This window comes from Misgurnus anguillicaudatus, chromosome 19, assembly GCF_027580225.2.
Source record: "Misgurnus anguillicaudatus chromosome 19, ASM2758022v2, whole genome shotgun sequence".
Taxonomy (NCBI): Eukaryota; Metazoa; Chordata; class Actinopteri; order Cypriniformes; family Cobitidae; genus Misgurnus; species Misgurnus anguillicaudatus.
Window position 1 is genome coordinate 35,002,567 of NC_073355.2, and position 277,540 is coordinate 35,280,106.

Genomic DNA, 277,540 nt, shown 5'->3' on the forward strand with positions numbered 1-277,540 from the left:
TTTAAATGTTAAGTCAATGTAAAGACGCATTGACGTGCATCTGGAGATCTCGCTGTAGACGCGATTCCGCCTCATTCGCACGAATGCCGTGAATGGAGCATTGCCAATTTTCAATTTTGGCAGAAAAACGTGCCACATTAACCAATCAAGAGCTTGCTCTAGTAGTGATGTGATTATAGGAAGCGAGCGGAGTCGCAGAAGCGAATTTCTGCGTGAATGTCGAGTAGATTAAATACAAAGTCAATGCAAAGACGCGATCAGACGCATCCTCGTGTGGGGTGATGCGAATGTCGCGATATGGGGGGGCGCGTTTGCCGCGAAAACACATGCTATATGCCTCAAAAGCGTTTTTGCCCAAGTTGAAAATATTCAACTCGAGCGAAAAATTTGCATGACATGAAGTTTAATACCGCGAGTAATCTAGAGCGAGTAACGCGATGCCCCACGTCTGGTGTGAACCCACAATAAAATTTCACGTGCGGCTTTCACGCGCGAATGAAGCAAGTAAACTCAAAATGTTCAAGTGACAAACTAGACGCATTAGACGTGCGGCTGGAGGTCTCGCTGTAGACGCGATTCTGCCTCATTCGCGCGTCTACTTCGCACAAATGCCGTGAATGGAGCGTTGCCGTGGCAAACGCGCAAGTTGAACATTTTAAATTTTGGCAGAAAAACGTGCCACTATAAAATTTCACATGCGGCTTTCACACGCGAATGAAGAAAGTAAACTCAAAATGTTTAAGTGACAAACTAGACGCATTAGACGTGCGTCTGGAGGTCTCGCTGTAGACGCGATTCCACTTCATTCGCGCGTCTACTTTGCACAAATGCAGTGAATGGAGCGTTGCCGCGGCAAACACGCGACTTGAAAATTTTTACTTTTGGCAGAAAAACGTGCCACGTTAACCAATCAGGAGCTTGCTCTAGTAGTTATGTGATTGTAGGAAGCGAGCGAAGTCACAGAAGCGAATTTCCGCGTGAATGTCGAGTAGATTAAATACAAAGTCAATGCAAAGACGCAATCAGACGCATCCTTGTGTGGGGCGATGCGAATGACGCGATATGGGGGGTGCGTTTGCCACGAAAACACATGCTATTCGCCTCAAACGCGTCTTCGCCCAAGTTGAAAATATTCAACTCGGGCAAAAAATTCGCATGACACGAAGTTTAATAGCTAGAGCTAGAGCTAGTAATGCGTCTGGTGTGAACCCACAGTAAAATTTCACGTGCGGCTTTCACGTGCGAATGAAGCGAGTAAACTCAAAATGTTCAAGCGACAGATGAGATGCGAATTTGACGCCTCGAATGCAGCTGGTGTGAACCCACGATCAGAGAATGTTCGCCACAAGAGGCAGAAATTACGTTTTCAGATTTTGGTTGAAATTTATGAGGGCACGTGAATTAAAAAAGTGACTTATACGGATACATTTTTTATAATAAACGCTGCAATATTACATAAAAATAAGAATTGTAAGTTTTAATTTCATTATAACTTTAAGGCCAGCTAGTCCTTTAAATATCCTTCTTGCTAGAGTCCCACAATGCAATTTATTTATCTGTGAACCAATGTTTCTTCTTTTAATAACAGGACACATAAAGAGATCACCATGTTCTCCAGGAATTCTGGTTTTCTTCCACAATCCAAAGACATGCAGGTTAGGTGAACTGAAGATGCCAAATGCACTGCAAAAAAATGCAGCATTTTTGTCATATCAACATATATTTTTATGTTACTTTAACTTATAAAAACAATTTGAAATTGTTTAACTTATTTTTTTAAGTGACGTCAACTTATCTTAGGTAAAAACTTAAAATAGTAGGTTGAATTGACTTGCAAAACCAAGTTGCTGCATTTTTGGAATGTTGTCAAGAAATGAACAAACAAACAATTTGACATTTCATTCTTGGTCTAATGTGTCTGGTTTATATTTCTGAAGTACAGCATTTGCTCCGTTTAATTCATGTTCATTGAAGCTGCAGATTAGATGGTACAGACATGATTATGAATTCATAACTTTCCTCAGACAAGATCAGAGTAAGAGCACGTATCCTGTCCACTAATAGCTTATTCAAATCCTGTCAATTATTTCAATGTAAATCATAAAGCAAGTCATAATGAAGACCCAGCACTCAAACTCCTACAGTATCACCCACAATTCATTGCAAGAGGAAGGATTTTAGTGATCCATCATTGAAATTATTAACTATATACAATGATCATCTCCATTTATAGTCCTTTACTATATGCAGTAAATTGTATATACTTAACAAAAATAGTATACATGCATTTAAGTACTGTGTAGGCATGTTCCACACCCTCCATCATCTTGTCCCATGTGTTTCCTCTTCTTGGCTGAATGTTTTGTTGTCCATTCATCACGTCCTTTAATCAATTTGCAAAGATGCAGAAATCTATCAGCTGTAATGGACTGCTGACCCAAACCCGTTTCCCAGACAGCCCCTCTCTTAACCGCCGAATGAATTCATTAACTGTGTGTGCACGTAGACAGGCTTGTGCACAATTGTATTTCTCTATTGATGGGAGAACATCATGTGAAATTCATTCAAAGCAATAAAATGATTTAGCTGAGCGGGTCAAAATTTAATTGATGGAAGAACCTGAGGGGTCATTCTTTTCCTCATTATCAGTACATGTTTCTTATCATCAATTAGAGACAGATAATTTTTGTTAATTCTTTTGTTTAACGAAATACGATTTTGCAATATTGGGAGGCAGCTTAGCTTTTGTAACAGCCTTCACATCAGGAGCCCACAATTGAGGATGAATTAAATTCTGCCTGTAGTGTTGTTGCATTTGTAGATTTTGGAGCAGGGCCAGTCTATACGGCAAAAAATATTTTTTTTGCCAAAAATATGTTTTAAATACATTTTCTAGAAAATAAAGCTTAATTCAATATATTTTTGAATTTAGAAATAAATTTAGTTTTAAACTGTATTAACATATCTTTTTTAAATGTATTTCAGGAGCAAAAAGTAAATTTCTAATTTTACAGCCCATATGAAAATAAATTCTGGCCAAAATATAAAAGTTTGTATAAAATATGCAATTATAAGTATATTTTAGCAGTTGAAAATGCATTTAATTTTAATCTTTTTAAACCTGTCATGTTTACGGGTGTGAAACATACAAAGTTTTTCTTCCAATGCAATATAAATGCTTTAAAATATATTTAAAAAATGGCCAAATATTGGTGAAAATACATTATTGTAAACATATTTTAAAATATATTTCAGAACATATGTTTCGGCCATTTTTGTATATTTTGAAATATATTTAAAATTAAATTTGAAAATACATTTCTACCATATGGGAGTGAATGTACTGTGTAGTGGGATGTATAAAAGTCAATGGGTCTCATTCACATATACGCACAAATTTGTTAATGAAATGTGCGTTTGGACATTTTAACTAACAAATCATGATTCAACAAAAATGTTCATACTAAAATGTATTTTACAAAACGTAAAAACAACTTCGACCACACGTACGCAATAATCATGAACAAGAAAAAAATATATAAAATATATAACACATAGTGGTTGCAATCAATTTATTTAAGCTACATTTGAACAAAAAAATAGTTAAATAAAATAAAAAAATTTTGTTTAAATATAGCGTAAATAAATTAATTGCAACCACTTACCTTAAAAATATTGAGTAAATTGAATGAATAATTTGTTTCAGTGTTCTTTTCCTTGTTCATGATTGTTGTGTGTGTGTGGTCTGAGTTGTTCTTGCATTTTTTGAAACATTTAGAAAAAATTGTAAAAAAATTTTTGTTAGTGTTTTGTTGATTTGTTATTTGTTAGTTTAAACGTCCAAACGCACATTTCACAAACAAATTTGTGCGTACACATGCTTAGTAACAATGAGTCTTATTTACTATGTATGTGTGCTAATAAATGTGTAAATGATCCATGTTTTCTCTCTTACAAATTACTTCTAATGCTTTTGTTTTGCTTGTGTTGTATTTATGCAAGTATTACGTTTACTCTGAACTTGCATGCAGGTGGAGAAACGAAGAGACGAATGTTTGGAAGCAACACAACATCAACCAGACGGCACTAAAAGTCCTTTGGGATTTGCAGGTAGAACTCAGTGAGTAGAGACTCTGGTTAGATTACACAGAGGTTTGATGTCCTAATGTGCTGATGGCAGTGTAAATTCATTAACGATTGGTTAAATCATTCAGACTGCTGATCCTAGTGATTCCTCATGTCTGCACATGTGTAATGGGGTCCCACTGGTGCCGTTAACCTTTAGCATTGACAAATCTGAAAACGCTGAGCGCCATTGATCCGTTCGATTTGGCCAAGATATAATTGTAGGGAATATGTTTCAGTGAGGTTATACTTCAGCCATCTAAAACATTACCATACTCAAGATTTTTTTCTCTGTGTGTTGTAGGGTCCTGTGACGTCATACGGTAATTGCATAGCTCATGAATATTAATGGGGGCAAGTTGACATTGTCAGGTAACCTTCCTAGAATGTCCAATCACATTAATATTTATGAAACAAGTAGCCTAGAAATGAGGGAACCTTTTGTTCCTTTTTCTATTTGTTCCTTTTTCTGTGTTTCCATTTACATACTGCTGATAGACGATGTTGGAGTTTCGTCTTTTCAAAGAGTTAATTTCACAAGCTACTAAACATTCAGATCGACCTGACCATCTTATCACTGTGCATTGCATCACGTAAATAACAAAAGGTTGTTTCTATCACCTGGCTTTACTCAGTATCTAAGGTGCAGACAAATGTTAGTGAAAGGGACACTCCATTTAAAAAAATGCTTATTTTCCAGCTCCCTTGGAGTTAAACATTTGATTTTTACCATTTTGGTATCCATTCAGCTGATCTCCGGGTCTGGTGGTACCACTATTAGCATGGCTTAGCATAATTCATTGAATCTGAATAGACCATTAGCATCGCGCCAAAAAAAATTACCAAAGAGTTTCGATACTTTTCCGATTTAAAACTTGTCTCTTGTGTAGTTACATCGTGTACTAAGATTAAAATTTAGATTTTCTAGGTCGATATGGCTAGGAACGCTACGTAATATCATTGCGCCTGCTGCAGCCATGTTACAGCAACAAAGTCCTTGATTATTACACCAGAATGAGAGTATAGTTCCTAGCCAAATCGCAACTTTTAATTTTCCGTCTGTCTTAGTACACTACAGAAGTCAAATTTTAAATAGGAAAAATATCAAAACTCTTTGGTTATTTTTTTGCACGATGCTAATGGTCTAATCAGATTCAATGGATTATGCTAAGCTATGCTAAAAGTGGTAGCGCCAGACCAGGGGCCTCATTTATAAAGCGTGCATACGCACAGATTTGATCGTAAAGTTTGCGTAAGCAAAAATCCACGGTAAAGTCCATATTTATAAAAACTGTCTTTGACGTGGAAAAGTGCTTAGCACCACGTCAGGGTCTGAGCAGACGTACGCACATTTGCTTGTCCGATCGCTGTTTTTGGAATATAAGCCATTCTTGCTGTTTGAAATTGGGTTTAAACATTGACAAGTGCTCTTTTATATGTCTGAGATTAATTACGCATCGAAAAGATCTGAAACTGCTCGACTGCGCGCACAAGTTCAAGTTTATTTGCAATTTATAGATTTGAAAGTGGTACGCGCGTTTTTCTGTGAGTACGTTCGGTTTATAAATCACACGTACGCATTTTTGTTAAATGATCTTAAGATCAAATGTAGGATGGTTTTTACGCAGCATTTTATAAATGAGTCCCAAGGAGATCAGCTGAATAGATTCCAAAACGGTAAAAATCAAATGTTTAACTCTATGGAAGCTGGAAAATAAGTTTATTTTCAAAAAAGTGGAGTGTGCCTTTAACAAGGTGACTCCTACTCTTAGCACTTAAAAAAAATGTTAGTTAATCAAAAAAATGCAAAATAGACTAGACGGAAGTTACGTGTGAAGCCTGTATAAACAGTTTACTATACACTCCCCAAATAGCAGACTACTCCGGGCCGGATCCGCTGACTTTGGCGCAGATCCGGTTCAGAGTCATCTGCTGACTGGGTCTCTATTAAGCTCTGTGAATAAGACGAATGTTTGTAATGAACAGATATCAGACTCAATAATATGTGACCCAGTCTGTGAAAGTCCAACTAAAGTAGTTTTTTATGATTTACTGTTAAATAAAATCTTCCTACATAATGTAAAGATCATTCTGTGATATATAACCTTAATACTGACTGAATAAAGTCATTTAAAAGATTAAAATGAAGTGAAATCATTATTTGATGCTCTTAATCTCACCATTAGATTTTGAGACTTCAATCTGGATTTCACAGACAGGATACATTTATGTTTTTTTCTCAGTGTTAATAATCAGAATCAGTTCAGAGAAGTTTCAGTCTGGTCTTTATTTTTTTAAACAAGTTTGTACAAAGAACACTTAACAATGTTTCTGTTAGAAAGAGATGCTAAAAAGACATCGAATCCTTTTGACCATGTATATATGTTAACGTACATAAACTGCGATTAGTGTGCTACTGTAGAAATGATTGACATTTTCTTTGCTGTTGTGTTATCAGCATCACTGTCATATTGTCATCCCTAACATCAAAATTCACTGTACCATTTGTTAAGTAACAACATTGCTTCTAAAGTTTGTACTATATTACTTGCTATTTACTCAGGATTGCTTTCATGCCAACCTACACATAAACAAAACTTTATAGGACTCTATCTCACAATTAGAAAATGTTTTCTTTAAATCAGTTTGTGGCTTTTACCATAGATTTGAAAGATTTAAAGGTGGGGTGCATGATTCTTGCAAAACTTTGAAAAAGGGAGTCGGACATCGTTACCTGGGTTGCGCATGTTTGGGGCTTGTCTATCAAAAGAAGGTCCAGAGTCTATTGGGGCAGGGGCGTGCCCGTTTTAGGTGATTTCAAATGTCAACATTGGCTTTCAGAAATCATGCACCCCGCCTTTAAGCAAGTTTCGAAAGAAATGGTTTACCTAAAAAAATGACAATTCTGTCACCATTTACTCTTGTGTCGTCGCAAATCCACATTACTTTCTTTCTCCAAAAAACAGAAAAATTAAGTATGTCACTGGTTTTGATGCATCATAAGAAAATATTTGAGATGAGACTTCCCAGACGACTCCAAGTTGCATTCACTCAGGATCCGGGTTTCCAAGAGAAAGTACCGGTACATGTTTGGAACGACATGAGTATAAGTAAATAGCAGAATTTTCACTATAGTCTAAACGGTTAAATCCAAACACACAACCATTTTAACAGTCGACTAGTCTTCTGTAAATCTTCATACATTTGTGGTTTTCCCAAACAGGTGCACTTCAATCAAAAAGGGTTTCCGGCTTTAAATCTCTTGAAACTCTTTCATGCGCATTCTGTTGCATGCGTGGCTCTCTTTCACCGTGTTAATCTGATTTCTCTGAATAATTCAATGTCTCCCCAAAGTGCAGCCAGACCTGAGGAGTAAGTGTGCGGCAGAATTTTAAAATTGAGCAAGAGTCTGGGAACATCAAGATTAGAGGAGAGTTTGACAGATTTCTGCTTTCTGCTTCCTCCACCCAGAGTTCTTCATCATCATACAGTATACCAGATTATTTTCTCTCTCTCTCTCTTTCTGTCTGCATCCTCAGGAGACCCATATTAACTTAGATATCACTGACGGCTATGACTTGCACCTCCTGGCGTCCTGGCAGAGACGGAGTTGATAAAGTAAAGGAAGAACCAACAAAGACGGCACCCCAACACATCGTCTACACTTCCAGTAAGAATTGCACAGTAACTAGACACCTCCCATTATAAACAGTGAATCAACTGTTTCTGCAACTGCTCCTAGAGGGCCTGTGTACACCTTTGTATATGTTTGATGAACAATTGAGAGCGAAATGTGAGCCGTAAGCTCTAGAAAAGCAGAATTAGATTTAAAAGAGAAAGCAGCTGTTTTCCAAAAACATAGTTAGCTACCTCAGGCTGTCTGTTTCTTACGTAGGCACCACACTACCTGTAATGGAGCCTTATAAGCATATTAGTTATCAAATACCATTGTTATCAGTTCATGCACCGTCTATATATCGTAGGCATTTTTCTTACAATGCTGCATACTGAGGTAGCTTACTATTTTTCAGTGGCGGCCAGTGACTTCTTTTTTTCGAGGGCGCTCGATGCGAAGTTCGTCACAACATGTATGTAGCCCGTCATGTGTGTGGTTCCTTTTTTAAAATATGTGTTCTGCGCGTCAAGTGATCCTTTGTGCATCACATATCTTGTCAAAATAAGTGCCTGCTGCAGATGCATCTAAAGGGTTTATGATAAAAGAGACGCTCACGTTTGCCAGATACTCGCATAATGTCACACATAATCAGAGTCTACTGTTAAAGGTGCAGTGTGTAGTTTTTAGAAAGATCTTTTGACAGAAATGCAAAATAATATACAAAACTATATTATCAGGGGTGTATAAAGATTTTCATAATGAACCGTTAAGGGCTCGTTATAGTCGTGCGTAGGTCCTACGGCGTAGGTTCCGCGTCGGTTTTCATTTATACTTTTGCGTCGACGTGCAAACACACGCGCAAACCGCTATCCACGCGTGCAACCACAGTAGCAGCGCAACCCTCAGAGAAGAAGAAGCTTAGCAAGTTAACTCACAAACAAAGAAGAAACAACAACTTGTTGTGTATGATTTGAGAAGACCAGCAATGATGGAAATAAATAAACAGCGACTTTCGTTGCAGTTTGAGTTAAATCACTCCTCAACTTGGTTCATCTTTGTTTTCACCATCGCAAACGGAAATACATATGACGCAGTTTTTTTACCTGACGGGAGGGGTTCTGGTGGACCAATCATAGCACTTGTGGTCCGCGTAGAATTGACGCGCTGTTAAAATTTTTGCGAGGTGCACGTCAGGCTACGCAGAGCTACGCACAGGCTACGGATAGCCACTTACGCACGACTATAAATCACCCTTTATGTGTTTATTACTTTAGAATGAGACGTTTTTATCTACATACACGAGAGTCCCCTTACATGGAAGTCGCCATTTTGTGCCGCCATGTTTCTACAGAAGCCCAAACTTTTTTACTAAGTTGTCTCGCACGTGACATGTTTGTCCGGTGACAGCTACCGTAGCTTCTCTGTGTTTTAAAAGCGAGGGGTGAGCAGAGGACTGAGCCATTGGTTGCAATGCGCAAAATGACCACTAGTTGCCGCAAAAATTTACACATTGCACGTTTAAGGGAGTGTCTTGCGTATATTTTGTGAACGTGGGCGTCTCTTTTATCATAAACAGGTTTTGACGCGTGTGCAGCATGACCCAACAAACACATATTTTGAAAACGCAAGCAACACAGATGACACTCCGAACACTTATTTTGAATTAGCACCCCGCAGATGAGCAGTCAGTAGCCGCCACTGCAATTTTTTGGAACAAAGCTGGTGAATGTTTAGGACATGAAAGGAAGAAAACATTTTAGAACTGAGAAGTGCGTTTGTGCCCGCATATTAAATTGAACATGAGATCAATCACTTCTCTGATGTCACCTCATTGAAAATATAAGATGTTGGCCACTTCGTTACTTCAGATGCATACGCAGACCGCAGACGACTTTGTGCCGGATCCACGTTGAAGTCGGCAGATCTGGCCCGGAGTCATCTGCTGTCTGCGTAGAAAAGCCTTAAACACTAAAACACCGGCAAATCCTCGGCTTTAGTGTATGTTTGTGTGTTGTGGGAGGTTGTGTACTAGTGCTGTTTTATATTCACATCATATACATACACGTTTATACAATATTTATATTTAGTCAACTTTTTGCTTCTGTTAACCCTGATACATGAACAAACAGGAGTATATAGTGTGAGTAAACATGTAAATGCAACAGAACCTGGGACAGATGGCATTTGCTCAGTGCCAACTTACTGTAGTAGTAAAACTGGCCCCGTTTCATTTACAAGCAAGTCCAGTTAGACCTTCGGACTATCTTATTTCCTTCATTTTATTAAGGATTAACCTGTAGTTGTGTATCTGGCTTTAAAGGCGGAGTGCACAATGTCTGAAAGCCAATGTTGACACCTGAAACCACCCAAACAAACACGCCCCCACCCCAACAGAATCCGGACCTTCTTTTAAAAGACCGGCCCCACACATACGCAACCCGGCAAGGATGTCGGTTAGTAGACACGCTCCTTACTGCTGATTGGCTACAAGTGTGTTTTGGTAGTCGGCCCGTCTCCTTTTCCAAAGCGTTTTTCAAACATTGTGCACTCCGCCTCCAAATGGCATGCTGATAAATGTTAATCGACATCATATATTTTGCATATATTTTCCATGTTTTTTTCCTAGACTGAACAGGTTGTTTACTTTCTCAAACCCCTACGCTGCTACATTTACATTTAGGATCTTGTTTATCAGATCGGGATGTGTTTTGACGTTGGAACCAGATTAGTACTTAATGGACAACTCCTGTTAAGAGCACAAACCACTTTTAAAAGCCCTTAGTACCAACCCAGACAGCAGACGACTCTGGGCCGGATCTGCGCCGAAGTAGCTCCATCAGGTGCGGAACCGGCCCTGAATCGTCCGCCGTCTGAGAAATCATACATAGACAAAATGGTAACACTTTACGATGAAGTTGCATTAGAAGATGTATTCGCTAACATAAACTAGCAATGAATAATGTAGCTAATTAGCATTTATTAATGTTAATTTTAGTTAATGCCAATATTCTTTATGCATTAAAGGGCACCTATGGTCCGATTCATGATTTTACATGTCCTTTGGTGTGTAAGTGTGTTTTAGTACATGTTAACGATATGCAAAAGGTAAACGATGATGCGAGTTATCGTCTCCAACATAAATCTTTTTTCTTGGACTACAACAAACACACAGATTGTAGGCAACAGTTTACTTCCTGGGATTGGTGATGTAGACAAGACCGACATTATGCACGCTTTGGACTCACTGCCTGTACGTTCAATATTTTACTATGTTTTTACCTCAACTTAGATGAATAATACATACCTCTCTTTTTTCAATGTGTGCACTTTTAATCTTTGTACAGCGTTTCTTGAATGTGTTAGCTTTTAGCCTAGCCCCATTCATTCCTATGGCTCCAAACAAAAGTTTTATTTTGTGCCACCATACTTACTCGTGTAACTACTCGTGTAACAGTCTAAATAAGGAAAACATGGAAGTGTTTGGTGGCTTCTAAATTCATCCCTGTTTGGAGCCATAGGAATGAATGGGGCTAGGCTAAATGTTAACACATTCACAAAGCACTGTACAAAGATTAAAAGTGCACGCATTGAACAAAGATAGGGATGTATTAATTCATCTAAGTTGAGGTAAGAACATAGTAAAATATTGAACAACGGTGGTGTTTTCCTTTAACCCCTGTTAGCATTGCATTGTGAGCGAATCTTTCAAACATGGTAAGGAGCGTCACATTTCCGGCTGACATCAGAGGTATTCAGGTCAATTACAACGTACAGATTAGTTGGCCAATCAGGGACACAGCGCTGTTCAAATCGATAAGTTTTGTACAAAATCTGTGTGTTTCAGGAACACATTGTATTATAGCAAATACACAAAATAATGTTTTTAGGAATAAAATAGGTGCTCTTTAACAATTACAACTTCTGATTTTATAAATGTATTAGTAAAGGCTAAAATTATTAACATGAAGTAAGATTCATAAATGCTGTAGACGTATTGCTCATTGCAAGTTCATGTTAGCTAATGCATTACAGACAAAATGTACAGTGCATATGAAGTCAAATGAACAAATGTGATTTCTCACTATTACAATATTACATGTCTCACGACAGGTAACTAGCATGGCATTCAAGCATTGGTTACAATTAGGGCTGTCAATAGATTAAAATATTTAATCGCAGTTAATCGCATGATTTCATGAGTTAACTCGCGATTAATCGCAAATTAATCGCACATTTTGATCTGTTCTAAATTTACCTAAATGTAACACTTTTTAGGATTTTAATGCTCTAATCAGCATGGATTTGGATAATATATATGCTATATGCAAATGTATGTCTACAACAGCCTGTTTACATTTTCAACAGAACCATCAGCCATAGTTTTATAAATGTTTTTGCCTTTATAGTAGGGTAGGAAGGTGGGGTTCACCTGCACCCGAAAGGTATATTTTTTTAACCTAGTTTTTTGTAATCCTTAAGGTGTCTAGAAAAGGAATTTTGATGTTCCCCATGCAAATTATTGTCCCATGTGTGATTTTTTGTATCATCTTTTGTGTCCGTGCTCGACCTTCGGCCGTGAAAAAGGAAAACCCCAAATCAACATAGAATCTGCACAACACATTCCACAGACACAATCCACCCCACTTCCTCTTCGTCTTTGCATGAGGAATTGATAGATATGAGGATTGTCATGATTAGATGATGTATAATGCATAAAAACTCAAATAAACACAAAAAAATTTAAATAAAATTGTGACATTGGATCACTGGAACTCCTCCCCTATGGACCCTATTGATATATGTCTTCTAACTTTTGTATTTTGACAGTCTGTAAGATGTCTAATAAACAAACGTTGATGATCCACACCTGACATATTGTCACGTGTATGTCTTTTCTGGCTATATTGGTTGCCTCCCTGGATTTCCAAAAAAAAGCAAAAAAGAACATTTACATAACGTCTTTTTCAAACTGGTATATATTTGTAATGCTTCAGGTGTCTGATAAACATATTCCACATTAAAATATTGTGCCAAGTTTTTTATTAAGATTGGAATCAATTTGAAACTTAGAGCAATAAGTGTGGTCGAAAGCTAATAACTCTGAAGGCCTTCGGAAAGTCCAGACTTAGCAAGCCCAAAATACAAAAAAAGCTGTTTGGAGTAATCCAGTGCCACACTGTATCAGTGCCGGCCCATCTTCCCAGCTTCTCTTTTTTTGCAATTGATGCATGCTAATCATCCTCAAAAAAGAGAAGAGTGATATTTGATGGAGAGTCTGAAAAATATACTCCTCTTCCAAGTTTGAAGCTGCCTTGAAGACATTAAGGAAAAATAAAGTCAACACTGTTATACTATAATAGCTAATTGGCTAGTTGGTGATCATTGCTAATCATGCCCAAGTCAAAGAAACACAAGGAAGAAAATGATAGTGAGTTTGAAGAGTTTAATCCTGCTACAAAGAAATCCAAGAGAGATGATGGTGTCAAATCATCATAATAATAATAATTTGTTACATTTATTTAGCGCTTTCTGGCAGCACTCAAAGCGATTTACATATGAAAGGGGGATTCTCCTCAACCACCACCAATGTGCAGCATCCACCTGGATGATGCGATGGCAGCCATATTGCGCCAGAACACCCATCACACACCAGCTTATTATTGGAGAGGAGACAGAGTGTGATAGCCAATTAGTATGGGGGGATGATTAGTAGGCCAAGGGGCAAGTTTGGCCAGGATGCCGGGGCACACCCCTACTCTTCTTCAAAAGACATCCTGGGATTTTTAACAACCACAGAGAGTCAGGACCTTGGTTTAAAGTCCCATCCGAAGGACCACACTGATGGCCATGTGAGAAGGACTATGTGAGATACCTCAGTTGGATTCAACCCAGGAAGAGACTGACAACCGGGTTGTTCTGTACTTGCTGTATGCCGCTCAACTGGGACACAAGGTGGCTGTGGTGAGGACTGCAGACACAGACATTTTCTTCATCCTCCTACACCACGCCCAATCCGTCCCGCTGACCATCTACATCGACATTGGGATCGGAAAGCACAGGCAGATCCTAAATGTCAGCGAGCTGGCAGAATGTAAGTGGGCAGACTACTGCACAATACTCGGCCTCTACATCTTCACAGAGAAAGCTTTACAAGTACCTTTAGAGGCAAAGGGAAGGTTGGGTCTCTGAAAAAGCTGCAGAGTAATCCAAGTACCATGCAGCCTTCAAGTGAGTTTTTTCAAGGCAGATATTCTGTAGCATGTAATGGCAATTACAGTTTTTTACAGATGCTAGGACACATTTCTCAATACATAGGTCACTTTTGCAAAACTCTTCACACAGTTCTCCTAACCAACTTTCAGCTTGGCAAACCAAGGTGGATCTGTCCGGGCTCCCGCCCTGCAGAGACAACCTGGTCCCACACATCAACTGTGTCAACCACCGTCTGGCTATCTGCAAGAGAGCAGCCACACCGATATTCTGGTGTCCCAAGCCCATGATCCTGGCCAAGGCTGGGAAAAGACTGAAGGGGGTACACTGGAACCAGTGTGGTCTTGTGGACCTATCCTCCCCACTTCACTCACTGGCTTGCTGGAGGAAACAGTCGAGGAGATGGATGGAGATGGTGAAGACGACGAGGAGCAAGAGATCGATTATGAAGACCTGGGCTGTTTCTCAATGCCAAGAACGCAAAGAACGGACTTGCGTCCTTGTGGAGATTGAACTTGCCAGGCGACCTCGGAAGAACGAACTCAGAAGGTCGCTAGAACACAGAATGCACTTATGAGAATTGAGATGTGTGCGATCTTCCTGTTGGTCACCTGACCTCCGCCATTGTTTTGCCTCAATGACTTCTGGGGCGTAAAGCGATTTCAGCGCGCAAGTCTGCACTCGATGCATCCTCGATATCATGAACACATCCGGGTATTTTCATGCGTCCTCTGTACTTGCGTTCTTGAGAATTGGAATGAACTTCGACTGTTAATGATGACGTAGAGCGAGGACACGAGAACGCAAGATCGCTGAAGATCGCATATTGAGAAACAGCCCTGCTGTATGATGAATAGACTTCATTGCCCTTGACCTTTGATTAGAATCACTTTTTTCTATTTCAGTTTATTCTAAGGGGGATTTGTTATACCCTATATATACACATATTTGACTATATGAGTGGTTTTCTCTTTTGTTTCTATAAATATAATACCATAATAACGGTTTGAATAGTAACTCCTTATTATGGAAGATGTTCAGTTGGACCAACATGTGACAATATTTTAAGTAGGGATCATCAACATTTGCTTCTTAGACATCCTAAAGACTGTAAAAATACAAAAGTTAGAAAACATATATCAATAGGGTCCATAGGGGAGAAGTTCCACTGATCCAAGGTCACAGATTTTTTTTAATTATTTGTGTTTATTTAAGTTTTGATGCACCATACATCATCTAATCATGACAATCCTCATATCTATCAATTCCTTATGCAAAGATTAGGAGAAAATGGGGTGGATTGTGTCTGTAGGATGTATTGTTCAGATTCTATGTAGATTTAAAATTTACATTTTTCACAGCCGAATATCAAGCACGGTCACAAAAGATGGTACAAAAAATCACATATGGGACAATAATTTGCATGGGGAACATCAAAATTCCTTTACTAGACACCTTAAGGATTACAAAAAACTAGGTTAAAAAAATATACCTTTCGGGTGCAGGTGAACCCCCCCTTCCTACCAGACTATTAGAAGACCTTGTTCTTTCTCCATTTCTGTTTGCTGCTGCATCATTTGTGACCTGTGCTGGCAAATTGAGTTGGGATGAGCAAATTTTCAAAAATGTGTCATTTATATTTTAACATTCTCTATTAAAACACTTCAAAACAATTGGACCAATTGTTGGAATCTGACAAAGCATGACAGAACTATACCTGTTAATGCAGAGCAAAAACAATATCAATATACATACATGTTTTTCTTTTCTTGTTTAATTTTGACATTGAGACAGACCACTTTGAGGCTGTTTACACTTGGCATTAACATGTGTTTTCGTCGATCGGATCACAAGTGGACGACGTTAATGCCAGGTGTAAACGGTGTTCAAAACGTTTTGAGCTCGTCCACTTTCGACCACTTTCAACCACATCCAGAGGTGGTCGAAACCACTTTCGATCAGATCGCTTTGGAGCTGCGGAACGCACATGTGGTTGAATGCGTTCGAACAGCCATACGCGACCGCCTTCTCTCCGCCCATTTATCTAATCTGAGGTATTAAACACAAGTTTTACGTCTTTTTTTACTTCTGGCGTGAACATTCGGTGAACAGCGCTATTTTTAGCCTTTCATTGATAAAACTAAGCGGCTGATCTTTGTAGTTTCGTTTTGAAAGCGTGTGAAAGTTGCGCGATCCTATTTCATCAATTGCGCTGAAAATTCAAAGAAAGCTCTTACATACTCCAAGCCCGTAGGCAGGGGGGGTTCGGGTGGTTCGAACGAACCCCCCCTCACTGCCAAAAGGTCCAGAATTTAAGTTGTTTTTCGCGTGATTATTGTCATCATTGTTTTAATCAATGCTTGTGACAAATATTCTGGGTTCCTGTTTAAAATTAATATAATACATTATTTAAGCTGGATGCATGACCGTACCCACCATTGAGGTCCACGAGGTCCGGATTTCGGTCATTTTCTGATGCTCGTTTTATTTGACTCAACGCTCAGCGCTTGTTTGACTTCTGGCTGCGCTACGCAGACCGATCGGCATGTGACGTCTTAGCAGCGCGAGACCGATTCAATAGTAAATGACTCAGTATGCTTTTAAATAGATCTCGCGGTAGTGTGGTGTCACAGGCCAACAGGTCTGCGCTGCACCCCATTAAGTAAGACAAAGTCAAAATTATTTCGAGATGACCAATTAAATCAAACCAGGCAGACAGAGGTGCAACACAGTGGTCAGATGCGCAGTTAGTGGAAGTGCAAGAAAGATGTAAGTAATGTAAGTAATCAAACGCTGACTATTATACAGCCGTTTAATGACGAGAAATATGAAACGCAGTGATTGTCAAGGTTACGAGACAAGAAACATTACTGCAGGTGAGCACATATGGGTGTCCAAATTTAATGCACTGCTTTCACTCCCTCCAGTAATTCACTTCCCGTTATTCAGTGTGTTTATTAACAAAATCGCCACCCTTTAATTCTTTAAGATATCTTTTTACTGTATGATTAAATTCACTGTTGCACTGAACTGCTGCGGAGCTTGAAAACTTGAAAGCGCGACGCATGACGTGCGCGGTACAACGCTTCATTCACCGGTAATGCGCGTGCACGGAGTTTAAATGAGCCCATATTCATCTTTTGGCTTAAACATTTTATTGCATTCGGTCTTAAAGCCCAATAAACAATACCTGTTGAATTCATTAAAGTTTATTAAATAACAAAAGAAGAGAAAGTCACTTACTGGTCCTGACTGTAACCTTGAGCTCTGCTATTAAAAGTAAGTTCGTGGAGTTTTGTTTTTCTGAACAACTTTTACTAAAGTTACTGCAGTTAACACGAAACCTTTTGCTTCATTAACAGACAGTAAATCAGATTGGAGAAGTTTAAAATTAAGGCTTGCATTATGTTTACATCTTACACAGTTAGTATAATGCAGTAATGCATGCAGGGCAAGAAGAATATCTATCTAATATGGGGTAATTATGTGACGTAATCGTAGATTCATTTATGCTTTTTTAATAATTACAGTTTTCTTTCATGGGATATGGACCCCCTAAAGTAGCCTCTGCCAACCCATTTATAAAATTCTAGTTCCCTGCATTACTGATGTTGTATTTAAGCATATTAAGTGTCTATTAAGTGTGTGCATATTTTGAATTAATTTAATAAACTAATTATTGATAGCCTTTAGTTAATTGACTAAAATGATCCTATATTCAGTAAGCCTATGTTTACTTTACTGACATAGCCCATTGTGCCCAGGATGGTAAAATAATTATTACAATGCATTTCTATACTGCCCTACAAAGGCAAAAGACCTTAACTCACTAGAGTGTGAAACTGAGAAAAATGACTTTAAAGTTTAGACTTTTTAGTGAGTTTCAGTTGTCAGTTAATTTATTCTTTATTTTTATTTTCTTGAAAAAAAACATTAAAATTGACTCAAGATACTTATGCAAATAATAAAGGAGGTCTTGAATGTCATAAAAATATCAATAAGTAATTTTGACCAAAAACGAAGGGGCAGTACTGACATGGTTTGAAATCTATAGTTATTTGATTCTTTGGTTTTCTGATGTTTTTTGAAATTCATATATGTAGAGCAGACAAATATTTTTTTCCTGGGGTGCATGCCCTAGAAAAATACGGACCTCGGTATTTATACAATCCTGCGTATGGCCCTGCTCATAATTAAATACAAAAGGAGGAGAAAAACTGCAAAAAAAGGTCCACTTTTTGAAAAAAAGAACCCCCCCTTTCAATAGGCTGGCTACGGACCTGTACTCATGTACAAAACACTGTGCAGCATGTTTACTTGCTAAACAAGCAGTGGACTCCGACATTATATTAGTTTGCGTCCATTTAAACTCATAATTACTCCCGCTCGGGTTTGAATGACAGCAGAGAGACTCGCACACCGTCTCACAGACCACCCCCTCATAGTATTCAGCACAGAAGCGGTCGAAAGTGGACAAAAGAGACGGATTTAAATACCAGGTGTAAACGTAATGTGTCTCTCTCGTTCACTTGTGATCCGATCGATGAAAACACATCTTAATACCAAGTGTAAACAGCCCCTTTAAGACTGTAGGCTAATGCAAGGGTTTAATATAAATGACACAACATATACTTTTCCTTAACAGTTAACCAAACATTTACTTCAGATATAAGAGATTATAGGTCATACCTGCGTGAATACTTGTCAAAACAGATATTTTTAAACCTGTAATTTTGTGTTAGATGTCTATATATATCGAGCACAGTCTCCTGAAGATGCGTATAAATAGCACGAAGTGTCACATAAACACTCGCGCGTTTGTGTGCATGCGCTTCAGACGTCTGTGTCAGACATCGCTTTTGAGCCTTGTCACTCTTAATAACTCTTTTAACATCAATCAGATCCCGAACTTTATCTCTCTTAATAATTATTTTAACATCAAGAAAGTCCTGCGGTCTATTTTCTATAATTTCTGAATGCTTTTTAAAACGAAAGTAAAAAGTGAAAGAAGACGCATCTTTGCTTTATATGGATTTGGGACGGTACACCTCACAGAAAACGTGCAGATAAAGAAAACTGCACGTGCAGAAAACGTGCATTTTAGATGTTTAATTACCATTTAGAGCATTGGATTCGCTAGACGAGAGCTTAATGTTCTTATTTTTATGAAAAGCTCCGACTCATCTAGACAGCGCCAGTCACTTGCTGCGTCTCAATTCATCCAGCTGTGGGTCAAACAGAAATTGCGTGTTGCGTTAATCGCGCGTTAATAAAATTAGTGCCGTTAAAATGAATTTGCGTTAACGCGTTATTAACGCGTTTATTTTGACAGCCCTAGTTACAATACATCTTTTAGAAAATGACTAAAGAAAGCGTATGCTCTTTACATATAGCGTAAGCTTCAAATATGGCAAGACATCTTTTAAGTTAACAAGGAAAGTTTGAGAACGGTGTTAAAATTCGGAAGCACTTCATCTCTATCAAATAGTTGTCGACTGCAGCAGGCTTTATGTTCCAGTAACGCTTACGGTACAAAAATACAACATTGCCAAACTGTACATAAACAGTAAAAAGTAATAACGTATTGCTAAAGATAAAATGCTACCCAGTGGCATTCATAACGCAGGTAGAACACTTTCATTTGAAAAAGAAATTGGAAACAGTCATTCAGCTTATTTGTGTGGTTTTATATAACCGCTCGAGTTATTCACGCCCGTCTGATGCCGGAGGAAAGCGCATGGCTGATATTTACACCTTGTGTTTCTTTAAAATGACAAATGTGTGCCTACTTCACCTCGTTTGGCCTTTTCAAAGTTGTTTGTACCAGATAATATTTCTAATTCGTAGACATGCCCGAAGCATGGATTTGTTCAAAGGAAAATCTGCTCCGGTTTTCCAAGCGTTCCTTAAAGACAGTCTCTGTGACCTTACAAACAGTTCAGTGGACTGTGTTTAGTTAGCTCACCTTGGTATCATTTAGCATCTCTGTGCCCGGTAAGGTGGCAGTTGTGTGTCTCCAAGTGGCCCTTGAAACTACTGTCACAGAGACAAAACTGTCATTGTTGTAGCTTAGGATAGTTTGTCTGAAACTTGGCCTATTAGAACGTGTTGGTACAACCTCACACCAATGAAATGGTTGAAAATAGCCACCTGGGAACATGCTGTAACCGTATTTGTTGTCATAGCATATTTTTGGAGCATCTCCCCTGGAGCTTATCCAGAAGTTAAAATTATCCCCAAAATGAGTAGGAGACGGTTCATAGTCCATTACTGGTCTATTTGCTGTACAGTGTACGGCAATGACTGTAATGCAATCTACTGTTCAGACAAGGCGCCTTTGTACCGTTCGTAGTGTATTGCTTTATTTTTCTGGGTTTCGATAATCCTCCTCTTTCTCTCTTAATCGCGACACTGTGGTTGTATTTGGCAGCAGCCCTAAGCAGCGCTTCTGTTAAACTTTATCCTTGAACATTTCACACTCTTTAATAGTCCCTCGGAGGCTCACGCATTAGATGTCATCGACCGTAAAATCTCTTGCGCTGCTTACTGGGGCTGTTCAAACACGGAGCACTTGCTACTGTTTGGGTGCAGCTGTTTGCAAATGCAAGAGTATCATTTAAAGGACAAAGAGTTGGCATTTAACTCTAGTAAATGATAACTGGTGTCACCTCTAGGATTTATATGTCTATGTCTTTCAAAAATACCAACGCGTGAGCATTGCTGATTGAAGTCGGAAGGATGGACAAGCAAAATTGGAGCACATATTTTTGGATCTGTGTGGTAGAGATGGCCCATCATCTATTACAGCGCCCCCTGCTGTTTTGTGGCAGTGTGACGGCCAGACGCTGACTGGGAACAGCTTGGAGCAGCGTAAAGCGAGTGAGTTGGCAGCTGCGTCTATCAGTCAATCAGCCCCAGGCAAGAGAGGACAGACACCGGGGTATTATTGCTACCATGACGTACCGCTTTTCCAGTCCCTAGAGCAATCCCCAGATACCTAAAACTAATCACCAGTATTTGGATTATAATGCAAGAGAGGATGTAGGTATGCAGATGCATGCTTGACTCGCCCATACCAGCATTGAAAACCAAACCTGGCTTTTACCAAAAGGTTAACTATTTACATTCATAGAAATTCAACGGGATTGAGTAGTTTCACAGATATTGCAGGGGATACACGTAGGACAAATGAACGAAGTTGTTTTGGCAGTGGTACCTTAACATTCCCACAGAATTGCTCCCTTTCTTTCGTCTCCCACGTCACCTTTATTGCTCCACAAAGCTTTCTCCCTGTTCTTTGTCCTCTGTGGTCTGGAATTGCCAGAAAAATATCTTGCCGTGTGACAGGTGCTGACTGATCCAAGCTGACAGCCTTGTAGGGTGCGGAAGCTCCAGACATCTGAAGGCCAGTCAAAAAACAATAGGCCCGGAGTTTTGGGATAGTGGGTTCAAGAATCAGGACCATGCAACATGTCCCTCCATTGATCTATGGTGATTATATATGTAGTACAAAACAAATAGGAGGATATATAATATAAATATAACTGAAGCACACATTTGGAAGCTTTAACATCCAATGTCTAATCATGCTCTCTTCCATTTGCATCTTTTGTCAAGCTTCCGCCTCACACCGTGACTTCAGTTTTGCTGTTTGTGGGTAGTCCCTTGTGTTTAGGGTGGGGATGTGGAGATACCCTGGGCGTGTGTCCGTACCCCAGAGGCTGGTTGAACAATTCTGGGAGAGTCTCGATGCTGAACTGACGCTTGGTGGAGAAGGCCTGGCGCCGACTGTTAGGTTGGGACAGCGGAGGTTGCGGCTGAGCCATGAGAGGAACCTGGTGTTGGACGTGGCTCTTGTTGGGATCCCAGACTTTGAAGGCCGAGCTGGAGGTGAGCGGGTGAGTGTTGGTCTTGGAGATCTTGTGCTTGGGGACTTGAGCAGATGTGATTGTGATGGCCAGAGGTGTATGGATGTCTGGAGGAGGGAGGAAGGGCTTGTCTTTGGGGTGGAAGGCGATGGGTTGGAAGGTCGCGGGCGAAGACTGGCGATGGGTGTAGTCCATCATGGCGTAGCTCTTGGGGTAGTAATCCCTTACTGTCGTTTCTGAATAAGACACAAGAACATGTTAGCCACATGGAGTCTAAATGCAGCATACCTGTTAAAAATATGTTTTTTTTCTTTACTGTCATGCCATAGAAGTTTGATTTTTACCTTTATAATAATAGTCTGTACTCTATTTAAAAATGTTTTGGTTCTGTCGGTGTTAAAGGTTCTTTGTCTGGTTGTGTGATTATACAAAGTCATTATTTTTAAGAGAGTAGAAATTTACCAGAGCTCAGGATGAAAGTACCACAAAATGACAAAAATGCCCTAGAGTAAACATCTCTTATTGATCTGTCACATGGTATTTTTCATTATTATTTCATAATTATATTGTTATCTAATGAGAATTTGGGGTTAATTTAATTGAACACAAGTACATCATCGTGCGTGTTTTTAATTAATTTAATTATGTAGTGCGCAAACCTGTGAATTTGTTACCCACTTACATTTGATATCCTTTATGTATAGTGCAAATCTAAAAAATTGTTACCTACTTACATTTATATCCACTGATATCATGATATCCCCTATGTAGGGTGCAAACGTGTGAATTTACCCACTTACATTGATATCCTCTACTGTATGTAGTGTGCAATCATGTGAATTTGTTAGCCACTTACATTGATACCCCCTATGTGGGGCGCAAGCCTGTGAATTTGTCACCCACTTATGCTGCGTTCACACCAGCCGCGGTAGAGGCGTCTAGCGCGAGTGATTTCAATGTTAAAGTGAATGTAAGTAGGATTGGAAGTGTTTTATTAATCAAAATCAATGTCTTTATTCATGAATATGTTGGTGTCAAATGAACCCTTCCAGTGATCTGACTTTTCTTTGTAAGCTTAGAATTTCTCCTCTTTACTCACATCGAACGGGTAAGTCCAAGGAGGCATCCATATCGTTCCGCCGTATTGATAAACTATAATAGCAGAGAGGGAGAAAAAGCACTAGCCTACCAACGCGTTTCCACAACGCGTTTTCATTCAGAACACATGAACCAGCTGCAGATCAGTGATTACATAACGGCTACCGTAGTTGCAACACGCATTTGGAAAGGTGACGCACTAGAGAGCACTGTTTGTTTGAATGCAAAATACAGTTTCACCACTAGATGGGGGTAAATCCTACTTATTGCCCTTTAAGTCAATGTAAAGAAGCGATGACGCGCATCTGGAGGTCTCACGGCACAAATAAGGTGTTTAGCCCGGCGCGATATACGCCATTCCGCCTCATTCACCCATCTAGTTCATGAATGGAGCGTTGCCATGGGAAACGCGTGACTTGAATAATTTGAAACGCACCAGGTTAACCAATCAGGAACTTGCTCTAGTAATGATGTGATTACAGGAAGCGAGCAGAGTCGCAGTAGCACCTCCCATGACACAAATTTCTGCGTGACTGTCTCAATGACTAAAATTTCACGCACGGCTTTCACGCAAGAATGAAGCAAGTACACTCAAAATGATCAAGCGTCCAACTACGTGCGGTAGACGCGAATTTGACGCCTCTAATGTGAACCCAACATTACATTGATACCCCCTATGTAGTGTGCAAACCTGTGAATTTGTTACCCACTTACATTGATACCCCCTATTTAATGTGTAAGCCTATACATTTGTTACCAATTTACATTGATTTCCACAGTATGTAGTGCACAAACCTATGAATATGTAACCAACTTACACGGATATTCCCTATGTCAGGGCCCTGCACAGAGGGGAGGCTCGGTGGCCAGCCATTGATACCCACATGCACTGATATCCCCTATGCAGTTTACAATGCTATGAATTTGTTACCCACTTAAACTACATTGATTTCCCCTACCTGTATGTAGTGCACAAACCTATTAATTTGTTACCTACCTGCACTGATATCCCCTAGTGCAAAATGCTATGAATTTGTTACCCACTTACACTAATATCCCCTACTTAGTGCACAAACCTATTAATTTGTTACCCACACTGATATCCCAGTGTACAATAGTGTGCAAAACTAATACGTCTGTGACTATGGATGCTATATTTAGTATAAGATCTAATGAGTAAATCACCTGGAGCAGCAGGTCATCAAGTGTGGCATGAACATGCTCACAGCCCTCTTACATCACACGCACATTCACTTGAGGCGGCTCTTGTCACAGTTGTCACAGTCGTAATGAAATAAATATGATTTGTATGTATCCCGCGGCCAGACTGTGTTTGAATGAGTCAATGCAAAAATAGGCTAGATGCGTTCAGTAGATAGCAACACGGCAAACTGTACAACAGTGAATCAGTAGGGTCGATGGCATCAGATGCATAAAATGGCGGCATCACTGAATTGAAAATGAGTTTGTTTTTCTTTACCTGTTGGCAAGCAGTTCTCTGGTCTTTTTTTAGCCTAAAACCTCACGAAACTTCTCTCAAAACATGACCATGCCATTTTGCTTCTAGAGTAATGGTTGGAAAAGGAAGCTTTGTTAGTAGTAGGCCTATTTATTCGATTAGGTTGAATATTTTATTCCGTTTCAGGATGAAGTAGGTTAGCGTGTTAGCAACAGTTGACAGATGTGAGTTAGCCTTTTAGCCTGTCTTTTTAAATCAGGCCATTTCCACTGAGTAGTGCTGACTGAAGACAGGCCGCTTGCTTCACTGCTCTCAGACATAAACAACCTTGCTGTTTTGTCATTTTTATCTCTATATCCCATTCAATCCTCGCATTCTATAGCATTCATTCTCACTATCAACTTCAATTCTCAGTCAGTCCAATGTCTTGTACCGTGGTAAAAATTGTGTTATTAGTGATGAATTGTATGATTGTGTCTGGCTACATCAGTATAGACAAAGTCGTTGTTTTTAGTTGTGCATGAACATGTAGCAGTCAGTTTAGGTCAAAATGGCTGTTTGGGTCATTACAATATTCTAGGGGCAAAAAAACACGCACCAGTTTGCTAAAATGTGTTGTGAGACGAAACATAATCTGTGTTTATAGAAGTGAACAAATTTACCCAAATAAAGATGCTAATTCGTTCCCGTGTATAGTAAATTAAGCTGTCATTTCCTCATACTGCAAGTCATGCAAATTAGCTCATATTTATAGCTCATACTGTAGCTTTGGTTAAGTTTAAAGTGAGCAATTTAATTAGTAATAGCCAGTTTTTCTTTTTAGTGTCTGGTTTGAATCTGAAAGAGAAAAGATAAGCTAAAAGAGAGCTTAAGAATCAAAAATGAAGACGAGTCAAATGAAGAAGCATTGTAGGGAGCGTCTGTCAAGCAGCCATTAATTATGTAGGGAGCGTGTTAAAAAAGAAGAATGCTAAGAGCTTATTACACTGATAATGAGAGAGAAAAAACAGATTTATTTAACACAAACAGATTCTCTCACAGCCTGACAAAACTGTGCTGTACAGCTGCAAACACATTCATATTCGGTAAAACAGAGACAGCAACGGTGCTTTGTGTACACGTTTGACTACAGTTTGAAGGACAATGTAAAATTTCCAACATATGTTACCATTTGATGCATTATACCAGTTAGCGAGTTACGAGTTATACGAGTTATACGAGTTAGCCATCTGCAGTCTGTATACTTGGAACGACCAACATTTTTTAAACGTTACATTAAAACTAAAATATTGGGACATTTTAGGTGAGCAAGTAGGTTTATTTATGCATTGTCTGGGAAAAAAACATATTCCCAAAAGTTTTTTTGATGGAATAGTGAAGATAAATGAAAATTATTTTATTATTTCACCCGTATGCATCCCAGAGGTTTATAACTTGCTTTCTTGAGTTAAACCCAAATGAATAATTGTATATTAAAGTGCAGTTGAATCTCATTGGTTCTCACGTCACATTTTCATATGGGCAATTCCATGCAAATGTCAACATTATCAAGAAAAGTAAAGTTTTTATCCAAAGTTTTGAACCATACTGGGGTGTGTTTCCCAAAAGCATCGTTAGTCAACTACTGTCATAAGTTTCGTCGTTACTGACAAAGTTCAACGATTTGGTGTTTCCCGAAACCATAGTTCAAAGAACATACGCAAGCTGCATCGCAAACTTGTGTGGTTTGAACGACAGCTCTTCACTTGTGGTTTGAAGCGTAGTTCCTTGTTATAATAATATGTAGACTTACGTTGATCATGCTTTTGAATAAAATAAGCAAAAAAAAAAAAAAAACATGTAGTCCATTCTATATCCATTATTCTAAGGATATAAAACATGTATTTTACGTCTTTAAGTTTGTAAACAGAATTAAAGTGCTGTATTTAAAAACTGCGCATATGCGTAGATCTACGAGCTCTAAAGGACAAGTTCGGTATTTTACACTTAAAGCCCTGCTTTCAGATTGTTTATGATGAAATACAACGGTTTTGACTGAAATTTGGACATATGATGCTGGCCCGAGAATTTTCGGGGTTTTTTTGTATCAGCCCCCACCCTCACAATGGCTGTATAGGTGCACTGGAACAATCCTTCCTAAAATGCATTAAACTTTCCTTTACAAAGACGTGAAACTCACCCGAGTGGTCAGGGGTGTTTACTGATATGCTCACACAAAAATCGCTGCAAAAGATGCTTTCCAACAGTTGTAAACTTGTGGACCTATTTTTCCAAACGCCTCACACCCGTACATTCTTCCGCTGAGAGCTTGAATAATAAACACTCCAGCCCTGCTGGTGGCGATAAACCACCTTTGCCAATTGCATGAATACAAACAACGTTCCCGGCGCGGAGTAATACCGTACCTCACAGCACATCAAATACAAGTCAATGGAGTTGGACAAAAACTACAATAAAACCTGTTGGAAAGCATCTTTTGCAGCGATTTTTGTGTGAGCATATCAGTACACACCTGACCACTCGGTGAGTTTTACGTCTTTGTGGACGAAGGTTTGATGCGTTTTGGGAGGGATTGTTCCAGTGCACCTATAGACCCATTGTGGAGGTGGGAGGTGAAACACAAACACCCGAAAATTCTCAGGCCAGCATCATATGTCAAAATTTCAGTCAAAATCGTTCTATTTCATCATAAACAATCTGAAAACAGGGCTTTAAGTGTAAAATACTAAACTTGTCCTTTAAGACCCTGTGGTATCCTCGGGAGAAGTGGCGTAATAGGGAAATTGCGCATGAATATCTTGAAATAAAACAACAAAAAAGTAAATCACGGTAATAAAATTAGTTTTTCAATGCAGTGTAGCAATAATCTGACATTACACAGACCTGTGCGTGTGTGCATGCGCATGTGTTTGTTTGCTCAGGGAGAATCAGGCAGCTTCAACAGAAGAGACTGTGACATTACAGGGTTGATGATGTCACACACAGGAAGTGCTCAGAGAGTGAACATATGTATCAAACTAATGAACAGACGGCAAACAGTCCAACAAGCCCTCAGTCCATTTATACTCTATTTTTCTAGCCTTTCCACATTGTACTACCTCTCTTTTTCTGTTACCTAACATTTCAAGTAATTATATGCTATACTACTATACATTGGCCTACTGCACATTTGTCAAAAGTGCTGGGTCATCCAGACATACTATTTACAATGTAGGCTACATATATAATGCAAATATTAGAAGTGTAGTTTAAAAGAATGCCTAGAGATTATCTTTCTTTCTTCTGATAGTTCCTGGTTTGTTAATGGTTCTGGTATGTAATCTTAAGCACCTGCCACAAATTGGCTCTGAACTTGTTCATTACACCTCCTTATGCACGTAATTTCCTCTGTTCCTCCACTCGTCCTTTTTTTTATTTCTCTGCACTAATCCTCTATCCATCGTGAGCTTTTCAAAGTCAGCACTGCATGCATACCAGAAATATGTACTGTAAATCCTTGTCAGTATTCCTGCATTATATACCATCTTTCTTTTTGTTCCTTAAAGGGATAGTTCACCCAAAAATGTAAATTCTGTCATCATTTACTCACCCTCATGTTGTTACAAACCTGAATACATTTCTTTGTTCTACTAAGCAAAAAGGAAGGTTTTTGTAATGAAGCAGGAAACAGAAGCACCATTGACCTCCATAGTAGGAAAAAATACTACTACAGAAGTAAATTGTGCTCAAAAACGGTTACAAGCATTGCTCAAAATATCTTCATTTGTGTTAAACTATTAGTCACTTTGGATAATCAAATGATGATCAAAATGCTTAAGGGTGAACTGTCCCTTTAAGAGCCCTCATATAGCTTTACACCTCCAGTCTAAGTCAACTACTGATGACACATTAATAAATAATGTTGGAGCACAAAACCAGCAATATTTTGAAAGGTGTGTGTGTGCGTGTGTGTGTAGTATGAACGTTGCTTGCCATTGCTGGCTCGTGTGTGCCAGCTTACTCTGCCAAGCAACGAGCATTCTGACGCAAACACAACCACACTGACTTGTGGAGCTTGTGTGTATACGGTGGGTCTCTTGTGTGGTCTAAATCGCATTGAATTGTAAATGTGTCCCTATCAACACAATACTAGCAGCAGGAACTTTAAGAACCCGCTCTCAACGTGCACTGTCAATTATTAACAGTAATACTGAATACATTTCTATTCTCTAATGTCATCACCATTATTTGCCATGAGCTTTAAAGGCCACAACTTGTCACTGGATTGTCTGAGAACTCACAGAAGGTCATTTGTAGGAATTTAGTATATTTATGCGAAGGACAAACTGAATGATGCATATTTTTAAATAGAGATAAACGTCAAAGTGCTGAATGAGCTCTTCTTGTATCTTGAGCAGATTACTGCTATCAAATGAAACTTGATGTGAAGTATAATGTAATTAGAAAGGATGGTTGTGTTGACCCTTATAAGGCATAGGGATCCCCTAAAAGAAGTTAAAAACTTCAATACAGCTTATCAAAAATATATTATTAAGAATATAAAGTATCCACTTCATAAATTATCAATTAGGGTGTTTGTTTTTTTTGTTTTAATAGTTATGCCATACACACTTTAAAATTATATAAATTATAAAATCATATCAACATCAATTTTTATGTTACTTTAACAACCGTACATAAATGAAGTTAAAGGTGCAGTGTGTAGTTATTAGAAGGATCGTTGACAGAAATTCAAAATAATATACAAAACTATATTATCAGGGGTGTATAAAGACCTTACATAATGAACCATTATGTGTTTATTAACTTAGAACGAGACCTTTTTATCTACATACACCGAGGGTCCCCATACATGGAAGTCATCATTTTGTGCCGCCATTTTTCTACAGAAGCCCTTAACGGACAATTTTTTGTCTCCGACGATGACATGTTTGTCTGGTGGTGGCTACCGTAGCCTTTCTATGTGTTTCAAAAGAGAGGGGTGAGCAGTGGACTAAGCCGTTGGTTGCAATTCGCAACCTCACCACTAGATGCCGCAAAAATTTACAAACTGCGCCTTTAAACAATTCCAGCATGTTAAGTCAAAACTTTAAAAGGTAGGTTGAATTAACTTTGTTTAGACTTGCATGTTGCATTTTTTACAGTGTAGTAACCAGTGTTGGCAAGTTACGTGCTTAATATTACTTTCCTGAAGTAACAAGTAAAGTAACATTACAATTACAAAATTTCTGAATATGGAACTTCTCAGTCATAAAAACACCTGCAAAGTAAAAAAAGTAATGCAAAAGTAACTTAAAAGGAAAGTAAGTATTACTTTCCATAAAAAGTAACTAAGTAACACAATTAGTTACTTTTTGGGTGAGTAACTTAATATTGTAATGCATTACTTTTAAAAGTAACTTTCCCCAACACTGGTAGTAATTACTTTTTGCTAGTAGTATAGCAGTTACACTGCCAAAAATGACTTTCTTACTTAGTATTTTTGTCTTGTTTTCAGTACAAATATCTAAAAACTCTTAAATCAAGTTGATGAGCAGAATGACCTAAGAAAATAAGTCTAGTTTTTAGACAAAAAAAATATACAATTTAAGTGAATTTGGGCTTAAAACAAGCAAAAATATCCTCCAATGGGGTGAGAATTTTTTTTCTTGAATTAAGCTTTTAAGAAAAGCGTAAACTTATTTTTAGATTTTTTTTCTCACCCCATTGGCGGATTTTTTTGCTTTGCAGTGTAACTTGTTTTTTGTTTGTTAACAGTTTTAAGCAGTTCAAAGTATTCCTTCTTCGGACTGAGGAAAGCTTGTGTATGTGTGTGTATATATGTTGTGTATTTGTGTTCAATTTGCTACCCAGTGTTATGATATTATAAAAAAATCCATTGAAAGTGTTGCTTTCAGCCTCATGTAGTACGTGTCATGTTTTCCTTCACTACATAACTTCCCATCAGCTCCTATTCCTCAGTGAGTGTATACATTTATATATGTTCCTTGTATTTTATAAGTCATACTGTGATTGATGAGGTTGTGCTGCTCATAATGCGTGTTTGTGTTGGTGTCCATTGGTGCATTTGTGCGTGTACGTGCTCTTGAGATCTCTCAACTGACAGTAATTGTAATTTTAATAACATGTCAGTGTTGTTTTCCTCTTGATGTGAGAGGTAATATGTGTATATGCGATTATCCTCCTTCCCGGCATGCTTGGAGTCAGTGACACCGGCGATCATTTGCAATGTTAATCAGTGGTTGTGGGTAAAGTGACCTTGATGAACATGTAGGATGTTTAAAATGACAAGATGTGACAGCTGTGCACGTGGATGTTGCGCGTGTGTCTTACCCATTGACTTCATAGAGGAATATTTGTTGAAGCCCAGGTTGTTGTGGGGCTGGGAAAGGGCCATTGCGGGACCCAAATGAGGATACGCAGAATTATTCAGATGATTGTGCTCTGAAGGGGAAAGAAAGCAGAAAGGAGAGCAGAAAAGGACAGGAGGGAATGAGTGAGCAGAGGAGAGAGGGAAACACAAGGAGGAGGGGTACATTAGTTAATGGAAAGTCAGCACATTAGAGACTGATTAGTGTATATGATTATATGGCGGAGGAGAAACACAGCCATTCATTTAAGTAAGAAAAGGGTAATGGATGCATGCTTGCTCAGGAAAAAAAACATTTTATTTGCTTGTTTAGTTATTTCTTTTAAATAAAAACTTTTCTTTTCGTAAAAACAGAACTATACTTCTAGCTTAAGGTTTAATATATATAAAAAATAAGTTTATTCACTTTTTACAGTGTACAGGCAGTAGTACACTAAATATATTGGGGTGTTTAAAAATTTGGGTTGGGTAAAAATATAGACAGAACCAACCAAACAACCAACCAACCAAAAATTGTTACAAATTAAATTATTTTTTGTGTAACAGTGATGATTGCGTATACAAATGCCATTATTGTTTCCTACGGATATGTATGTGCATGTGTACAATTCATACAGTAGATTCGAGCTTGACTGTAGGCAACATGTTAAATGTCAGCTGTCTATATGTTGTGCAGAGGTCACTAAAGGTCATAGTATTTAGGACACACATCTCAGTTCCTCCCCTATGGGCTGGGGTGTGTGGTCATTCTGTGACCTCATTCTGTCAGATCGCTATGTGCTCGTGTGTGTTTATGTGCACTTAACGTACATATGTTGGTGTACGTTCATATATGTACAGTTAAGGGATGAACATTAACCGTTAACTGATATGGTTTATGGTCGGGGTTTAGGATAGAGGCGATCAGCAAAGGTCTGTCCGGACTGCGAGACGGCCTGCGTCACTTTGCGCACACATGCGCGTCTCCGTGAAGCTTTCAAACCATGCTCAACATATGCAAAACAAATTGTTTTTCATACAAATGGTTACTTTACCAGACCTTCAGGGCAGAAATAAATTGTGTCATTTACAGGCCATTCACAAATTAAGCATAGAAAAGTGGCAAACTGTCTGTAGGCACGTGTCGACACGCATCATCCATTACCATTAACGCATATTTTTTTCTTATAACTGCTAATATTAATCGATCATAAGTTCTTACCTTCAGTTAAGAGTTAACTGGTCAATATAAACATCTCTAGTACAGTTAAAGGAAGACCAGTCATAAAACAAAAATATGACGTTAACACTTTCCCCGCCATTGACAAGTTATCTCGTCAATCCGCAATACCGCTATTTTTCACCGCAACTTGTAAAACCCGGTTGTTTTCGCCCTAGTGCAAACAGCTGTATGTCCATCTAAGTTTTGAGGATCGCTCTGCATCTGATCTCTATCAAAAGTCATTTACACAAATGGAATCATCTCAGCTTTTTGGTCAAAATTTTGTGTTTTTTGAAGAAACCCACCCATATTTGATAAAAAGAGCACTAATGAGGGTAGGATGAAACACTTTTTTTCTTTAAAGCAGAGGGTCTGTACATTAATTTAATATATTGTATGTTTATATATATTTAAAGAATAGCATTTTCTGGGAGGCATTAAGCTTTTGTGAAAATCATTAAAAATGCTGGCGGGGAAAGAGTTAAACAAGATCAATCTTAGCAGATTGTTAGCTATAACTGAAAGCAATATTGCATCATGTTTTTTCAGACTGTGATAGAAACCTCACCCAGATAGTGTGCTTTTCTCTAGAGGTCTCTTCTACAATAAATGTGTCAGACTCCACATTAAAAAAAATGTGTCATTATAGCATTTTTCTTTCTTTCTTTTTTCACCTAATAATTTATTTTATTACCTTCTTTAGTCAAACGTCACATTTGTGGAAGCTGCACCATCAAATATGTTCCCATTGTATGTGATTCACGTCCAGCATTTTGTTTTTAAACTTGCCTGATTATAAGGGCATAGGGTTAAACAGATCACGCTCTGATCTAGAGTCAGTTTTACAACTATTTTACATTTTAGCAAATTGATGGCTAAACTTCGCAGGACTTTGTACAATCTCATTGGTAGGTTTTCGTATAGTCTGCTTTTTGACAGTTGTCATTAGGGGTGGGGTTAGGGGTAGACGTTCGTGCTTGCTTTTTTGAATAACTTTCTTTAAATTGTACATTTCTGCACAAAAGAGATCATACTGTACAACCTAAACATCTGGTGTTACATAATTGGACAAACTGCTAACTATAGCACCCTTTTCCCTTTCCCATAGGACAATGATATTTATGTTATAATTAGTAAATATTTTATGATCCTAACAGAACAGTCTGGTAACCTGGTAAGGGGCGGAGACTAATCCGACATGTAGGCACAGGAAAGCAGCTGCAGTGAATAGTAGATTATGCATTGTCAAACTTTTTTAGATAGTTGGGCTGGTTTCTGTTCCTTTGGTATTTTATCAATAAGATAATAATATTAAAGAGAAGAGAGAAGTCACTTGACCCTTACAATCTCTTAAAAAATACCATTAAAATATGTTAAGAGCTCCTTTATGAGTCTAAACCAAGTTTAAAGAGGGTAGTCACATAACAACGACAATCTTATTGAAGCAGTGGCGGCTCGTGACTGCTCATCCGAGGGGCGCAAATTCAAAATATCAGTGTCATGTGTGTTCCTTGTGTTTTTAAAATATGTGTTTGTTGCGTCATGTGAACCATCACGTGTTTTGTCAAAATAAGTGCCTGCTGCACACGCGTCAAAACCGTTTATGATAAAAGAGACGCTCACGTTCACAAAATACACGCAAGACACTCCCTTAACACTAAACTCTAATTATGCATGAGATTATGCGAGTATCTGGCAAACGCAATTGTCTCTTTTATCATAAACCCCTTAGACGCGTCTGCAGCAGGCACTTATTTTGACAAGACACGTGATGCACACAGGTCACTCGACGCGCAGAACACATATTTTGAAATTACAAACAACGCACATGACGGGCTACATGTTGTGACGAACTTTGCGCCGAGCGCCCTCGAAGACAGAAGTCACCGGCCGCCACTGTATTAAAGTGAATAATATATTTGGCATTACAGACCAAAATATTGTTATTTACATTTGAAAAAAATCTCTGCAAAGATCTTCAACGTTATAATGCCTTTTAACCACCAACAGGAGTCGTGACTTGCCTTTTTGACACAGGACTTCACTTAACGTTTTTGTAAAAGAGATTTATAATCAAAGAACAATGTGTGCTGTGGAAAAGTTCTTTGATATTCATCTGAGATTTAGTTTCTCTGAGGGTACGCGGTCCCTCCGGGTTTAATTCAAACAAACACATACAGAAAACGCAGTGCATCTGATTAATAATGCATCAGCCTGCTCAGGAAGAAAGAGCAATCAGCATCCATATTCATTTAGCTTTTTAAATATTACTGCCCGGCCCTTTAAGGCTTCGATGTGCATTTTACAACAAGGCTGAGCAAATAGGAGAGGGAAAAGAAGTAGAGGACAAAATAATGTAATTTGCAAAAGAAATATGGTCTGCCACAACGAAAAGGGTAGAAATAGTCAAATTTAGTTAAGTGAGTTTGTCAGCTCTTTTGTAATGCCACACAGTAACAATTGACTTGAATTAAATATTGGATGAATAAATGCAATAAAGTGATGGGTACTGTAATACTTTAGCAGGCGCTAAATTCAGGTAATACTTTAAAACCCCAGATGACCAATAACTTTGTGTCGTATTGTAAAAACAGTTAAGATCAATGACTGTCCAGCTTAACATTTTCAATTTTTACCTATTTAACAGATATTTTCTTTTAACATAAATGAAAGATGAAAACATTGTGTAATAAAATACTGCTAAAAGCTGTACCAAACATCAGCACACTGTAAACAGACCAACATCGAAGCTTAATGAGTCACACAGTACACTTTTTGCTTTATTGACTTGACTGGAAACACAAGCTTGTGTGAAGATATTTCGCATTTCGCAAAATTTAAATCTAATAAATTCTGACCTGTGAATTTGTATCACATGTGCCCAGTAGAAACGGGTACATCACAGCGTGACCTTTCTCTCAACTGAAAAGCAAAGATGGAGGCAGCGCTCACCGGCCATATTCACAGCAACATCCGAAAAATGTGCATATGCTTAACAGGACATTCGACTTTTTAAAAAAATGTGCTCATTTTCCAGCTCCCTTAGAGTTAAACATTTGATTTTTACCGTTATGGAATCCATTCGGCTGATCTCCGGGTCTGTCGCTAGAGCTTTTGGCATGGCTTGGCACGATCCGTTGAATCTGATTAGACCATTAGCAACGCGCAAAAGAATGGCCAAAGAGTTTCAATATTTTTCAGATTTAAAACTTTACTCTTCTGTAGTAACATCGTGTACTAAGACAGACGAAAAATGTAAAGTTGCGATTTTCAAGGCAGGTATGGCTAGGACTACATTCTCATTTTGGCGTAATAATCAAGGACTTTGCAGCTGTAACATGGCTGCAGCTGGCGTAATAATATCACGCAGCAGCCGAAAATAGTCCCCTTAGTCATTTTAAATGCAGGGGACCATTTTCGGGCAGTGCGCAATATCATTACGCCTCCTGCAGCCATGTTACATCAGCAAAGTCACTGATTATTACGCCAGAATGAGACTATAGTCCTAGCCATATCTGCCTAGAAAATCACAACTTTTAATTTTCCGTCAGTATGTGTACACAATGTAACTACGGAAGAGTCAAGTTTTAAATAGGAAAAATATCGAAACACTTTGGTTACTTTTGAGCGTGAAGCTAATGGTCTAATCAGATTTAATGGATTATGCTAAGCTATGCTAAAAGTGGTAGCACCAGACCCGGAGATCAGCTGAATGGATTCCAAAAAAGTAAAAATCAAATGTTTAACTCTAAAGTGGAGTGTCCCTTTAAAGTCGACTCTAGTGTGACCGGCCCATTAGAGAGAGAGAAAGACAGCGTGTAAGCAAAAGATAACATTGCACAAATACTTCAATGGTAGTATCCCAATGTATTATAATTAATTTATGACGTCTTTAAGATGTATCACATCAAGTAATGAAGTAGAACGTGTCCTTCATTTGTTTCATTAGTAAAGCTGGCATATAGCTTGCGCATAGGGTTGAGAGATTAAAGAGTAACTAAACCCTAAACCAACTTTTTTAAGTTAATGATCTGTAAAAATGATGCTTTATTAGTGCTGTTCATTGATTTTAGTAAGTTTTTTGACATTTGGATATAAAGTGTTTCAATACTGCAATATATGGTCTAAAAACGTCTGAGTGCTGCCCTCTTCAGGTTGAACGGTGGCTACTGCAGTTGAATTTTCCTATTGGATGTTGGGTCCAAAAAATGACTCGTGACGTAAGCAGGTTCAAGCTCACCACGCCCTTGTTAACGATCTCACCACACACTTGGTACGAGTTAGTTCGTCCCCTCTATCTCCGTTGGGATCTGCCCACTTTTCTTGCATTTTTCAAATATTGCCAGTGGGTGGAGTCAGGCTCTGACCGGGGGTTTAGTTACGCTTTAAAACACACCACTAACCTCCACTTAACTTGTATCATTTGTTCTTCAATATAGACAATTTATAGTTTAAGGCTATTCTTATGTAAGTGATCGGATGGGTTAAAAACCCCTTTAGAATAAGGGATTTGATCGAGATTTGGGTCATTAAGTTACAGACTGTAATTGTGTGCAAAATGTAGCTAAATTTAAATGTTTTTCATAAAAGAATAAAAATGTATGTTTTGAGCAGATTGAAGATAAAGGCTCTTATTTAACCATGAACAACAGGTGCTTAAGCTAAATGGAGCAGAAATGTGTAGTAGGACCGATCAATACTGTACAGTGTCAAAAAAAGGTACAAAAGTTGTCACTGGGATCTGTTACCTTTCAAAAAGGTCCTAATCTGTACCATTTAGGAGAACAGTATGTACGTCTAAGTTACCTTTTGAGATACCAATATGCACCTTTTAGGTACAAAAGTGTACGTTTGTGAAAAAGTACCTCCCCAGTGACAACTTTTGTACCGTCTTGTACCTTTTTACTGAGAGTGTATTACACAGACGTTTGAATTCATTTGAATATTTCTGTCTGCTGATTATCATATTCATGAATATTTAGGACGCAGTGAGATGCATGCACTGCAGTAAAGAATTATTGAGGTAAAAATACATGGACGGTTTATTGATCCCCATTAGATTGTCAAGCACATGCACACACACACAAATACTGTACGTGTGTTGCATGAGTGCCTTTATTTTTCCCTTTCTCAATGGACTGGAATTAATTTAATGACACATTCGACTACTGTGGATTCACACTAACCTGCATACACACACACTGATGCGTAATGAAACCTCATTAACCACACTGGAAATGTGTGCGAGTCTCTCATGGTTTCATGTGTGTGTGTCCTCCGATCCAAACATACGAGATCGAGCAATCAGCGTTAAGTACTACCCAGCTATTTATAATGCTGATGGACCAACATTAGAGGAGTTCATATGCTGTGTGTGTGAGAGATGATACAACAGTGTGCATGTCGTACAGCACAGCCTGACTCAATCTCTACAAAGTGCTTGCGAAGCAATTGCATGTGTGTGTGTGTGTGTGTGTGTGTGTGTGTGTGTGTGTGTGTGTGTGTGTGTGTGTGTAAAGTCACTCTGTTAAAGCTGATTGATGCTCCTACACATACAAGCTATCTGACCTTCAAACCACCTTCAGTCTACATCACCCTCCCTCCCTGTACTTCAGATGGTATGACCCAATCTCAATCTGAGTGGGTCAGTACATCTAAAGAAGCGGGGGGTGCATTAATCCATGCAGCTCTTTAACTGGACCATCTAACACGAGATCGGTTTCGATCTGTCTTATAAAACCAGAAAGTGCGAGAAAAAAGGGGAATAAAAGCAGAAGGTAAAAAAAGATTTTTGTCTTCCAGAAGCAAACTTAAGTTATGGATAAAAAAGGGCAATAAATGAAATATAATGCGGGTATGAAAAGAGAGATTTTAAATGACAGAGGGAGAGATGAAGGAACGTACTATGTGAGACCAGCTGCTCTACTGTCACAGTAAATAACCCTCACTCTTTTCCTCTCTTTCCGTATGCCTCCCATCCTCTCTCTTTCTCTCTCGCTGATAGTGTCACTGTGACAGCATATTGTACATGGACTCTGCATGTATGTCATAAGGTTGTACATATAAATGTGTTTCGTAGTAAAACATAGATCATGGAAAGATTTTTGGGTGAACTTTTCACCGAGTAGCAGGAAACAGCTGTTTTTTTAGGGACATCTCCAAACATCTGTCACAGCAGTGGATTTAAACTGCGAAGGTCAAACAAGCTGATTCTCAAACATTGCCCACAGCCTGTCTACCTCAGCCAAATACACTGAAATACACATCCTTGTACTGTACACACACACACACACACGCACAGTTAAAGTATTACTCTGAATTCTACAGAAAACAGTTATGGGACTTAGTGACAACAATATTTTTATATAAAGAAATACAAACTAAATGTTAGGTAATTAGTTTACATGATACAAAAGATAAAAGTTCACTTTTAAATTCAAAGTTCAATTAAAATTCTATCATCATATTTACTCTGATGTTATTCATTATAATGAATATATAATTATTACACGGCTCGTTTGAATGCTTGATTCTTATTGGCCAGTCGGGTGATTCTCACGAAATCCAGATTTAGAAGGTGTCCAGCATCAGAAATTTTTAAAAGCCTTTGAAGCCAATTTTTTTGCACATATAAGATAAAGGTCTGAACTTAATCATTATTTTTAGAGGATTTAAAAATATTTCCTATAGAATTATTTACATTTTTTAGATTTCATTATCAAAAATTATCATTACCGCAACATGATATTACATTAAATATATGCATATACAAACTCATGTTTCGGTAATGAGAACTAAAGTGTTGTCTAGGTACTATGACAAACAAAATTTTAACTTTTATCTGGAGAGATAAATAAGAACTGCTTACCTGGTAGCCATCTTGAGTGTCACAGTCAATTATGTCCCTTCCAACTATTTTTTTTTTTTTTTTGAAAATGTTAGTTCTTTGAGGGCTTAAACAATGATTAAAAATTGTTGCGGAGGATGAGAAATTTTTCTTGGACACATTTATATTTCTTATTATTTTCTCTACATTTACCAATGTTTTAACAAATACCACGTTTCTTTACTGTAAATGTTTATAGTATAACATGCACTGAAACTTTTTTTTTTTTAGATTTTTTAATTATAAATATTTCATGTCAAAGAACCCAAATCCAGTCATGGACACATTGCGGTAATGAAAATGTTCCTCTTAAATGTGGAAAAAACAACAAAATTGGTTTGTACTGTATGATGTCATTTGAAATCATGTGCAAAATAGTACATGAAGAGATGTTGGTAACTGTATGCTTCTTATTTTGATAGCATTTACTTTTTTATCAAAATGTTTCATGACATCTCATAAGTCTAATTTCACGAGAATCACCCAGTTGCGACATTTGCAGGTTTGTTATTCCCAGATAACAACCACTGAAAACTAATATCACTGTAACCCGGATGCTGCAAATCATTTTCACAGGTACAGTTTAATATTACACAAAAATATTATATAATAGCATATACAGTATGATAATATAAATGTTTAAACCAAATAGCATGCATAATTGCATGTTATCTTAAAGGGAACTTATCATAAAAATCGGACTTTTTCCATGTTTAAGTGCTATAGTTGCGTCCCCGGTGCTTCTATCAACCTAGAAAATGTGAAAAAGATCAACCCAGTAACTTAGTTTTGGTAAACCATTCTCTGCAAGCACCTGAAAAATTGGGTTTTTGAAATTTGGCTCCCCTTATGATGTCATAAGGGGATCTTATTATAATAATACCGCCCCAACATTCGCGTTGTGCACGTCCGCATACATGCTTAAATGCAACTTAAATGAGGCTCAGGGCAGAGCGTCGACTGACGCCACGGGTGTTTATACAGAAACTGTCATGTGAGACAGAGGTAGTGATAAACGCAATGTACAAACATCTATTTGTGGTGGTCAATTTAATTTTTGTGAAATCAATGAATGTATGGGAATGTATAGCATTCCAACGACGCTCTCACTTGTATGATGTCACAGCAGTAGGCAGCGCAAATATAATGACACGCCTATAATCCCTCCCACTCTGAAGTGATACTAAACTCGATGGAAAAGCTAACCAAGCCAAAGTGAGGTGAGCTGACCCAACCTAAACCGTGGGGTATAATGCATTGGAAAAGCGCCATTACCACAGCACACCTTCAGAGGTGTAATGGAGTACATGGCTCGACAGGTCAGGGCTGTTTTGGTAGCAAAAGGGGACCTACACAATATTAGGCAGGTGGTCATAATGTTATGGCTGATCGGTGTATGTTATAGGGTTAAAGTCGTGTATGAGCAGAAACGCGCACACATAACGTCATCTTGCTATGCTTGACATTTCGGTGTCTCTGCTCAGACCACATGTACTATATGCCTTGTGACATTTAAACCTCTTTCAGATGGAATGAGAGAGGTTGAAAGGCCAATTTTTTCCAGTGTTCTGAGATTTTCTGGCTTTCCACTCCATTTCCTAAAAAGCATCTCTTTACCCCGCCCCCCTCTCTCTCTCAGCCTGCATGTAACCGTTTTAAACCACTATACCTTTCTCTTTTGCCTTTAATCATTTGCTTTTCACCAAGACATCAATGTGCACTTGATTGACGTATTCAACTCTAGCTTTATGATTGATGCATGTGCAGGAATGAAGCTTCCTGTTGCTAAATTGCCATGCCGACTTTGATCCCCTCAAAGTGCTGTGAAATAACTTTAACAAAATGGCAGCGGTGCCCGGTCATGGGTCCGACCAAAGTAGACTATCACGATTCTTGGGGACATGCCGCCTGGGGACATGACTGAAACTTCAGTGTTTGAAGTTGACCCAAAATGAATTCTTTCCAGACTGCCAATGGCAACTGAAAGAATATGCTGGTCAAAGATCATAAGACATTTTTGCTCATTTCTGAGCCTTGGTGGATGTTTAGTTTGGTCTCTGCGTGTACAGTATAGTTTCTATCAAAAGAAAGTGAACATTGTTGACTAACCCTGATTATATTTTGTGTTCAGTGGCCTTTACGATGAGTGTTGATTATAAATAATGTACTCTTAAAACAAATAGTAGAGTCACACTAGAGTCGACTTTAAAGGGACACTCCACTTTTTTTGAAAATATGCTCATTTTCCAGATCCCCTAGAGTTAAACACTTGATTTTTACTGTTTTTTAATCCATTCAGCTGATCTCTGGTTCTGGCGGTACCACTTTTAGCATAGCTTAGCATAATTCATTGAATCTGATTAGACCATTAGCATCATGTTAAAAAATAACCAAAGAGTTTCGATATTTTTCCTCTTTAAAACTGGACTCTTCTGTAGTTACATTGTGTACTAAGACCGTCAGAAAATTAAAAGTTGCGATTTTCTAGGCAGATATGGCTAGGAACTACACTCACCTTAAAGATTATTAGGAACACCATACTAATACTGTGTTTGACCTCCTTTCACCTTCAGAACTGCCTTAATTCTATGTGGCATTGATTCAACAAGGTGCTGAAAGCATTCTTTAGAAATGTTGGCCCATATTGATAGGATAGCATCTTGCAGTTAATGGAGATTTGTTGGATGCACATCCAGGGCACGAAGCTCCCATTCCACCACATCCCAAAGATGCTCTATTGGGTTGAGATCTGGTGACTGTGGGGGCCATTTTAGTACAGTGAACTTGTCATGTTCAAGAAACCAATTTGAAATGATTCGAGCTTTGGGACATGGTGCATTATCCTGCTGGAAGTAGACATCAGAGGATGGGTACATGGTGGTCATAAAGAGATGAACATGGTCAGAAACAATGCTCAGGTAGGCTTGGCATTTAAATGATGCTCAATTAGCACTAAGGGGCCAAAAGTGTGCCAAGAAAACATCCCCCACACCATTACACCACCACCACCAGCCTGCACAGTGGTAACAAGGCATGATAGATCCATGTTCTCATTCTGTTTACGCCAAATTCTGACTCTACCATCTGAAGGTCTCAACAGAAATCGAGACTCATCAGACCAGGGAACATTTTTCCAGTCTTCAACGGTCCAATTTTGGTGAGCTTGTGCAAATTGTAGCCTCTTTTTCCTATTTGTAGTGGAGATGAGTGGTACCCGGTGGGGTCTTCTTTTGTTGTAGCCAATCCGCCTCAAGGATGTGCGTGTTGTGCCTTCACAAATGCTTTGCTGCATACCTCGGTTGTAACGAGTGGTTATTTCAGTCAAAGTTGATCTTCTATCAGCTTGAATCGGTCGGCCCATTCGCCTCTGACCTCTAGCATCAACAAGGCATTTTCGCCCACAGGACTGCCGCATACTGGATGTTTTTCCCTTTTCACATCATTCTTTGTAAACCCTAGAAATGGTTCTGCGTGAAAATCCCAGTAACTGAGCAGATTTTGAAACACTAAGACCGGCCCGTCTGGCACCAACAACCATGCCACGCTCAAAATTGCTTAAATCACCCTTTCTTTCCCATTCTGACATTCAGTTTGGAGTTCAGGAGATTGTCTTGACCAGGACAACACCTCTAAATGCATTGAAGCAAATGCCATGTGATTGGTTGATTAGATAATTGCATTAATGAGAAATTAAACAGGTGTTCCTAATAATCCTTTAGGTGAATGTATTCTCTCATTCTGGACTTTGCTGCTGCAACATGGCTGCAGAAGGTGCAATGATATTATGCACTGCCCGAAAATAGTCCACTTAGTAACTTTCTTTTTTTTTATATTCTTTTTATTAAGCATTTTACTTATTTCAAACAAAACATATAAAACAAAACATATTTAAAAATAAAAAAAAACTTAGTAACTTTCAACAGCAGGGGACTACTTTTGCGTAAGGTGAATTGAAGATACCAAATTGTCCTTCCCCCAACTTGTTTATGGATAAACCAGTTTTCATGAATATAGCCATATATGCTGGAATGGTGTGAAGAATAAAAAGAAATCAAACTTTATGCTCCTAATTTTACATATTCATACTACTAGTGATGAAAACGCATTATATCTCGTACAGACACACACTAACAACACTGACGAAAATAGATTTCAGACATATGGATACACACATGCCACAATTAACACGCACACACACACACACTTTCACACTGTGATGGACGAGTCTCACGGGTGGTCTATCATACACCTCCCTTCCTGACAGCACACACACGCATAATACACACATGCTGCCAAGTACATGATTGGCACATATGGCACGTAATCTTTTAGTCTTACACACATACACAACATAATATTTCATCATCAACATGCAAATAGTGTGACAACACATGCTGTCGCTCTCATTAGCTGCGCATATGAGACATTTTGCACCCAGCCAGACCTCTAACAATTGCTTATTTAAAAATGCAGTTAAAACATGCTTACATCAGCAGTTAGATATCTATCTCTCCAGAGCAGGTGAAAAAAACTTCAAAGTGTTTCTGCGTACGGGCTGTTCCAGAGGGTTTGCCTGCCCGACCAGACGGCAAAGACGAAAACATACATCAGCAGTTTCTTATCTGTGCTACAGTATATGATAAACATGCACGTCTTTCCACCTGTCAATCATCCAAGCTTATTTTCGAAGCATGTCGTCAAAACCAAAGTCACTTTGCTATGGCAGTTTGTATTTGTCTCTATGGCTGACAAGATGAAAAATGAGAAAACGAAACATTTTGTGGCATTATATAATTTAAAAAAAGGCTTAAAATGAAAACTTGGGATCATGCCCCAAACCCTTTACACAGATACATAATGACGAAAGATTCACAAAGAACTTTTATTATTTGAGTTTTTTGCCGTCTATTTTAAAGACGCCTATAAAACGCTCATTGCTACGTTGCCGAGGGGTTGAGGATGATTGCCAGGGTATTGCTTTGCAGTTAAAATGATTTTTTGATGGTTGCTAGGGTGTTGCTAGGTCATTTCAAGGGTGCTCTGGGAGGTTGCTGAGCCCATGAGTCTCTATGTTGTATATGTTTTACTCTTTGACTATTTAACCGCAATACCACCGTAGTACTTTTTAGTAAGGTCATTTATTTATTTATCAGCCACAGTATTCCTCACCCACATTCTTTAAAATTTCCAATGCTTTATTCCTCCCTCAAGGTCTCACTCTTCCATCTTCTGGCTTATTTATTCATTCATCTGCGTCTCATTTCCATTTTATTTCTCTTCACCGATCACTTTTCCTGATTCCTCCGATCTGTCTTTCAGTTCACTTCGCCCTCATCATTCCACCTCCCGCTTAAATCCATCCGTTCCAATCCATCCGACCACCTGCTTCTGGGAGGTTTTACCTGTCACGACTCTTCTGCTACCTGTGTGTGACTTTTTTAGACTTTGGTGGTCCATTAAGCGTTCCAGCTGGCGTGGCGAACACATGGTTAAATACACGTTGAACAGAAAGGAGGCTGACTTAGACAAAAACAAGATTATATGTAATAAAGACTATAAAGGTACCGTAGAAATATTCACACTCACAAAGGCAAACTCACACCGTGTGCGTACACGTGTGCATGTGCATGTGAATTGGAAAGCACAAGAGAGATAAATGGTTCCCAAAATCTCAGACAGAAGGACAGTGTGTTCTTGATCAGCAGGTCTTGGCTGACGTTTCTTAATTATGTCTTAATTAGCACAGTTGCTTGGTTAAGCCTCCTCATCTAGGCAGCGGTAGGATTTCTCATATCCGCAAATTTAATTACTCCCTCTTTACGGTTCATTACACTTGCTGGGTCAAAAGGTGACGGGCCGGAGAGCCCAAGTGCGTCTGTTTTGGCTTTATCTGTAATACTGTTGGACAATGACTTGGGCAGTCATTTTCAAGCTACGGTAGAGAAAGTGACCTAAAAGTTGCTGCCACAGTGTGAGGATGTTGTGGGCGGTTGCTGATGCCTTGCTTGCAGGTTCTAAGGTGAGGTCTGTGTGAGTCCACGTCAAAAGAGACTCCCCTAATTTATCTGGTATATTCTCAGAAATAAAGTACAAAAGTTGTCACTGGGACAGTACCCTTCCAAAAAGTGTACCCAAAGAGTGCATAGTACTTCAAAAGGTACATATTGGTAGTTCAAAGATACACATTTGTACCTATATGTACCTATTGGTACATATTAGGACCTTTTATAAAAGGGTACTGCACCAGTGACAGCTTTTTTTACCTTTATTTTTGACAGTGTATATTCTGCACCCTTCACTCTGAAAAAAATGTGTTAAATTAACTCAGATGCTGGGTTAAAATTAACCAAGAAATGGTTTATATTTGACCCAACAAACAGCATTTTGGGTTAAAAGGACCCAGCATAGCTTAAATTAAAACCTAGCAGGTTGGGTTCATCTCTTTTTGACCCAACGCTGGGTTAATAAAATATTCTTGCATAGCCAGACCATTATACTGAAGGTCTGGGAACAATGGCCGCTTTAAAGGGATAGTTCGGCCAAAAATGATATTAAACCCATGATTTACTCACCCCGAAGCCGTCGGAGATGCATATATACATAATTTTTCAGGCAAACACATTTACAATTATTTTAGAAAATGGCTGTTTCTCAATATGCGTTCTTCAGCGATCTTGCTTTCTCGTGTCCTTGCTCTACGTCATCATTAACAGTCGAAGTTCATTCCAATTCTCAAGAACGCAAGTACAGAGGACGCATGAAAATACCCGGATGTGTTCTTGATATCGAGGAGGCATCGAGTGCAGACTTGCGCGCTGAAATCGCTTCACGGCCCATAAGTCATTGCGGCAAAAGAATGGCGGAGGTCAGGTGACCAACAGGAAGATCGCACACATCTCAATTCTCATAAGTGCGTTCTGTGTTCTCGCGACCTTCTGAGTTCGTTCTTCCGAGGTCGTCTGGCAAGTTCGATCTCCACGAGGACGCAAGTCCGTTCTTGGAATTGAGAAACAGCCAATGTCTTATATCTTCCAGCTGCTAAACAGTAAAGTTACGGGGTCCAGCTCCTTCAAGTCCAAAAAATGTACATCCATCCCTCCCCAAAGAAATCCAAACGGCTCCAGGATGACGAACAAAGGTCCTCTAAAGGATAACCCGCGCGGTGTTGCAGAAATATCCATATTCAAAAGTGTACAAACGAAAACAACTAGCTACCGGTAGTGCCGCCATCTTAGAGTCCTCTGTATTCAGGAGAGAGTATCAGCGTAGTGTACGCACTTTTCTTAGTGACGTATGACAAATGCGGAGGGTGGGGGCACAGAGTAGCAGCAGAGTAACCTCCGTAAACTGCATACGCTCTCATCTTGAATGCGGATGCGACTAAGATGGCGGCGTTATCGGAAGCTAGACATTTTTGTTTATAAAGTTTTAAATTTGGATATTTCTACAACAAAACGATGTGGATTACCCTCAGAAGACCTTTGATTATCATGCTGGAGCTGTTTGGATTTATTTTGTGACTTTTTTTGGACTTGAAGGACGTGGACACCGTAACTTTATATTTGATTAACTGAAAGATCTAAAAAAAATAAAAATTCTAAAATAACTGAAAATCTGTTTGTCTGAAAAATGATGGACATATGCATCTCGGACGGCTTCGAGGTGAGTAAATCATGGGTTTAATATCATTTTTGGCCGAACTATCCCTTTAAATGGCCAAGGACCGCCCAAGATGCCACATGACACTTAAAGCAACCAATCACGTTTTGTGCCACGTCATGTTTAGGGGTGAGGAAATGTCTCCACGATAACAGACAGTGTAAATAATTCATTTACGAAAATCTCTAAGGTTAATAACAACAATGGCAAACACTTTCAAATATCCCATATTTGCTGCACTTTTGTTTCTATTGTGTCAAGCAAAACTCTTGCACGTCTTTTAAATCCTTTATGCCATGAAACCTTGCATACTTATCGGCTTTGTTGTTTCCATTTAAATCATTAAAGAGGACATTTCATAATAATCTGACTTTTTCCATGTTTAAGTGCTATAATTGGGTGTTCGGTGCTTCTATCAACCTAGAAAATGTGAAAAGATCAACCCACTATCTTAGTTTTGGTAAACCATTGTGATAAAATAAGTAATTGAAATTTGGCTCCTCTTGTGATGTCAGAAGGGGATAATACAGCTCCTTAATCTGGATTATCCAACCACAGCACTGCCATTTATTGCAGAGATTAGCTCATTTGCATTTTGAAGGACACACCCAAAAACGGCAGATTTTTGCTTACACTTACAAAGTGGCAATTTTAACATGCTATAATAAATGATATATATGGTATTTTGAGCTAAAATGTCAAATACGCACTCTGGGGACACCAAAGATTTATTTGACATCTTAAAAAAGTCTTGAGAAATGTCCCTTTTAAAGAACATGATACACATGTCTCCCACAAATCCTGTATAATTTAATCAAAGAACAACTTTCGAAGTGTTTCCAGAAAACTGTGCCATATGCATCAGGCGTTCAGCCATCGGTCCGTGGGCGTGACGTCTGAGACTGGGTTAAAAATAACCCAGCAGTTTTTAAAGTGTAGATATGGAGGTTAGAAGGGTAACAAGAAGTTTGACTTAAAACTGACACAAATCAGCAAGGCTCATCTCTTTAGCCAAACTGTAGGAAATAAAGTTAACTGATCTGCCAAGATTTTTCGCCCCAGTGCTATTATATTTAATTTGACGCTCTGTATATCTGTGAATCCCCTGAGAACCAACACAGCAGATTCTACAAAAGTAACTGCGTATCTTTGACTCACCGTTATTGCTGTGCATCGATCTGCCAGAGATGCCGTTGGATCCGATTGGGTGGTGGCCTCCTCTGTCCACGCCCCCTGCCTCGCCTGGCTGTTTCAACAGTTCTGTTAGGGCCCTAAAAAGAGAAGGATTTGTACACCATCAGTCTCTCCACAGGACACTTGGCACGTAGGGGCGTGCAACACAAACCAGACAATTCTAGTTCCAAGCAATATTTTGCAGTCATTCCAAGTCACGTCTCACTTGTCTTGTTTAGAAAAAACATTTGCATTTAAAAACTGACATTAGGCTCTATCATACACCCGGCGCAGTGCAGCGGAAAGCGCGACGCAAGTGTATTTTGCTAGTTTCGACCCGTCACAATTATAATTTTCACGTTTAGCGCCACGTTGTTTAAATAGCAAATGCATTTGCGCCCATGGGCGTTCTGATCTAAAAACGAGGTGTGTTCAAGCGCATTGTTGGCGCGTTGCTATTTTGAGGCAACTAAAATAGACTACGCCATTGACCAACAAAAACCTGGTCAATGGTGCAATATGTTTTTTGTTATTTAAAGAGCGCGTTAGAAATATGCGCTATATAAACGGGACACCAACGCAGGTTTGCTTATCACATATGAATGCTCAGCAGCACAAAAACGCTTTTCAAATATAAAAAGATTAAAGGATTGAAATGTAAAAGATTATTATTGAGTCTCTTGGACATAAATGAGGACCAATTATGAGACGTTAGAAGGCGCAAAGAGCTGCTTCACCTGTAGCCTGGTAAGTAAACAAATGCTTTCCTTTAAACAAATGCATCTATTTTTAAATGCTACCCCACAGATTTATTGTATATGATGACTCTGTACCTGTGGATATGGTGAGATGAGAACCTTTCTTAAAGGAATATTCTATTTTCTTAAAAGAAAAATCCAGATAATCACCACCATGTCATCCAAAATGTTGATGTCTTTCTTTGTTCAGTCCAGAAGAAATTATGTTTTTTGAGGAAAACATTGCAGGATTTTTCTCATTTTAATGGACTTTAATAGAGCCCAATATTTAATACTTAACTCAACTTAACAGTTTTTTTCAACGGAGTTTCAAAGGACAATAAACGATCCCAAACGAGGCATAAGGGTCTCATCTAGCGAACCGATTGTCATTTTTGACAAGAAAAATAAAAAATATCCACTTTTAAACCACAACTTCTCGTCTAGATCCGGTCATGACGCGCCAGCGCGACCCCACGCAATAGATCAACACGTCAAGAGGTCACAGAGGACGAACGCGAAACTACGCCCCAGTGTTTACAAGTGTGTTGAAAGAGGACCGTTCCTACGTTGTTGCATGTCAACTGATACTAATTAATGTCTTTGTGTCAGTTAATTGTTTACAATGGTCCGCAAATGTGCGTTTTATATATGTAACACGTGACCTCCCTACGTCACTACGCGTTTACGTTAGGTCGCGCTGGAACGGACCTAGACGAAAAGTTGTGGTTTAAAAGAGCATATTTTTTATTTTTCTTGTCAAAAATGCGCACAAACCATTTTTCCCGTCATTAAATTAGCAAAAGTGGATTCGGACACGCCCATTAAGACCGTGCGCCGTGCGCTTTAGGCAATGTGCTTAGATCGTTAAAATAGGGCCCTTAAACTGAAATTAGACAGAAATTAAGACAGAACCAGCTGCCTGATTGACCAGACTTGCATTTTAGGAGTAAGCTCTTCTGTTATGAAGTTGGCATTTAAATGGCATAACGTAATGATTCATATTTATTTAATTATCTCATTTTTTGTTCTGTAGAAGAAAGAAGGTCATGTGGGATTTGCATAATATGAGGATGAGTAAATGATAAGAGAATTTTCATTTCTGAGTGAAATAATCCTTTAAGTCCATATCTCTGATACAGAATATTTTAAGTGTTTACATTTTTTTAAGATGTCCTGCTAGGTTAAATCTAGAATAAAGGTTCAAGAAGAGCCATCTAGACAATAAACTGAATATCTGCTTTACCAGCCCGAATACATGGCAATACAACTACTGTAATAACTAATTGCTTTAACTAACCTAGTTGCATCAAATTCCCCTATTAAACAGTTATTCATTATTCACTTTTATTTATGAGTACATAATAATTATTAATGAATTAATTATTTTGTTATACTGCAGAAAGAACACAGTCTACAAGTGCACTATTGTCCCTTTATTTTGCCACTCATTTGTTCTGTGTCTATTATTCATTAATCTTTTTCTTTGTTCCTTCTGTTCATTAATGGTCTGTGGGCTGTGTGGTGTTCAGAGACCGGTTAAGGTCCAACTTGGGTCTCTCTCTCTCTCTCTCTCTCTCTCTCTCTCTCTCTCTTCTCTCTCTCTCTCTCTCTCTCTCTCTCTCTCTCTCTCTCTCTCTCTCTCTCTCTCTCTCTCTCTCTCAGTGTACTGGCTGTCCTTGGCTTTGTCCCTCTCCTTTGTTCACTAAATTCTGTTCACACCGCTAGAATCCAACTAAATCCCTCACTGGAAGCTTATTGACTCTAACCTTCACTGATCGCCAGGACTGAGCCATCTTTGAACTCCCATCACTGCTATTATATTTTAAACTTAAAGGAATAGTTCATCCCTTCATTTTTTATTATTTAATTGGTTCTTTACACAAAGCTGTTGAATGACTTAAAGGTGCAACGTGGGACTTTTAGGAGGATCTCTTGACTGAAATGCAATATAATATACATAACTATATTATCAGTGCTGTAAAAAGACCTTACATAATGAACTGTATTGTTTTATTAGAGACTGTCATCCAAAAATGACGACCTTTTTGGTCGTTTGTGCAAGCACCTTATTACGACGTAAAGTGACGTATTAAGGGATTAAGGAATTGTTATAGTCGTGCGTAGGTCCTACGGCGTAGCAGCGACGGCGTAGGTTATGCATCGGTTTTCATTTATACTTTTGCGTCTACGTGCAAACACACGCGCGACCGCTGGTGGGCAGTATCCACGCGTGTAGCAGCGCAACCGTCAGTGAAGAAGAAACTGGGCAAGTTAACAAAGAAGAAACAGCAACTTGTTGTGTATAATTTGAGAAGACCTGCAATGATGGAAGTAAATAAACAGCGACTTTTGTTGCAGTTTGAGTTAAATCACTCCTCAACTTGGCTCATCTTTGTTTTCACCGTCACAAACGGAAATAGCTATGACGCAGTTTTTTTTACCTGACGGGGGGGTTCTGGTGGACCAATCACAGCGCTTGTGGTCCGCGTAGAACTGACGCGCTGTTAAAAATTTTGCGAGGTGCGCGTCAGGCTACGTAGAGCTACGCACGATTATAAATCGCCCTTTAGTGTTCTCTAGCGGCAGTAGCTTATACAACCTGTTGTTACGTTTTAAGGTTTTTGCATTATACATCAGATTAAACACAATGTAGAAACGGTTTCATAAACATGTATGGTTTAAAAGATATTTTGGAGCATCTAACCACACCCTCACCCTTACCCAACCACTTCTCAACCATATAAAACACAACACGCAAGTAAAAGTAAAGTACAGTCACAGGTATTTAACGCATAAAACAGTATAAAATATTACAAACCATTTGTGTTTCAAACCTTGCGAACTGAAGCCGTACGATTACTTTATATGAAGATCTCTGTTATCAAAACGCACAGTCGGATCTCATTCAAACATAAACCAGCATGACGTAGTCGGTCAAGAGCCAATAGCGCTTTACATTCTTAGCTAACGTAATGATGCAATCGATCATGAGACACACGAGAGACAATAGCCGTTTCTCAATATGCGTTCTTGTCTGTACTTGCGTTCTTGTGGACTTGTGAAACGTTATCAGTCGCGGCCCAAGTACTGTTCCAATTCAAAGTTCGCATCAAGCCCAAGTTCACATAAAATCCCCGGATGTGTTCTTGATCCGCCCATTTTATCGAGGATGCATCGGAGGAGACTTGTGTGGACTTATGACAGCGAAGTTTCCCAGAATGCATTTCGCGTCAGAAGTTCGTTCTTCCGAGTCTGAACTTGCAAGTCCGAACTAGGAAGGACACAAGTCCGAACTTGGCGTACTTGGTATTGAAAAACGGCTAATGCCTTTTCACAATCATATATGACATATCATCGTTTTTGAATCAGTACACCGGATCTGATATTTACAGCGGATTGTCATTACTTTTGGATCTTTAAATAAATCGATCGTTTGACTTCAGTACACTTGGAATATTTTAAGTAAATTTTTAAAAAGTTGTGACTGTTTTGTATGCAGTGTTTATATCATATAATAAATAAATGGGTACGTTATTTGGCCTAAATGCCTGAATAGTGTAATGTGTAATAAAATATAATTAATCCTGGCGGTTTAAATTGAAAATCTTATCCCAGTACATATCATTTATCACCCCAAAATATAATTTTATACTCTAATATATTAAGGTTCACCTGCTGCCGGTAGAGGCGCTAATTTATTAAATGCATCTACAGTATTGGTCGTATTTGGTGAAATGGACAAACGACCAAAGTTTAAGAATAGGTTGTTTTATTACCGTAGAATGAGCTGTTTTTATCTACATATATTTTTATCTGGTCCGTGAAGCAGTTTATTAAATATCACTGCGTTTGGGTTAAGATTTTGGTCCAAATTGACTAATTTGATGTCCAAGATGCAAGATGTTGCAAGTCTGCAGTGCAGTTAAATTCATTGACTGCTGCTGCCCTGACATGGATGAGTGAAGAAAAGAAAACATGTCAGACACACTTAGAGGGTTTTGCATTTCAAATATTGACAAAATTTTAATACATTTTTGGCTGAATGGTTCCTTTAACCAACCTCCTCAGTTCCCCGTTCACTCACTGGCGATGTTTTAATCAATGGCTGTGTAAAGATTATATAGAAGCAGACGCTGCAAGTGATTTGAAAGGATGACCTGATTCCAGCGCCATTCAATATTCCAGTCGACCATACAGCCAGGTTTCATTTTTCCCTTGTGACATCATTGTCTCTCCATTCACTGTTCTTCAGGCTCATAAGTGGGACGGGATGGTACCTTGGGACATGCATCTAAAGCAACGGTTTGCCAGGAACGCCGGGCTGAAGAATCCAGAAGGGTCTGTCTCTTTCATGATAACAACCAGAAGAATGAAACTCTCAGCTCTGGCCAGATTTCTGCTATTCACCTTATTTTTCACGACAACAAGGGCGGCGCCATTTCGTTCATTTTGTCAACGTTCTTCCGGGCGCATACATGATGAGCAGCTGAGGCAGTGGCTGAAGGCGACGTGTTAAACTTAAAAAGCTCACTCAAGTGCCTTTATGTTTGTTTCTTACCAATTTTAACGAACGGGAAGCCGACTGAGGAACACCCTTATCCCAAGTAAAGGTTCGACTACGATGTTCCGGTAAATTTAAACCACGGCGGGTGTTGCAAAGGTGGCCAGTTTCAGGTAAGCTATCTTAGCTAACTATGTGCTCGTTCGCCTAAAGTTAGATTTGTGAACTCCGTTCAACAAATACACTTAAGATCAGTAACGTTAGTTTATCAAATGCAACTATTTTGAATGATTTTAATTGTCCACAAATATTTTTATATTTACGATAGTACAACGAGATATTATAGTACATACATTACATTATTACAGTAGCCCACGTGATTCCTACAAGTTACTGAGATTTCAGATGCTAGAATGTCAGTTCATTTCTCATTCAGATATTGATAATGACCTATTAAACAACGTATTATTTAACACTGAAGTTAAAGGTTGTGTGTATAATGTTACTGTCTCTTTTTAATGCATCTCTCTCTTACACACTGTTCTGTTTAAGTATGGGTGCCATTTATATATTAATTCTCATGATGCAACTTTATTTTAAATACTAACATAAAAAATGTTTATGGTTATATTATTTTCACAGATGCATTGATGTGTAGTGATGCAGTGGACAACTGTGAGGATGATACAATCAACATGTTCCTAAACTGTGATGCAGAAACACAGTCCATCCGTCTGTGACCACAACTACACTTTAAAATCACAACTCAACCTGAAGCAACCTACATCTGATATGGGAAAACAATGGTGCGGTTTCCCGGACAGGGCTTATTCTGGTACCAGGCTAAAATGCATATTTGAGCTACAATAATTTAAAAACACCTTGTACTCACATACCTCAACGAGTGCCATTGTTTTGTCACACGATGCGCACCAGTCTTGTTTTTTTGTAGGGTTTGTTTGTAAAAACTAAAATGTCCTAATATAATTAAATCCTAGTCCTGTAAACCCTGTCCGAGAAACTGCTCCAATGTGTTGAGCTGTCACAAATGTACAGAAACAACCATCCTTGTCAGCTTTACACAGGGTTGATATTGCATCCATTACACAGTCGCCAAGCACTTTACCAGTACATACACCAACAGCTTCCAGATATACACTTGGGATCAGCTCCTGATGACTCTGATAAAGCTGCATCTTAATTTATTGCAGGGTGGTCTTGCTGAAAAGTTAGCTGTTTCTTAGTCCATAGTTATTTTTATAAACCTTTACAATGTGACCTGATTTTACCTGTTGTAAAGTTACATTAAACCTTCATATGTGATCAGATGTCATGCAGTGATATTAAACATTTACAATGTGAGCTGTTGTGCATTTATATTAAACCTTTACAATGTGATCAGATGTTGTGCAATATTAAACCTTTACAATGTGATCAGATGTTGTGCATTTATATTAAACCTTCACAATGTGATCAGATGTTACCTGCCATGCAGTTATATTAAACCTTTACAATGTGATCAGATGTTGTGCAGTTATATTAAACCTTTAGCCTACAATGTGATCAGATATGATCTGTAAGGAATTTCTTAAACCATATGTGAGCTTTAGATTCCACTTAAAAGGATTTAAGTCTCCTGATTTGAAGGAATAAGTGTTGGCAAGTTTGCAAATGAATTCTATCATGGTACATTACCACATAAAAACGAAATAGTTATTGGACTGGCTAAGGTGCACATTTGCTTTAAAAAAGACGAAATCACTGTGTAAATATTGGTAGGCATAAGTACTTTAATAATTTTCAATGCTGCTCCATCAATTCCTGACAGGACGAGCTAATTTAATATGCCAGGTTACATGCCGCGGCCGCTTCATATCGTCTAACCACGAGACGATTGATGGGACAATATAACTCTATCCGAGTGTCGTATGAAGTTTTAACCGAGCTCCTAATTTAAAACATTTACAGCAGTAGCAATATTTGTCATTTCGCCTAAGTTATAGTGAACTACAAACAATCTTCTAACCACCAAACTAACTACCGAATGCACTGTGCCATATTAGCAGCGGAAGTCTGTTGACAAAATGTGGAAGAGCGAAGAATTAAAAAGGGGCGTGGCGGAATAAGGTGAATAAGCTTCACTGATATGCTTCTATAGGAATCATTTTGCTGTCAAGGCTGGTAGACCACACAAAGAAGGCTGTCCACAAACTTCAATGAACCTTACGCGTTATTTAACTGTATACTGTATGCCCAACCCTTCACTTGATCTAAGGGTTTAGTAAATTTTAGTAATGCTCCGATTGGCTGCAATTGGCTGCGGAGAGACAAATCGCTTGTTACTGGAATCTTGTCAGGATGCACCAGCTGGTTTGTACAAAGCGTTAACTATGATATTTTTAAACATCATTTGCTAACTTGAATGTAGAGACAGAGCCAGAAGGCAATAAACGTTTCACATTTAAAGTACCATAAAATACAAACGAAAAACATATTTTTTTAATAGAATGCTGTAGTGTTTTATTTATAAATTATTTATGTACTAAATTCGTTTTTTTAAATTCATGTGCCATCATAATCAAAAAAAAGTTAAGTCTGAAAATGAATTGGGGTTATGTAAGGGATAATGTATAGGCAGCTGGTTGTTATCACAGAAATAAGCCCCAACATTGTGATCGGGTGTGATCTGCTTCGTGTCGATCGGGTCTTTTATAACACTAAAGGGGCTTTTTCGCAATAACAACCTGCTGCCTGTACATTTTTCCGATTATTACATGACTATTGCTTACCTCATAAGTAAGGTAAGGAACATTAAATATTGATTTGAAATATTTTATAATCTAATTTTTAACGAATGCAGACCTTCCCTGAGGAAAACCATTAACTTTCGGTTTTTATCTCGTCAATTAAAAGAAAACATTTCCCAGCCAATGACGCTTTCCTGACGAGTTTTTATTGGTAATCTGTTATTCCACTATTATCTAGACACTATTACCCAATTTATAAAAAACTGAAGCAAAAACTCATTTAATTTTATTTTATTATTTATTATTTAATTTTAACTCCCTGTATGTTTTGATAATCTTAAATTTGACAAAATGCATTTATTTCCGCTTTTTGCTAAAAATTTTGTATTTTTGAAGAAACCTTCCATGAAGGGATGAAACGTTTTTCCCCTTTGTTTGTTTGTTTGAAAGTGTGTCTGTCCTTTCATTTGATTTATTTGTATGTTTATATATTTATAGAAGCAAATTTTCCTGGAAGACATTTTGTAAAACTTTTGTGAAAATCTCAAAAAAGTCTGGTGGGCAAACTTAAAAAAAAAAATGTCAAGAACACGATTAGGTTTAATCATTTGTAAATATAATGTCATATATGTTATTAAAAAACATATTATTTATTTTTGTATAATATTAAACTGTACCTGGCAAAATAATTTGCAGCATCCGGGTTACCGTGTGTTATTAGTTTTGATGGATTTTTATCTGGAAAAAACAAACCTGGAAATGTCGTGACTGGCCAATCAGATTTTAGCATTCCAAAAAGCCATGTAATAAAAAATGATTATGACAAAATTTTTAAAACCCTGTCCGTCAAAATGATGGACAATGAAAAAGTTTAGCGCATACTTTGATGTGAGTTTATGTGATTTGGGTTCTCAAATCAGTTCTCAAAAGACAAAATCAAGTCCCACCCTAAATTTTTTTTCTCATTCAAGAAGCCTTTTCACTTGATATACATCACGATACAGAAAGGAAGATAAACGCTACTTCCGTTTCATGGTGACAACATTGATACAGAAATATTGCATAACATAGTCTGTCAGTCAAAATTAAGAGTAAAGAATCGGCACTAAATTGGGATTAAAGGTGTATTGTGTAAAATTTTTTTTAGAAGGATCTCTTGATAGAAATGCAATATAATATACATAACTATGTTATCAGTGGTGTATGAAGACCTTACATAATGAACTGTATTGTTTTTATTAGAATGAACCGTTTTATCTACATACACTGTGGGTCCCCTTACATCAAAGTCCCCTTCATGTTTCTACAGTAGCCCTAAACAGACAGGTCGTCCCTACGTTGTCTCAGACGACCTGTTTGTCCTGTGGCGGCTACCATATGCGTTTTAAAATTGAGGGGTGAGCTGTTGGTTGCAATATTAGAGTCTCACCACTAGATGCCGCTAAAATTTACACACACACGCATCAGTCGCGTAGCTATGGGTGGGCCTGGGTGGGCCCACCCACCTGCCTATCCAGTAAAGCCTATTAGTTATCCTAATGTGTAAATTATGTTGCAATTATCACTATTGACCTATAAAATATATCTTTTTTTTAAACTCTTGTTTGCTATTATAATAAGGAATAAGTTAATTTTGTAAATAGTAGCAGGGCTTGACATTAACTTTTTGAGCAACTTGTCCCTCGGACAAGTAAATTTGTGTTTCACTTGTCCATGCACAAAAGTCACTTGTCCGGGTAAAGATTTATAATATAATGTATTTTTTGTGTTTTGCTAATCAGTGGCGGAGCAAAATAATAGAAGATTTTTCAATGATTGTCTGACATTAAAACACTGTACATTACCATGTTTTAAATAACTTATTAGAATAAATGTATATAGATTATCTGTTATATATATAAAATCAATCTTAAACCTAGCATTTACGCTGTAATGTTTGTGTGGGATTTTTAATGTACAGTGACGAACTCTGTCCGATTCAGATCAGCTGTCGCGCAGCGCACACACACATAGGCGCGCTGAAAGAGAGATTCTCGTTATAAAACAGATTCTTAAACAAGATTTTAAGCCCATTATGTGTTTTACCGAACGTTAGAAGAGAAAAAATACGGACTTAAATCAGATTTTTGGCCACACAGTGAAGTCATTTATATTCACGCTGGAGCCTGAAGAAACATCACTCTCCGTGACTCCCGCCCTTCGTGTTCGGCGATCAGGTTTAATGCGCGCACAGCTTGTTTAGTAACAATAACAGTACATGTGTGTGTCGGCGTGCTGCGCTCTCTGTTTAATATTCCGCTCTGTGTTTGCGCTGCGCGTTCTGCTCTGTCGTTAACGGCACATAACGTGAAGTAACATTGATTAAAATTTAACTTGTCCAGTCGGACAACTAATTTTCTCTTACACTTGTCCTACAAAAAATCCACTTGTCCCGGACAAGCGGACAAGCCTTAATGTCGAGCCTTTTAGTAGTGCAATAAATCAGGCCTTCTGGTCTGAAAACGAGGTGTGTTCAGGCGCATTGTTGGTGCGTTGCTATTTTGAGGCAAATAAAATAAACTACGCCATTGACCAACAAAAACCTGCCAATGGAGAAATATTGCTTTTGTTATTTAATGAGCGCATATGCGCCTATAAACGGCAACGCACATTTGCTTATCACATGGATGCGCAGCAGCACACAAACGTTTAAAATATGAAAAATCTAAGGATTACAATGTTAAAATGTTTTAAAAGATTATTATTGAGTGTCTTGGACATAAATGAGAACCGATTATGAGACGTTAGAAGGCGTAAAAAGCTACTTCACCTGTAGCCTGGTAAGTAATTAAATGTTTTGCTTTAAACAAATGCAAATATTGCATTTATTTAGAATTTTTTTAATGCTACCCCAAAGATTTATTATATATGATGACTTTGTACCTGTGGATATGATGAGATGAGAACCGTTTTCTTATGCTTCTGAAAAAAACTCTTCGTTTTGCAACGAAACTCTTCAAATACCAACAAATTAGGCTACTATTTAAAGTATTTTTAAAGTACAAAGCTTTTCTTGCATATTTGTAAAATATTCTTTGAGATAACACTGATCATCTGGGCTATCAATATATTTACAGCAACTGTAAATACTTCCATGAGTGAAAGAAAACGACTTTTAAAGGTTTTAATACCAAAAAATAACAATTTCATTACAAATAAAAACAACAAAATTTTTTAATATCAATCTTAAACTGGTGGTCTTCTTCCTCCGCTAAGTTTTTTAGTTGACAAATTCTGCCAAAATATGCAATCGGGATGGCGCCAGCGCAACTGGCTTGTAAAGGAGATGAGACTCTTATTGGTTTATTGCACATTGCGCTTAGATTGTTAAAATAGGGCCCATACAGGCTTTTGTTCTTATTAAGCTGGTGTAGTTGTGTGTTTGTATATTTTGATAACAGGTGCATTTTTGGTTAAGGCCCACCTGATTTTCTCTGGGCCCACCCACATTGTGAATCCTGGCTATGCTAGTGAGCATAGAGACAAAAATGTGCACATTCACAGTGACATACAGACACCTAAAGATTTTCAGCAACATGACCAACAGACCTTTGCGATATGACAAAGGTTGTGACATTTACGCATTTGGCAGAAGCATTAATCCAAAGCAATTTACAGGCCTGTTTCACAGACAATGCTTAGCTAAAGCCAGGACTAGGCCTTAGTTAAACTAAGATATTTAGGCATTTTTTGTAAACATGCCTAGGAGAAAGATGTTACTGGTGTGTATCTTGGGGCAAATCAATGACACAGGCATATTTAAAGATATTTTCATGCGTTTTAGTCTAGGACTAACCTTAAGCCTTTTCTGTGAAATCGGAGGATAGTGTATTACACAAAGTATATACTATATTTGATCAGTATGTGTGTTCCCTGGGATGAAAACTGAACTACAGTAACTCTTTACAGGAACAGTTCAGCTTTATGCAAATGTACAGTGATTCACAGCTGTGAAAACACCTGCAGCCTAAAGTTTTATCAGCCTCTTCTTTGCATCACCTCACCTCTCTGTCTAAATCAGTGCATTAATTCCCATTACCTTCATGAAATGAGAAACGTGTATTCAATCAAGAAACTATTGACAAAAACTGCCATGATAACCGAGTTAACCTGACCTGTCAGTTCTATTGATCTTAAATCCGCACCGTGTTGAACCCAAACAAAACAACCCGATTGATTTTGGGGGAATCAGAGATTGTAGAAATGTTGTCTGATGTGTAAATGCATCAGTGCATTCCAGCTTGTATCACTTTCACTTAATGCAGCGCTCCCGTGCATAACATGCAATCTGAAGAACAGCAACACACATGCTGAGACGCATCTGTTCCCGGCTGCGTTTAAATCAGGATGTCTTCGTTTATTTGCTTTTCCAGCAGTTAAATATTGAAACAGCTCAGTTTCACCTGTAACTAGTATGTTTACTCATAAGAGAGCCGTTTATTGATAGAAAACTAGTGCTTATCATGAAGGTCAACATTTTAATGTTCATGATGAATGAATTTCTGATTGAGAATGTACAGTACTGGAATGGCTTGCGCTGTATTTGTGTGTATTACTGGATCATCATCAGGGATTTCCAAACTTCCTGATTCGATCCCAGCATGTTCATTCTCATTGAAGAGCCATGTGGTCCTTAATTAAACAGCCACTTTCAGCAAAATCCTTATTAAGACTCTCTGTTGGCAATCAAAGGTGGGAAGACAAACTACTGGCATACCAAATCAGCAATAAGTGCACCCAACTGGGTCCTAAATTCAGTTTAGGACCCATTCAGAGACACAAGCACATGTAGACCAGAGGTGGTTTAGACTCTCGTAGCGACCAGCTGAAAGCAAGAAAACAGCTTAGACTCAGTTGGACCACCCTTAATCCTAAATGGTCTGGACTGGTTTTTATCACATTGCATCATGTGTCAGAGATGTCTTTTTTAACAACTATAATAAAATGTAATGATTTTGCTGAAAATTTGTAGTATTTGATCGCATACGTCACTGAAGATGTATAATTTCAATGACGTACAATATGCATCCGAGGATAGCCTTCAAAATAAGCTTAAATCCAGCTTTTGCATCTTTTCGTAAGTTAATTCAAAGTCATTTATTGGGTATTGAATGCTTCCTCACAGACTATAGGTGAAGCCATACAAAAGAAAGAATATAGAAATGTACACAAATTGTACAACAACAAAAAAAAGATGTAATAAGCTTAATTGCTACACTGCAAAAAATGATTTTCAAGAAAAAAAATCTTACTATTTTTGTCTTGTTTTCAGTAAAAATATCTAAAAATTCTTAAATAAAGATGCTTTTTCTTGATGAGTAAAACGACCCAAGAAAATATGTCTAGTTTTAAGACCAAAAATATCAAATTTAAGTGATTTTGTGCATAAAACAAGCAAAAAAATCTGCTAATGGAGTAAGCAAAAAAATCTTGAAAATTTTTCTTAAACACTAAATTCAAGGAAAAATCAAGAAAAATTAGCTTACCCCATTGGCAGATTTTTTTGCTTGTTTTATGCACAAAATCACTTAAATTTGAAATTTTTGGTCTAAAAACTATAAACTTATTTTCTTGAGTCGTTTTGCTCATCAAGAAAAAGCATCTTTATTTAAGAATTTTTAGATATTTTTAATGAAAAGACAAAAATACTAAAAAAAATTTTTTTCTTGAAATCATTTCTTGCAGTGTAGTCTAGTTTTTACACTCCAAAAATGTCTTTATAACTTAGTATTTTTGTCTTGTTTTCAGTAGAAATACACTGTAAAAAAATTCCGTAGAAATTGCAGCTGGGTTGCCGGTAACTTACCGTAGATTTAAATTTATGTTATTTACTGGCAACATTTTGTTCAAAGTTAAATGAACATTAAAAATGTACAAGTCTTTGGGCCTCATTTATAAAATGCTGCATAAAAACCATCCTACATTTGATCTTACGATCATTTAACAAAAATGCGTACGTGTGATCCACAAACCGAACACACGCGCAGAAAACGCGCGTACCCCTTTCAAATCTATAATTCGCAAATGAACTTGAACTTGTGCCTGCAGCCGAGCTGTTTCAGATCTCCGCCTTTAAACGATGCGTAATTAATGTCAGATAAAAGAGCGCTTGTCAATGTTTAAACCCAATTTCAAACAGAGAGAATGGCTTATATTTCCAAAAACCTGCAGCAATCAGACAAGCAAAGTTCGTACGTCTGTTCAGACCCTGACGTGACGCTCAGCACTTTTCCACGTCAAAGACAGTTTTTATAAATATGGACTTTGCCGTGGATTTTTGCCTACGCACACTTTACGATCAAATCTGTGCGCACGCTTTATAAATGAGGCCCTTTGTCTTTACAGAGTAAAACTAAAAAAACAGCATCAAGCAAAACATTCTGGGAAACAAAATCTGAAGCAAAAAACAGAAAAAGGTTGATGATGATTTCTGGTTCCCAGAATGCTTTGCATGAGGCTGTTATTGTATAGTTTTATTCTGTAAAGATAAAGACTTGTTAATATTTAAAATGTATGTAACTTTGAACAAATTCTTGCCAGTAAATAACATAAATTTAAATACGGTAAATTACCGGCAACCCAGCTGCAATAACATTATAATTTCTACTGAATTTTTTTACAGTAATAGCTAAAAATTCTTAAATCAAGATGCATTTTCTTAATGAGCAAAATGACATAAGAAAATAAGTCTAGTTTTTAGACAAAAAATATACAATTTAAGTGAATTTGTACTTGAAACGAGCAAAAATATCTGCCAATGAGGTGAGAAAATTTAGCTTGAATTAAGTGTTTAAGAAAAAATAAATCTTATTTTAAGTTTTTTTTCTCACCCCATTGCCAGATTTTTTTGTCTAAAAACTAGACTTATTTTCTTTGGTAATTTTGCTCATCAAGAAAAATCATCTTAATTTAGATAATTTAGATATTTTAGCTGAAAACAAGACAAAAATACTAAGTAAGAAAGTCCTTTTTTGCAGTGTAATAGCTAATTTGCATCCTTTGTCATTTTATGATGCAATAAGGGACCCCTGCATCCCTCTCGCACCTTGAATATGTTTGGGTGGAGAGTGATTTTATTGTAATGCATTAGAAATGAAGTAATTAGCTGTTAGCATGCGCCAGTTAGTTCAGTGTTTCAGCGGGTGAGGCAGATGGTTTGTAGTGGCCCTGTTAGCCGTAGGGCGAATGATGCTCCAGCGGGTGTGTATGTCTGTATGTGATTCTGCCAGTAGCGGTATATCACAGCAGGGAAAATATTTGGCCCTGATGTGCCTGCTACACTAGAAAGAGGCTCAGACATGTTTGGCTCAGTAATCTGCATAAAAGACGACTTCTGTGTGTGTGATTAAATGTTTACTCAAGGAACCATTCGGCCTTGATCTAGGAAAAAAATTTAAAGTTGTGCAGTGATAATATCATATCCTATACGGCAGGTCTATCAGAGCAGTAATCTGTTGGCGGAAAGGAAATATTTGCTGGATAGTGAAAAGGCAATAAAGTTTGACATGCTTTCCCTTCTGACTGGTTTTCTTTACAGACTCAATAAAGCCTGACAGCAGCAGTTCCCGTCTGCTGAGTCCTGGAGTTTACAGACCCTCTGTTTATTAACCAGACCTGAGAGCAAAGCATTTTGGGAAAACTTTGAAAAATGCCTAGCACTCGTAATTATATAAAACTGAATTGTATGCATTCAGAAAAAAATTATTAAGTGGTTCTTGCTCACAATGCACAGCACAATGTTCTGGTTCATTGGCTTGCAGTTGCTAAGGTGAACACAGGTGATGGTTTCCATAGGTTGCAAACACTCAAATTATAGGCACTATAATGCACTGAAGTACAAACGAAATTAAATTTGTGCTGACTGTGATTTTACTACATAAACCGAAAGGTTAAACATGGTTAATGTAATAAAACCGTAGTTACTTTTTACGCAAGACTACAATAAAAACAGGTCGCTCAGGCAAAACCTATAGAGGTCAATGTTTTAACAATTGCACACAAAAGACAATAAAGAGAAACACCTCAGGAAGCTTCGATTGCAACAATTTACTATAAAAGTAAGTTATAATGCCGTTCTGGTCTTTGATGCTGATTGGACAATGTTTTTTCGCGAAGCATAATTATTGTATAGCCACATTACAGAGCTATTATTAGTATCACGGCACATTACATCATTAAAGCCACATTATGCTACTATGTACAGTATAAGTCAGGTACTACAGTATATCTTTTGTGTTTAATTATTGTATATTTTTATTAAACATTTAGGGGTTTAAAGATAAACAGTAGAAGGGATTCAAGTCTCTCGTACTTTATTGCTTACACTGCAAAAAATGACTTTCTAAATTAGTATTTTTGTCTTCAGTAGAAATATCTAAAAATTCTTAAATCAAAAGCAAAAATATCTGCTTGAATGAAGTATCTCAAGATTTTTTTCTCATCCCATTGGCAGATATTTTTACTTGTTTTAAGCACAAATTTACTTGAATCGTATATTTTTGGTCTGAAAACTAGACTTATTTTCTTAGGTCATTTTGCTCATCAAGAAAAAGCATCTTAATTTAAGATTTTTTTAGACATTTCTACTGAAAACAAGACAAAAATACTCCATAAGAAAGTCATTTTTTGCAGTGTACACAAATGCTATGGTAATCCTGAAATAATCAGATCCTGGTTTTAACTTTTTGTTTATGTCTGCAGGAATGCCACAATCATAAACAGGACAGTTTTATGGAGAGACTGAAGAAACTCTTAAAATACCCGGAGGCCTGATGATTCCTGAGCACCCCAGGCTAATAAAACACATGCAGCTTTACCCCTGGGGAGGTGTGTATGGATATTTCGGTGGCAATTGAGAAACCCTCCTGCAGATGGTACAGCCAACCGAGCACCTCAGTAAGGGTTTGTTTACTATATTAGTAAGGACATCTCATAGATTTCTGTTTGTGTGTGGACCACATTATTTTTATTTATACCATAGTTAAAAATGTATCAATTTTTAAGCCAAAAATCTTTAGGATATTAAGTAAAGATCATGTTCCATGAAGATATTTTGTCAATTTTCCACCATGAATATATAAAAATGTCTTTAGCATTAGTAATCTGTGTTGCTATTTTGGACAACTTTAAAGGCAATTTTATTAATATTTAAATTTATTTGCATCATCAGATTCCAGATTTTCAAATAGTTGTATCTCGCCAGAATATTGTCCTGTCCTTACAAACCATACATAAATAGAAACCTTATTTATTTAGCTTTCAGTTGATGTATAAATCTAAATAAAAAAATGTATCCTTGTGACTGATCTGTTGTCTAGGGTCACATATAGAAGGGGAAAGGGGGGCACAACCTAATGCTTTTTGGCTTTGGCTCTATCTAACTAAAATATTAGTTAAATGAATAATTTTTTTTACACAATCAACACACACCTCTTTGATACAAATGAACACTTGAAGTTTGTTGGTGGGACCTACCGTTATCGTACAAATACACCAAAAGTGACAGGAGTTACAACTTACCCCATAGGTGGGATTAATTATAACAAACAGAGGGTTTGTTGTAACACCTGCTTGAAAATGAAGTTTAAACAAAATAATTTAATCAAATTCTGTCTATATACTAAAGGTGGATATTATTTATATATCAGCCCATAATAGATAGATATCCACACATTCATCCATCCATGATCCTTCATCTAACCAACCTTGTATTATACATCAATGCATATAAATAGATTTTTTTGAAAGGGCGTCACAATTTAGACAAAAAAAATCATAATTGTGAGTTATTTCCCCTGATTGTATTAAAGGAATATTCAATTTTCTTAAAAGAAAAATCCAGATAATTTACTCACCACCATGTCATCCAAAATGTTGATGTCTTTCTTTGTTCAGTCCAGAAGAAATTATGTTTTTTGAGGAAAACATTCCAGGATTTTTCTCATTTTAATTGACTTTAATGGACACCAACACTTAACACGTAACAGTTTTTTTCAACGGAGAATCAAAGGACTCTAAACGATCCCAAATGAGGCATAAGGGTCTTATCTAGCGAAACGATTGTCATTTTTGACAAGAAAAATAAAAAATATGCACTTTTAAACTACAAAGCGTTAGCGTGACCTCACGCAATACATAATGACGTCAAGAGGTCACAGGGGACAAACGTGAAACTCCGCCCCAGTGTTTACAAGTGTGTTGAAAGAGGACCGTTCTGACGTTGTTGTATGTGGAATGATACTAATTAATGTCTTTGTGTCAGTTTATTGTTTACAATGGTCCACAAATGTGCGTTTTATATATGTAACACGTGACCTCCCTACGTCACTACGCATTTACGTTAGGTCGCGCTGGACCGGACCTAGACGAAAAGTCGTGGTTTAAAAGTGCATATTTTTTATTTTTCTTGTCAAAAATGACAATCGTTTCGCTAGATAAGACCCTTATGCCTGGTTTGGGATCGTTTATAGTCCTTTGAGACTCCGTTGAAGGGGGCTGTTGCGTGTTGAGTTGGGTGTTGAGTGTTGGTGTCCATTGGGGTCCATTAAAATGAGAAAAATCCTGCAAAAAACATAATTTCTTCTCGACTGAACAAAGAAAGACATCAACATTTTGGATGACATGGTGGTGAGTGAATTGTCTGGATTTTTCTTTTAAGAAAATTGACTATTCCTTTAACAGTTATCATTTTGATGAACAGTATTTACATTGTTTTCATTATCATTGTATACTGGGCTTAATTGTGTGACAACTTACCCCACTGTGTAAAAAAGTTTTCAATCCCAGCTATAAGAGTTGCTGACATGTTCCAAAATGGTGTTATGTTTTAGGTAACAAGACAGTGATTAAAATAATATAAGGGTGGATTTAGTGACTTACACACCTGACCCAGAAACTGGAAAAAAACCATAAGATGAAGAAACATACTTACATGCCTTAAAAACACTGCTGCACTGTATAAATATGTAAAGTGTTACAATTAACCATGCGTTAGTGTGTGCCCAGCTTACGCCTATATATAAACTATATCAATTTTAGCTATATACACCATATAGATGATTATATAATCTATAACTACTCTCCACCCAATTTATACTAAATCTGACAACTTCCAAGAACAGTCCGTCTGGGTCTTTCATCTACAATACAATATTGATCTTATTTATCTGATATCAACCAATGTTATTCATATTTTTCTGTTTAAACTGAGATTTTAATTAGAATTGAACACTTGCAGCATTTAGTCAAATCAAAATATGTCTTTTTCAGAGTCTACTCTATAATCCAATTTGTTATTCAGTTGTTGTTTTTTTTGCATTCATCTAAATCAAATCTTCTTTCCACATAGAGGCATCCCTCATGTCGGATTTGTGTATTCTTCCTCTTCTTACTATAGTATCTCAAAATGAAAATATCACTGCAGGCTTCCCCCAGTCCTACACAATCACTCATGTAAATGTCACTAAAGGCCACTTCACACTGGTCAGACAGACTCCAACAGACGCGTCTGTTGGAGTCTGTCTGACCAGTGTGAAACCCCTGTTGGCAGTTGTTGGATCAAAGTCAATGAGACTTTAGAATGTGGTTGTCTGTTGGTGTCTGTTGGGTCTGTTGGTGTCTGTTGGAGTTGGTAGTTGTCTGACCAGTGTGAACTGGCCTTAAGACTGTACACACACACTCACAGCATTTTCAGAACAGATGAGACCCAGAGGTACTGCTAAATAACTGACGTCACTGGGATTCATCTAATGTGAATATAGGACACACATGTACACACACACACACACACACATTGTTTGTACAGCTATTCCTACGTAATTCCTACCCCTTAACCCTAACCCCAACCATTACAACTAAACCCAACCTAACCTAAACCGTAACCCTTAGACAGACCTTTAAAGGAGTGTCAGAGAGGTTTACTGAAATAGACTGTGAAATAGAAAGTGTAATATCAAAGACATCCAGAGCGCAGGGAACAGATCAAGTGTTTGTGTATGATACGCTTGAACAATGTTAGGGGTCAAGCACAAGTGGTCAGCGATGACATGCTTTCATTGAAATCTGGCAGATGTGTTGGACTATAAATAAATAAATAATAATATAATAACACATTTTTTACAAATGAATATTAAATGCCTTAAAAATATTTGCTTTTAATGTTTACTGAAGGTTTTGTCACTCGTGTGGCTCACGTGTTCATATCTATTTCCTTTATTGTGGCCACTTTGGTATGCACTACAGTATATAGTATGCACTATTATGCATTAATGTCTCTTAAATGTTTGCATGCTCTGTCAAAGAGAACATCCATAAGATTAGCACTGTGTGTGCATCGGTTTTTCTTTCTCCCTTCCATGTTATATGTGATACTTAGCTGCGGTTAGCTACACCTGTCAGCTCACATCAGCACTCAGAATATACAGAAATGACCTCCGCATCACACTTACTGATAAACATTCATAGACTGTATTTGAATGAGCGTACGCTTTCTATGACTGACACTTTTCCAAGGTCTCACTCTCTCTTACAAACACAAAGGCCAAAAACAAGCAATTCTGTGCAAGGATGCAAATGCATACGGCGATACATGCCCAGAATACTTAACGCATGATCTGATTGTGCATCTGTAAAGTTCATATGAAACACCTCGCAACTCATTCATGCATTTGTCTCTTTCTCTCTCTTTCTTGAGAACTACTGACATCTTTTATAAAACCGGGTTTTAAATTGAAGACAAATACTATAAGACATATTTTGGCTTTAGTTATTTGTTAAGGTCATGCTTCTTTGATCATAGACATTTCATTGAATGGTAGAATTGCTAGTTTCATCAAAGCAGCTGTTATACGATTATGTTCAATTAAGGTTGAGCGAATAAAAAGTAATAATACGCTTTGTTTTAAAACACGCTTTGAAGTCATTTACTTGTGATCTGTGTGGAAAAAATACATAAAAACAGAAAATAAAATTGTTCCTTTAAAGTCACAATTACATTGAAATGAAAAACTTTTTGGAATATTGTATTATTTCTTTACAAATTAATTTCATCATCTATTAACCTGATCAGGATCACTGTGCCGTACACGGCACACCCCACTCCCTCAAACGTGAGGCTGCATAAAAGTCATTGTAACTTTGAAGCATTAAATCTTCAAAATATACACCCATGTGGCACATCGTTTGAAAGCTTAGACTCTCAGGATTCCATTAAGCGCACACACAAAGCATAATATGATTTATAGCAGTCAAACAACTCTAATCTACTTATTAGTTACCTTAACCAGGGCGGCAGCAATTTAGGTTACCGCTATTTACTTAACTTCAAAATCTTCCCTTTATCCGCTTCGGTGAACTTGTCCAAAACAAATTGTTCATAAATCCCCAAAAGTCAAAGTAAATTGAATTTCCAAGCCTTTTAATCCAAAACGATTTGTTCGCCTCACAGTCTTGACGTTTCTAACCACATTACGATATAAATACTGTAAACAATAGTTCACTACCGGAAATTCGTTCGACTCTCACTTCTCATTCAAGACTTTTACAGGGCTTCATGTGGGTGTCGCGTTTATTTTGCAAAGTCTGAGGAACAAAACCGGACTCTTGTGGTATTTTGTGCCATTTCATAATCTCACAATCTTTTATCAAAACCGCTAATCTCCTCCTCTCCTCGAAACGATCTCTCTTCCGGTCAAGAGGAATGACTCAAGCACGGGGGGGGGGGATCGCAGCGATTAGCAGTTAGCAACATGACCCAACTTCCAACAATCCAATCCGTTTCACTTGGATATACTTCACAACGGGAAGAATAAGACAATTGCCACTTCAGTTTCATTGTGACTTTAAAGAGCACCTGTTGTCCAATTCACGTTTTTACATTTTCTTTGGTGTGTAAGGGTGTTTTCACATCAGTAGTTCGGTTCATTTGGTCCTGACCAAAAGCAAAAAATGATACATTGTAGCTTTTTAGCAGTTTTGGTTCCTTTTCACACCACACTAATTGCTCTGGTCCACACCAGTTGAAACAAACCAAAATTCTGTCATGTGATAAGATCCACATCATTCATTGGCCACATGTATTTGAACGTATTTCCTAAACTGCTTCTTGATTGGTCAGAATCAAAGTGCGCGAAATTCCAGCGGAACCCCGGAAGTAAACAAAAATGAGGAAAATACAGCAGACACCATGGACAGACGGCTGCACGCTGTAATTATCTACGTGGTTGTTATACATAGTTTGTATACAGTGGGTGCGGCTTGAAAACAACGTTTTAATGTACTACAAACCGCGAAAACACCAAATTTCTGAGGCTCAGCCCGCACCTCCTCGCAACTCCAGGTATGTCCGGGATCTGTCGTTGTGCTAATATTGGTAATAGAAACTGTCAACAAACACTTCCTCATCCGATAATGCACTGCGCAGCTAACTACGGCAGCTGGTTTAGTCCGAAATGCGCATTACTTTTGCAGTTAGGTCGGTTCGATCTCGGATCGTGTTCTCACCACAAACAAACCGCTCTAGAGTTTGTTTGAAAGCGTACCGCTCCGCTTCTTTGGTCCGCTTTTGGTGCGCAACTGCTGCATTCTCACCTGCCCAAACGAACCGCACCAAGTGAACAATCGAACTCTGGTACGATTCAACCGAACTAAACGAGGCAGTTGTGAATACACCCTAAGTGTGTGTTATATGCAAAAGGTACATACTCCAAAGTAAACAATGACACGAGTTATCACCTCCAACGTAAATCTCTTTTGTTGGACTACAACAAACACACGGATTGCAGGCATCAGTTTACTTCCTGGGATTGGTGATGTAGAGAGGACCGACATTAACTCTAGGAGTGTAAGTTAACTCCTATTAGCAAACGAATCTTTCAAACATGGTAAGGAGCGTCACATCTCCGGCTGACGTCAGAGGTATTCAGGCCAATCACAACGTACAGATTAGCTGGCCAATCAGGGACACGGCGCTTTTCAAATCAGTGCGTTTCAGGAAGAGAGGGAAATCTGGAGCTACAAAAAATGTACAATATGTGGAAAAAATTTGTTTTAACCATAAACCATGTGAACACATTGTATTATACCAAATACTTAAAATAACGTTGTGATTCACAATCCCTTATGTCAGAGGTTACATTGTGTCGTATTCTCATCAATTGATGGGAATTCTGAAAACAAGGGATTTTTTAATGCATCACATATTTAGATGTGTTTGTGTGTGTGTGTGTGTGTGTGTCACAGAAAGCCCTTAGGATAGGACAACACAAGAATCTACACTCTAAAGAGCTCTCTCTCTCTCTCTCTCTCTCTCTCGTTGCGTTCTGATCTTTCTCATATAGATGTTTGTGATCTTGTCCCTGGCGGCTCTCTGTCAGAGAACAAATTTTCTGCAGTCCAACTCGTTGTGTTTTATCATGACACATTTCATCATGTCCTTATCAAGACAGGACTACAGACTCACACACTGAAAGAGAGAGAAACGCTGGGTTAAAGCTCCTCACAGACCTGAAGAACAGATCTGTTTGCATTGATTGCCTGTTTTTAAACGGAGCCAAGGGGCATATTGGGTTTATATATGGCACTTGACTCAAGGGCACTCGCCCTCCCTCTCTCTTCCTCTCTCTATTTGTGTGTGTCCTTGTGTTGTTACGTCACGGCAATTCAGGTTTTATTGGTTGCATTGCTTTAGCCGTGAAAATACTTATTAACATCAACAAAGCTGACTTGGCTGAACAGTGAAGTGTATTACATGTCTCTGGATCTCTAACACACACACATACGTTCACACACTGAAACACACTCACACTTTCCAAAGAGATGTCGGAGAGAGGTGAGAAATAAAGCGCTGGATTTAGATAAAACCCTTGAGAGATTTGTGAGTATTTACCAGGGAGACTTCTTAGTGTTGAGTTTAAATGCGCAAGAGATCTCAGAAAGTGCGTGTACTAAAATTAAAGTGTCGGGTTAAGTGTAATTCTGGGTTATTTTTAAAGATAATGCAAAAATGAAAAAATGTGAGACTTCATAGGTGATAATCATATTCTGAGTTCAGTACAGTACAGAACGTACATACAGCAAGTTTTTTAAAAACAAGTAATATGGAGGATAGGTTGGTCCACCCTGAAAGAGAAATTCAGGTCTGTTTCTCACACACTATTAAAAATAAAGTTTAGAGTTACAAAAGGTGCCTTCCCAGACAGCAGACGACTCTAGGCCGGATGCGCACCAGATCCGCACCGGAGCTGCTGACATTGGTGCGGATGCTGCACGCAGTCGTCTGCTGTCTGAGTTAGAAGAACCATTTATTTATTTTTTTCCTTTTTATAGTCTAAAAAAAAGATGTTAAAGGAAAACACCACCGTTTTTAATATTTTACTATGTTCTTACCTCAACTTAGATTAATTAATACATACCTATCTTTTTTCAATGCGTACACTTAATCTTTGTACAGCGCCTCGTGAATGTATTAGCATTTAGCCTAGCCCCATTTATTCCTTAGGATCCAAACAGGGATGAATTTAGAAGACACCAAACACTTCCTTGTTTTCCCTATTTAAAGACTGTTACATGAGTAGTTACATGAGTAAGTATGGTGGCACAAAATAAAACTTTTGTTTGCAGCCATAGGAATGAATGGGGCTAGGCTAAATGCTAACACATTCCAGAAGCGCTGTACAAAGATTAAAAGTGCATGCATTGAAAAAAGATAAGTATGTATTAATTCATCTAAGTTGAGGTAAGAACATAGTAAAATATTGTGGTGTTTTCTTTTAAAGAAACCAAAAATACGCAAAATGATTCGTCTTTGGGATCGCGTTGGACCTTTTCTTTTAAGTGCACAAAGGTATTATACATCGTGAGAGAGTCAGAACATGGTGCACAAGCAATATATTCACAGACTATTCTTGTGGGGCTTTTATGGTATTTTGTGTCCCACTGTAAGCTTCTATCCTATGCCAAAAGTTATAAAAATATCTCCATTGGCAGTTGGGTTTGGAACAGCATGCAAGCGAGTAAACAGAATATTATTTTTTGGATGAACTAATCTTTATAATCCATCAAAAAAATAGGCACTTCCACTTTTCCAGTACTGCACCGAATAGCTTTGCATCGAGCCCTCATTCATACATTATCTCGCTGCGTACAGTTTGCTCACTATGTGGGCTATTCAGTCAGTGGCCAACGTAAATGAAATTTTCTGCAAGCAATTTCATCCTAAATCAAGTTAATCAGCTGTTCCAGCAAGCATAGTACGGCCGCACTGCGAATACCAAACGCATCCACAATAGACGTGTGGTTTGTGCCAAGCACTTCAATTTGGGTCAGTTGTTCTCGAGACTAATGTGCTTGTGGAAGAAACACAGGAGTTTTGCTGAGGGCACTTAGGGACCAGGTTAAGTAAACTGAGAGCCAGCCTGATGTGAGATCCATCCATCTACGCACAGGTGCACACACATTTATCAGCCCTTATGAGGATGAATGCTGCATGTTGGTATTTAATCCACATGAAAAAAATGCCTCACTGTTTTTCTGCCCAGATGGCTTAACGGGTACTGGAGTTGCAATTAAGGGAGGAAATGATGAACCAACAACACCTTTGTCAAGTGTAGGTTTAAAACAACATCAATCCTCCACCACTGCATCAACCGGCCCCCACAGAGATAAATTACCTGAACCTCCATTTGGACCTGCACATCCTTCTGTAAAGGTCCTGCATGCTTCAGTAGAGAAGATGAGATGTCTGTTGGATAAGGGTTTGCTGGAGTAGGGTAGGTCTTTGTTATGAAGCAGAATAGTGAAAATACCAACAAGGTCCTAATTGAATTTCTTTCGAAAACCACCTTTACTTTCTTCAGGAGAGAGATACAGGAAGAAAAGAGAAAAACGCTTTTCTTCCAGTCCTTCTTCCTTAACTGTATTGAGATTATTTCATTTGAAATGAAAAATATATCCACTACAGAATTTCTCTTTCACACTCTCTCTCTCATCAACTGTGATCCTCGCCACTGTGTATGGCTTGATTGACAGGTCAGAGATCAAGATAAATATCTCCACAGTCACTATACCCCACGCCCCCTGGTTTCAATCAGGTCGTCTCTTCTTGAGCTCGGCCTTGACAAACCGCCCCCACCCCGCCACCCTGTCATCCCTCTGGAGCAAGAGCGTTCAGGATGAGCGAGCGGCGCTGAGCTTCTGAAATGAGGGATGAGACATAGAGAGAAAGAAAACCACACTCGCTTCTCCCGCGGGGCTTCGGATCTGAGAGGCTCGTTGGAGATACTGATGTCTGCTCCTGTTTTCACTGCTTCGCTTTTTTTATGGTGGATTAACAGAATATAGGGGAACAATAATTCAGGATCAAGGTGAGAGAGGCGAGTGAGAGAGAGAGAGAGTGAGTGAGAGTGAGAGAGGCTAAAGTACTGACTCTGCTGTAACAAATTGTAAATGAGCCATTGATTTCCTATCAGTGTGATTAAGACACAGAGCACGTGCACAAACAAACATCTCACTGTGAAAGCCAACACACCTACTGTATGCCAACACTTTTGCAGCCTAGCACTCCGGAAATTAGCTCTGGCCGGGAGATGTAAAGATATATAGGGCAGGATTTTGGACAAATGAAATTTCATTGTGGATGGGCTACCCAACTATTTACCGACTCTGGGCAAGTGCTGCATCCAACCACAAATACAGCGGGGAAGATAAGTATTTGACACATCAGCATTTTTATCAGTAAGGGGATTTCTAAGTGGGCTATTGACACAAAATCCACCAGATGTAGCCATCAAGCCAAATATTGAATTTATACAAAGAAATCAGAACATTTAAGTATACAAGTTGAGTCATAATAAATAAAATGAAATGACACGAGAATAAGTATTGAACACATGAAGAGAACAAGGTGCAAAATGGCATAGAAAGCCTAAAAATCTGTCAGTATTGAGAGAGAAACCCTGCCCCCTATCAGTACTAATGGATATCAGCTGCTTTAGTCCTAATTGATTGCCTATTAAGGCTTCTCGTTACCCAGGAGGCACACAGGAAAGACTTCATGATGAGTAAAAGCAAAGAGCTCTCTCAAGATCTTTGTAATCTTATCGTTGAAAAGCATTTTGATGTGAATGGTTATGGCATTTCCAGAATGCTGAATGTTCCTGTGAGCACTGTGGGGGCCATTATCTGGAAATGGAAAGAGCATCACATCACCATAAACCGGCCACGATCAGGTGCTCCACGTAAAATCCCTGTCCGAGGAGTCCAAAGAATAATCAGGAGTTTTTCCACAGTGCGTAGAACTTCAGGAAGACCTTGCATGAGCAGGTATTGTTGTTTCAAAGAAAACTATAATCAATGCACTGAACTACCATGGCATCCATACACACTCACCACGCAAGACTCCATTGCTGAACAAAAAGCATGTTGAGGCTCGGTTAAAGTTTGCGAAAGAGCATTTGGAGAAGCCTGTGGATTATTGGGAGATTATAGTATGGTCAGATGAAAGCAAAATTGAACTTTTTGGCAGTCATTCTTCACACCATGTGTGGAGAAGAAATGGCACTGCCCACCACCCCAAGAACACCATACCAACAGTTAAGTTTGGGGGTGGAAGCATCATGGTTTGGGTCATTCCACTCTATTTATTATGACTCAACTTGTATACTTAAATGTTCTGATTTGTTTGTATGAATTCAGTATTTGGCTTGATGGCTACATCTGGTGAAAATTTTCTAAACATTTTGTGTCAATAGCCCAATTAGAAATCACCTTACTGATAATAACGCTGATGTGTCAAATACTTATTTTCCCCGCTGTATCAACTAAAGAAATACATGTTTAAGAATTTTAACATTCACAAAAACTTTCCATGAGAATTGTGAAATACACACTGTGAAAAAATGCCACCGTATTTTTTTTAATGCAAAGTAGTTTACATGTTTCCTGTATGTTTTACACAAGTTTTCTGGCAGTTTGTAACTGTAAAAACTATTTCTCTGCTTCACAAAAATCATTACGTTATCTCATACAAGCGAACCACTGCACTGTTTTTGATCTTTCTTTGTGCGTACGTTTGCTGTATGAAGTTCAAGGATGGCCTCGGGAAGCTGCTAACACCCGTGACCACCAAACATGAATATTTATGAGGTAATAAAACCCATACACAAATGAATAAATTCACTCAGCCAACACTTGCTCTAAATGTAATCACTCCTTTCCAAATGCTACTGATCTCCACTAGCCACATCTAAGACATCATATGTATTAGAAAGGTTGTTAAAAAGACCCTGGTTCATGACAACAAATTAGTAGGGCATCTTTGGCATCTACGGTTTGAAACAGATTGTAAATGAACTGTGTGTGTATGTGTGTGCCAGATTTGCTGTTCATTTGCTATTTTACAAGGGTGGGAAATGAGACGCATTTAAGTGATGTCACACGCTGTGCCTGGGGTGTATTCAATATCGCCCGTGTTACATAAGATTGCAGGATGGCTGTGTCTGTTTGACCATTACACAGTGGGAAACCACAAACATGCTGGCGTGTGGTGGAAGCCGAAATCAGAACATGCGTAAAATCACCACAGGTATTTTACGGCTTTCTAAACTAAAAAAGGGTGAATAAAAATGGAGGAATTTGATTTACAAACCAAACATGTGAAATGTGTCAGGGCTAAAAAACTGTAAAGTTCACTTTAAGGTTATCCAATGTGTAAAGTTTACAGTAAAGTCCATCCAAAAATGAAAAAATGGGAATTCCTTTTCATATAACGAAATTCATTATAAAATGTAAATTACAAATATTATTAAATCATCTGCATGGCAGTATGCCCAGTTGCCTTTTGACATCATTTCTATGCCATCATTTTTTTGCTATTAGCCTTTTGCACCTTGTGATATTTGAGTCAAAACGAAATCTCGGCAGAGCAGTATACCACGCTGAAAGGGAATAATTGCCGTCTAATCCCTCTGTAGCGTAGCATCCATCACTGACATTATTGCTCTTGAGCCGAGGGAGGAAGTGTCCTAGAGGAATTGTGACAATCATGGGTGCAGTGGTCCATTTAGTAGCTCTACAAGGCGGTCACCTTTAGAGTCGTCCGCGTGTAACGTGTGGTTAGGTTACCTCACAGAGGCATTGATAGACGGGTACATGCAACGAAACTGCTAATCTCTGATAGCTACGAGCCCCCGGGCTCCCAGCAGGCCCTCCGAAGCCTCTCAATTCTCAATGAAGCAGAACAAGACATAGAGGATAGATTGTGTGTGCGCTCACGTGTGTTAATGTTTCTCTGTATGATTTGTTATCAGATACCATAACATACATTTGTTAAGGTAAGGCACTTTCTTTATGTAATTTTACTATGATTTTGGCCATTTTTACATTTTACATTGTAAAGGAAAGACATGAATAAACATCAACAGTGAGACTGCCATTGTGTTGCTGTTGGATGATTTTCCCAAATTTCCCAATTTGCAAACCCAGGGATCACCCATACTGATAAAAAAGTCAACCTTACAATGCACTATTTGGATGAAAGCGTCTGCCAAAATGCCTAAATGTAAATAAACCCACTGCAGCCAGTCTATGTATGCACCATCTGAACCCAAGACTAAGAAAAAATGATGAAACAACAATTTTTGCCTAAACCTAACTCGATGTGATGCAAAATTGGCAACCTGCATAAGCATTAAATGAGTACATGAGGGTTTTAGTGTACAATATACAAAACTAAGTTGACATGAAACGATCACGAAAGGTTAAAGAGACATCACTCTCATATTAGCATATGCATGAATTGTTGTTGATGGAAAATTGCGAGCGGGCAAAGTAATTAGCTACAACTCCTCAGGAGCCAGAAACATGTTTTCGGCACAGAGATAAAAAGCAAAATAGAGCGCAGTCCTACTGCTTTCTAAACTTTATATTCAATCTGACAAATTTGCTATGCAGACCACAGCAATTTCTAACTACTACTCTCACCTAACATACCTTGTTGATACAGGACATTAAAAATCCGAACATTTTTGCAGGGTATAAACTGTCCTTGTGACATATGGCACATTTTGACTTCCATATTTTTCCCATCATCCGCACTTCAAGATTAATTTCCTCTTCGTTTCACTGCCAAGCCTGTCAAGAGTTATTCTACATCATTTCATCATATCATCATTTCGCATCTTTTTTTATTATTTCTGTCTAAAAAACAAAGATAAACACCCTGAAATCTTTCACTTGTGTTGAAAGCATCAGATTTCAGAGTATTCGTAAGGTTTGTATGGAAGGACCTGTGAGACTTCTACTGGTGGAGCTTTTCTTATAAATGGACTCTTAAAGGGGACATATCATGAAAATTTGACTTTTTCCATGTTTAAGTGCTATAATTGATTCCCCAGTTCTTGTATCAACCTAGACGTGAAAAAAAACAACCCAGTAACTTAGTGTTGGTAAACCATTCTCTGCAAGCATGTGAAAAAATAGGTCATTGAAATTTGGCTTCCCTTGTGATGTCAGAAGGGGATAAGACCACCCCTTAATCTGTACTATCCAACCACGGCACTGCCATCTAGTGCAGAGATCAGCTAATTTGCATTTTAAAGGACACACCCCAAAACAGCACATTTTTGCTCACACCTACAAATTGGCAATTTTAACATATTATAATAAATTATCTATATGGTATTTTGAGCTAGAACTTCACATACATACTCTAGCTCTAGAGACACCAAATATTTATTTTACATCTTAAAAAAATCTTGAAATGTCCCCTTTAATGGATTTTGTCAACAAACCGGTATTTTTTTAATCAACTGAGGCCAGTTAAGCTCATTATCTTTTTTTATGGAGGTGGCATTTAGCGGCTTTTGGATCTGAGCTCTTCAATTTGTCTCAATGATTCCATGGACAATCATCAGGGAATCATCGGTTTTCTGTAGGGGCATTGTATGACCCATGTCTTTTTGCCACAGGTAGAGCTATATATAGACCAGCAACCTTTGAAACTAGAGAAGATGTGTTGCAGGTTTTCACAGAAAAATAAACCACAATGCCCCTCAATGTTTCGACCCTGTTTGCCGAGATTCATCACCAAGACTATTCAATGTGACTCTGTCTGGAAAGCTGATATTTACCCATCTGCAGTACTGTACATCTCAAAAAACATTTCCTGTAGGATCTTGAAATGAGACTTGTAGGTGACAGTATATTGAGTTATGCAAATCTGATTCTTAAAGTAAACGGTATTTAAAACACAATAAGACGAGAATTAAATATTACAAAAGCCTCAACTAACCGACAAGTTAATATAGAACGTAAACTAACTCTTTCCCCGCCTTTGACGTGTTAAGTCGTCAATTAAGAGAAAATGCTTCCCTGCCAATGACGAGTTTTTCTGGCAATCCGTATTTCCGCTATTATCCACCAGGCGGCACTCTTATCCAACTTATAAACCTGGGAAATATTTTTCTCTTAAAGGGCCATTCCACTTTTTTTGAAAATATGTTCATTTTTCAGCTCCTCTAGAGTTAAACATTTGATTCTTACAGTTTTGAAATCCATTCAGCTGATCTCCGGGTCTGGTGCTAGCACTTTAAGCATAGCTTAGCATAATCCATTGAATCTGATTAGACCATTAGCATAGCGCTAAAAAAGAACAAAAAAGTTTCGATATTTTTCCTATTTGGGGCTTGACTCTTCTGTGGTTGCATCGTGTGCTAGGACCGACAGAGAATTAAGGACTGGGATTTTCTAGGCAGATGTGACTGGGAACTATACTCTCAAACTGGCGTAATAATCAGTGACTTTGCTGATGTAACATGGCTGCAGCAGGCGTAGTGATATTATGCACTGCTCGAAAATAGTCCCCTGCCATTGAAAGTTACCAAAGGGACTATTTTCGGGCAGTGCGTAATATCACTACGCCTGCCGTAGCCATGTTACATCATCAAAGTCCTTGATTATTACGCCAGACTGAGAGTATAGCTCCTAGCCATATTGCCTAGAAAATTGCAACTTTTAATTTTCCGTCGGTCTTAGTACACGATGCAACCACAGAAGAGTCAAGTTTTAAAAAGGAAACATTTCAAAACTCTTTGGATATTTTTAGCACGATGCTAATGGTCTAATCAGATTCAATGGATTATGCTAAGCTATGATAAAAGTGGTACCGCCAGACCCCGAGACCAGCTGAATGGATTCCAAAACGGTAAGAATCAAATTTAACTCTAGGGGAGCTGGAAAATGAGCATATTTAAAAAAAGAATTGGAATGTCCCTTTAAGGCAAACAGTTCAAACTCCGTGTATGTTTTGAGGATCGCTCTGAATTTGACCTCTATCAAAAGTCCTTAAGAAAAATGAAATTATCTCAGCTTTTTGCTCAAAATTTGGTATTCTTTAAGAAACCTACCCATATTTGAGAGGTGATAAAAGAGAAGGTGATAAAAGAAAACAAATACAGTTTCATTTGATATATTGTATGTTTATGTGTTTATTTTTTTATTTTCTGGAAAGCATTAAACTTTTGTGAAAATCATAAAAATGCTGGCTTTGGCAACTTTTTTAAATGCTAGCGGGGAAAGAATAAAATTTGAATTGATGTCCCTGTTAGGGCTGGGCGATAGTATCACAAAAAAACTCCCATATCGTCTGATATTGATAATTATCACAGTAAATAAAACATCTTTATTTCTTTCAAGTTTCCATGTCTAAAATGGACAAAAAAGTTATAAATTCCTAGTCGTCTTCTCAGCATCTCAATGTAAAGTTTTATTTGGATGTTTATGCAATTCAGACATTAAAGAAACATTAGGGAAGTGCTTCAATTATTGCTTTGAAGTTCGTGTAATACAGCAGCACTCAGACTCAACGTGCGGCATTACTCCATAACAACACAAAGACCCTCTCAAACTCCTTGTTTATTTTCTGTAGAGATACTTGGCACGTCCAATCGCGAGACTTGTCAAGAGCATAAAAGTAATGCAAGGAGAAAGCAGCGCGTGTCCACATTCGTACCATCGCTGAGCTTTTGGCCGAAAACAATCGGATGCGTCATTTCACACTGAATTGAATTGATTTCGCACACAAACCACAACCCCACTGTTCAGACAATTTCACATGGTTTTCACATACAGAGAAGGTTATTGCCAAAGGTCAAATTATGTTTACATTATTGAAGCAGGACACCTGAGCGACTTGCTGCCACGCTTGCTGCATTTGTGCGCCCAAACGAAAAGCGTCATTTCGGTTTTAGACATTTCACCAGTCATTAGTCACTGTTCTGACCTGGCTATTTTATAAGGTCATTGCCATAGGATGGCCTGTGTGTGCACACGCGCATTGGGTTCTGTATCGGCCCATGTTTGTGTCGGCTGAATCGGCCTCATTGAATTTCTCAGAGCTGGTCAATAGACTCTCTCGTCGCTGTGCCTCTTTATTTAGTCCCAACACATACTGGACATACAATAGATTTATCTTTGGTATCTCTCCGCACACACGCATGTATAATTCGGCACGTTTGGCACGCATTTCCCCGGCTTCATTAAACTTTCCTTTGATAAATCGTGCTGACTGGCTACACACTTCACCGACTTGCCCTTCCAGAATTGCCTATGTCATTGTGCGCTGACACGCACACACATACACATTCCCTTCGGGGCCATTAGAAACCCAAGTACGTCCTAAACCACAGAAACTTTCCTAAACATATTCATTAATACACCTATGTCGTGCAACTCATAGCCCTGCGTTTGTCTTTGTTTCAACCTAACCCTCATCGGCGCCCAAAATCATCAGACGGCAAATAATCTATCATCCCTTCAATCTCTCACACCCTATCTCGGCCATGGCACGCTTCCAGCCCTTATCAATAGCCCTCATTAAATCATGGTGCTGTGTGTCTGCCACGCCACATTAGGAACGAGAGAAAGAAACTCAAACTGATGTCTCCCTCTTCCCGCCCCGGAGGACGAAGCTGAGCTTCCCTGCCGCCGAGAGAGACCAAAGTGTCAACTTTATTTACATTATGATGGTGTTGAGCCTTTTGAAATAGTTGGTTGTTTTTACACAATGTCACATAGGCATAGTCACATATATAAGTACACACGAGTAAAAAAGTAAGATGCATTTAATTGTCGTTCTTTGTAAGCAACTACAGGTGGTAAAAGATTAAAAAGATTAAAATTAATTTTTAAAATTAAATCTTAAAAAACGGTTCTCCAAAGGAGAACAAAGAACCCCTTTCGTGTCAAAAACCATGTATAGGAGATAAAGTGTTTACATTTGGGCATTTAGCTGGATCAGATCTGGGGCACTATTCACTTCCATAGTATTAATCTTGAAAGTGCCCCAGATCTGCTTGGTTACAAACATTTTTCAAAATATTTTCCTTGTACTCAGCAGAACAAAGAATACAGACTTGAGCAGTGTTGGGGAAAGTTACTTTTAAAAGTAATGCATTACAATATTAAGTTACTCCCCAAAAAAGTAACAAATTGCGTAACTTAGTTACTTTTCATGGAAAGTAATGCTAATATTAATTTTAAGTTACTTTTGCGTTACCTTTTGCATTACGTTTGCGTTACGTTTGCGTTACGTTTGCGTTACGTTTGCGTTACTTTTGCGTTACTTTTGCGTTACTTTTTCTTACTTTGCAGGTGTTTTTATGACTGAGAAGTTCTGCATTCAGAAATTGCATTTTCCATCGCAAAAAATGTCAAGCTCTGGTCTGCCATCTCCATTTCTGACTGAAACTGTTCACGCATAGAGTGTGTAATTCTACTAATTTAATACGTTCAGTTTAATGCAGTACATTGTTTTTTATATCTAATTAAATAAAATGAAAAGTAACTTGCATTACTTTTCAAAAAAAGTAACTCCAATATTAATGTATTAATGTTACATTTATAAAGTAATGCGTTACTTTACTTGTTACTTCAGAAAAGTAAAATTGTTACATTATGCATGTTACTTGTAATGTGTTACCCCCAACACTGGACTTGAGGGTAATTTTCATTTTTCAGTGAACTATCCCTTTAAATAAATAAAAAGAGAACAAATGGGGACTTTTGCTTTAAGTGGACCGCTTAGAAACTTTAGTGATGTGTCTCCTCTTTCAGTTTAAGAAATCTTTGTTGAGATCTCAACAATGTCGCACGTTATTCCCAGACAGCAGTCGACTCTGGGCTGGTCCCAACCGGATCTGCGCCTAGTCGTCTGCTGTCTGGGTTGTTATCAAAATGAAGTCTGGATCAAATCCAATGTCTCAACAAATTTGCCCAAGACCAAATTGTATGATATCTGGTATATGGTATCCACATATCCTTCAACAAACGTCTTCCAATTGCATTTTTCTCTTAATCTCAGAAGAAACATTTTGGACAAACATATCTCAGTAAGTCTCTTGCTACGAAAGAGCAAGAGGCCAATAATCAGGGCAATAAAATATTCCTCACCTAGAGCTGGTCATGTCTGTTTGCCCTCCTTGACTTTTCTCCAGACCCAATTTGGTGAAGATCCCGACCAGAACCATGATGGCCACCACTCCACAGATGATATACACAATCATGTGAGTGCGATCTCGATCCGGTTCCTCCTGAACATCCGTAACCGGAGCTGCCGGCTTGCCCGTGTTGGCCCACACGGGTGTGTCGTAGTTCGAGCAGGATGTCTGGTCCAGACTGTGAACCTTAAACTGGCAGCAGAACCTATAGTAGCAGGAACCACAGCAGAACAGGTAGATTCCCGCGTTGCAGTTAAACGGGGGATCCCATTGACCCATCACATCGTAATAACCCCAACAACGGCTCCCGGAAGACGGCAATTGGTCATCTGCCTCTGACACGGGGGTTGCGAGCGTGACCTCCGGGGCGCCGGATGGAGCAACCGTCCGATTGGTCGATTGCGCGCCTGCGTTGGCGCCGTTGGATTTCTGGCTGTGAGAAACGCCGCTGAACAAGAGAAGAGCAGTCAAGAGATTTAAAACCAAGAGTGGAGTTGCCATTATCAGTTTTTGGTAATCCCACAATGTGTATCCCAGAATGCAACAGTGCAGTGAAGTTTAGTTCATATAACGAAAGCTTTTTTCCAAGTTTAACGCTGACCGGACGAGACCGAAAAGCTGATACAGGGAACGCAGTCTTCGCAAGGGAAACGAAACAAGGTTGAGAAAGCTTTCCACGCCAGTTCAGCGCACCGTACGCTCGCCGCTGTCATCACTATAGAGTGTCCCAGAACAAGATTCCTCCTCGTTGGACACTTTCCAAATTCAAGTGTGGCCCAAGAAATATCCAGCAAACAGACTCGGATGGTAAGAATCCAATTCAAAACCTAAACAAGTTAGAATAGAGCCGTATCCATGATCTCTGTCGGACCAAATGTTGCGTAATGCCGGTGAGGAAGAGATCCCTCACAATACAGTTCAGAGATATTCCACAAGTCATTCTCAGCGTCGGACACGCAGAAAAATATCAGTCCTACAGTTTTCGTTAAACCAATCAAGATGTCTTCCTTCAGCTCGTTTCTGTACCCTGCAACAAAACAAACATACGGTTTTATTCTTCATGCATTTTTGTTTTGTCTTTCTAAAATGAATAAAAATGGTCACACTTTATAATACAGTAGTCACATGTTTCCTCTTTTTTATATCTCCAACTATCAGGGTCAGATCGAACATCATGAACTCTACTCTAAACATTCGGCTGTATCTCTGTCTGGCACTTTTGATCATGTATTCTCTCTCATTCACAAGCTGCTTCTCTCGGTCCTTACAAGACGAAATCTCTGTACCATCTCATGTTTCTCCAGAAAACAGTGACGTTGAATGGAGACTTGTACTCTGATGTTTCTTCACATGAAGAGATTTCAACAATGTCACAAAATGTGTATCTGATTCCTTTAAACCAGCTGATCTGACCTATCAAATGATACCGAACATCTCACCAGTTTTTTTTAGAAACAAAGTTGATACTTAAATGAAACGAATACTCTAAATACGTTTCTTGCGCAACTCTTAAGTAATACAATTTTGCTCTGGGTCCATTTTGCTTGGGGCCTTTGTATTTTTTGTCATTTTGCTGCTGTTCCCACTCTTTCCCCTTTGTTGTCCTACCACACACACACCGAGTCTAAGCATTACTGCCCGTGTTTCTTTACTTTGAAACAAGGCACCATAAAAATCACTCGCACGCACTTTAAAAGGCACAACGCCACACCTAACCCAGCTCCCAAAAGCCTGCAAAGCACCTGATCTGATCTGTCTCTTTCTCTCTATCCCTCTCTTTCTCCATGTGGATACTGCAGAAGCAGCGTGCAGACATAGTGTACTGTACACACGTCTCCGTATGCAACAGATCAGCTTCCTAAAAGATGAAGTGTAGAATCTGAATCCATCAGCTTACCCATACGCTGTTTATGAAAACAGGCATACTGTATATTGATATATGTATAGGATTGTTATAGATATATCTCTATATGTATGTGTTTTCACTGGAGGCTCTGGAGAAGTTCTCCTCAAAAAAACAAAAAAAAGATAGGAACAAGTGATAGTGGATGAGTGAGGAAACCAACAGATGAAAGGTCATATTTATTCTCCGCTTTCATTCTCTGTTCCGAAGCATTGTCCGATTACCAGTCCGCCAAGATTCCGTGTTCCAGGGATGCTGCATTCCCGTGTGGAGTCAGGAAAGAATGATAGTGGCTCACACACACGCTCTCTCTCTCTCTCTCTCCCTCTCTCCCAGTCTCGTGAGCGAATGAGCGTATCTCGACTCCCCCCACCTCTTTTTTCTCTCTCTCTCCTGTCACTGACACCTTTTCCTCTTTTGTCCCATGTTTTTATTCAAAAATATTCCTCTTTTTATTCCTTTTTTATGTTCTCCTTCCTGTTCTAGTTTATTTTTATGCATCTCTCTTTTTTCCTGTTTCCCATCTGTTTCCTTTATTCCCTCTGTTTACCTGCTCTCACCGTCTCCACAACCTGTCATCCGTTTTCTGCCTCAATTATCCATTGCGTCTCTCTCTCTCTCTCTCTCTCTCTCTCTCTCTCTCTCTCTCTCTCTCTCTCTCTCTCTCTCATACTGAAAATAAAATCCTGTGGTTCAACAGATGACTGCAGTAGCGTTCACTGAGACAGCAGGACACAGATCTGTGTGTGTGGTTTGTGTACGGAGCTCTTTTAGGGGTTTGGCTGAGATGATGGGCAGAACGCAGCAGGGGATTAAAGGAACGAGGAATCGTGGAGAGATGCAAGAGTGAAAGAAAGAATATGAACTGAGGAAAGAGATCATTTTAGGGTTGAAGGATAAATGGGTCTTCTTTAGTCATAGCAAAACAAACCTGACTGTTGGTGTTGTTGTACTGAGTAAATGTCATATTTTATGTCAAAATCAAAAGAAAAAAAATGATTTCATGTTTAAGCAAGGTACATGGTTTATTAGCATGCGTGTTGTGTAGGATTTGAATCTATGACCTTGGTGTTGCTGCTAGTGTGTGACATTATGCATTGTGACAAAATCTCATTATTGTTTATGTAATTCAGTAAAAACATTTGTCAGGACACTTTCCACAAGCACTGCTGTCATGTATACACATAACTTTGACCCTGCGTGTGAAAAAACAGCTGAAGTCTTTTGTTTTGTGATTTGCTGTTTTATACATAAAATCATCCATAACATAATATAAAGAACATTCAGTAGGAAAAAATATTTTGGAAGTATTGTGATAAACGACTAAGAAAATATTTTGATAAATGATGGTAAGCACACAGTTGACGGTACCCATTAAAATCCATCATATTTTTTTATTCCTACTATGGAAGTCTATGGTCACTTACTGCTGTGTGTTTACCATCATTTCTCAAAATATCTTCTTTTGTGTTCATCAGAAAAAAGAAATTCATAAAGGTTTAGTACAACATAAGGATGAGGAAATGATGACAGAATTTTCATTTTAAAGTGAACTATCCCTTTAACTCTTTTTCTCCGCCAGCGTTTTTTTTAAAAAGTTACCAGCCAGCGGCAGCGTTTTTCATGATTTTCACAAAAGTTTAATGCCTTCCAGAAAATGTTCTTCTTCAAATATGTAAACATACAATATACCAAATGAAAGAACAGACTGCTTTCAAACAAAAAAAACTGTTTCATCCTACCTTCAGTAGTTCTTTTGTAATCAGCTTTTGAATATGGGTAGGTTTCTGCAAAAACACCACATTTTGCCACCTAGTGGATAATAGCGGTATTGCGGAAAGACGTAAATACTCGTCATTGGCGGGGAAGCGTTTTCTCTTGATTGACGAGATATCTCGAGATATCTCGTCAATGGTGGGGAAAGAGTTAATTTTCCATCATTCTAAGTACACGATGTAATTATATTTGTGATGGACGTGAACTCGACTGCTTTACTCTTATTCGTTGTCGCCCCCGAAAGTCGCTCGTCATTTGCATGAATTTGAACTGTTCATAACTTACGCCCCATTTAGACCGCCAGCGACTAGCGGTAGCAGAGAGATGCAATCTCATAACGTAATCTGACTCTCGTCAGTTACTTGAGTGGACGATACTCATTTGTTTATTACAACCAGATTTAGAAACGCCTTATTGAAATAGACGGGAGACACACAGCAAAAAAGTCGATTGTGGTCTGAACGAGGCTAGGGTGACTGTACGTGCCATTTTCCCTGGACGCGTCGGATGCGTCTTTTTTTCGAAAGTCATATTTGTCAATACATCATCGAGGTTTATGGCACGTATGGTCACCCTAAACAAGGCGTTAGTTGGGTAGCTGGAAACGGCAAAGGTCACTAGGGGTGTGCAAAAAAATCGATTCACATTTGAATCACGATTCAAGCTTTGCCGATTCAGAATCGATTCATAGAATTCCAAAATTCGATTCATAATTTTTTTTTGTAATGCCGTGTTACTATTGTCCTGAAATGAGTTTATCTCAGTATTCCCATAGATGGCGCTGCGTCGTATTCACACTGACGCCCGCACACACTTGTCACAGTCTTTCCCACACATTGCTGCTGCAGCGCTGCCCAGTTATATTAACAAGTGCCCAAGTATATCTGGCATCAAATTTTGTCTTTTTTGTTTTTCCGTGATGATGACACTCTTTAATAATGACATTTTGTGTGCGACATGATGAGTTCGGTATGCGTTCACGTGCTCTTTGTTTCTCAATGAATTGGGATGCGACGTGAACAAGCTCGTGTCACATTATATCCTTCATGTTTCTGAACTTGAGCGGAGTTTTAACATTAGAGAACTTGACGGAGCACCCGCGGCCCGTATGGTTCCGGGTTTGTATTTGAAATGGTCAGTCGGGTCCGGGTCAGTCATAGTTAAATTACTTCGGGTCCAAAGTCTGATTAATATTATGTATAAAACCTGAGTCAATCGGAGAATGACAGTGAGCGCTACCGCGCTAAAGCTCGCATGCAGTTTCAGCATGCCGACGGTTTCTATGGCGATAAAACTGGCTCTTTTCTATTATTATTAATAAACCATATCTTTTCCAAAATCTATTGCACTGAACGAGCAAAGCTCAAGCTGACTCAAGATTTACAAAAACGCAAAGCTGTAATGTAAAGTCCCCTGTCAGTGGGACAGCAAGTAGACTTTTGAATCTGAAATAATGAGTGGATTAAAGAGAGACACTTTTCCTGCTTCTGCTCTATCTAATAGAAATAATAACCATTATAACACCAGTCACATTTCTAATCTATAGACCTGCACTGTCTATCATTAATATACTATATTATTGTATTTAATAGAGTTTGATTAAAGGGGTCATCTAATTGCTTCATAACAGTTTTTATTTTTCCATAAAGACAAAGTAATATCAAACTACATTTAATTTGTTGTGTTTCTTTTTTTATTGTATATCTTCTACAATCAGTCACATAGGAAAAAGTTGACTACGTTTACATACTGTGAATCGTTTTTTTAAATCGAAAATCGTTTTTGAATCGAATCTTGAGCCAAAAAATCCGAATCGGAACGAATCGTGAAATTTTTTGAATCGTGCACCCCTAAAGGTCACTGTCGCACGTGTTGCCGAAAATCTCCAAGCATGATAATGAATGAGATTGCGTTGCTCCGCCGTCACTAGTCGCTAATATATGCATAATTACATGCAACTAAGCTTAAACCAAACCCCAATCCTAGGGATGGGCGATAATTTGCATGTGATTGTCATTGCGCATCTCGTCAGTGAAGCTGGTTCCTTGATTAGTAGTAAATCACCATCAGCTGCTATTCAGATGGAGCGGCATTTACTACACAAAGCCGTAGTTCCCTGACAATCGGGGCAATTTCGGATTAATTATCGCGGACGTATCGCCTGCGATATATGTATGCGATGTGGCCCGGCTTGTCGGTGAACTGCGGCTTTGTGTAGTGGGTGCCGCTCCATCTGAATAGCTGGTGATGGCGTACTATTCATTTAAACTTTTTACTTAACTTATTTTAATGAGTTTACGTAACGTAAATCATATGTTGTTTATAGTTTATAGTAATTACATGTATATAACTCTGTAATTGAATGTATATTCACACTGTAACAAAATAAGTGCAACCAAAAATCTTTTTAAATAGGTTTCATTTCCTGTGCACAATGTATCATTTATTTTCTTTTGGAGTGAAATGACCTAGTTCTTGGCAGTTTTCGTGAGATTCCTACATTAAGGGGGACCCAGTATAATACAGCAGAGAAAATAAAATAAATGAGGGCAAATAAAGAACAAGAGGAAGAGAGACAGCATCATTTGCATATATGATAATGTTCCTGTTGAGTGTTTTGGTTGTCTGCGCGTCTGCAAGCTCAAGAGTGCTGTTAAATATTTCTGACTTAATGAAATGGTCTGAGCTTACGTCACTCGTTTAAAAAAACAGGCCACAGCCACACGCAATCTTTGTTTCTGTATCTCCCTCCTATCTTACAGTATATACCAAAGCTTTTAGGTCTTTATTTGCAGGTTTGTGAATTATTGCTCCTGTGCGGCTCTCGGTACCACAGGAATGAAACGGATGATTCCCGAGGTCTCGTGGGAGAAATAGGGGGCAATGAGCGCTCATTCCGGAGGAAACTTGTCTTTAATCATTTCCTATTCGCTGTCTCTCTTTCTCGCCCTCTTTGACCTGATCGAGCCATTTCTCTTTTAGATGGGTGAAAGTGTCTTTGGTTAAATCCTGAGCTCAGTTGTGTCCATATGCTGTGTTATCCAAGACGTGCAGGTCTGTGATTTTGTAAGCAAGGAAAATGAAGGGATTTGCTAACTTCATGCCATGAGGATTACAGTGATTTAACATGTTGTTGTTTAATGTGGCCGCTGATTGGCTTATTGTTTTATGTACACTCAGGGTACCTCATGGAAAAAAAGGCACATGAAAGCAAGTGATTGATAAAAAAAAGTTCACTTTTTGGTTGAACTATGTCTAAAAGACAGAAACCAAGTGATGTGCGGTGCTCATATGAACTACTTTACATCAACCTATATTAACACATCTATTGAAAGTCTTGTTCTCACTATCTTGCCATGTTTTGTGCTTTTTATCTTTTCACTTCCAACATCTTTCTCTCTTTCTTTCTCTCTCTCCCTGTTTCTCCACCGGACCCATCAGTCAGTATAAATTACTTTTGACTCAAGGTCTATAGGGCATAAAAAGAGAGAGAGGGGGACACATAGTGCTTATTAAAATGATTAAAAAGAAAACTGTAGTAAATTGTAGTAGTATAGGCTACTGTGGTACTCTGTACAGTTGTATTTCTTACACGTTCTTATTGTTTTCTACAATAGTCTTAAATGAGGAGCTCAGATGCAAAAGCCACTAAAACCATCTCCACCAAAATGAGATTTAATGATATTAACTGAATGTTATCATTACATATTAAATATTAAGTAAATACTTTCGGTCAAAATCTGTTAAATCTCAGCCTCAGGTCATTCAGAAATACCTTAAGAGTCTGATTTAGAAGAAATACTCATTTACAAGACAACGCCAGATGCACTTAGAGAGTTTTACATCTGAGCCCTACAAATAATGAATTGCTAAACTTTAAAGAGCACCTATTGTCCGATTCACATTTTTACATTTCTTTTGGTGTGTAAGTGTGTTTTAGTACATGTTAACGATATGCAAAAGGTACAAACCCCAAAGTAAATGATGACACAAGTAATCGTCTCCAAAGTAAAAATCTTTTTATGGACTACAACAAACACACGGATTGTAGGCAATAGTTTACTTTCTGGAATTGTTGATGTAGACAAGACCGACATTATCATAATTCCTCCCGCGTTGTCTTACAGCCTGCAAGTTAACTCCTGTTAGCAACTGAATCTTTTAAACATGGTTAAGAGTTTCCAGCTGACGTCAGAGGTATTCAGGCCAATCACAACATACAGATTAGCCAACCGGGGACACAGAGCTTTTTAAATCCGTGCGTTTTAGGAAGAGAGTGAAATCTGGAGCTACAAAAATGTACGGTATGTGGAAAATAATGTGTTTTTTTAACCATAAACCACGTAAACACATTGTATTATACCAAATACACAAAATAACGTTGTTTTTTAGCAACGAAATAGGTGCTCTTTAATAAATACTAGGGCTGTGTATCGACAAGAATCTCACAATACGATATGCACCGCATTACACTGTTTGCAGCACATTGCAATATGTGACGCTGGGGCGGTATATTGGAATACTTCCTATTTTAGGAATATAATACACTGTCAGGAAAAAAAGGTACAAAGTTGTTCCTTTTTCTGTCGCTGGGGTGGTACCCTAAAAGGTACCTTTTCGCACCTTTATGGGTATACAACACATTAAAATGTTGTACCTTATGGGGTACAATATTATACCCTAAGGACCAATTGTGTACCTTAAGGAACAATTTTGTACCAGTTCAATTTTAGGGGTACAAAACAGTTAACTGTACCTTTGAAGGTACAGAATCGATCCTTAAGAAACAGAAATGTACCTCAAAAGGTCGAGAAAAGGGCTACTGTAGCTGTACACACGAAGACGCAAAGGTGTCTGTTTGGATGAAACAGCGATTCAATAAAAAGCTAAATGCATCTCCGTGTGGACAGGCTATAAGTACAGAGATAAGAAGAATGCTATCTAGTGGTCGGGACGTAAACTCCAAACAAAACAAAGGCCATGAATCTTGTATGATATTTATTTATTTTTAATATCGATATTGCTTCCTTTTTTTTGATACAGCAGAAATATCACGATACTCACATGTATCTGTATTTTCTTACACTCCTAATAAATACTGTATATTTTAACATTTACTTTGGTAAGGTTCATAAACACTATAGTATCTAGGGATTTTATTAATTTATAAATCTAAAGTATACTACTACAGTATGTTTTCTGTGTGAAGGAAAAAAAATGTAGTAAATAGTGCCAAAAGAGAAAAGCAGATCATGAATGAAACAGTCTCTACAGAGTCTATGTGCAGTCAGGTAATGTAAATAAAGGGATTTACATCCACTTTACATACAAAAACAATATAATTATTGTATTGGAGTAATCTGTGTTATTATTATGTTACCTTATCATCACACAAACATGTTTACTTATCTAAAAGGGGACACACACTACACTTTTATTGTTGTTATATAAATCTACACAATACACTGTAACCCTAAATGAAGCTATAGTGAGAACTTCTCCGTATCATAATTTAATAAATACTATACCCAATACCCCTCAACTTAAATCTTTACACAAATCTTTCTGATCTGTGGCTGATTTAATATACTTTTAAGTAACAGTCATGACATCAAACTCAACAAGTCGATTTATAACATTTATGATGAATATTTGTGAGTTATTGACCGGCAATATACAGTACAACCTATTGATTTCTTCCTCAGATTCGGATCTTGTTACCTTTTCATTTAAGTCTGAAAAAGGTGAGCTAGATAAAGTCTATAATTTTATGATGTATACATATATCTTGTTTTCTGTATGTTTGCAATAACAACACAATTTCACAGGAATTCATAACTATTTTTTGTAAGGTGGCTAATTTGTGAAGTTGTATGATTTGCTTTTGCCCCATTGATTTGGTTATACTGTAGGGGTGGTACTTGTTTTTTCGAATGATATTATATTTTCTATGATTCACGTTGTACAAATGTATAAAATATAGTTATGAATTCCTGTGGCATAATGCTGCCATTACCCATGTGGCAAAATGCTGATGTGTAATTGAGGTAAACTTATTTCCTATTCAATATCTTTTTTTCCTCTTTAATGTCACATTTACTTTTAAAACTTGTTGTCTTGAAAAATTGTAACTCTGTATAAGTGCCCATCCACACCATGCATCACATTCACTTTTCCATTTATTTCTCTCTATGCATTTTTTTCTGCATCTATTTCCTGTTTTCCTCCATCAGAAAGTCTTCACAGTTTGTTTATTTTGATTTGTGTGCCTGTGTTTCTATGACACATAATCCCTCTTGTTTGTTTTTTTCCCAAATACATCTGTACAGATCCCCTGGCAGAGAGTGAGTGCATAAGATGGATAGATGGGTGGAGAGAGAGAGAGAGAGAGAGAGAGAGAGAGAGAATTTGCCTTCACAATCAAACCCCTCCCTCTACTTCTCACCCTTGCCTTCAAAAAAGCTCATCTTTCTCTCCTGATCCCTCCATTTCCATCAACTCAAGTCCCCAATCACTTTATACCTCCATTCCTCATCATTCTTTCTGCAGTACTCTACCTATTTCTCTCTCTCTCTCTCTCTCTCTCTCTCTCTCTCTCTCTCTCTCTCTCTCTCTCTCTCGCCTGAAGACTCTCTTTGAGAGCACAGAGGACACTAAGAGACATTTGTGGGAACGTTCGTTTGCTCTCTTTGATCAGTCCAATAATTTATTAAGACCATTCAAATATTTATCTACAGACTAAGTCATTACCAAACTAGTAAATTCAGCTTTTTTAAGAATTGAGGCATCCAGCGGTGTGAATACTTATTCAATTAGACTCCTTGTTTTTAGTATTTATGTTTTAATTGGTGTTTAATTGGTTAATGCTGTTGGAAATATTGTGTTTCTGGTTAAAACAAAGAGTTTTCGTATCTGTGACATTTACATTTATGCATTTGTCAATGCTTTTATTCAAAGTGAATTGCAAGGTGTACATTTCTTAATCAGCATGTGTGTTCCCATGACCTTTTGTGCTTCTAATGCAATGCTCTACCACACGAGCAAGATTCATGTCTGTCACCCTGCAGGCGTCCCATTCCAGAATGTTTAAAATTCAAAAACATATTTCTCATTTGGTTTTTTTTAAGTAATTTTGCAAAAACAAAAGCATTTTTTGTTACTTTTTTGCACTCACATTACACATATTACGGCAAATTATTTAAATCATTCCCCGCCAGCCTTTTTTTTCACAAGTTGCCCGGCAGCATTTTTTTGTGATTGTCACAAAAGTTTCACAAAATGCCTTCCAGGAAAATGTTTTTCTAAAAATATATAAACATACAAATATATCAAATGAAAGAACAGACCCTCTGTTTTTAAACAAACAATCAAACAAAACAGAAAAAAACGTTTCATCCTATCTATATTTTTTCTCTGCTTATAAACTCTTAAATATGGGTATTTTTCTAATAATTAAAAAAAATGAGCAAAAAGCTGAATTAATTACATTTTTGTGAAGGAATTTTGTTAGAGATCACTTCAGAACGATTATCAAAACATACACAGAGTTTAAAAATAGTAATAATTTTTTTAAAAATTGGGTGTAAGTGCGCCATAATCGCGGTATTACAGATTAACATAAAAACTCATCAGGAACACGTTTTTGCATGCAAATGTTTTCTCTTAATTGACGAGATAATTCGTCAATGGCGGGGAAAGAGTTAAATAACTTTGATAGAACAAAAAGAACTTTGTTTTTTATGCCATTTCTGCATGCGATTAAAAACCGAGTGCGTTGTGTTAAGACGTCAACACTGCTGACAGCATTACATTCTACCTGTCCAATGCCTATATTGATGTGTATGCCATTCATTTTTGATGGTTTCCTCTTTAAAAAATACATTTCTTGTCCTCAAACTGACCTGACTGTGAGCCTTCTAGCTTGAATCCTGACTCTTTGAAGAAAGAGGAAATTTTGGAAATGTCACGGTTGTGTTTAAGGCATTTTACTCCTGAATGCTTCCAAAATTTTAGGCAATGTGAAATGGGGTTCGCTGGAAAATTGTCTTTAAAAACAAAAAAACATGAAATTATAACTGACTCTTTTTATTTATAATATAACATACTTCAATTACCGTTTTACACAGACGTTTTGAAATAAACAGCCTGTTTTACTTTTAAAGCAACACTATGTAGTTTCCATGTAAAAATGACTTACAGCTCCCCCATGTGGTTGAAAATCGCAACAGTGCCTGGTATCAGACACTCTTCTGCAGGCAGGGGGAGGGGCGGGGCGGGGCTGTGTTTCCTACCCTCCACCACCACTTTCAGAGTGTGCTTGTAGCAGCTAGGAGGCTGCTCAGGTTGCAGCAACAGTACAATTTGTCCAGTTAAAAGTTGTTCTATCACTGAAATCATTTTAGAGACATTATTTAAAGGTAAAAAAACTACATAGTGTTGCTTTAAGAGTCAGATAGACAGAGTGAAAAACACTCATGGTCACATTAAACCTTGACTAACATTATACGGGAATGATACAAAAAATAACACAAAGAGAAAGTATCACAGTTACCTCATTCTAAAAATTCACTCTCACACAGGACTAAAATTACACTTTTCAGACAGACATCACAAAGGTAGAGAAAGAGAGATAGATGGCATATGAGGAAAGAGAGAAAGAGAAGCAAAGAGAGAGGACAGGGAAAGAAAGAGGGTTTAACTCATGGTGAGAGAGATTATGTCAGCAGGAAATGTAAAATCCTAAATGATATTCCTGTATCCTTAAAGCTGGAATAGTGATATCCAAAGAGACAGTGACCTAGAAACATGAAGACCAGAAGAGATAACATTCAGTTGCAATAAAAGGCAATGGTCCTGATATAAATATAGAGATAGAAAGAGAAAAAAGATACAGATTCTACAACATTTACATAAAAAACACGAAACATCCTACATAGCGCAGTAATTTTTGTAAAAAAAAATTAAATATTTAAAGGTGCACTGTGTAAATTTTAGCGGCATCTAGTGGTGAGGTTGCGAACTGCAACCAATGGCTCAGTCCACTGCTCACCCCTCGCTTTTGAAACACATAAAGAAGCTATGGTACCCGCCACCAGACAAACATGTCATCGTCAGAGACAACTTAGTAAAAAAAGTTTGTCCGTTAAGTGCTTCTGTAGAAACATGGCGGCACAAAATGGCGACTTCCATGTAAGGGGACCCTCAGTGTAAAAAAAACCGTCTCATTCTAAGGTAAGAAACACAAAATGGTTCATTATGAAAGGTCTTTATACACCCCTGATAATATAGTTTTGTATATTACTTTGCATTTCTGTCAAGAGATCTTTTTAAAAAATTACACACTTCACCTTTAAAAAAGCTGGGTTGTTTAAAACCCATGCAGAGTAAATATTGAAAAGAACACACAGTGCTGCTTGGTTTAAAATTACCCAATGTTGTTGTTGACAGAATGATGACAGAATTTTCATTTTTCGGTAACTATCCCTTCAAGAATTTTTTTACTCATAGACAGAAGGTCTGAAATAATACATATTTTAGCCTTGGGAATGAATGTATTAAATGTTGTATAATGCTTTAGCATGGATAACTGTCATGCTGTCTGTCTGTCGAGCTCAGTGAGGGACCAATACCCCGTCAGTGGTTGCCAAAACAAGGTTTGCATCTTGCCGTGGCTGTCACTGGTTCACAGAGCGAGATACTCATTCCCATTTCATACAGCAGAGTAAATGGCAGTAAATGTCAGATTCAGCCCATTTACTTGCGAAGCAAAGCATCCCGGGATAGAAGCTGGAAATGGCTGTCAGACGCTGTTTGGGTTCGTCTTATTTTAAAATTATGAGGTCTATTTTAGCGCCTAGATTACCTGGGAGACAGCAGGAGATTGAGACGGAGAAGAAACGTCAGATGTTAGTGTCATTTAGTCATGTTCGCATGCTTTAAAAAAATGAATCAATTTGTAGCAGCGTCTTTCCGCCGTAATTTACGTCTGAGCAGCTGGCGCCCGCATCATGATAAACAGCTGTACAGAAGTGAATCCTTATGGAAATGAATGTTAAACAAATAAAATACATGTGTCTTTAAATGCTTGTAAAATTAAATCATGCCTATTATTTGCCAGGAAAATTTCAAGTGGTAGGCATAACTTTTCTCAGTCTTGACTCTATTAAGGTTATACAGAAAATTTTACCTTAAAGAAGATATAAAAATAACGAGCCCCTAAGCTGACATTGAAGTAAAAAATCGTAAGTTTAGTTTGAGGTGCTCACATGAAACCTTCATGTGCAGAATTTTTTTAAAAGTTTAGTTTCGCATGCGCACGCGAAAGTTTCACGTGCGCATGCGAAATTAAACTTTTTAAAAAATTTCGCTTTCACGTTTTAAAACTTAAATAAAGTTTAGTTTCGCGTGCGCACATCAAACTATTGTGTGCGCACGTGAAACTATCGCGTTTAGTTTCACGTGCGAACACAAAACTAAACGCGATAGTTTCATGTGCGCCGGCGATAGTTTCACATGCGCATGTGAAACTAAACTTTATTTAATTTTTTCTTCATGTCCCCTTAGGGGCTCCGTAAAAATAGTAGAAAACACTGCAAATATTTATATTCTCATAACTTTTTTTGGTCTTATTTTCCGGTATAACTACAGAAACATTTTTAAAACAAGATACATTCGGCTATCGGCTAATGCTCCGTATACACTAAATGCGAAGCATCGCTTTCCTTGCTCTATATTACTCACGAAATGTAACTTTGTGTAAAGCTAATTTTTCGTTTGAGTTGAATATTTTGATTCATTTATGCATTTATTCCCATGTTTACATTTACTTTTGTATGTAATTTACTTGCGCAAATCGTGAAATTCGCTCTTGGTGTGTACGCCCCAAAAAGCAGGGTTTCCCAAACTGGGGTCGTAATTTGTAAGTTGACAAAAAATATTTAATTAATTACTTACAATTAAATCATAATATGCAAATAAATGATTTTAAAATGCAAAAATCTAAATTAAACACTTGCTAAGAAAGTACATTTTTATTAACAAAATACTTATTTTATTTGTTTAATCTGATGTGACTATTACACAACACTACAAAAAATTATGTAATATAACAGTAACTTCGCAACATACTACTGATAAAAATGTTAAATGGATGAAAATAAATAAAAGTTAAATATGCAAATTTGCTATTAAATTATTTAAATAATTATCTTAAAATCTCAGGGCGTACTTCAAGTAAATAATTTGGGTACAGGAGGTCCAGTTGACAAAAAGTAAAAAAAAAACTGGGCTAAAGTATTAAAGCTTGCTTTCATTTCACTAAAAGTATTTTGAATATAATCACATTTTTACACCAACTTTAAGCATAAACAAGTAAAAAAAGGCCACAATACAAAATTCACTTAAATCCAATACACAAACAAGCATTAATATCTTACGCAGGGTATGCGTATATATTCATACAGAACAAAGAAACGCATAGAAAATTTGATTTTTTTTTAGCAGCAAGCAGAAAACAAAATACATATCATCAAATCTACTCCCAACGGCTGAACACTAACAGAAATTGAAAACAGACCCTGAATTGCAATAGCAATGTGTCTTTAAAATGAATTGGGAGGTTAACACAAGTTGACAAGTTGACATAACCGGAGTGCTATATGCGACGGGCCGGCATCACTTTACATTCACAAAGCCATTCAGACCCCATATCTAAACACTGTGTGAGAACTCAACAGCATTGAGCTCCTGTCTTTGCTCCAGTTCCCCATTAATCAAGTCAATCAATTCATCAATTAAGTACATCACCATAGTTACCAGCCGCCCCTGAGGGTCAGTACAACCTTGTGGTATATTCTGAATGATGGTAACAAAATGTCTATACAAAGTATAGATATCAATAAACCCACTTTCCGGCTAAATTGATCAGGAGGTCTTAAACATCTGTCACCGTGACATCATCAAGTGACAGATACATTGTCTTACTTTCTAGCACAGCACGCCATCTCTTTCAGTTTTTACTTTTAATATAACATAAGCATCTGTATTTAAACAATCTATTCTGTTTTGATCTGCTGACTGACCTTGCTGCACCCCCCATAAAAGTTTGGACTGACCCTGAGCTGAAAAAAAGTGTCGTATTTTGGGACAGACTAGAGCGTCATGCCGGAAATAGGAAGATAAGTTGCCCATCAGCGTAAACTCCTCCCATCCGTCATCTGATTGGTCTGACGCTCTTTCGCAGGGACTTCTGGGTTGGGAAAGTGCGTGAAGCCTGCAGCAGTGCGGCCTTCGCCGAAGACCGCATCAAGGGTGCAAATGGGACGCTGATGAGCACACTTCGGAGCGTAAAAATGACACGGACTCATAGATTAGGCGAGCACGCACAATTTAAGGGCACGAGACCGAAAGTCCACATGAAGTGCGCGCTAAGCAGAGGTGCGCACTCATAATAGTGTTCTGCGAACACGCAAGGATGCTTTTCCAAAAACCAGCCACTTTAAAAAATAATCTGCCTGCGGGCTAGATATTATTGCTGGCAGGACAGTTTTGCCCCGCAGGCCGCCTGTTGAGGACCACTGGCACAGTTCTTACTGCTGTGTTATTGACATTGAGAATCAGATATTCTGGTGTCGTGAACATGTCATGTACTCCATTCATAACTTGAAATATATTAATGCTCAGACACGCAGAGGCCTTAGTTAACATGCAAACAGGCATAATACCACCTGAGAGTATTAGTGAGAAACAGCGAAGCTACAGGCTTTGACGTCTGACCTGCTGACACCAAATCATCCACGAAGAAAGCAGAACGACAGAGACCAGAGGAGAAACGAAATGAGACAAGAGCGACAGAAACCCAAGGTGTCTGTTTTAATTTACTGAGCCAAATGAATTAGTAACCGAAGCTTGAATTAATTATAGTTGAAAAGTGACACTGACGGTCCCTAAAGACTCACTCTTTCTACTTTTGTTAATGTGCAATTAAATAGTCTCTCTCTTTCTCTCTCACACACACTTTTATTCATTATATTATAAATAACATTTCTCCCGAAATACAGCTTTATTTCCTTTTTAATGCTTGCATCTTGCTGCGTGTATTTTCTCCGAGTCGGTTCTTTTCTGTAATTTGCAGCCTTTTATTTGTTTTAGTGCCCGAGTTCTTGCTGTTATTTGTTTTAGTGTCAGTGTATTATTAGACATGTTCAGCTAACTTACTCCACTTTATTGACAGAGTATGTGTTTGGAACAAACGCACCCAGCATGCGTCGAAGAAAAACACATTTTTACATGCATTTACATTTGCCAGACACTTTTTCCAAAGCAACTTGCAACAGGGAGGGAAACAATAAAGCAGAGGCAAGAATATAAGAAGTGCAATACAAAGCTAAAAATGTTCAACAAACATTCGAGACAATATGCAACCACATACTGGCAGACACACTTTAAAACAATTCAAGGTTATTCTCAACCCACACTGTAAAAAAATGCAGCATATCAACATTTTTTATTTTCCTTCCAGAAAAATTCAGTTTTTTTGTGATTTTTGCAGGTAAAAATCATTGATCTTGCGACACGCTTTCTTAAAAAATGTGATGGAATATGCCCGATACTTGAAAAATTGCGAGAACTTGCTTGCACAATTTGCGCGAACTTACTTGCACAATTTGCGCGAACTTACTTGCACAATTTGCGCGAACTTACTTGCACAATTTGCGCGAACTTACTTGCACAATTTGCGCGAACTTACTTGCACAATTTGCGCGAACTTACTTGCACAATTTGCGCGAACTTACTTGCACAATTTGCGCGAACTTACTTGCACAATTTGCGCGAACTTACTTGCACAATTTGCGCGAACTTACTTGCACAATTTGCGCGAACTTACTTGCACAATTTGCGCGAACTTACTTGCACAATTTGCGCGAACTTACTTGCACAATTTGCGCGAACTTGCACAATTTGCGCGAACTTGCAAAAACTGCGCAAACTTACAAAAACTGCGCAAACTTGCAAAAACTGTGGTTGGATAAAAAAAGTGATTCACTAGGCTACTACCTTAATGTAAAGTGTTATTTCTTATTACTTTCTATAATAAGCAAACATACTACATCACAGAAAGTGCTGGGATTATTTAAGTTCTCATCTTGTTTTATGTCAGACCGTAATAAACATATGGCTCAAACTTATGAGTCAAAAAGTTATTTAGCTTTACAAAATGAATATGCTACAACTTCTGTAAAAATGAATAATGAGTAATTACGTTACTTCATAACGTTCCCATGGCAACAGGGGACATGACTGCGCTTGTGTGAAGTAAATTATGAAGTAAACATTTTTCAACTTTCTGCTAAGATGACTTTTTGCTACGAAATTGCGAGGATTATGAAATCATGCAAGCCCCGCATATTTTGCGTGTGGAAATCTGTAATTTATGCGGCGAAAATGTGGCGTATTTGACTTTGGCCGATTATGCATTGAATCATGCAATCACATTATCATGTATTTCTGGAGGGAGTGATAATTTATAGTTACCTTAACTTAAAGAATTAAAATGTATTTCTTTTTAAAGTTACTGTATGTTAGCTTATCACGGGTCAAAACTTAAAATAGTAGGTTGAATTGACTTAACCAAATTGTTGACATAACCAAAACATTTATTTTTTTTTGCAGTGCATCGTTGGGTTAAATTAACCAAGAAAATGCTTAGATTTGACCTGACAATGGGTTGAAACAACCCAGCATAGGTTATTCTATAACCCTATGGGTGGGGTTCGTCCCTTTTTGACCCAACGCTGAGTTGAAAATAACCCAGCATTTTACTCTACACCTAAATTCTGCGTCCCAAATGGTGCACTTTATGTGACTTGCGGTCTTGTGGACTCACAATGGCCACCGCATGCCGTGTCTGTTAATTCCACAAGACCGCATGGTGTCCCATTTGTCATTTTAGGTTAGAAAAGGGTGCTCATGGGCATGCCTTTCTGGTCGTTATGCACACTTTCCTGAGCCCACATCTTTGCAGCCTCTTTCTTTCCGACAGTCAAAGCGGCATTACGTCACGAAAGTGCAGACTTGTAGGACAGACCGGAAACTGGAGTCTTTAGGGTGCCCATTTGGGAAAGATGTGTATGTGAAGTACTGATGGGACAGAAGAGCCAGCATTAGTAGGGATGCGGTCCGGGATGTGCCATAGGACACGCGTCAGTGTTGTCATGCTCAAACCCTTGATGTTTGTAAATATGCTATTGCCTGCCAAAAGATTTTGGATGTGTTTCAAATGTACACTGTGGACTGCCACAATTTGTGTGAAATAGCTGTCTGGGTGCGAGGAGCCTGTGTCCTGCACAACAGTCGCACAAAAGATCTGTTATAAGATATTCAATTTAGCAAGGTTGAAAAAGTGGCCTTGGTGCCATAAATATTTATCACGGCTTGTGATAAATTGCCTTCTGATGTAAAAGTTGCTAGCTGATGCAAAAGTTTGATTTATGTAAATAGTTCACGTCACTTACATATGAAGGTCAGATTATCTTTCTTACAATTTTGCATAAACCATTTATCATTTTGCTGTTCCTAATAGCGTTACTGTCCACTCAGTTTTATTTAAATTGATTTTTATTTGTATTGATTTCGACGTTTTACGAATGCTCATCAGGATCATCTCAGCAAAACAACAGAGCCTGAAAAATGACAACAAGCTAATGAAAACATTTTATTGTTGCAATGAGATGTAACAGTTTTATCTTAAAATGAGGAATTGCGTTTTTTTTATATTGCAGATATAATAAAAAATTCAAACACTTAAATGCTTCACGCAGTTTTTACTTATTTAATTAACATCAAAAACAATTCCACACACCTGTGGCCAACTGCATTCCCAAAGCAGTTGTTTGCAGCAATTTTACGGCCAAATAATTTCTATTACACAGCATATCAAAAGCAATACTCAGTTCATTTTTTTTCTCCGCAGGCTCATATTGAGTTAACCAGTGTTAATATGCTCAGTGCTCACTTTCCTTAAAGCACAATTTTATGCGAATGCTTTCGGAAATACGTATGGTTAAACCTTAACAAAGGTCATGCACATTTCAGAACATGTTTTGGTTTCTATTGTCAGGTCTTTACTTCTGATTCTGCACAGTGAAATTGTTTTAAAAACCCACGGCACAAATGTAAATAAAACATAAAATATACTACGAAGAAATGTTTGATTTTCCACTTTGAGTCCATCTGAGTCTGGAACTGTCTGCAAAAGACATGCCAACAGCAAGCAGAGGAACCAACACATCACTTATAAGATTCGGTTTCCTCTTTATCACTTTAGCGTCCAATCAGAGCCCGTTATTTTCTTTTTTTAGCTTCCTGTATTCTGCCTACATAGACACAAATTCACACTTTGCTTTCTCTCTCTCACACACACATGCACACACTCACATACTCTCCTTTGGGCCTGCCAAATGTGGGCTTGAGATTAAATTTGACATTTGGAGACAGAAGCCGATGACATCATTTGGAGCCAGAGTCTGCCCAGTAGTGATCGTAAGGTAAGGCAGCAGTGTCAAGGTCCTGCCCATATTCTGGTTTGACCCAATCAGAGTCACACAAATCATGTCTCACACCCACTTTTAATAGCATCTTATAACTAACTAACTATAATCACTAACACTTAAAGGTGCCAAATAATGCACTGATGCAATATGTTAAATTATAAAAAAATCTGATATTTACATTGGTTTCGTGAGAATCACCCACCTTTGAAACACCACGGCACTAATGATTTTAGCTTTAAAATGTGTAATATAGTAACATTAAAAAGCATCGGAATTAACACAATACTGTGTTCTACCTTGCACAATGTGTGGAATTTGTAATTGTACATTTTATCTCATTTTCTGCGGAAATTCTCATTACCGCAATGTGTCCGGCTGTGTTTGAACATGCGTTATGTTGTAATTTAATCAAATTAACACAAAAATATTAAGAAAAAAAATAAATGGATGTTTTGCTAGACTACTTTAGATGATAGAAAAAATATTAACTGAATATTCATGTATAATAATAATGAAGAAAAATTAGGAAAATGATGTGTCCATGCCTGATGTTCTCATCCTCCGCAACACTTTTTGAGAACAGTTTAAGCACACATACAGAATTTTAATAAAGTTTTTGAGTGACCAAGCACATGGACCATGACAGTTTTACATGTCAATTTACAGATTTGTCAATAAAATGAAATGGTCTATTATTACCTTATTTGGAAGGGTCTTGAATATTAATATTGAGCTCTGCTCTGATTGGATGTTTCACAGTGAGGCTCATGTAAGAAGTTTACATTAAGTAAATAGACCTAATATATTTAAGCCTGTAATAGACAAAGATACAGATTTTATGGAACAACTAATTGTTTGGAGATTGTTAATGAACGTTGCTGAGTGGTAAGTTTGTGGGTTTTTTTAGTGCTGGGCAAAGATGAATCGTAATTAATCGCATACAAAATAAAAGTACATTTTTGCATAATATATGCGTGCTGTGTGTAATTATTATGTATATATAAATACACACACATTCATGTATGTATTTAAAGCTGCGGTCTGCAACTTATTTAATCATATTTTTTGATCATATTCACGGAATTTTTGATCAATTAGACTGTTTAAGAAAAAAACCCGCGCTTCTAGCTCCACCTGGAGCCTGTTATTTGTTTTGCAAAAATCCACCGCTCCCGGTTCATTTGGTCCAATCAGCGCAGGCTGGTTCATTTGGTCCAATCAGCGCAGGGCTGTGTAAAATCTGCCTGTCAATCACAGTACCTGCACGCGTCACAGATCTCCATCCCCCTCGCGCGCGTTACAATATCACGTGCATCCGCCTGAAGTTCACCGGTGTTTTGGTTTGAACAGCGTGATGGCGGAGAGAACTTTCAGTAACAAACTTCCGATTTCTCGGTTAACAACTAGAGCTAGGAAAACAACCAATGAAAAGAAGGAAACAAAGATAGAAAGCGACTGTGACAGTATTAAAACTAGGATCAATATCAGACCGGCATTTGAAAGGATTTCAAGCTGGATGCAGAGCTTGCCACATTTCTTCTCAACAGGTAATTCTGCTTTATCAACCATTGATTGTATTTCGGAGTGTTATGTAAGTAATCTAAGTATTCTTGCTAAGTATGCGTTCACAATAATACTTTTGCACACGCGCTGACGAGAACGAGCTCTGAGGGAGGTTGCTCGGAGGTAGTGAGGGAGGGACATGAAATTGTAAACATTTGGAAACTGCTCAATCCTCCAGAGTTGCCGACGACAGCTTTAAGTAACATTTACAGATGTATATATACAGTTTCACATTCTATGGCACCTTTAAACATACACGAGTAAGAAATCACTAAATAACAGAAACCATCTCTATGAAAAATGTATGTGAACTGTAATTTGATTTTTAGGTTTGCACAACAAAAATGAACAAAATGTTTTGGCCTTATTTTTAGGACACGTGTGGCACGGCTGAGTAAAACAATGATTAATTTCTATAATGGCCTCTAAGCCAGTTCTGTCTCTGCCCCAAACATCAGCACTAAACCTAACCCTAAAATCTGATTGGCTGTGAATAATGTTGCTCCAAGACCAACAAGGATGTTGACCCAGTAGCAAACAGAAAATATCAAAATAAGGTTCACCGACAGTCATCCACATGCCTTGGTGGAAAGTTTGGCACACTTAAGTGTTCCTCATTTTTCTTCGCATCTGTGTTATTCAATGCTTCTTTTAGTCATTAGCAGAAGTTGACAGATAAAACCCAGTTCCTCAGTTTCTACCCAACACACACAGACTGAACTAAACAGCAGTCAAACTCATTTTGTTTCTTTGTCTAAGGGTCAGTGTTTCCACCACCGGACTGACCCAGATAAATTTAGGCGAGCGTATTAGCCATTATTCGCCTCTCAGGCAGTTGTCACAAAAGAGCCCGTTTCCAAAACTACTGACCCATATTACGCTATAATCCAGTGTGCTGTAAGCAGTCGTAGTGTAGAGAAAGTTTTACTGCAGAGTTTTCCGATAATTCCCAAACTCAGACTCCAAAGAGACTTGGTCTCCCTCACTCCCAGACTGCGGCCTATTGTTTCCACACAATCTCATTTACATCATTTTCTATATACAGAATGCCACACGAGTCAACATGTTAGTTAATTTTAGAGCGCTTGTAAATAGCGAGCAGTGATTTTTCACCTTTTATACAAACTCACACAATCTTTGGCGAGACAAGCAGGTTTTCTTAACACTGACAAGTGCAGTTATTTTAAGCTCATTCAGTTCCTGACTGTCTGCTAACGCACAGACACAGACGCAGACACAGCCGAATCCTAAAAAGACTTTTTTGAGGACCGAAAAACTACCTTGTTGCACTTAAATATTTAAGTTGATTAAATAATCAATTTGAAATTACAATTCATTTCAACTTTCTTGACTAGCGAGGAGTAGCTATAAATGATTATAAAAAGTTGAAATAACTTAAGCTAATTAAACTTTTTTTTTTCATTTATAGCAACTCCTCACTAGTCAAGAAAGTTAAAATGTATTATAATAAATTAAATTTTAAAAATCATTATTTTTAAAAAACAATTTTACAAAGTAGGTAAAATTTAACGCAATTTCAGTGCAATTCGTACGTATTTTACGAGGTTGCTAATTCGTATTAATTTATACATTTTTGTACGCTTTGTGGCGCTGGGGTTAAAGGAATATTCCATTTTCTTAAAAGAAAAATCCAGATTATTTACTCACCACCATGTCATCCAAAATGTTGACGCCTTTCTTTGTTCAGTCAAGAAGAAATTATGTTTTTTGAGGAAAACATTGCAGGATTTTTCTCATTTTAATGGACTTTAATAGACACCAACATTTAATACTTAACTCAACACTTAACAATTTTTTTCAACGGAGTTTCAAAGGACTATAAACAATCCCAAACGAGACATAAGGGTCTTATCTAGCAAAACGATTGTCCTTTTTGACAATAAAAATAACAAATATCCACTTTTAAAGCACAACTTCTCATTTAGATCCGGTCGTCATGCGCAAGCGTGACCCCACGCAAAACGTCATCACGTCAAGAGGTCACAGAGGACGAACGCGAAACTCCGCCCCAGTGTTTACAAATGTAGGGAAAGAGGACCGTTCCTACGTTGTTGTATGTCAACTGATACTAATTAATGTCTTCGTGTCAGTTTATTGTTTACAATGGTCCGCAAATGTGCGTTTTATATATGTAACACGTGACCTCCATACGTCACTACGCATTTACGTTAGGTCGCGCTGGACCAGACCTAAACGAAAAGTTGTGCTTTAAAAGTGTACACAGCAAAATATCCAGTGTTGTTTGGAGTTGTTTTTCCGGTGTTAATTTACCAGAGTTAAAAAGTGTTGATTCTGGTGTTAATTTAAACGACTTAAACACTTGCAGTGTAAATCAATGGTCAGAGTTAGTGTAATTACCATGAGTTGACCTTAAACCACACTAGTAGAGAGTATATTCAATTTCCGGTGTTCGCACGTTACTTCCTTTCTGATTAATGGCGGACAAGCACATGGAGAAAGTGTTCTAACAGGTAATTATTTTATTCCATAAACTTTCTGATTTGTCCTAGTACATTTCTAATCATTTTTTAAATAATATTTATAAGCTTAAAGACATTTTAAGAGTACTAAAATAATTTTCTTTTAGGTAACACGTCAAATAACGACAGGAACCGAGGGAAGCTGTGTGTATGTTTGGATAGCTCTGGCAAATTAAGGTAAGGGTAACAAAATTGACTACTTTTAGTACAATCGTGTATTGCTTCCACCACCAAAAATATATGACTGTTTAAATTAGCGGCAACAGTTTAATTAAACGCCCAATTTTCCCGTTTTAAATGTATACTTTAACAGCGCGGGTCATTAACTATGGTCACGTGGAGCTGAAACATTTCGTGGTCACACTCATACTCAGTGCAGGGAAAATATCAGATAAAGCTGGCGACACACGATTATTTTTGGGTCGATTATTAATGTAATTTGGCTGTGGCCACTGATAAATACGTATTTGATATTTTGATTGGTGCCTACAATCCGATCCTCCGCTGCCATAGAAACAGCGTACAGACGAGACATAAACTGCGAGGTAAGATTGCTGGATTAAGTTAACTGTGTTACGTACAAAAGAAAACAACTGATAGTGTGTGCTATAACGTTACGCTATATATATATATGCTATATCTATATCAGTAATGTTAGTACATTATAAGGGGGTTCAGCCGAATGTAAAGTGTGTTTTTTAGTGGATTGACCTGTTCGTTATACTGCTCTCGACTAAAACCAACATACTTTAGGTATTCGTTAGGTTTGTCTTATTAAAGGTGGAGTCCACGATGTTTGAAAAACTCGTTGGAAAAGGAGACGGGACGACTACCAAAACACACTTATAGCCAATCAAATCAAATTAAATGCCGGGTTGCGTATGTTTGGGGCGGGTCTATCAACAGAAGGTCCAGATTCTATTGGGGTAGGGGCGTGTTTGTTTAGGTGATTTCAAATATCAACATTGGCTTTCAAACATCATGGACTCCGCCTTTAACCCAGCAAGAATCTGCTGTGAAAAGCGTTTTGTTTAACTTTATATATCCTGACTAGTTATGGTGCGCAGACCGTTCGGCGTATGACATCAAAGTGCCGCGAGAGGGATACACTCTCGCGGTACTGTGATATCATGCGCCGCACGGTCTGCACATCACTTCACATCACCTTTTACGTCCGCTCACATGGCGTCTGCCTCACGTGCACGTGGTAAGATCTGCAGGTTTGCACCGCATTAACATGAGATTAAGTTGCTTTAGATTTACTTAAATGTAATATTTGTAATTGCATTAACATTTACTAAGCTATTAGTCAAAGTTAATGACAATGACTGATATAATTGTAGCTGCTGCTTTCTGTAGATTTTAACAGCACGAGACTTTCTAATGTTACTTATTTTTTCCAACAGCTTTCGTCATGCTGGTTAAAGTTCAGTGTAAAGGTGTGAAGAAATGGGTAAAATTGCTTGACGATTTTACATTCCAGGATTTTCTTACTGAAGGTAGGTTTAGGTGTGCTTATTTAAATATATATATATATATAGCAGCTATTGAGGCATTTCAATGATTGATGATATCAGAAGTCTACAGGTCTTATCTTTAGGTTTCAAATGTGCTATTTGCCTTAAATGTTTGACTTAAATATGAAAATAAATTAAAATTATTGTTATTGTATTTTTCAGTTAAAAACAAATTTGGATTTACAAGAACTACATCTCTTCAAGTCTTTGACGACACTGACACCAATGTGGAGGAGGATGTCTTCCAAGAATTGATTCAAGCCAGTCCAGATATGTTTTACTGTAAGCTTTTACATTTTTGCTCTTGCATGGCGTACAGACAGTCATACAGAGAGTACCCAGGTGAAAAAGTAGTACATGTCATAATGCACTTGAAGTGCTCTATTTTCGCACATTAATTTTGTACATAATACACTAAAAATGATTTAGTACTTAAGATAGCATCTAAGTGTGCTATTTTGAGACACGATAAACATTAACTAAAATGTGATTTTAACAAGCAATCTCTGCATACAAAGATGGGTTTAAATTTACTACAAGTGGTACCTAAATATATGTAATACATTTTAGTTAATTTTAATGTCATCTCAAAATAGCACAGATAAGTACACTTAGATGTTCTTAAAATTATCCTAAGTACTAAAGAAGAATTTTGAGTGTTTTGGGTACGGGGTTGGTGTGTGAAGGTGGAGCAATTCAAGTAGATAGTGTAATTTTTTCACTTGGGTAATTAGCCTCATAATTACTGTCTCAAACAATATCAAACATCTTTTGGAAATTTTTCTTGGTTTTTATTTCATAGTCTATCAAAATTATCACATGCACACACAATCCATTTTGAGTCCTGCTTTTCTCATATTTGTCTTGAAATATGCTTCAATATTAGATAAATCAGGACTTTGCTCTTCTGTTCAATGCTGAAACATCCAACAAGTTGCTTGAGAGGTGGGAGACAGCATTCAAGCACAAGATCATCAATGAAGCCAGGTCTCTTACTTCGACAGCAGAAATTCAATGTCTTCTCAATGCAGCAGTGGGAGAAGGATCTGAAAATGGTTAGCATCATTTTGAGGATGTTATAGCTTCAGATTTGCCCTGATTTTTTGTGTTTTTGTGAGAACTAAACACATAATATCCACTTGTTTAGATTGGGACAGTGACATGTCATCCATCCTGCTACTATTGCATCTCTTGCCACCTTCTTCGGGAAGGAAGAAGACCAAGATCAGTGCAACAGAGGCTGTTGATAGACTTGTGCATTTCCACAAGGTAAAACTCATAATACTGTTGCAAATCTTTGTGAATGTGTTTGTTTCTAGTAGAACTATGGTTTTTCGATACCATAATTTGACACTGTCTAAATATGTTTTTGGGCATTGTATTGACTTGCAGAGCTGGGATTTCCTTGTTAAATTCATAATTTGTTCTGATAAAGAACGTAAGTCACTTATATTTTGGATGGCCTGAGGGTGTATCAGCACGTTTATTTGGGGGGGTGAAATATTTGGTGATTAACTGGTTTTATTCTGCACATATGTGACTCAGTCTGTAAAAACCCAGCTAAAGTCATTTGTTTGTGAGTTACTGTTGTCCAAATAAAATTATCTTACATATTGTATAGAACAGTTTGTGAAAATATAACATGTATCTTTTATATTGACTAGGATCATGTCAAAGATTAAAATCAATGAAAAATCAATGACTGAAATCAAATTTTAAAGCTCCTAATCTCATAATTAGATTGAGACTTTGGCCTGGATTTACATACAGGGTCACATTGAATTTGAGATATTAGTCATTTCTTATTTATGATTTGGTTCAGCACAAGGTTGCCTGGATTCATCATTACACACTGTAATGTGTTTTTTTTAGTTTGTTAAATCTGATTTTTATTGTTGGGGTTGCTTTTTCAGTCCTGCACCAGTATTGAAGACCATCACAGTGGCAGGCAGAGCCACCAGCCATACCTGCTTGGATTAGGAAGGATTAAGAGCAGAATCGACAACTTCTATGTGGTTGTGGACAAACATCTCATCCCCTGTGCTGGAACCAGCTCCTTGAGTGCTATAGATGAACTCTTCAAAGTCCACTACGTTTTCAAACTGTCATACGAGGAAGCCCTTGTCAACAGACTACAATCTACAACATCGATGTTGGACTTTCTAGTGAGTCTCCCCGAGAAAAGGAGTTACGTGCAAAGCTTTTAAACTAGGTTAAATGTTGAGGTGTTTTTGTGGTCAAAGTTTGCATTCAAGTAGCCACACTTTGATATCTCACTTGAGAGTCACGCACAGTTTTTATCCTTCTTTAAAGTTTAAGCTGTTATGTGCACAAGAAATGCTACAAAATCCTGCACAGTACGTCTTAAATTAGATGGGACAGAATATAGACAAGACCTGATTGTGTGTAATGAAATTGAGAATGAAATCCCCATTTTCAGTCAGATTCAGAGAATACTTTTAATCAATGACACTGTGTATTTTATTGTTAACAAACTTGTAACGGAGCATTTCTCGGAGCATCGCCATGCATTTAAAGTTCAGAGGTACTGTGGGTTGAATGAACTTGTCAAAGCCAGCAATTTGAAGTTCTTCAGGCCTTTTGATCTACAGAGTCCATATGGGTCAGATGGTGAATATGTTGTTCCCTCATGTATGTTAGTTTGAGATGTTAGTTTGAGCTAAAATATACATTTCAAACTGATACATTGTGTTGGCTGTTCTTTAATTTAATGTATTTAGTTGAACCAAGTGTAGATTGCATTTAAATACCTAAATATGGGGATGTATGAACACTACATTAGTTTTTTAAAAAAAATTTGTGTTATGAGAACACTATATTAGTAAATAAATAACTTGTTTGGTGTTATGTGAACACTATATTAGTTTTAAAAAACTCCCCTGGTGTTATGTGAACACTACATTAGTTTAAAAAAATAACGCTCTTACGTGAACACTAAATTAGTTTAAAAAAAACTCCCTTGGTGTTATGTGAACACTACATTAGTTTAAAAAATAACTCTCTTAGTGTTACGTGAACACTAAATTAGTTTAAAAAGAACTCCTGTAGTGTTAAACTTTTGACACAACTAGTGTGGTTGTAGCACTCACTTGGTGTAAATGAAACTCATCAATGGTGTTAACTGTGAACACTCATAGTGTTATTTTTAACATTTTGTGAGTGTAAAAAAATTAACACTTTTTAAAGTGTAAATTTAACTCGATTTAGTGTGGACTCATATAAACTCTGGAAAAGTGTTAATTTTCACACTCCCAGTGTGATTTTAACACTTTAAAATTTGCTGTGTATATTTGTTATTTTTATTGTCAAAAATGACAATCGTTTTGCTAGATAAGACCCTTATGCCTCGTTTGGGATTGTTTATAGTCATTTGAAACTCCGTTGAAAAAAACTGTTAAGTGTTGACTTAAGTGTTAAGTGTTGGTGTCTTTTAAAGTCCATTAAAATGAGAAAAATCCTGCAATGTTTTCCTCAAAAAACATAATTTCTTCTCGACTGAACAAAGAAAGACATCAACATTTTGGACGACATTGTGGTGAGTAAATTATCTGGATTTTTCTTTTAAGAAAATGACATTCCTTTAAGAGAGGGTTTAAGAGTTATTTTAATCATATATTTTGTACAATTCCCTTCATACACATCCAATTAGCCAACTCGTAAAATCACACTGTTAATTTGTAAGAAATAAAGTATTGAGAAAATAAATAAAACTTTAAGATGGTTGGTTACACTGAAAAAATTATAAGTTGTATTTACTTTAAAATATAGTGCATCATTTTTGCATCCATTTTTTAAGTAAATATTACATGGAATTTTAAGTCACATTTCATCACATTTCAAGTAAAACTTACTTAAAAAAGTGGATGCAAAAATGCTGCACTATATTTTTAAGTAAATCCAGCGTATTATTTTTTACAGTGTATGTCTTAATGGACAGACATGTAGTACCGCCCTAAATTCGCAACACTGTAGTGCATAACCAAAAGTTCATCCACTAAGAAAATTGCTCCCAATGGTAAAGAATTTTGACAGCTCTACAGCTGAAATTATATTTTTTATATAAATAATTCATGTGAGTGCTTTAACACAAAAACATTTCTGCTTTTAAACTCTCCAGAACGTCTTATCCAATCGACTCACTGTAAGTGCATTACAGTACACATGTTTATCCCCTGTTTTCACAAACTGAGAGTCGAGACAATTTTTGTATGCAAATGAACTGTGATAAAGCTCAACTCAAATTCAACCCAGTACATTATTTTAATGTAGCTTCTTATCCAGAACTAGAGTGAAATAATCTGAGCCCTACTTATGTTTGAGTTTGCACGCTGTGACGTCACCGCCGCATCTCACAAAGACTGAGCCGATAGCCGTCATGACAGACTGTTACATCAAAGAAATCACTGAAGCGATGAGGCAAAAGAGAAGCTTCTGCTGGATAAAGATACAGATGTATCAGACGTACAGAGATTGCATGTGCGTATCAGCAAAAAGGTGCCACAGTTTATCATGGATCCACATGAGGAAAACAGCCAGGGAGAAAATGATGTCGAGTAAAGATCATATTATTCAATGTATGCAAATGTAAAAATTCTTTCAGTTGTGAATTCACTTAAGACAGACTTGCACTACAGCGTAGGTCTTCAACAGGGGTCCCGGCCCCCCATGGGGTTTGTGGTGGTATTACAGGGGGTCCTTTAAATATTGTTTTAATTCTAAATACGAAAATTTTGATTAGGCATCAAGCAAAAAAATGCATTAATAGGATAGTAATATAAATTACAGCTTGAATAAAATAAGTCAAATTTAAATGTTATGCAATATGTTAAAGGAAAACAACACAGTTTTTTCAATATTTTACTATGTTCTTACCTCAACTTAGACAAATTAATACATACCTATCTTATTCAATGCGTGCACTCAATTTTTGTACAGCGCGTCATGAACGTGTTAGCATTTAGCCTAGCCCCATTCATTCCTTGGGATCCAAACAGGGATTCAATTTAGAAGATCCTAAGGAATAAATAGGGCTATGCTAAATGCTAACACATTCATGACGCGCTGTACAAACATTAAGTGCACGTATATGAAAAAAGATAGGGATGTATTAATTAATCTAAGTTAAGGTAAGAACATAGTAAAAAATTGAAAAACTGTGCCGTTTTCCTTTGATTTTGTAACGTAATCATAAAAAAAAAGTATGTAAATCCAGTTTTATAATACACATGTACTGGGGGTCCCTGCTTATTAAGGGGTCCTATTCCTGAAAAAGGTTAAAGACCTCTTAACTACAGAATTTTTGGCAACCCTGATTTTACACTCCCGAGAACCCAAGAGAATCCGGGACCAGGACCATGTTTGGTTTTGATGTTCGGCTCAAGAATTACATTATGTAATGTGTGACATTTACAGATCAGCATTGCCTTACACTGCAAGCAAATCAAGCTGCTGTAGGGGTCCGGTAGAAAAGGCTTGTGGAAGTGTGGTAACAACATGGCTGCCTGAATAACCCATCCTCAAAGTTACCTCAAAAACAAAAGTTGACAAGAAATCGTCTCAGTAATAAACACTCCAGGTGAGAGTAGAAAGCTGCTAGCGAACTAGCTAGCAAATGTAAATATTAAAAATAATAATAAATTTGTCACAATTTGTCACAAACGAGATGTGAAGCACTCCCTCTGAAACTATAATTTTAATATCTTGTAGTTGCAACCAGGCGACTTTCATGTAAGAAGCGGTGTATGTAGATAAAAACGGCTTATTTTAAGGTAATAAAAATAATACAGTTCATTATGTGAGGTCTTTATACACCACTGATAATATATTTATGTATATTATATTGCATTTCTGTCAAAAAAATCCTTCTTAAAGTTACACAATGCACCTTTAAAAGAAGCCAGTTAATCAAAGTCAGAGACCTACAGGCAAACGTGGTGTTAATGGTTTATAGAGAAATATTAATTAACTTTGAAATATGAATAGCTATTAATCATTCATTCTTTATTAGATATGACACTAAAGCTCTACACCCTTTTCATTTATAAACACAGTGAGAAGAAAGGAACACAGAAAGGGGAGGAAACTTATTTTTAGAGACAATAAAGCAGTCATTGATTAATGTGAAGGACAAAGCGTACCTGGAGAAAGCTGTATGTTTGATTTTCCTTTTATCTTAAGCTCATCTGGTTCAGGACGGTGTATGGGATCTCAGTTCTAGGTATGGAGGTTTTTGAGCCAATCATCTGAGTCATCTTGTGACGGATCACTCTGGAGACAGATCATTGAACATTATGACAGATATAAAAAAATATGATGTGCATTTTATGTCCCTCTAAAAAACAATGTACTCGAATGAGAATTGAATATAAAAGAAAATTAATGATATAAATAAACATTTACTTTTTTAATGTATCATCTATGACATCTACCAACCAAAACCAAACTTTAAAGGGATCATAGCATGTAAAGCATAGCATATCGTGAGCCTCAAACACTATCGTTTCCTCCTTCTTATACAAACCTCGTGCATGCAAAAGACAGCTGGAAAAAGGCCAATCTCAACATAACACCAACTGTGACGATACAGTCATGATGTACACCCCAACATTAAATTAATTACAATGTTGTCTGTAAGGTATATCAATATACACTCACCTAAAGGATTATTAGGAACACCATACTAATACTGTGTATGACCCCCTTTTGCCTTCAGAACTGGCTTAATTCTACGTGGCATTGATTCAACAAGGTGCTGAAAGCATATTTTAGAAATGTTGGCCCATATTGATAGGATAGCATCTTGCAGTTGATGGAAATTTGTGGGATGCACATCCAGGGCACAAAGCTCCCGTTCCACCACATCCCAAAGATGCTCTATTGGGTAGAGATCTGGTGACTGTGGGGGCCATTTTAGTACAGTGAACTCATTGTCATGTTCAAGAAACCAATTTGAAATGATTCGAGCTTTGTGACATGGTGCATTATCCTGCTGGAAGAAGCCATCAGAGGATGGGTACATGGTGGTCATAAAGAGATGGATATGGTCAGAAACAATGCTCAGGTAGGCTGTGACATTTAAACGATGCCCAATTGGCACTAAGGGGCCTAAAGTGTGCCAAGAAAACATCCCCCACACCATTAAACCACCATCAGCAGACCGCACAGTGGTAACAAGGCATGATGAATCCATGTTCTCATTCTGTTTACGACAAATTCTGACTCTACCATCTGAATGTCTCAACAGAAATCGAGACTCATCAGACCAGGCAACATTTTTTCAGTCTTCAACTGTCTAATTTTGGTTCACTCGTGCAAATTGTAGCCTCTTTTTCCTATTTGTAGTGGAGATGAGTGGTACCCGGTGCAGTCTTCTGCCGTTGTCGCCCATCTGCCTCAAGGTTGTGCGTGTTGTGGCTTCACAAATGCTTTGCTGCATACCTCAGTTGTAACAAGTTGTTATATCAGTCAAAGTTGCTCTTCTATCAGCTTGAATCAGTCGGCCCATTCTCCTCTGATTTCTAGCATCAAAAAGGCATTTTCGCCCACAGGACTACCGCATACTGGATGTTTTTCTCTTTTCACACCACTTTTTGGAATGGTTATACGTGAAAATCCCAGTGACTGAGCAGATTGTGAAATACTCAGACCGGCCTGTCTGGCACCAACAACCATGCCACTCTCAAAATTGCTTAAATCATCTTTCTTTGCCATTCTGACATTCAGTTTGCAGTTCAGGAGATCGTCTTGACCAGGACCACACCCCTAAATGCATTGAAGCAACTGCCATGTGATTGGTTGATTAGATAATTGCATTAATGAGAAATTGAACAGGTGTTCCTAATAATCCTTTAGGTGAGTGTGTAATTGTCAATATATTTAAATTGGTACAGGTAGGGGGTCCCTCACAAAACGTTCATCACATTTGGGGTTCTTTAGCTTTATAAAACCCTGCTTAAAGAGACCACACAGACTATACTGGATAAACTTATAAACGTACACCAGTCTTTGACTTCTCTGTCTGTGGTTTTAATTGGATTGTGTGATTTACAGATTTCTGTATTGTTTTTACATGCTGCATGCTAGTCAAATCTACAGCTGTTTCCCTCAATTTCCCAACCCAGTTACATCACAGACATCCATGTGTCGCACTAAGCAGCTGTCTGTCCCGCCCTCAGGCGAAAACTGCTTAAATGAGTCAATATTCACTGTCAATGTATGTCGCTGTGATATCATCCCTGATCTTATTCTGAATCACAGTTTGAAGACAAACAAAGTCTCCAGTAATGAAGGTGAATTATCAAAAGGTTTAAAACTGTTGTATCTGAAGAGGTCATTCATTCACTAGAAGAGCCTTATCTGATAAACGATAAGAAATTCACACATCTCTCTTTTTTACTCACACATAAGACAGAAAATCTAAATTTGAATGTGTTTTAAAGACATTTAATTTGATCTCGAACCATTTGAAATCTGTGTAGAGAAAAACATTTACATTGATCTCTTTATTAGATGTTGGAAAAATTGCACTCAATGTACAGAATCAAAGCTCATGATGGTTGTGTCACATATGTACGTTTTTATGTCCTGTGTCTTCATAAGAACTAGTTTGTCTTAAATGGCTGCGTTTCACTGCATATGTCATTTGTGTCTGGAAATTGTTTATTTTTTTGAATACCTTTATTTTAAAGGGTTACAAATATTGTTCAACAATTGAAATATTTACTTAATGTTACACTATAGCGCATGAACAAGTCAGTATCTAGTAAATATAAGCGTTAAATCACATGAAATAAATTGCACCCTTTCCTACACTCTCGAAAAAGGTATGAACTGGGGAGGTACCCTTGAAAAAGACACTTTTGTACATTTGGGGTGCATATTTGTACTTCAGGGGTATAATGTTCCCACCAGGATACATATCTATATCTAAATAGTACATATTAGGACCTGTCTAAAGGGTACCATGTTCTCTAAAGTTGAGCTGTTGTTTGTATATGAGTGTTTTGCACAATGACATTGAGGTAACATTGGTCACATGATTCTGGCTGTTTCCACACACATATACATTTTCACACATGCATAAGCAGACTCTCGCTCACTGGCCTTGAATGAGTTGAACTTGCGCTCATCTCATATGATCCATATGGCTCCAGCCCTGCAGGGGCCGCCCTCAGGTCAATGTCACAAATGTGTGTTCAAAAGACAAATAAGGGTAAATAAAAAAACTCAGTTGAGAAAAATAAGGCCCTGATCCAAATAGCATGGACTTTAGGTCTCGTGGCCTTAAATTGCATGTGCTCGCTTAGTCTATGAGTCTGTATGGTGTCCCATCTAGGGGTAGGCAATACAGCCTCAAAATTATATCATGATTTTATTTATATTATATATCAATTTTTTGCGGTAATGATATTTATGACGGTATAAAAATATATAGAAAATGAAGGACATTTTCCATCTAATGAGCTGTCATTGATGACAGACTACCTAAATCGAAGTTTAAATCCATTGTCATAAGGTAGCACAAGCAGCAAAGACCCTTATGCCTCGTTTGGGATTGTTTATAGTCCTTTGAAACTCCGTTGAAAAAAAACTGTTAAGTGTTGAGTTTAGTATTAAGTGTTGGGCTCTATTAAAGTCCATTAAAATGAGAAAAATCCTGCAATGTTTTCCTCAAAAAACATAATATCTTCTCGACTGAACAAAGAAAGACATCAACATTTTGGATGACATGGTGGTGAGTAAATTATCTGTATTTAAAATGGACTATTCCTTTAAAGTCTATTAAAATTAGAAAAATCCTGGAAGAAAAAAAAGAAAAAGATAAGGAAGAATAGAAAATGGAATTGTTTGGGGGAAAAAAGCTATTTTAAAAAGAAGGATCTCAAGAATCTGATACTGTACCCATAGATAAGAAATGAAAGAGATGGATGAAGAGATACAAGAAGCCAGACTAGCAGAGAAACAAACACATGCACTGAGGCATGAGATTCTGACTCTTCTTGTTTCTCTCATTTCATCTCATTCAATTCATTTATGACAGGAGGGTTCAATGTTCTCACAGATAACATAACTGACAGAGTCCGACATTATGACCAAGATAGAGATCTTCAAGAACCCCCAAGCTTAGATCAACGTCTGTTTGCAATCTTTTTTATAGAATGTGATCCAATTTGCGCACGTGGATATTCACAACTCACAATTAGCCTACTTTGTACAAACAACACAAGACAGTCAGACTGTGCATGAGACTGATGTATGATCAAATGGCAAATATTACGTTCATGCACATCAAAATCATCTCAGATCATTGTTATTCTTAAGAAATCCAATAAATGACCGAGTGCAACAAGTCTGACAAAGCACTTAGAGAATCCATCATAGGTCTCTATTTAAGGATTATGTTTCGGTTAAACTATTCTATTTGAATATATTCTCTAAAGACCTTTCTAGGTCATGCTAAAGTGTGCTCCAAGACTTGGGGTTGTCAGTTCGAGGTTTTGTCACTGACTGCGTTTACATGCAGCCAATAACCCGTTCAAATCCGGAATATTAGCAATAACCCGGTCGCGCACGTCCATGTAAACACCGGCAAAAACCCGAATATGCTAATATTCCTGTTTTTAAAATCCCGAATATTACCCCTGGGTTACCTCTTTTCTAGCCCGAAATTTTGGTCATGTAAACGCGCATCGGGATATTCCCATCAAAAGGAACATTGATTTGTGTTCTGCGCATGTTCTATTCGCAAGGAATCTTGGTCTTTTGAGTAGAGGAACTTCTTGTATACACTTTTAGAGCGAGGAGGAAACCAATTGCAACAACCGCGCTTTGCACGTTAAATTAATATATTGCTATGCCCTTCTTGTTTTTCACATCATACATGTATAATAAAGTTCAAATAGATTGTCAATAGTTATGAGAGTAACTTGTTTTTTTTTGTGAAATTGAATTCAAAATGTAATACTATGCTATTCACATTTCGTTAAATGCAGTGAATGTGTGAAAAAAGTGAAAGATGACAGAATAACTGCATAGCGTCGTCTGCATAGATGCAGTTTCTAAGATTAAAATTACTTTAATTTAACTGATCCACACAAATACAAAGCGGCATAATATAACTGATTGCTTACCAGCATTAAAACCACTTAAAATAAAAACCTTAGTTTTTTTCTTTGTATGCAGCGTCCGCTCTGTGGATTAGGATGTTGCAATAACGCCGGTGGCTTTATTATTAACTGACTGAATACTTGACTCTTACCTGGACATTTAGATATGAAAGTTTACCATCAACAGTACATGCGCGAAACATTAAACATTGATGATCATCTGCCGACTCGACTGTTTCTGCACGTCCTCAGTCCGCTTAATTAACGGCTTTTCGTTCTATCCGCGTGAGCTAAACATTTTTTTTCTGTACTTTTTTACTTACATGTATTTCTACATATTTTCGGCCAAGTAACACTCAGGATATAATGTAAGTTATTATAGATAGCATAAAAGCTTGTTCTAAAAGGATGACAATTATAAAAACGATCTTTCCAGCTTAATTTAGCCAAAATAATGATTTATTCGTTTTCATACTTTATATATGTTAATTTATCTACTAATATATTATTGAAAATGCCATAAATAAATATTAATTGCCTTCTGTAAGCTATTGCATTCGTTTTGTACATTTATAGGTGCATAAATACTGTCTAATTTAAATTTCTTTAAGACGTGGTTGTGTTCTCTACCGATGCTCTGTAAATTTGCACTTAAAAACCTTCTTGTTAGAAAATTGTTCTTCAATTAATTTTTTTTTTTCAAAAATATATTTAGCTGAAGGCTAGTATATAGCTTGTTAATCTTTTTTATCAAAAAAAAGGAAAGACATGTAACTTAGCCTACCCTGCTTCTACATCGGTGCAGCTTGTTCTGGATTTAAATAATACTTTTATTTTAGTAAATGAAGGCAGTAAAACCGCAAAGCGCACTAGTGAGCCACGCAAAATCACCGCATTTACCTTTCAATCACAGTTTACATCGGGATATTGCCAATTCCATGTATACAGGGGTAACTCTCTCTGCTCACGCATGTAAACGGGTTATTCCGAATGTTTCAGAAACCCGAAACCCGACCTTAACTCGACCATAACCCGAATATTGACAGCATGTAAACGTAGTCACTGTCATACACACACACACACACACACACACACACACACACACACACACACACTTTGACCGTAAGTGTGTAAGAGATTCACATCGCCTCCACAGAGGTCACACCTCTCCAGAGTGACAGCATTAGCCAGAGAGAGCCAAATTACAGAATGAATCAGTGCATGAGTGTGTAACACGATCGACTTTAAAGGGAGACCACAAAACATCCAATTGGAAAATTGAGGTGTGTTGGCAGCAATACAAGACACACATAGTAGATTGGTTTAAACATTATACAACCTGAAAAATTGTCCCTGATGAAAAACAATAAATGCTACTGGTTTCCATTACAAAAACCAAGATGAAAAATCAACTGGTTACCATTAAAACCATTATAAAGTTCATGTATGTAGTGTAGGCTTATTTTGGGACTTTTAAGTGTGCTCTAATCGCGTCTATCCATCAGGTAACATACCCAGTGGAAATCTACAGAGACCACTATAGTTTTTATTAAAACCAGTCTAACCATTAATCCATTAGACGGTCTTTAATTGGTTCTATTGTTTTCTTTAGCAGGGTGAAATTTTTGGTCATCTTTGTTGAATCATCTGTTTAAAACCGACAAACAAGCTAGTTTTGGTGGAATTAAAGCAGGTGAAGCACATTATACACTTACTTTAGCTGTCACTGCATAGCGTAGGTAGATGTGAAATCGATGTTTCTCGTACATGTGCTGCCACTTTGCGTCGCGTCCCTGTAGGAAGCTAATGGCGTTTGCTGTGTAACTCCGCCATCTTGTGTTTGTATGAAGTAGTACACGTTTGGAATGCTAACTTTGCGCATGCGTGGTAGATGTGTACTACGCGTGAAAGGGGTTGTGTGTCATTAAAGTTACTAAAATAGCTACGACGGGATTGATTAGAGTTTATCAAATGTGTGTAAAAATGTAAAAAATACTATAATATATTGTAACTTACTAAAGTAAATACTAAAGTACACTACAGTATTTGTTCCTGTGGGGTTTATTTGTGTCTGAATAAAAACTCATCTCAGAATCAAAAACTAAGTACGTAAATATATATATATATATACTCAAAGCTGCAGTTTTTTATTAATATAATTTTATTAATTATGAAAAACATAAATGTATTCATGAAAAGTCAATTTATTTCTCTGAAATCAGGTCTGAAATTAATTCAGTGATGACAACAATTTCTCAATAAATACAGCATAAAACCAACAATAGAATGGCAATACAATGTTTCCTTAAATGTTCCCCTCAGGACTCAGGATGAAACACAAATCCAATACAAACATTGTCACTTGTGCTAAACAAACTGATTCAAATAGGATTATGGTAATAAATAACAATAGCAAAGCAACACATTTTAGCCATAATATAAAATTCACAATAGCAGCAAACCTTTTAAATAACTGTATATTGTTTCATAGTTTATATGTATACTGAAATAGCATTTATCCGAATAAATACATGCAAGGGTTAATGTTCACATACAAATAATTTTTACTTAACACATTTATGATAAAAATGTTTCTTGTGCCCAAGGTGGCATATAATAAAGGCACAGATATGTACATTTCTCCGGACGTCGTCTGACAGAGAGTTAATCTGGGAATCGACTTCCTTACAATCATTAATAAGATCTTCAAATGCAAGAAAGCCATGCATGACACATGTGCTGTTATCAGAAAGTTTAAAATAAATAAACAGTCTGTTTTGGCTTTTAATAAATATAAATGGACACAGCTTAGTGGGACACAAAAACATTATCAGAGCATGAAGTAATGCAAATGGATTTAAAAGTAACAAGAGGAAAAATTTGGGATTGTTGTTTCAAGTCGACTTAAAACAATAACAAATGACCTTTGCATGTGGTGGGCTGTAGAGATACACAACAAAGACACATGATAAACTGATAACCATAGAAACCAAGAAGTCAGTACTGCAAAAATATGAACCATCGGTACTCTAGTGAACCTCCGGTAGCCTTCTGCATTAAACAAACACTTCAAAACAGGAATGTCTGAGAATATTTGGGCAACTGTGAATGTGGACATCATAGATCAGAATTTATTCATTAACAAATACTATCATGAATGTATTTATAGTAATTTATGTTCTTGAAGCTCTGCTGGTAAAGCATTGCGCTAGCAATGCCTGGCTCGTGGGTTAAATTCCCAAGGAATACACAAATTGATACTGTAATGTATTGCTCGAATGCACCGTGAGTCATTTTGGAAAAAAGTGTATGCCAAAAGCATGTAATATGTAAATGTCTATGAATAAGGTTTTTGAGCCAACCTTCATTTACAACAGGCTAAATGTGTGTGTATAAACAGCCTGTGTGTGAATTATTGCGTGTTTATATGTAAATGTGTGTGTGTGGGGGGGTGAAAGTAAAGCCAATCTAGCTGTGATGATTTTGGCTGCTTATCACGTTCCCACCAGGCGGGGCAATATGTATCGAGTCCAGGATTGGCCGCAGCACTTGACCAAATGGCCTGAGAGAGAGTGAGAAAGAGAGTACTGTGAAAACTGTGAAAATCACAGTACATACATTTTCAGGATTGGAAATGTGAAAGTTGAAAATCAGAGAGCATAAACAGTTATCCAACAACAACCGGTAATTAACAAAAATATGCTTAGGTCCAGTATAAATGTATGCATTGTGTGAAACAGGACATATGGTGCGTTCACACCAGACATGAATGAAGCAAATAAATCACACTATTTGCACGTAGCGGGACGCTTGAACATTTTGACTTAATTCGCACCATTTTTTTTTTTTAAATTAGTTGTCGCCAAAATCAGTATTGTTTCAGGTCAGTATTAAAAAGTACATTTTTCATTTTATGCAAAATCCGATATTCGCCGTGCTATTCTGTCATCTTTTCTCCCTTTTTTCCAAATCACGACAAAGGCCCGTCCTAGTTTTCCTCATCTTGTACTACGTGATCAACAAACAAACAAAAACAAAATAGTAATTTTGATGGCATTGATAAACCTGTGATGGTTTTCTGTGGCGGGGAAGAAACGTAAGCCATCAAAATCTAATAATTTAAAGGTAGGGTAACAGATTTGATCCTGAAACATTTTTTGTTATGCTGGTTAAAAGTCTCCTTACATCCTGATAGCAATCACTGTGTTAAGTTGTTTAAATGTATTTGTAGAAATTTATGTTATCTGTGAAAGGCATAGGACCAAAAAATGTTCAACAAATCATAGATTTCGGTCCGAACGGACGTTTCCATTTTTGTCCCTCATACGTAAGCATAATTTGAATGCCCACCACGCAGCGAGTCCACGCAGACACCATACGTCATCGGCGCGTTCACGTGCGCTCACCTCCTGCCTGTAAACAGTGAGAACAGCAAACTTTTCTGCTAAATTGACAACCTACACAGGAGGCACAAAACTAAAGGCATCTTTTATAACAACAACAGCAAAAACTGCCTAGATCAGCAAGAGCAAAACCCCAAATGAACATCAGTAACTTTACTGCTTTACCACGAGATGCAAACAGCTGCAGGAGGCAAAGGGTCTGAAAGAGTCGTTGCACTGTTTATTTTGGTAAGGTAGGTACGCGATATGTTTGTATTGAGATGGATTCAGATATTCTATGATGAAACATTGTGTTGCTTATGAAATTTGTGTTCGTTTACGGATTAGCGTAACGATATAGTTACTACGTCTACACAACCGAACGTGTGCTTAAACTAATTCAGATGTAAACCAGTTGTTTGGTTATTTTGGAAGTGTTATTCGACTTTGTACTGCAAAGTTTTCTCACTGCTGAATGAGACATGAGATGTGACCGTCTGATCTGTGCGTGTTCATGTGTTTTGGAAGAGGCGTGACTTTGGATGGCGGTTTGACTTGAGAGTGGGATCGGGATTTCATTGCTAGGCGGCTACCGTTAGCATTTTTCAAAATGTGTTACCCTACCTTTAGTGAGAGGTTTTCGGGTGACGGAAAAATGCCGGCTGTTGTTTGTTCTCACACAACAGCATCAAGCTTCTGTCATGCTAACACATTCACCCCAGGGGATCTTATGAAAAACTTCCCATTATTTTACTCAAAGTCAACAAAAATCGAGCAGGACCAAAACATTTTACAGCTGATTGCTGTCAAAAAAGTTCAGCGACGACGTCCCGCAGCAATGACAGTGTTCTTAATATGACAAAGAAAGTGTTTTGATTAATGCCATTAATGTTTATATTTGAATCAGTGTATAGAGTGTATAAGATGTATGCACATTTATATATTGATTTAATAGATTTATAGCATTTTGAAAACTTGTCAGTGATTTATAGCATTTTGCTGAAAAAATTATCAGATTTTATAATAAATCTTTGAAAAACAAATTATGGATTTGAATTTTAAATGTTATAATAACCTAAAGATGCTATGTGAAAGTTTGTAACAGAAAATAGTGGTTTTCATCTTGTCACTTTTTTCTGGTATAGAAAACACAGTTTTACCCAAATAAGTTTCCAACAGGTTTTATTGTAGTTTTGTCCAACTCCATTGACTTGTATTAGATGTGCTGTGAGGTACGGTATTACTCTGCGCCGCCGGGAACGTTGTTTGTATTCTTGCAATTGGCAAAGGCGGATTATCACCACCAACTGGGCTGGAGTGTCTATTATTCAAGCTCTCAACAGAAGAATTTACGGATGTGAGGCGTTTGGAAAAATAGGTCCACAAGTTTACAACGAATGCTAAAACACCTTTTGGAAAGCATCTTTTGCAGCGATTTTTGTGTGTGCATATCAGTAAACACCCCTGACCACTCTGTGAGTTTCACGTCTTTGTAAACGAAATTTTAATGCATTTTAGGATTGTTCCAGTGCACCTATGCTGCCATTGTAGAGGTTTCTGATACAACAGAAACCGAAAATTCTCGGGCCAGCATCATATGTCCAAATTTCAGTCAAAACCGTTCTATTACAAAATAAACAATCTGAAAACAGGGCTTTAAGTGTAAAATACCCAACTTGTCCTTTAATGCTTCATTCATGTCTGAAACCATCAAATGTAGCATCTATAAGCATATCTATGCATACATTACACCTGTCTTAAAGCATAAAGAAATTACCATCACATGAAAAACTTTTATATATACTATTATGATGCTCAAAGGGGCATGATCGACTACACGGGGACTTTAAAACCTAGAATCTGAAGATGTAGGTAATAAATCACAAGCTGTTTAGTTATTCTCATGTTTTTGGATAGAAACTAAAAAGGAAGAATGACAGAAGAAAAACTTCCGGGTCTGAAATATGCAAGCACATGTTTAGTATACTCACGTGGAAAGCACCTCGGATGGCAGATCTGTGATATAGGAGGGAATTTTATTGCCAGTCAAAAACTGGGCCACCTCATTAGTGAATGTGTTACAGTTGTGTTCAAACAATCTGTACTTGTCCCCACTGTAGAAACAAAAAGAAAGAGAGATTTCAACAAAGTCCACTGTTTTAAACTAGAAAAGATTGTGTCCAAATTCCCAAAGTTAAGTGCAAGTGAACTTGATGGGACAGACATACAAATGCAAGCAAAGCATCTCTTTTTCTTCGGTACAATACATTTTGAAATGGAAAATTTTGAAATTTCCTATCATTTTTAGTAATAAACATTCGTCAAAGACACACAAACCTGTACGTTGTCTCTCCAAGAGAAGACAAGTAGTCCATAAATATTTCTTCAGTCACTTCTGAATTTCCCAACTCAACTACTGTATCTGGGGGTCCGAGCATCGTCCCGCCCTGTACACACACACACATGCTACAGCACAGACTGTCCTTGAACTCACCCTAAAAATGCACATTTTAGGAATAACCCAAGTCTCATAAACTCAAAAAATAAACAATTTTGGCTGGATGCTCCATTCAAAACTTCATACAGATGACCCAAGCCTGCAATATAAGGGGCGCTACTTATATTTTGGACAGTGTTTTAAAGTGCCTGCTTGGATGCTAAAAGTGATTTGTGGGCTGTAACTTTACCGGTGGGCAACTAGAAATCCCAGCACCGCCATAGAAGAACTCTTCTCCATAGACCACCACAGATGTATGCCTGTATTAACATGCATTCACAGAAGAGAGATAATAAGGAAAACACATTCAGTTGTTATTATTCATATATACTTACATTTGAAATAGCTTACATTTAAAATAAATGTGTATAAGTTAATATAATAAATTCATTATATATCATTAGCTATAGTTAATAAATAATCTTAATCAAAAATCTTTCTACAATAAAGTATTATTTTTAATTATCAATAATTAGTAATTACATAAGTAAAGCAATTAACTTACCAAATTCCATCAAGCTGTTTTCCTGTTGGATAAAATATTGAGAGATTTTTTTAGAGAATTTATTATAAGGAAAATAATATTTAAATATATATTAAAAATAATATGATTTTTATATTAAAAGGAATGGAGATTACCTAAGATAAATCAAAATAAGTCAAATTTAATAATTATGTTATAAATATATGAAATGTTATATATGTGAAGAATAGTGCAGTATTTTAATGATTTGTGACTCTTATGAAACCATGTTTTTATTCTGCCACAATCATAACCGCTAACTGGACGCACAAAAACAATATATTATTTTTGTAATGTATTAATAATTTGGATACATTATAATAATGTCTCAATAAAATAGACGTAAAGGACACGCGCACGCAGTCCATCTCCACCGCTCAGCGTAGTCTCGTGCCCGGCCTGAAAATTACCCGTAGCCGAGGCCATCAGAGCCAGGACGCGCGTTGTGAATCCTACTACAGCGAATGCCTTTGAATTAATAATCATGAGCCAAAACGTTGCCATTGGATGGTAACAACACAACGTCACGGCTACAAAATTAACATCCAATAACTAAGAACTCTTCAACCAATCAACGCCAGGAATGCCTCATATGAATTCATATTCAACGATTAAAAAGCAACAACGCCCACATGATGTTGCTACACTGAACCTTCACCGTCGTAGGATCGGTAATTTCTCTATCTTCCTTTATCACTCACCTAACATTATCGGGCTCAGCTGTCGTGCCATTCCTCTCGACAAATCATAAATAAAGAGCTGCACTCCAAACGTCGAGTCGTGTTGATCCATGTCTGTCTGCGCGGATGCTTGAACGCGAATGGCTGGCTGGACGGGCCAACGATGTTCTAACAGTCACGACTGTCTAAAATCTCAATTCTGAAATACTCTAGTGATGCCGTGCTTTATGAGAATCGAAAGCATTAAAAGTCGTTCACGAATTATAAGGCAAAATTATGCTAAAAGGCCGGCAAGATATCGGCTCTGTCCTTTCAAGTCCCCAAATAAAGAAGCGCGTCAATTTAAAGACACAATAGCGCCATCTAGTGTATATTCAGATCTTTACCACAAGACTTGATAATAACTGTAAATGTGGATGGATAGCTGTAAACTATCTTTGATTTCATATAGAAATTATACAAATTTGCTGTTTTTATAAATATAAAGTTGCTTATTATCTATATATCTATAAATCGATCTATCTATAAATCGATCTATCTATAAATCTGTCTGTCTGTCTGTCTGTCTGTCTGTCTGTCTATAAATCTATCTATCTATCTATAAATCTATCTGTCTGTCTGTCTGTCTGTCTGTCTGTCTATAAATCTATCTATCTATAAATCTATCTGTCTGTCTGTCTATCTATCTATAAATCTATATGTCTGTCTGTCTGTCTATATATCTATCTATCTATCTATAAATCTATATATCTGTCTGTCTGTCTATCTATAAATCTATCTATCTGTCTGTCTGTCTGTCTGTCTATAAATCTATCTATCTATCTATCTACAAATATATCTGTCTGTCTGTCTGTCTGTCTGTCTGTCTGTCTGTCTGTCTATAAATATATCTATTTATAAATCTGTCTGTCTATAAATCTATCTCTATCTATAAATCTATATATCGGTCTGTCTGTCTATCTATCTACTATAAATATATCTATTTATAAATCTGCATGTCTGTCTGTCTATAAATCTATCTATCTATAAATCTATCTATCTGTCTATCCGTCTGTCTGTCTGTCTGTCTATCTATCTATCTATAAATATATCTATTTATAAATCTGTCTGTCTGTCTGTCTAAAAATCTATCTATCTATAAATCTATCTATCTATCTTTCTATCTATCTGTCTGTCTATCTTTCTGTCTGTCTATCTATCTGTCTGTCTATATATCTATCTATAAATCTATCTGTCTGTCTGTCTGTCTGTCTATATATCTATCTATCTATAAATCTATAAATCTGTCTGTCTGTCTATAAATCTATCTATCTATCTATCTATAAATCTATCTGTCTGTCTGTCTGTCTATCTATCTATCTATCTATAAATCTATAAATCTGTCTGTCTGTCTATAAATCTATCTATCTATCTATCTATAAATCTATCTGTCTGTCTGTCTGTCTGTCTGTAAATTTAATACATTTATCTATAAATCTATCTATCTATCAATCTATCTATCAATCTATCTATCTATCTATCTATCTATCTATCTATCTATCTATCTATCTATCTATCTATCTATCTATCTATCTATCTATCTATCTATCTATCTATCAATAAATCTATCTATAAATCTATTTATAAATCTATATATAAATCTATATATAAATCTATCTGTCTGTCTATCCATCCATCCATCCATCCATCCATCCATCCATCGCTGAACTGTCAAATTTCCTACTTATAGACCCACATACATTTTCCCTACATTTCCACCTTGTTTGGCATCTGTGGATGACTGCATTTACTGTAATTAATTACGGTAAATGTGTTAAACAGCTGAGATTACTAGAGTTTTGCTGGTAACACGATCAAATAAACCACAAGATTAAACAAAGTAAAACGCGAGGGGTGGGTGTTTGTGGAGAAGCTCGCGAATGATGGGCGCTGGAATTCTCTGGAAATCTCAATCTGTAGAGCTTTCTGTGGAATTCTGCTGGCGCTGATTCCCGGCAGGACGTTCAGAGTTTACTACAGTACAGTGTATTTCCTGGAATTTTCGTTATTACGTACTTTAATGCTGTTTTGGTTTTACTTTTCCTCATTGTTATATATATATAGAGTTCGCATCAGCCCCTGCAATGACCCGTCAACGACATTTACGTACAGCTAAGTGACTCATCGCACTAATGCGCCTTTATCGCACAGGGAAAGACCACCTTTTCCCGTCTTTCATTTCCATTTCTTGGCAAAAACAGTCGCGCTCCTCCGACGCGCGCGAACTCTCGTGGCCAGCCGCGCGCGGTACAGCGCAAAGGGGACGGACGGAGAAGTGGGTGGGCGCGAGCGCGCAGAGCGTGCACGTGCTGAGCCATCCAGTGCGTATACATGTGTCGCAGATTTTAAAAGTCAGAAAGAGCTAGAACAGCCACAGACACGCAGAGAGCAACGAGTGCGTTTAAAGCCAAAGGCGCGCTCTCCGAGTCTACGCGCGACAGTTAAGCGACATTTCATCCCCGCGAGAAGAGGAACGGACAGAGCATAAACTCTATTTGCGTCCTCTGCACCGGATGATCTCACGAACATGGAGCTGTCATCAATAGGAGAACAAGTGTTTGCCGTGGAATCGATAACGAAAAAGAGGATAAGAAAGGTAACGAAACGCGTATAAAAATGCACTTAGTTTACGTCACTGAACCCAATGCACTCGGCATTCACTGTTTACTTTCTGTTTTGAAATGACACATTTCTCCAAAGTGCGGGGACAGTTTTCAGTTCAGCTATGAGTCATGAGTGAATAATAACTGAGCTTGTAACATTTCTTAACTTTTTCGTTGCACGTCGCGTGCAAGACATTACACGATAGATAACTTGCTCTATTTGCACGCAAAAGTTGCGAATTTTTGTAAGCTACTAGCGCGATAGATGGAGGGGGGTGAGAACGGAGCGCATGTCATCACCATCGCAATCGATGCGCGTTTTGCTCCGAGGATAGCAGCGTTTAGTTGCTACGCAGTTTATTTATACGCATACAGGGTCAAGGGTAGGGGAAAACGATGCTGGTTGTGCGCGTAACAGATGCGCGGTTGTCAAAATAACGCAACGGCAAAATAAACAAAATTACAGATATTGCAACAGCGATAAAAATATAGGTCATGTTTATTAATAGACTACGCGCGCGCAGGTATCTCTTTGGTAGGTGTTTCTTTTATTTATTAATTATTCTGTTCCCGTTACAAAGCCAGATGCTGGCTGATGTTGCAACGTACAGTAATAGCTTGTAATGATGGTGATGACTAAGATCATGACTAACACTGCATGTGCACGCGTGTTTCGTTTCGTACGCTCGGGCATGAGGGGAAAAGACCTTCGCGGCTCCACGCGTTGCACACGATGAGTTGTTTACGCGTTTCCATGGCCCCACCTTTTTCCCATCCTTTGAATGTTCCTCGCGTTTTTAAATGAGCTCACGAACTCACCCCCCGTGTGACATCACGCAGCGTTTTATCCTGAATGTTCTTCCATATGAAAACAGTACTCTCACATTTAAAGGGACAGGCGCGCTTTTCCAAATTCTCTAGAACGTGCGCTCATCGTGGATTTGCTGGAAGCAGAACAGTGACGTATGTTTCCCCCTGAACTTTTTACGTGGAAGTGACTTTTTTTCCCTTTCCTTCTCTCTCATTTCAGGGAAATGTGGAATATCTCTTGAAGTGGCAAGGATGGTCTCCCAAGTAAGTTTTTAATAGCAGATTTGTAAAATGCTTTTTGGTCATTATATATAAAACAAATATATATGCAACACACACTTGTTATTATGTAAATAATATTTAATATTTCACACAAAATAATATGGCGAATAAAAAAGTGTTGCATAAAGAAAATAAATGCGATTCTTTAGATTGTAAAATAATGTAGATGGGTGTGTCACAATCTGCACACAGTATATTGACAACAACCGTGATATAAAATGCGATATTAATACCGTGTTAATACTAAGTGGCAGCCGGTGACTTCTTTTTCGAGGGTGCACAATGCGAAGCTCATTACAACATGTATTTAGCCCGCCATGTCAAAATATATGTTTGGCGCGTCGAGTGAACCTATGTGCATCACGTGTCTTGTCAAAATAAGTGCCTGCTGAAATGAGACGCTCATGGTTGCCAGATACTCGCATAATCTCATGCGTAATCAGGGTTTACTGTTAAGGGAGTGTCTTGCGTGGATTTTGTCAACTTGAGCGTCTCTTTTATCATAAACGGTTTTGACACGTGTGCAGCAGGCCCTTATTCTGACATGACGCACATAGGTTCACAATGACAACCCGAAAAAATATTTTGAATTCGCGCCCCTCCGAAGAAAAGTCACCGGCCGCCACTGTTAATACTACAGATATGATAATATAATAAAAAAATTATATATCTAATTTGCCCTAAGAGCCACAACGTTACAAACTCTCTTTTTGCCTCCCTACTCTTGTCTTTTAAGTATAATTCATTGACCAAAAACAAATAAAACAAAATAAACAATAATGAAGAATATGAATTTGACTGATAGTGTTTTTACAGCAAAAAATTGCCAATAGATATCGCGATAATATCACGGTAGTACCGCGACAATGCTCTTGGCCAAGTTAATCATGTAGTGAAAGTCTGATATCGTGAATTCAGGGTAAAATTAATCCATGCTTGTTTAAGCTGTGCACTGGTCCAATTTTCTGATTGTGACTGTTTGTGTAACTGTCAGGTACAGTACCTGGGAACCAGAAGATAACATACTGGACCCTCGTCTTGTCCTTGCTTACGAAGAAAAGTAAGTATTGTTAGTTAGCGATTGGGAAAATGTATAGAGGCAACAAGATCCTATTTGTCTCTTTCCAACAGAGAAGAGAGGGAAAGGGCGCTGGCTTATAAGAGGAAAGGCCTGAGACCACGTCACGTTGTCTTGCGGGTATGAGTTACTATTATAAAATATTTACTCAAACTGTAATTGTTGAAACTGTAATTCATGAACTGTGCAAAAATATTATTCGCCACAAAAAATATTATTCGCAATATCAAAGAATCAGATACAGCTTCCGGTACTTCCAGTTCTAGTAATAAGATTCCCAAAACATAAGGAGAATTTCTGTATTGTTCTGTTGGATACAGTTAAAGTGGATGGAGACCAGGGACTGTCAAGCTGTAAAAAGCACGATTAAAATAAAAGCTTTCTAAATCCAAACCCATACTTGTAGATTTCTAATAAACTGATTCAAATTTAAAGGACAAGTTGGGTATTTTACACTTAAAGCCCTGTTTTCAGATTGTTTATGATGAAATAGAACGGTTTTGACTGAAATTTGGACATATGATGCTGGCCCGAGAATTTTCGGGTGTTTGTTGTATCACACACTACCTCTACAATGGGTGTATAGGTGCACTGGAACAATCCTTCCTAAAATGCATTAAACTTTCATTTACAAAGACGTGAAACTCTCAGAGTGGTCAGGGGTGCTCACCGATATGCCCACACAAAAATCGCCGCAAAAGATGCTTTCCAACAGGTGTTTTAGCATTCGTTGTAAACTTGTGGACCTATTTTTCCAAACGCCTCACACCCGTATATTCTTCCGCTGAGAGCTTGAATAATAGACACTCCAGCCCAGTTGGTGGCGATAATCCACCTTTGCCAAATGCAAGAATACAAACAACTTTCCCGGCGCAGAGTAATACCGTACCTCACAGCACATCTAATACAAGTCAATGGAGTTGGACAAAAACTACGATAAAACCTGTTGGAAAGCATCTTTTGCAGCGATCCCCGTGTGAGCACACCAGTGAACACCCCCGACCACTCGGTGAGTTTCATGTCTTTGTAAATGAAAGTTTAATGCATTTTAGGAAGGACTGTTCCTGTGCACCTATGCAGCCCTTGTGGGGGTGGGAGGTGATACAACAAACACCCGAAAATTCTCAGGACAGCAGCATATGTCCAAATTTCAGTCAAAACCGTTCTATTTCATCATAAACAATCTGAAAACAGGACTTTAAGTGTAAAATACCGAACTTGTCCTTTAAAGCCCAATAAATAAATAAAATAATAACATTGCAACTCGGTCACCATACACTTTTAATTGTATTAGAAGAAAAAACATTCTGATAACTCTTTTGTGTTCAAAAAAGGAAGTTCATACAGGTTTGAAATTACATGAGGGTGAGTAAATGATAACAGTAATTAACATTTTTGGTAAACTTAAATTTAAAAATACACCACTGTAGTTAATCCAAAAAGGTCCATTTTATTCGTGTGTACCCATTATTGGCTTCAGTATCTAAATTTGGCATAGTATCCATGGGGGGCTGTACTTTCTCCTCCTGTGACCCATAACGGTATTCTGTAAGCACAGGAGTGGAGCCCCATCTGCATCGTACGACACTTATTGTGAAAAGTATTCAGTACGTTCAGTATTCCAGAAATAATACAAAACACAAGCATGACCTTGAACCCCTTAAACCCCTTCCAGAACATCTACCCGATGGACTTACGAAGTGCCCACAAGATTTCAGAAAAAAACAGCCCGAGAATCCGCCTGTCACTCACCCGATCCATGGGGATGGAAATTGATCAGAATGGGCGGCGCTGTAGAGAGAAACGCAGGAACAGGCACTGCCGGTCCAAATTCGCAGGTGACATAAAGCCATTCCAGCTACCAAACAGAAGCCCAGTTACTACAAAAGACTCCAAAGAGAAAGACTGGGATGTAGACGAGGAAGACGAGGACGATGAGCAGAAGAAAAAGAGGAAGATGATTACAATTGATGAAGAAAATGCATCAGATGTGCACCAGGACATTCCAAGTGGTAGGCATCAGTGACAAATATGAACAAATATTGCACAGTGACTTTGATCAATTTGGGATAAACATGTTTTTCTTTGCTTTTTTGTCAGGCCAAGAGCTCTCCGAGGGGTACAACTCCTCGACAGAACAAGAATCCATAATCACGTTCAGAAAAACTGAGAACAGCTCATCCAGTTTTGACTCTTGTGAAAAGCCGAGCGAGGACATCTGCCCAATGATAGGTCCAGTTTTAGGAGCAACCGATGGATTTGAAATCAGTACAATCACAGAAACACAAAAGAACGAACCAGTCGTAAACACTGCAAGGGGTGACGATTCAGTACAGGTATCACATGACACAACAAACACTGACCAATCACTACTAAACAACACCAGTTCAGAAACTAAAGATGAAGGTATGCTTCACAAAGTACAAAACAGACCTTCGGTAATCGAGGTGCATTCGAGCGCAGAAAAGTTCAAAGAAACAGGTCAGTTAGACGTTTCGGAGGTCAAAGAAAAGAAAGACATTGATGTCGAGGTCACGGCAGAATGCACAGCACTGTTACAGGTCCCGACCGACCAATCACAGGCTTCTTCCATCATCGCAGTGCATCCCGGGAAGGTTATTGTGACTCAGGTGACACTTAATTCCCTGACCGTGACTTTTAAAGAGGCCACGAGCGCAGAAGGATTTTTTAGCGGCAGTGGGGTGTAAGTCGACAAAGCAACAAGAGACCATCACAATAGTTTACTGTAAATGTAGTCAGGACCAAGTGACTTCCGAATAAATACGATCCGCAGTAGTAACGCAGATATCGTTCGTCTTAGCAAGGTATGGACACCTTACAGACTTTATTTGTCCTTGTGTCGTCGTCGTAGTCAAGTGAAGGGCAACATTTCTGATCGTATTCAGTAATGCTGTAAAAGTGAAGACTTCCATAGCATGCAACAGAAAATCTCCACAACTGTACCACTACTTTTCCATCAGCAGCTGTTATTGCACTAAACAGGGAGGAGAAAGAAACCTATTTGTTTATTCGTAGTTGTTATTCAGAGACAAAACTACTGTTTCATTGCCTCTTTTGTCCCGTGAGCAACCAGGTTGGAAAGAGAAGGGCCGCCTGGCTTTGTTTTCAGATGTTCGCCTGAGCTCTCGTCGCTGTTCTGTGGCCTTTGTGCATTTTTAAAGAGACTGTATTGGTTTACATTCACAACTGCTACAGCGGACGCTTTTGTAGGGCTAGAAACTGTTCTGAAATTGAACACATGTGAGTTAGGTGTTGCTTTAAGCATGGCAGAAATCAAAGCAGAGCTTAAATGTGACCCTGGACCAGAAAAATAGTCAAAAGTTGAATAAATAAGAGCTTCCATTAATGTATGTTTGTTAGGACAGGACAATATTTGGCGAGATGCAACTACTTGGAAAATCTGGAATCTGAAAGTGCAATAAAAAAATTTAATTATTGAGAAATCACCTATTTATCGCATTTGGCATAAAAAACGATAAATTTGGCTATCCCTACAAATATACCTGTGCGGCTTATGACTGGTCTTGTGGTCCAGGGTCATAAATTATGTTTTGGTTGTGATTATAGCTGAACATGGCTTGTCAGATTTGTGGTCACACAACTACACTTTTTGCTTGTATTTACACTAAATAAAAATTAAGAAAATGTTGTGGGTGACTCTTCATTTATTCCACGTCTTAGTCCTTAGAGGAGCTAGTCATGAAGTTGTTGATAAATCAAAAAAAAAATGCATGCATGCAATAAATTACCTTCCTATTAATAATAAATAAAAATGCATTTCACCGCCATTAAAATAAAAATATCAGAATAAAAAAAGAAACAACAGCATGTTTACATCTGTTTAAAGTAGAAAGATCTAGTTTTCTACAAGTACACAATCAGAAAAATGGTCCCGAACTATCACTGGGGCAGTACCCCAGTAAAAAGATCCTAATATGTACCTTAGATGTACTAATATGCACTCTTTGGTACCATTATGTACTAATTAGGTACTGTTTAGGTGTACTTTTTGAAAGGGTACTGTCACAGTGACTGCCACACATTTTCTCTGACAGTGTATAGTGCAAGTATACCTTCAATGACTTTAGAATCCTTTATAACACACTTTTTAACTACTAAATCTACCCTAATCTGTAAAATGTCTATGTCATCGTGTTGATGTAATCAATGTATGCAGGTACATTTTAAAATGTTCCTTATAAACAATAAACTCACAGTTCTGTTCATAAAGCCTCCCAGCAAATTCTTACTGTCACTTTGAGAAAACTACCATCATCATCACAGTTTGTTTTATCACCTCTAGGATCATTTGCAGAAGCAACAGATTCTTGAACGTCAAGCCGGTATGACAGCTGGCTGATGAGTCAACTATGACCAGCCCTATAATCCCACATTTAACAAATCAAACCCAAGATCACTGCCAATATCATAAGAATAATCTTTTATGTTAATGTACTTGGCAGACAGTTCTGTCCAGCACGACTGATAAATTACGCATATGCGCTGAATGCACTGCATGTTCCATTGGAGTCAAACACATAATGTTGTGTAGTAAGCGTGAGATAAACTACAAGCTACAGTATTTGAGCCAAATGAAGAACTTGGAAAAACAGCTATTATGTGGAATAATAAAGAATTGTGAAAGGGACACAGGGTTCCCACACCTTAGTTAACTTCAAATTCAAGGACCTTTCAAGACTTTCCAGGTCCAATACCCTCAAATTCAAGGACTAAATGTGGGGACACATTTCAAGTGAGAGCAAGGTTACATCATGTTACCTTTGAAGATACATTGTTACAGTTCCCTTTCGAGGTAACTCGTGCTGCGTCACTGCGGTGACACTTTTGGGACGCTTCCAGGGGTAAGTGTGTCTGAATGTGTACATCAAATTCAACCAATGGTGAGGCTTAACGACAAAGACAGGGTGACGTGGGAGCCAGGAAGTATATCGCTATCTGAAATATTGCCAAAGACGGCGTTACAGGGTTGCAGGAAGTATGGCAAGGGAGATGCAGCGTCTCGTTCCCTTCTCAGGGAACAACAGTCAGGGACTTTGCTGCTGTAACATGGCTGCAGGAGGCACAATGATATTATGCAGTGCCTGAAAATAGTCCCCAGCTATTGAAAGTTACCATGGGGGCTATTTTCGGCTGCTGCATAGTGTCATTGACCTGCTGCGGCCATGTTACATCAGCAAAGTCCTTGATTATTACGCCAGAATGAGAGTATAGTTCCTAGCCATATCTGGCTAGAAAATCGCAACTTTTAATTTTTTGTCGGTCTTACTACACAATGTAACTACAGAAAAGTCAAGTTTTAAATAGGAAAAAATATCTAAACTCTTTGGTTATTTTTAGCGCAATGCTAATGGTCTAATCAGATTTAATGGATTGTGCTAAGCTATGCTAAAAGTGCTAGCACCAGACCCGGAGATCAGCTGAATGGATTTTCAAATGGTAAGAATCAAATGTTTAACTCTAGGGGAGCTGGAAAATTAGCATATTTTTAAAAAAGGTGGAATGTCCCTTTACTAATTTCAGAAAATAACAGCTTCACAATAAATAAACAAAAAAATAAAATTGTTATCTTCATTTTATTAAAAAAACTTGAAGTCCACAGTTTGTGTTTTCTTTGTACAGTACAAAACATTCAAATGAAACTCCCAAAGTTCCGAGCAAAGAAAATTCTTGGAGGAAAATTAGGAGACAAAAAGAACAAATACAGAGAAAGGGAAAAGTGGCACGCTCTTCTACATTTCACCTTTAGACAGTTCATACATGAAACTCTGCTCAATAAGACATTGGCAAGAGCAGATAACCTCCAGCACCATATCTGAGACACACACAGACACACGCACACACACAATTTCTCATTCAACCTGTACAGACACACCTCCACTATCCTGAAGTCTTATAAAGAGTGCACACACATTCTGAGAGCGGGTGCATGTGCCTCCAAGAACTTCTTCGAAAGCAGTGATGTCCAATGGTTAGGCATTTCCAATATGGCATGAAATAAAATCCATTGGGCAACAGAGCACACACCAAACCCAATCCCCAACACTGTAATTTATATTATACTTAATAACCTAAATTTCCAGCTTACGTAAAGGATAACTCCCCATTTTAATAGGTATTAACAAAAATATATTCTATGTGAACTGTAGCAGTCTCTGGGAACACACATGAACACAATCCTGATCATGATGACATGAAAAATGTAGAATAAATAAAATGCAAAACTCAAAATTTACAAGGAAGATATGCATGGCGTTTAGATAATATAATAACAATATAGGCATCACAACGTTTGAAACGTCCCACACTCTGTAAAACGCATAATAGAGACTGGTACGCGGTGAAACGATATAAAAAAGTCCTTAATCATCTTCGCTTTGATTCTATACCACTTTTAAAATCTTAAAAAATATCTCTTGAAAAAGGAAAGAACTTCCCTGGACCTGACGTCGAAAATATTACTTGGGGTTTGTTGAAACAATCCTCTTTGTACACAACTGGCATAAAAACATTACTCCTTATTCAGCCCCAATACTTTGCCATCTCTCACAGGAGGGTCCATTTTCAAATCATTTATACTGAAAAACACTAAATTCATCCCTGTAGTATCAAAAAGCTAACACTGTCTCTGGTGAGGTTTAGTGAATTTTATAATAAAGGGTCTAAAGGGTTATGATTCATGGTAATGCCAAGGTCCTGGCCACTTGGGGGAAGCATATTATTCGCTCCAGGTCCATGGAGTCCTGCCATGCCACTAAGCTGAGATAGCATGGCATTTTGATCGGCACCAAATCCACCTGGGTCCTTAGAGTTGTGCTGTGACTGTTGGGGAGGTAGAGGAGGCCGAGCCATCCCCGAGTGGTGCTGCTGAAGGTGGCTGGGATGCGGAGAAGCCGTTTGGGTCTGAGGCGAGATGTGGTGTGGTGAGGGCTGTGGTTGCAAGCGTGGGGACGGACTCGAGTGGGGCGGCTGGGACTGGGGTCTTGGGGAGGGCTGAGGGGAACAAACCTGGTTGCTGAGAGAGGATGAGAGCTGCTGGCCCTGCATATGGGACGACTGAGAGATCTGCTGCTGCGGGCTCATGGGATTGTTCTGCTGTGCCGGCGAGGCGCCACTGAGATGATGTTGCTGCTGTTGAAGCAGACGCTGATGCAAGGCCTGCTGCAATAATGTCTGCGACGTCTGAGGCCCAGGGCCCACCTGGGTTGGCTGTGGACCTCCACCAGGACCCATGTCAGAACCTTGGGATGCCGCATTTTGCTGCTGTTGCATGTGTAACTGGTGTTGCTGTTGAAGCCTCTGTTGCAAGGCAGCAGCAGCTTGCTGTTGTGCAGGGTTGCCTGGAAAATTTTGCTGCGGACCAGGTTGCAACCCTGGTAACTGTTGGCCTCCTTGGGGGATTTGCATTGTACCTTGCTGCCCTGCATAACTTTGCTGCTGTTGAAATGCAGCATGATTACCCATCTGTTGCTGTTGTTGCTGCTGTTGTTGCTGCTGCTGCTGCTGAAATTGTAGCTGTTGCCGTCTTAATAATAGTTCTCTGAACTGTGGATTCATGTTGGCCATGTTTGGAGCCCCCTGGCCTTGAATTCCTTGTTGTTGCTGCTGCTGTTGCTGCTGTAAGGCAGTGGCTTGCTGCTGCTGCTGCAACATGGGCCGCTGTTGCATTTGCTGCTGTTGGAGTTGAGAAAGTTGGGTCTGCATATTAACACCCTGTCCAAGGTGCATGCCAGACTGAGGCATCCCAGTGGTTACACCCACTGGTTGGCCTCCCATAGGTCCTGGCCCTCCCTGAGGTCCAGCCGGGCCACCTGGGCCACCTTTATACTTGTGAATCCTTTGTTTGATAAACAATGCCATTAGCTGTGGGTTAGAGCGAAGAATGTTAAGTACTTGTTGCTGTTGCAGAGGAGAGCTCGGAGATTGAAGGGTCCTCAATAGATCCTGGAGAGCTCCCTGGGGCAGATTGCTTCCAGCTGCCCCACTTGCTACACCACTTTGCAGACCAGCCTGCACCATACTCATCAAGGCGTTTCGATTCAGCATTTGCGACTGCTGCTGTTGCTGTGTTTGTTGTGGTGGTGGTTGTTGCTGCTGCTGTTGTGGTTGAGGCTGCATTGCAACCATTCCTTGCTGACCCATCATGGCCGGTCTCTGCTGGGGTGGCATTCCCTGCCCTGCCCACTGTTGCTGCTGAGGCTGGAGTGGTGGATTCATTCTCTGCTGCTGCAGCTGCATTTGTGGCGGCAACTGGCCTTGCACACTTGTCTGTTGGGGCTGCTGCTGCATGGGCCCAGCTCCCAACATCATTCCCTGAGGTCCTTGCGGCTGCTGTTGTTCCATCTGCACCCTGTTCGCAGACGCCTGTTGAGTCAACCCTTGCGCCCCTACCATGCCCATACCAGGGTGGGATACTCCCATCTGTCCTTGTGGCTGCTGATGGTGTTGGTGCTGTGGCATCATGCCAGCTTGGGCAGCCTGTCTTTGTAGCAGCTGAACGTGTGCCATCTTTCTCTGTGCATCTGCTACTTGCTGAATCTTCATGGCAATCTCCACAGCAGCAGGCGGAGGACCTGTGGGCTGCTGTTGTTGGGACATAGGTGCTGTGCCTGGGTTGCTAGGGAGTTGTGGAGGAGTCGCAGGCCCAAGGCCTGCTTTACCTTGCGATTGTGGATTTGGAGAGGGACCTGTGGAATGGGGACCATACTGAGTGTGTGGATGTGGAAGCTGCCCTGTCTGTTGTTGGGGAACCATTTGCTGTTGAGGTGAGGTCATCATACCGCTTGCACCTGGCATCTGCTGAAATTGGTGGTGGGCAGGATGCTGTTGAGGCTGCTGGGGAGTTCCAGCTGGGACTCCACCCGTACCAGGCTGGGACATAGATGGATGGTTGGGTGTCAGCTGTGTGGGTGTTTGAGGGGTTGCAGGCTGTGTTCCGACAGATGTAGGCGTACTTGGACCGGTGGCCCCATTGTTACCTGGTGAAGGAAGACCTCCAGGAGGCCCACCTCCACATGGTGGTGGCTGCCCTGCCCGTTGCATTGTGGCCATACGTCTACGCAACATCTGCGCTTGCTGCAGCCTGTGCTGCAACTGCTGCTGACGAAGCTTGTGCTTGATGTTGAGACAGAAGGGCACAGGACACTTGTTTTCCTGGCAGTGTTTGGCATGGTAGCAGCATAGTGCAATAAGCTGCTTGCAGATTGGACAACCTCCGTTGGTCTTGCGCTTGCAGCCCTTGGTATGTTGTACCACTCTCTTCATCTTCTGGCAGGACGGGAGAGAGCAGTTGGCATTGCGACATTGACAGGCATGCACCAGCGACTGAATGCAGCGCTGGATGCTGAGACGTCTCGAGTCGCCAGGGTTTTGAGTGGAAGCTGCAGCTTGATTGTTGCTCTCGTCATCGAGACCCAGACCAAGTTTTTCCATCTTGTGCTCATGTCCCTTAGTGTTGTAGCAAGTGATACAGAGATCATAATCCTAAAAAAGAAAAAAAAGAGTCAAAAGTTGCCCAACACAGTTGGATTCACCACTGAAGTCACCACTTATTTATTTATTTTTTATGATTTCTTACCTCACAAACAGTGCAGTGGAATCGTGTCTCAACATGGTGCTTGCATTCATTGCAGGTGTAAACGAAGCGATCCTGGCTCTGATTGTGCAGTTCTACCAACATACACATGGAGCTCCATTTGGCCCGCCGCAAAGAGCTGAATTCAAGGTGCTTGTCTCGCGCAAGTGTTAGGAAAGCATCTCGTCCGTCCATTAGGTCACAGGCCATCAAGGGGTCAAGGTCCAAAATAGGCGGAAGGGAATTAGCAGTGGGGCCGGCGATAAGACGGATGACAAAGAAGACCTTAAAATTAAGCAGTGTGTCAATGTTTTGTGGCGTTGGCCCAAGACGTATAAAGCTGTTAAATGCATTTGAAAGTTACATACCTCTTTGTGTTTCTCCATGCTGGCATAGAGCTTCTGGGAGAGATCATTAGAAACATTTGGCATGCCTGGTTTCTTTTTATTGGCTCGACTTAGGCTGGTCTTATTTTTGCTAGTCTTCTTGCTGTTCTTCTTTTTGGCATTCTTGCTGTCACCGTTGGTTGCATAAATTGTAAAGGAAACAGTAATCAGTGAGTACTAAAGCAGCTGCACCAGAGTTATATATATATACACATCAACAACTCAACCACAAACCAAGGCAGTCATTTTCAAAATTTGACATGGTAGCCTTGAACCGTGCCTGAGTGCGATAGCCCCCCTCCCTAAAGGCTTGCATACACACTGTAATTTTTCGTTTCGAGGCATTGCGGAAACACGAGGTCACCTGTGCAAGACCAGAGTTCTCACGTGAGACTGGGATTATTATTAAAAATGATTGCCCGCAAGAAGCTTGAGCCCCCAGGAAAGAGGAAATGGTTGGGGAGACTCTTTCATTGGCTGTAGGCCATCGCCAATGTTATTTTCAGTCAGAAGACATTTCACACGGTATGATTTTGAATCGCTGACAGGTCCAGATATCTAGCATGCCAAATATCTCACGGGTGTCGGCGACTCTCTCAGATCTCTTTGATAATTCACACTGTGTGATTGTCACTCTCTTGCAAGAGCATTTGTCTGCGATTTGTCAAAACCTGTCGGCAAGGCAAAATCAGGGCTAAAATCAGCAGAATGGGAATCAATCACTGTTGAAACAGGGCAAGAAAGGAAAGAAGTAGACACTTACATCAATGCTTTCACTGGAAGTGTTGTTCTCCTCTCTCTTCCGTTCTTCCTCCTCCTGTTCCAGCTCTTTAATGCTTTCCTCCAAGACATTAGGCCAAAAATCGCCTTCAAAATATGGAAGCTCCTTCGCACTGGTCAGACGGTCCTCTGTTGCCTGCTTAAAAATGTCCTAGGTGGGGAAACAGAGAGAACATGTTATAGTTAGGGAACAACTTTAAATAGTTAAACATTGCTGTCAGTGTCAACATGAAGGGGCGGTTTCTGGAACAGGATTTAGGTTAAGGCAGGACTAGGACTTATTTAAGTAGTTTTTACAAAAATTCTATGATAACATGGGACTAGGATAAGCCCTGTCCGGAAAACCGGCCCGAAGTATTTTAGAAGTGAAAAGTAGAAAATAAAGGAACTAAAAAAACAGCTGAACAATCTGTAAGGCAACTTACTATAAATTAAGTCACATAAATTAAGCAACATTTCAAAATCAACATTTTACTGATAATAAAGGTATTCTTTTAAATGGTGACTAATGCTCTAATGAAGAGCTCTAATGAAGTTTAAATGGTACAAGAATGCTACCTTGTAGTCATGTACAATTCTCTCTGCAACTGCTTTGTCAAGCATCTTCTTGTACCATTCTTGTAAACGTTTGGGTTTGGGAATCTTTTGATCAGACGGATGGCAGTGGAAGATGTAGTCGTCACCCTCACTTGGCGGACAAGCCCAGATGTGACCAGTGACGAACCCCATTCTTTTAACATACTCCAAGTATCCAATGAGTATCTCATGATAGACTCCCGTCCTCAGGTGACGAGGCTGGAAAAAGTGCACACTGTCCAGGTAGGAGATGTACACACGTCTGCAAGACAGTATATAGCCATGTTAGTTGTATTTCTCAAACCACATTTGTAAAGCAGTCCACACTAACCCGGGATAAATTGAACGACTGTGTGTGACTGGTATTACGTGTCCCGACCTTTGATTGGGTTGAGGGCAGTCTGATCCATATTCCTGCACATGCATTCCAAAGAAGCAGACATCGGTGCCATCAATTTCCTCAAACGCGAACATAGCTTTTGTCCTATATGGGAACGACTCTGACATCTCGCCACTGTCTACAAACCTGTAAAAACATCATACATTTTTATTGGTATCTATCAAAGACAGATTTTAAAAGATTTGACTGATGTGTTTTATCTGATGTTCACATTTGTACAAAATTGTAACCTGTGAAATCCATGCTAAAGTCATAATCTAAACTTTCAATCACTGATTTTAATTTTATTTCAATCTCTGACATGACTTTCAAAGAGGTTATATTTTCACAGAATGTTTTTTACATTATTTGTACAAAACAATAAATCACTTTAGCTGGGATTTTATAGGCAGTCACAATTTATTTACCTTTATGGTTTATAGACTCACCGGCCACTCTATTAGGTACACCTGTTCAATTGCTTGTTAACACAAATTCTTATTCAGCCAATCATATGGCAGCAACTCAATGCATTTAGGCATCTAGACGTAGTGAAGATGACTTGCTGACGTTCAAAGCGAGCATCAGAATAGGGAAGAAAGGAAATTTAAGTGCCACAGCCATCAGGGAATACCGTTTTCATGAAATGGTGTACATGGACAAATCTTAGGTAGGTGGTACATATTAAAGTAACATCCACATGGATGGCAGGACCCAAGGTTTCCCAGCAGGACATTGCAGTGATGAAAAGATAATCAAATGTTATTCACTTAACCGATTAGTGGTCATAATGTTATGCCTGATCATCAGTGTATAATAATAATAATAATAATAATAATAATAATATAATGTATATAATAATATATAATAGAGATGCATAATGATTAATCTTGATTAATCTATAGCAGAATAAAAGTTTTTGTTTACATCATATGTGTGTAAACTGTGTATAATAATTATGTATATATAAATATGCACACATGCATGTATAATTTTAAGAAAAAATATAGATTTATATATTAAGTATTTATATGTAATATAAATTATACAAATATACACATGTAAACATTTCTTAAATATATACATGCATGTGTGCATTTATCTATACAAAGTTATTATACACAGCTCACACACACATATGATGCAAACAAAAACCTCCGCTCTGCCATAGATCAAACAAGATTAAAGGAACAGTATGTAAGAAATTTATATAAATTAACCATAACATGGCCCTGATATGTCACTAGATATTAAGAAATCATTTTCATTTCAAATACTTATATCACTGACAACAGTGGTCTGGCCAGGATATTTGTCATTTAAAAAGTGGAGTTGCAGCCCTCAACGGATGTTTATGTTGTCATTTTGTGTATTGGCCACCAGTTGTGTGATTGCAGTACCAGTTTTAGCCACAAGTTTTGTGATTGCAATACCAGTTTTGGGCATAATCCTACATACTGTTCCTTTAATCGTTATGCATCCCTAATATAGAATATATTCATATAAAATATCAATGTAAATATTATCTATCAATGATATCTTGCGTTATTATATACATTATAATTATAGCCTAGTATTTAATTATTGCATATGTGTGTTATAAGTTGTTCTTGCATTTACATTTTTACGAAAGTTTTTGTTGAATCATGATTTGTTCATGAAAACATCAGTACACACGTTTCAAGTTAGAACTTCACGATTAATCGCGTGTAAATTTTGTGCACATCTTTACTGATAAAATGTGCGCATGAAAATTTCATACGATTAACCCTATTTCACGCCCAAATGTGAGCATACGCATGATTAGTGAATGAGACACATTGACCACGTTTACATGCACCCTAATAATGCGATTATTTCCAATAATCAGAGTAAGGACTTAATCGCAGTAAGATGTTTACTTGACTGGAGCTAACCTCTTCACTCCGGTTTACATGCAGTTTTTATTTTCGGATTATTTACACATAGCCCAATGCAGAGCATGAATGATGAACTCACATATATGGTCCATATATGTTAAATGACAAACACGTTGTTATGGATGTATTTCATTATATGGTGCCGTGATGAAGACAGAAATATTATGACAGTGCCTGTAAAGGGCGTTCACATTAAAATGATAACTATAAAAATATAGTTTTAAAAATCTTTTTATATCAAAGATAATAGCGGCAACAACTATAATGATAGCGAGTTTGTCCCATGATGAACGATAAACCATTGACAGCCAATCAAATCTATTTGAACTTGAAGTGCATGCGCACTTAAATGCAGTAAAGCTCAGTCATTGCTGAGGTCTATAACATAAAATGACCTCAGGTATCCAGTGCTGATGCAGTTGCTGTGAAATTCACTACTTAATGCTTTTTCTACCACACTGACTACGCCAAAAGGTTAGATATTATTACACAAACTACATTCATTGTTTAGTTACGCGAAATGCAGCGAGTTGAGGACATCTGCTGGTTTCCCGCTGTGTAAATGCAACAAGAACAGCATATGTACATATTCAGTGACATGTAAACAATTGCAAAAAGTTTTTATTACAAGAAATATCCAATATTAGGTAATGCCGCGAATTAGCATGAAGTTATCATTATGATGCGGTCACTAATATATTCATCGTTATAATTATCGTTATAATGTCCCTTAAAAGTTTTATACGCTGATGTTGTGTTATTTGAGCTGTTTCTGGGTGAAGGCAGACTGTTGACAGCGAGCCGAGTTGGCAGAGTTCAGGTAAAACTTCCTAATGTCAAGTTTAAAACGAATTTGTGCTTAAGGTACGTGACTAAAACACGCGTGCACTTCAGTTAGTGCGGTATAAATGCGATTAAAGCATTTACATGGACGCATACTGCGATTAAAAACGAAGTACACCACCTCTTTTGATGCGATTATACTTACTGCGATTATGAGCTTAATCGCATTATTTTTATCGAAGTATTGCGTTTACATGATGAGGTAAAGTATAATCGCAGTATTGCCAAAATCCCATTATAATCGCATTATTAGGGTGCATGTAAACGTGGTCATTGTTTATTTTATGAGAATAACACATCAATCTCAAGATCGTCAATGTCTTGCGTATATTAAAATTCTACTTTTACAAAAAGATTGGTACCGCATTAATAAATAATGGCATTGCCAGAATTCTATATGGATAAAGCATAAATATTTCTCATTTTTTACCATTTCAGACTATCTATCCATAATTGCACTTTATATCAGTAATAACACAGGAATGTTATCTTAGCTTGTTGTTCATTTTTGTAATAAATGCATTTAATTTGATAGACTGATAGCTAAAATAAAATAAAGGGTTCATCATACATATAGTAGCAGGTAAAGCAACCCAGCCTAATTCAGGACTCCACCTTTCCAAGGTTTTGGAAAAACTGCATTGTTTCTCACCTCGACTTCATGCCAGGCTTGACCTCCACCACTTTATCAGAGACGTGCACCACACGGATGGTGACATCACCGGTCTCGGGATGCGGCTGGCGCTTCAAAAACTCATTCACTCGCGACTCCAGGAAGCTACTCAACTTTGTATGAGGAAGTCCTAAACAACGATCAAGAAATTCAAGTTAATCGAAACAGGTTAAAAATTACATCTGTTTTATCAGAAAATAGCACAAGAGTTCTTACTTCACTTTTATATAAAAAATCTGATTATTTATTCACCCATTCCAGGATATTTTCTAATATAGTGGACCTCAAAAAGGTTTCAAAGGGCTCTAAACGATCCTCAACCGTGGTATAAGGGTCTTATCTACAGAAATTATCGTAATTTTCGCAAAAAAAAAAAAGTACTTTTAAATCACAACTTCTCTTCTTGCACAAGTCTGTGAACTCCAGCAATACCTTACGTATTACGTAATCACGTTAAAAGGTCATGTGTTACATATGTGAAACACACTTGCAGACCATTTTAAACAATAAACTGACACAAACACATGAATTATTTTTATTCCACATACAACAATATCTGAACGATCCTCTTTTGTAAACACTGGAGCGGTAGTTTCGCATGTGTCACACGGCTAGTGAAAGACAAAAAGTTGTATTTAATAGTACTATTTTGGGTCAAAAGTGACAATCGTGTCACTAGATACAACCTTTATGCCTTGGTTGGGATCGTTTAGAGACCTTTTAAACTGCACTGAAACTGAACTGTTGAGGTCCAATAAAATCCACTATATGAAGAAAAATCCTGGAATGTTTCCTCAAAAAAACGTAATTTCTTCTCGACTGAACAAAGATAAAAAATAAACATCTTGGATGACATGGGGGTGAATCAATTGTTGGGATTATTTTTTATAAAAGTGGATTAATCCTTCAAGCAAGACAATGCAACATGGCAATATTGATACGATGTATGCCATTAAATCATTTATTGTAATATTTTCTGTAATACTTGTTTGTGATTGGCCAATTGCAGTAAAATACATTTTTAACAAAGTTGGCTATATAAGGGTCAGTGACAAAAACAGTTTGGCAAGATGAGAAATTCAAAAATTATTTTAAAAAACTTGTTTTAAAAGCATGCATCAGGTTTATTTCAATGCACAGTGTATTTATCTTGATTTTATGCAAATAAAAATTACATTTGCATCATTTTGATGAAAGTTAAGACTGAATGGACCTGAAAATGTCAAATTGTGTAACCGCCAATTGCCACAAAGAATATTAATATTAATTATATTAATTTTAAATATTTTTTCCACGTTGATGGCATGTAAGCATAATCATCAACAAACAATCATTTTAAAATATCATTTTATGTCAATTTTAATGTGTTTTTGTAATATTTGTCCTGACATAAGCTGAAAACAGCTCTAAATAATTTTTCTTAATTTTCTAAATAAACTTTGACAAATTATGTAAAAATGTATGTAAAAAACATATTACACTAAACTAGATGATTATATTTTGTTCCACATTTTTTAAGAATATATTTATATTTTCTTAAAAAAATACTAGTTACACCACTTGACAGACCGGTTACACCACATTGACATTTTTGCAATTATAGCACAAATATTCTTTCAAAATTAAATAAAACCAGAAATTTTAGACTTGGTCCTCAAAAAAGAAAATGCATGCGAGTAATCTGGAAATTTATTTTGAAATGTTAACCCTTTTACATTTTATTGAACCACACGGACACAAAATAATTAACATCACGTCATTGACCCATAACCGTATGATTATTTATTGGGCCAACAGCCATATACTAAAAAGGATGATGCACATCCAATCTATTATGATCACATAATAAAACCCTTCAGTTTGACAGAAAAGCCCTTGACACACACACACAACATCCATGACATATTCTTCAGTATTTTAGTCTTTATGTTGTATTTGCATGCATTTTGTAAGACACTTATTTACTTACTCTTTGCAGCATATTTATTCTCTCTCCTCGTTCCGTTGGATTTTTTCAGGCAGCCATCACACACAAAGCTAATTGGATGAAAGATTTGTATAGTTTTATAGATTAGATATACAACACAGATTACAAATAAAAAAGATCAATATAAAATCAATTAGATCTTAGATTTTTAAAAACTTGCAGGGGTTAGACCGAAAGACTGACACATACTAACTCAAATGTTATTGAAGAGGCACACACTTTTTTCTCATTTTCATCAAACTCAATTTTTGCCTCCAACCATTAAACCCTGTTATCAAAGTTATTAAATAATAATGATCAAACAAATATCTTCCTATAATTTGTAAAATAGATATTCATTAATAGAAACAATCCCAAATGTAATCCTAAACTATCTAAACTACTGAGTGACAACTTAAAGGTGAAGTGTGTAATTTTTAAAAGGATCTCTTGACAGAAATGCAAAATAATATACAAAACCATATGATCAGTGGTGTACAAAGACCTTTTATAATGAACCATTATGTTTTATTACCTTAGAATGAGATGTTTTTATCTACATACACCGAGGGCCCCCTACATGGAAGTTGCCATTTTGTGCCGCCATGTTTCTACAGAAGCCCTTAAGGGCAAACTTTTTTTACGAAGTTGTCTCCGACAATGACATGTTTGTCCGGTGGTGGCTAACGTAGCTTCTCTTTGCGTTTCAAAAGTGAGCAGTGGACTAAGACGTTGGTTGCAATGCGCAACGTCACCATTAGATGCCACAAAAATGTACACACTGCACCTTTAAAGGTTATTTATTTAAACTTTTCTAACTTAAATTGATTATCTGTTGAAAATTTTTTTTTAAATGGCAAAATAAAACTAGCTCACCCTGTCGGCCATATTGTTTCATTGTGTAAGACACATATCTGATGCATTTTACGACCGCAGTCATTACATTCAACCAACCTGCAGAGGAATAGCAGAAAATGTTTCAAACAATGAAAAGAAATCCATGTTGCGTTAAACACCTATTTTATTCGTTTAGAGAAAACAAATAATTGAAGGAAGTGAACATACAATTCAGGGTCCAGAGTGTCGTTCTTTTTCCTTTGAAACTGATCTTTGTTGATGGACCTAAGGAAAAAAGCGGGAAGAGAAAACGGGATAGGCCGCAGAGTCGAGTCGGTTGTAAAAATCAAAATGGATAAAAGTTTGCCGTAACATTACATAAAAAGAACAAATCAAGTACTCACGTTTGAGGCTGTGTAGGATCATCTCCCAGGGATACGTTCTCCCCCTGGATTTCGTTGAAACACTTTTCGCAAAAGTGGTACCTGTCAGCAAGAAGCCCAAATTTGGGTGAACTACATCGTTCGCCAAGAGCACAGCCAATCACAGTGAGGGCACGTAGAAGCAGTCACCAATCAGGGCAGGCCAGGAGACAGGCGCACACACAGGAGAAGGCAGGTTCGTCGCCGGGAGCAGCCAATCATGAAGCAGGATTTTTGTGTGGGCAGATTGATTGATTGGTTGCGTGTAAATTTCGGAGCGGATGATTGGTCACATCAAAGCAGGCCAATGCAGACATCACAAGCGTTAAAAAGGGGGGAGAGAAAGGGAGGGGGACGAGGGGGGAGGGCAGAATGAATATTTTAAGAAGTGTGAAAAAACAAAACAGTTATGAGGGAAAAGAGCTACACGATGGAAAGGTGGACAGGGGCGGGCCAAATGAAAACGAAATCAAATGAGAAAAAGCAAGAAGCAGAAGCAAAGCACAGATGATTTCCCTCACATCCACTGAGCTTTAAAAACTTGGTTTTACCCAGAATGCCCAGCAGCGTGAGGGATCACAATGTACCGAGTTTATGAGGAAGAATGAGGACAGGAGCAACAGAGACCCATCATCCTTTCAGTTCATTTTAAAGAGGGTCTTAGTACCACAACAAAATATGAGACAAATGAAGTTAGTAGACCCTGAAGATGGCAGCAGGAACTTTTGTTGAAGTTTTGGCCAATTGGTGTCAGAATTTATATTTATTTATATAAAGGCCGTAATAAATATTTTGTACAAAAGAAAATTAAGCATATTTAAGACCATTAAGATGCATTTATACATTTCACATTGTGGCATTTTTTACGACAATTCAGCAACCAAAGCTCATTACTGTAATGTGTGCAGATATTTATTTTATTATTATTTACCGGTATTTTATCTTTATTTTCATGAATCACTGTAATATAATGACAACACAACAGTAATGACAACTTGGTAAAGAAGCATTCCTTAACATTTAAATTAACTTCAATGGTCTTAATAACATGCCTTAATTTCTTATTGTAATTTAAAAAATTATATGTTATAACTACATATTAAAATACTATTATATATGGGTAACAAAAGGCCAGCCGGTTGTTATCGAAGAATAAATCCTGACAGTGTGATCAGGAACATTGAAAAGATTTATTTGCGATAACAACTAGCTGGATTTTCATTAGTACTAATAATATGCGAACATGCCTTTTAGTTTTAAAATTTTACATTAAATTCTTATGTTATTAACTATGTATATTTATAATGAATTTATTGAATTCATCAGAATCAAGCATTCCAGAGCGCCGTGTAATGAATACAATATAAAATACAAAAGCGAATTTACCTGGAGAAAATTTCAAATCTTTTTCAAAAAGTCTTTGTAAGAAAGGAAGAAATTTGAAAGTTTGTTTTTTAAGGCTGCCATTTTGTGTTAGTAGCTACCAACTGAGGTAACAGATCACAAACACTTGCTGACATGTTCACCTGACAATACAGTGAATACAATTGTATTAACAGGACAAAACAAAACAAGACAGATTTTGGAGGCAATCACTTAAACACAGACCCTCTTTAAAATGACCATTTGAAAATCAGAAAAAAGAGCAGAAATGTGAAAAGTGGTCTTTTCACCACCAAAAGTCAAATCAACAGGCCTGAAATTTAACAACACCCTGATGTGGAACGTATGCGCTCACAACAGCATAGCATTTAGTTTCACAAAGTGCATATAAAAATCATACAACATGAAGACTGAATAATGTGCAGATACTTACCTGTGTGTGTGCGTTATATAAATTATGCGATATGGCAATGTATTATGTTTGTGAAAATCAATTAAAATGTAAATATTATTTAATTAAATTAATAAAAAATGTAAATATTACTATAAAACATACATGTTTACAAGCTTTCTGGAAAAAGACAGCATCACTGTGTCTTTGTTGTTTTTGTAAACCATTGCGGCATGCATATGCGATATTTGTTATCATTTCGAAATGTGACCCTGGAGTAAAAGACCAGTCATAAGTCACACAAGTTTATTTGTAGCAATAGCCAACAATACATTGTATGGGTCAAAAGGATGAATTTTTATGCCAAAAATCATTAGGATTAGTGCTGGGCAAAGATTAATCACAATTAATCGCATACAAAATAAAAGATAATTTTTGCATAATATATATGTGTTTGCTGTGTGTAATTATAATGTATATTTAAACACACTCACATACATATATACATTTCAGAACATTTTTATTTATACATTTTTTAAATGTATATAGAATATAGAATATATAAATAAATAAATATTATTCAATGTTACTTAAATACATATTGCGATTAATCTTTGCCCAGCACTAAGGATATTAAGTAATGACCATGTTCCATTAAGATATTTTGTAAATTTCCTAACACAAGTATATCAAATATATGAAGAGTTTGGTTCCAAAACGCGATAAACGGCATTTTTGAAAAAATGAGTTACTGCCAAAATCAGTATTATATCAGGTCAGTATTTAAAAGTAAATTCTTAAATTTTATGCAAAATCCAATATCCGCAGTGTTATTCTGTCATTTTTTCTCCCTTTTTTCCCAAAACGCGATATACGCCACTCCTCCTTTTCTACAGAACGCAATAAATCCGTTCCACATATTACAGCGCACCATTCACGCAATGTAAACAAACAATGGCGGCACGTTGAGTACACAGAATCCTAGTTTTCCTCATCTACTTTGTACTTCGTGATCAACAAACAAAACAAAATTATACTTTAATTGCATAGCTAAACCTGTGATGTTTTCTGTGACGGGAAAGATTGTAAGTCATCAACATCCACTAACTTACGCGAGAGACACTCGGGAGTTTTGCTTTTTCTCCCGACAGCATCTGTAAAGTTTATGTGATTCTAACACATTGACCCCAGGGGATCTTATGAAAAACGTTACATTATTTTACTCAAAGTCAACGAAAATCGAGCAGGACCAAAACATTTTACAGCGGATCGCTTTGAAAAATGTTAAGCGACAGCGTCAAGTATAACCGCAGCAATGACAGTGTCATTAATATGGCAAAGTAAGTGTTTTGATTAATGCCATTAATGTTTATTTTTTATCAGTGTATACCACTAGTCAACTAAATAAATATAACTTATCAAAGATGAATGCACATTTATATATTGATTGAATAGATTTATAGCATTTTGAAAAAAACTTGTCATGGATTTATTGCATTTTGTGGAAAAAATAATTCGTTTTTATAATAAATCTTTGAAAATCAAGTTATGGATTTGAAAACACGTTTTACCTAAATTTGTCCAAATGGATTTATTGTGTTTTGGAACCAAACTCTTCATATATTTATCATTAGTAATATGTGTTGCTAAGGACTTCATTTGGACAATTTTAAAAGGCAATTTTCTCAATATTTTGATTTTTTGCATCCGCAGATGCCCAATTTTCAAACAATTGTATCTCAGACAAATATTGTCCTATCAGACCACACATCAATGAAACGCTTATTTATTCAGTTCCCAACTTAAAAAAATAACCTTGTAAATGGTTTTGTAGTCCAGGGTCACAAATATTTTGAAGTAATTATACACAAGACTACATTTTGTTTGGCATACTGCAAAATATTAAGAAAAGAGTGTGAATGAAATTTGGTGCAAATATATAGCATATTTAATACTGACCTGTTCTGATAGCTGAAGTACGCAGCGTCTCGAGGGATAGTACACAACTGTTTGCCATAGCAACAGAGAGTCTGAGGAGAAAACTCCAACTACGAGACCAAAAATATAAACCAATGAGGGGCATGGATTTGAAGAGAGACAAAGTTATCAATAGTTTTGGCCAAATATTTATATTAAAGCAATAAGATCTTCATGGCCAACTGTGTTTGCACACACAAGGGATTTTCTTTGTACTCAAAGCTTTCAATGCACATATCTCCATAATAATAAAATTAGAGAGTAAAAATCTATATGAATACACATATTTACAGATGCTATGCACATAAAATGTTTCACGTAATCCCTTAGTAAAATATTGCTAAGGAATATAGATTATATAATGTTAAGAATGATAAACTGATGTCAGTTTAATGTGTTAAATTTCTTTTCTATATTAAACTGCACTAAATTAAGTAAATAGGTGCAAAACTAAAAGCACTTTAACGTGAACTTTTATGATGTCTTTTTAAAGGGACAATCCACTTTTTTTGAAAATATGCTCATTTTCCAGCTCCCATAGAGTTAAACATTTGATTCTTACAGTTTTGAAACCCATTTAGCTTAGCGTGATGCTAATGGTAGGCTGGCCATTCGTGCCAGCTCCGCCGGACACGCCCCGAACACGCCCTGGGGTGCCTTCTCCGGAAGTCGCGCTGCCCGACCGCACACGTCATCGAGGTTCTCCGATTTCAGTTAAAATACATTAGAAAATTAAGATGTATTTCTTTTAAGACATACAATCATTGTAGTTGCATTCTTACCTTGAAATGTAACGGTTGCTTTTCTGAAATTTAACCCGAAATATTAAACCTTGATGACGTATGCGGTCGACCAACGCGACTTCCGGAGAACGAACCCGAAAACATGTTCGGGACGTGTCTGGGGGAACTGGCATGAATGGCCACCCTAGCTAATGGTCTAATCCGAATCAATGAATTATGCTAAGCTATGCTAAAAGTGCTAGCGCCAGACCCGGAGATCAGCTGAATGAATTTCAAAACGGCAAGAATCAAATGTTTAACTCTAGGGGAGCTGGAAAATGAGCATATTTTCAAAAAAGTGGAATGTCCCTTTAAATACTAGCCGACCATTGCGGCAGATCCCACTTAATATGCGACTAATTAAAATTATGAATTGGCAAATCATGCAATTAATTTGTCTAACATTTTGACTCGCCCTTAGACAGCCTTGAAACGACAACAAAACACAGCTCACCTTTCTTCCGCAGCAGTATCCCATCTCCTGCATAACAGGGTCGATTTCTTGCTCAAAGACCTCTGCCAGTTTGGAGCAGTATTTATACACCCGTGACGTCTTCCGGTTATACAGCCAAGCGTTATTAAACATCAGCCACACGTCATCCACGTACTGCCAAGGCTCTTGGTACTGACCCGTGTCCAGCTTACGCTTGATAGTCGACAAGTCCATGGGGTTTTTCACTATGTCAAAGTAGTCCTGGAAGTCCGATCGCAGCAGAAGGAAGATCGTCATCACGTCAAGATGGTGTCAAATTAAAGGATGAAGATCATGATCATCAGGTTAAAGGAAGAGGTGGTCCGGTGGGTTGAGAATCGGGGGAGAGAAGAAGGTGCAGGGGATAATGTTGAGCGCTGTAGAGAAGGTTCACATGCACAAACAGAGAAAAACGTAACAGACTCCCACTGCCTCACTCAAATCTGTACCCCAGTTCTCTCTTGATCGCCCATACACACACACATATACAAACACAACACAACTCTGAGCCCGCGGAAATGAAGAATGTTTACTGGAGGACCAGGATGGGCAAAGAAATCTGAACGTAACATAGCCATGTAATTATGAGAGTTAAGGAATGCCTAGAAAATTACATTTGTTTTAAAAATCAAGCAGATGAGATTTTTTGCATTGCAACATTTTTCTGAACAATTAAGCACATTTAAATCTCATAAGTTTAATGCATATAAATTATAGTCGTAAGCCTTTAAAAGAGAAAAAATTTTAAAAACAGATTTTCATTACTGCCTTAAAGGCCTTACGCGCTATGAATGATAATGATTCTCAAAATTCAAGAAAATAGGGTAGATTACGCAACAACTATAACAATGCAAGAAGCGATATCGTTAAAAAGGGTTTTTTAGCTGATGAACAATAAAACATACAGCCAAATATAATCTCTGGTGGATTTTTCGAATGTTGTTTCACTGTTGTTGATTGTGGCATAGGTTTGAATGTCCGAATTAAAGATTGTAGCAGTCAGGAAGTGGTGTTTTAAAGTTTAATAAAACACTATATTGAATACAGCAAGCAGCATTTTGCTGTTAGAATTTGGAGGAAAGATGTTCAGCATTGACATCAAAGCGCTAGAAGGTCATCTACATAATTGTTGCAACTACAACACTACTGCAAAGTTTTGAATCAAGAATGTTATCGTCAAAAAGTGCGTCCACACTAATAGACAACATGTAACTTTTTTTGCATGACAGTAAAGAGAATATGAGGTAAATGTGCTTAACTGTAATGCAAGCGATCTTAATGATCCTTAAATTAGGCTTCCTTTATGATTTCACCCCGATAGTCATTTACTACTCATTCATAATGTAGTTTTGAAACTACACGCCTTCTCCAAAGCAGAAAAATTAAGGTCTGGAGGAATAGTTTGATATCTAAAAAGACAACACGGATTTAAAATTATTCCAATATGCATAATTAAAAAAAAATCATTTGCTCCTGCGGCATTGTAAGGGTTTAGGGTACAGTAAGCTGAGATGAGCATGTTGGGTGATATCTTCACAAAAACATTAAATACTCCAGCTGAAGCATTAACACCACAAAAGCACAACTGGACTTGCTAACCTGATATTTCAGCTCCAACAAAACAAATCAAAGACTTTGTGTTTCGGCGTTGACCCCAAAGTATTTAGGCTGTGTGTTATTAAAATGTACTTAGTGTAGGTCATATAACTACCAGTAATTTTTTGATGATTTTGATGAACTGCAGCGTTTTGGTTCATATCAGTACATTTTTAGATTAAGATGTGTCAATCAGACAAACAGATAACTAGGGCTGCATAACGATTAATCGTGACCAATCCATTGCAGAACAAAGTTCTTGTCCACATCATATATATGTGTGTGTACTTTGTACAATAACTTTGTATAAATAAATACACACAAATGCATCTATATATTTAAGAAATGTGTATATACATTTGTATATTTATTAGTGCTGGGCAAAGACCAATCGCGACCAATCGCACACAAAACAAAAGCGATTATTGGCACAATATATGAGTGTGTGCTGTGTCTAATCACCATGCATAAATATATACACACACATTCATGTATGTATTTAAGAAACATTTACATGTTTATATATATTTTTATATAATCTATATTAAATATAAATAAAACAATTCTGAAATGAATATATGAATGTGTGTGTGGTTAAATATACATAATAATTAGACACAGTACACGCACATATACTACGCAAAAAAATCACTTTTATTTTGTATGCGACCAACCGCGACCAATCTTTGCCCAGCACTAATATTTATGTATAACTTATTTTACATATAAATATAAATATTTAATATATAAATATATATTTCTTAAAATTATACATGCATGTGTGCATATTTATATAACCATAATTATTATTCACAGCTCACACAAATATATGATGCAAACAAAAACCGACTCTGCAATAAATTAATCGCAATTAATCGCTATACTACCCTACAGATGTACCATACCAATGTTACGCAATCCACTGCTAGTACCTGACCAAATTTTAGGGTGTTTTCAGACCTGTAGATCGATTGCTTTCTCTGAAACTGGGGCTTAAAACGCTACAATGTTGCAATTTTATGTTGGTTCGGTTTGCATTTACAAGGTAATTTTCCAAACAAACCAGACTTTATTGATACTCTCCTTTAATTGGTCAGAGACTACGTCTGTTTATTTTCCGTGATTCAGGATTGACAGACAGAAGCTTTACCGGATTATTGTGTGGCTTTTTTGGTACCTGCAATTATATTACTTTGTTATTTTGAGCAAGAATCAAATCTTAGGCGCTACAACATTCTTACCATGTACCTATTGTGGAAAAGAGTAATTAGAAGACATTTTATAAGGAACAGGTGCGCTTTGGTTTTGAATGGCACTGACGTGCTCACCAGAATTCATCACAAAGAGCTATCAGGTATGTTCATGGTTAAAAAAGCAATAGGATACCCTGTCCGTTGGGTCGGATTGCTTTTACACATAGACCAAACAGTTTCAGAGTTCATTTGGCAATCGGGCTGAGACCACAACATTCAGACGGTCTCGAAACGGTGCAGATCTGAGCGTGATTGCCATGTTCACATTTGCCTAAACTAATCGAACCAAGAAGGGAGAAAACGCACCAGGTTCTGAAACAAAGACTCAGGTCTGAAAACACCCTTAAACCCATCTATTAAAATTACAGAACACTAACAAGGATTTTGACTTTATCTGTGTTCACACAACCATATTAATCCTTTACACAGATTACATATCATACGATGGGGTCTACACCAATGCAAGGACAGACAGAGGTGTTTCAAACAAACACTGATCTGAGATCAGTAAAAGAGTTGTAATATATAAGACTGCGGCTTAACTTGGGACCAGATTTACAGAAATATTTAAATACTTAAACTGTATTCTTTTCATTAATTCTTAGGTCAAAAAAGGTTTTAATGTTTGTTTGTCACACCTTAGATACAGCCAGAGTCAACCAAACTGTTTTCTGATGCAGCAAAATAACCAAAATAGCGAGTGATTTTTAATGCAAGAGAACAACTAGCATCAATTACTTGTGGCCGAATACTAGGAAGGAAAATGAAAGCCAAAAGGTACTTGATACAATTAAGTCAATCTGCTGATTTGGTTATGTTGCAATTTGGCTGACTCTGGGATTAAAATAACAGCAACTGAGCTTAGCAAGAGGCTTTTATGTGGCAAATAATAAATAATGCATTTCAAAAATAAAGCTATGATGGCTAACAGCTCAGGTTTGGTGATGATGAATTTCATGAGTTTAGGCAGATGGAAAAAAAGTGCAAGAAAGGTGAAGCAAAACGATATGACTTACGAAACAAGGCATTAGGCTATAACAACCGATTCTTGGACACCAAGCAACCTTGGTGTTTAAGAATTCTAACAAATTTATGATGCAAATTTATTTTATTTTAAGCAACAAACTGATTTATTATCAAATATTGTAATTCAGTGTTATTATATTAGTTAAAACACTGTTCAGGTGTACAGCTCAACATATTTTATTTGTTAATTGAGGCACCAATTTTTAATTTGACTATTTGCTGATAAAACAGATGTTCATAGCCTGTGCTGCCTTATTTACACACGTCTCTTCAAACTTGTTTGACAGAAACGCTACACAAGCAAGCTTGCAACATCTCTCTCACGTCAACACACAAACACACAGCAGCATACAGAAGAGAGAGAGAAGGAAACAAAGGTAAAAGACTAATGAGGCTAAAACTGAAAAGCGCTAGGTTGTTTGTAGCGTAATGCGTGTCAGCGCAGGCCCTTACCAGGTTAGTTTTGTTACTAGTTCGAATACGTACGGGTATTCCCAGTAACTGGGGGTCCACCGGCTGCCGGAAGGGCAGCGACTCGGGATCCTGCCGGTACAGAGCTTCCAGAGTGGGCATTAATGCCTGGCGGAGCTCGTCTGGCTTAAAGACTGATGACAAAAAACACAGAAATCAGAATTGAGTTGGGACATGAAAATGATAACCTAGAAGTGCTGATGCCAGAGCAGTTTTTGTTGTCAAACTTAGTAACTTTGTCAACTTTTATCCATTGTGCCTTTCAATGATATTTGGGCTGCTAACGCAATGCTCCACAAATTCATCTAAAGGTAGGGCTGTCACGATTATGAAAATTGTCTGACAGTTAATTGCCTTAAAATTTGTGACGGTTATGGCAATTAATTGCCTGTTTAGGGCTTTGCCGATTATGACGATTAAATGCCTGTTTAGGGCTTTGCAGATTATGACGATTAAATGCCTGTTTAGGGCTTTGCAGATTATGGCGATTTATTGCCTGTTTAGGGCTTTGCAGATTATGACGATTAAATGCCTGTTTAGGGCTTTGCAGATTATGGCGATTTATTGCCTGTTTAGGGGCTTTACCGATTATGATGATTCATTGCCTGTTTAGGGCTTTGCCGATTATGACATTTAATTGTCTGTTTAGGGCTTTGCCGATTATGACGATTAATTGCCTGTTTAGGGCTTTGCCGATTATGCCGATTTATTGCCTGTTTAGGGCTTTACCGATTATGATTATTAATTGCCTGTTTAGGGCTTTGTCGATTATGACGATTAATTGCCTGTTTAGTGCTTTGCCGATTATGACGAATAATTTCTTGTTTAGGGCTTTGCCGATTATAACAATTAATTGCCTGTTTATGACTTTGCCGATTAATTGCCTGTTTAGGGCTTTGCCGATTATGACAATTAATTGCCTGTTTATGACTTTGCCGATTATGACGATTAATTGCCTGTTTAGGGCTTTGCCGATTATGACAATTAATGGCCTATTTATGACTTTGCAGATTATGACGATTAATTGCCTTTGCCGATTATGGCAAATAATTTCTTGTTAAGGGCTTTGCCGATTATGACAATTAATTGCCTGTTTATGGCTTTGCCGATTATGCAGATTAATTGCCTGTTTATGGCTTTGCCTATTATGACGATTAATTGCCTGTTTAAGGCTTTGCATATTTAGATGATTAATTGCCTGTTTAGGGCTTTGTCGATTATGACAATTAATTTCCTTTTTATGGCTTTGTCGATTATGACGATTAATTGCCTGTGTATTGCTTTGCCAATAATGACGATTAATTGCCTGTTTATGGCTTAGCCGTTTATGACAGTTATTGCCTGTTTATGGCTTAGCCGTTTATGACGATTATTGCCTGTTTAGGGATTTGTCGACAATGATGATAAATTGCCTGTTTTATTGCTTTGATATTAATTTCTCATACATTTTTTTTGTTTGTTCATGAAATAATTTCCACACATTGTTGTGTTTATTTTAATTAAATCTTTTGCAAGGTTTACCTGGCAGTAAATATTAATAGATATAACAGATCGTTAAAAGTAATTATTTAATGAATATAGCTTTCAAAAACTGAAAATTCTTCATAGGAAATAAACACAATAAAGTGTCTAAACAATTTTGGAAATAAAAATGCAATAAAAAAACTGACTCTACCATAACAGGCCTTAAATAGTAGCCAATCCTACTAAGGTCATATTAGTACTGGACCACATGTCTGTAGTGGCTGCACAAAAAATAATTTCCTTACAGATCCTTAAGAATAGCATCCTTCACTTCCCTAAATTAGGAATTGTTGTTTTGAAAATGTATGTTTTACCTGGCAGTTCATACTGCTTATCAAAGTTTTGCAGCATTACTTTAAAAGCTGTTTTTTTTCACTGTATTGAATGGCTTTGCAATGTATTGTGTTATACTGTCAGTTAAGGGATGCCATCTGATACTGTCCCGTTTATACAGGCACTGCAGCTCCCCATTGTGTTTTTTAGAGAGATGTGAAATCATTGCGTTGATCGAAAATCATTGCGATAAGGCCAAACAATCGCAATGAGAAGATTATTTAATAATTGTGACAGCCCCAGCTACAGGAACACTAATTTAGACAAGGGACAGCTGATTCTGGATCAGCATTAATACCATTCGTAAAAAGAGACATTGAATGTCTTTTGATTACGAATTGAAATATCATGACTCAATATAAAATATAGTAAAACAATAAACCACAAGACAATCAAACTATAAAGTGTTCGGTTAATGTATGAAGGTGCACGGGTTAGTTTTACGCCCACCTTTCTTCTTGCTTTGCGTGTTTGCAGGGGTGCTGTTTGCTCCCTCTTCCTCTTTTGGCTCAGTCTTCACCTCTGGCTTCTTGTCCTCTTCCGTTGACCCGGTCAGTGTTTCCATTGGCTCCGTCTTGCATTCATCACCGTCAGGCTCCTCCTTCTTTATAGAGCAGACCTATCAAAATCAAGTTTGTGATGGAGTAAACTCATAGTTACCAATCAAAATAAAAACACAACATACGACAGATGAAATTCAAACAAACTGTCTTAGTCTCATTTGTCTGATGGTGTACCTCTGGTTTCTCCTCCATCTTGATCTCACTTTGCATGGCAGCCATTTTCCCTGAGGCTTTTTCCTCCGTGTCATTCTCATCCTCCTCTTCCTGCTGTTTGACCTCAGTTTTGGGGTCAGTTGAGGCGGTTGGGTCGGATGATGTCAGCTGCGAGCTTGGGTCAGTGCTGCTGACCGAGGCAGGGGTTGATGCCTGACCGTCCGCGGTAAGAGACGATTTCTGAGATAGCTGAGGAGGAAGAACAGCCAATGAAAAACGAGAGGCAAGACATCAGAGTGAGAAAACAGCCAATGATAAAACAATACAGGAAATAAAAATAATCGCAATTTAAACTGTGTGTGACTAATAACCAATAAGAAACGAGAAGCAGAAGCCCCAACCAATAAAAAAACAGGAGAGGCAGATACAACATGCGATGAAGAATGGAAACGTAAACAAGACAGATGCTAAAAAAAGAATTTACCAGAAAATGCAACAAGCACAAAAGCCTAAATGACAACAATTATACTCACAGGAGTGTGTGGGTGTGCACAAAGCCCCTGGGCATTCTGGGAAGGCACAGATGATGGCGGCCCTGTATTAGGGCCTCCAGCAGCTCCGCCTCCGTGCGCCGGCTGCGGTATCTGACTGGGTTTTTCCGAGCCCACCCCTTGTGCCACCGGGGGCAGCTGCGTTGCCGGTGGGGCCATAGTGGTTGAAGAAGTGGGGGTGTGGGGTTGGGGGGTCTGGTTACCCGGCAACTGCGGGGGCGTTTGGTGCGGGGCAGGGGTGGGGGTGAGGCTGCGTGCAGGAGACGGGGAGTTTTGGCGTAAGGGAGGACAGTGCGTGTGCAAGCCGGCCTGTTGAGAGGGTAGGGGTAAGTTGGACGGAGGCCCCTGAGGGCCGACAGCGCTTCCGGGGCCCGAGACTGCAGGCTGGGACGAAGCTACAGGATTACTGACACTCAGCGATGGAGTCGACATTGGATTTGGTGACTACAAAGAAGACAAAAATTAACACATTAAGAGGGATTCTAATGGTATTATTTTACATTTACGACTAGATGATGCATCAGGTATTTAAAATGTTTAATGAATTTCCTAGCAAAGCAAATCAGAGCCTGTTTTTCAACACACAATACCAATGTTTACCATAGCAAGATATTTAGCAAACAATGAAAAAATTTTGTCTGTTGTTCCGACCTAGCCACATTCATAGTGCATTTTGATCTTTTTTCTCTTACCCTTGTTTTCTTCTTTTACTGTATGAAAGACAAGCAGCTCAGGGAAATAGTAAATTATACAGGTTTGGTACAACATGAGTACATTTACATTACATATTTCAATTCTGGGTGAAATGAAATAAGGGTCCCTTTAATACATTTTAAAGCAAACATCTAAAACATACAAATACAAGGCAGATAAAAATTTTAATTTTTTAAAAGTATTCATTTTTAGCTATATCACTTATATTTGATTTATAACAAATGGGTTTTATTAACCAAACATGGGTACACAAATTTGTGTGTAAAATGTGCGTACAGACTCTTTCATGAACGAATCATGATTTAAAGGGGACATATCATGAAAATCTGACTTTTTCCCACGTTTAAGTGTTATGATTGGATCCCCAGTGCTTCTATCAACCTAGAAAATGTGAAAAAGATCAACCCAGTAACTTGGTTTTAGTAAACCATCTTCTGCAAGCATTAAAAAAAATAGGTCATTAAAATCTGGATCCCCTTTGTGATGTCAGAAGGGGATTATACCGCCCCTTAATCTGCAATATTCAATCACGGCACTGCAATTTAGTGCAGAGATTTGCTTATTTGCATTTTAAAGGACACACCCAAAAACAGCTCACTTTTGCTCACACCTACAAAGTGTCAATTTTAACATGTTATAATAAATTATCTATATGGTATTTTGAGCTAAAACTTTACATACGTAGTCTGGGGACACCAAAGATTTATTTGACATTTAAAAAAAATCTTGTGAAATGTCCTCTTTAACTTTCATACGAAAATTTCTTTCAAATATACGGGGAAAAAAATGCAATAACAACTTATAACATGTGTGATCAAATACTAAAATTACAACGTACATAATATCACTGATATATAATATTTACACATCTTTTGTATTATATTATGCATACACAAATAAAGAAGATGTACGTAATGACAATCCTTTGCTTCCTCACTTTTTTAAAATTCCTATAAGAGTCAAGTAATGTAATGAGAAGTCCAAACATCAATCACTTTTTCTAGGCTCCCTGTCTTTTTAATTTTAAATAGTTTGCAACTATTCCTACTTGTTTGTTTACATTATTTAAATGTTGATTTGTTTTATGCAACAGTAAAACATGGCTGTTCACTTTCAGAAGTTGTGATGTTTTCTTTACCCAGTAATATAATGCATAAGTTGGTTGTGTTATGTTTTCTTAAATATTATTTGTATACAATTTAAACTGATTTTAGAAAAAAAAACACTGTATAGAATATGAGATGGCATTTTTTCCTTCAATATTGCACAGCCATAAAAATGACACATTTTTTATGTAATGTTCAAATGTGCGTATAAAGACAAAGAAATGTACATAATTGTTAGTGAATAAGACGCATTGTTTGTATACGTGTTTAAGAGAGAATATAATCATAATGTTATTCAAGTATAAAAAAGTGGCAATGTGTTATCTAAGCTGACCTGTGAAATGGTTGCCTGTCCCGCAGGCTGGTTTAGGCCAGCCGCACTCTGGCCTAGTCCGGCACCCGTGCCTGGAAACTGGTTCTGCATGTACTGGTTTTGTATCTGGGTTACATTAGGCTGAGCCATACGGGGTGCTCCCTGCATACTCATCTATAACATAAAAGATGCCAATTAAACATACAAATTAAACAACACACACATATTATGAATATACAACTGTATATTCAACTGTAAACCACAAGTTAAGTTGTTACCTGATTTAGGTTTGCTCCCATTGACAGAGGCGGTGTTGCCCTTTGACCCATTGGCTGCTGCATTCCCACTTGAGCAAACTGATTCATACCTGCACAGGTGAGGATAACACAAAATGGATTTACACATGTACTCCACAAATCTGTGCTTTAACCAGAGATCATTTAATGAGTGTGTCATACCAGCAGGATTCTGCATTCGGTTGACCATCTGGTTGGGTGCAGGGGGTTGAGATAGGGATGAATCTGAAAGGGGTCCATCTATAAAAGAGTTTAATTTATAAAGGATCTATTAAACACAAACATAATTCATGCGATTACAGCTGTTTGTGCGTGTACATAAGAGGACGTTCGATTAAAATTATTCTTTGTCTCATGAAAGAGTTAAATTTACAATGGCCCAAAAAAATTAATGTCACTACATTATATAAAGTACAAAAAGAAGGGGTCAACTGCAATTGCAACCAAATGATGCTTTTCTGAATTCAAACATGTTCGTAAGTGATTTTGTAAAAAAAATGTAATACAATTAATTGTGATTTTAGTATCAAATTTGTATTACATAACGACAGGTTTTTCATTTAGTGGGAGCTTTTAACTAAAGTGACTAACAAACTATTTGACCTAATAACCAACAATATTTGTAGTACATAATGCTGAGTATAGAGTACTAACAAAATGAAAACGACTTCTTAAAGGCGGGGTGCACGATCTCTGAAAGCCAATGTTGACATATGAAATCACCTAAACACGCCCCACCCCAATAGAATCTGGACCTTCATTTGATAGACCCGTCCCACACATTTGCAACCCAGGCAACATTGTTGGTTAATAGACACGCCCCTTACTGCTGATTGGCTACAAGTGTGATTTGGTACTCAGCCGACTCCCACTTCCAAAGCTTTTTTCAAAAATTGTGCACCCCGCCTTTAAAGTTTGTGGTAGCAATTTAAAAAACATTAAGGGCGATTTTCCAGACAGGGCATTCCTGTTTGAGGTGTCCTAACTAAAAACAGCTTGCACTGACATATCTTAAAATATATCAGTGCCATTATTTTCTCTCAACTTGAGACAAAATAATGACACTAATATATTTCTGACAAGATGCACACCATTGATGTTTTTGTAAGGTTTTGTGAACCAATGCCTAGTACTGGCTTAAACCCTGTTAGGGACTGTATACAAATATGGTGTAGGTACGTACTGGGCGGCTGTGTCTGATTCATGCTGGTTGGTGCTTGAGGTAGGGCACTGTTGGGCATGCCAGGTTGAGAAGGCACCATGCCCTGTTTCTGCAGCCTGGTTCTCCTCTTCTCCTCCAGCTCCTTCTGGATCTTATAAATCTTCTCCGCCAACAAGTGGTAATACTCGGCCTGGAAGAAACAAATGCTCTTAAGCATCTCTCTATGTAATATAATTGCTGAATGTACAAAGCACCTTCACCAGAGGATGTTATTGTTTAACAGTTGACGACTGGCTCTTTTTACTGGAAGGCGGGACTAGAGCAGCCATACTGACCATCGCCCCATTCATATTAATAATAGTGACACATCTTGGTAATATTAAAGTGTACAAAGTATACGCGGTTTCAAAATCTGGAGGTCCGGGTACAGTGTGCTCGAAAATTTTTCATCATGCGCACTTTACACAGAACCTCACGTAAACATACATAAGGAACTAAAGACGAGATTACTTTTTTGTGGGCGGAGCCCAACTGGTGGCAGAAAGTGATCGCTCTCCAGTAGCGGTGTAAAGTGTTTTAGTGTTAAACTGTGATTTTTATGGATTCTGTCGAAGTCTGTTTCCCCTATGTTTACCTTTAGTGTATAGTGTTTTAGGCAAAGCAAGTTTATTTGTATAGCACATTTCATTTAAAGTGCTTTACATAGAAATGAGAAAACAATATATAAAAAAGAAAAAAGAAAATGTAAAAATAAGAGACACACGATAAAATCACAATAAAACAAAGATACATGAGAATTTAAAATAACAATTAAAGAAAATAAATGTGATTTTAATAAAATCAATTGTAATTATGTTACGTTTATATTTTAGATAAATTAAAGTTTAAATGGCTTGGCTACTGATATATGTGCATGTATGTAATGTATATGTATTGTTCTTTATTGGTAAATCAATAATTTTTACAGTATGAATCGCTAAAGTATATATAAGAGCAATACTATCATGTATTTTATATAATACCATTTTTATTAAATATTTCATGATTTTACTGTTTTCTATTAATTCTTCCTTATGTTTATAGCCTACGTGATTGTTCAGAAACTATTATAAAACTATTATGTTTACATACAAATATGCATAAGCCTGATTATATATTAATAAAAAAAATTAGTATGTAAAAATTAAAATTTTAGAACAAACAGGAAGACATAGGCTAAGATATAAGGTAAAAAGAAATCATAGAAAACAGAAAAATTAGGAAATATTTAATAAATGGTTATATTATTGCTTTTTCAGTATAACCCATTCAAATCTTTAATCTTTCTATTATTATTATTATTATATTAATAAATTATAAACATAACGTGATGAAAACGCAAATAAACAGACTTCAACAGAACACTGGACATCTTGTCTAATTATTTTCTATTTTAATTATTAATAGATTTCCAGATGATTTCATCACTCCAGTCTGTGCGTTTAAGAGCTAATTGCAACCATAAACACCTATGTTTATCTTCAAATGGTGTCTTCGACGACAGTATTCTATAAAAATACTATTCTGACACTCAACAGCACAACAAGACATTTTCTAGTGAGTTATCTTGCGCGTTTCACTCGTGTTTTTCTGCAACCACATTGGGCGCGCAGCTTGCAATGGCGTAACTGTGACGTCTACTCACAAAAGGTCTATACTTCTGGCTTAAAAGAGACATGATCTTAACTCAAGTCCACAATTCTCGAACCGGAAAAAACTTTAAACTGAATGAAGTTAAAAAAAATTAAAAGCGATTGTGATACATTACTTTTAATACCTTAATAGCTGTATGCAATCTATACTGTAACATTTACACATTTGAAACCTGGTTTTGCATACAGATTAGAAATTTAAACTTGGCAAAATGTGGAATAATCTTTACCCTCCATAAATACAAGGCACAATTCATATTTTACAATCCATATTATTTGTAGAGTAAACATTAGGGGTGTAACAGTTCTAGGTAAAGAATCGAATCGTCCCGTTCTGCGTGTGTTTAGGTGAGAGTACCTGTCCAATCAACTCTAAAGTATGCAAATCTGTTGCCAACCTCACAGTTCCTCCTCACGTGTTGGTGTGTGCGTGGCGCGGGCCGTGTAACGCGGCAAGCGAAGGAGAAAAGACGCTAATAGAGGCCCCGCCAGCTTCATTTAAAGGAATATTCCATTTTCTTAAAAGAGAAAAATCCAGATAATTTACTCACCACCATATCATCCAAAATGTTGATGTCTTTCTTTGTTCAGTCGAGAAGAAATTATGTTTTTGAGGAAAACATTGCAGGATTTTTCTCATTTTAATAGACTTTAATAGACACCAACAATTAATACTTAACTCAACACTTAACAGTTTTTTTCAACGGAGTTTCAAAGGACTATAAACAATCCCAAACGAGGCATAAGGGTCTTATCTAGCGAAACGATTGTCATTTTTGACAAGAAAAATAACAAATATACACTTTTAAAGCACAACTTCTCGTCTAGATCCGGTCGTGATGCGCTAGCGTGACCCCACGCAATACGTCATCACGTCAAGATGATGTATATATTTAATACGTGACCTCCCTACGTCACCACGCATTTACGTTAGGTCGCGCTGGACCGGACCTAGACGAAAAGTTGTGGTTTAAAAGTGCATATTTTTTATTTTTCTTGTCAAAAATGACAATCGCTTCGCTAGACAAGACCCCCATGCCTCGCCTGGGACCGTCCACAGTCCTCTGAAACTCCGCTGAAAAAAACTGTTAAGTGTTGAGTTAGTTATTGATTGTTGGTGTCTATTAAAGTCCATTAAAATGAGAAAAATGGAATATTCCTCAGCAATGCTCAAGAAAACGTGGACAAAACTGTAAAATTCGCGAGTGCCGTATGTTTAAGGCAATACATCTAATATATAGTCGCTTTACGCCATTCACCATGGTGTTGTTGATAACACGCGATCCCAGGTGAGACAGGAACAGCACACATTGCCTTCTGTGTTTAAACTGATCTTCTCGCGAAAAAACTTGTAGATAGTGCATAGAATATAAAAAGTAACCCATTGTTCCAGGTTATTTTATGTTTATTTTACAGTTACTGTAAAGTTGGTACATGTAGTATAATAATACAAGTGCTCTTAAGTGAAAATGTTGATTTTGACAGAGGTTAAAAACGGCTTAGATTTTTATTTTTGTATAGAAGCCTGTTGTCACCAAAGTGTACCGAAACGTACCAAAACTGTGACCCTTAAACCGTGATATGCACCGAACCGTGAGTAATTTAAACCGTTACACCCCATATTTTTATTTAGCAAGTAAATTATCAGTTTTTAATATATTCTCCATTAAAATTGTATCATATAGATGTACGAGCATCTTCTCACCCTGCTGTTGGCAGATTCATACATATCGCCCTCCACTTTGCGCGCATAGGCTACAAGATTCTCCATCCGCCGATCCTTCAGTGCTGCAGGGTCTGGAGTTGGGAAGATAGCCTGCACTCTACTCACACACACCATACATATGGGAAAAAGAGGAATAGACAGTTTGGCATTGTAGCTACTGCAAACATCTGCAGCCCCGTGTGTGGGTCTGTGTGCGTTACTCACAGTTTGTGCACGAGGTGATTCCGGAGGTCTTGTGTGATGTCTTCATGCCAGCCTTTTCTCATTCCCGCAGACGGAGGTGCGGCTGTCGCAGTGCACCCCATATTACCAAGACTTGAAGTTTCATTCATCAGACTAAAAGGGACAGAAAGAAAGATCAGTGTGCTTGCTCGTGTCATTACATGACTCAATAATATACTCGATTCTGATATTTTACAATAACCACTGCATATCTAAGGCAACGGACTGCTCATCCGGGACTTTTTTTTACCGGTGCTACTTAAAGGGTCATGAAGGTCACAAACACATTTTTTTGAGATCTTGACAGATCGTGGTGCACATCACTTAAAACAGTAATAGCTGTAATCGTTGTCCATCTCACCAATGTGTGTGTTTACATTGTCCGTGTTCAAATTAGCTGTATGTATTCACTTAACTCTTTCCCCGCCAAGAGAAAACGCTTCTCTGCCAATGACGAGTTTTTACGGCAAACCGTATTTCCGCTATAACCTGTAAGCAACCCCTTAAAAGGGGAGTTCCATTAAAGCAACACTATGTAGTTTCCATGTAAAAATGACGTACAGCTCCCCCATGTGGTTGAAAAGCGTAACAGTGCCTGGTATCAGAGGGGAGGGGCGGGGCTGTGTGCTCTACCCTCCACCGCCACTTTCAGAGTGTGCTTGTAGCAACTAGGAGGCTGCTCAGGTTGCAGCAACAGTACAATTTGTCAAGTTAAAAGTTGTTCTATCACTGAAATAATTTTTGAGACATTATTTAAAGGTAAAAAAACTACTTAGTGTTGCTTTAAGTGAATAAATGCTGCAAATTTGTTCACCGACAGTGTGAACGCCCACATTGTCGAGATGGACAGCGATGCCGGACCCCCCCACCAAAATCCCCTGAATCACACTGTGATCAGAAAGATGACGTGCCGGTCCACTGCCTTATCAGTTTGAACCTTTGGACCCTCACGTGCATACAGGAGAACGTGAAGATGAACCAGATGTAGCGTCAGTACTGCCGCTCCCTATACGCAGACTACGCAGTTTGCGTAGGGCACCAACTCACAGAGGGGCACCATCCCTATTGCTCAAAAAAGAAAAACGTTTTATTCTGTATATTTTGTATATCAATGAAAACAACAGACAAAAAAATGTTTTACAGCATTTTGCAGTGAATGCAGTAAGCACATGCGACGCCCCATCCCTGCATCTGCGGCACTCCCACATCATTGCTCCTGACTGCAGATGAGCAGAGTTGTGTTCGACTTCAAACGGCGCTGATCAGATCGGACAGCGCATTACATCAAAGTACCGCAAGAGTGATTCGAAAGCATGTGGAGTTATCTGCTCACACGATATTGATGTCATTCGGCAACCGGTCTCCGCAGCGCCGTTTAAAGTGGAACACACGGTCTGGCTCCAAAATGAGTCACGTCTATCACTTTTTGATAAGTCCGCAAACCAGTACATCGTTATAGTTTGAGCTATTGACACCACTAACATATCATGGTTTAAATAGAGTATAATGAAGTAAAGCTGTGTTACGTTTTGAAGCATGGTAAGAATATTTGTGAGTTATTTTGCATGGATAATGCCCTAGTAACATGCATTCGTACTGTGCAACCATGGCAGCCAATGAACACTCAGATCACTGGAATGTGATAACGTGGCATCAACTTAACTTTCCAAACTGGAAAAACAAAATGCTCCTATAAAGCTCAGTTTTCACTTTGTTTTAAGTGATGTGCAACACGTATTTCTGTCAACATCTCAAAAAATGTGTTGTTGACCTCCATGACCCTTTAATTGAACTCATTTTTAGGCAATCTCCATCTTTTCTCTCCCACCTCACTTCCAGTTAACAACACCCATTTTTGAAAGTTTTTCCAAAAAACCACTACTGAAAAAAGGGGTTCATGCCACTAAGTGGTACACATCAAAGTAAAAACTACTAAAACATTTAGTCTCCCTGTGGTGAAAATCAAGTTTTTAAGATCTTTAAGGTCTTTAACATGCCTTAAAGGAAAACACCACCGTTCCTCTACATTCCACTAGTTCTTACCTCAACCAAGACAAATCAATACACACCCATCCTTTTCAATGCGTGCACTTTTAATCTTTGTACAGTGCCTTGTGAATGTGTTAGCATTTAGCCTAGCCCCATTCATTTCTATGGCTCCAAAAAGGACTGAATTTAGAAGCCACCAAACACTTCCATGTCTTCCCTATTTAAATACTGTTACATGAGTAGTTACACGAGTAAGTAAGCGGCACAAATTAAAGCTTTAGTTTGGAGCCACAGGAATGAATGGGGCTAGGCTAAATGCTAACACATTCACGAAGCGCTGTAGAAAGATTAAATGTGCACGCATTGAAAAAAGATAGGTATTTATTAATTAATTTACGTTGAGGTAAGAACATAGTAAAATACTGAAAAACAGTGGTGTTTTCCTTTAAGACAAACCACATGCTAATTCATCAGTCAACAGCATTGCTAAATATGTTAGCTGTGTCCCATTTCGAAGGCTGCGACTTCCGAAGGCTGCATTCTAAAGTGCTGTTCACATTACTACGATAACCATAATGTTATTTATAATGATAACTATATTACCGTCTACACCACCTGACGATAACGATAACTTAATGCTAATTCCCTTGCGAGGTGCAGTACTTTGTTGCCGTCTTGTTGCATTTACAGCGGCTATAAACAGCAGATGTCCTCAACACACTGCGTTTCATGTATCTCTAAACAGTGAAACTAGTTTACGTAATCTAATATCTTACCTTTTGGTATAGTTAGTGTAGTAAAATAAAAACATTATGAAGTTTTTTCTTATTAAATTATTCGACTGCAACAAAAAAAATCGTCCAGCAAGAGATCCCGGCGACATTGTTCCCTGTATCTTTATGGTTATAGTAGTGGTGTGAACTATAATGTTATAATGTGAACGGCCCTTAAAACCGATTGCGTCACAGCAGCACGACTGAAGGCTAGTAAAGCGTCCCAATTCGAAGGCTTCTTAGAATGCTACCTCAGAATGTGTTGTTCTTTCTCCGAAACGAATGACAGCCTATGCTATCCCGAGATTCGTTGTGTGCCTGTATCGACTTACTATAATGGTTGGATATTTTAAAATAAACATTTAAAATCTCTTTGTTAAAAAAAGTGTGTATTTAGCAGAAACTTTTTTTACTGTTTTAGTATTAGAAGTTGTTTTGTAACAATATTATTCTGTGTATGTTGCGTATATATTCTAAAGTTGATTCGTTTAATATACTGTGGGCTAGGTTAATCTACATTAATGCATCATATTTTCTAAAATAAAATTCACATATTTCTAGTTTCATATTTATTAAACAAGTCAGAAACGTCTTCGCTGTGTCCAGCGTGTGGGTCGCTGTGGGTGCGTACAGTTGGTGGCGCAACTTAAGGATCCTCCAAAGGCTAGACCAGCTCATTTCAGTTCTCTTCGCGGCCTTCGGAGGCTGCGACCTTCAAAGAACGAGTCCTCGCTTTCGAGGACGCATCCTTCGAATTAGGACACAGCTGATAAGGTAGTCTCGGGTATTATGATTGAGTGAAGGCGAGGAATAATTAGCATATCAATTGTTAATGGTAGAGTTAAGCTTAAAGTATATTTCAGCCACCCGCATGAAGCAATTTTCATCATTAGGAGGGTTTGTCGTTCGTACGCACACCCCATCCGCAAGCAGCCCAATTTTTGAGACCATGCGGATGGTACATGAACAACAGCACATGCGCAAGAAAAATGTTAAGATGGGAGAGTCCACTATAAAAAAGTAAACGCTATTTAAGCTTGAAAAAACATTTCAATGTCATTTTGATTATCAAAGATGAGCTATATATGCTAAAATGATCATCTTCAGAGGGAATAATCTCAAATCAATATTTTATGTCCAATTGCTTAGCTGCGTGGCGTGAGCGGGCCGTTTATGTTGCGTGACACACTGGATGCGTGGCGTAAGCGTCTCAGCTGCGTGGCATGTCCGTTTTTAATTTGGCTCCCATGTTAACAGGTTACAGCTTGCAGACTGCCTGCGTGAGCCGCGCGAAAAACACGTCCATTCTAGAAATAGAACCGACGCCTATTTTTCATGCGAAACGCAAGTGTGTTGAAAGCGTTTCAAGGCAAAAAAGTTGAAATTATGTTTACATGTCATTTTTTACACAAATACATATTAATTAATGACATTTTGATGTTTGAAAGTGTATAGGTTGACATGAATTCAGACATAAATGTAATTTTAAAAAAAATAATTATTATTGATTTTTTAAAATATTGCACCTGTCAAACATAGTCTATTTTGCCGTCAATACTGTTGACGGTGTCCTTTATCAGTAGGCTTTATATTTATGACTGGTCTGTCGGCGGCCTCCCTCTATGTCACCTATAGCAGCAGCAGTGCCGCGTCAGGCACAGTTCTGGTGTGTAAAGACACAGAAAATGCCACGCAACAGAAATGTCCCGCTCACGCCACGCAGCCGGTGTGTCACCGGCCTTACTTGCGTAAGTAAATGCAAGAATGAGTAGGATAACAAGCAAACCCCTTTAGGTGGATACAAGACCAACCAGATCCCTGTCTAGGTTTATTTAGCAATAACGACCATCTGACTGTCCATTATCCCTTACATAGTGTCAGACCGCAAACTGAAACAGCACAGATGAGGTGCCGCTCTACTGAGCTCCAGTGATGTCTATTACCTCTGAGCTGTCATGTTTCTGTGCAGCATGCCGTCTGGAAGCATCCCGGGATGCTGGTTTGTCATCTGAGCTCCGACTCCACCATTCACTCCCATAGGGTTTCCACCTGCTGGGATGCACGGTATAAAACATTTTGTACATGGTACACTCTTGTTCATGTAACATTGCTTAAATATACAGTAAGATTCACCACAACCGGTGTACAAACACAACCTAACACAAATGCATTCAAGTCAAATTGATTTCTATAGCACTTACTAAGTAAAATCACGCTTTCACGCTTATGAAGTATATCAAATAAATGGTAATATTGCAAAATACATGTACATAGTCATTCAAAATCAGATGTGCTACAGTATATTGATCTGTGTGTTTGGTGACTTGGTTACGTATATAAAAGGTCTTTCAGGCCATGTAGAAACGTACCCAAATTATTAAGCGGTCTAATACCAGGTTGAGTTGGCACAGAGGTCTGTTGATTCTGATTGGCTGCTTGATTGCCCTGGTAGGTGAGCCCAAGGGCAGCGTACGCCCTTTCGATGGAGCTTGGGTCAATCTGACTGGGCGGGTTCAGATTTGGGGCTGAAGGCTGGCCACCAGGTAAAGACACACCTAATGGCCCACCCATGCTCATACCAGCTCCTGCCAACAGAGCTAAAGAGAGAAATGCATTAATGACTGATACAAACAGAACATGACAGACTGAGACACAACCTTGTTGCATTTGCAGAGTGAATCAAATGGGGGACCAAAAAAGTAGGTAACACCTATACAGTATTGTTCAAAATAATAGCAGTACAATGTGACTAACCAGAATAATCAAGGTTTTTAGTATATTTTTTATTGCTACGTGGCAAACAAGTTACCAGTAGGTTCAGTAGATTCTCAGAAAACAAACAAGACCCAGCATTCATGATATGCACGCTCTTAAGGGTGTGCAATTGGGCAATTAGTTGAAAGGGGTGTGTTCAAAAAAATAGCAGTGTCTACCTTTGACTGTACAAACGCAAAACTATTTTGTACAAACATTTTTTTTTTCTGGGATTTAGCAATCCTGTGAATCACTAAACTAATATTTAGTTGTATGACCCCAGTTTTTTAAAACTGCTTGACATCTGTGTGGCATGGAGTCAACCAACTTGTGGCACCTCTCAGCTGTTATTCCACTCCATGATTCTTTAACAACATTCCACAATTCATTCACATTTCTTGGTTTTGCTTCAGAAACAGCATTTTTGATATCACCCCACAAGTTCTCAATTGGATTAAGGTCTGGAGATTGGGCTGGCCACTCCATAACATTAATTTTGTTGGTTTGGAACCAAGACTTTGCCCGTTTACTAGTGTGTTTTGGGTCATTGTCTTGTTGAAACAACCATTTCAAGGGCATGTCCTCTTCAGCATAGGGCAACATGACCTCTTCAAGTATTTTAACATATGCAAACTGATCCATGATCCCTGGTATGCGATAAATAGGCCCAACACCATAGTAGGAAAAACATGCCCATATCATGATGCTTGCACCTCCATGCTTCACTGTCTTCACTGTGTACTGTGGCTTGAATTCAGAGTTTAGGGGTCGTCTCACAAACTGCCTGTGGCCCTTGGACCCAAAAAGAACAATTTTACTCTCATCAGTCCACAAAATGTTCCTCCATTTCTCTTTAGGCCAGTTGATGTGTTCTTTCGCAAATTGTAACCTCTTCTGCACATGCCTTTTTTTTAACAGAGGGACTTTGCGGGGGATTCTTGAAAATAGATTAGCTTCACACAGACGTCTTCTAACTGTCACAGTACTTACAGGTAACTCCAGACTGTCTTTGATCATCCTGGAGGTGATCATTGGCTGAGCCTTTGCCATTCTGGTTATTCTTCTATCCATTTTGATGGTTGTCTTCCATTTTCTTCCACGTCTCTCTGGTTTTGCTCTCCATTTTAAGGCATTGGAGATCATTTTAGCTGAATAGCCTATCATTTTTTGCACCTCTTTATAGGTTTTCCCCTCTCCAATCAACTTTTAAATCAAAGTACGCTGTTCTTCTGAACAATGTCTTGAACGACCCATTTTCCTCAGCTTTCAAATGCATGTTCAACAAGTGTTGGCTTCATCCTTAAATAGGGACCACCTGATTCACACCTGTTTATTCACAAAATTGATGACCTCAGTGATTGAATGCCACACTGCTATTTTTTTGAACACACCCCTTTCAACCAATTGCCCCGTTGCACAGCCTTGAGAGCGTGCATATCATGAATGCTGGGTCTCGTTTGTTTTCTGAGAATCTACTGAACCTACTGGTAACTTGTTTGCCACGTAGCATAAAAAAATATACTAAAAACCTTGATTATTCTGGTTAGTCACATTGTACTGCTATTATTTTGAACAATACTGTACATGCTACTTACAGGTGTTAAGTATGTTAACTTACATTGCTGGTTTCGTTTGTCCCCGGCGCTTTTGAGCGGCAAACACACGGGACAGTCGTGCCGTGTGCAGTTCTTCCAGTGAGAGATGATCTGCCTGGAGGATGCGCAGTGAGCCACTACAAGAAAATGCAAACACTTTAGTAAGCCGTTTCATGCCGTTTGTGTATGGGCAGATAAGATAAGTACGAATAAAAAAAATCTGTCAGGAATATGTCCTGTTCTTGTACAGGAAGAGAGAGAATACAATAAAAGTGAATGGCTTCACCCACCCTGACAGGATTTGCCAGCCTGACAGTGCGTCATGTGATTAAGGACATTCTTCATGGTTCTGCAGTGGGGCAGGTTACACTGACGGACCTCTCCGTTTGTTTGCTCTCTGCGATGGCACTTGTGAGCGTGCAGTAACAGCACCAGCTGCTGTTGTATGAGTTTTCGTTTCTCGGGGTCCGCTGCAGGGGGCCCCGTCGTCCCACCTGGCCCGGATACACCGCCCACCACACCTGAGCTCTGTTTCAGATAAAAAGAGTGAGGGTTTTTTGTCTGGTCAGCATGGGTCAGGTGAAAGGTAAAAAACATGTAAATAACCAAAATGCATGACTGGTTTTATAAGCAGGGAAGGAGTTAAATTGATATAATCAGAAAGGGTCAGCGAAGGTGAATATCGTTGTGACATCTATACTAAAGCTCTCTCACCATGCCGCCCATGTTCTGTCCAAGCTGAGGTTTCTTGTCCATGTTGAACTGGTTAATGCTGTTAGGTTGAGCTGCTTTATTTTGGAGCTGAGGTCCCAAGGACTGTCCTCCACACTGACCATAAGAACCGCCATAGGGACCTGGGGCCCCCATCATTCCCATCTGAGAGAGAAAGAAATTAAAATGAGACCATTCGTATTTCAATCAGACAATCCAATCTGCCACTCTGGGGAGATTCACCAACCAGCAACTAGAAACCAAAATGAAAGAGCTGAGAGCATATTAAGAATAAAGCAAGTGGCCAAAACGGCAAGTATTTCAGTCAATATAATGGCAATAGTAAAGTAAGATACATGTGTCACATATAAGTGCTCGCTGCAAGAGTCACAAATTAAAACATTTTACACATACAACCCTTTGGTTTACTCACATCATAGATATAAAAGTAACGTCAAGGTCACTGTGGTATCAATTCCTAAAATAAACCCACAACTGTTAAACATTTCCCACTATCTACAAGCACCCAGCAAAACAAAGACTGAATCGAAATCTCATTCTTTTTCTGCCCATTTCCAGGTCGAGGTTGCGCAATCGCATGTGAATCAACAAAATGGTGCGCGCAGTTCCTCGTATAAACGAGCTGAAGGTTTTACAAACCGAGGTGAATGTTGTTGAATTTATCATCCTAACTGAAGACACACCACAACACACAAATACATACAGATATTCATGCATTATTGCTTGTAGTCGATTTTAGTACTCTAATATTTTACAAACACATCCAATCATCATTAGATCAACTAAAATGTTTTTTCCTTCTTATTTAGTAGTGAAAAAACCCATCATACGAGCGTTTTAATGCAAGTTTTCAAAAGTGTGGAGAGATCTTAGCCTTTAAAAGTCATAAATCTTTTCAAACTTTTCGCTTGACCTTTAATATCTAATATAAGGCTCCTTGAAGCAGCTAACAAAAATCGAATCTAAGCACAACCAAGTGACAGGTTTTTGGCGTGTCTTAATAGTAGAACTTCAGCCTAAACGCTAGCATATAGCATTAATTAGCATGTAGCACTAACCCAGCAGTCAAAACTTTGTTTTTAGCATTTTAACAACTTTTTAAATATTTTACCGTGTAATTTAATGTTAATTTAATTTAATGGTGTCACAGTTGGTCTTATGTTGAGATTGGCCTGTTTTCCAGCACTGGTTTTTTTGCATGCACAAGGTTTACATAACAAGGAGGAAACAAATGCGTTTAAGCCTCACGATATGTCATTACCATGTACAGAGCTCTTATTTAGGGTGACCATACGTGCCATTCTTCCCGGAGGCATCCTGGCCAGGATTTCGGTGCATCTTCCGGAAGTCGTATTTGTCGATCGCATACGTCATAGAAGATTATTATTACAGAAAAGCAACCGTTACATTTTAAGATAAGAATGAAACTGTATGCAGTCAACAAATACGACTTCCAGAGGACGCACCGAAATCCTGGCCATGACGCGCCCGGGAAGAATGGCACGTATGGTCACCCTATCTTATTATTCATCTATGCCTAGGTAATTACAAATTTTTATTCTATGGCACCTTTAAGGATGCAACAACGCCCAATTTCTGCCTCCATACCGACATTCAATTACTTGCAATCTGCAGAAATCGATATATAAAAGTTCCCGATAGTTTTGCTTTTTACTCGTCGTTTCAAATTATTGTCATGAAATCGTAGAAGTGCGAGCCTATAAACTCCAATCCTGTTGTCACTGTCACCCAGTTTAAAATAATCACACAACGTGAGATCTGATGATTCACCAATCCTGATTGTCAGGCAATAATCTGCCCTGATAACTGGCTGTTTTTAAACAATCGTCCGATGCCGATGGTGGGGAAAATTAGCTTTTATAGGCCAATGATACGCCGATATATCGGTGCATCCCTAATTATAATTACAGTCTTAAGATCCTTGCGCACTGCAATCTGTAATTTTCATATGCGTTTTTATCGTATTCGTTATTCTACAATTTGTCATGCACACAAACCTTGCACACCGCATTTGATGCATATTAACTAATCAGCAAAAAAAAAAAAAAAACGCAAAACACTACTGTCTGTGTGTGTGTGTGTGTGTGTGTGTGTGTGTGTGTGTGTGTGTTCACTACACCGATGAGTTAAATGCAGGTGTCACATTTTGAGTGTGGGCTACCATACCTAACAATCATGGTACTTTCTATCTATATTTTCTATTGTGCCTTTTGTATAGCCCACTTTGTCTGTTATACTTTGTGCTGCAAGACGAAGTGAATCAACTTGTCAGATGCTATTCCTGATTTTGGCGTTCGTTTTTGTACGGTGGCTCTGATGTCAAAACACCTCTTAAAATGTTTGTTATAGGGCTGTAACGATTAATCGTGCAAATGTTCATTTTCTCAATGAATTTTAATGAATTACGGTGAAACTTCTGCACATCCCAAAGCCATCGTGCAGAAGTAGTATTACAAATGCTATGTCAGGAAATGTCTATAGGAATATTCCTATCACTGTTGTTCAAATTGTGTCAGGTATTTTCATGATAATAAAGAATTTTTTGATTGATTTTTTTTAACATTTTTTGATTTTTTAAATCCACATTATACACGACTCCGACTCATAATGATTTTAGATTGATAAGGACTTCCTACTGACCAAATGCCGTAATCCACGCACAAGCTGTGCATGAAACACAGAATCGATTCAAAAACGATTCTGAAACGATTTCAGAGGCATTTTTAATGGGATACACAATTAATCGTTGCAGCCCTAGTTTGTTACGCAGAAAATCTGATACAAATATGTTTGTAAAAAGGCAGTGTATAAACGTGATTGACACAACGTGAGGTCGCATTTATTTTTTAAAGTATTTTTTGTAGTCAATGTGCAAAGAACATTACTCCTTTTAGCCAAATGATTGGACATAACTATGTCAAAATGCACCTATGAGAAAAATGGGGTTCATATTTTGGCCCATTTTGATGAAAAACTGTACATTCTTAATGCATGCCAAATGCATTATGTTGGCAACTTTAAGGACTGCGTTTGCACATCAGTGGCCTCAAAGATAACAAACCGCGTAAAAGCTACAAAACTGAGTTGCGTCTCATGGGGCTTTGATTTGATAGATAAAACGCAGGCAACTGTTGACAGAACCCATGGAAGCCAACATTCTTCAGACGACACTGTAATGTTGGCAGTCGGTTAAAAAAGTAATGACATGAAAAGCCGAAAGAGCCCCACCAATAAAAAACTAAATGCAAACAGGCACAACATACCAAACAAGCTAGTGGACAGCCTACTTGATTTGTGCAGTTTTATTTTTCCTATGCACAACATCAGCATGTGAACCTAATCTCATTGACCACATCTCTGTAATTTTTTTTTATGAATTGTGATATGAAATAAATATATTTGTATTTCCTACAAAATGCAATAAATGTTTACATGCAAGTCAAAGCCTCATGTGAGGAGACACTAGGGCTGGGCGGTATTTGTTGTACAGCAGTATATTTTTAAACGGGTAGAAATCCCGTTTTTGACTTATTTTAATCATACGCAGTAATAAAAGTGATTGTGACATCTTACATCTCACACTTTGACTTACATGTAAACATTTAGTTCACTTTGTAGAAAATACCAATAGATTTACTGTGTACATCCCCATTTATACCAAAATTACAGAGATATGAATTGTTACAATCACCTTTTATAAAACAAAAATTACATCTTTACTGGGTTTCCCCATTTAAAATTATGCATCTGGAAAGTTTACATCTGACCCCATGTATACTTCAAAGAAGGAGGGGCATACCGATGTAGACATTATTCTTATCCTATGTGAACCTTACAGTCAAGAGTATATTTGCAGTTTGATTTATTATACTATCTAATGTCACAATTGATCTTTTCTGCATCCATGCTTTATTTTTTGTTGACTTAAAAACTGACACTCAAACAAAGGATAGCATTAACATGGTCTACTTCTACCCATCATGGCCTTAAAAATGGTGACTACTATGTCAAATTTGCACATTTAATGCTTCTCAAATGGATTTAATGCAACTATTTTGAGTGCAATGGTACCATAAAACAAATATTCCACTTTCATCGTTATTAACCTGACACCCTGATTTGTAAAAAGGCCCTGTGCGTTAGCGTTACCTTATTCACGGCTCCTGGTTGCTGTGGCCTTAAAGCCGTCTGTGCCATCTGCTGCCCTGCATTTTGCTGGTGCAGGGAATCCGCCAGCATGTTTCCATTACCAGCCACACCTGCATTCATGTTCACATTGCCGTAGCCCATTCTGGGCGCACCGTTCATCACCTGCCCTCCCATCATGCTTTGCGGTTGTCCATTCCCTTTATGGGCTCCCATCATACTACGGTTCAGTCCGGCCACCATGCCAGCTTGTGGCATCATGCCAGGCTGCTGCTGCTGAGGGCCACCCAGACCCTGGGCAATGGAGGTGCCACCCAGTCCTCCCATCATCCCCATGGAGGGCGTGTTGCCGGGGTTGCCGGTAGCCGTGGAGGTGGACGAAGGGGCGCCAGGGCGCAGGAGCTCAGACAGGTGCTTGTGTTTGGCAGCAGTGTCCTGGCTTGAGCCACCCAGAGATCCCAATGTCCCTCCTCCACCCAGACTGGTGTGTAAGTGGCCGGAGTCCACTCCATTGGAAAGGCCCAGATCAGAGGAGTTTATGAGTTCGTCAGGGAGATCCTGTTCCAGGTCAAACAAGGAGCCAAAATCTGGGAGACAAAAACACATTAGGTTTAAGGAAACTCATAACTAGTTATATAAGCCAACATAACATATGAAGAGCTCAGATGCAAATACCCTCTAAGTGCGTCTGATATGTTTTCTTGTAAATGGGCATATTTTTATTCTTAATGGATTCTGCAAACAAACCGGTATTTCTGAATGGCCTAAGGCCGGCCAAGTATTTGGCAACGTATAATACGTGGCAGGAGCATTCGGTTAATATCATTATCTCATTTTCAACGGACCAGCTTTTGCATCGGAGCATACATACAGAATTTATCGCTTACTTGCAGAGGTATTGGTATACAAATCACAATATGGACCTTCATCTGAAAGTTATGTGGATTTAAACCTGGGCTGCCCTAGAGCTAGCAACAGACAAGGACAACAACCACTCCTGTTATGCCAGATGAACTCAAAATGGCTACAGTCGATATAAGCAGGTACGTAAGCCTGGGTGATATATTGGTCTATCACCACGCTTTCCAGCTAGAAGTCTAGACAAACTGACCGAACTGAGATCTGATGTGCGTACATCACCCACGACGAGGACAGAGTTATGGTTTATTTATGGTTTATAATAGGAGTGCAGTAAATGCACTAAAGCTGGTGTGCATGTCCAACTGTTGATACTAATAAAAAACACATGGCACAGGAAAACAACGGACAAACGGTGGGACAAAATGGGGGCTTTAACTATGTAATAGCAAGTCTTGATAAGTCTCACACACCAGCAATTAACAATGCAACCTATTCCGAGTAGAAAGCAAGCAAATTTAGCAAATCTCCATTTAATTAATGGACAACATATCAGCTGATATATTGAATAGTCAATAATAGGGGTGTAACGATTCATCGTGCAAATGCGCGTTTTCTCAATGAATGAATTTGAATGAATTACGGTGAAATCCCGGCACATCCGAACGCCAGAGGGCGCTCCCGAGCAGAAAATCCCTTTGTGCCACACAAGAAGTAGCATTACAAACGCTATTCCAGGAAATGTCTACACATGAATATTTATACGCTGTTCTTCAAATTGTTTCAGGTATTTTCATGATAATAAAGAATATTTTGAATGATTTTGTTTAACGAGTGTTGCTTTTTTAAATGCACGTTATAAACGACTCCGACTCATAATGATTTTAGATTGATAAGGACTTCCTACTGACCAAATGCCGTAATACACGCAAAAGCTGTGCATAAAACAAAGAATCGCAGCCTTGCGATTCAGAATCGATTTCAGACAGGCATTTTTAATGAGGACCGCGATTGAATCGTGATTGAATCGTTACATCCCTAGTCAATAACACACATTTTGGTTTTTTTGCCAATTTTATGTAACTGTTGTGCTTACTCAGCAGTTTTGAGTATGCTATCATAAGCTTATATTTGACCACCAAATAATACAAAAAACATGGGCGACATAATAAATGGGTGATACATAATTGGAGGTGCATTTGGTTTCCAAAGTCATTATTTTTATATTTGGTATTCATTTTTATGGATCACAAGATCTTACATCATGATTTCCTGTTGTCCGAATCAGGCGGTGTCAACTCTGCCACTGCCAAACTCCGCCACCTGTAACAGTGTTGTATGTAACTGCGTTGACAGTAACATAACTGGCAGTCATACACAGAAAAACACACACAGTCTGATTCATTCTCACATACATGACTGTCAACTCTGTTACTTTTGGTTGGCAACAGAGTTTGACAGCAACAGAGCTGACACCAATTTGGACAACAGGCAATCGTGAATTTCAGCTATACACGACACTTCTTACAGAAAATATCATATTGTTATGGCCTGTAACATTTTGTGAGCCATGAAATAAGAAAATTATAAAAAGACTTTTAAACACCAAATGCACCTGCAATTCTATTACCATCCATATGTATTTGCTTTCTTCAAAGTCAAGTTAAACCTACCAAGAGCAAGACGACGTGATTTATAACTTCTACAAGTTGATTTTCACCTGCACACAACTCTTTAAACGCAAAACCTCGTAAACCTTTGACACCAATATCACTTACAAACTCGCGACAACGACGCGCAAAGCAAAACTTTTGTGTAGCGCACACCCGGAAAGACATCACGTAGTGTTTTGCTCGCGAAGATGACCACGCACAAACAAACAGCACAATAACACACCTCACAACTTCAAATGAAAACACGGTATCAATTAGCCAGCTAGCACTCTTGCTAAGTTGTTTAAATGCACGCGAATGCTGCAAACAAACACACAAACGTAAAAACTCTTACGACACAAGGTCGCGTGCCTTATTTTCACGCATTAACGCGAGCGGCGGCAGTGTGCAAGCGCGAGGCTCGCCGCACGCCGCAGCGCGTGAACGTTGTTATTTACCATTTCCATCGCTCGCGGACACCGACAGAGCCGGGGAGGACAATTTAGGCCTCTTTGCTGTAGGCGGACCGGAGTCCAACACATTATCGGCCATAGTTTCCTCAAATTTAACGTTAGAGCATATATCCCGCGTAGGATAGCGCTTCCCGTGGAGCCTTGCGACGTTCAATCGATGTCCTCGTTCACGAGCTCCGGACGGATTCCCGTTCACATCTCATGGGACCGATGCATGCAAGCAATTGTCCACAAAAACACTTTGAAGTCTCTCTTTTCGTGGTTTTTCTCGTTAGTTCCTCAAAGTATGTTTCCGAAGGAAGGAACAGACACGCTAGTGCAAACTCACGTAGCCTCCTCGGCGACTGAGCGATTTTCCCGAGATTTATCTTCGCTGCTTGCATCCGTCTTTTCCGCCATTGTCGGCAGCGAACTAGAGTGTTGGATTTTTTAAGGCGTTGTGTATGAGAGATAGGAAACGTGATGGGGGAATGAAAGACGAACTCACTCCACCGTGGCTTCGTGCAATGTTTATGGGAAAACACAAAGACTCAAAAATCATTCCTCTCTTTGGACCGGGTGCGCATTGTAGCGCTTGCGATTCTCACCCATCATCACTTTTACCTAGAGGAAGATTAAAAGTCCACAAGGCCACTTGAAATTGACACAGATATATCAATCTTCTTCATCAAAGTCTTTATTTCTCCCATATAATGAAGATAGGATAGAGAAAAATAAATACTAGTAAAAATGAGGAAAAATCTTATGATTAAGCATTCGTATGCCTAACGTTAGTGTATCATTCCTAAACTAGTCCAAATGTAGTCTTGTGCACCAAAAGAGAACAACTAACATGGGTAGAAATGCGAGTTAACACTTGAGTTTATTACAAACGACTTCCATATCTCATCAGCAGTGTCCAACGTCTTAATATTTTGAAAATCATTTCAAAGGTGACAAGTTAAATTGTTTATTGCGCGCGTGCCCTCTGCGTGAATGCGTCCAGTGCACGAGCTCGGGGGGGTTAAAACTGTTTGCAGAAAAATCTCTGACCATTGCCTCGAGAGAACACGACCACCCTGCACTGCGCACACTGTGAAGTCCAGAAGCAAAATGCACAAGAAATTGTGTTAAAAATGGACAACGCGTGCATGCAATAAGTCCGAAGTGCAAGATGTTTTCCCCGCAATTTGCGTGTGCACGAGCTAAAGAATGAGAATCAAGTTGTAGATTGACGGTCAGTGCATATGTATGTATTTCAATTTCAAGCAAAGGTAAAGATTTTGTCACTGAATGATGAAGAGCCAGCAATGCTTTCAGTGCACTAAGAAAAAACACCAGCGGAAAACTGACTAAAACGAATCCAATTGGGCTTCAGTAATATTGTGGGTCCGAAGCATCTGCCGATCCTGGTGATATTGCCAGCTGCACCCCCCAAAATCTGGGGGTCCTCAAACCCCTTTCATAGGCTTTGTGATACCGTGAACCCCCCTGCGCGTTCATCCCTTTTAAATTTCTCTCTTCTCCCGCACAGTTCTTGCTATTTTCCCCACTTTCCGTGTCGTCCACCGGCAAACGGCGATGCGATTTTGTCCGGTTTTACCACTTCGTGACGACGAGGGCTGTAGATGTTTTTAAACGCCTTTTACTCAAATGGGATTCCCTTCGTTTAAATGTATTGCCCTCTTCCGCCTCTCCGCTGCGTTTACAAAAAAGAGAAGAAAAAGAAAGGAAAACCCGATCCGTTCTTTGATTTTTACACGGGAGAATCTATCATCTTTCTCCGTTGTCCTCCGTTAATCGCCCGGTTGTGTTTTAGCCCGTGTTGATCCGAGAGGACGGAGCCGCTGCGCAGCCGGCGGCGCTCAGAGTCGCAGTGATCGGCGCCCGAGTGGCTTTTTTCGGTCGCTCCTGCCTCCTTCACTCTCTCCGCACAAACAAAATGGCGGCTTGTTGTTTCTACTCCTCTGGCTGGGGGGAGGGAAGGAAGGTTGGAGGTGCAGTAACATTAGTGAGGGGGGCGGAGGGGAGATGGCGATCGGGCTTTCCCGGACAGTGCTGTTTCGGAGTTGCGACTCATCTGGGCGGGCGCGAGGGGGTCCAGCATTATCAAATGATGGAGTGACTGCTGAGATGATGCTGGTGTGATTGACACGCACACACGCTGTACGGATTTTAATAGGTTGCTTCGGATTTTTTTCCAAAGGGAGCTAACCAGAATGACGGTCAACCTCCTTGGAGACATACTGGGGTCATGCATCTTGTTCAAGGGCCCGGTAGTCATCTTAGCCCAAGGGCTGCGTCTCAAATCCTAGTGAGCCCCCTGTCTGAACAGGAATTTCGAGTCATCTTAGCTCAGAGGTCATCGCTTAAACTTAGTGACTTCTTTACCTAGAGAGCACTTTTGGGTCTCATAATCATATGACGAGGCAGATCAGTTAAACATCTTAAAACCTAGCAAACTACCTACATAGATCAAAAAGCCATTTCTAGGGTTTAGATTTAGATCAACAGACTCTCTATAAATACAAGAACGCTCCTGAGATCGGGAGCTTATTTATTTTGAGACTAGGTTTGATTTGCAGGTATCATTCGAACCTGGATCACTGGTCCAAAATCACATATCCACCTTTTAGATGGAATGTATATTGAAATGTAAATGCAAAATTGAATCTGGGCCCTTATTAGATTAGGAAAGGGAACCTAGGAGATGTTATCACCCATATATGATGGCAACCGCGCCAATATAGGTTGTATTTGTTCATGTAACCAACACACTACAAATTGCTTGGTCATTGTTTTCTCATTTGACCGCTATGGTAGAGAAGTTGTGAATGTGACCAAATAATATGACAATTCCTCAAAATAAAAAAGTTTAACTAGCAGATAGTACTGAGGTTCTGTCTGTGATGCTGATTTATGGTCATGTTACCAACTGGCCTAAAACAGTGCTGTGTTTTGACCAAGTTAAGATTGAACCTGCAACTTTTTTTGTTAAAAGGTTTGAATCTTAACCACGGGGCCAAAAATATAGAGCCAAACACAAAATACAGTTAATCCTGAGTTTTACATTGTCATCTTTGGGTAACAAATGGTTTTAGGGTGTTTCTTGAAAAATGCTGTACAAGAAAATTGACATAAAATTTTGATGCCCACTTTATGAAAACAAAAAATCATGTTGCATAGATATCAAGTTTTTGAAGTCAACCCCGGTATCTCTTAAGTCTTATGACAACTTTTCTCTAATGACTAAAGCCTGGCTGGGATACTGTAAAATGTTTGGCTGTCCCAGATGAAAGATTGCCATTGTGAAACAATTATCCCGATTTCTGTAATTGTGGCTCTTCCCAGGTAAAAAGTAGTGCACTTCCATAGTCTACTTAATGTGCTTTATTTTCGTACATGAGTTTTGTACTTAATGTACTAGGGATTCATCTTTAGTACTTCTTGAGATCATCTAAGTGTACTTCACTGTGCTATTTTGAGACACCATAAATATGAACTAAAATTATACCTAAAAAAATTATTTAGGTACCGCTTGTAGTAAACTTGAACCCATCTTTGTATGAAAGTTGAGTTCAAGTGTTAAATAAATATCATAGTACAGTACACTTAGACAGGGTTCCCACACCTTTGTTAACTTCAAATTCAAGGACCTTTCAAGGACTTTCCATGTCCAATAGCTTCAAATTCAAGGACTACATTTCAAGTGAGAGCAAGGTTACATTGTGTTACCTTTTAAGATACATTGTTACAGTTCCCTTTTGAGGGTGCGTCTGAATGTGTATATAAAATTCAACCTAGAAGGACAATGTGACGCGGGAGCCAGGAAGTATATCACTATCTCAAATATTTTCAAAGACGGCATTACAGGGACGCAGGAAGTATGGCAAGGGAGACGCAGCGTCTCGTTCCCTTCTCAGGGAACAACAGTTACATACGTAACCCGAGACGTTTTCATGTGTCAAACATTTTTGTATGAATCAACATTTGCATACAGAAGATATAAGCATTTGAAGCGAACAGTTAAGCACGTGTGCTTAAAAAGTCAAAAAAAAAAAAGAGATTATCCTACACTACACAGGCAATAATATGGATTTTTTGCCAGAAAACTTCTTGCATAAAATAGATTCAAGCACTTTCAATGACATGTATCTATGTATGTATATTTTCAAAAACTTCCCAGGGCCTTGAATCCCCCCCAGATTCACAAACTTTCAAGGATTTCAAGGACCTGTGGGAACCCTGCTTAGATAATCTTAAGAAAATCTTAAGAAGTACTAAAGATGAATTTTTAGGATATTTATTACAAAATTAGTCCGCGAAAATAAAGCACTTTAAGTACACTATGGAAGTGTACTACTTTTTCACCTCGGTTAATCGGTAGTCCCATGTCGTACAGTGAGAGAGGTTCAAAGATGGCCTTTTGATCTTGAGACCAAAGATAGCCTACGATAGTTTTCTGATAGTGTCAGAAATTCAGCATGATTAATGCACAGTGTGTTTGCTGCTACGATGTGCGTACCGGTATTTGTTTACCAGTAGCGCAGGTGATGACGTTTCGCTAACGTGTGTCGCAGCCATCACAGCCTACGATTCAATAGGTGTCATCATCGTACAGTCTACATGCTTGTCGTACCCAAGTTCAAACGCCCCATGTCGCACAATGTGATAAGTCTTACAGGATGGCAAAAATCCTGCAGTGTATCCTGGGCTTAACATGGTTGTCTCGAGGTATAAACTAAAGTATATTTATGTCATAGATGATTCTGAATCGTAAAAATGTATTTTCAAGTAATCAGTTAATATGATTAATGTTGTGGTTTGGAAATGCACTGGAAAATACAGAATTACAAATTTATTTCAACAAAAGTAAAAAAGTCATTAAAAACACACACCTCATGTAACAGGCAAAGCATCTCACAGTGAAACACCAAACATTTTGTTCACCGTGCTCATTTAAGCTCTCCTGTAAACCCTGAACCAACAAGAGTAGTTCAAATACCTAACACAACCTAACAAAACTAGACCTTTCAATTGGCTAGCGTAGGAGTGAAACGGGTATCTGTGAGACGGTGCACCTTGTTCAGACAAGCCCAGCTGTTAATCCAGTAGGTTTTATACTTAACTGGAGCAATTTCTTTGAAATGTAGACCTCTCAGGTTTAGTCGGTTTACTCCAAAACATTTAAAGAAAACCCTATGAGAGGTGGTGTTATAAGATATATTAATTTCGACTCATTATTATGAAAGAATTAGCTTTGTTTCATCTCCGTTCCTCTCAGTCATCTCTCTTTGTGCAAGTTCTCTCTACATCAGCAATGGTTTTTGGGGTGTGTGCAGAAAGGATGAGGGGTCCCCCCTGGTCCCGGATTACCACGTCATCCTCGATCCGTACCCCGAGACCTCTGAATCGCTCTGGGCTTGAGCTTTCATTCTCGCTGATGTACAATCCTAGATGATGGGAGCAAGAGATGACGGGTAAGGGCTTCAGTTTTGATAGCAAATAAATAGTTAGAATGACTGTTTGAAATAGAGAGAAGTTAATAAAAACTCATTTTTTTGGCATAAACTTTTTTTTTTACAAATGAAGAGTTTCGTTGCAAAACGAGATAAATCCATTTTTTAACATTTTTGTCAAAACATGTTTAGTATTATGTTATCATGTTATTATTTTGTTTTATGGTGCTACTTAGCTGCATTTTTTTATGTTATGAAGGTTTAAATCAAAACAAACCAACTGCAGTTGCATTGAAATGAATTGGAATGCAGAACCAAAAAACGCGATTTCTGAACAATTAACAAAACGGTGCTTATCTCGTTTTGCAACGAAACTCTTCAAATATTATTAGCGGACGTCAGGATAAAAGCATAGAGTGACTTCACAATACATAGTGCATTGATATGTGGGTTCCCATCAGATTTAAACCCATGAGCTTGATGTTGCTAGCCTTGCTCTGCTTTGAAGACCAAATATAAGTATGTTCTCAATCTGTCTGTCAGTGATCTCCACCTGGCTCTATAGTGATCACCATGCCGGGTTGCAGCGGTTGTGAACGAGAGAGCTCGGGTGTGTCATGAACATCCATGCCCAAGTAGTGACCAACATGATGGGGGCAAAACTGCCGAGCAGCCTGGGGAAAAAAGAAACAAATTGCCGTTGTAGCACTGAATGCATGTTATGCAATTGTGATGCAATCAAAAGCATGTCAAAATTTGGGGCATTTCTACATTTTTAGACTATCAGGATGGTTGGGGAAAAAAAGAGGTTACCATCAGAGTACCTTTAGTGTGTCTGTCTCACTGGTGGATTGTGAGACGATTCCAAGCTCTTTGAGCTGTCGGGCCAGCAGGTTGAGCATGGTCGAGTATATGTAGTCCAGGCTAACTCCAGGGTTGCATTGCGACAGACAGGCTAACTGCACCTCCAGCACGGCTTCATACAGCTCTCTCTGAGCAGGACTGAACCTTGACATGTGCACATAACATCATTCATTTACTAATTAATCACTTACTAACAGCATAAAATCAAAGCTTTATTTTGTTTGAGACAATGAGAGTTCGGTTAAAAACAAACTCACTTTCCATTCACTGGCCAAGTGCGTGTGATGTCACTGACATAACCAAAATATTCACAGCCTCCATCCAACAAGACCATTTCTCCATCCTATACAAGAAATAAAGGTTCAGTCTGGTTTTATTTTTTTAGGGTTCAATCTATAAAGGAAAAATTAAAGAGGAACTATATTTTATGGCGTAATAGCACTTTTGGGAGTACTTCGACTCGCCTGAAAAGTCCGCTCCCCTTCTCACTCTCATAATGGGAGAGGGAGGGTGTTACTGCGCCGAGTCGAAGTACTCCCAAGGGTGCTGTTGCGCCATAAAATGTAGTTCCTCTTTTAAATCCGCTTAGAAAAGCGCTACGTTTTATTTTGTACCACCAAACTTGCTCGTATAACTACTCGTCTTAAATAGGAAAAACGTTGATGTGTTTGGTCACTTCTAACTTTATCTCTAAATGGTACCATTGATTGAATTCGAAGCTAAATGCTATCGAAGCGTCGCAGCGCGCTCCATATCATACGTGCACGCACACAGATGATAGAGGGATGTATCAACAATTCTTAGTTAAGGTAATAACATATTTTAATATTGAAAATGAGTAGACTATTCCTTTAAGTATTAATAAACAGCCAGCATCTCATTAATATTAATGCTAATAATCAACCAGTTAATAGTAAGAATTGTTAACTTAAACCATGTTAAATCCACTATTGTTTTATAGTATACATAATTGTTAAGAGTCCATACACAGTATTTAGTTACATCAGAAGTAACTGTAATTAGATTACAAGAAAAATAAGAGTAATCCCTTACTTGACCCTGATGACTGGTTTTGTTGTCTAGGGTCACATATGGTTTTGTAAAATTATAGTATATGCTTTTACATAAAATAACAACACATGCTGTTTAAACACGGAGAGAAGCTTTCAATATCATCCTTGCTGATAATCTTATAAATTGTTTTCCAGACTCTCCCCTTACAAAATAAAAGTCCCACCAGTGATTAGATGCTTTTGTTACATCACCTTGACTATTTGATTGTTGTTAATATAATGAAGAGTGTTGGCTCGGTTTCCTCCGGCGACCACTGGAGGATAAGCCAGGAAGTTAGCACCATGAGCCCGGCATTCGAAATCAAACTACAGGGAACATCATAAAAAGATAAACAAAGGTTGACAAATGAAACTTTTATTAGTCAATTTGTCGAGAGACTGTTTCTGTGGTTCAGTTCTAAGACGGACCATTACCCCGCCATTGCTCAAGGCCCAAACAATAACAAATTTACACAGTTAACTCCACTCTGAATTTATAAAGTCTGATAGAAAACACATGGTATATGGTTGCAAACAACTTATTTTAATAATGTATTTGATATGTATACAAACATGTAAGGTATTTTTGTGTGTACTGTTAGACTCTCTAGTCACCTTTGCATAAAGAAGTCCTTCATCAACATCCCCTCTAGATATGGCCATTGTCTTCTTAAATGCCTGATGACAAACACAAGCCTCAATACACAATTTATTACACACATCAAGTATAATCCAAGTGTTACAGAAACTTAGTAAATCTAATAAAAAGTTGATGGTTATTTTACTAGTCATGGTTTTCTTATTAAATATAGAGACAATAGGCTTTATGCCCAGCTGCACTACTTCCTGAACTTCAGCCAGCTCCTTGTTTCCTGTCTGCCATTATTGGACAAACTGATTAATCCAGGTGTGTCTGATTATTGTTGTTGTGACTACTGAGGTCAGGCACACCTGGATTAATCAGTTTGTCCAATAATGGCAGACAGGAAACAAGGAGCTGGCTGAAGTTCAGGAAGTAGTGCAGCTGGGCATAAAGCCTATTTAACACTTCACCTTTAACGCCAATAGACCCACTGTAATTTAAGGATTTGTTTAATGTTTCCTGCACGAGGCTCTATCACCTAAAACTACAATGCGTTCATATTTCATATAAGTCATATTTCAATGTTTTTGGAAAACACGAAAAAACACAATATTTAGAAATCACATTGTTATGCTAAGGCAGATAGTGTTTTTGGATTCTAATAAGTGTTGTGCTTGGCTAAGGCATATCCCAATTTTGCCAAAAAATTACAATTATGCTATGAGGCTAACAAATGGTAAAGTGTACAGTACTTTCTGAGGGGTTTGTTACCTGGGCTGTGATCCGTCCTGCCTCCTTCATCAGTGCAACCTCTGCAGGGCTCTTAATAGCTCTTAGTGAATGAGTGAGGGGTCGTAGAGACTGTATTAGCGTTCCTCCTTCCAACAGGGGGCGCACATGAGTCTGGTGCAACCGCGGATGACAAGGCTGCGAGCTGTCATACCATATAGTTCCACCTAAAATAACAACAAAAAAAAAGTGAAAGAACTTAACTGTGTAACCCTATGGACAATTGGACATCATGTGTATGTGTATCACAACAGTATGACTCTAACATACAGTTTAAATATTAGCTCGGTTGGTGGTGCTGAAGCACTGCATTAACGGCGCAAACCTACATTTTTGGCCAAATGTGATGTCCAACTTTAAGCAATTGACATCTTCGCTCTTTTTTCAAATACTTTATTAAAGATGCATTAAAAAAATTTTTTTTTTGATTGTTATTTGTGCTTGGACTCAATACTATACATTTAATTATGTTCATTATTAATCATCTCCAAATATCAGTGGATGTATAAATGAAACACATGTTACAATTACATCAGTTCATTAATGTTACAGTACAGTACATTTCCATATCAATTCTGTCAATTCATAATAAACTCATTACTATCTTTCACTTAATAAAAAATGGGTTTTCTAAATGTATCAATTAATTAAAGGCAGAGTGCACAATGTTTGAAAAATGCTTCGGAAAAGGTGACGGGCCGACTACCAAAACACACTTATAGCCAATCAGCAGTAAGGAGCGTGTCTACTCACCGACATCCTTGCCGGGTTGCGTATGTGTGGGGCGGGTCTTTTAAAAGAAGGTCCAGATTCTATTGGGGTAGGGGCGTGTTTGTTAAGGTGATTTCAAACATCAACATTGGCTTTCAAACATTGTGCACTCCGCCTTTAATTAATTAATTTTATCTGTTTACACGTGGGGAGTTATTTTTATAAACAGACATTTCAACCTCTCCGGTTTCAAAAATAACTTCCTGCACACATGTCAGTTTTTAGAAAAGTGTTTTTTGACACTTATCCATGTATATATGGTGTAACGAAAAGCTCAAGCCCACGTAAGCAAATCAGAATCCCGAAAATAGCCAAAAATCACTTCCTGTTCCTCTTTTGAACAAGGTCGCACTTTTGACGTAGGTGCGAGCTCTGACGCATACTGTGACGTCGGCTGCCTAAACATCCGTTTGTCTTTTTAAAATCTCCACTCTGGCCGGAGTTTTTAGAAAGAATCGGTTTCAGAGATGTTTGCGTGTAAACAAAGGGCGCAAACGAAGGGAAATGTCTCCGTTTTTCAAATGAACCATGTACGTGTAAACAGGTCCTGACAATGTATTTATGTTGTTTAACTCTTAAACAGTGTTTTGAAACCGCCATACACCGAGTATGCAAGTTTTGGGTTAAATGATTACTCCACTTTCTTAAAGCCGCTCTATGCATTTTCTGCGTTTTTGTCAAACAGCGACCCCTCGAGTCGCTGGAGAATACTTGCAACTGTCGTAATTTCCCACTCTAGTTCATCTCCGAAGATAATGACCAGGTAATGTTTCACAATTTCATACAAATATTAGGCTACTGCATAGTCTACTAAACTACAGATGGTGTTAATAGGATAATAAGAAGTTTATTCCAAGTGTAGAGTGCATATAATAATAAAGTAGCCTACCGCATTTGCTGGCTTAAGTTATAACGTTTTTACATGGTTGCAGCTAAATCACAAGTACACATTACAAAATGCCATGACAACTTTAATTGTGTACGTTGCATTATTTCATAACATTGTTCGTTATAATGTCACTATACATGATTATTGCTATTTATCATAATCGTTTGCAAATTGTGCATGTTTACACTATTTACAACCTCTAGGCTTATTTATGTCCTGATAATTATGTGAGATATTGACAACTGTTGTCATGATAATCGCAAGACATACTACAAGCAAGCGCAACAACATACAAAATAGACCGCAAACAAGTTTACAAGTATGAGATTTACTTACTAGTCCATCAACAAGATCGCCAGATCAGCATCTCTGTTGCATCCAGTGCTGTCTTTTAGCTTACACCAATGAGTAAAAACCTGACCGAGTGGGACTCTTGTCCGGTTCCTAACGCGGTCAGATTCTCTTTTCCTTTCCCTACTCTCTTCCGAACGCGCTTTCTTAACTTTTAAATCGTTTAGCCTCACGTCTCAAATTCGCACGTACAGTTGTTGTTATAGGCTTAATCGACTTCATGCAGCGCTGCAAGAACCGACAGCCGGATAACGTCAAAGTGCCGTCTCGGATCATTCTCGCGGTACTTTGACGTCATCCGGCGGTCGTTCTTGCAGCGCCGCACGAAGTCGGACAAGCCTAACGTGTGTGACGTCGTTGCCGTAAAGCAAGTCGTGATTCTCGCGAGATTTGTCAGGGGCGGTTCTCTCAAGCTTGCATTGCTGGTTTTGCTAGCGGCATCCTCCCCGAGCTTCAACAGGAGGATGATTCGCCCTACTATGACTTTGTTTACCACCGAAATAACTTTGAAGTTGTTATATTAAGGTAAAATAACTGCATAGTATGTCTTTAAAAATTCTGATAATTTACTCACACCCATGTTGTCCAAGATGTTTATGTCTTCCTTTGTTCAGTCAAGAAGAAATTCCAGGACTTTTCTCAATTTAATAGACCTTATTGGACCTCAACAGTTTACAGTGCAGTTTAAAATTGCCATTTCAATGCAGCATCAAATTGCTCTGAACGATCAGAAACGAGGCATAAGGGTCTTATCTAGCAAAACAATTGTCATTTTCGACAAGAAAAATAAAAAATATGCACTTTTAAACCACAACAACTTGTCTTGCACTAGCTGTGTGATACACCAGCACGACCTTACTTATTGCGTAAGCACGTCAAATGGTCACACATCACAAATGTGAAACGGCCACTTGCGGACCATTTTAAACAATAAACTGACACAAAGACATTAATTAGTATCATTCCACAATGTCGGAGCGGTCCTCTTTCTCCACACTTGTACATACAAGCATCTGCCAAATACATTAATGTACTTATAAACGTATACAAAAACACACTAAAGAGCTATTGTCTTCAATTTTATATATTATTGTTCAAATGTCTTGGGTTTGATTCCTAGTTAACAGGAAAATTAAGCCCTTGACAGCCACCAAATGCATAAATGTAAATGTATGCTTGTTTGTTTTTTTACCTTTCATACTCTTCAGCACTACACCCAGTTCCTCTGTGCTGTGAACTCGCTCTAGACCTGTCAGGGCAGCCGCTCCATCTTTTCCCGAACGAGGCCCGTCCCAAAGCTCTCGTGCTGGGTCTCGTCGAGGAACAAACAACACAGCCTGGTCTGGCTTACCAGATCCATACATGACCAACGCGCTGTCCGGTTCCATAATACCGGTCAGGTACAACAAGTCCTGGTTCTGGTGGAACGGGTAAGGGATGTCATTGGTCATGTAACGAATGGGATGTGATAGGACAATGACGATGTGGTTGGAGTTTGAGGAGGTTCCAGAAGCTGCCAATCTATCTGCCTGCATCTCGATCAGAGATGCCAAGCGCTGCCGACGCAACTCGAACTCTGTCTGGGTTAGACCTGGGGTCACCTCACCTGTGAGTGCAAGACATTTACAAGTTTATATTTTAGCATTTAACAGGATAACTAAATCCACACATTCTTTGAAACTGCTTTGTGTAATTTATGCAACACTAATAGCACTAGTAAACTGGTTCGAATCTGATATGGCATCATTTTGGTCCAAATTTGCCTGAGGTATATCGGTGCCTAAACATGCACAAGGCATGGTCAGGTGTTTTTTTGCTGTTTACAGGGATGTCAGAGACAATTGTGCTATCTTTTCCAGTGATTAGTCAGTTAGAAGAAACATTTTAAATAAAGTTGACTAACGTAAGTGTTTATGAAACTTGGTTTTTCAGACCGTATTTGATGAGGTGAGGGTGTGTGTAGGGGCTTGGCTGCCCGAGGTATCGCTGAGGAACTTTCTTGGTTTTCCATCCCCCTGTTTTCACAGACACATTCCTGCATGGACACCAAACGGATCCTGTAGAAAATAATAGTTTTCACCAAAAACACAAAACACCTAACAGCATCTTTGGAGGGATCGTTCACCCAAAAATGAAAATAAATGTAATTAATGACTCACCCTCATGTCGTTCCAAACTTATAAGACTGCCGTTCATCTTCGGAGCACAGTTTAAGATGTTTTATATTTAGTTTGAGAGCTTTCTGGCCCTTCATTGAAGATCTAGTAACGGTATACTGTCCATGTCCAGAAACTTATCAAAGTAGTCTATGTGACATTTGTGGGTCAGTTAGAATGTGTTGAAGCATCGAAAATACATTTTGGTCCAAAAATAACAAAAATTACGACTTTATTCAGCATTGTCTTCCCTTTCCACGTCTGTTGTGAAGCGCATGCGATCCGCGAAACTATAGTCACGTGACTGCAGTGACCCGGATGATGTGTTATCCTCAGACATGTCGGCGAAGCCCGGGTGCACAAAAAAAAAACAGCTGGCGCACCAGAAAACACGTCAGCTGCTGCGTCATAATTTTTGTTATTTTTAGCCAACATGTTTTTTCGATGCTTCAACACATTCTAACTGACCCGCTGATGTCACATGGACTACTTTGATGATGTTTTTATTACCTTTCTGGACATGAGCAGTATACCATACGTAGAGTTTCAATGGAGAGTCAGAAAGCAATCGGACTAAATATAAAACATCTTTAACTGTGTTCCGAAGATGAACGGAGGTCTTACGAGTTTGGACTGACATGAGGGTGAGTCATTAATGACATTATTTTCATTTTTGGGTGAGCTATCCCTTTAAATCTTAAAAATAGTAATATACTGACATGACAGACATGAATGTCTCAAAAAGATATTCAAAAACAGAGACAAACATGGATCTTAAAGATAAAAAAGGTCTAGTGAATCATTAGTCAATTGTGAATTAGTAAATGGCAACTGGGTAAAATAAAATCATCTGAAAAATTGGGTAATGTGGTAGATCTTTAAAGTTAATATGACCATAACAATATCAAGCTTAGGATATTGAGCTCTGCATGTTGGAATAAAGTGATAAAAAAGCCTTTGTCGAAATATTTGTCAATAAGCAGCATAACTTTAAACATTGTTTACTACCATCACCTGCCATGCCCCCAGTACTCAGCCATATAAAGTCATACATTACATAATAGTGAATCATATAAAAATGTAAATAAGTATATGGTTAAATCATGTATTTTACCTGGACTCCAGTGAGAGCGAGTAAAGCACTGGACGGCGGATCTCATTAGATTTGTGGTAGAATGCAACATCGTTGCAAGAACTCGTGATTTCCAAAAACAGCTAAACCGTTAACTTTCAACATGAGGTAGACTTAGGCTCGCATAACCATATGCATTAAAACCACAACTTTGGATAGTTAACCTAAAGGCAACATACTGGAAATGCACATGTAAGCTGTAAGCATGATCTCGTTGGAAGGTGACTGTCATTCTCCTCGTTCAGGACTCTGAGCGCTGATTGGTGAATCGGAAGAAACGCCGACGCTCTGATTGGCTCGTTCCGTTATGACAGTGCACTCTGCGACTAAGATTAACGGAGGACCCGTCTACTTTTATAAGCATTTCCATTCTCGATGTTTTTATGGTTTTTATTAATAAAAACGAGTATACATTATGGAAAATATGTAAGAGTGTACAAATCGTTAATCAAACAGGGTATATTAATTTAAAATAGTATTTTTATAACAATGTTTTCCAAAGTGGTGCAGTAGACATTTATATTCCTCTAAAGAGAAAATTAATAAAATTTGGATCAAAAAGGTCTGCTTTTGTAATCGTTTTTCAAATATTACTGAATTTTAATTAGTCTAAAAGACGTTAATACGAGTATGGAAACCAAACAAAATATCTTCAATTCAAAGTTATTCTTCAATAATCTGAACGGAAACCATAACATAAAATAGCAAATATTACTGCTATAGATATGTAAAAAATATACATAAATACATAAAATGTATAGCTATAAAGAAGGTAACATGAATACGATATTGTCACATTTCGTTAACTTTATTAGTTAAGTATTTTGGGGGGTTAATTCTGCATATAAGCTATTAACCCGTCCTTTTATAGTAAACTAAACATTTCTAATACAACTAAAAATGATAATATTAACAGAATTTTCTGAATATGATTTTTTGTTGTTGTGGTTGGTGAAAGCTACAGTTTTGGTTTGCTTTACATTTTTGTGAGTGTTTTCAGAATGGTACTTTTATATTATTAAATATTTCTTTTGTACTATTTTTAATCAATAATAATGCAAATTTTTTAATGTTTGAGAGAGAGAAAAAGACTTAAGTGACGTGAAGCACCCCTCTTGTTTTGATTCTGTCATATCAGTGAGTAGTTTACTTCGCGCCTGCGCAAAATTCCCCGTGTCGAGTTCAGCGACTCGCGCGTGCCAGAGCGAGCTCAATCTCACGACCCTCAAATCGCAGCTGAGGAAGCGCGTTTTAGGGAATTCGCTGTTTCAGGTATTGCATTATCTTGCATTTGTTTGAATCAGCGCCAATTTTCACTGTAAGTAAACGAGGATTTAAATAATGCGTTGATTTCACAATTTACGCTTCCAGAAGCTTCCATGTAGCGCGTGCGGTAATCCCTCGCGCCACTAATTACATATCATTTGTCGCACTGTTGCATTGAACAGTTTATTTGCTACATATTGGCGTTTTAGTAGATATTGTATGTGCATGTTATGCCAGCCGGATTTCCCCTGCGCATTCTTATGTAAATAATAATACGTGCACGCTTCCTTGTTTTTCCAGCGCAGTGTTTTCTTTGGTTGAGTTTGATTCAGCGCCTGTAGTGAAAGATGGATCCGCAGAAAGTGTCGGAGTTGAAGGCCTTCGTGCAGCTGTGTAAAGATAATCCAGCTATACTGCATATGCCAGAGATGAGTTTCTTTAAATCCTGGCTGCATGGGTAAGTCTATTATGCATCTGTGTTGTTTTGTGTTTTAACTTCAAGATTACAAATTGTATGTGTTTCATTACAAAAATGATACAATTTTGTCTATTGTGTAAGAGAGACATTGTGTAATAAAGTAGGGTTGTATGCCAAAGTTGAGTGTTGGTGTGAGCAGTCACGCCCACATCGCATGTGCATAACATGAGGCTTCCAGAAAGCACCAGCATCATCTGATTTTCAATAGTGTGCACAGAATTTAACTGTGCTTTCATTACTTTGTGTTCTTCAATGTAATAAACACAATGTGTTTTTATTGTAGGATGGGAGCGACCATACCATCACCATCAAGGAACAGCTCACCATGCCAGGTAAAAAAAAATTAAATCAACAGGTGCATTATGAATGTACATGTATTAAAGGAACAGTCCATTTTCTCAAAAGAAAAATCCAGATTATTCACTCACCACCATGTCATCCAAAATGTTGATGTCTCTCTTTGTTCAGTCGAGAAGAAATTATGTTTTTTGAGGAAAACATTGCAGGATTTTTCTCATTTTAATGGACTTTAATAGAGCCCAAAACTTAATACTTAACTCAACACTTAACAGTTTTTTTTTTTCAACGGAGTTTCAAAGGACTATAAACGATCCCAAACGAGGCATTAAGGGTCTTATCTAGCAAAACGATTGTCATTTTTGACAAGAAAAAAATGCACTTTTAAACCACAACTTTTCGTCTATATCCGGTCCTGTGATACGCCAGCGTGACCTCACGCAATACGTCATGACGTCAAGAGGTCACAGAGGACAAATGCGAAACTACGCCCCGGTGTTTACGAGTGTGGAGAAAGAGGACCGTTCTGACGTTGTTGTATGTTGAATAATACAAATTAATGTCTTTGTGTCAGTTTATTGTTTACAATGGCAAATGTGCGTTGCATATATGTAACACGTGACCTCTCTACGTCACTACGCATTAACGTTAGAGAAAAATCCTGCAATGTTTTGCTCAAAATCATAATTTCCTCTCGACTGAACAAAGAAAGACATCAACATTTTCAATGACATGGTGGTGAGTAAATTATCTTGATTTTTTTTAGAAAATGGACTATTCCTTTAAAGAAATGTTCCAGAATCAATAAAAGTTAAAGTATGTTAAACAGAATCTGTGGCATGCTGATCATTGTATAAAATAAATTAGATTTGTCTTTTAGTTTGAAATTGTATTACTCTTACAGTGGCAGAATTGTTTTATGCCAACCCCATCTTTGAATTTACCTACAGGGAGGCTGTCCATGCGATGGGGCTCCCAAATCAGCCCCAGAACCCAAGCCGGCCCCCGAACCAGCCCCACCATCCGAGAGTGAGGAGAGTGAAATAGGTGTGACATTTATTGACTTCAATATTCTTTGTTTGCTCCTCATATGCCATCGCTTCTGGCTTTTATATGGCCTTTGTAATAGCTCTAAACATTTTCCAGCTATCGCTAATGTCACCTTATCCTTTGCCCCAGAATATCAGTGTGTATTATGCCTTCTAGGCTATTACACAGAGCTAGCAATAAATATCAATCCAAAATAAACAAGTTCTAGAGCCCGATGTTGATGGTTAAAACGGATGGGAGATTGGTGAGAAGCTTGTATCCGATCTGAGGATATATGAAACATTTTACTGTAATGTTATGAACATTAGATGGTCTTTTTTTCTCCAGAAATTGACAATGAAGGAGTGATTGAGCCAGATACAGATGAACCTCAAGAGATGGGCGATTATGAGAACCTGGAGGTACGTGTAGTATACAGACATTGCGCATTCGTTTGTACCATTTAGAAATGGGCCGATAAATCGGGCGATGATGATTGATATGCTTCTCAATAAATTAAGTTGAAATGGCGCTACATCCAAAAGCCAGAGGGCGCTCTCGTGCAAAAACTTAATATGGGCTGCAGAAAAAGAACCATTTACTCGCGCATTTCCAGGAAATGGCTTAAAGGTATTGCGGAGGATTTTCTATTTCCGGGTGGATCATCAAGACTATTGGTCCTCCTAGTTGTCAATCAAGAGTGTTGTGCAATTGCGTTTTTTAAAAAAAGTGGAGAAGGCGGTTCTTTTCTAAAATTCGAGAAAATCCTCCGCTATACCTTTAAGCATATATTTATTTTGATGTTCTTTAAACCTTTTCAGGTATTTTCATGTTAATAAAGAATATGTATGATTATGTTTGACGACTGTTGCTTTTTCAAATGCATGTTAGAAATGACTCAAACTAACAGTGATTTCAGATTGATAAGGACTTCCTACTGATCAAAAGCAGTAGTACATAAAAAAATCTGTCCATAATATCGGCTGTATGATTCTGAATCGTTATCGGACAGGTATTATAAGTACGTATCGGCATTTATCATCTCATCCCTAGTACCAATAAAATTATGGTACATATGATGAGAAGTGATAGTAATGTAGGGTTCACATCAGATGCGGTAGAGGCAGCAAGCGTGAGTGATTTACATGTTAAGTTAATGCAAAGACTCGATTAGGCATCATGCGGCGCGTTAACCAATCAGGACCTTGCTGTAGTGGTGACGTGACTACAGGAAGCGAGCGGAGTCACAGAAGCCCCTCCCATGACGCAAATTTCCGCATGAATGTCTCGAATGACTAGAATTTCACGTGCGAAAAAAGGGAGTAAACTTAAATGTTCAAGCGTCCAACTACGCACGAATAACGCGTTTTTGCTCCCTCTACCGCGGCTGGTGTGAACACAGCATAAGGGGGTGTGTACACCGGAGCATCTAAATTTGGCTGAAATGCTTTTTTTATTACAGGTGACAGATGAAATGATAGACCAGGCCAATGAGAAGAAGTGTGAGGCCATTGGAGTGTTAGGAGATGGTGACCTACCACATTCATTAAAATTGTAAATCTGTGATTGCATAATCATGATGTGCATAATTTAGTTTAAGTCCCTTTGATGCATACTTTGGTCTTTTCAGGTGACCTACAGAAAGCTCTGGATCTGTTCACAGAGGCCATCACACTCAACCCCAAATTGGCCATTCTGTACGCCAAAAGAGCAAGGTAACCAATCGCCACCACCTTACTCACTTTGCTATCTGATTGCATGTGGTGTTAATTATGACCCGTGTGTGTTTTTGTCAGTGTGTATGTGAAGATGCAGAAACCCAACGCTGCCATCAGAGATTGTAACAGAGCCATTGAAATTAACCCAGATTCAGCCCAACCCTATAAGTGGAGGGGGAAAGCACACAGGTAAAAGGAACGGTTCACCTCAAACTCAAATTTTCTCACTTCTTGTCGATCCATACCCAAATGATTTTCTTTTTAGAAACACGACAGGGGAAGTTTAGCCAAAAAAGATTTGAAAGCTGCGGATAGAGGGCAAGATTTTGTGCACGTTATAAAGTAGCATTAATTTCAATGTTACCTAACGTTCCTTGTGTTTTGCAAAAGTACAAAAACATATGGAATGACACAAGGGTGAATAAATAGGGCTGGGCAAAAAAAATATTTTTTCGATTAATCTTTTTTTTTCTCTCAAATGCCACGAATCTATTTTTTTTTTAATGAAATAATCTGATCCTGTTTGATGAAGGAATGCGACTGTTTTGACTTTATTCAGCATGCATTTTTCATCTTGCATCAAAATTGTTTTGTATTTAACATAATTTGAAATTAGATGCATTTGAAAATTAGAGATGGGTTCTGTTTTAATGCACCCAAGTGTACCTAAAATAAAAAAGTGTAATATACAGGTTGGTGGCTCTTAATTTCTTTTTATTAATTACCCACCTTACCAACTTATTTTTCACAGGTTTTTTTAAATAAATAAAATATTTGTATTAAATCTATATTCATTGAGTTGAATCAAGAATCGAGTGTAAAAATTGGTCCGAGAATCGGAATCGAACCGATAGCTTATGAATCGAAATCGAATCGATCCGGAACATCTGAATCGATACCCAGCCCTATGAATAAATAATGACTATATAGACTATATATAACAGCTACGTTTCCACCCTTGTATCCTCCCATGTAGAATAAGATGCAGATCTTTTTCAAGTAAGGGTGTGTTGTACCGGCTTTAAGTTAGGGTAAGAATTATGTTACTACCGCAGTGTAAAAGATATATGATCTCTCTCACAGATTGCTTGGACATTGGGAAGAGGCAGCAAAGGACTTGGCAATGGCCTGCAAACTTGACTATGATGATGATGCCAGTGCCATGCTTAAAGAAGTTCAGCCAAAGGTATCTATGCCAAAACCTGAGGGGTTGTGCACAACTAAACTTTTAAACGTTGCTGAAAACATCTGGAGGACACCGATTGCCAGCTGTTTTTTCAGCCGAACGCTTTGGTAGCTGTGATACTTGAGCTCTGAGCCGGTTGATTTTTGTGATACTTGTCCCACCCCTCCTCCACTGTGATTGGACGTGTGAGAACTGACATTGACGAGCGGAGCTTTTCACCCAAAGTTGAATCTCTTTCAACTGTCGAGGCTTAGCACCAATCGCGGATAAACCACAGAGCGCCGGTTTTCAGCGCAGAAAAAACGCTAGCTGCTGGCTTATTTGAAAAACGCAGAGTTCCAATGGAATCAATTGAAAACATGTGCCAGCCATGGGTGTAAAACCTTTGGTGTGCTTGCCCCCTAACAAAAATACTGGCTATGTGAGTCTGATATCTGAAACCTAGCCATCCCATCATGTGTGGTTCATAAAAATTCAAAATTTCAATCACTTTCTCTCAGGCTATTTACACCTGCAATTTAACTTTAACATTTATGCATTTGCCTTATGCATAACAAAGTATACATTTTTATCATTGTGTGTTTCGTGGGTTCGAACTATGACCTGCACAATGCTCTACCACTGAGCTGTATAGGAGCACATTTTTCGGCTTGTTGTAGAAACTGTGCTATCAAAAGAAATCTCTTTGTATAATAATAAAGACAATGGTTGAAAAAAGGATGAACAAAGTCTTTGTAGAAAAATGTGAAGGTTTTTTTTCGAAATCTTAAGCTACTAATTTTCCGTCCCTCACAGGCCAACAAAATCATTGAGCATAAGCGCAAATATGAACGCAAGCGGGAAGAACGGGAGATCAAAGCGAGGCAAGAACGAGTCAAGAAAGCGAAGGAGGAGCACGAAAGAGCACAGAGGGTAAGCGATTGAAAAAATGTGATGATTCGGTGGTCTAATTCAGAGTCACTTTGGTTCATCTGCGTCTGTGTTTACAGGAAGAGCAGGCCAGACAACAGGCTGCAGGAGGTTCACAGGGTGGGTTCCCTGGATTTCCAGGTAAAACATTTTCATGACATTTCAAGTACCTAAAATTGATGTTGAGGTGAAATTTTGCATGTTTTTGTTTTATTCAGAAAACTGCACAACTGTATATAAGTTATGGTTTATGATATGAGAAATTAGAATAGATTTCTGTCTACATAAAGTTAAAATGAAAGCTTGCTGAATTAAGCACATCTGTGTCTCCATGTACTAAACAGTTTTTCTGGATTTTCTGATCTTTCAGGAGGGGCAGGTTTCCCAGGGGGTGCAGGTTTCCCAGGTGGAATGGGTGGACTAAATGATTTATTTAAAGATCCAGAGGTTCTCATGGCTATGCAGGTAACATTTATTACGTAGTTCATTTGGACGATTGATTTGGAAACTAGAAACGATTTGGGGACAGATGGGTTTTCAACTACAGCTTGACTGATATCAATTTATGTCTGTAAATGAATATATCACTAATATCAGAGGTCACATCAACCGAATATTTTCCATATTTATCATGACAGAATTTTTTAGCAGTGACAGAAAAATATGAATCTTTATGTGGTGCTGAATGTGTAAAGTGATGCAAGGTCCCTGTACTTCAATCAAAAACAAATATATAAATGCATATTCTAGCCTATATATATGGTCATCCTGTAAGTTTTTAATTAAAAATGTGAACGAAAATGTCTTAATAAAATATGAAAATTATGAGGGGTAATTGTTACTTAACTCTTTCACCGCTAGCGGTTTTTTAAAAAGTTGCCAGCCAGCGCCAGCGTTTTTCATGATTTTCACCAAAGTTTAATGCCTTCCAGAAAATGTTCTTCTTTAAATATATAAACATACAATATACCAAATGAAAGAACAGACCCTCTGCTTTCAAACTAAAAAAAAACGTTTCATCCTACCTTCAGTGGTTCTTTTGTAATCAGCTTTTGAATATGGGTAGGTTTCTGCAAAAACACCACATTTTGAGCAAAAAGCAGAGATAATTCCATTTTTGTGACGCACTTTTCATAGAGATCCCATTCAGAGCGATCTTTAAAACAAACATGGACATGCAGCAGCTTGCCATAGGGCAATACTTCCGGGTTTAAAAAGTTGCCACCTGGTGGATAATAGCGGTATTGCGGAAAGACGGAAAATCTCGTCATTGGCGCGGAAGCGCTTTCTCTTAATTGACGAGATATCTTGTCAATGGCAGTGAAAGAGTTAAGAAGTAATTTTTACAACGCTGTCCATCAAAATGACGGACAATGAAAAGGTGTACCGCAACCTTAAAAGGGATAGTTCACCCAAAAATGAAAATTCTGTCATTTTAACACACTCATGTTTTTACAAACCTGTATAAATTTCTTTGTTCTGATGAACACGAGGGAAGATATTTTGAGAAATGTCTGTAACCAAACGATTCACTTCCATAGTTGTAGTAATATGAACAGTTTTGAGAATTTATACAGGTTTGTAACAACATGAGAGTGAGGAAATGACAGAATTTTCATTTTTGTGTTTACTATTGCTTTAATATATTATAAATATATGTTAAATATATTATATTGCTACTATATCATTTACTTGTACCGTACTTTCCGAACTATAAGCTGCACTGGAATATAAGCCGCATCATTCAAAAATGCGTCATTAAGACGAAATAACATATATTACTATACATCATACATACGCTTATTTAGAAAATTATTTCAACAAAATCCAGGCTGAAGAACAGACATTTAAAGGTGCAGTGTGTAAATTTTAGTGGCATCTAGTGGTGAGGTTGCGAATTGCAACCAACGGCTTAGTCCACTGCTCACCCCTCGCTTTTGAAACACAAAGTAGCTTTGGTAGCCGACATCGGACAAACATGTCATCGTCTGAGACAACTTAGTAAAAAAAATTGTCCGTTAAGAGCTCCTGTAGAAAAATGGCGGCACAAAATGGCGACTTCCATGTAAGGGGACCCTCGGTGTATGTAGATAAAAAGGTCTCGTTCTAAGTTAATAAACACATAACGGTTCATTATGAAAGGTCTTTATACACCCCTGATAATATAGTTTTGTATATAATTTTGCATTTCTGTCAAGAGAACAATCTAAAAATTACACACTGCACCTTTAATCTGGAAAGGCAAGTTTTTCAACTAGACAATAGCAGACAGAACAGCAGGCTGAATAGATGTCTGTACGTTAAAAGTAATATTATCAGTTATTTAAACGATAAATCATAGCATACAGAACTTACCTGGAAGTTGAATAGGCTAAATTAACCGAACAACCCAACTAGCATGAAGTTCGCATACTCGTCATTCCACATTACAGAATCCATTGAATTGCATACAGAAGGAGCATATGGCGGACTCTCGTTGCTGTAGATGGTAATGATGTCTCTTGCCTCGTAAATGTCAAAAGTCATTCATACCGACTTACAAGGTGCACCTGCCTGTAAGACACAGCACCAGCCAAGTTATGGAAAAAACACAACTCATAGACAGAAAAATAAGGTAAATTATAGGATTGTTGACTACAATTTCAGAGTATTTCAATCCTCTTTCCTGACAGTAGCTTTGTTTCCATCTAAAGTTGTGTATTAAACTTATGCGCATAATTAGAATATCACATTAAAGGCACTCTAAGCGAATTGACGCGTTATAGACCATAAAACATTTTTTGTTACATACAGCAAACATCTCCTCACTATCTGCTTGCTGCCTGTCCGCTGATCAAACTGTAAAAAAAACGCGATCTCTGTAGACAGCTCAGGATCGACAAACGGCAATATCAACATAGTGGCCAAACCTAGCACAACGAAACATAACAAACTGTTCCAGCCAATAAACGACAAGAAGGATTTTGGGGTGGGGGTGGGGGTTGGGCGCGTTCATGAAAGCACGGACGGGAGAGGGAGGGGAGGCGTTAGCTACGCTCCGTTTGTTTAAAAAAAAGTTCAAACATCAACAGGAAGTGACGTCGCACATTATTTGCTTAGAGAGCCTTTAAACATTCACGAATAAAGCAACGTTTCCATCCAGTGAGCTAAAGAGAGCAAAATCGTCACTTCCTGATAAACTTGCACAAAATATTAGTAAGAAAAGCGTAAAGCTACTGTATTTAACCATCTTTGTGTGTAATCACCTCAGAGCGCCCAGACAAAATACTTTACACCTGTTATCTGCTTTCGGTTTAAAATCAGACTCCATTAAGCACATAAGGTTTTTTATGTGCATTTTTAGAATTTATGCGAGTATTGGCGTTTCCATCTTGTATTTGTATGCAATACTCCAAAAACCTATAGACGATTCTGAGCGTTTAAACTACAGCTGCAAGATATATCGAAAACGATCAAAGTATTATAAAATAAAACTATTTTTAAAAACATTTACTACATACAAATACTATATTACGTATAGTCAAAGTTTTATGTTAGTTTCATATCAGATTGGTGGCATTTAATTTATTTTTGTTTACATTGCAGTAAAGTATGTACTTTCAGAAACTATAGTGATGCGTTCCTTTACCAAAAATAATGTGAAGCATGTCTGGGTTTTTTTCCGTTTATATATATATATATATATTTTACAAATTTAAAGCATCATCCTATCGCATATTGAATTTTTCATCAATATCATGCAGCCCTAAACTCACTGTTATGTCAACAAAATGGTAAGTTATTGATGTTTTTGTGTGTGTGTGTGTCTTTTAGGACCCAGATGTGATGGCAGCCTTCCAGGATGTGGCACAAAACCCAGCCAATATCGCCAAGTACCAGAGCAACCCCAAAATCATGGCTTTGATCAACAAACTCAGCTCCAAGTTTGGTGGCCAGCAGCCTTAAAGGGCAGAAAATATTCATGTGGATAGTGTCTGGTTCCAATACTCTGATGTAGTTTTTTCTCACTGGTTTCTTCCAAGGACATAGCTTGGAGCAGTTGAAGTAAAGAGATAGTTTTACAAGAATTCAGACTGGTACTACAATGCTGATGAATTAGAAGAAAACTATTAAAGAGTATAGGAACAAGACAAAAAGAGAGTTGGGGGTGGTGCATGAACTGAAAGGTTTTGGTTTATTCTTCTGAAGTTTTGATTGGGACAGACTGTTTCATGACATTCACTGAGGTCAGCCCACTCAACACATTTGGCACTTAAAACAAAGATCTTGAGTTCTTCGGGGACATTAAAATCTAATCATAATGCGGGTCAAGGAATCAGTATGCATTACTGGACTTTAGAAAAATGTCTTTAATTGCTACTTAAACAATTCAACAGCCAATCATTCCAGGGGATTAAGTATAGTTAAACACTTTCATAGTTGATGATGTGGTCTGTTTTTTTCTCACATATTATACATATCCTCTCAGTTCATGATTTAATTTGATAAGTGTACCTTAACATTTTTTTCATCCTCGCCCTCATTGTAACCTAACAGTTTGTGTCTTGTCAATGCTAAGTGAAAATTAAAACATTCTTTTAAGAAGTTTGCATTTAATATGGACTTTCATGGTTATTTCATTCAATAAACATTTTGGTTGTTGCTAAAAATTCTGTTTTGTTTTTCATGGGATTTTAGGTGGCTTATAATCCTTGTTAAAATCAAAGTTGAGATTTTTGGGCTCTTAATATTAATACATTAGCCTTCGTGATATACTAGTGTTTATGCCCCAAAACAGAAACATAATTTGTGTTTAAAAGATTGCAGAAGAACCTGTTTCACACTAATTTACCGCCAACACGTTTGAGTGATTTTAATGACATAACTCTGAATCCTCCAGATTGTAGGCTGAATGCGTCATAAATACTTCCTTATTTCGGAATATTAACGATTGTAAGGTTGACTATTTCTCTTAGTTCATCGTAAATTTTTGTAATATGCTTATTTTATGTAAAACTTGCGGATGTGATGCTCAGTTCGCTGAAATAAAGCAAGATTGATCACGTATGCAGCCTGCAAATGCGACCTCCGGAGTATTCAGCCTACCTTCACCTCGATCTCGCCAACCGATCGAAGTGTCACATCAAAATACCGCGAGAGTATTCTTCTGTCCATGCTTTCGAATCGATCTCGCGGTACTCTGATGTCATAAGTCGATCTGTGCAGAGATTGCCACTGCAACTTTTAAATATCAAGACATTTACCAAAGCCCGGCTCTCACCTCTAACTAGACCAAACATGTAGTAACCAAATTCTGTTGTGTGAAGATATTAAAAAATATTTTATATATATTAAGACGTTGCGCTTACCTTTCCTTGACAAGAGTGTTTGTCCTCACAATTGTCAATAATGGAGCTAACGTTAGTTTTACCTATGAATTGTCAATTTTTGCCCACTTGTAAGTAGCTTTAAATAAACGTGTGAGCTAAATAAATAAACGTAAACGTATACATACCAATACACGGTTTTGCAAGTAACAAGGCTTCAGTGAAAAATGACCAGGTCGCGCCAATTATGAAAAGGGCGTTATTTCAAAACTCGTTTTTTTTTATCGCGAGATTATAAATGAGATAATTTGACGCCGTTAGTAATGCTTTAATTTCTGTTTGTACATAAAATACATATAATTGATACAAATTTATTATGAAAATTGAAATTAGGGCTTTGAATTATTTGACAAATAATTCCTCTCAGTTTACATTAGCGAACCTAACTGGCTGAATTATATTACTCTCTCTGTATGTGTAATTTATCGTCTAGTTATATAGGTCAGGGATCAAGAGCACAACATTTAAAAGCAAAGGAGAAAACATGTATCTTGCTTAATACAATGCAAATATTCTTTATACTGATTTTTACATTAAAGCAGTGAAGCACATTTTAAAACAAGCTTTCAGATTAGGCAGCCGGACCTTTCAATCCTCTTACATAATGTAAAACATTAACAAAACCAAATGGACTCTAGAAAGACTTTATTTATAATTTACAGCATTGAATGCCGCACCGCACAGAAATAAAAAAAAACCTAGAACATTTTAACATTGGAGTAATATGTCTATTTGACAAAAGAACAAGTGGCATCTAAACAGCAAGCAGCTCAGGAAATCCTGACTCAGTCCAGATGCTGCTAATGGCCATACTTCTGAAAAATAAAACATCAGATTAGCAATAATATAAGTATAAAAAAATTATATGTAACAAATGCCTCATTTCATGAGTTTATGTTATCATAAACGTATATTGCTAAAAAACAAACTTTAAGATGTGACACATTAGGGGCCAGTCACACCAAAAGCGTTTATGGCAGTTGCAGGCGCCTTTTTTGAATGATATTCTATGGGCAGGGCGCGTTTGCGCGCTGTTTATGCGCGCCGAGCAACTTGCGGTTTTTTGCCGGAGCGGAGAGGCGCCTGACGTCATTCGCGTCTTCTATTGTCCAATCGAATGAGGGGAGAGGCGGGCCTTACGTTGTGGTGAGGGAAGTTTACAGTTGCTTTGAAGAACCGGACTCCACTCGCTCACTCTCTCCTGCGTGTTTGTGCACCTCTCACCCTCAAACAAGGTCAGAGCAAGCGCCCTCTTTTTAAAGTTTCTGCTAATATGACAGTTAACAGCAAAAGAGCGCTCACGCTTCAATATTTGATTGACAAGACAGCTGACTCGGTGGTTGCTTAGCAATATGAAAAGCCGCGCCGCACTGCTCTTTTTTAAAAAAGGCAGTGCGTCGCGCCTTGCGTTTGCAAGCGTTTAAAGCGCTTTTGGTGTGACTGCGCCCTTAATCTTCCTTCTTAATCTAAACTGCTTGACTGTTTTTAAACGAGATGCAAAAAACTCACTTCTGAAACTCCCACTCTCTGTTGTCCAGGGGACACACCTGTCTGGTCTTCAGCCAGCGAGAGATGCAGTGGAAATGAAAAGCGTGCTGGAAAACCAAACAATTGAATCACAACACAACTCTATAGAGGATAAACTTAAACTGTGTATATATACATTTGGCAATACTCACATTGCAGACTCCCCAAGCCACTGTGCACTCTTCTGATGTAGCGGAGGCTTGATTGGCCTGACACTCTATACCTATACAAGATACAGGATGCATACAGGTGACGTATAGTGACATTACACAAAGACCAGCTTTACATAAAACTCATAAAATAACTTAAGACTAACACCAGAGTGGATTTGAAGATAGTACTCACAAAGGTCCATAATGTGATTTCTGCAAATGGCACAGTTGTCCACAACAATGTCCCAAGCCCAAAGCGCCACAGCATTCCACTTTAAAAGAGAAACATAAGAGCCTTAAAGGGGACATTTCACAAGACTTTTCAAGACTTCTTTCACTATGTGAAGTTTTAGCTCAAAATACCATATAGATAATTTATTATAGCATGTTAAAATTGTCACTTTGTAGGTGTGAGCAAAAATGTTTTGGTTGTGTCATTTAAAATGCAAATGAGCTGATCTCTGCACTAAATGGCAGTGCCATTGGATAGTGCCGATTAAGGGGTGGTATTATCCCCTTCTGACATCACACGGGGAGCCAAATTTCAATTACCTATTTTTCACATGCTTGCAGAGAATGGTTAACCAAACCTAAGTTACTGGGTTGGTCTTTTTCACATTTTCTATGTTGATACAAACACTGGGGACCCAATTATAACACTTAAACATGAAAAAGTCACATTTTTTGACATGTCCCCTTTAATACAACTGGCCACATCTACTGGTCAGCATTACCTCTCATTTATCATAAAAGGCTAACAAAAGTATAATTTCAAATACCCTACAGACAGTCCCTTTAATAAAAGTGTTTGACAGTAAAATGGTAACTGGTACTTCAGAAGGTAATACCATAGTACTCAGTGATGATAACCTACAAAATACAACCGTTTTTCTAGTAACGTTAGCCTTGTTGTTGTTGTTGTAACTATAAATATTTAACCGTGAGTGTGATTTAAAATAAGCAAAGCATTGAAACAAGATGTTGGCAGCACCATTTAAATGAAACGGTGATGCTTAAAAAAAGACAAAACAGTCTGAATGACTCAATGAATCTTCATTTAGCTGGTGGCCTATTTTAATCATCTCCCGGATTACGCTACATAATTTGCTAGAGAACAAATCTACAAAGCGTCAAACACTGGTTACGTGTATCTTCTTGATATTAGATTATAAATAGGAAGGGTTAACATTTTCTGTAATAATAAAACACCATATCAACTTCTTTATTGAGAGACACATAATGGTGTGTTAGTCAGCACAGCTAACGCTAGCCGGAAATTAAAACGCGCTGCTCTAGAAAAGTCTACTTCTTTAAGGGACTACGCGATATCTGAGTGTTTAACATCAGTTCTTTACATCCCCTCAAGACAGTTTACCTTTTTCACTTCAAAACGTTTCTTGCTAGCGCCACTGTTAGCTCCACTCGGGGTGTCCACATCCATCGCGGCCGCCATGACTGCTTGTGGTTTGATCTCGCGAGAGTTAACGAGAATACAGAGCGCCTCAGTTTACTACAGTGGTCTCTTAAATCAACGTAATATTAAAGCAACGCGGAGTGCTGGGGACAACATTAGACGCTTTTATTTAAAATACAGAAACAGTATTATTATAACTAGTAACACATTGACACAAAATGACGCGCTATATAATTTCCTAGAAGAGAAAAATACTAGGTTCCACCGAGATTTGAACTCGGATCGCTGGATTCAGAGTCCAGAGTGCTAACCATTACACCATGGAACCAGTTAGCAATACGATGTAATAGTTTAGCTTATATGTATTAGGTACGTAGATAAATGTGACAAATTTAACACTTAATTAACAATCAGCAATCATTTTTCACATTTTTTGCATTCGTTTATTATGAAGATTATTTATTTATCTCATTGACATACAAGTCCTCTGAATCATATTTTTCAATGCTTGATGATCTTTTCCTTTTGCTTGATCTTCTTTTCCTTTTGCTTGATCTTCTTTCTTCTGTTTTTCTTCTTAGACCTGGTTGTTTTGGGATTTTTCACTGGTTTGTGTCTATTAGTATTTTCCAGTGGCCCTGCTGTCATCTGCATCTCTGCTGGTTTTGGGTCATTGGTGGTGGTGATGGAGGTTTCGTTGAATGCCTGAGCTTTTTCTCCTGAGCAGTTTTTAAAGATGACAGCATCCATCACAGCCTTACCTCGCAGCTCAGAAGGGTAACCACACACAGCCTCAACTTTCAGGCTTGCATTTGACAACCACCTGAAAGAAAGAGAAGATACAGATGGAGATATGGATGGATGGACACCTTTTGTGTACAAACAGATATTTATCTCACCTGTAAAATGGCAGTAATTTGCAGTCACACATTAGTGGATTGTTTCCCAGGGTGAGGTTTTGCAGGCCAGTAAGATGTGAAAAGTCAGGTAACTCTTCTAACTGATTTTCTTCCAGAGATAAAGACAGGAGACCAGAACCAAACCCTGCCAGAGATGTTGCACTCATCTACATCAACACAGGAAACATTAGCCATTAGAAAGAGATTATCTTGTACTTTGTTTTAATATAAATAATAAAATGTTGTCGTCTACCTTTTGAAGACCCATTCTATCAATATGCAGGTGTTTCAGACTTTTAGCCACCCCCCTAAACGTGCTTGGACCAATCCAGCGAATCAGATTCCCTGAAAGATGGAATTCGGTCAACAGAGGTGCATGGCCTATTGCATCACTAGGCACTTCTGTAAGCTTATTATCTTCCAGATGGAGAACATCCAGCTTGGGTGCTGGATCCAGAGCTTTAGGAACTATGGTTGCAATGGTGTTATTGGTGAGATAGAGGCCTGTCAGTTGAGGGATTGGAGTAAGAAGCCTCACAGGTTCTAGTTTAGCTATCAGGTTTCTTTCCAGATGCAGCTCCAGGAGTTTGGGGATGTGAGCCAGTGTAGCTGAATAAGGAAACTGGGAGAGTCTGTTGCCTTCAAGGTGAAGATACATGATCTCGTGGGCACCTGCAAAGGCATTTGTGTCCAAGGAAGAAAGCTGGTTGTCGGACAAGTAGAGGTACATCAGCCCTTTCATGCCCTGGAAAGCTTCGCTCTCGATTTCATGGATTTTACAGCTGTCCAAGTGAAGGGACACCACATTAGGGACATCAGGGAAACTGTTGCTAGGAAGATAGTGGAAGTGGTTGCCACGCATGTTCAGCAGGTGAGTGTTGCCAGGGAAACCAGTTGGCACTTTTGTGTGACCACGTTCCTCACAGGTAGCATGTTGAGCATCGGGCTGATAAAGAGGATGAGGATGATTATAGAAAAGCAAACTATTCTTTAATTAACCAGAACTAGAAAAACTAGTTAACTTAAAGGGACACTCCACAAAAATAGGCTCATTGTTCAGCTCCCCTAGAGTTGAACAACTGATTTTTACCTTTTTGGAATCCATTCAGCCGATCTTCGGGTCTGGTGGTACCACTTGTAGCATAGCTTAGCATAATTAACTGACAGAAAATTAAAAGTAGCGATTTTCTAGGCCGATATGGCTACGAACTATACTCTCATTCTGCCGTAATAATTAAGGATTATTATCAAGCCATCACATGACTGCAGCAGATGCAATGATATTACGCAGCACCCGAAAATAGCCCCCTTAGAAATTTTCAATAGCAGGGGACTATTTTCCGGCACTGCATAATATCGCTGCGCCTGCTGCAGCCATGTTGCGGCAGCAAAGTCCTTGATTATTACGCCAGAATGAGAGTGAAGTTCCTAACCATATCTGCATAGAGAATTGCGACTTTTGGTTTTCTTAGTGCACAATGTGGCTACAGAAGAGTCAAGTTTTAAATAGGAAAAATATCGAAACTCTCTGGTTATTTTTAGCGCTATGCTAATTGGTCTAATCAGATTCAATAGATTATGCTAAGCTAAGCTATAAGTGGTACCGCCAGAAGCGGAGATCGGCTGAATGGATTCCAAAACAGTAAAAATCAAATGTTTAACTCTAGGGGAGGTGGAAAATGAGCATATTTTCAAAAAAAGTGGAGTGTCGTTTGAAAAATTCCCGTTTGGAGATCTGTACTATTCACCATTCATTCAACCCTCTGTTTCTCACCTCACAATAGCAATTCTGTGGACATCTTTCACCTTTCTTTGGCTTGCTTTTTTCCGTACTCTTTTCTTCATCTGTAGTTTTTGCCTCTCCGTCTTTTTCTGTCTCATCTGGCAGCATCAGCTCATCTTGTTGTCTGCAGCGGAGGTCCTGTTCTTGCACATTAACTAGAGGTTCATCTGAGAGGTGTGGAGGCCAAGCACATTCACCATAGAGCTTAATCCCGGACTTCTTTGCCCACATCTTTAGGTCCTGTAGTAAACAGGTACATCTGATGGGGTTTCCTGAATGACAATGAATTTGAGAAAGCACGAGTTTTGAGACTGTAACTGCATATATAAAACAATACCAATGAAGGACACAGCATGAAAAGAAAACTCATTTTAACTCTACAGTTTGTCCGTAGTTGGCACTAGTGGAAAAATTTTTAGGGGTTGTGTAATGTATTTTTGTAGTTATAATACAAAACCCCTACAATGGAGTCACCTTAATACTGATAGAACATAGATTAGGCTGTATCCACGGTTACCAGTGAGGTTGAGGCTGGTGAGCCGTGTGGTCCCCATGAGGGCCGGTATGTAAGGGAGCTGATTATGACTCAGGTCCAGATGAGAGATGAAGGGAGATAGAGACAAAGTTAAATCTGACAGGTCCTGCAAGGCCATGTGGGTCAACAACAGGTGTGTGAGTTTTGGCATCGTCACACTCTCGTCCACCAAATACGTCATAGGGTTAAAACTCATGTCGAGATGAGTCAACTCCACTAATCTGAAAGACATTTGTAAAAAGAGTGAAGGTAGATTTTTGGTATATTTAATAATATTAGGAGCCTATTTCTATATACAAGCCTGAGTTTTATATTAAAAGGATAGTTCACCCAAAAATGAAAATTCTGTAATCATTTACTCACTCTCATGTTGAACCTGCATACATTTCTATATTGTTACCAAACCATTTTTGAGCACCATTTATTTACATAGTATTTTTCAATGGTGCTCTTGTTTCTTGCTTGATTACAAATATCTTCTTTTGTGTTCAGCAAAACAAAGAAATGTATACAGGTCAAGTGAGGGTGAGTAAATTATGACATCATTTTCATTTTTGGGTGAACTATCCCTTTAGATAATATCAAAAATACGTAATGCAGCAATGAGAGAGATACCTGGTCATAGTTTTTGTAGGAAAGAACTGGAGCTCATTATGGTCCAGGTTCAAGTGAGTGAGTGTGACAAGACCAGCAAAAGCTTCTGTTGCCAGGTTGTTTAAAGAGTTGTGACTCAAACGTAACAACTGGATATTGAACATACCCTGGGAAACAGGCACAAATATTGGGTAATTCAAGAATATTTAATTAAAATTTAATTATTCTCTTAGATTTGCTGATCTACACCTGAAATGCCATGTTGGGGATGTAGACAAGTTGATTATGAGTGAGGGACAGCAGGTTCAAAGAGCTCAATGAAGCAAACGCTCCAGGATTGATCTCTTCAATGCGGTTCCGATCCAAATACAACTGCTTCAATGATGATAATCCATCAAACGATTCCTGCAGAATGGAGAGATGGTAAAAACATGATTAACACCGTAATGAGATACACTATTGCACTTCTGAGAAACAGATCTATCTACATTTATATAACACCAAGACAGCCGGACACCTGTCATACTGTACCTGATATAGGACGTTAATGATGTTCCTGGTAAGGTCAAGTTGGACCAAACGGGAAAGACCTCGGAACGCCCCCTCTCTTACTGAGTGAATCCCACATCCCTGCAGGTTCAGGTGGGTCAGGTATGGGGTGTGTTTAAAAGCACCTTTGATCAGTTCCCCAAGATTGTTTTTCTTAAGATCCAATTTCACTATGATCTAAAATTAAGAGAGACAAATGCACCAATGATATATAATGGTGATGCACATGCTAATATAACGCTATCAAATAGATGTGTCACTTTACTGCCTGTGAAAACCCAGCTAAAGACATTTTAGTGATTCATTACTGTTTTCTATTAAAAAAAATCATCCAACATGAATCCTTAATATTGACTGAGTAGGGTCATGTCAATATTAAAATCAATGTAAAATGAGTGAATCAAACTTTGATGCCCTTAATATCATATTTATGAGATTTTAGCCTGGATTTCACAGAGATGGGGTCATTTATTTATGATCAAAGTTTATTTATGAAGCCACATTAAGCTTTATTGGATTTGGAAAGAAAATGGGGCATACTCACCTCCTTTATGGCTAAAGGAACGTATGTGAGGTTCTTCCCAATGCAGGTTACAATGAGCTTGGTGTCATCACAGACACAAACACGTGGGCACTTTGCAGTTAGACCCGAAGATATAGAGGTCATGAGGATCAGCATTACTACCATCAGACTCATGGTGAAGACCTCCTACAACACAATTTATGTAATAAAGACTAAATTCTATGTGCAATTTACTATAAAATAAGCAAGACATAAACAATATGATGTACAACTTTCCCAGGCAAAAAATAATTCTATTTAAAATATATTTTTTAAAAAGTGTACTAAGGATATTTTCTATATCCGTTTCTCTCTCTCTATATATATATATATATATATCTCCCTAGGGTTTTTCCCTCCTAGGACTTTTTTTACTTCCCCGGCTAAAAAATCCGGGATTTTTTTTCTCCTAGGGGGTTTTTTAACCCGGGGAGGCAGCCTTCTTGGGCTTAACTTCTATACGTTACATAAGTAATACATTCGCTTTAATGTTGATTTATAGCCACAGCAAATTTAGCTGCTTGTGCTATTGTGTATTATGTTGTGCTATCTGTACTTTTTTGTGCTTTTCACTGCTTCTATTAATGTAAAGCTGCTTTGATACAATTACCAAATTGTGAAAAGCGCTATATAAATAAAATTGAATTGAATATACATTTTCTACATTTTCGTCAAATCCAAGTATAGTTAAGTGTATTCAATTATGTATTAACTTCAACTTAACATCTATTTGACTCCACTTCAAGTGTTAATATACAATAAAATGAAACAACTTTTTTAAACTTCAAGTGCAATAAAATACACTACTGAAAATCAAGATTCATGAGCAATTAAGCACACTTACAGTACAATTGCATAATTATAGTTGCGTTTAAGTACATTTTGTGCGTACACTTAAAGTATACTTTTAAAAAGTACATATTAGATACTCTTTAAATAAAGCACAAGTAGAAGCATACTTGTTTTATACTTCATGTACTTCAATCACATTTCTAATACACTAAAGTATACTAATTTGGGTAAGTACTCAATAATTTATAATTACCCAAAAATAGATTTTTCTATAGGTTAATTTCTAGGTTCTACACAGGCTTTGTAGAGTATAAGTAAAACACTAACATATCACTGTTTTTTATTTAAAAATACAATTGTTTCTCAGAAGACAGTTTTCCTTGGAACAGCTTTGTTAAAGTTTTTGCATTTCGACCCCTGATCCCATTCTGCGCTGTACAAATTAACACTCTGCTACTATATTTCACAGCTCTATCCTTTTGTGCATGAATGAAGATAGAGAGTGAACAGTTTTGTTTATTTCAGATTTAAACATTTTTGTAAAATCATACACCAGTATTTGCAATCTTGTACAAAATAGAGAATACTGAATGGGAAAAACATTTCCAATAAACATGTGAAATTGTAAACTGAAATTACACTTTGTTCAATTCAAAGTGATCCAGATTTTGAGTGTCTATTAGAATGACAACTGTGACATGAAAGAAATTATCTAAAGTTTTCTTATCTTACCACAGAACTAATTACAAACATTAATGACACCTTAAGAAATACTTGTAAACCGAGATATCAAATGAAGGGCACTTACCTTTGATATACACTTGTTATGTGGTTTCCTTAGTTAAATAATCTCAACAAGTCAAATAACCATAATTTTACCAGAGGAAATTCATGCCATCCATGACAATAATAGACATTGACTGGACCTATACAGAGCCCTCAGTGTCAGTCTTTCTCTCTCCAAAGCTTCCAGGGAAAATCTGAAGCAGACCTCCTTTGGTTTTCCTGAACAAACTCTCACACTGGTAAAGATCCATCAGGAGTTGAAGTAAAGGGCAGGACTTTCATAACTTCTGACTGCATAAAGATAAACTATGCCGATTCTTGATCATGACTAAACTCAAATTTTGATGTGTTGTACTAGCCAAATGCTGTGCATCTGCCTCTAAGTAAATGCTCCATTCAAAATGCATCTTTATTGTTAAGTCTGTAAAAAAGCATAATTTTGAGCTACATTTATAAAATGTTTTACATAAAATATTGTGGTATTTTATTAACAGCTTTTTAAGGTCAACCTGAGATGCTTTTTAAACAGTATTGAGAAAGTTCACATCTGTTCTGGGCTCGTATTGACTGCTTTTTTCTTTATTAACACGTCCAAATCATTTATTTAAAAAAAAAAATTCACATAAAGAATTTAAAACATTTAAACATGCTTTCAAATCCAGAAGGTTTTAGGATCATAAAAATATTTCAGTTAAGTAACCTAAACTATTGAATGCTTCCAGTATAGATTCAGGAATAGTGTTTATCCAGCAGCCATCGACTTCCCCTATTCTCAACTACTTTATAGTCATTTTAATAATTAAAAAATTAATTTGATACATTTTAATTGTTTTTTTAAGATATTTAGACATACAATCTATGTATTGCTTATTATTGTTTATGTTGAATGTTGATGTATGGTCTGTTCTTCTTTGTGAGACACAACATTTCATTTCATGTTGCATGCAATGACAATAAATGCATCAATACAATAAATACAGAAAATTAATACCCATGATAACCTATGTTTAAATAATAATTGATTATATTACTACACTGTAAAACATTTGCAGCATTTTTGCAAAATCAACACATATGTTACTTTAAATTAAAAAATTAAGTTAAACAATTTCAACTTGTATTTATAAGTTATGTCAACTTTTTAAGCCTAACCTTAAAATAGTAGGTTGAATTGAATTGCAAAACCAAGTTGTTTTAAGTTCGTGTTGCATGTTTATTTACAGTGTAATATAAATATGGTGAAATTAATTTCAAATAAATTAATCAAATCTATTAAACAGGGTTTCCTCAAACTTTTACTCATACTGTGTATGTTTATATATAATTGTGCTCATAAAATTTTTTTTACAATAGAAGTTTGCATTTTAAAAAACACATGAGAAATAGTAGTTATATTTCACAATCCTTTTGATTGAAAAATAATTTATATCATGAACAGATGACAGTCAACACCAAAAATACAAATCACAAAGACAATGTGTATTATTTATATATCATATTTATTAAATATTCTCCCTGTGAGCAAGCTGTTGCAAGGAAAAAAACTCCAAAAGGTCAATTATTGGAGAAAAAACCTTTCACAAAATCAGAGAAGATACATTATGAAGATAAACAAACCCATGGAAACCCATCGATCTATAGCAAGACAAATAAAATTACATATGAAGGGACATGAACTGAATAGTTGCACATACACTAGATAAGAAAGGTGAGCAAGTCATACTGTGGCAAGGAAAAAACTCCTAAAGTAGAATTGGAGAAAAAAACCTTGCCAAAACCTTGGTCACCACTACGCTATAGGTGGGAAACTTTCGACTTTTAACTTATTAGGATCAATGCATGTCACAAACTAAGCATATTGTGGATTTTACTTAATGGGATAAGAATATACATGTTTTACTAGTTATTTGTATTCCCCCGGTGAGCAAGCTGTGGCATGGAAAAAAACTCCAAAAGGTTTAGTAGTGGAGAAAAAACCTTGCGAGAAACCATGCTCATCCGGGGTTGGTTAAATTTACAGAACTATAAAAAAAGATTATGATGAACAAAGCGGGGTTAAAGGAAAAGTAAGTTAGGTGAGCAAGTCATAAGTTATTGTGGCAAGGAAAAAACTCCTAGTATTGGAGAAAAAAACCTTGCCAAAACCTTGGTCACCACTACACTTCGAGGGAAACTCTTTAGACTTTTAACTTATTAGGATGAATGCATGTCACAAAGTATAAACTCGATTTTACTTCATCCGATAAGAATATACATGTTTTACTAGATATCAATTCTCCCTGTGAGCAAGCTGTGGCATGGAAAAAAACTCCAATAGGTTTAGTAGTGGAGAAAAATCCTTGCGAGAAACCATGCTCATCCAGGGTTGGTTAACTTTACAGAACTATAGAAAAAAGATTATGATGAACAAAGTGGGGTTAAAGGAAAAGACCTGGAAAACCGTCAATCCCAGCAAAACAAAAAAACTGCAAAGGTCTTTGTACATCTGTGGAATGCATCAGAACACGATATCACATGAAATTAACAATTAAGATAAGATTTAGAGAAGAAAGTCATAAGTTATTGTGGCAAGGGAAGAAAACTCCAAAAGTACTTTCGGAGAAAAAAACCTTGCGAAAACCTTCGTGAAATAAGCTCACTGCTACGTTCTGAAGAAAAGTCTCATCACAAAACTAATAATATTCAGAGGAGCCATCATGGTCAAGGCTGAAGCTGTTGCAACCAATAAGGCAACATTGAATTCAACAAGATATTTTTACGTGTAAATGTTAGACCCTTCTGATGAACACAGAAGAAGATATTTTGATGAATGGTGGTAAGCACACAGTTGATGGTACCCATTGACTTCCTTAAACAAATACTAAGGGAGTGAATTTGTACCGGCATCTGTGTACTTACCTGTAGCAGTCCAGTCCAGACACCCCACAAATATTGAAGTTCTGAAATTGATGTGTAGGGAGGAACTGCCTCCTAAGCACTGTGCAAGTCCTCTTAGCAGGATAAGGAAATGTCTTGGCACATCATGTATGAGTTTTGAATAAGCAAAAGGTGGATTGCACCTTATATCAAAGTTTTTGTTTTCTCCTCATGCCATCATCTGAACGCTGCTGACCGCACCATCACACAGGTGACATTTAGATAAGACAAGATCCATCCAGTTTCATCTTTTATCTCAACAATTTTTACTAAAATGTGAAGACTATATCTCCATATCATACTATCATAGCACTTTTACTGAAAACATTACTGTCAATTGTTTGCATTAAAGTATAAAGTTATGTGATAAAGCATTAACATCTTTTTACTGGGACGGTTTCCCAGACAGGGATTAGTTTAAGCCAGAACTAGGCCTTAGTTAAATTAGGATATTTAAGTCATTTATAAAAGCATCATTCATAAACAAACACTACTGGAGTGCTGAGTGCATCTTGAGACACAACACTTGCACTTATATATTTTAAGATATGTCAGAGTAGGGGTGTGCGATATGACGATATTTGATTGTGAACGATTAAAATGTCTCCACAATCCACTTTTTCTGAAATCTTGTTGTATCATGCCTATAACAAGTATGCGACAAGTGCAAGTATGTGACAAACTGAGGTGCACGCTACATGAAGGCGAGTTTCAGCTTTCACGCACGCGCCCGCGGAGCTTTCAAAGTATACTCACTGCGGCTACACCCGGATGGCCGCGTTCAAATTATTACTCAACAAGGCCATCAGGGCAACACTAATTTGCGACATTTACATTACATTAAAAAAATTTGGATACGTGAACGAAAGTAGCCGAGCCACCAATTGCAAACAAAGTTTAGAAGAAACATAAAAAATAACAAAGAGGTTTAGGCAGTGTCATCTTATGAATATTAAAGCAAAGCATTTTAATACTAACTTTAATGTGGTCTTTACCAGGTTTAATATAATGTCATTTTCCATTATGTATTCATAACTACCAATGACTCCTTGCAGTGTCTGTGACAGTTGTGTCCCTAAGTTTGTCCTGAAATGCGCCACCATTAATGAGATCTGAACTGCAGGCCATGCAAAGAACTGTAAGAACTTGTCGGTGCTGAGTTCGTGTGCCAAGAACAGTTAAGCGTCATTGCTCAAGACAAACCAGAGACTCAACCATCATATAACACAACAAGGTGTTAAGATAGAAAGATGAAACCAGAATGAATACACCAAATCTTATTCCCCCAGTCTGCATGACAGCACAGCCAACAAAATCCAGATGAAAGCTTGGATAAGTGTGCGAAGACGTATGGAAAGTGATGCTGTTCAGAATTAAGCAGTCACAATTGAACTCTGGTCCAAAAGCAACCGTCATCCATCTTTGATCAAGTGATTCTGATTAATCCAGAAAAACAATACCTAACATGAAGCATTATGTTGTGGGGCTGCTACTCTTCAGATGGGACTGAGGCTCAAGTCAAGATTAGGGAAGTCATGGATGGCTCTAAATTGCTGGAATTACTTTAAAAAAATAGTAAATATATCCTGATGAAATGTGGTACTGTAGCATGAAGAGACAAATATTGAAGATCTAAAGTGAATGTGTGGGTAAGAACTGCCAAAATTTCTCTTAAACATGGAAAGATTTGTTTGGCCATCAAGAAGTGAAGACCATCAGACACCAACAGTCTGATCTTAACATTAACTAAGAACAGGACTAGGAGCTCTTGGACAGGACAATACAGTGCAGTGGGAAAGTCAGTCAAGTGTTTGTACATAGACTAGGAAGTCATCCTTTTAACCCTTTCAGGCAAATGTTTAAAATATCACAACTGTCCCCCTTGCGGGGTGAAAACTGATCCAGGATGGGTTAACTTTACAGGACCATAAAAAATATGAAGATAAACAAAGCAGGGTTAAAGGATAAAGTAAGCGCTAAAGACATGGGAACCCATCAAAATCCTAGCAAAACAGAAAACTGCAAAGGTCTTTGTACATCTGTGGACTATCAGAAATAACATGATAATCACATGAAATGAACGGTTTAGATAAGAAAACACACATGTACAAGGTGAGCAAGTCATAAGTTATTGTGGCAAGTGAAACCTTGCCAAAAACTTGGTGAAAAAGCTCACCGCTACGTTTGGAGGGATAGTCTTCTCATAAAACTGAATATTAGTAGAAGAGCCATCATGGTCAAGTCCTGAAGCTGTTGCAACCAATGAGGCAACATTGAATTCAACAAGATATTTTACGGGTAAATGTTAGACCCTTCTGATAAACACAGAAGAAGATATTTTGATGAATGGTGGTAAGCACACAGTTGATGGTACTCATTGAGGTCCTTTAACAAATAAAAAAGGAGTGAATTTGTACCGGCATCTGTGTACTTACCTGTAGCAGTCCAGTCCAGACAGCCCACAAATATTGAAGATCTGAAATCGATGTGTAGGAAGGAACTGCCTTCTAAGCACTGTGAAAGTCCTCTTAACAGGAGAAGGAAATGTGTGGGCATCAAGAAGTGAAGAACATTGGAAGTCTTGGCACATCATGGGTGATTTTTGAATAAGTAAAAGGTGGATTGCACCTTATATCAAAGTTTTTGTTTTCTCCTCTTGCCATCATCTAAACGCTGCTGACCGCACCATCACACAGGTGACGTTTAGATAGGACAAGATCCATCCAGTTTCATCTTTTATCTCAACAATTTTTTACTAAAATGTGAAGACTATATCTCCATATCATACTATCATAGCACTTTTACTGTAAACATTACTGTCAACTGTTTGCATTAAAGTACAAAGTTATGTGATAAGCATTAACATCTTTTCACTGATTTGGGGCGGCTTCCCAGACAGGGATTAGTTTAAGCCAGGACTAGGCTTTAGTTAAAATAGGATATTTAAGTCATTTATAAAAGCATCATTCATAAATAAACACTACTGGAGTGCATCTTGAGACAACACTTGCACTTATATATTTTTAGATATGTCAGGGTAGGTGTGTGCAATATGACGATATTTGATTGTGAACGATTAAAATGTCTCCTCAATCCTTTTTTTCTGAAATCTTGTTGTATCGTGCCTACATCAAGTACGCGACAAGTGCAAGTACATGACAAACTGAGGCGCGCACTACATGAAGGAGAGTTTCAGCCCTCACTCACGCGTCCACGGAGCTTTTAAAGTATACTCACTGCAGCTACGCCCGGATGGCCGCGTTCCACACATACAAATGGTTTCTTAATCAAATTATTACTCTACCCGGCCATCAGGGCAACACTGATTTGCGACATTTACACTACATTAAAAACATTTGGATAAGTGAACAAAAGTAGCCGAGCCACCAATTGCAAACAAAGTTTACAACAAACATAAAAAATAACAAAGAGGTTTAGGCAGTGACATCTTATGAATATTAAGGCAAAGCATTTTAATACTAACTTTAATGTGATCTTTACCGCAGGTTAAATAAAATGTCATTTTCAATTATGTATTAATAATTGTTATGTTTTATGTAAACACGTCCTCAGCAACTACCAATGACTCCTTGCAGTGTCTGTGACAGTTGTGTCCCTAAGTTTGTCCTGAAATGCGCCACCATTAATGAGATCTGAACTGCAGGCCATGCAAAGAACTGTAAGAACTTGTCGGTGCTGAGTTCGTGTGCCAAGAACAGTTAAGCGTCACTGCTCAAGACAAACCAGAGACTCAACCATCATATAACACTACGAGGTGTTAAGATAAAAAGATGAAACCAGAATGAATCCATCAAATCTTATTCCCCCAGTCTGCATGACAGCACAGCCAACAAAATCCAGATGAAAGCTTGGATAAGTGTGTGAAGACGTATGGAAAGTGATGCTGTTCAGAATTAAGCAGTCACATTTCAACTCTGGTCCGAAAGCAACCGTCATCCATGTTTGATCAAGTGATTCTGATTAATCCAGAAAAACAATACCGAACATGTAGCATTGTGATGTGGGGCTGCTACTCTTCAGATGGGACTGAGGCTCAAGTCAAGAATAGGGAAGTAATGGATGGCTCTAAATTGCTCGAATGACGTTAAGAAATAGTAAATACATCCTGATGAAATGTGGTACTGAAGCATGACCTGAAGAGACAAATATTGAAGATCTGAAGTCAATGTATGGGTTAGAACTGCCCAAATTTCGTATAAGTTCTAAACGCAGGATAAAGATTTGTTTGGCCATCAAGAAGTGAAGAACATCAGGCACCATCACAGTCTGATCTTAACATTAACTAAGAACAGGACTATAGGAGCTCTTGGACAGGACAATATCTGCCATGAAGCATTATAATGTTGGGTTGCCACTCTTCAGTCAAGATAATAAGAAAATCATGAAGGGTCACTTTTGGGGGGTTCCAGTACCACAAATAACACCTCGGTTGAGTGGGAGGATGAAATGAAGAAGTGGTCTGATATATCATATGAAGATATAATCAATCATTTCACGTTGTTGCTTGGTGGTGACGGGAATATATACAAAAAGCACAGAGGCATACCACTATATGTACAGTGGGAAAGTCAGTCAAGCGTTTGTACATAGACTAGGAATTAAACTTTTTAACTTTTCAGGCGAATGTTTAAAATATCACAACTGTCCCCCTTGCGGGGTGCAACCTGATCCAGGATGGGTTAACTTTACAGGACCATAAAAATATGAAGATAAACAAAGCAGGGTTAAAGGAAAAGTTAGCGCTAAAGACCTGGGAACCCAGCAAAACCTAAAACTGCAAAGGTCTTTCTACATCTGTGGACTGGCTTATCAGAAATAACACAATGTCACATAAAATAAACAGTTTAGATAAGAAAATACACCTTTACAAGGTGAGCAAGTCATAAGTTATTGTGGCAAGGGAAGAAAACTCCAAAAGTAGTTTCGGAGAAAAAAAACCTTGCCAAAACCTTGGTGAAAAAGCTCACCGCTACGTTTGGAGGGATAGTCTCTTCACAAAACTGAATATTAGTGTAGGAGCCATCATGGTCAAGGCCTGAAGCTGTTGCAACCAATGAGATAACATTGAATTCAACAAGATATTTTACATGTAAATGTTAGACCCTTCTGATGAACACAGAAGAAGATATTTTGATGAATGGTGGTAAGCACACAGTTGATGGTACCCATTGACTTCCTCAAACAAATACTAAGGGAGTGAATATGTACTGGCATCTGTGTACTTACCTGTAGCAGTCCAGTCCAGACAGCTGACAAATATTGAAGTTCTGAAATCGATGTGTAGGGTGGAACTGCCTCCTAAGCACTGTGCAAGTCCTTTTAGTAGGATAAGGAAATATGTGGCCATCAAGAAGTGAAAAACATTGGAAGTCTTGGCACATCATGGGTGATTTTTGAATAAGTAAAAGGTGGATTGCACCTTACATCAAAGTTTTTGTTTTCTCCTCATGCCATCATCTGAACGCTGCTGACCGCACCATCACACAGGTGACGTTTAGATAAGACAAGATCCATCCAGTTTCACCTTTTATCTCAACAATTTTTACTAAAATGTGAAGACTATATCTCCATATCATTCTACTATAGCACTTTTACTGTAAACATTACTGTCAACTGTTTGCATTAAAGTATAAAGTTATGTGATAAGCATTAACATCTTTTCACTGCTTTGGGGTGGTTTCCCAGACAGGGATTAGTTTAAGCCAGGACTAGATCTTAATTAAATTAGAATATTTAAGTCATTTTTAAAAGCATCATTCATAAATAAACACTATTTGCATCTTGAGACAACACTTGCACTTATATATGTTAAGATATGTCAGAGTAGAGGGGTGCGATATGACGATAGTTGATTGTGAACGATTAAAATGTCTCCACAATCCATTTTTTCTGAAATCTTGTTGTATCGTGCCTATATCAAGTACGCGACAAGTGCAAGTATGTGACAAACTAAAGTGCACGCTACATGTAGGCGAGTTTCGGCTTTCACGCACGCGTCCGCGGAGCTTTCAAAGTATACTCACTGCGGCTACGCCTGGATGGCCTCGTTCGACACATTTAAATGATTTCTTAATCAAATTATTACTCTACAAGGCCATCAGGGCAACACTGACTTGCGACATTTACATTACATTAAAAAAATGAAGATAAGTGAACAAAAGTAGCCGAGCCACCAATGCAAACAAAGTTTACATCTTATGAATATTAAGGCAAAGCATTTTAATAGTAACTTCAATGTGGTCTTAACCGCAGATTAAATAAAATGTCATTTTCCATTATGTATTCATAACTACCAATGACTCCTTGCAGTGTCTGTGACAGTTGTGTCCCTAAGTTCGTCCTGAAATGCGCCACCATTAATGAGATCTGAACTGCAGGCCATGCAAAGAACTGTAAGAACTTGTCGGTGCTGAGTTCGTGTGCCAAGAACAGTTAAGCGTCACTGCTCAAGACAAACCAGAGACTCAACCATCATATAACACTACAAGGTGTTAAGATAGAAAGATGAAACTAGAATGAATCCATCAAATCTTATTCCCCCAGTCTGCATGACAGCACAGCCAACAAAATCCAGATGAAAGCTTGGATAAGTGTGCGAAGACGTATGGAAAGTGATGCTGTTCAGAATTAAGCAGTCACATTTCAACTCTGGTCCGAAAAGCAACTGTCATCCATCTTTGATCAAGTGATTCTGATTAATCCAGAAAAACAATACCTAACATGAAGCATTATGATGTGGGGCTGCTACTCTTCAAATGGGACTGAGGCTCAAGTCAAGATTAGGGAAGTAATGGATGGCTCCAAATTGCTGGAATGACGTTAAGAAATACAAAATATATCCTGATGAAATGTGGTACTGTAGAATGACCTGAAGAGACAAATATTGAAGATCTAAAGTCAATGTATGGGTAAGAACTGCCCAAATTTCTTAAAGTTCTAAACGCAGGATAAAGATTTGTTTGGCCATCAAGAAGTGAAGAAAATCAGGCACCTTAACAGTCCTGATCTTAACATTAACTAATAAGAGGACTGTAGGAGCTCTTGGACAGGACAATACCTGCCATGAAGCATTATAATGTTGGGTTGCCACTGTTCAGTCAAGATAATAAGAATATCACGAAGGGTCACTTTTGGGGGGTTCCAGTACCACAAATACCACCTCAGTTGAGTGGGAGGATGAAATGTAGAAGTGGCCTGAAATATCATATGAAGATATATTCAATCATTTCACATTGTTGCTTGGTGGTGACGGGTTAAAGAACAGAGGCATACCACTATATGTACAGTGGGAAAGTCAGTCAAGTGTTTGTACATAGACTAGGAATTAAACTTATTAACATTTTCAGGCGAATGTTTAAAATATCACAACTTTCCTGATCCAGGATGGGTTAACTTTACAGGACCATAAAAAATATGAAAATAAACAAAGCAGGGTTAAAAAGCAAAGAAAAGTTAGTGCTAAAGACCTGGGAACCCATCAATCCCAGCAAAAAAGAAAACTGCAAAGGTGATATGTAACATGATATCACATAAAATGAACAGTTTAGATAAGAAAATACACATGTACAAGGTGAGCAAGTCATAAGTTATTGTGGCAAGGAAACCTTGCCAAAACCTTGGTGAAAAAAGCTCACCGCTACGTTTGGAGGGATAGCCTCCTCACAAAACTGAATATTAGTAGAAGAGCCATCATGGTCAAGGCCTAAAGCTGTTACAGCCAATGAGGCAACATTGAATTCAACAAGATATTTTACATTTAAATGTTAGACCTTCCTGATAAACACAGAAGAAGATATTTTGATGAATGGTGGTAAGCACACAGTTGATGATGGTACCCATTGACTTCCTTTAACAAATACTAAGGGAGTGAATTTGTACCGGCATCTGTGTACTTACCTGTAGCAGTCCAGTCCAGACAGCCCACAAATATACAAGATCTGAAATCGATGTGTAGGAAGGAACTGCCTCCTAAGCACTGTGCAAGTCCTTTTAGCAGGAAAAGGAAATGTGTGGGCATCAAGAAGTGAAGAACATTGTAAGTCTTGGCAAATCATGGGTGATTTTTGAATAAGTAAAAGGTGGATTGCACCTTACATCAAAGTTTTTGTTTTCTCCCCATGCCATCATCTGAACGCTGCTGACCGCACCATCACACAGGTGACGTTTAGATAAGACAAGATCCATCCAGTTTCACCTTTTATCTCAACAATTTTTACTAAAATGTGAAGACTATATCTCCATATCATACTATCACAGCACTTTTACTGTAAACATTACTGTCAACTGTTTGCATTAAAGTATAAAGTTATGTGATAAGCATTAACATCTTTTCACTGCTTTGGGGTGGTTTCCCAGATTAGTTTAAGCCAGGACTAGGCCTTGGTTAAATTAGAATACTTAAGTCATTTTTAAAAGCATCATTCATAAATAAACACTATTTGCATCTTGAGACAACACTTGCACTTATATATTTTAAGATATGTCAGAGTAGGGGGGTGCGATATGATGAAATTTGATTGTGAATTATTAAAATGTCTCCACAATCCACTTTTTCTGAAATCTTGTTGTATCCTGCCTATATCAAGTATGCAACAAGTGCAAGTATGTGACAAACTAAAGTGCATGCTACATGAAGGCGAGTTTCGGCTTTCATGCACGCGTTCGCGGTGCTTTCAAAGTATACTCACTGCGGCTACGCCCAGATGGCCGCATTCAACACATACAAATGATTTCTTAATCACATTATTACTCTACAAGGCCATCAGGGCAACACTGATTTGCTACATTTACATTAGATTAAAAAATTAGGAAAAGTGAACAAAAGTAGCCGAGCCACCAATTGCAAACAAAGTTTAGAAGAAACATAAAAAAAAAACGAGGTTTAGGCAGTGACATCTTATGAATATTAAAGCAAAGCATTTTAATAGTAACTTTAATGTGGTCTTTACCAGGTTAAATATAATGTCATTTTCCATTATCTATTCATAATTGTTATGTTTTATGTAAACACGTCCTCAGCAACTACCAATGACTCCTTGCAGTGTCTGTGACAGTTGTGTCCCTAAGTTCGCCCTGAAACGCGCCACCATTAATGAGATCTGAACTGCAGGCCATGCAAAGAACTGTAAGAACTTGTCGGTGCTGAGTTCGTGTGCCAAGAACAGTTAAGCGTCAATGCTCAAGACAAGCCAGAGACTCAACCATCATATAACACTGCAAGGTGTTAAGATAAAAAGATGAAACCAGAATGAATCCATCAAATCTTATTCCCCCAGTCTGCATGACAGCACAGCCAACAAAATCCAGATGAAAGCTTGGATAAGTGTGTGAAGACGTATGGAAAGTGATGCTGTTCAGAATTAAGCAGTCACATTTCAACTCTGGTCCGAAAGCAACCGTCATCCATGTTTGATCAAGTGATTCTGATTAATCCAGAAAAACAATACCGAACATGTAGCATTGTGATGTGGGGCTGCTACTCTTCAGATGGGACTGAGGCTCAAGTTAAGATTAGGGAAGTAATAGATGGCTCCAAATTGCTGGAATGACTTTAAAAAAATAGTAAATATATCCTGATGAAATGTGGAATGACCTGAAGAGACAAATATTGAAGATCTGAAGTCAATGTATGGGTAAGAACTGCCTAAATTTCGTGTAAGTTCTAAATGCAAGATAAAGATTTGTGTGGCCATCAAGAAGTGAAGAACATCAGGCACCTTAACAGTCCTGATCTTAACATTAAGAACAGGTCTATATGAGCTGTTGGATAGTACAACACCTGTCATGAACATTATAATGTTGGATTGCTAATCTTCAGCTGGAGCCAAGGCTCAAATCAAGATAATAAGAAAATCACGAAAGTTCACTTTTGGGGGGGTTCCACTACAACAAATACCACCTCAGTTGAGTGGGAGGATGAAATGAAGAAGTGGCCTGATGTATCATATGAAGATATATTCAATCATTTCACATTGTTGCTTGGTGGTGACAGTTAAAAGAACAGAGGCATACCACTATATGTACAGTGGAAAAGTCAGTCAAGTGTTTGTACATAGACTAGGAATTCATCATTTTAACCTTTCAGCCAAATATTTAAAATATCACAACTGTTAAAAAATGATGAAGATAAACAAAGCAGGGTTAAAAAGCAGGGAAAAGTTAGCGCTAAAGACATGGAAAACAATCAAAACCCCAGCAAAACAGAAAACTGCAAAGGTCTTTGTACATCTGTGGACTATCAGAAATAACATATCACATGAAATGAACAGTTTAGATAAGAAAATACACATGTAAAAGGTGAGCAAGTCATAAGTTATTGTGGCAAGGAAGCCTTGACAAAACCTTGGTGAAAAAAGCTCACCGCTATGTTCAGAGGAAAAGTCTCATCACAAAACTGAATATTAGTAGAAGAGCCATCATGGTCAAGGCCTGAAGCTGTTACAGCCAATGAGACAACATTGAATTCAACAAGATATTTTACGGGTAAATGTTAGACCCTTCTGATGAACACAGAAGAAGATATTTTGATGAATGGTGGTAAGCACACAGTTGATGGTACCCATTGACTTCCTTTAACAAATACTAAGGGAGTGAATTTGTACCGGCATCTGTGTACTTACCTGTAGCAGTCCAGTCCAGACACCCCACAAATATTGAAGATCTGAAATCGATGTGTAGGGTGGAACTGCCTCCTAAGCACTGTGAAAGTCCTCTTAGCAGGAAAAGGAAATGTGTGGGCATCAAGAAGTGAAAAACATTGAAAGTCTTGGCACATCATGGGTGATTTTTGAATAAGTAAAAGGTGGATTGCACCTTATATCAAAGTTTTTGTTTTCTCCTCATGCCATCATCTGAACGCTGCTGACCGCACCATCACACAGGTGACGTTTAGATAAGACAAGATCCATCCAGTTTCACCTTTTATCTCAACAATTTTTATTAAAATGTGAAGACTATATCTCCATATCATACTATCATAGCACTTTTACTGTAAACATTACTGTCAACTGTTTGCATTAAACTATAAAGTTATGTGATAAGCATTTACATCTTTTCACTGCTTTGGGGTGGTTTCCCAGACAGGGATTAGTTTAAGCCTAGACTAGGCCTTAGTTAAATTAGAATATTTAAGTCATTTTTAAAAGCATCATTCATAAATTAACACTACTTGCATCTTGAGACAACACTTGCACTTATATATTTTTAGATATGTCAGAGTAGGGGGGTACGATATGACGATATTTGATTGTGAACGATTAAAATGTCTCCACAATCCACTTTTTCTGAAATCTTGTTGTATCGTGCCTATATCAAGTACAGGACAAGTGCAAGTATGTGACAAACTAAAGTGCACGCTACATGAAGGCGAGTTTCGGCTTTCACACACGCGTCCGCGGAGCTTTCAAAGTATACTCACTGCAGCTACGCCCGGATGGCTGCGTTTGACACATTCAAATGATTTCTTAATCAAATTATTACTCTACCAGGCCATCAGGGCAACACTGATTTGCAATATTTACACTACATTAAAAATTAGGATAAGTGAACAAAAGTAGCCGAGCCACCATTGCAAACAAAGTTTACAACAAACATAAAAAATAACAAAGAGGTTTAGGCAGTGACATCTTATGAATATAGCAAAGCATTTTAATAGTAACTTTAATGTGGTCTTTACCAGGTTAAATAAAATGTCATTTTCAATTATGTATTTGTAATTGTTATGTTTTATGTAAACACGTCCTCAGCAACTACCAATGACTCCTTGCAGTGTCTGTGACAGTTGTGTCCCTAAGTTCGCCCTGAAATGCGCCACCATTAATGAGATCTGAACTGCAGGCCATGCAAAGAACTGTAAGAACTTGTCGGTGCTGAGTTCGTGTGCCAAGAACAGTTAAGCGTCATTGCTCAAGACAAACCAGAGACTCAACCATCATATAACACTACAAGGTGTTAAGATAAAAAGATGAAACCAGAATGAATCCATCAAATCTTATTCCCCCAGTCTGCATGACAGCACAGCCAACAAAATCCAGATGAAAGCTTGGATAAGTGTGTGAAGACGTATGGAAAGTGATGCTGTTCAGAATTAAGCAGTCACATTTCAACTCTGGTCCGAAAGCAACCGTCATCCATGTTTGATCAAGTGATTCTGATTAATCCAGAAAAACAATACCGAACATGTAGCATTGTGATGTGGGGCTGCTACTCTTCAGATGGGACTGAGGCTCAAGTTAAGATTAGGGAAGTAATAGATGGCTCCAAATTGCTGGAATGACTTTAAAAAAATAGTAAATATATCCTGATGAAATGTGGAATGACCTGAAGAGACAAATATTGAAGATCTGAAGTCAATGTATGGGTAAGAACTGCCTAAATTTCGTGTAAGTTCTAAATGCAAGATAAAGATTTGTGTGGCCATCAAGAAGTGAAGAACATCAGGCACCTTAACAGTCCTGATCTTAACATTAAGAACAGGTCTATATGAGCTGTTGGATAGTACAACACCTGTCATGAACATTATAATGTTGGATTGCTAATCTTCAGCTGGAGCCAAGGCTCAAATCAAGATAATAAGAAAATCACGAAAGTTCACTTTTGGGGGGGTTCCAGTACTATGTGTACAGTGGAAAAGTCAGTCAAGTGTTTGTACATCGACTAGGAATTCATCATTTTAACCTTTCAGCCAAATATTTAAAATATCACAACTGTTAAAAAATGATGAAGATAAACAAAGCAGGGTTAAAAAGCAGGGAAAAGTTAGCGCTAAAGACATGGAAAACAATCAAAACCCCAGCAAAACAGAAAACTGCAAAGGTCTTTGTACATCTGTGGACTATCAGAAATAACATGATATCACATGAAATGAACAGTTTAGATAAGAAAATACACATGTAAAAGGTGAGCAAGTCATAAGTTATTGTGGCAAGGAAGCCTTGACAAAACCTTGGTGAAAAAAGCTCACCGCTATGTTCAGAGGAAAAGTCTCATCACAAAACTGAATATTAGTAGAAGAGCCATCATGGTCAAGGCCTGAAGCTGTTACAGCCAATGAGGCAACATTGAATTCAACAAGATATTTTACGGGTAAATGTTAGACCCTTCTGATGAACACAGAAGAAGATATTTTGATGAATGGTGGTAAGCACACAGTTGATGGTACCCATTGACTTCCTTTAACAAATACTAAGGGAGTGAATTTGTACCGGCATCTGTGTACTTACCTGTAGCAGTCCAGTCCAGACAGCCCACAAATATTGAAGTTCTGAAATCGATGTGTAGGGAGGAACTGCCTTCTAAGCACTGTGCAAGTCCTCTTAGCAGGATAAGGAAATGTGTGGGCATCAAGAAGTGAAGAACATTGAAAGTCTTAGCACATCATGGGTGAGTTTGGAATAAGCAAAAGGTGGATTGCACCTTATATCAAAGTTTATGTTTTCTCCTCATGCCATCATCTGAACGTTGCTGTCCGCACCATCACACAGGTGACGTTTAGATAAGACAAGATCCATCCAGTTTCACCTTTTATCTCAACAATTTTTACTAAAATGTGAAGACTATATCTCCATATCATACTATTATAGCACTTTTACTGTAAACATTACTGTCAACTGTTTGCATTAAAGTATAAAGTTATGTGATAAAGCATTAACATCTTTTCACTGCTTTGGGACGGTTTCAGACAGGGATTAGTTTAAGCCAGAACTAGGCCTTAGTTAAATTAGGATATTTAAGTCATTTATAAAAGCATCATTCATAAACAAACACTACTGGAGTGCTGAGTGCATCTTGAGACACAACACTTGCACTTATATATTTTTAGATATGTCAGAGCAGGGGTGTGCGATATGACGATATTTGATTGTGAACGATTGAAATGTCTCCACAATCCACTTTTTCTGAAATCTTGTTGTATCGTGCCTATAACAAGTATGTGACAAGTGCAAGTATGTGACAAACTGAGATGCACGCTACATGAAGGCGAGTTTCAGCTTTCATGCACGCGCCTGCGGAGCTTTCAAAGTATACTCACTGCGGCTACACCCGGATGGCCGCGTTCAAATTATTACCCAACAAGGCCATCAGGGCAACACTGATTTGCGACATTTACATTACATTAAAAAAATTTGGATACGTGAACGAAAGTAGCCGAGCCACCAATTGCAAACAAAGTTTAGAAGAAACATAAAAAATAACAAAGAGGTTTAGGCAGTGTCATCTTATGAATATTAAAGCAAAGCATTTTAATAGTAACTTCAATGTGGTCTTTACCAGGTTAAATAAAATGTCATTTTCCATTATGTATTCATAACTACCAATGACTCCTTGCAGTGTCTGTGACAGTTGTGTCCCTAAGTTCGCCCTGAAATGCGCCACCATTAATGAGATCTGAACTGCAGGCCATGCAAAGAACTGTAAGAACTTGTCGGTGCTGAGTTCGTGTGCCAAGAACAGTTAAGCGTCATTGCTCAAGACAAACCAGAGACTCAACCATCATATAACACTACAAGGTGTTAAGATAAAAAGATGAAACCAGAATGAATCCATCAAATCTTATTCCCCCAGTCTGCATGACAGCACAGCCAACAAAATCCAGATGAAAGCTTGGATAAGTGTGTGAAGACGTATGGAAAGTTATGCTGTTCAGAATTAAGCAGTCACATTTCAACTGTGGTCTGAAAGCAACCGTCATCCATCTTTGATCAAGTGATTCTGATTAATCAAAAAAAAAACAATACCGAACATGTAGCATTATGATGTGGGGCTGCTACTCTTCAGATGGGACTGAGGATCAAGTCAAGAATAGGAAAATAAATCATGGATAGCTCCAAATTGCTGGAATGACGTTTAGAAATAGTAAATATATCCTGATGAAATGTGGTTATATAGCATGAAGAGACCAATATTGAAGATCTGAAGTCAATATATGGGTAAGAACTGCCCAAATTTCGTGTAAGTTCTAAACGCAGGATAAAGATTTGTGTGGCCATCAAGAAGTGAAGAACATCAGGCACCTTAACAGTCCTGATCTTAACATTAAGAACAGGTCTATATGAGCTGTTGGATAGTACAACACCTGCCATGAAGCATTATGATGTTGGATTGCTAATCTTCAGCTGGGGCCAAGGCTCAAGTCAAGATAATAAGAAAATCACGAAGGCTCACTTTTGGGGGGGTTCCAGTACCACAAACACCACCTCAGTTGAGTGGGAGGATGAAATAAAGAAGTGGCCTGATGTATCATATGAAGATATATTCAATCATTTCACATTGTTGCTCGGGGGTGACGGTATATATACAAAAAGCACAGAGGCATACCACTATATGTACAGTGGGAAAGTCAGTCAAGTGTTTGTACATCGACTAGGAATTCATCATTTTAACCTTTCAGCCGAATGTTTAAAATATTACAACTGTTAAAAAATTATGGAGATAAACAAAGCGGGTTAAAAAGCAAGGAAAAGTTAGCGCTAAAGACATGGAAAACCATCAAAATCCCAACAAAACAGAAAACTGCAAAGGTCTTTGTACATCTGTGGACTATCAGAAATAACATGATATCACATGAAATGAACAGTTTAGATAAGAATATACACATGTACAAGGTGAGCAAGTCATAAGTTATTGTGGCAAGGAAACCGTTTATTTGTAATTTATTTATTTATGGATAGCCCCTTGAGATGCAACATCTCATTTTCAAGAGGGTCCAATACACACAACATAAAAACAACAACAACAAACAACAAAAACACAATTGCTCAAAACAAATAAGTTACTAGGCAGCCTACACCAACACCCTGAACCTAACACAGCATAACCCTGACATGTTTTAACTATCACAATAAACACATCACCTTTACCTCAATACTCAATTGCCTCAGTACACAAATAGACCACATACTACATGAAATTCAAAATAAAAAAGGCGCCACAAAAGAAAGCCCAAGTTGATGGTACCCATTGACTTCCTCAAACAAATACTAAGGGAGTGAATTTGTACCGGCATCTGTGTACTTACCTGTAGCAGTCCAGTCCAGACAGCCCACAAATGAAATCGATGTGTAGGGAGGAACTGCCTCCTAAGCACTGTGCAAGTCCTTTTAGCAGGATAAGTAAATGTGTGGGCATCAAGAAGTGAAGAACATTGGAAGTCTTGGCACATCATGGGTGAGTTTTGAATAAGTAAAAGGTGGATTGCACCTTATATCAAAGTTTTTGTTTTCTCCTCATGCCATCATCTGAACGCTGCTGACCGCACCATCACACAGGTGACGTTTAGATAAGACAAGATCCATCCAGTTTCATCTTTTATCTCAACAATTTTTACTAAAATGTGAAGACTATATCTCCATATCATACTATCATAACACTTTTACTGTAAACATTACTGTCAACTGTTTGCATTAAACTATAAAGTTATGTGATAAGCATTAACATCTTTTCACTGCTTTGGGACGGTTTCCCAGACAAGGATTAGTTTAAGCCAGGACTAGGCTTTAGTTAAATTAGGATATTTAAGTCATTTTTAAAAGCATCATTCATAAATAAACACTATTTGCATCTTGAGACACAACACTTGCACTTATATATTTTAAGATATTCAGAGTACGGGGGTACGATATGGCGATATTTGATTGTGAACGATTAAAATGTCTCCACAATCTACTTTTTCTGAAATCTTCTTGTATCGTGCCTATAACAAGTATGCGACAAGTGCAAGTATGTGACAAACTAAAGTGCACGCTACATGAAGGCGAGTTTTGGCTTTCACGCACGCGTCCGCGGAGCTTTCAAAGTATACTCACTGCAGCTACGCCCGGATGGCCGCATTCGACACATACAAATGATTTCTTAATCAAATTATTACTCAACAAGGCCATCAGGGCAACACTGATTTGCAATATTTACACTACATTAAAAATTTGGATAAGTGAACAAAAGTAGCCGAGCCACCATTGCAAACAAAGTTTAGAAGAAACATAAAAAAAGAGGTTTAGGCAGTGACATCTTATGAATATTAAGGCAAAGCATTTTAATAGTAACTTTAATGTGATCTTTACCGCAGGTTAAATAAAATGTCATTTTCCATTATGTATTCATAACTAACAATGACTCCTTTCAGTGTCTGTGACAGTTGTGTCCCCAAGTTCGCCCTGAAATGCGCCACCATTAATGAGATCTGAACTGCAGGCCATGCAAAGAACTATAAGAACTTGTCGGTGCTGAGTTCGTGTGCCAAAAACAGTTAAGCGTCATTGCTCAAGACAAACCAGAGACTCAACCATCATATAACACTACAAGGTGTTAAGATAGAAAGATGAAACTAGAATGAATCCACCAAATCTTATTCCCCCAGTCTGCATGACAGCACAGCCAACAAAATCCAGATGAAAGCTTGGATAAGTGTGGGAAGACGTATGGAAAGTGATGCTGTTCAGAATTAAGCAGTCACATTTCAACTCTGGTCCGAAAGCAACCGTCATCCATCTTTGATCAAGTGATTCTGATTAATCCAGAAAAACAATACCTAACATGAAGCATTATGATGTGGGGCTGCTACTCTTCAGATGGGACTGAGGCTCAACTCAAGATTAGGGAAGTAATGGATGGCTCTAAATTGCTGGAATGACGTCAAGAAATAGTAAATATATCCTGATGAAAAGTGCTACTGTAGCATGATCTGAAGAGACAAATATTGAAGATCTAAAGTGAATGTGTGGGTAAGAACTGCCCAAATTTCTCTTAAACATGGAAAGATTTGTTTGGCCATCAAGAAGTGAAGAACATCAGACACCAACAGTCTGATCTTAACATTAACTAAGAGCAGGACTGTAGGACCTCTTGGATAGTACAACACCTGCCATGAAGCATTATAATGTTGGGTTGCTAATCTTCAGCTGGGGCCAAGGCTCAAGTCAAGATAAGAAGAAAATCACGAAGGCTCACTTTTGGGGGGGGGGGGGGTTTCCAGTACCACAAATTCCACCTTGGTTGAGTGGAAGGATGAAATGAAGAAGTGTCCCTCATCCAGGATGGGTTAACTCTAAAGGACCATAAAAAAATGATGAAGATAAACAAAGCAGGGTTAAAAAAGCAAGGAAAAGTTAGCGCTAAAGACATGGGAACCCAGCAAAATCCCAGCAAAACAGAAAACTGCAAAGGTCTTTGTACATCTGTGGACTGGACTATCAGAAATAACATGATATCACATGAAATGAACAGTTTAGATGAGAAAATACACCTTTACAAGGTAAGCAAGTCATAAGTTATTGTGGTAAGGAAACCTTGCCAAAACTTTGGTAAAAAGCTCACCGCTATGTTCAGAGGAAAAGTCTCCTCACAAAACTGAATATTAGTGGGGGAGAGCCATCATGGTCAAGGCCTGAAGCTGTTGCAACCAATGAGGCAACATTGAATTCAACAAGATATTTTACGGGTAAATGTTAGACCCTTCTGATAAACACAGAAGAAGATATTTTGATGAATGGTGGTAAGCAGACAGTTGATGGTAACCATTGGCTTCCTTTAACAAATACTAAGGGAGTGATATTGTACCGGCATCTGTGTACTTACCTGTAGAAGACAACCCAAAAATATTGAACATCTGAAATCGATGTGTAGGGAGGAACTGCCCAAAATTCATCCTAAGCACTGTGCAATTCCTCTTAGCAGGATAAGCAAATGTATGGGCATCAAGAAGTGAAGAACATTGTAAGTCTTGGCACATTATGGGTGAGTTTTGAATAAGCAAAAGGTGGATTGCAACTTATATCAAAGCTTTTATCTTCTCCCCATGCCTTCATCTGAACGCTGCTGACCGCACCATCACACAGGTGACGTTTAGATAAGACAAGATACATCCAGTTTCACCTTTAATCCCAACAACCCCAGTTTTAACTTAAATGTGAAGGCTATATCTGCATATCATACTATCATAACACTTTTACTGTAAACATTACTGTAGTGTCAACTGTTTGAATTAAATAAAGTTATGCGTTAAAGCATTAACATCTTTTCACAGCTTATGGCTGTCAGAAATCATTTGATTTAATTATGTTTTAGGCAGCGACATCTTATGACTATTAAGGCAAAGCATTTTAATAGTCACTTTATTTAACCTGCGGTAAAGACTACATTAGTGTCGTTTACCATTATGTATTCATAATTGTTATTTATGAAAACAGGTACTCTGCAAGTGTAAATTACTTCTTGCAATGTCTATGACAGTTGTGTCACTAATGCCGCCCTATAATCAGTCGCCACCATTATTGAAATCTGAACTGCAGACCATGCAATGAACTGTAAGAACTTGTTGGTGCTAAGTTTGTGTGCAAGAACAGTGAAGCATCACTGCTCATGACAAACCAGAGATTTAACCATCATATAACACTACGAGTTGTTAAGATATAAAGATGAAACCAAAATGAATCCATCAGATCTTAGTCCCACAGTCTGCATGACAGCACAGCAAGCAAAATCCAGATGAAAGACAGATAAACATCTCAGGAGAAACAAAATCTTACCAGCTTGTACAGTGTGCAATCATTATTGTAAGCTGGAATTTGATAGTGACAACATACCAAACAGACATTTCCATAAATTTACTGAGGCCATTTTTAATAAGTGGAGATATAATTATTAATGACAATTATCGAGACAAGAAAACGCACTATGAAGGCTGTTTGGAGATCAACTACAATAACTTACGAAAAACAAATCTAAGCACAGCAACAGTGATGTGTAATGCATATTAACTACAGCCTCCGTTGTGTTAAGGTAAATGTAAGTAATAAAAATTGGATTATACTTAATTCAAGTCGTCGGTGTGGAGACAATCTTCAGCTTTCCCTCTCTCCGCAGCAGTTCAATCCCGAATAAAAGTTCCATAGCTGTGTTGCGCTTTATTAACGCTATACGACGTCACAGTGGCGAACTCGGCGCGGTCTATCCATTGTGACGTCATCGAAAAGTACCCTCAGCGCCAGCTTCTTGGTTTAATGTGTTGACAATATTGAAGAAAATTTACTTTACAGTGGAAAGTTGTTATTTTAGGTATTATTGTTAACAAACCCACATTAATTTTATTTATATATTTTTTATGGCAAAAATGTACATGTAAAATGTCCGGAAAAAACATGTTTTATTGCTTTTGAAGTAAAATGTTATATTGAATCGAATAATGCCCTTAAAAAAGCTATCCATATTTTATAAATATGTACTCTCTTCAAAGTATTTTTATAATATTGTTTGTATTTGATACTTCCCCCTAGCATCTAGATATTTATCTCTACATATTATTTAGGCATTTTACCCATGCGCCTGCAATCCCTAACTTTTTAAAACTATTACATTTTGCAAATAATAAGAGCCTGTAATCTTTGTTTTACAAAAATGATGTATATCCATAACATATGACATTAAAGTGATAATATTCTATACAGTACATCAAAGCGATAATACGTCGGTCTACAGAAATAATCAATGTAGGCTATATAATAACCACACTAGAAAAGTAAGAAGAGTAGTTTTATTATTATATTTAAATATTATTTATCCACACCCCGCAATACTGCTATGGGCCACTGGAGGGCAGCGACCGCACTGATCTCAACAAAGTCACATTATTTGTACTCCAGGGACTCAGGGAGTACAAATAAACGGTCACTATTTACTCACTGTTCAAACCCATTTTTTTTTTCAGTAAATTTTTTTTGTTTTTCTTTTCACAGTTCTTTCACAGTTCTCCATACAATTGTAGTTTTAGTGATCATGTTAGTGAAAAAAGACAAAAACACTATTAAATGTATAATGGTTTTGTGTGGGAAACACACTGACATTCAAGTTGTTAACAGTATTTCTCAACCGGGGGTACGCGGACCCCTAGGGGTCCCTGGCGTAATTGCAGGGGGTCCGTAAAACCATTTAAAAATATATATTTTAATTACCTTACATTATTTTTTGTTTTATTGAATATAAGTTATTTGTTAGTATTACTAAAACCAGAATTAAAGTTGAAATACAATTGTTACATATTGTTTTAAATGACCTCATGTGTGTTTTTATTTTTGCTAAATTGCAAATTTCACATTAAACAAACGATTCATCTTAATTTAAGAAAACGTTGTACCAGAGAATTGGTTGTATATGAAGCATGCATTGTGTAATTCCAATGCAGTAGAATGAAATTTTAGTATTAAAGAAGTGTAAATTTCACAAAAGAAAGTAGCCTAAATTTCAAATGGACTGGAAATGTACAGGATGCAGTAAAACGTTGTTCTGATGGTCAATGATGTGTGTAATGTGTTGTGCCATTTCAATGCAATCAAATGAAATGGCTTGATGCAATTCTTGTTGCCGGTTATTAAAAAATTAATTACTTAACTTGTATTCACTTATATTGCATTCAGAGCTTTTAATCATTGTGATTGGAAAGAAAACAGTGGACGGACGGTGAGAACAGGGGTTTTAGATATTATGGGGGTCCAACTGATGAGGATTTTCCTGACTGTTTTCACCTGCTCCACATTCAAACTGCATGGGAATCAAATGAAGAGCAACAGATAAAGAGATGTCTGTCAAGAGCTGTATTACATTACATCATTTTAGGGCCCTCTGTGGCCCTTCTACTACTACAGGCTACACATGTTGCAGTCTTTCTGTAAAAAAGAAACAAGGCAATTGAAAATAAAAAAATCAAATAAAAAAATAAATGCATAAGACGTTTCATGTCATTATAATGGCTTAGTTGTGTTTACTGGCACTTCTCAATTTTCTACTTCTTTCTTTAAACATGTGACCCAGTCTGTATTGTGATTTACTGTTTTCTACATAAATCATCCTACATAATGTAAGTAACATTCTGTGAAAATAACCTTGATATCTTTAGTATTGACTGAGTAAGGTCACATCAAATATTGAAATACATGTTATGGGGTAGCATTTTCTTACTAGAAACATCCTTGTATACTGGATTAAAGTCACTTGCTTGGGAGAGCTGTAAATATTACTAATGATATACAACTGGAAATTTGTAAATTGTATACATGGTATAGTTTTCTCTGGTTTTATGAATGTGACTTTGGAAACTGTGTGTGGAAAAATAGCAAAAACCTGTACTTTCAAGAAAATAATGCCGCTTTTGTGCAGTTGTTATTGATATCAAAGTTGCACTCAGCACTTGCATTTTAAAAGTTCAAGAGGGAAAAAGTAACTTTTGGATAACTAACAACAATCTTTCTGGTGACATAGAGAAGTTAGGTTTGTTCGGCTATTCCACTTCCTTCTTTGGGTGTTGCAGTTTTTTTACAGTTTCCTTCCAAAAGAAGATGTTTGTTGTATCATACAATACCTTTCAGTAAACCTTTAAAAAATATTTTAAAAAATTTAAAATTAAAAAATGAGATTATTTGTGGATCCAATGTGTGATTTTAATTTTTGAATTTGAAGGATAAATTCGATTACTCTTTATTTCATAATAAAATTTACTAATCATTTATTAAAACATTTACAGCTAGGATGTTAGACAAATATTTACTAAAACACACACATATAATATTTTACAGTCAAACAGTGACATTACATTTAATCAACAGTTGATATTGCTGGTTTGAAATTGACATTAACTGACGTAAACTTCAACCAATCGCCTTGAAACATCAGTGACATTAGCCAATAGGAGTACAGCGAACATAACGGAAACGCCCGAAATCGCACGAGGCTCTCTGAACGGTATTTACGCCTTCATAAACTGCGCACAACGGGTGGCGCTGGAAGTTTTTACTTGAAATTTTCTTTTACAAGTCTTGTTCAACATTAGTTGATCTAAACGACCAGACCATGAATCGCTTTCTTCTGCTCGCATTTTTATGCTGGCAGCTATATGCGGACAGCAACGCAATAATCAGGTAAATGCGTCATTTATCTTATTATCTATGTAAAACGTGTTTTAGTTAACTTAACACCGCAAATGTTTATGTCTGTATTCGTGAACAGTCAAAATATCAAATCATCTTATGTATTCTACATGCACTTCCATAACAGACTTTATCCCTTCGCATCATATTCAACCAAACTGTTTTTTAATAAACAAAACCATAATATCATGTCTGTTCTCCAAAGTAACCAAAGAAATGTACTGAATGCATCTTTAAGAGCTTGTATTGAACAGGTAATGATATGTGAATAATAATATTTGAAACTGTCGCTGTTATTTGCAAAAGCTTGATAACTTATTCAGGAAGTTGAGCTGCCATGACTAACAAGTGTTGCTACGATTCGGTTAGCAGAAGTGTGAACTACTGTGGTTTCTGTGTGTCAATGTGTGACTTACAACGCTGAAAGGTGAATGTTTATTTCCAGCGTTAAAGTTTACTCGCTCGCAGCGCACAAAGAGTTTGAGTAAAGTAGTTCCGGCTGCAAATTATCATTGGACGGCACCTGCAGCGCATTTCAGCCTTGTATATTAATACACCAGGTGCTGATATTACTTCAAATGTGTTCTGTTTATTTTTGTTTTGTCAGAAAATGTATGTAGATGTTCTTGCTGTATCAAACTCTGTTTATGGATTTGAATAAGCAATACACATTTGTTACTACAAGAATATTATTGAGGAGTCCTTGTGGCAGGGCCAGTGGGTAACACCCTAGCAACAGCCTAGCAACTGCATAGAACCGTGTTTGAAACCAGTCCTCACATGAAACAGTACTGTAGTTAGTATACTTTAGTATTTACTACAATAAACTTTGACACAACTCTTAAATACAATATGGCGTTTTTGAACCATACCATAGTAAATATTAAAGTATACTACAGTATTTACTACAGATGATCAGTTTACTGTAGCTAATACAGTACTACAAAAAAACTATAGTATAAATTAACAGAATGACGTAATTACTGTTATAAATAAGACATTTAATAACAGTATGGACTAGTTTTGGATGGATGGATGTGCTTTATGGAATTTAAAAATGGGGCACTATCCAGTGCCATTATAATACTAATAAAAGCCAGCCCAGGATATTGTCTAAAGGGATAGTTCGGCCAAAAATAAAAATTACTTCATGATTTATTCACCCTGAAGCCACCCATATTACGTATGTCCATAACTTTTTATACAAACACATAATCAGATATATTTTTTTAAATGTCCTAGCTAGCTCCAATCTTTATTATAAATGAATGTGCAGCCATCCTTCGCAAAGTAATGGACACGGCTCGGATGGATAAATAAAGGCCTTTAAAGGGTAATTGATGCGATTTTGTAAGAGACTAGCTGACTAGCTTCCGATAACGCCGCTATCTTACCGTGGGTTTACACCAGCCCCGTTTGAGCGGTCAAAATCGCACCTACCGCCCCTGGTTGAACAGTTTGAGTGTACTCGTTTCATTCGCGGTTGAAATTCTATTCATCGAGACATTCACGCGGCATTCAAGCTCCTGATTGGTTAACGCGGCACGTTTTTCCGCCAGAGTTTACATTTTTCAACTGGCACGTTTGCCACGGCAACGCTCAATTCGTGCCATTTGCGCGAACTAGATGCGCGAATGAGGTGGAATCGTGTGTACAGTGCCGCGCTAAACGCCTCATTGGCGCCGCGAGGCCTCCAGAGGCGCGTCAACGCGTCTTCACATTGCTTGATGCCTCTACCGCGTAAACGCAGCATTACTACTCCGCATTCAGGAGAGTATCAGCATAGTGTGCACACTTTTTGTAGTGACGTATGACGAATACAGAGCGTTGTTTTGCTCCCTGCCCTGTGCCTCCGCCCACCGCATTTGAAAAGTGGGTACACTACGCTGATATGCGGCGGAGTCTAAGATGTCGACATTACCTGAAGCTAGTTATTTTAGTTTATAAGCTTTTAAATATGGTTATTTCCATCAGAAGGCCTTTGTTTTTTCCCTGGAGCCGTTTTGGATTACTTTTGTAAAGGATAAATGCAGATTTTGGGACTTGAAGAAGGTGGACCCCATATCCGATCAGATTTTTTTTTAAAGCCCTTGAAGCCCTTTTTTTGCACATATACTGTAAAATAAAGGCATGAACTTACTATAACCATTATTTTTAGAGGATAATATTTCCTATTGAATTATTTACATTTTTTTAGATTATCATTATCAAAAATTATCATTACCGCAACATGATATTACATTAAATATATGCATTTACAAACTCATGTTTCGGTAATGAGAACTAAAAAGTTGTCTAGGTACTATGACAAACAAAATTTCAACTTTTATCCAGAGAGAAAAAATAAGAACTGCTTACCTGGTAGGGAGTGTCACAGTCAATTATGTCCCTTCTAACATTTTTTTTTTATGTTAGTTCCTTGAGGGCTTAAACAATGATTGAAAATTGTTGTGGAGGATGAGTAAATTTTACTTGGACACATTTATATTCCTTATTATTATTATTATTATTATTATCTTTACATTTACCAATGATCACCAAATAGCACATGTTTCTTTACTGTAAATGTTTAAAGTATAACATGCACTAAAGCTTTTTATTTTTTAGATTTTTTAATTATAAATATTTCCATGTCAAAGAACCCAAATCCCGTCATGGACACGTTGCGGTAATGAAAATTTTCCCCTTAAATGTAAAAAAGCAACAAAATTGGTTTGTATGATGTCATTTGAAATCATGTGCAAAATGGTATACTAAGAGATGTTTAACTGTATGCTTCTTATTTTGATACTCTTACTTTGCATTTACTTTTTTTATCAAAATGTTTCATGACACCTCATAAGTCTAATTTTGCCAGCCCAGAATATTGTTTAATATCCCTCCAATTGTGTTTGGCTGAAAGTACACCTAGGCTTGAGGGTGAGAAAAATATGGACTATTCCTTTAACTGCTGCTAGCAAAACAAGGTCGTGGATTTGATAATCAAAACGCATTCCTTGTTAGTTGTAAAATTGTCAGCCAAATGTGTTCATGTAAATGTTCTCAGGTTTACTGTTACATGTTAGCTCACATGGCTGACCGCGGTATTAATCTCTGTTTTTTTTAGAATCCCTCTATATAAAACTCGCACTGTGCGGCGCATGCTGGCAGACAATGGAAAGACTATTGAAGAGCTCAAGTCTATGGCAAAGTTATCTGAAAATACGGCCTACAATAAACCAGTAACAGCAACACACGCCCCACACACAACTCCAATACCAAGACCTGTGGAAAAACTCACCAACTTCATGGATGTAAGTGTGCTTTGTTGGAACGTAATAAGGAAGACACATGTGATCGGGGTTTTCAAAATCTTAATAACTTGTCTTTTTCTATCAAGGCCCAATATTTTGGAGTGATCAGTATTGGCACCCCTCCTCAGGACTTTACGGTCCTCTTTGACACTGGATCATCCAACCTCTGGGTTCCATCTATTCATTGCTCCTTTCTGGACATAGCGTGCTGTAAGTGAAAAGGTTTTGTTTTTTTAAAGATAACATAAAAATATTTTCTTCTGTGCCAGATTAATATGAGTGTTTTTTTGGGTTTTAGGGTTTCATCATCGCTACGACTCAAAGAAGTCAAGCACGTATGTTAAGAACGGAACCGATTTCTCAATCCGGTACGGCACAGGGAGTTTGTCCGGCTTTGTCAGTCAGGATACAGTCGCTGTGAGTAAAGACACTAAACCTCCATCAACAACAAATGATGGAGCACAACAACACAGTTTATTCAAAACTTAGTAAACATAAAATCACAATCGACCAGGGTTGTTGTCTGTAGTTGGCAGGGTTAAAGGTGCCTGACCAGCAGTTTGCCGAGGCGGTTAAGCAGCCTGGGATTGTGTTTGCTGTGGCACGCTTCGATGGAGTGCTGGGCATGGGATACCCCGCCATTTCTGTAGACGGCATCACACCATGGTTTGACAGTGCTATGGCTGCCAAAATCCTGCCCCAGAATGTCTTCTCTTTTTACATCAACAGGTAAAAATAAAGTAAACATTGTATTGCAAAGTCTTACTCAATGTTTATATGATTTCAGAGGATTATCTAAAGTCATCGTTTCCTCAAAAAGCTGAGTGTTTATTAACCTCTTATTAAACTGAAAGCAGAAGTGAATCATAAGTTTAGGAATGTGACCTTAACTGATAACTCATGACTCGCATTACTGCTTGTATAACAGTTTCTATTTTTGCAAAATGTACTGTGCATATTATGGCCGATTCTTCACACTGTTGTCCTGTCTGTATAAACCACTTTCATTCGATTTGTGACGATGTGTGTGTTATGTATAGGGACCCTGTAGGTGAGGTTGGAGGCGAGTTGATGCTGGGAGGTTTTGACCAGCAGTATTTTGATGGTGATCTGCATTTCGTCAATGTCACCCGGAAAGCCTACTGGCAGATTGAGATGGATAAGTATGTGCCTACTATAAAAGTTTGTCATTTATCAGTGAAATGCAATTAAAGGCAGGGTGCATGATCTCTGAAAGCCAATGTTGACATTAGAAATCACCTAAACAAACACGCCCCTACCCCAATAGAATCTGGACCTTCTTTTGATGGACCCGCCCCACACATACGCAACCCAGGCAACGATGTCAGTTAGTAGATACTAGGGATGGGACGGTATGAAAATTTCATATCATGATTATAGTGACCAAAGTTATCACGGTTATCAATATTATCATGGTTTTGTTAAAATGAGATGGAAATGTTCAAAAAGAACTGATACACACACTGAAAACATTGAAAAAGTTTTATTTTTGAAAATGACAATTTAATATTTCATGACTCTGAAATTATTTCTGTGGTATAAAAAAATCTGTCTAAGTTTACCGTGAATGAATTAACGAAATATGAATAGCCTACTATGTTCTGCATAGAAAAATTTACGAAAAACAAAATACTCTCAATTTATTTGGGTTTTTATTCCCCCCATGCTCACTTGTCTCCATTTCCCGGTTTTTAAGAATTAAGGAGGTGTAGTAGAACCTATTCATTAAACTTGTGACTTTAATTTATTGCGCCATGTGTAATTGCGCATGGAGAGGCATTTGCACTTCATTGCATCTTTTGAAGGCCCAGCTGTAGTACTCACGGTTCGACACTGCAATACATTATCCCTTAAATGCCTTGTGCCAAAAACATGTGAAACTGATTCTGGCTGGACAGGATTTACAGCAATATTTTAAAATCACGGTAATCAAACACGGTTGTAATGATAATTAATTTTTAAACGATAATACTAATCATCAGGACATTTTATCATTGTTAATCGTAAAACCGGTATTTGTCCCATCCCTGGTAGACACGCCCCTTACTGCTGATTGGCTACAAGTGTGTTTTGGTAGTTGGCCTGACTCTCAAAGCGTTTTTCAGATATCGTGCGCTCCTCCTTTAAACTTTTTATATCAAATAGACTAGACAGAATAGACAGAAAAACGCGATTATGCAGTTGCATGATTCAACGCATAATCAGCCAAAGTCTGCATATTTATGCAGGGACCGCATTTTTTCAAATACGCCACACTTTCGCAGCATAAATTGCAGATTTCTGTGCGCAAAATTTGCGGGGCTTGCATGATTTCATAATCCCCGCATTTTCGTAGCAAAAGTCACATATATATTAGCAGAAAGTTATTACATTTAGCATTTACTGAACGTAAGCGCAGTCATGTCCCTTGTTGCCATGGGAATGTTATAAAGTGATGTGATTATGTGACGTGAACATCATTGAAAAGCTGCAAAGCTGCAAACAGTTTTTGCAAGCAAGGTCCCGCAGTTTTTGCAATAAAATTGCATAAATATCCCGCATATTCCATCGCATTTTTTAAGAAAACAACGTGTCGCAAGATCAAGGATTTTTGCCCGCAACAATCACAAAAAAACTTCTGGAAGGACTGGCAACCAGAGTTATGGTTTAGCTCTTTGACACAGAGATTTAAACACAGATCAACATGAGTAATGTCGGCAAACTGGACTGAAGCAGAGATCAGGGAGGTCGTCACTATCTGCCCTGAAACTGAGATCATTCACTAGGATGACAGAAAAGCTCATCACACACTCCTTATGATCTTTTCATAAACTAAAATGCGTGGTTTCTTCAGAGAGAAACTTTGGACTCTGTGGGAAAGGACTTTTAAAACACCACGTGTCTTCATAGGATCTTTACGGTATGTGTGTGAATGCACCTACAGATTTCAGAAAGTCACTGGCAGTGTGAATTAACCAAAAATGGAACGATCCCGGACAAATCCCAGACGCATTTTCCGTGTATTTTCCGTAATCTCTGTGTGAAAAGGGCTTAACAGATACTGATCTATTATGTAGGGTTCACACCAGACGCGGTAGAGGTGGCAAGTGCGAGTGATTTACATGTTAAGTCAATGCAAAGACGCGTTAGGCATCCTGCGGCGCGTTAACCAATCAGGTTTTGTTTAACTGTAACCCAAATAATAATTTTTCTCCAAATGTTATCTCACAATTGTTTGCAATAGTTTTAATCTGATTGTCAATCCCTACAGAGTTCAGGTCGGCAGTACACTTACCTTGTGCAAAGGTGGTTGCCAGGCCATTGTTGACACAGGAACGTCCTTGATCACAGGACCATATCAGGAGGTGCGCGCGCTGCAGAAAGCCATCGGAGCTTTGCCACTGCTTATGGGAGAGGTGAGGACATTTTAAATAAAACTGTCAAAGATATTTTATTTGTAAGAGTAACTAAACTGCTGGTCAGAGCCTGACTCCACCCACTGGCAATATTTGAAAAATGCAAGAAAGTGGGCAGACCCCAACGGAGATAGAGGGGACGAACTGAGCGCGTACCAAGGGTGTGGTAAGATCGTAACAAGGGCGTGGTGAGCTTGAACCTGCTTACGTCACGCTGAACCACTTATGTCACGTAGTACCCGAGGGGCAACCTTCCGATCTCTATGTTAAAGCCAAGACGGAAGTGCCTTAAGGGGGTCGCACACCGGAAGCGCAGCTCAGCATCGCACAGCACCGCGTATAAGACAACTCCAAGGTATCGTACACCGGAAGTGCACATTAAATAGCGCGAGCTTAGTCAGATAGCGTCTACTTCAAAATGCAAAATATGTTAGCACCTGTCGGCGCCAGTGTGCGGATAATCATAGAAAACAATGTGTTTGATTTTTTAGAAGGGCGCGGCGCTGCGCTTCCGGTGTGCGACCCCCTTTAAACTGCAATTCATCGACTGGCCCCTTGAGGCAGGCTCCTAAAGGGGGTCAATTCCCATAGACTTCCATGTTAAAATGCCCAACTTTACAGTAGAAAATAATGTTTAAAGCCTGGTACAAAAAGTGTTTTTGGTCTATATAGCTAATTTTGCCCTTCATGACAACTGTGAGGGGGATGAAATTTTTTGTAACTCACCCGTTTACATTATAGTAAGCCTTAAACTTCTGCATAATTAAGGGCGTGGCCACTTGAGTGAGGGGTGAACACCCACTGCTGTCACTAGAATCAAGCTGAGTGGGCGTGGTTTGAGCAACCAGCCGCCTTAGCTTCACCCATGTCCCGCCTCTTCACCTAATTTTCGCTTATCTGGGAGTGATTCGCGGTGACGTGTGGCCAAGATGGCGACGGCAGGCAAAGTCTACTTTAAGCTTTATAAACGATCCTCATAGACCTAGGTGGGTGACGTCACGGACAATACGTTCATATTTTTTTACAGTCTATGGTAGTACCGCAACATCCAATAGGAAAATTCAACTGCAGTAGCCACCGTTCAACCTGAAGAGGGCAGCACTCAAATATCAGAAAATAACAAATCAATGAACAGCACTAATAAAGCATCATTCTTACAAATCATTAACTTAAAAAAGTTGGTTTAGGGTTTAGTTACTCTTTAATGTCAACGAATGTTTCCTTTTGTTTAAAAAAATCTATAAATGGTTTAATTGTAAACATGCATATTGGATGCATTTCCTTCTACAGTACTGGATTGACTGTAAAAGGATTCCATCACTTCCCGTTATATCCATCAGTCTGGGTGGGAAGATGTTCAACCTCACCGGAGAAGACTATGTTATGAAGGTATTGTACATCATCCTTTCATGGAGCTGTAGAAATCGTACAGAAGAATGTAGTTTTCCATCTGTAAACTCATAAATTGTCATAATGTCTCTTTTTCTGTTGCCTTTTGTTATAAACATTGATTTGAGTAATTTTATCAGTCCCATTTCCATGTGTTCCCAGGTGACTCATATGGGATTTAGTGTTTGCCTGTCCGGTTTTATGGCTATGGATATCCCGCCACCTGCCGGGCCTCTGTGGATTCTGGGAGATGTTTTCATCGGCCGTTATTACAGTGTGTTCGATAGGGATGCTGACCGCGTCGGGTTTGCTCGTGCTAAGTGAAGTCAGTGAATTGTATGTCTGGATATAATGGCCAGCTGTTAGGAGTTAACACTTGGGTTAAAGCTGGTAAATTCATTCCTTTTTTTAAGTAAGCAAGCGATGAGAAATGAACAAATGTGGTAGCGCTTTATAGTAAGCTAATATGAAATAACATTGAACAATATGTTTGCATCATTTATTGATTTTGGCTGCTGTTAAAGGGATAGTTCACCCAAATATGACTAACTTATCCTCAAGTTGTTTTGCTGAACACAAAGGAAGATATTTGTAATCAAGCAGGAAACAGGAAGTGGTCACAAACTTTGTGGTCACAAACATTGCTCAAAATATCTTTGTTTGGCAGAACAAATAAATGTATACAGGTTTGGAACAACTTGAGGGTAAGTAAATCATTTTTAACCCTTTAATCTATACATTTTTTAATTTTTAAAATAAATCATGCTTGTTAATAGTATATAATTTATAACCTTATTGTAAAGTGTTACCACATGCTTTAATAGAAACTACATATATTCCAAAGAATGAAACCCAAAGCCATACTGAGGTTTCGGCTTGCTTCCATATTTTGGTTGAAGCCTTACAATTTGTTTTTATTTTGCACTGAATTGCAATTTATAATGGTGTTGTAAAAAAGCATAGTTGTTATTTTATACTTATGCTATTAATTATTTTGTAATGTAATAAAAAGGGTTTAAATTCAATTTTGTAAGACAAACCAATGGTAAATGTTTAGTATTCGGGTTACGCAAGTCTCTGTTTTGAGTTCAAAGCTTTGTATGTGTGATTTCTGGTAATGTTGATAATAGTATAATACTTTGTTTTCATGATGTATTAATGGTGTTTTTTGTTACTAGACAATTTGTAGGAATCTGATCATAAGCACATGAATGATTTTTAACATTTACCAATAATCAAATAATGTAACTAGGATTTAAAGTAAAAAAAACAAGTATTACTTTAAAGTTTTTTTGTAGTTTGTTGCTGTTGTGCATGTATATCAGATTTATGGATGAGGATTTAGTTTTGGAAGTTTTGTTTTTTCCTTTAAAATAGTGTCTCTTTCTTCTTAAATACAGTGAACTCCATTTTGTCATTTCATATAAGATACAATGATGTGTGCACCAGTAGCAAATCACAGAGCAGCATGATAAACTGTGTATCCATTCAAGATACTCAAAGGCGCATGCATATAAATGATATCACCATAATCCAGTACTGACAAAAAGGTATTTTCCACCACATGTTTCCGGGCAGCAAAGGAAAAGCGTTTTTTCTTGGTCTCAATTTTTTTTTAAAAGGCTAGGTACTAAAGTTCAGCTTTTCATCAAGCCAAATACTGAGATATTTATATGAAGCAACCCTTTGAAGCTCTACACCATTTAAGGTTTTAATCATATTATCGTTAAAATGTGGTCTGGACCGTGTAAAAAGCATATATTTAGTTTGTTTTGCAAAATTAATTTTAAATCATCAAGAGTAATTAAATAAAAACATCCCAAAATTGATCCTTAAAGCAACACTAAAGAGTTTTTGCTCTTTGCTCCCCCTACAGGTTAGAAGCGTAATTGTCCATTACCACTGTCGTAAATACTGCAGCATAGCTGGCTCTGATTGGATTGTAGGTCTGCCTGCCGTAAAGCAAGTTTTTGTAGTTTTCACTTGAACTACAGGGTCGCGACCCGACGGTTGGAAACTTCTTTAGTGCGGTTTTGGCCGATAGAGGGCTGCAAAGCGAATGTGAAAGTGCCGTTCACCCTGTTTGGCGTGGATGAACGACTGAAACGTTTTTGGAAACGTTATTTTATGGTAAAAAAAACTCTTGGTGTTGGTTTAAGGAACATCTGTCTTCATTTCTAAAGGAGCAGAAATGAAGAGTTTCGTAGCAAAACGAGATAACAACCGTTTTTTAATTGTTCAGAAATCTCGTTTTTTGGTTGTGCATTCCAATTAATTTTTATTTAATTGCAGTTGGTTTGTTTTGATTTAAAACCTTCATAACTTAAAAAATACAGCTAAGTAGCACCATAAAACAAAATAATAACATAATAAACATGTTTTGACAAAAATATATATTTATCTATATTTTAAGTTTTTCTTCGAATAAAATGAAAACGAATGAATAAATACATGAACATTTAACTTTGCCAGTTTTAAGACATGGGACAGTCTTGCGCACTTACTTCCTGCCGCATGCACGAGCTCTCAAGTGACCAAGACCACAAGTGTGGGTATTTTGTAAGTTGGCTAAACATTTTTGTAAAAATACAAAATGTTGTCATTTACTCACCCTCATGTTGTTTTAAACCTCTCATTTTTCTAAGTATTTGTTTTTCCTACTATTGAAGTCAATGGGTATCGTCAACTGCGTCTTTAACATAATTGAGCAAAATGTTGTATTTCGTGTTCAACAGAAGAAAGAAACTCATACAGGATACAAGTTTGTAACGACATAATGGTGAGTAAATGATGACAGAATTTTTATTTTTGGGTAACCCATCCCTTTCAAAATAAGCCACAATAAATACAGTCCAGTTTCATTCCACTTTTATTTTAATTCCAATACTAGATGGAAAACAATGAATCTTTCAAAACATTTACAAATTATACAAATATCTGTTTAATAAAAATAAATCAAGAAATAATTAAACATCACATGCAAAGTACCAGACTAAGCCGAACTCAATTTCTAATTTGAATTTGGTGCTGCTCTGAATTAAATTACCATTTGCACAGTACATGTGTATCTGCTACATAACAGGTAGACACAGGTCTTCGGATTATACAAGCAAAATAAATGCTTATAAAAGTTTAATCTCCCATTAATCTTGGCATTTCATAACAGAGACCCTAATTTAAATTTTTGTTCTATCAAACAACACTCCAAGCGCTTAACATACACCATGACAAGATATATAAATATTTTCACACCTGTTTTTGGTTATGTCTATATACAATCAATAGAAAAATACTAAAATGTCTTCATCTTTCTTTACTAGATCTTTATAATAAGCTCTTACACATTTTTACATAGCAGCAGCCATGCACGCAACACCATTCAGTTCATCCAAACATTACGTTAGAATTCACTCCCACACCAAACTAGTTTTTAAACCAGTCCATCAAAACCAGTCCTTCTGGTCCCCATGAACTATCCTACATATTTAGGGAGGTCCAATTTAATTCAACAAAATATTTCGCTTCTGTTTTCAGCAGTGTGACAGTAACACTTTTCGTCCTTTTCAATTAAATTGAACACCTGTATGACCAACTAAGAAAAAAAACAATGCATGTGAATGTAAATGCTACATCAAGAAGCATTTCACAAAGTGAAATAACACTCTGTAAAAAAATCCTTGTAAAAAACTATTGACTAATCTATAAATAAAAAAATAGCTTAAAGGTGCAATGTGTACATTTTAGAAGGATCTTTAGACAGCAATGCAATATAATATAGATCAGTGGTTCTCAAACTTTTTCAGCGTGCGGCCCCCTTTGTGTACGGTGCATTCCTTTGCGGCCCCTCAAAGAAAATTTACGACAAATGTAACATTTTAATTAAACAAAACATATTAAATGTACAAAGTAGTGCTTTTGGTTAAGAGCCTTATTTTTTTAGGTTTAATTACACAGAATTCATGATAAATTAATGTATTTTAAAAATGTCATAAAACTAGGGCCCCCCTGGCACCATCTCGCGGCCCCCAGTTTGAGAACCACTGATATAGATAACTGTGTATTTAGTGGTATATAAAGACCTTACAAAATTAACTGTATTGTTTTTATCTACACACAGCGTGGGTCCTCTTACATGGAAGCCGCCATTTTGTGCCATCATGTTTGTACAGTTTGTCACTACATTAGCCGTTTCTCAATGTCAAGGAAGGATCCTCGGAAGGATGCTACGTCATCGACGTCCGTCGAAGGACTGTTCCAATGTCGAGGATCCTCGGAATTTCAGCCAAGGACTGAGTCCTTGGTTTGAGAAATATCCCATATACAGGAGAGTAGGGATGCACAGATATGGAAATTTTGGCCGCAACACGTGTCATCTTTGTGCTATGTCACAGAAAGCACCAATCAATACTCCACATGGCCAGCAATGAGCAAGTGAAATGGTTCAACAAACCAAAATAATCCATCATTTATCGGCTTTCATAATTTTGCTATCAGACCGATAACCGATAATATTAAAAATAAGCAGTTATTGGCCGATAACGATATGTCGGGCGATACATCGTGCATCCCTACAGGAAAGGATGCATACGTGTATCCTTCGCGCTCTTCGCTCACTGAAATCACCCACAATCCTATGCGCGCAGCACTGAAAGCACACCTTTGATTGACGCAATGACGTGCACTTGCTAGCCTGTTCCATTTACGTGTTCTCCGAATGCTTAAGAGGAGCCTCGCCTAGCCTCTGAAGGAAGTGACTTGTAAGGACTAGTCCTGCCAAGGAAGTATCCTTGACATTGAGAAACGGCCCTAGTCTTAGACGATGACATGTTTGTCCTGTGATGGCTACCATAGCTTCTCTACGTGCATCGAAAGGGAGGGTGCAATACGCAAACTCACCACTAGATGCTGCTAAAATCTACACACTGCACCTTTAATTTATTTTAACTTAATTTTTATACTTTATAGTAACTCCTCACTATTCAAGAAAGTTGAAATTAATTTTAAATTTAAATTGATTAAACTTAAAAAAATTAAGGGCAACAAATATATTTTTCAGTGTAGTAGCACTGGTCGCATTTACAAGTAACCTGTATTTTACAAGTATTTTAGTGGCGCGGACTCATAAGCTTGAAAGATGCAAATAAAGGTTAAAATAAATGATCAAAGATGACCTTTTTTATTTTATTCATATTTGTTTTCGTAGTCATGCCAATTTCAATTGGTGAAGTAAAATTATTTGAAAGCAAGGATTGGGATCAATTATTGGATGATCTACATCAAATGCTTAATTTTTCCTTTCAGAAACGTGCATTTTTTTATAAACTGCTTAGTTATAAAGATTAAATGAAGCAATCACACTCTTCAAGCTTTAGTGGTCTGATTTTTATTATTCCTCAACCATGCGCTCCTAATAATCTCAAATTGTCCCCTCAGTTGCATGTTACTCTGAAGACACCCAAAAGCAGCTGTCTTACAAGAAAACATTTTAAATTAATCTAGGAACAAATCAGAAGAAATACTGAGCCACACAACGATTTCATGTGCCACTTCATCCAGAAGATCTGGCATTATAGGTAACACGAACACAGGAAACACAAATGTGATGACAAGTCCTGAAATCTAAAATCTGATCACTACATGCACTGATCTATCAATACTTTGGTTCTGTGGCTCTAAATCAAGAGTCAAATAATAAATGATATCCGTTTGCCCATATATAATATGACCAACAGATTAAATTGTATTACCTGAAAGAAAGTGGTTATGGGAGGAGTGCCCAAACTCGGTCCTGGAGGGCCGGTGTCCTGCAGAGTTAAACCTGCCTTAACACACCTACCTGAAAGTTTCTAGCATGCCTAGGAAGACTTCAAATGGCTGCTGTAGTTTTTTTATTAGGGTTGAAGCTAAACTGCAAGACACCGGCCCTCCAGGACACACAAAAGCATGTATGTGAAAAACAAGTTATTGACCTACTAGTACAGGGTACATATGAAAACACTGCCATTTGTGTGTGGATCAAATATTTAGGTCTTCGGTGTCTAAGCGTTGAGGCCGAATAGTGGATGCATGCATGTGTGTTAAACAGTTCTCAGAAGACTCTCTGGGTCAGACAACGCACAGTACAGCGTGTACCCAAGTTCATCGATTTCCTCTTCCGTTAGTTCACACAACAGATTGACTTTGGGATTAAGGGTGCAGGGTAGCCTCCCAGCCTCTAGGTGTCCCACTAGTGCACGAAGCAGGTGCAAAAAACAGTCAGCCAGCGCTTCCTGAGACCAATTCCCTTCCTGTTCACTTAGGAGGAGGATTGCATTAGTGAGCTGACTTGCGTTTAATCGCGCCAGTGCCGGATTCAGTTTACACACGGCTTTAACCACTTTGAGACAAGCGCAACGACACCCGCCGTCTTCCTGATCGAGCGTGCGTAACTTTGCGGTCTCCGCCGCTCGAAAACTCTGTCTCCACAGGTTCTCATGGCGATCGGCGGCCAATCGGTGCGGTTTGGCGATCAGCGAAGCTCCGTCCTCCATGACAAGCAACGGGAGGAAGTCCACGTAAAGGCGACGGTCCGTTTCGTACTGCACTTCCAACGTAAGCGTTTCCGATGGGACCACGGGTCGAATCACGTAATCTAATACACTACCGATCGCGGGCCAGTTGATGGAGCCGGCGACGAGCTTCTCGAAGACTTCTAATACGCTCTTTGGGGAAAGGTATCCTCCCACCATGCAACGGTCCCAGTAGCTGCTTCCACGGGGGAAGTATTCGAGGTTTTCCCGACGGACCAGCCAGAAGCCAGGGATATTCATGATGGTGTCTTCACCGGGAACGGATGACCAGAGATTCTTCTCGAGAATCATGGGTACCATCAGCTGGGCGTGGTCTGCAGTCACCACCTAAGAGTTACATCAGATACAGTTCAGTATTTTTGCGTTTGTTTCCTGGCTGTCTACTTAAGCAGCTAGATTTAAACATCTGGGGGATGCTCTTATCCAAAGTTTCTTAAGAGACCCACTGGTGGTGCTTAGAAGAATTGAACACTAATGCTGGGTTCACACCAGACGCGTTTCGAGGCGTCTGGCTTCTCGCTTCATTTGCGCGTGAAATTCTAGTCATCGAGATTTTCACGCAGAAATTTGCATCATGGGAGGGGATTCTGCGACTCCGCTCACTTCAGGTAATAACGTCACTCCTAGAGCAAGCTCCTGATTGGTTAACGCGGCACATTTTTCCGCCAAAGTTCTAATTTTTCAACTTGCGCTTTTTCCGCGGCAACGCTCAATTCGCGCTAGATGCCTTGACGTGCGTCTGGAGGTCTTGCAGTGCGAATGAGGCATTTGGCACAGTAGACGCGATTCCACCTCATTCGCACTGCAAGACCTCGACTTAACATTAAAGAAGTAGTCCACTTTATAGATGGGGCCCATTGACTTTTTCCTACAATAGAAAAGTCAAGTCAATGGACCCCATCTTTAACTCTTTCCCCGCCAGCGTTTTTTAAAAAAAGTTGCCAGCCAGCGCCAGCATTTTTCATGATTTTCACAAAAGTTTAATGCCTTCCAGAAAATGTTCTTCTTTAAATATATAAACAAACAATATATCAGATGAAAGAACAGACCACCTTCATTAGTTCTCTTGTAATCACCTCTCAAACATGGGTAGGTTTCTTCAAAAACACCCAATTTTGTGCAAAAAGCTGAGATAATTCCATTTTTGCGAAGGACTTTTGCTAGAGATCAGATGCAGAGCGATCTTTAAAACATACACGGAGTTCTTTCTCTTTCACGTGAAGCGCTACTTCCGGGTTGTATAAGTTTCGGAAGTGCGCCACCTGGTGGATAATAGCGGTATTGCGGAAAGACGGAAAATCTTGTCATTGGCGGTGAAGCGTTTTCTCTTAATTGACGAGATATCTCGTCAATGGCGGCGAAAGAGTTAAAGTGGACTACTCCTTTAAATCACTCGAGCTTGATGCCTCTACCGCGACTGGTGTGAATGCAGCATAAGAAAAACTCACTTTTATATGTTGTCTGAACATAATTGTGTGTCGCCTGTATATGTACACACCCACCCTGTAATGACAAAAATCTGCCCACTCCTTTTTTTTAAATCCCCATAAAACCTCAACAGTCTTATGGAACAAGCTGTCGCCATTGACAGCTGATTTTTTGCTACCCTAAATGCTCTTCCCGTCTGCCCATACCTGAAGGTCGTCATAAAGACTACCGCTCAGGAACATCTCTCGTAAAGGCATGTCTGGTAGTTTGGCATGGATGAAGACCCGGAGCTCGGCGCAGATATCCAGCGCAGCACGACGGGCGACAGCTTGCTCCTCTGCGGGGATCGCCACTCGCTCGTGGAAGAAGGCCCACAGGTGTTCCTGGAGCGAGAGACGCATTCGCGCTTTCTGGAGATCAGCCTTTTCAGATCCACCTTTACCACGACCAGTCGCACGACGCAATGAATCTAAAAAAAAAATAAACATATGAAACTGAGAATTAGACTGTATATAATATTACAGTACATTTCAAGATATATACATGTTTTTTCTTAGTACATGTCTTTAGCAGAAACCGAACACACAAACACCACTTACAACACAATCCTCTACCAACTGGGCTATATCTTACAAGATTACACCTAGACTATAGATGGTTTAAGCGACAACAACATAAACAAATGGCTTTTCTACAGAAACCTACAATATGTTAGTGAATGGAGCATTTGAATACCCACTGAGAAACCAGAGCAGACACTCCATTATGTACAAGCCTGGTAATAGGGAAGCACACAAGTTAGGATAAACCAGGGATAAACAGTATACATTGTAGTCAAGCAACTATTTCTCTTAAACCAAGTCTTTGTGTCTTGTCACACACATATACACAAGGTGTATAGGTCCTAAAGTCCCTTCTTTATAATTAAATAAAAATAACCACATGGTCATTTTGCAGTCAACAGCACAGGCTGCTATGGTTGCAGTGCACCGGAGATTCATTATTACCTGGTTTAAATGAGCTGGAGGAGGTAGGGAGCGTCTGTAAAGAGCGGCTGACGTTCTGCTTCATGTCACGGCTCAGCGTTCGAGGCGACGATCCCATCCAGCTCGGCTCCTCCCAGCTTCTCCTCCCTGACGGGTCGGCTTTAGTAGGGCTCGATGGAGCGCTGAGAGCTCTGTCGTACATCTAAAACGAACCAAACTTTATTAGGCACTAATTACATACACCATATTAAAGGGATAGTTCATCCAAAAATGAAAATAATGTCATTAATGACTCGCCCTCATGTCGTTCCAAACTCATAAGACCTCCGTTCATCATTGGAAACACAGTTTAACCCTTTAACTGGCGCAGCCTTTTGTGAGTGGGCGGTTGGTGAAAAGGTGATATACACTTTTAAATTAATATAACTCTGGCATTTTTTTTTTTGGTCTAGAAGCCTAATTTTGGTTTTAATTTTGGTAATTTTTGGTTTTAAAGAAGACACTTCAATGTTTTTTAGGGAAGTGTCTGGAGGTGAAAATATAATTTTTTTTTAAAGCAGTTTACATTTATTTGTAATAAATAAAAATGCAATATAGTATAATTTTTAATACATAAAATTGTCAAAAAACTGAGGTTTGTGCTGGTTTGCTTTGAGGTTTGCGGCATACTTGTGTCACAAATGAATAAATTACAGTTACTGCATTATTATTACTGCTTAAAGGTTTTGAAATATGAAAACTACATTCTTAGACCTTTCCAACAATATATAGTTTGTCGTGATAGATTAACATTTACATAGAAAATATTGAAATAAACGTAGGCGACCCGCTCACGGGACAGCGCCAATTAACGGGTTAAGATGTTTTAGATTTAGTCCGAGAGCTTATTGACCCTTCATTGAAAATCTACGTACGGTATACTCTCCATGTCCAGAAAGGTAATAAAAAACATAATCAAAGTAGTCCATGTGACATCAGTGGGTCAGTTTGAATTTGTTGAAGCATGAAAAATACATTTTGGTCCAAAAATAACAAATTTCGACTTGTCTTCTCTTCTGGTTCTTTTGTGAAGCTAAAGTCTAAAGTCACGTTACTGCAGTGACGCAGATGACGTGTTATCTGGTGCGCCCCGCCTTTTTTTTGTGCGCCCGGGCTTCATCTACAGTCTGAGGGAGACGCACGCTGTAACTTTGAAAAAAAAAACTTCGCAAACATGTCTCAGGATAACACGTCATCCGCGTCACTGCAGTCACTTGACTTTAGTCTCGCGCGTGTGCTACACAACAGACGTGGAAGAGAAGACAATGCTGAATAAAGTCGAATTTTTGTTATTTTTCGACCAAAATGTATTTTTGATGCTTCAACACATTCTAACTGACCCACTGATGTCACATGGACTACTTTGATGATGTTTTTATTACCTTTCTGGACATGGACAGTATACTGTATGTAGATTTCCCATGAAGCGTCAACAAGCTCTCGGACTAAATCTAAAACATCTTAAACTGTGTTCTGAAGATGAATGGAGGTCTTACGAGTTTGGAACGACATGAGGGTGAGTCATTAAAGGGATACTTCACCGATTTAGCATTCAGCTTTGTATCTGTAGAAACACGGCAGTATTACTGAATGACCATGTTTCCCTCCGTCATTTCCCCCTGAGAGGAGAGATATCTGCATTTTGGTTCTGCAAAAAAGTCCTCCGATGATGTAATATGACGATTTTTGCATCATCGGAGGACTTTTTTGCAGAACCAATATGCAGATATCTCTCCTCTCAGGGGGAAATGATGGAGGGAAACATGGTCATTCAGTAATACTGCCGGGTTTCTACAGATACAAAGCTGAATGCTAAATCGGTGAAGTATCCCTTTAAAGACATTTTTTTCATTTTTAGGTGAACTATCCCTTTAATGGTGCTAGTAATGCTAGCATAGCAAGGTGTTAGCATTGCAAACATTATGGATTTAAATCCCAGGCAATGCAAATACTGACAAAATGTGGCATGAAGTCTCTCTGTATAAAAGCGTCTGCCATAGCAGCTGAATTGTTGCTTTTTTGGACTATTGGGGTAGTTTTGCGTACTTAAAGGCGGGGTGCATGATCTCTGAAAGTCAATGTTGACATCTGAAATCACCTAAACAAACACGCCCCGACCTTTTTTTGATAGACCCATCCCAGACATACGCAACCCAGGCAACGATGTCGATTAGTAGACATGCCCCTTACTCCTGATTGGCTACAAGTTTGTATTGGTACTCGGCCCGACTCTCTTTTCCAAAATGTTTTACAAAAACCACGCACCCCGCCTTTAAAGTTTGTATGTTTTCATGCTCTTAGATGATCAAGGATTAAAAAAATTACATTTATAGATTTTAGCAGATGCTTTAATCCAATGTGACATACTTTTTATCAGCTATGTATGCATTTTCTGGGATTAAAATCCTTTGTGTTGCTAACGCAATGGTCTACCGTTACAAAATGATCTACAGGACAGATCATGTTAAGCTCTTTCTGTACTTACTCTTTTGACCGCAAGTGTGGCGATCCCGAGCATGGCTGCCCCCCCAACTCCCAGTACCAGCTTTGCATTGGAGAGCACAAAATCGATCGCCGTGCCAAGCCCATTGTCATCTTTCTTTCCTTTCCGATCTCCGTTCACTCCTGCCATTAATCTTTACCCTCACTGAGAAGCAAGACATAAGATAAAAAATAAAAAAGATTTACTCATCAACCAAAGTCTCTCTATATAACAGGGGGTTGTAGGGGAGGGGTTAAAAACGAAGAGGACTTGATGACATGAGACTAAGAAGAAACTCATTTAAGAGCCAGAGCAAGTTATTATGGTAAATATATATTTTTTATTTATTAAGAAAAGAATGAACATAAGATCCAAAATGTATTTTATATAAATGCAAGGAAAGTTTCCATAAAAATCTCTCCAAGAGACTGTACCTGCAGCCGGGCAGCTCGACCGGCGATGATGAATGCAGCTCAGGTGGTCTCAACTTCTACACCAACCCCCCCAGGCCGCTACTGAGGAAGAATTGGCCTCTCTTCAGCGCGTCCTCCCTCTCTGCCGGGGCGCTGAGGGTCTGACAGCGCCTAAACTCTCGGGCCACAGCACGCCGGTAGTAGTCGCGGTCTGTGTACTGTAGATGTTGGCCTGCACGGAGCAGTGCTCGGTACAGCTGCAGCACGGCACTGCGGGACCAGCCGCCCATCAGGAGGAACGTAGAGAAGGCAGAGACAGACGTCTCACACACCTGAGAGAGAACATCACATTTTTAGGATTTTATGTAGGAAATGGCAAAAAAAAAATACTTTAGTGCCGTTTACTAGATTATATACAACTGGTAAGGACACTGGATACCAAACTTTAGGTACAGATTTGTGCAGAGTATAAAATAATATTAAGATGATGATGTCATTCAATACAAATGTTAATTATGAAAATTAGTTCTGTCAACAATCAGCATCAGCAGCTAGTTTGTACAGGGAACGTTAACATCACTTAAATAAATAAATATTACCTTAGCAAACCACATGATGACAACAGGTGGCTGTTATTCATCACATTAAAAAGTACATTATTGTTGATATAATGCTATTAAATGCAACAACACACACAATTCAGAGCTATGCATCTGTTTCATCACATAAAGATGGTGCCCCAAAAATTGTCACGTACAATACAAACACATGAAATCTGCCTAATGCAGGCAAGTTGATCACGCAATCAGTTACGTGACCCTTTGATGTCTCATGACCATCAAGGGGATATCACGACGTCATCATCATTCACTACCCACGTGTTTAAAGACAAGACGACCTGTCTTAAAATTGACATTTTAAGCTGGAAACAAATAAAATGGCATAAACTGATATTCAAACAGCTAAAATAAAATCTCCTAAAGCCACTAACGTTAAAGAAAAGGAAAGTGTTATAACGTTACATACAACCAAATGCGGCACAGCAATTAACATTTCAGCGTGTATTACAAATCATATAAAAATAAACAGCTCGAACACTAACAACATGACCAACTAACGGAGCTGTATTTAAATAAAACTATTACAAACAGAACTGCAGTCACGTTCATGCTAACAGCTAGCTAGCTTTAAATGTTATGACCTTTTGTAACTGTGCAAATATACTCTTTATCCGAAGCTCGGCTGTTACACAGGCTTCACAAACTCACATTTTATATTCAATAAACAGCTAAACTCACGTTTAAATATGTCAGAGAGAGGACTGTTTAGCTTGTCAAGGGCGGAGGCAGATTAGCCGTCAGTGCGGGAGTCGCACAATAACCGCTCCGGAAGAAGACGAATGACGGAACATTCTTCTTCTTCTTCTACTCAAGTTTAATGGCAGTTGGCAAACCAAACTTAAATGGTGCATTCCCGCCACCTACTGGATTGGAGTGTGGATAACGTTATGGTAGTAGTGACCTAAATCCTGTTAATTAAAAAAGTATCTTTTAAGTAATTAAATATTCCTTCATATACTTTAACCTGCTTTGGGCAATCACCTAATAATGCTTGCATAGACACAACGTTCATTTCCAACTCGCTTAATACTTGAAATAACTTAAATCTTTCTCTATCATAAGCCTCACATTTTAATAATACATGTTCAACTGTTTCCATATTTTCCGAGCCACATTTTTCACAATACCCAGTCTGATGTTTCCCAATTCTGAACATACTTTGATTTAATAAACAATGGCCAATGCGCATTCTTGAAATTAAAACATCCTTCTTCCTGTTTCCAATGCTTCTTCTTTCCAAACCTACTGTTCTTTGAATATTGTATAAATGTCTACCCTTATTTCCACTGTCCCACTCCTTCTGCCATTTATTCCTAATTTCCTTACCAATTATACTTTTTATCTCAGTCTTACTTAATGCAATTTTAATATCAACTTCTGAAAATTGTATGGCCTGTTTAGCTAAACTATCCACTTCTTCATTTCCCGTCACCCCCATATGAGCTGGTATCCAAAGGAAAGAAATACTGATTCCCAATTGTCTGATTCTGAAAAGACTTTGTAGTATTTCATAAATTAAATCCTGTCTAGCTGTAGAAATACCACTTGCTATACTTTCAATTGCAGATAAAGAGTCTGTGCATATAACAGATCTGATTGGTTGAACTTCTTCAACCCACTGCAATGCTAATATAATTGCTATTAATTCTGCTGTAAATACTGAGATGTGATCTGATGTTCTTTTCAAAATATTGACTTTAAATAGAGGTATAAATACTGCTGCAGATGTTGTACCAGAATCTGGATCTTTTGATCCATCAGTATATATCTGGATGGCACTATAATATACATGATCTATGTATTCTTGTACTGTTATGCTATCCAGGATTTTCTCCTCATTATGTTTGTCTTTGTGTAACTGCATATCAATAGAGGGCATGGGAAAAAACCAAGGAGGAATTGCTGGCAGCACCACACTAGAAGCAATATTAAAAACACTAATCCCTATGTCTCTAGCCTCCTCATTGATAAACCATCCAAAACTTGTTAGTTTTTTCTGGCTATATTCCCAACATTCCCTTAAAACAGTCTTAACTGGATGGTTCTCCAACTGACCTTTTATGTTTGCCCAATATCTCATTCTCAATTTTATCCTTCTCATTCCTAGTGGCATAACCCCCATCTCAACATTAAGTGCTGACACTGGTGATGATCTAATTGCTCCACAACATATCCTTAATGCTTGATTCTGAATTGCCTCAATCTTATCCAGTTGAGTTTTTGAGGCAGAACTATAGACCATGCTACAATAATCTATAGCTGCTCCAATAAGTGCCACATAAATACTTTTGAGCGATTTCCGATAAGCTCCCCATTCAGCTCCAGCTAAACATCTCATTATATTTATCACCTTTTTACATTTATCAATTATTCTCTGTATATGTACACTAAAATTCAATTTTGAGTCCATCCATACTCCTAAAAACACAACAACTGACTTCTGCTCCAACATTTCATTATACATTTTAATATTTATAGTAGGGTTAGTTTTCTTTTTTGAAAAACAAATGACTTGTGTTTTTGCCATAGAGAGCCTAAAGCCCCATTTGTTTGCCCAGTTTTCTATCAGATTAACAGCATTTTGAACCTTTTCTTGTACAAACTTAACATTCCTACCTCTTTTCCATATTGCAGCATCATCTGCATATAAGGATTTTCCTATCCCAGGTTCTATCTGAGAAAAAATGTCATTTATCATCAAATTAAACAAAATAGGACTACTGACACTCCCTTGAGGAGTTCCATTTTCAATTTGGTAAGTATTAGAATATGCACTTCCCACTCTGACTTGAATAATTCTATTTAACAGAAAGTTCATAATCCAGTTATACATTTTACCATTTATTCCCATCATATCCAACTTAATTAAAAGTCCCTCCTTCCACAACATATCATATGCCTTTTCAACATCCAGAAATACACCTACCACAACTTCTTTATTAATCTGAGCCTTTCTTATGTCAGCTTCCAAACACAGCACAGAATCCATTGTGTTTCTCCCTTTTCTGAACCCACTTTGAAAAGGGGAGAAAATATCCCTCCTCTCAATAACATAAACCAGCCTGCTCATTACCATACGTTCCATAATTTTGCATAAATTTGAAGTTAGAGCTATAGGCCTATAATTACTGGGTTGCGTATGATCTTTTCCTGGTTTTGCTACTGGGATAATTACTCCATGTTTCCATTCCATTGGAAGCTTTCCTGAATTCCATACCTTATTATACATATTTAAAATGACAAATAATGAGGGATCCGATAAATGCTTAATCATTTCATAACATATCTCATCCCTACCCGGAGACGTTTGTTTGGTGCCAGCAATTGCTCTTTTTAACTCAAACAAAGTTAATTCATAATCCAATGGATCACCAGTTGATTCCTTAACTTCCAATATATGTGGGTTTTTCCTCACACTCTGTTCCCTTATCCTCAACATGTCATTTGATAAATTTTCATTACTATGTACTTTCACAAATGTTTGTGCTAGAATCTCTGCCTTCCTACTATCAGCCACAACTACTTCCTTATTATGCATTATCGTTGGAATACAATTTTTCCTTTGTTTTCCTCCCATCTTTCTAATCATATTCCAAACCTCATTGATTTCAATATTTCCCCCAATATTATTGCAGAACTCTCTCCAATAATTTCTCTTTGCTGTCCTGATAACCCTCCTTACACCTGCCTGAGCTTTTTTATAAGCAATAAAATCATCATAGCTAAAAGATCTTCTTACTATTTTAAGTGATTTGTTTCTTACTTTTATTGCCACACTACATTCCTCATTCCACCATGGAACAATTTTCCTCCTACTACACGCCTTCTTTCTGCCGAACACTTCTTCTGCTGTGCTCCTAAGAACCTCACTAATTTTTGTATTTAAAACATCAATATCTTCCAAGACATCCACATTAATATCAGCCATTTTATTTTGGCATATCTCACTATACAACTCCCAATTCTCAGATTTAAAATTCCATCTAGGGATTCTTTCCATGACTGTTTTTATTAAGTCTACTCCAACTGTACTACACACAGGAAAATGATCACTACCAATAGTACTATCATTCAATACCTTCCAATCACATCTTCGAGCTAAATTTTCTGATACTAATGTCAAATCTAACACAGAATATTTGCATTGAGATAAATTTATTCTTGTGTAGCTTCCATCATTAATGCATACAAGCTCTCCCCAATCAAGCATATCTTCTATAATCAATCCATTATTATCAGTACTAGAACTCCCCCATAGAGTACTGTGTGCATTAAAATCACCACACCACACCATTTTAAAATTCCCAACTCCTCCAATATTAACCATCATATCCTTAGTTAGCTTATCACATGGATTATAAAAATTTATTAACCTAATACTCTGATTTCCTTCCCATACCTCCACTACCACAGCCTCATACTCATTATTTTCTTCCACTTTCCTAAACCCTATACCTTGTTTAATAAAAGTTGCTACTCCACCACCATTTCCTTTTTTCCTGTCTTTCCTAATTGACTCATATCCATTAATCAAAAAATTTAACTGAGGTTTAAGCCACGTTTCTTGAACACATATAATATCTGGGGACACTTCACAATTAGCTATAAAATGCTTAAATTCTTGCCCATTCGCAATTAAACTTCTTGCATTCCACTGCAAGATTACAAAAGCCATTATGAGCCCCCACATGATGTCTGACTGTTTGTTGCTTGGATCAAGAGTCTCTCATTAATCATCTCAACTGATATGTTTTTTAATTCCAAATATTTTTCTGCAGCTCTAATGATTATCTTAATCCTTTCGGATCTACTTTCAGTCTGTGCTGAGCAATTCACCACTTCTGCCACAAAAGCTATGAATGACACTTTATCTTCAATCAATTCAATTATTTTACTTGGTGTTGGCACTTTACTTGGTTGTGGTTGCATCCTCACAGGGGTCTCCTCAGCTATACTTACTTTGGGGGTTTGCTTTACTTTTTTCCTGTAGGGGTTCAATCTTCAGCTGGCTGGCAGGAGCAGCCACTGGCGGGTCACGTGACCCGCCACTCAACCACTGGTAGGTCACGTGACCCGCCACTCAACCACCGGCAGGCCACGTGACCCGCCACTCAACCACTGGTGGCTGCCACTGGCAGCCGCCATCCCTGTCACTGGCAGCCGCTATCTCTGCCACTGGCAGCAACCGCCCAAAAGTAGTTTGACGTATTTGGAAGTGACATGCATTCATTCAGTGTGTTTAATGTCTAACTATTTTTCATGCTTTCACAACCTTGCTTTTCTTTTCTGTTCAAAACCGGATTTATTTGCTTTGTAATATGTTTTTTTTTTGTATGTATCTGTCAAACGGCTATTAAGGCTTGGAGTTGAAGCTCCCGCTTACATTATTATATCAAACAAAACATCCTCCACATGCAGCTCACCAGCCACCGTTTTGCGCAAACTCTAATGCACACCCAAACAAAAAGAATTATATTATTTTTACTCTGCATCTGTGCTTATGGATGTCTTCCAATAATCAATCATCATTTTGTAAAGATTTTCCGCATTTCAGGTGCTTAAATTTAATGATCTGAACTGTATGCATTTACAGCCAGCTCAGTCACTGTTTTGCTATCCACAAAAGGAATTATATCATTTATCATATTTTTTTACTCTTTATTTGTGCTTCTTGATGTCTTCTAAAAATCAATCCTGGTTTTGTAAACATTTATTGTGTTAAATGCGCTTAAAAACAAATTATCTAAACTGGATGGACCACACCTCAGTCAGCTACTATTTTGCGCGAACTTTAACGCACGGCTTCCTGCTCTTCACAAAAGGAATTATATGATTTTTTTTACTCTGCATTTGTCCTTATGGATGTCTTCCAATAATCAATCATGGTTTTGTAAACATTGATCGTGTTTATGGTGCTTAAAATAGAAATGATCTGAACTGGTTGGATTTACAGCCACCTCAGTCAGCCACTATTTTGCGCGAACGTTAAAGCACGACCTCCTGCTCTTCACAAAATGAGTTATATAATTTTTTTACTCTGCATTTGTCCTTATGGATGTCTTCCAATAATCAATCATCGTTTGTAAACATTTATCGTGTTTATGGTGCTTAATAAAGAAATGATCTGAACTGGTTGGATTTACAGCCACCTCCGTCAGACCCCAGTGCTCGCACTTTAAAGCACGACCTCCTGCTCTTCACAAAAGGAATTATATTATTTTTTTACACTGCATTTGTCCTTATGGATGTCTTCCAATAATCAATCATGGTTTTGTAAACATTTATCGTGTCTATGGTGCTTAAAATAGAAATTATCTGAACTGGTTGGATCCACAGCCACCCCAGTCAGCCACCATCTTGCGCGAACGCCAAAGCACGACCTCCTGCTCCTCACAAAAGGAATTATATTGTTTTTACTCTGCATTTGTCCTAATGGATGTCTTCCATTAATCAATCATCGTTTTTGTAAACATTTAGCGTGCGTTAAAGTTTGCGCAAAATAGTTGCTGACTGAGGTGGCTGTAAATCCATCCAGTTCAGATCATTTCGTTTTTAAGCACCATAAACACAAAATGTTTACAAAACGATGATTGATTATTGGAAGACATCCATAAGGACAAATGCAAAGTAAAAAAATCATATAATTCCTTTTGTGAAGTGCAGGAGGCCGTGCGTTAAAGTTTGTGCATTAGTGGCCGGCCGAGCTGGGTCTAGCTGGAATGCATCCAGTTCAGATCATTCTGTCCTCAAGCGCCCTAAACACGACAAATGTCCACAAAACGACGATTCACCATTGGAAAACATCCATAAGCACAAATGCAGTGTAAACTTTTTTTACTCATGCGTGTAAAAAAATCCTTTTGTGACAAGCAGGAGGGTGCACGTCAAAGCTCGCGCAAAACAGTGGCCGGCCGAGCTGCCCGTGGAAAACATGTTGTTTGATATAATATTCTAAGCGGGAGGAGGCGTTTAAACCACTCCACGCATTACAGCCATTTTACTGATATATACTTACTGATACTTATATTTACTACATAATAGAGATCCATATAATAAAGTAAATAAATCCTGTAAAAGAAAGGCACTAAATTAGGAGCTTCGGCACCCTGCTGCTGGCGATACTGCTCGTCCTTCTGGTTGTGAATGCATGCAAAAATAGCTTTTAATCAAAGTACATATTCAAAGAACTAACAAGCCTAGAAGTTAAACACACTGAATGAATAAAAGACAAAGCATATCACTTCCAAATATGTTTAACTATCAGTTTTAAGCAGTCGCTGCCACTGGCAGGGATGGCAGGTCACGTGACCTGCCAGTGGCTGCTCCTGCCAGCCAGCTGAAGATTGAACCCCCTCTCCTTTTTTAACTGCTTCAGCAAAGGATATTCCTTCTTCCCTTCTCACACTTTGAACCTTAATTGCATCTTTCCTTGCCACACACCCTCCATAAGCTGCACTGTGTTCTCCCCCACAATTACAACATTTTGGGGTTTTATCTTGTCCACATTTACCATACTCATGATCGCCTCCACATCTTGCACATCTTTGTTTGCCTCTACATACAGCAGCCACATGCCCGTATCTTTGGCATTTGAAACACCTTACTGGAGGAGGAATGTACACTCTAACTCCATAGCTAACAAATCCCAAATATACTCTTTCTGGTAATTTGGACTCATCAAAGACCAACATAACTGAAAGACTGTCCATTTTCTCATTGTTTCTGAAACATTTCAAGCGTCTTACTTCCTTAACTGTTGCTCCCTTTACATTTCTTTTAATCATCTCATCTGATACATCTAAAGGGATTCCAGTTATTACACCTCTCATCCAATTTCTTTCTTCAGGAATTGAGCATTCTACTTTATGACCAATCATTGATTTAAGTCCCAAAGTTGCTTTTTGTTGCCTGTTATCTTTACAAAACAACAACAATCTTCCATCCTTTAAAGTTTTTATATTCTCTACAATCCCTACACTTTCTTTAATTGCTTTTGTTAGTTTCAAAGGGTTGATGTTACTCACAGAGTCGGTAGCAAACTTTATCATAACTTTATACTCCTTCTTCTTCCTTTGTGCCAGTTGACTCCCCTTGCCGCTTTCCGAGTCAGACATTAAATCACGACTTTTCTTCCTTTTCTTTGTTTTGACTACATTCCACCCTAAACTTGAATTTCCCCCACTATCTTCCTCAAACCTATCCTCCTCCATTTCCGGATCACTACCGGAATCTACGTCAGTTCCTACCATCCGTACACCAGTCACAATCCAGCCGTTTGCCAACCGCCCCCTATGGAACCTTGCTCCGGCCAATGACGGAACATTTTTGGTTCCGGTGTTTTTACGTCAAAGTTTGGGTTATGATTTAAAATCCGGTGTTTTGCCTTGAGCTTTTAGGACAGTCAAGTCTTTATAATGCCATCACGTAAATGTACTACCCCATTGGCTACCTCTGTGATAAAAAAATAGCTATTTGTGTGGTTTTTTTTTTAAAGGTTTTTGCTCTTCGTGATAATTAATAAATGTATATTTTCCCCTACAGTGAATATTATGGATGCAGCGATTGGATTGCAATATTTTATTTATTGGCTGATATCGATTTGACTTTCCTTAAACATGTTTTAAATGAGCAAAGTTCAGAAACGCATGCAGTAGTTAGTTTATTGTTGCATAAAATCATATTCATTAAATATTTAACATTCAACAGGCCAACTATATTTTTAACCGATAGCATTTTACCTAAAACACTGAATTATGCAAGAGATATTGCACAACCGAATATGTCAAAACCTTTACACAGTTTATTACAAAACTATGTTTAGACCTATATATGACCTGTGACATTTATGGCTAAATTTGTCTAATTCAAGTTTTAAAGCTCCTGTCCCAATCCTATAATTCATCAACATTATTTAAAACAGAAACTATATCATGGTTGCATTTAGAGGTTGGCAAGTTGGCCTACTTCTTAAAAAACACATTTTTTAAATAACAAACATCTATAATTTTACTAAAAAATTACAAATTACTGAACATTTTTGGTTCCGGTGTTTTAACTTCAAAGTTTGTGAGAGGGTTATGAATTAAAAT

The 277,540-nt window shown here is 38.0% G+C and overlaps 11 protein-coding genes, 3 long non-coding RNA genes and 1 other non-coding gene across 24 annotated transcripts; 5 read left to right on the forward strand and 10 right to left on the reverse strand.

Annotated features, from left to right (window-relative positions):
- Window positions 1–6,393: 6,393 nt before the first annotated feature.
- LOC141351112 (uncharacterized) lies at window positions 6,394–11,040 on the reverse strand. Its single transcript, XR_012359309.1, has 2 exons — window positions 9,024–11,040; window positions 6,394–8,946 (listed from the first exon to the last, which is right to left on the reverse strand). It is a non-coding gene; the product is annotated as an uncharacterized lncRNA (long non-coding RNA).
- Window positions 11,041–18,749: 7,709 nt separating this feature from the next.
- LOC129436462 (protein shisa-9) lies at window positions 18,750–121,959 on the reverse strand. Of its 3 annotated transcripts, XM_055194622.2 has the most exons (6): window positions 121,832–121,959; window positions 115,149–115,278; window positions 83,134–84,207; window positions 47,651–47,763; window positions 30,710–30,820; window positions 18,752–22,055 (listed from the first exon to the last, which is right to left on the reverse strand). In XM_055194622.2, exons 3-6 carry the CDS (start codon window positions 83,679–83,681, stop codon window positions 21,577–21,579), a joined length of 1,251 nt encoding a protein of 416 aa, XP_055050597.2. In that variant the 5' UTR covers window positions 83,682–84,207; window positions 115,149–115,278; window positions 121,832–121,959; the 3' UTR covers window positions 18,752–21,576. The 3 variants fall into 3 exon arrangements, with proteins under 3 accessions (XP_055050598.2, XP_055050597.2, XP_055050596.2); XM_055194621.2 differs by lacking the exons at window positions 115,149–115,278; window positions 121,832–121,959 and adding an exon at window positions 85,078–85,584; XM_055194623.2 differs by lacking the exons at window positions 30,710–30,820; window positions 115,149–115,278; window positions 121,832–121,959 and adding an exon at window positions 85,078–85,598 and having other exon boundaries at window positions 18,750–22,055.
- On the forward strand, window positions 52,811–54,268 carry LOC141351113 (uncharacterized). Its single transcript, XR_012359310.1, has 2 exons — window positions 52,811–53,079; window positions 53,549–54,268. It is a non-coding gene; the product is annotated as an uncharacterized lncRNA (long non-coding RNA).
- Window positions 107,404–111,726, forward strand: LOC129423196 (uncharacterized). Of its 3 annotated transcripts, XR_012359307.1 has the most exons (8): window positions 107,404–107,464; window positions 107,581–107,650; window positions 108,880–108,972; window positions 109,153–109,272; window positions 109,877–110,045; window positions 110,138–110,259; window positions 110,383–110,428; window positions 110,904–111,726. It is a non-coding gene; the product is annotated as an uncharacterized lncRNA (long non-coding RNA). The 3 variants fall into 3 exon arrangements; XR_012359306.1 differs by lacking the exon at window positions 110,383–110,428 and having other exon boundaries at window positions 110,904–111,725; XR_012359308.1 differs by lacking the exons at window positions 107,404–107,464; window positions 107,581–107,650; window positions 110,383–110,428 and adding an exon at window positions 107,744–108,018 and having other exon boundaries at window positions 110,904–111,725.
- A 343-nt stretch (window positions 121,960–122,302) lies between the features above and the next one.
- Window positions 122,303–128,556, reverse strand: desi1a (desumoylating isopeptidase 1a). 2 transcript variants are annotated; one of them, XM_055194625.2, is made up of 6 exons: window positions 128,220–128,556; window positions 127,501–127,522; window positions 127,186–127,255; window positions 126,836–126,945; window positions 126,490–126,612; window positions 122,303–123,678 (listed from the first exon to the last, which is right to left on the reverse strand). In XM_055194625.2, the coding sequence occupies exons 1-6, from the start codon at window positions 128,308–128,310 to the stop codon at window positions 123,585–123,587; spliced, it is 510 nt and encodes a 169-aa protein (XP_055050600.1). In that variant the 5' UTR covers window positions 128,311–128,556; the 3' UTR covers window positions 122,303–123,584. The 2 variants fall into 2 exon arrangements, with proteins under 2 accessions (XP_055050600.1, XP_055050599.1); XM_055194624.2 differs by lacking the exon at window positions 128,220–128,556 and adding an exon at window positions 127,929–127,959.
- Window positions 128,557–130,196: 1,640 nt separating this feature from the next.
- cbx7a (chromobox homolog 7a) lies at window positions 130,197–136,831 on the forward strand. Of its 2 annotated transcripts, XM_055194626.2 has the most exons (6): window positions 130,201–130,833; window positions 131,871–131,914; window positions 132,927–132,992; window positions 133,064–133,130; window positions 134,686–135,022; window positions 135,111–136,831. In XM_055194626.2, the coding sequence occupies exons 1-6, from the start codon at window positions 130,765–130,767 to the stop codon at window positions 135,716–135,718; spliced, it is 1,191 nt and encodes a 396-aa protein (XP_055050601.2). In that variant the 5' UTR covers window positions 130,201–130,764; the 3' UTR covers window positions 135,719–136,831. The 2 variants fall into 2 exon arrangements, with proteins under 2 accessions (XP_055050602.2, XP_055050601.2); XM_055194627.2 differs by lacking the exons at window positions 132,927–132,992; window positions 133,064–133,130 and having other exon boundaries at window positions 130,197–130,833.
- Window positions 136,832–138,606: 1,775 nt separating this feature from the next.
- Window positions 138,607–188,181, reverse strand: ep300b (E1A binding protein p300 b). Its single transcript, XM_073857557.1, has 30 exons — window positions 186,088–188,181; window positions 183,123–183,706; window positions 178,935–179,096; window positions 178,511–178,748; window positions 178,244–178,357; window positions 176,241–176,468; window positions 175,815–175,920; window positions 171,092–171,223; window positions 170,867–170,984; window positions 167,492–167,660; window positions 166,471–166,548; window positions 166,291–166,379; window positions 166,034–166,186; window positions 163,862–164,323; window positions 163,350–163,577; window positions 163,063–163,231; window positions 160,738–160,889; window positions 156,392–156,631; window positions 155,138–155,226; window positions 151,387–151,497; window positions 151,211–151,267; window positions 151,022–151,099; window positions 150,149–150,216; window positions 148,159–148,309; window positions 144,745–144,891; window positions 144,348–144,627; window positions 143,772–143,940; window positions 142,992–143,152; window positions 142,627–142,908; window positions 138,607–142,532 (listed from the first exon to the last, which is right to left on the reverse strand). Exons 1-30 carry the CDS (start codon window positions 186,179–186,181, stop codon window positions 139,698–139,700), a joined length of 7,944 nt encoding a protein of 2,647 aa, XP_073713658.1. The 5' UTR covers window positions 186,182–188,181; the 3' UTR covers window positions 138,607–139,697.
- A 2,743-nt stretch (window positions 188,182–190,924) lies between these two features.
- On the reverse strand, window positions 190,925–209,538 carry xpnpep3 (X-prolyl aminopeptidase 3, mitochondrial). Of its 2 annotated transcripts, none has more exons than XM_073857559.1 (10): window positions 209,366–209,538; window positions 198,774–198,896; window positions 198,032–198,445; window positions 194,811–194,995; window positions 194,072–194,134; window positions 193,670–193,783; window positions 192,662–192,747; window positions 192,365–192,548; window positions 192,094–192,214; window positions 190,925–191,534 (listed from the first exon to the last, which is right to left on the reverse strand). In XM_073857559.1, the coding sequence occupies exons 3-10, from the start codon at window positions 198,372–198,374 to the stop codon at window positions 191,362–191,364; spliced, it is 1,269 nt and encodes a 422-aa protein (XP_073713660.1). In that variant the 5' UTR covers window positions 198,375–198,445; window positions 198,774–198,896; window positions 209,366–209,538; the 3' UTR covers window positions 190,925–191,361. The 2 variants fall into 2 exon arrangements, with proteins under 2 accessions (XP_073713660.1, XP_055050607.1); XM_055194632.2 differs by lacking the exon at window positions 209,366–209,538 and adding an exon at window positions 200,110–200,427.
- Window positions 201,240–211,606, forward strand: st13 (ST13 Hsp70 interacting protein). Of its 2 annotated transcripts, none has more exons than XM_055194636.2 (13): window positions 201,240–201,399; window positions 201,694–201,850; window positions 202,155–202,203; window positions 203,119–203,215; window positions 203,546–203,619; window positions 204,660–204,726; window positions 204,828–204,912; window positions 204,994–205,104; window positions 205,999–206,101; window positions 206,897–207,013; window positions 207,091–207,151; window positions 207,381–207,475; window positions 210,824–211,606. In XM_055194636.2, exons 2-13 carry the CDS (start codon window positions 201,741–201,743, stop codon window positions 210,953–210,955), a joined length of 1,101 nt encoding a protein of 366 aa, XP_055050611.1. In that variant the 5' UTR covers window positions 201,240–201,399; window positions 201,694–201,740; the 3' UTR covers window positions 210,956–211,606. The 2 variants fall into 2 exon arrangements, with proteins under 2 accessions (XP_055050611.1, XP_055050612.1); XM_055194637.2 differs by having other exon boundaries at window positions 201,253–201,399; window positions 201,699–201,850.
- A 1,400-nt stretch (window positions 211,607–213,006) lies between these two features.
- rbx1 (ring-box 1, E3 ubiquitin protein ligase) lies at window positions 213,007–215,589 on the reverse strand. The gene is made up of 5 exons (XM_073857560.1): window positions 215,431–215,589; window positions 214,249–214,327; window positions 214,056–214,126; window positions 213,884–213,971; window positions 213,007–213,187 (listed from the first exon to the last, which is right to left on the reverse strand). The coding sequence occupies exons 1-5, from the start codon at window positions 215,506–215,508 to the stop codon at window positions 213,177–213,179; spliced, it is 327 nt and encodes a 108-aa protein (XP_073713661.1). The 5' UTR covers window positions 215,509–215,589; the 3' UTR covers window positions 213,007–213,176.
- A 136-nt stretch (window positions 215,590–215,725) lies between these two features.
- On the reverse strand, window positions 215,726–215,797 carry trnaq-cug (transfer RNA glutamine (anticodon CUG)). The gene has a single exon. It is a non-coding gene; the product is annotated as a tRNA-Gln (tRNA).
- Window positions 215,740–220,600, reverse strand: chadla (chondroadherin-like a). The gene is made up of 9 exons (XM_055194630.2): window positions 220,374–220,600; window positions 219,812–220,006; window positions 219,530–219,685; window positions 219,302–219,447; window positions 218,669–218,907; window positions 218,143–218,423; window positions 216,622–217,314; window positions 216,369–216,535; window positions 215,740–216,292 (listed from the first exon to the last, which is right to left on the reverse strand). Exons 1-9 carry the CDS (start codon window positions 220,524–220,526, stop codon window positions 215,971–215,973), a joined length of 2,352 nt encoding a protein of 783 aa, XP_055050605.2. The 5' UTR covers window positions 220,527–220,600; the 3' UTR covers window positions 215,740–215,970.
- A 27,021-nt stretch (window positions 220,601–247,621) lies between these two features.
- napsa (napsin A aspartic peptidase) lies at window positions 247,622–257,218 on the forward strand. Its single transcript, XM_055194635.2, has 9 exons — window positions 247,622–247,807; window positions 250,923–251,109; window positions 251,196–251,319; window positions 251,408–251,526; window positions 251,639–251,838; window positions 252,150–252,272; window positions 254,381–254,525; window positions 255,816–255,914; window positions 256,077–257,218. Exons 1-9 carry the CDS (start codon window positions 247,740–247,742, stop codon window positions 256,236–256,238), a joined length of 1,227 nt encoding a protein of 408 aa, XP_055050610.2. The 5' UTR covers window positions 247,622–247,739; the 3' UTR covers window positions 256,239–257,218.
- A 4,056-nt stretch (window positions 257,219–261,274) lies between these two features.
- On the reverse strand, window positions 261,275–267,568 carry mief1 (mitochondrial elongation factor 1). The gene is made up of 4 exons (XM_055194634.2): window positions 267,422–267,568; window positions 264,919–265,099; window positions 264,118–264,380; window positions 261,275–262,810 (listed from the first exon to the last, which is right to left on the reverse strand). Exons 1-4 carry the CDS (start codon window positions 267,566–267,568, stop codon window positions 261,992–261,994), a joined length of 1,410 nt encoding a protein of 469 aa, XP_055050609.2. The 3' UTR covers window positions 261,275–261,991.
- A 340-nt stretch (window positions 267,569–267,908) lies between these two features.
- LOC129436479 (mitochondrial ribosome and complex I assembly factor AltMIEF1-like) lies at window positions 267,909–269,246 on the reverse strand. 2 transcript variants are annotated; one of them, XM_055194646.2, is made up of 2 exons: window positions 269,130–269,246; window positions 267,909–268,163 (listed from the first exon to the last, which is right to left on the reverse strand). In XM_055194646.2, the coding sequence occupies exon 2, from the start codon at window positions 268,119–268,121 to the stop codon at window positions 267,909–267,911; it is 213 nt and encodes a 70-aa protein (XP_055050621.2). In that variant the 5' UTR covers window positions 268,122–268,163; window positions 269,130–269,246. The 2 variants fall into 2 exon arrangements, with proteins under 2 accessions (XP_055050621.2, XP_073713663.1); XM_073857562.1 differs by having other exon boundaries at window positions 269,033–269,141.
- Window positions 269,247–277,540: the final 8,294 nt, after the last annotated feature.

Excerpts from the sequence above, each read along its gene's own strand:
- LOC129436462 (XM_055194622.2), bottom strand. The coding sequence starts at position 83,681 with ATGGCAACTCCACTCTTGGTTTTAAATCTCTTGACTGCTCTTCTCTTG. Across the intron at positions 47,764-83,133 it reads ACAGACATGACCAGCTCTAG|GGCCCTAACAGAACTGTTGA; the intron begins GTGAGGAATATT and ends TTCTCTTTTTAG. Across the intron at positions 30,821-47,650 it reads ATCGATGCACAGCAATAACG|AGCACAATCATCTGAATAAT; the intron begins GTGAGTCAAAGA and ends TTTCCCCTTCAG.
- desi1a (XM_055194625.2), bottom strand. The coding sequence starts at position 128,310 with ATGGATCAACACGACTCGACGTTTGGAGTGCAGCTCTTTATTTATGAT. Across the intron at positions 127,523-128,219 it reads GCTGAGCCCGATAATGTTAG|GAAAACAGCTTGATGGAATT; the intron begins GTGAGTGATAAA and ends TTTATCCAACAG. Across the intron at positions 126,946-127,185 it reads GGATTTCTAGTTGCCCACCG|GGCGGGACGATGCTCGGACC; the intron begins GTAAAGTTACAG and ends GTGTGTGTACAG.
- cbx7a (XM_055194626.2), top strand. The coding sequence starts at position 130,765 with ATGGAGCTGTCATCAATAGGAGAACAAGTGTTTGCCGTGGAATCGATA. Across the intron at positions 132,993-133,063 it reads GTCCTTGCTTACGAAGAAAA|AGAAGAGAGGGAAAGGGCGC; the intron begins GTAAGTATTGTT and ends TCTTTCCAACAG. Across the intron at positions 135,023-135,110 it reads GCACCAGGACATTCCAAGTG|GCCAAGAGCTCTCCGAGGGG; the intron begins GTAGGCATCAGT and ends CTTTTTTGTCAG.
- ep300b (XM_073857557.1), bottom strand. The coding sequence starts at position 186,181 with ATGGCCGATAATGTGTTGGACTCCGGTCCGCCTACAGCAAAGAGGCCT. Across the intron at positions 179,097-183,122 it reads AACCAGGAGCCGTGAATAAG|ATGGGAATGATGGGGGCCCC; the intron begins GTAACGCTAACG and ends TTTCTCTCTCAG. Across the intron at positions 178,749-178,934 it reads GACAGAACATGGGCGGCATG|AGCTCAGGTGTGGTGGGCGG; the intron begins GTGAGAGAGCTT and ends TATCTGAAACAG.
- xpnpep3 (XM_055194632.2), bottom strand. The coding sequence starts at position 200,179 with ATGTTGCATTCTACCACAAATCTAATGAGATCCGCCGTCCAGTGCTTT. Across the intron at positions 198,446-198,773 it reads CCCTCACCTCATCAAATACG|GTGAGGTGACCCCAGGTCTA; the intron begins GTCTGAAAAACC and ends TTGCACTCACAG. Across the intron at positions 191,535-192,093 it reads GGTGATCACTATAGAGCCAG|GATTGTACATCAGCGAGAAT; the intron begins GTGGAGATCACT and ends CCCATCATCTAG.
- st13 (XM_055194636.2), top strand. The coding sequence starts at position 201,741 with ATGGATCCGCAGAAAGTGTCGGAGTTGAAGGCCTTCGTGCAGCTGTGT. Across the intron at positions 203,620-204,659 it reads GCGATTATGAGAACCTGGAG|GTGACAGATGAAATGATAGA; the intron begins GTACGTGTAGTA and ends TTTTTATTACAG. Across the intron at positions 206,102-206,896 it reads TTAAAGAAGTTCAGCCAAAG|GCCAACAAAATCATTGAGCA; the intron begins GTATCTATGCCA and ends CGTCCCTCACAG.
- rbx1 (XM_073857560.1), bottom strand. The coding sequence starts at position 215,508 with ATGGCGGCCGCGATGGATGTGGACACCCCGAGTGGAGCTAACAGTGGC. Across the intron at positions 214,328-215,430 it reads AACGTTTTGAAGTGAAAAAG|TGGAATGCTGTGGCGCTTTG; the intron begins GTAAACTGTCTT and ends TCTCTTTTAAAG. Across the intron at positions 213,972-214,055 it reads TGGCTTGGGGAGTCTGCAAT|CACGCTTTTCATTTCCACTG; the intron begins GTGAGTATTGCC and ends TTGGTTTTCCAG.
- chadla (XM_055194630.2), bottom strand. The coding sequence starts at position 220,526 with ATGAGTCTGATGGTAGTAATGCTGATCCTCATGACCTCTATATCTTCG. Across the intron at positions 218,424-218,668 it reads CACCAGCCTCAACCTCACTG|GAAACCCCATCAGATGTACC; the intron begins GTAACCGTGGAT and ends ATTGTCATTCAG. Across the intron at positions 216,536-216,621 it reads ATAGAATGGGTCTTCAAAAG|ATGAGTGCAACATCTCTGGC; the intron begins GTAGACGACAAC and ends GTGTTGATGTAG.
- napsa (XM_055194635.2), top strand. The coding sequence starts at position 247,740 with ATGAATCGCTTTCTTCTGCTCGCATTTTTATGCTGGCAGCTATATGCG. Across the intron at positions 251,839-252,149 it reads TTCTCTTTTTACATCAACAG|GGACCCTGTAGGTGAGGTTG; the intron begins GTAAAAATAAAG and ends TGTTATGTATAG. Across the intron at positions 255,915-256,076 it reads GAGAAGACTATGTTATGAAG|GTGACTCATATGGGATTTAG; the intron begins GTATTGTACATC and ends ATGTGTTCCCAG.
- mief1 (XM_055194634.2), bottom strand. The coding sequence starts at position 267,568 with ATGGCAGGAGTGAACGGAGATCGGAAAGGAAAGAAAGATGACAATGGG. Across the intron at positions 265,100-267,421 it reads CCACACTTGCGGTCAAAAGA|ATGTACGACAGAGCTCTCAG; the intron begins GTAAGTACAGAA and ends GGTTCGTTTTAG. Across the intron at positions 264,381-264,918 it reads CTCCAGCTCATTTAAACCAG|ATTCATTGCGTCGTGCGACT; the intron begins GTAATAATGAAT and ends TTTTTTTTTTAG.
- LOC129436479 (XM_055194646.2), bottom strand. The coding sequence starts at position 268,121 with ATGGGCGGCTGGTCCCGCAGTGCCGTGCTGCAGCTGTACCGAGCACTG.